The 238,892-nt window shown below is 51.6% G+C and overlaps 75 protein-coding genes across 75 annotated transcripts in view; 38 read left to right on the top strand and 37 right to left on the bottom strand.

The window, feature by feature from the left end:
- Positions 1–1,539, top strand: part of SEPMUDRAFT_161391 (uncharacterized protein) — a gene marked incomplete at its 5' end in the record, with an annotated part of 2,403 nt that extends 864 nt beyond the window's left edge. The window contains one exon of the mRNA XM_016907932.1: positions 197–1,539. Within this exon, the coding sequence (XP_016763272.1) occupies positions 197–1,060 (864 nt within the window). The 3' untranslated portion in view covers positions 1,061–1,539. The remainder of the gene's footprint in view (positions 1–196) is intronic.
- A 168-nt stretch (positions 1,540–1,707) lies between these two features.
- Positions 1,708–3,049, top strand: SEPMUDRAFT_147114 (uncharacterized protein). The gene is made up of 2 exons (XM_016904089.1): positions 1,708–2,294; positions 2,453–3,049. The coding sequence occupies exons 1-2, from the start codon at positions 2,023–2,025 to the stop codon at positions 2,874–2,876; spliced, it is 696 nt and encodes a 231-aa protein (XP_016763271.1). The 5' UTR covers positions 1,708–2,022; the 3' UTR covers positions 2,877–3,049.
- A 243-nt stretch (positions 3,050–3,292) lies between these two features.
- SEPMUDRAFT_79520 (uncharacterized protein) lies at positions 3,293–4,438 on the bottom strand. Its single transcript, XM_016910222.1, has one exon. It carries the CDS (start codon positions 4,258–4,260, stop codon positions 3,457–3,459), a length of 804 nt encoding a protein of 267 aa, XP_016763270.1. The 5' UTR covers positions 4,261–4,438; the 3' UTR covers positions 3,293–3,456.
- Positions 4,439–5,862: 1,424 nt separating this feature from the next.
- On the top strand, positions 5,863–7,638 carry SEPMUDRAFT_147113 (ARF/SAR superfamily). The gene is made up of 7 exons (XM_016904088.1): positions 5,863–5,949; positions 6,034–6,378; positions 6,430–6,540; positions 6,601–6,617; positions 6,670–6,815; positions 6,882–6,962; positions 7,063–7,638. Exons 2-7 carry the CDS (start codon positions 6,320–6,322, stop codon positions 7,192–7,194), a joined length of 546 nt encoding a protein of 181 aa, XP_016763269.1. The 5' UTR covers positions 5,863–5,949; positions 6,034–6,319; the 3' UTR covers positions 7,195–7,638.
- Positions 7,639–12,234: 4,596 nt separating this feature from the next.
- On the top strand, positions 12,235–13,635 carry SEPMUDRAFT_38659 (uncharacterized protein; the record flags this gene model as incomplete). The annotated part of the gene is made up of 1 exon (XM_016908713.1): positions 12,235–13,635. The coding sequence occupies one exon, from the start codon at positions 12,235–12,237 to the stop codon at positions 13,633–13,635; it is 1,401 nt and encodes a 466-aa protein (XP_016763268.1).
- Positions 13,636–15,110: 1,475 nt separating this feature from the next.
- On the top strand, positions 15,111–17,861 carry SEPMUDRAFT_38254 (uncharacterized protein; the record flags this gene model as incomplete). The annotated part of the gene is made up of 5 exons (XM_016908698.1): positions 15,111–15,670; positions 15,731–16,158; positions 16,327–17,044; positions 17,110–17,138; positions 17,374–17,861. 5 exons carry the CDS (start codon positions 15,111–15,113, stop codon positions 17,859–17,861), a joined length of 2,223 nt encoding a protein of 740 aa, XP_016763267.1.
- A 1,491-nt stretch (positions 17,862–19,352) lies between these two features.
- SEPMUDRAFT_147111 (PDEase_II-domain-containing protein) lies at positions 19,353–22,135 on the top strand. The gene has a single exon (XM_016904087.1). It carries the CDS (start codon positions 19,493–19,495, stop codon positions 21,350–21,352), a length of 1,860 nt encoding a protein of 619 aa, XP_016763266.1. The 5' UTR covers positions 19,353–19,492; the 3' UTR covers positions 21,353–22,135.
- A 562-nt stretch (positions 22,136–22,697) lies between these two features.
- On the bottom strand, positions 22,698–23,276 carry SEPMUDRAFT_147110 (uncharacterized protein). The gene is made up of 2 exons (XM_016904086.1): positions 22,944–23,276; positions 22,698–22,880 (listed from the first exon to the last, which is right to left on the bottom strand). The coding sequence occupies exons 1-2, from the start codon at positions 23,012–23,014 to the stop codon at positions 22,772–22,774; spliced, it is 180 nt and encodes a 59-aa protein (XP_016763265.1). The 5' UTR covers positions 23,015–23,276; the 3' UTR covers positions 22,698–22,771.
- A 1,479-nt stretch (positions 23,277–24,755) lies between these two features.
- Positions 24,756–28,976, top strand: SEPMUDRAFT_147108 (uncharacterized protein). Its single transcript, XM_016904085.1, has 4 exons — positions 24,756–25,105; positions 25,476–27,755; positions 27,810–28,353; positions 28,544–28,976. Exons 2-3 carry the CDS (start codon positions 25,596–25,598, stop codon positions 27,855–27,857), a joined length of 2,208 nt encoding a protein of 735 aa, XP_016763264.1. The 5' UTR covers positions 24,756–25,105; positions 25,476–25,595; the 3' UTR covers positions 27,858–28,353; positions 28,544–28,976.
- A 3,567-nt stretch (positions 28,977–32,543) lies between these two features.
- SEPMUDRAFT_147106 (uncharacterized protein) lies at positions 32,544–34,255 on the bottom strand. Its single transcript, XM_016904084.1, has 3 exons — positions 33,345–34,255; positions 33,020–33,286; positions 32,544–32,950 (listed from the first exon to the last, which is right to left on the bottom strand). The coding sequence occupies exons 1-3, from the start codon at positions 34,168–34,170 to the stop codon at positions 32,865–32,867; spliced, it is 1,179 nt and encodes a 392-aa protein (XP_016763263.1). The 5' UTR covers positions 34,171–34,255; the 3' UTR covers positions 32,544–32,864.
- A 3,276-nt stretch (positions 34,256–37,531) lies between these two features.
- On the bottom strand, positions 37,532–39,409 carry SEPMUDRAFT_147105 (Ribokinase-like protein). The gene is made up of 5 exons (XM_016904083.1): positions 39,323–39,409; positions 39,045–39,198; positions 38,392–38,727; positions 37,885–38,327; positions 37,532–37,824 (listed from the first exon to the last, which is right to left on the bottom strand). The coding sequence occupies exons 1-5, from the start codon at positions 39,388–39,390 to the stop codon at positions 37,791–37,793; spliced, it is 1,035 nt and encodes a 344-aa protein (XP_016763262.1). The 5' UTR covers positions 39,391–39,409; the 3' UTR covers positions 37,532–37,790.
- Positions 39,410–41,452: 2,043 nt separating this feature from the next.
- Positions 41,453–44,678, bottom strand: SEPMUDRAFT_79495 (Metallo-hydrolase/oxidoreductase). Its single transcript, XM_016910221.1, has 2 exons — positions 44,270–44,678; positions 41,453–43,976 (listed from the first exon to the last, which is right to left on the bottom strand). The coding sequence occupies exons 1-2, from the start codon at positions 44,521–44,523 to the stop codon at positions 41,693–41,695; spliced, it is 2,538 nt and encodes an 845-aa protein (XP_016763261.1). The 5' UTR covers positions 44,524–44,678; the 3' UTR covers positions 41,453–41,692.
- Positions 44,679–44,842: 164 nt separating this feature from the next.
- SEPMUDRAFT_147103 (uncharacterized protein) lies at positions 44,843–47,424 on the top strand. Its single transcript, XM_016904082.1, has one exon. It carries the CDS (start codon positions 45,132–45,134, stop codon positions 46,980–46,982), a length of 1,851 nt encoding a protein of 616 aa, XP_016763260.1. The 5' UTR covers positions 44,843–45,131; the 3' UTR covers positions 46,983–47,424.
- Positions 47,425–48,603: 1,179 nt separating this feature from the next.
- Positions 48,604–51,487, top strand: SEPMUDRAFT_59617 (uncharacterized protein; the record flags this gene model as incomplete). Its single annotated transcript, XM_016909499.1, has 6 exons — positions 48,604–48,715; positions 48,868–48,964; positions 49,048–49,804; positions 49,861–49,941; positions 49,995–50,996; positions 51,085–51,487. 6 exons carry the CDS (start codon positions 48,604–48,606, stop codon positions 51,391–51,393), a joined length of 2,358 nt encoding a protein of 785 aa, XP_016763259.1. The 3' UTR covers positions 51,394–51,487.
- Positions 51,488–51,503: 16 nt separating this feature from the next.
- SEPMUDRAFT_130885 (P-loop containing nucleoside triphosphate hydrolase protein) lies at positions 51,504–55,043 on the bottom strand. The gene is made up of 2 exons (XM_016902384.1): positions 54,816–55,043; positions 51,504–54,756 (listed from the first exon to the last, which is right to left on the bottom strand). The coding sequence occupies exons 1-2, from the start codon at positions 54,876–54,878 to the stop codon at positions 51,532–51,534; spliced, it is 3,288 nt and encodes a 1,095-aa protein (XP_016763258.1). The 5' UTR covers positions 54,879–55,043; the 3' UTR covers positions 51,504–51,531.
- Positions 55,044–55,392: 349 nt separating this feature from the next.
- Positions 55,393–57,012, top strand: SEPMUDRAFT_147101 (PH domain-containing protein). The gene has a single exon (XM_016904081.1). It carries the CDS (start codon positions 55,481–55,483, stop codon positions 56,717–56,719), a length of 1,239 nt encoding a protein of 412 aa, XP_016763257.1. The 5' UTR covers positions 55,393–55,480; the 3' UTR covers positions 56,720–57,012.
- Positions 57,013–57,142: 130 nt separating this feature from the next.
- SEPMUDRAFT_147100 (alkaline phosphatase precursor) lies at positions 57,143–59,884 on the bottom strand. Its single transcript, XM_016904080.1, has 4 exons — positions 59,605–59,884; positions 59,409–59,537; positions 58,906–59,334; positions 57,143–58,826 (listed from the first exon to the last, which is right to left on the bottom strand). The coding sequence occupies exons 2-4, from the start codon at positions 59,497–59,499 to the stop codon at positions 57,187–57,189; spliced, it is 2,160 nt and encodes a 719-aa protein (XP_016763256.1). The 5' UTR covers positions 59,500–59,537; positions 59,605–59,884; the 3' UTR covers positions 57,143–57,186.
- A 445-nt stretch (positions 59,885–60,329) lies between these two features.
- Positions 60,330–63,494, bottom strand: SEPMUDRAFT_147098 (uncharacterized protein). The gene is made up of 2 exons (XM_016904079.1): positions 61,212–63,494; positions 60,330–61,155 (listed from the first exon to the last, which is right to left on the bottom strand). Exons 1-2 carry the CDS (start codon positions 63,034–63,036, stop codon positions 60,560–60,562), a joined length of 2,421 nt encoding a protein of 806 aa, XP_016763255.1. The 5' UTR covers positions 63,037–63,494; the 3' UTR covers positions 60,330–60,559.
- Positions 63,495–63,541: 47 nt separating this feature from the next.
- SEPMUDRAFT_147097 (uncharacterized protein) lies at positions 63,542–65,101 on the top strand. Its single transcript, XM_016904078.1, has one exon. The coding sequence runs from the start codon at positions 63,666–63,668 to the stop codon at positions 64,818–64,820; it is 1,155 nt and encodes a 384-aa protein (XP_016763254.1). The 5' UTR covers positions 63,542–63,665; the 3' UTR covers positions 64,821–65,101.
- Positions 65,102–65,451: 350 nt separating this feature from the next.
- On the bottom strand, positions 65,452–70,523 carry SEPMUDRAFT_154027 (phosphoglycerate mutase-like protein). Its single transcript, XM_016907541.1, has one exon. It carries the CDS (start codon positions 70,488–70,490, stop codon positions 68,991–68,993), a length of 1,500 nt encoding a protein of 499 aa, XP_016763253.1. The 5' UTR covers positions 70,491–70,523; the 3' UTR covers positions 65,452–68,990.
- SEPMUDRAFT_147096 (uncharacterized protein) lies at positions 65,452–70,523 on the top strand. The gene has a single exon (XM_016904077.1). The coding sequence runs from the start codon at positions 65,816–65,818 to the stop codon at positions 68,483–68,485; it is 2,670 nt and encodes an 889-aa protein (XP_016763252.1). The 5' UTR covers positions 65,452–65,815; the 3' UTR covers positions 68,486–70,523.
- A 320-nt stretch (positions 70,524–70,843) lies between these two features.
- SEPMUDRAFT_154026 (long-chain fatty alcohol dehydrogenase) lies at positions 70,844–77,077 on the bottom strand. The gene is made up of 2 exons (XM_016907540.1): positions 76,184–77,077; positions 70,844–75,961 (listed from the first exon to the last, which is right to left on the bottom strand). The coding sequence occupies exons 1-2, from the start codon at positions 76,552–76,554 to the stop codon at positions 74,026–74,028; spliced, it is 2,307 nt and encodes a 768-aa protein (XP_016763251.1). The 5' UTR covers positions 76,555–77,077; the 3' UTR covers positions 70,844–74,025.
- On the top strand, positions 70,844–77,077 carry SEPMUDRAFT_123496 (uncharacterized protein). Its single transcript, XM_016901844.1, has 2 exons — positions 70,844–75,961; positions 76,184–77,077. Exon 1 carries the CDS (start codon positions 70,851–70,853, stop codon positions 73,803–73,805), a length of 2,955 nt encoding a protein of 984 aa, XP_016763250.1. The 5' UTR covers positions 70,844–70,850; the 3' UTR covers positions 73,806–75,961; positions 76,184–77,077.
- A 1,379-nt stretch (positions 77,078–78,456) lies between these two features.
- On the top strand, positions 78,457–80,553 carry SEPMUDRAFT_147094 (uncharacterized protein). Its single transcript, XM_016904076.1, has one exon. It carries the CDS (start codon positions 79,194–79,196, stop codon positions 80,028–80,030), a length of 837 nt encoding a protein of 278 aa, XP_016763249.1. The 5' UTR covers positions 78,457–79,193; the 3' UTR covers positions 80,031–80,553.
- Positions 80,554–81,781: 1,228 nt separating this feature from the next.
- Positions 81,782–84,492, bottom strand: SEPMUDRAFT_147092 (uncharacterized protein). The gene is made up of 5 exons (XM_016904075.1): positions 83,927–84,492; positions 83,561–83,851; positions 83,403–83,507; positions 83,326–83,352; positions 81,782–83,258 (listed from the first exon to the last, which is right to left on the bottom strand). Exons 2-5 carry the CDS (start codon positions 83,717–83,719, stop codon positions 82,128–82,130), a joined length of 1,422 nt encoding a protein of 473 aa, XP_016763248.1. The 5' UTR covers positions 83,720–83,851; positions 83,927–84,492; the 3' UTR covers positions 81,782–82,127.
- Positions 84,493–84,799: 307 nt separating this feature from the next.
- Positions 84,800–90,246, bottom strand: SEPMUDRAFT_147090 (glutamic acid decarboxylase). Its single transcript, XM_016904074.1, has 6 exons — positions 88,002–90,246; positions 87,860–87,947; positions 87,752–87,792; positions 87,021–87,599; positions 85,129–86,957; positions 84,800–85,067 (listed from the first exon to the last, which is right to left on the bottom strand). Exons 1-5 carry the CDS (start codon positions 88,205–88,207, stop codon positions 86,321–86,323), a joined length of 1,551 nt encoding a protein of 516 aa, XP_016763246.1. The 5' UTR covers positions 88,208–90,246; the 3' UTR covers positions 84,800–85,067; positions 85,129–86,320.
- Positions 84,902–85,940, top strand: SEPMUDRAFT_114250 (galactose-binding like protein; the record flags this gene model as incomplete). The annotated part of the gene is made up of 2 exons (XM_016901083.1): positions 84,902–85,067; positions 85,129–85,940. The coding sequence occupies 2 exons, from the start codon at positions 84,902–84,904 to the stop codon at positions 85,938–85,940; spliced, it is 978 nt and encodes a 325-aa protein (XP_016763247.1).
- Positions 89,525–91,987, bottom strand: SEPMUDRAFT_39628 (Fungal_trans-domain-containing protein; the record flags this gene model as incomplete). The annotated part of the gene is made up of 2 exons (XM_016908752.1): positions 89,525–90,824; positions 90,876–91,987. 2 exons carry the CDS (start codon positions 91,985–91,987, stop codon positions 89,525–89,527), a joined length of 2,412 nt encoding a protein of 803 aa, XP_016763245.1.
- Positions 91,988–95,965: 3,978 nt separating this feature from the next.
- SEPMUDRAFT_147089 (adenosine deaminase) lies at positions 95,966–97,709 on the top strand. Its single transcript, XM_016904073.1, has 2 exons — positions 95,966–96,399; positions 96,465–97,709. Exons 1-2 carry the CDS (start codon positions 96,088–96,090, stop codon positions 97,221–97,223), a joined length of 1,071 nt encoding a protein of 356 aa, XP_016763244.1. The 5' UTR covers positions 95,966–96,087; the 3' UTR covers positions 97,224–97,709.
- Positions 97,710–99,738: 2,029 nt separating this feature from the next.
- On the bottom strand, positions 99,739–102,341 carry SEPMUDRAFT_123488 (uncharacterized protein). Its single transcript, XM_016901843.1, has 3 exons — positions 101,856–102,341; positions 101,258–101,788; positions 99,739–101,198 (listed from the first exon to the last, which is right to left on the bottom strand). Exons 1-3 carry the CDS (start codon positions 101,963–101,965, stop codon positions 100,247–100,249), a joined length of 1,593 nt encoding a protein of 530 aa, XP_016763243.1. The 5' UTR covers positions 101,966–102,341; the 3' UTR covers positions 99,739–100,246.
- An 872-nt stretch (positions 102,342–103,213) lies between these two features.
- SEPMUDRAFT_114245 (uncharacterized protein) lies at positions 103,214–105,920 on the top strand (the record flags this gene model as incomplete). Its single annotated transcript, XM_016901082.1, has 2 exons — positions 103,214–103,401; positions 105,713–105,920. The coding sequence occupies 2 exons, from the start codon at positions 103,214–103,216 to the stop codon at positions 105,918–105,920; spliced, it is 396 nt and encodes a 131-aa protein (XP_016763242.1).
- Positions 105,921–106,730: 810 nt separating this feature from the next.
- SEPMUDRAFT_59574 (acetamidase) lies at positions 106,731–108,685 on the top strand (the record flags this gene model as incomplete). The annotated part of the gene is made up of 2 exons (XM_016909498.1): positions 106,731–107,549; positions 107,625–108,685. The coding sequence occupies exons 1-2, from the start codon at positions 106,856–106,858 to the stop codon at positions 108,683–108,685; spliced, it is 1,755 nt and encodes a 584-aa protein (XP_016763241.1). The 5' UTR covers positions 106,731–106,855.
- A 706-nt stretch (positions 108,686–109,391) lies between these two features.
- Positions 109,392–110,614, bottom strand: SEPMUDRAFT_154018 (uncharacterized protein; the record flags this gene model as incomplete). Its single annotated transcript, XM_016907539.1, has 3 exons — positions 109,392–110,233; positions 110,355–110,504; positions 110,573–110,614. The coding sequence occupies 3 exons, from the start codon at positions 110,612–110,614 to the stop codon at positions 109,772–109,774; spliced, it is 654 nt and encodes a 217-aa protein (XP_016763240.1). The 3' UTR covers positions 109,392–109,771.
- A 1,285-nt stretch (positions 110,615–111,899) lies between these two features.
- On the top strand, positions 111,900–113,948 carry SEPMUDRAFT_37333 (kinase-like protein; the record flags this gene model as incomplete). Its single annotated transcript, XM_016908669.1, has 4 exons — positions 111,900–112,595; positions 112,652–112,840; positions 112,893–113,507; positions 113,565–113,948. 4 exons carry the CDS (start codon positions 111,900–111,902, stop codon positions 113,946–113,948), a joined length of 1,884 nt encoding a protein of 627 aa, XP_016763239.1.
- A 638-nt stretch (positions 113,949–114,586) lies between these two features.
- Positions 114,587–118,446, bottom strand: SEPMUDRAFT_147081 (aminotransferase). The gene is made up of 4 exons (XM_016904072.1): positions 118,106–118,446; positions 116,992–118,052; positions 115,314–116,786; positions 114,587–115,198 (listed from the first exon to the last, which is right to left on the bottom strand). The coding sequence occupies exons 1-3, from the start codon at positions 118,342–118,344 to the stop codon at positions 116,518–116,520; spliced, it is 1,569 nt and encodes a 522-aa protein (XP_016763237.1). The 5' UTR covers positions 118,345–118,446; the 3' UTR covers positions 114,587–115,198; positions 115,314–116,517.
- Positions 114,904–115,639, top strand: SEPMUDRAFT_39220 (signal recognition particle, SRP19 subunit; the record flags this gene model as incomplete). Its single annotated transcript, XM_016908737.1, has 2 exons — positions 114,904–115,198; positions 115,314–115,639. 2 exons carry the CDS (start codon positions 114,904–114,906, stop codon positions 115,637–115,639), a joined length of 621 nt encoding a protein of 206 aa, XP_016763238.1.
- A 382-nt stretch (positions 118,447–118,828) lies between the features above and the next one.
- SEPMUDRAFT_105417 (uncharacterized protein) lies at positions 118,829–119,299 on the bottom strand (the record flags this gene model as incomplete). The annotated part of the gene is made up of 1 exon (XM_016900577.1): positions 118,829–119,299. The coding sequence occupies one exon, from the start codon at positions 119,297–119,299 to the stop codon at positions 118,829–118,831; it is 471 nt and encodes a 156-aa protein (XP_016763236.1).
- A 1,086-nt stretch (positions 119,300–120,385) lies between these two features.
- SEPMUDRAFT_147079 (uncharacterized protein) lies at positions 120,386–121,264 on the top strand. The gene has a single exon (XM_016904071.1). The coding sequence runs from the start codon at positions 120,795–120,797 to the stop codon at positions 121,107–121,109; it is 315 nt and encodes a 104-aa protein (XP_016763235.1). The 5' UTR covers positions 120,386–120,794; the 3' UTR covers positions 121,110–121,264.
- Positions 121,265–125,092: 3,828 nt separating this feature from the next.
- Positions 125,093–126,768, bottom strand: SEPMUDRAFT_147078 (Bystin-domain-containing protein). The gene has a single exon (XM_016904070.1). It carries the CDS (start codon positions 126,751–126,753, stop codon positions 125,230–125,232), a length of 1,524 nt encoding a protein of 507 aa, XP_016763234.1. The 5' UTR covers positions 126,754–126,768; the 3' UTR covers positions 125,093–125,229.
- A 212-nt stretch (positions 126,769–126,980) lies between these two features.
- SEPMUDRAFT_147076 (uncharacterized protein) lies at positions 126,981–129,590 on the top strand. Its single transcript, XM_016904069.1, has 2 exons — positions 126,981–128,916; positions 129,005–129,590. The coding sequence occupies exon 1, from the start codon at positions 127,041–127,043 to the stop codon at positions 128,796–128,798; it is 1,758 nt and encodes a 585-aa protein (XP_016763233.1). The 5' UTR covers positions 126,981–127,040; the 3' UTR covers positions 128,799–128,916; positions 129,005–129,590.
- An 82-nt stretch (positions 129,591–129,672) lies between these two features.
- Positions 129,673–130,766, bottom strand: SEPMUDRAFT_59556 (uncharacterized protein; the record flags this gene model as incomplete). Its single annotated transcript, XM_016909497.1, has 1 exon — positions 129,673–130,766. The coding sequence occupies exon 1, from the start codon at positions 130,753–130,755 to the stop codon at positions 129,673–129,675; it is 1,083 nt and encodes a 360-aa protein (XP_016763232.1). The 5' UTR covers positions 130,756–130,766.
- Positions 130,767–131,000: 234 nt separating this feature from the next.
- Positions 131,001–132,270, top strand: SEPMUDRAFT_147074 (eukaryotic translation initiation factor 2 subunit alpha). The gene is made up of 2 exons (XM_016904068.1): positions 131,001–131,674; positions 131,764–132,270. The coding sequence occupies exons 1-2, from the start codon at positions 131,108–131,110 to the stop codon at positions 132,133–132,135; spliced, it is 939 nt and encodes a 312-aa protein (XP_016763231.1). The 5' UTR covers positions 131,001–131,107; the 3' UTR covers positions 132,136–132,270.
- A 344-nt stretch (positions 132,271–132,614) lies between these two features.
- SEPMUDRAFT_37568 (uncharacterized protein) lies at positions 132,615–133,520 on the bottom strand (the record flags this gene model as incomplete). Its single annotated transcript, XM_016908673.1, has 1 exon — positions 132,615–133,520. The coding sequence occupies one exon, from the start codon at positions 133,518–133,520 to the stop codon at positions 132,615–132,617; it is 906 nt and encodes a 301-aa protein (XP_016763230.1).
- A 218-nt stretch (positions 133,521–133,738) lies between these two features.
- SEPMUDRAFT_147073 (adenylate kinase cytosolic) lies at positions 133,739–135,096 on the bottom strand. The gene is made up of 3 exons (XM_016904067.1): positions 134,800–135,096; positions 134,509–134,716; positions 133,739–134,398 (listed from the first exon to the last, which is right to left on the bottom strand). Exons 1-3 carry the CDS (start codon positions 134,942–134,944, stop codon positions 133,942–133,944), a joined length of 810 nt encoding a protein of 269 aa, XP_016763229.1. The 5' UTR covers positions 134,945–135,096; the 3' UTR covers positions 133,739–133,941.
- Positions 135,097–135,409: 313 nt separating this feature from the next.
- On the bottom strand, positions 135,410–139,577 carry SEPMUDRAFT_147072 (ARM repeat-containing protein). Its single transcript, XM_016904066.1, has 4 exons — positions 139,051–139,577; positions 138,622–138,881; positions 136,174–138,565; positions 135,410–136,110 (listed from the first exon to the last, which is right to left on the bottom strand). Exons 2-4 carry the CDS (start codon positions 138,682–138,684, stop codon positions 135,677–135,679), a joined length of 2,889 nt encoding a protein of 962 aa, XP_016763228.1. The 5' UTR covers positions 138,685–138,881; positions 139,051–139,577; the 3' UTR covers positions 135,410–135,676.
- Positions 139,578–145,434: 5,857 nt separating this feature from the next.
- On the top strand, positions 145,435–145,605 carry SEPMUDRAFT_14514 (uncharacterized protein; the record flags this gene model as incomplete). Its single annotated transcript, XM_016903093.1, has 1 exon — positions 145,435–145,605. A coding segment is annotated over one exon (171 nt), but the record flags the coding sequence as incomplete, so codon positions are not given.
- A 2,551-nt stretch (positions 145,606–148,156) lies between these two features.
- Positions 148,157–151,249, bottom strand: SEPMUDRAFT_147069 (uncharacterized protein). The gene is made up of 3 exons (XM_016904065.1): positions 150,086–151,249; positions 148,442–150,031; positions 148,157–148,363 (listed from the first exon to the last, which is right to left on the bottom strand). The coding sequence occupies exons 1-2, from the start codon at positions 150,675–150,677 to the stop codon at positions 149,706–149,708; spliced, it is 918 nt and encodes a 305-aa protein (XP_016763226.1). The 5' UTR covers positions 150,678–151,249; the 3' UTR covers positions 148,157–148,363; positions 148,442–149,705.
- On the top strand, positions 148,157–151,249 carry SEPMUDRAFT_130859 (translation initiation factor 6). The gene is made up of 3 exons (XM_016902383.1): positions 148,157–148,363; positions 148,442–150,031; positions 150,086–151,249. Exons 1-2 carry the CDS (start codon positions 148,329–148,331, stop codon positions 149,142–149,144), a joined length of 738 nt encoding a protein of 245 aa, XP_016763225.1. The 5' UTR covers positions 148,157–148,328; the 3' UTR covers positions 149,145–150,031; positions 150,086–151,249.
- Positions 151,250–152,361: 1,112 nt separating this feature from the next.
- On the bottom strand, positions 152,362–153,854 carry SEPMUDRAFT_147068 (oxidoreductase). The gene is made up of 4 exons (XM_016904064.1): positions 153,613–153,854; positions 153,254–153,484; positions 153,086–153,125; positions 152,362–153,001 (listed from the first exon to the last, which is right to left on the bottom strand). Exons 1-4 carry the CDS (start codon positions 153,726–153,728, stop codon positions 152,549–152,551), a joined length of 840 nt encoding a protein of 279 aa, XP_016763224.1. The 5' UTR covers positions 153,729–153,854; the 3' UTR covers positions 152,362–152,548.
- A 212-nt stretch (positions 153,855–154,066) lies between these two features.
- On the bottom strand, positions 154,067–155,619 carry SEPMUDRAFT_79408 (FA_hydroxylase-domain-containing protein). The gene is made up of 2 exons (XM_016910220.1): positions 154,439–155,619; positions 154,067–154,383 (listed from the first exon to the last, which is right to left on the bottom strand). Exons 1-2 carry the CDS (start codon positions 155,512–155,514, stop codon positions 154,227–154,229), a joined length of 1,233 nt encoding a protein of 410 aa, XP_016763223.1. The 5' UTR covers positions 155,515–155,619; the 3' UTR covers positions 154,067–154,226.
- Positions 155,620–156,494: 875 nt separating this feature from the next.
- On the top strand, positions 156,495–158,524 carry SEPMUDRAFT_105406 (uncharacterized protein; the record flags this gene model as incomplete). The annotated part of the gene is made up of 4 exons (XM_016900575.1): positions 156,495–157,004; positions 157,062–157,166; positions 157,220–157,444; positions 157,481–158,524. The coding sequence occupies 4 exons, from the start codon at positions 156,495–156,497 to the stop codon at positions 158,522–158,524; spliced, it is 1,884 nt and encodes a 627-aa protein (XP_016763222.1).
- Positions 158,525–158,852: 328 nt separating this feature from the next.
- SEPMUDRAFT_147066 (importin subunit beta-1) lies at positions 158,853–162,594 on the bottom strand. The gene is made up of 5 exons (XM_016904063.1): positions 162,328–162,594; positions 162,184–162,242; positions 159,723–162,055; positions 159,511–159,668; positions 158,853–159,425 (listed from the first exon to the last, which is right to left on the bottom strand). Exons 1-5 carry the CDS (start codon positions 162,365–162,367, stop codon positions 159,394–159,396), a joined length of 2,622 nt encoding a protein of 873 aa, XP_016763221.1. The 5' UTR covers positions 162,368–162,594; the 3' UTR covers positions 158,853–159,393.
- A 140-nt stretch (positions 162,595–162,734) lies between these two features.
- SEPMUDRAFT_147065 (uncharacterized protein) lies at positions 162,735–163,825 on the bottom strand. The gene has a single exon (XM_016904062.1). It carries the CDS (start codon positions 163,748–163,750, stop codon positions 163,055–163,057), a length of 696 nt encoding a protein of 231 aa, XP_016763220.1. The 5' UTR covers positions 163,751–163,825; the 3' UTR covers positions 162,735–163,054.
- A 202-nt stretch (positions 163,826–164,027) lies between these two features.
- On the bottom strand, positions 164,028–164,574 carry SEPMUDRAFT_147064 (uncharacterized protein). Its single transcript, XM_016904061.1, has one exon. It carries the CDS (start codon positions 164,391–164,393, stop codon positions 164,076–164,078), a length of 318 nt encoding a protein of 105 aa, XP_016763219.1. The 5' UTR covers positions 164,394–164,574; the 3' UTR covers positions 164,028–164,075.
- Positions 164,575–164,590: 16 nt separating this feature from the next.
- SEPMUDRAFT_154002 (uncharacterized protein) lies at positions 164,591–166,625 on the bottom strand (the record flags this gene model as incomplete). The annotated part of the gene is made up of 2 exons (XM_016907538.1): positions 165,833–166,625; positions 164,591–165,783 (listed from the first exon to the last, which is right to left on the bottom strand). The coding sequence occupies exons 1-2, from the start codon at positions 166,251–166,253 to the stop codon at positions 164,591–164,593; spliced, it is 1,614 nt and encodes a 537-aa protein (XP_016763218.1). The 5' UTR covers positions 166,254–166,625.
- Positions 166,626–166,966: 341 nt separating this feature from the next.
- SEPMUDRAFT_130852 (uncharacterized protein) lies at positions 166,967–168,088 on the top strand (the record flags this gene model as incomplete). The annotated part of the gene is made up of 1 exon (XM_016902382.1): positions 166,967–168,088. One exon carries the CDS (start codon positions 166,967–166,969, stop codon positions 167,918–167,920), a length of 954 nt encoding a protein of 317 aa, XP_016763217.1. The 3' UTR covers positions 167,921–168,088.
- Positions 168,089–168,457: 369 nt separating this feature from the next.
- Positions 168,458–168,922, top strand: SEPMUDRAFT_36781 (uncharacterized protein; the record flags this gene model as incomplete). The annotated part of the gene is made up of 1 exon (XM_016908648.1): positions 168,458–168,922. A coding segment is annotated over one exon (465 nt), but the record flags the coding sequence as incomplete, so codon positions are not given.
- A 727-nt stretch (positions 168,923–169,649) lies between these two features.
- SEPMUDRAFT_147062 (splicing factor, CC1-like protein) lies at positions 169,650–171,820 on the top strand. Its single transcript, XM_016904060.1, has 3 exons — positions 169,650–170,513; positions 170,573–171,346; positions 171,401–171,820. Exons 1-3 carry the CDS (start codon positions 169,681–169,683, stop codon positions 171,660–171,662), a joined length of 1,869 nt encoding a protein of 622 aa, XP_016763215.1. The 5' UTR covers positions 169,650–169,680; the 3' UTR covers positions 171,663–171,820.
- A 6,490-nt stretch (positions 171,821–178,310) lies between these two features.
- SEPMUDRAFT_17492 (uncharacterized protein) lies at positions 178,311–178,460 on the top strand (the record flags this gene model as incomplete). Its single annotated transcript, XM_016908296.1, has 1 exon — positions 178,311–178,460. A coding segment is annotated over one exon (150 nt), but the record flags the coding sequence as incomplete, so codon positions are not given.
- Positions 178,461–196,616: 18,156 nt separating this feature from the next.
- SEPMUDRAFT_11021 (P-loop containing nucleoside triphosphate hydrolase protein) lies at positions 196,617–200,318 on the bottom strand (the record flags this gene model as incomplete). Its single annotated transcript, XM_016900833.1, has 1 exon — positions 196,617–200,318. A coding segment is annotated over one exon (3,702 nt), but the record flags the coding sequence as incomplete, so codon positions are not given.
- A 250-nt stretch (positions 200,319–200,568) lies between these two features.
- SEPMUDRAFT_147061 (uncharacterized protein) lies at positions 200,569–202,584 on the bottom strand. Its single transcript, XM_016904059.1, has one exon. The coding sequence runs from the start codon at positions 202,516–202,518 to the stop codon at positions 201,670–201,672; it is 849 nt and encodes a 282-aa protein (XP_016763212.1). The 5' UTR covers positions 202,519–202,584; the 3' UTR covers positions 200,569–201,669.
- SEPMUDRAFT_161343 (uncharacterized protein) lies at positions 200,569–202,584 on the top strand. The gene has a single exon (XM_016907931.1). The coding sequence runs from the start codon at positions 200,581–200,583 to the stop codon at positions 201,052–201,054; it is 474 nt and encodes a 157-aa protein (XP_016763211.1). The 5' UTR covers positions 200,569–200,580; the 3' UTR covers positions 201,055–202,584.
- Positions 202,585–202,745: 161 nt separating this feature from the next.
- Positions 202,746–204,201, top strand: SEPMUDRAFT_59519 (mRNA splicing factor; the record flags this gene model as incomplete). The annotated part of the gene is made up of 1 exon (XM_016909496.1): positions 202,746–204,201. The coding sequence occupies one exon, from the start codon at positions 202,746–202,748 to the stop codon at positions 203,811–203,813; it is 1,068 nt and encodes a 355-aa protein (XP_016763210.1). The 3' UTR covers positions 203,814–204,201.
- A 41-nt stretch (positions 204,202–204,242) lies between these two features.
- On the top strand, positions 204,243–209,089 carry SEPMUDRAFT_59516 (uncharacterized protein). The gene is made up of 2 exons (XM_016909495.1): positions 204,243–204,558; positions 204,615–209,089. Exons 1-2 carry the CDS (start codon positions 204,484–204,486, stop codon positions 206,343–206,345), a joined length of 1,806 nt encoding a protein of 601 aa, XP_016763208.1. The 5' UTR covers positions 204,243–204,483; the 3' UTR covers positions 206,346–209,089.
- Positions 206,378–208,804, bottom strand: SEPMUDRAFT_38644 (uncharacterized protein; the record flags this gene model as incomplete). The annotated part of the gene is made up of 4 exons (XM_016908712.1): positions 206,378–206,749; positions 206,804–207,108; positions 207,241–208,514; positions 208,575–208,804. The coding sequence occupies 4 exons, from the start codon at positions 208,802–208,804 to the stop codon at positions 206,378–206,380; spliced, it is 2,181 nt and encodes a 726-aa protein (XP_016763209.1).
- A 2,251-nt stretch (positions 209,090–211,340) lies between the features above and the next one.
- On the bottom strand, positions 211,341–213,367 carry SEPMUDRAFT_130845 (uncharacterized protein). Its single transcript, XM_016902381.1, has 2 exons — positions 212,505–213,367; positions 211,341–212,386 (listed from the first exon to the last, which is right to left on the bottom strand). Exons 1-2 carry the CDS (start codon positions 213,286–213,288, stop codon positions 211,671–211,673), a joined length of 1,500 nt encoding a protein of 499 aa, XP_016763207.1. The 5' UTR covers positions 213,289–213,367; the 3' UTR covers positions 211,341–211,670.
- Positions 213,368–213,596: 229 nt separating this feature from the next.
- SEPMUDRAFT_147058 (uncharacterized protein) lies at positions 213,597–216,186 on the top strand. The gene has a single exon (XM_016904058.1). The coding sequence runs from the start codon at positions 213,678–213,680 to the stop codon at positions 215,118–215,120; it is 1,443 nt and encodes a 480-aa protein (XP_016763206.1). The 5' UTR covers positions 213,597–213,677; the 3' UTR covers positions 215,121–216,186.
- Positions 216,187–216,656: 470 nt separating this feature from the next.
- Positions 216,657–221,445, top strand: SEPMUDRAFT_147057 (uncharacterized protein). The gene is made up of 2 exons (XM_016904057.1): positions 216,657–217,243; positions 217,304–221,445. Exons 1-2 carry the CDS (start codon positions 216,900–216,902, stop codon positions 221,220–221,222), a joined length of 4,263 nt encoding a protein of 1,420 aa, XP_016763205.1. The 5' UTR covers positions 216,657–216,899; the 3' UTR covers positions 221,223–221,445.
- A 176-nt stretch (positions 221,446–221,621) lies between these two features.
- On the bottom strand, positions 221,622–222,802 carry SEPMUDRAFT_138844 (Emopamil-binding protein; the record flags this gene model as incomplete). The annotated part of the gene is made up of 3 exons (XM_016902890.1): positions 221,622–221,726; positions 221,908–222,169; positions 222,360–222,802. 3 exons carry the CDS (start codon positions 222,800–222,802, stop codon positions 221,622–221,624), a joined length of 810 nt encoding a protein of 269 aa, XP_016763204.1.
- A 1,763-nt stretch (positions 222,803–224,565) lies between these two features.
- Positions 224,566–228,582, bottom strand: SEPMUDRAFT_79372 (WD repeat protein). The gene is made up of 2 exons (XM_016910219.1): positions 226,833–228,582; positions 224,566–226,747 (listed from the first exon to the last, which is right to left on the bottom strand). The coding sequence occupies exon 1, from the start codon at positions 228,377–228,379 to the stop codon at positions 227,288–227,290; it is 1,092 nt and encodes a 363-aa protein (XP_016763203.1). The 5' UTR covers positions 228,380–228,582; the 3' UTR covers positions 224,566–226,747; positions 226,833–227,287.
- A 175-nt stretch (positions 228,583–228,757) lies between these two features.
- SEPMUDRAFT_59500 (mitochondrial dicarboxylate transporter) lies at positions 228,758–232,552 on the top strand. The gene is made up of 3 exons (XM_016909494.1): positions 228,758–229,219; positions 229,280–230,651; positions 230,793–232,552. The coding sequence occupies exons 1-2, from the start codon at positions 228,998–229,000 to the stop codon at positions 230,018–230,020; spliced, it is 963 nt and encodes a 320-aa protein (XP_016763201.1). The 5' UTR covers positions 228,758–228,997; the 3' UTR covers positions 230,021–230,651; positions 230,793–232,552.
- Positions 230,463–232,268, bottom strand: SEPMUDRAFT_36998 (NAD+ kinase; the record flags this gene model as incomplete). The annotated part of the gene is made up of 2 exons (XM_016908656.1): positions 230,463–230,649; positions 230,791–232,268. The coding sequence occupies 2 exons, from the start codon at positions 232,266–232,268 to the stop codon at positions 230,463–230,465; spliced, it is 1,665 nt and encodes a 554-aa protein (XP_016763202.1).
- Positions 232,553–233,632: 1,080 nt separating the features above from the next.
- SEPMUDRAFT_123456 (MFS general substrate transporter) lies at positions 233,633–235,877 on the top strand. Its single transcript, XM_016901842.1, has 5 exons — positions 233,633–234,131; positions 234,317–234,686; positions 234,771–234,880; positions 234,942–235,058; positions 235,187–235,877. The coding sequence occupies exons 1-5, from the start codon at positions 233,783–233,785 to the stop codon at positions 235,735–235,737; spliced, it is 1,497 nt and encodes a 498-aa protein (XP_016763200.1). The 5' UTR covers positions 233,633–233,782; the 3' UTR covers positions 235,738–235,877.
- Positions 235,878–235,979: 102 nt separating this feature from the next.
- Positions 235,980–236,808, bottom strand: SEPMUDRAFT_153987 (uncharacterized protein; the record flags this gene model as incomplete). Its single annotated transcript, XM_016907537.1, has 1 exon — positions 235,980–236,808. One exon carries the CDS (start codon positions 236,806–236,808, stop codon positions 236,182–236,184), a length of 627 nt encoding a protein of 208 aa, XP_016763199.1. The 3' UTR covers positions 235,980–236,181.
- Positions 236,809–237,249: 441 nt separating this feature from the next.
- Positions 237,250–238,599, top strand: SEPMUDRAFT_147054 (phosphoglycerate mutase-like protein). The gene is made up of 2 exons (XM_016904056.1): positions 237,250–237,418; positions 237,504–238,599. The coding sequence occupies exons 1-2, from the start codon at positions 237,257–237,259 to the stop codon at positions 238,494–238,496; spliced, it is 1,155 nt and encodes a 384-aa protein (XP_016763198.1). The 5' UTR covers positions 237,250–237,256; the 3' UTR covers positions 238,497–238,599.
- Positions 238,600–238,892: the final 293 nt, after the last annotated feature.

Raw genomic sequence — 238,892 nt, 5'->3', positions numbered from 1 at the left:
TGGGTGGGGGGGGGGGGGGGGGTGGTTGTGGTTGTATTTTGGGTTTGAGGTGTTTTGTCGTTGGTATTTTCTGTTTTGATTTAGCTGCATTGTTTTCTTGTTTTTGGACTTTTTTCCTGTTTCTTTCTTGGAGCGTGTATTTGCGAAACAAGGGAAATACCATGCCATCTTCGTACTGACGATGATTTGAAAACAGAACGTCTCTGGAAACTTCCTCGCCCCGGGAATTCCCACCATCAAGTACACCTATCACGTCGTACGCATCCGCGACGGCCGCACATCCTGCACACGCATCGTCAATGTCTCGCAACGGCAAGGCAAAGGGTACATGTTTACATGTATTTGCTCCTTCAAACTCGCAGAGGCCGAGAGTCTGGACGTGCAAGCTCCCATTGACATTTGGGAGAAATACAAACTGGGTCGGAGTACTCGAGTAAGAGGTTTTCCGGAAGCTCCGGGGTATGATGTGCCGTGGTACTGGCGGGAGACGAAGGAGCAGAAGAAAGAAAACGATGTCTTTCCGGGACTGTGGACGAGACAGGCGGATTTGACGAGGTATAATGAGGGGAGACATCCGCTGGATAAGAGGCAGTTGGTGTTTTATCGGACGATTGGCGATTTACCCGATGATGATGAGAATGGGAATCTCCATCTAGTGGCGCACTTGTACGCGAGTGATCGGAATAGTCTCTTTCATGTGGCGAATGCTGTGGGACTGGGTGAGGATTATTCTGTGATGGGCAGTCTGGTGCATCAGGTGATATTCCATACGGGTGTAGAGGATCTGAAATTCGCAAAGGATCGGGGAGATGATGATGATGATGAGAGTGCGGAGTGGTTTGTGAAGGAGGATGCGGTGACGAGATATGTGGCGGGAAGAGGGCTGTTTTACAGTCGAGTGTGGAATTCCAAGGGGAAACATGTCATGACTGTCACCCAGGACGGTATGGTGAGAATACAGCCTGAGAAGGAGAAGAGTGTGGAAGGTATTGAAAGCAGTTGGAAGGGAGCAGTGCTACAGGAAATGGCGGATATCAAGAGGCGGCAAGAGAAGCTGTGAGAGGGACACGATGTGTTTGCTGGACTAAGCAGATCGAGGCTACACGCCTCGTCACTGTGCCATCCAAGATCCAGGCCGTGGTGCTGTCAGGAGCATCATCAGCTGTGGCCACCAATCTCGACAGAAGAAGAATACAAGCAAGAGATGTGGAGTCCTCGAGCGATAGTACCTCAGGCACCACGAGACAAGATATACGAGTACTTCCCTTCGACAGCCATGGCACGAAGCGCCAGGAACGTTTGAGCACACCCACCCTTCGCCGAGATATTTCTCTCCCCATATCAGTCCTCTCCATGAGGACCGAATGAATAAGCCTCTCGATTGGCGCAAGCAAGATTGACTCGCAAGGCAGATATATCTCAGGAGAACGAACGCACGCATCGTCACCATTTCTACGTCCACCAGTGAGTTCACATCTCATCCCGATAGATACTGCTATAGTGCATCGTCTCACAGTCGAAAGCTTCACATGGACATGAACAATCATCCCACGATTGCTAGAGTGTCTTTCGGCTGCATCCATACCGAATGGGGAGGCCACACTGCAGTATACCTTAGGTACATATTGGTCTGAGTTTGCGGTACACAGTGTTCATCATTCTTTTTTCAGACATCGGAAAGACAGGCCGGTTACCCGCCGGAAGAGTGTAACGAGAATCGCGAGCAAACCACGGGAGCTCATGTGTCTAGTCTGACCTGCAACTGCGGGAAGTTGCAGGTCAAGTCAGTCCATTCCTTGTTCCCCCTTGCAACGTCTCCTACCGCGTCCTCGGTACCAAGGAATCTCGCATATGGGGGATTATGTAGGTAAACACCCGATCCTGAAACAACGACATCTCTCCCATCAGCATCGGATTTCGACCGCATTCGAAACCCAGAAGCATCAATACCTACCTACCTGACCTGTCTGTACCTCACTCAAGCATCGCCCACACAACCACTTCAACGAGGAGGCCACCACAATGATGCACCACTTCCTGCATCTCCTCCTCGCTCTCTCCTCCTCCTCAGCCATCACCTCCACTACAGCCCACCCATCCGCCAAATCCGACACCCTCGCGGCCCCGAAGCCAATATCACTCGACGATGAAAGCAGTATCTTCACCCGGGCCGCTCTCAACTCCTCCTCTCCCGCACCAAACGCCACCGTCGAGCTCTGCACCGAACCTCAATTCAAAGGAGAATGTGTCAATTCCACCTGGCCCATCAACACTTGCATTTCTCTGAATGGATAGTACGTTAGATACCTATTTTTTGTCCAATTATTGTGTTTCCCAAGCCCCAACAGACACAGAGTTCTCCAAGATACTCAATCTTTGAATTCACTCCAATCAATTCATTAATTAATCAATCAATGAATAAATCAATTACTGATAAAAAAAACCAAAACAGTGCCGGCTCCGTCCTCTCCTTCCAACCCATCCCAGGCTACGAATGTCTCCTCACCCAAAAACGCTGCAACGTCGCCATGCCCTACATTTCCATCGGCTCCGACGACGAAACCAACACGGCCGGAGACGATCTCTCGAATTTGTCATGGATTGCAAATTCAGACAGTTATATGTGCTTTACAGAATTGGAGGCTCTGCGCCGCTTTGTGCGAATGCGCTTGAGAGTTCCCCTCAGAGAGGCCACGGGCGTGAGTCGGATGGCGGATGTGCAGAAGCGGAGGAGGGATGATGATGCTTCCTCTTCTTTCCAGACAAAGACAAAGAGGGAGGAGAAGATGACGAAGGAAAAAAGATGGACGTGGGTGGATGAGGTGGCGGAGAATTTGGAGCGGGAGAATGCGAGAGCGGCACTTCGGGACGCTTAGACTTACCTAGAGTGATTGAGTGAGATGGACGCCATTGGTAGTGGTTGCGGATGATAAGTAGGGTGTAGGAGACCAGACAAGGCAGAAAAGATTATATGAGATGCAGCAATTGTATTCTGAGACCCTTTGCAGTACGTCGAGCTATTGAAGCAGGCAGGCTATGTAGGTGACAGGTACCCTCTTTTTTTTTTCTTTTTTTAATTTTGTTGAAAGTGCAACGCAAACGCCGTAGATATCGTGAGGCTCACTGCGGTAAAGCCAACCCTGAAGAACAAAAATTAACAAATCAGAAAACAATCCAAAAAAAAAGTAACAGTAGAAGAAAAAAGAAAAGAGAAAAGCGTAAAAAGTAAACAAGTAAAAACTCCTCAACGCTCAACGCCTCAGACGTTTCATCCTTGCTGTCTTGTTGCCTTGCTGTCTGTCTTGCTGTCTTGTTGCCTTGCCGTCCCGTCACCCTGCCTCGCTCTTCTAAACAGTAGGAAAATCTTGCGCGTCGTCTCTCTCAGGGTCGTCGTGATATCTATCGTGAACCAGGGTCAATCGCAGTCTGTCCGTCTCTCCCAGGCGCGATGATCTCTCACGGCCACGCGGAATATATAACTTCCGGAGGGTCGGTATGATCGAGTACCGCACCAGTCGTACGCATGAAGACCGCCTTGCTGACCGATCTGTCGAGTTTCCTGCCAATGTCGCGAAGCTTGCCCACTTCCTCGAATTGGTAGCCTTGGACCAGCCGCCTGCGCATAGACTCAAGTCTCTCGGGCCTGTCGGTCGAGTAGAGGTAGTCAACTACGATGTTCTTGATGTTGCGTACTGGCCTGGCACCCTCTAGGTTGTCGTCGCCAACCTCGTACCCGCCACGCTCGATATGATCGGGATCGAGCAGGCCCAGCATCTTGTCCATGATGCATGTCCCGATTCTCCTCAAGACGTGAGTTTGCCGAATGAAGATCTCGAGTACCGCAGTGGAGCGATACATTTCATCACCATTGCCGTAATCGACCGCACGGCCGAAGCCAACAATGGTGTCAGGGAGTTGGCGTGGGTCGAGAAGGAGATCCCCATTCCTGCTGTATTTCGCTCTGAGCAGAGCACCCTTTTCGCACGCCACTAGGAATGGCAGCTTGCTCTGCTGCGTGATTTTCTTGAACTGTTCGCGGAGTTCCATGACTGTGGGGCGCTCTGTCTCTGAAACAGACGTAGTGTGTTCCACGTAATAATTGAGGATATTGCATACGGCTTCCATGTCGTCGGAAACTGCATGTCGCAGGTAAATTCCAGCAAGCTTTCTATCCCTGATCGGCTTGAGAAATTCAGGCTCCCAGACACAGTCTGCATACTGCGCCACCTGCCTCTTTTCGCAGGCTTTGGCGCGACGCATCGCCCTTTCCAAGCTAATGCCCTGTTTGACGAGCTCGCGACGTTTGGTATTCTCAGCGTGCTGTTGGCTACCGTAATCGCATTCACGAGACAAAGTCTCTCTGATGCTCTCGTCTGGATCTATACCCTTAATCTCGGGTGCGGCGAGGGGATGGAGGAAGCTACCGCCGCTTACTAACCTCTCCCACCATGGTCGCAAGTCGAGATGGTCCTCCTCGTCAACGGGGAGTGGCGCATCGGCCTTGATGATCTGATCGAAAAAGGTCGTCAAGGGCACCCTGCCGTAGAAGTGATCTCGTACCCAGTAGTGTGGCACGATATCTCCCATGGTCTTGTATTCAACGCCTGCTTTGGCATCTTTGGGGGGACTGGCGAAGGTGTAGGTGAAACCGTCCACGACAGAGAGATCGTCGAGATTTGGTGCGCGGCTGACGTCGACAAGTGCCTTGTCCTCCATCATGTCGATCCATCTCTGGATCTGCTCCTCGTTCTGTCCTTGGCGGAACTCTTGCATGAAATTCCAGTCCTGATTCGGTTGAGCGAGATTAGTTGCAGGGTCGTATATAGTCCAGCCACCGGTATCGTGAGATCGCGGTGCTGTGATCCAAGTGAATACGGTGTCCTTCTGGGCGTGGTCATTGCCCGTCCAGTCCGTCTGCCACCTTTTTGGATCGCCCTTGGGGATGTCGCGGCTCTTGCAGAATGCTGCGCCTCCACGTAGTTTGAGAGGTTTGAGATGATTCGCCGGTTTGCGGTTATTGGCCTGGGAAGCGTCACCTCCACCACGTCCTCCACGTCCTCCACGTCCTTGTCCACGTCCTCTGTTGTAGTGCGTGTTGCGCCGTCCATGAAACACCTGCTTCTCTGAACGCGGTTTCAAGGATTCGGGATTCAGCAGAGTCGAGTCCGGGCTCTTGTCATCCATTGACCACTTGGTCCAGTCTACGACAGTCTCTGTGTCGGGATTGGCACCCACCGAGACATGCTTGGACGGCAAGCCATTGGTTGTTGGTGGACTGGGAGGTAAGGATGCGACAGCGGCCGGTGCAGCGGCTTTCTTCATGCGGACATGCGGCGGAATGGCTTTGCCAGGAGCCATCCTCGCGGTGAGAGGTAGATTGTGTTCTGATAGTGTGGCAGGCAAAGGTGTGCAAGGAGCGGCGTTGCGTGGTGGTAATAGCTGTGGCGGTGGTGGTGTGCGAAGAAAGGATGGAAGTTGAAGTTGAAGTTGAAGTCTGCGTTGAGCTGCGAATTTATGGTGTGGAGCTGTCGATTGTGGATGTCGGTGGCTGGCTGCGCTGCCGCTGGACAATAGCGGCTTTCCACTGTTGCCTATTGTGAGGTTTGCATTATTCACGGGTGACGGTCCGTGCTTGCTACATGTAGCTTCACTTGTCTCTCGTTGTTTGAATTCACTGTCGACCACACTATCTCTGCGCGCGAGAAATGTTTCCGGATTCCTCCCTTTTCGTGCTCGACGCTTTTTTGGCGGGAGAGGGACGGCATTCTGCAGAAGCCACACACCATCACCGGGCTGCGCCTCCTTCTGACTAGGCAACGATGCCATGCTGTTTGTTCGGTGCTCGCTGCTTGGTTGAGTGAATGAAGATGCTAATAGGAAGCAGAAGCTAATGGAAGTACACTAAGTCTTGTTTCTGCAGATCACTTCACTATAGTCCAGTCTCAAAGCCTCACTACAAGGTTAGCAACGAATCGCTTGAGTGAAAGACTTGAAAGAAGTTGCAAGTGGAGCGTGGTGATTGTGAGCCCTTACCCTTCGTCTTTTGTCTTCCGTCTTCTTGGGCACCTTGGCCGGATGACCGTCTGCCGTCACGTTCTTGACGAACTCCTCACCCCGTTCAGTATGGGGCTGGTGAGGTAATCCGCCGGAAAATCGCGAAGTTGACTTCCAGGTTCTTTTCCGACTGACCCAGAAGGGCATATCAAGGTGACTTTTTGATACCCCCTGGTGGCACGTGATCGATATCTTGGGCCGATTTCGCAGGTTCTTGTGTCTTCTCTTGTGCACCAATTAGACCAAGATTCAAGGATTGCCGAAAATGCTGTCGATACTGAGGAAGGCCCGTCTCAAGGACAAGGAGATGCGCATTTTGATGCTGTAAGGGAGCAGACGTAGTCTTCGGTGACTGAAAACAGCTGACTGGTGAAGGGGCCTTGACAATGCTGGGAAAACTACTATTGTGAAGAAGATTATGAATGAAGATGTCAACGAAGTCAGTCCCACGCTGGGCTTCATCATCAAGACGATCGAGTATGAAGGGTAAGCGCAGGTGTGAGCTTTGTGAGGCGAGAGTGGGATTGGCTGATGAAGTGAGAAAAGATACAAACTGAATATCTGTGCGCTGCATCCTACCTCCGCAGGTGAGCAGCCGTGCTGACTGGTTGTTAGGGGATGTCGGAGGCCAGAAAACACTTCGCACGTATTGGAAAAACTACTTTGAGAAGACTGACACGCTCATATGGGTGGTGGATGCCACGGACAAAGAGCGGATCGAGGACTGTCGCCAGGAGCTCACAGGCCTTCTTGTTCAAGAGGTACCTCATCCAATCCCATCTCTTAAATCTGATCTCGGATCTCCCATGTCTAACACCAGCTGATAGCGACTGATGGGAGCCTCTCTGCTGGTGTTCAAGAACAAAAGTGATGTTGCGGGCTGTATGACAGAGGACGATATTCGCAAGGTGAGCGGCAAAACAAATCCACATCCCACGCGCAGCGGTACATCGGGTCATCGGCTACAAGCCAATTGTCAGGAGGCATGGGCTTACACAAGCTTTCTAGGGTTTGCAGCTGGACAACATCCAGACCCACAAGTGGCATATCCTGCCCTGCTCTGCCATGACAGGATTGAACCTACAAGCAGGTCTGCAATGGGTCGTTCAGGACGCAAAGGACCGACTGTTTCTTTACTAAAATCATGCTTTCGCTGCTGCTGCTAGGAGGAACTGCACGATCCAAGATCTGCCATCAGGCCAGATTCCACATTCACTCCTGGATCGGCTATCGGTACCTGACTACCTCCTTACGGCATAGCCAGCGGCTGCAGGCTGCATCACGTAACCAAGCTTGCAGCGTGTGCATGGGCACCCCCAAGGAGCATTGGGAAACCTGAAGGCAGCTTTGATGTTTCACCTCCCAGATCTGCGAAGAAGAGCTCTCTTGACACTCACTTGAGGAGCGTACAATTAATTGATGCATCGATTTGACGAAAATGGCGCGGCAACGAGCACAACAATATGGAGGCTGAGAAATACCATTCCAGGGCTAAAGATATCGGGCCCACCCTATGCGCAAAGGCAGATCGAATAGTCGCAGTCTGTAGTAGAATTCCTCAGTGCCCGCAATGTGGACATTTCTCCCCATCGCGTCTTCACATGCCTCCCCTCACTCATGTCACGCTGTGAAGCATCACTGGCGTAAATAATCTTCTCGTCCTGCGCGCCTAGTTAGCTGTTTCGGTCTCTTGCATCTATCTCCTTGCTTCGTTTCCAGGTTCTGGTCTGTGGACGACGAGGCCAAAGCCGAGGAAGACATCCCTGCCAGTGTTTGTGAACAAGGACTGGCGGCACATGCTGCTATAATCGTCCACTATGGCCTTGGACGAAGCCTCGACCCCGACATCGTCGGCCGCGCAGGACAGCGACCTCGACCCAGCGGCATTTCTCAAGTCGGTGCGCGCGCTTTCGGACAAGCGCGACCGCGAAGACGCGGAACGCTTCAGGCAACTGGAGGAGAAGGTACAGAGAGAGCGCGAGGAGCGAGCGGCACGACGAGCAGGTGTGTTTGAGTTCTGTCCCATTTCAATATGCGCACGCACGAGTCAATGTTGTGGTCAATGGTCCCGACGCCTGCAAAGCTGCTCATCAACGCGTCCGCCTCTGTCTTCTCTTCTCCCCGAAAGCTTTGTTATTGGGCTTCCTCGTTGCTGGGAACACCAAAAGTCCCACTTCGAACAAAAGCAGCCTGACCTTCTGGAATTTTTACGCAAGGGCCGTAACACTGACCGCATTGTTGTTTACTCTAGAAAGCGCACGATCAATCTCGCCGGAAAAGCCCAAAGCCTTCTCTCCGCCATCGAGTCGCACCATCAGCCCGGCAGCTACCAATGCCAGTCTTGTCTCTTCGCAACCGGCGACCATGACGACTCCTTCGAGTTCGAAAACCGCAGAGCCTGGAAAGATCATAACAGCGAGCCCAAAGCTGGACGCGGACGTGCCTGATTTCAAGGGTTTCGGCAGTATCAAGAGGAGCAGCGCTTCGGCATCAAGCAGGTCGAGCATGCGCTCATCGGGCTCAGAGAATGCAGCGCAAACGGGCGGAGGACTATCGGGAATGGGCATCGCGCGTTCAGGGACAACGATGGCCGAGCCTTCGAAGCCAAGTGCATCAGGCCTGGCACGATCTGGTACTTTGACGTGGAATAGAAGACCGCAATCACAGATGGGAGGTAGCAGACCACTTTCCCAGATCGGTGGGAGCAGACCTCAGTCTCAGCATGGCAGTAGCGCTCCACAATCCATGGCAGCACCAGCGACAGAAAGCCAACCCACACACTCACGGTCTGAGTCTGTGGAAAAGCCCGTGCCGAGCAGAGACCAAATCACGGCCACGTTGGGCGCCAGAGACCCGTCGTGGTTCAAGCAGACGGCCGACCGAGGTGTGCACTCAGCTGCGTACAGAAAGAGCCAGGTAGAAGATCAGATCGGCGATGCGCCTGCTTCCCCGATGTCAGTCGGCCGAAGAGGCTTGCCTGGGCTGTCGAGAGAACTTCCGGCAGAGCCAGAGTCTCATATCAGCCCCCCAAGCTCCGCAAGTCTCAGGTCAGACTCGATGTCGCGAGATGGTTCGTTGCGTGGCAGCATTGTCTCAGCAGGTAGTAGGATATCCACTGTATCGGCCTCGAGCAGCGGTAAGCCCGACTTGAAGGCATTGATCGCAGAGGATGAAGGACAACGGAAAGTGTCTCCCAGCTACAACATCTTATCCAACGCAGCATCCACTGCCAGCACCGAGTCTGCAAGCATTGCACGCAGTGTCACGATGTCTACCTCACAGGCAAGACTCACAGGCGTGGACAGACCTGTATCGCCCACGAAAGGCATGGGAGGCTTTGTGCAAAGTGCTATGATGAAAAGATCTGACAGCCAAAACAAACGTTGGAGTGCACAGCCTGGCGCACTCGCAAGTAGGTCAAACTCGATTGTAAGCAATCGTAGTGGCCTCGGCGGGCTTCAGGGATCGCACAGCATGCCGAAGCTTGAACCGGCCATTGTTGCTGCAGAGCCCACGAAAGAGTCTTCCGCTCGACCCACGAGCTCAAATAACGACTTGGCCAAGCTGGTCACGGAACAGGACACTGATGGCTTTGTGAAGCCGGCGTTGCCAAATCACGGCCATGGTCACAGTCGCAGCAAGTCTATGGCCTCTAATTACAGCACGCATGACGATATCCCGGCCTCACCTGGCAGTCCTTCTAAGCGCTTCAGCCCTTTGAAATCGAGCTGGCTAGAGAGTTCACTGACGAAGCCCGAATCCCCAAAATTAACGCCGGCAAAGAACTCTCAGCCGAGCTGGATGACGGATCTGGCGAGCCGGAAGGCACAGCGCGGAAGTATAGATCTAGGCACGCCGCTGGGCGCAGGGGGTGAAGCTTCAAGGTCAAGCTCACCTACTAAGGAAACACCTTTTGGTCAGAGCATATTGAAACGAGCAGAGTCGAGGGAATCGCCGAGGACGCCAGTGTCAGGGACACCAACAAATACGTTCCGGTCCTTCAAGCTTGCCGACAGGGTGGAGGCATCGCCTGCTGTGACTTCGCGCTCGCCACAGCCTGAGCCTGAGCCCGAGAAAAAACTTGAAGCGCCGATCGCTTTTGCACCCATGCAGAAGGCATTACTAACGCAAGACGACGTTGATCCAGAGCTCGAAGTAGAATTTAAGCAGTCAGTACCGCTACCCGAAGACAACCCAGAAATGCCTCCGCCTCCAACGACGGATGCAAAGCCGCGATCGCCACTACTTTCAAATGAACCTTCCACACCGGAGCCTAGGCTTGTTAAGCAAAGATCGAAGACCTTTACCAAAGAATCTCCAGCCGTGCCGTTGTCAGACCACGCACGATCAGATGCTACTCCTCGAACGCCATCCGACCTTCGAAGTCAGCTGAAATCGCGGCCACTCCCTCAGCCTAAGTCAGATCAGCAGCCTGAGTTTCTTGCTAAGTTTGGCGCCCTGCGCAAGACGCAACCAGAGAAATTTGTTGCCCCTGATGTCCTTAAGAGTAACATTCTTCGTGGCAAAAACGGCCTTGCACAAACTGGCGGACCTGTCAAGACTGTCAGGCGTGACGAGCTCAAGGAGGACCTACTCGCAAAGAAGGACGAGTTCAAAAAGGCCAAGGAGGAGGGGCGTGACCTTCCTGGCGCTGTACATGCGCGAAATATCAGTGAAACTAAACCACCTGCAGCACCCTCTAAGCCAGAGGCACTGGCGAAACGCGAACTCCTCGGCCGATCCGATAGTAGTAAGTCGACTGCTCCTGCCTCCACAGTCGACAGGGCTCGTGAAAGTACTCCCGAAGCACTCGTAAGAGCTAAGAGCTTGAAGTCGCGCAATTTGGCTATTAAGGACAAGTCAACAGAAGTAGTCAGTCCGAAACCTGCGCCATTGCGCCAGGACCCATCGAAACAGACGTCCTTGCCAACGCCTGCGTCGACGGAAACAAAGTTTGAGCCTTTGAGCAAGCAGACCAGTGCGCCGATGGTCGCTGAACCCAGGCAGATCAAGGAGACATCGAAATTGGCGTCGCGCTTCAACCCTGCTCTGGCAAACATGCTCGCTCGTGGACCACCTTCACAATCTCCATCACGGAACGAATCGCCGGTGAATGCTGGTGCCTTCTCGCCACCAAACAACGCGTCTTCAGCACTCACCTCAACGGATGCCCCTCTGCAAGATGTGCGCAAAGACCGGGCCAAAGGACCAAAGCGACGAAAGGCGGGTGCAAAGCTGGATAGCTCTGCTAGTGAAGAGTCGTCTGCCATAAAAGTAGAAGAACCTGGCAATGTAGCAGAAGCGTCGCTAAACACAACGAGCGCGCCTCGGAAAGCAGTACTGACTCCCGCTTCGCCGGAGCTTGCCAGTCCTCCAAAACTCTCGAGACCGGAGGCTGGCCCGACAGCAGGTTCACTTGCTGCACTCATGGCAACTTCGAGGAACAAGTCATCCCCATCCAGCGCGGAACTCGAGGCCAAAGAAGATGACGTTGTACCAGCAACATCTTTGAAAGTGCGGTCGCGGGACGTGCCTGGGTCCGTCGGATCCCTGATGAAAGCCACGCTGCATAAGTATGAGAAGGAAGCTGCAGACTCAGACTTGGCCGTGGTCGAAAAGCCTCTAGTGCCATCGAAAACCCTGGCACTGCCTACGGCAAAAAGTTCGCATGCGAGCGGACTTGCGAGTGCGAATTCGTCGCCGTCTACTGCTGTTCCCGAGTTCAGAGGGTTCGGCGCCGCAGCTCGAGCATCCAAGCCAACACATTCAACTGTGGTCCCCGAAGACAACAAGGAGAATGGCAATGGTTCGCCCTCGGTCAAGACAGCAACGTCGTTGTGGGGCCGCAGAGCCAGTCCCACGAAAGACGAGACTTCTGCGCAAACTCACCTTTCGAACAGGAAGGACGACGCGGCTGCGATGCGATCAGCTGGTCTGCTCGCTGCGCGCCCTCAGCCTGCCCTCGGCATCAATGTGAACAAAAGCGGTGGCAACCAACCCTCAGTCTCTGCAACCGCGCCTCCTCGACCTTTGAAATCATCGCGAGTCGTTAGTGGACAGCTCGCAGAGGCTTCGCCGAATAAAGGTAGGATACCCAGTGCGCTTCCAAGTATGTAAATCCTGCTCTCTCGAATTCATTCTGACAACAGCACTGCAGTCACACCCTAGCGCACCTTGCAGATGGTCAATGAACTAACAGTCTGCCAAGGAGATCCGCCCGCGTCCGAATTCTCAAGCCCCACAACAGAGGTCGGAAGGTTGCTCGCGAAAACCTTCAGTGGTACCGTGCCAAGACATCGCGAAGCACTTTCGATAGACACCTTTGCTGTTCTGGCCGAAAAAGAGCAACGCGAGGACGCAGTGAAGACTCTTCGCAGATCTGTGCTCATTGTCTTTGCAGACGGCTCATCGAAGGCTCTTGCGCCTCAGCAAGAGTACACCTTGTATGACGAATCGGTATTTGTCTGCACACACAGCTTCGTAAACTCTAAAGGCATCAGAGCATGCCAGGTCTATGTTTGGTCTGGCGACAGCGCGTTTGAGACGACACTGGAGGCTGCTCACGCGACCGCTAAGCGCATCTCGCGTGAGAATGGGTCAGCGTCAGTGCAGGTGATACGACAGGGCTACGAGACTGCAGCGTTCTTGCATACGTTTTCGGGTATCCTGATCACCAGACAAGGCGCGCCAGAGAGCGCGCCCAAACAATTCATGCTGCGCGGAAGAAAACATTTGGGACACATTCTGTTTGACGAAGTGGATTTTGCTGTTGAGAGTCTATGTGCAGGCTTTGTGTACCTCATCTCTTATCCGGTGACACTACAGGAGACGAAGCTATACCTATGGAAAGGATCTGCATGTTCAACGGAAGAGCTCAGTGCCGCGAGACTCGCTGCCATGGACCTGAGCGAGACAGGTGATATCATTGAAGTCGATGGTGGTGTAGAGTTCACGAGTTTTTTGAAGATTTTTGGCACGAACACTACCAAAGCCAGCATTCCGAAATCAACGGAGCTTTGGCGATTAAAGGCTTTGGCTCCAACCAAGTTCGAAACCAGGCTGTTCCGTGTGCAACAAGCGCCACAAAGAACAGGCCTGATGACCGCGCTCTGGAATCGTAGGCCCAGCTGGAACACTCGATCACCTGCCCGATCGACACCGTCGCCGGGTGGGATGGAAGTCAAGGTTGAGACGAACGAGGTGTCCCCAATATTGCAATCGCAGCTCGAAGCCGAAGGCATCTATATTCTCGATGCCTACGGTGCAATTTTTGTCCTGCTTGGACCTCTATTTGCCTCGAATGCTGAGCACACTCGGAACGCTGTGCTCGGACAGACTCTCCTTTTTGCATCTGATTACGCGATCATGGCGGCTTCCACGGAGGACCGTCCACAGGTACCGAAGTGTTTTGTTTTGTTCAGCGGCATACCGCGGGATGTGAAGATGATGTTTAGACATTGGGATGATGGTTGGGGCCTTTGGGGGACCGCTGGCCTCATGGCAGGGCAGGCGAACTCCCTGGCAAGCGAACCAATCATCACGGCACTGGACGAGGTGCTGAACGAAGTGTGTCGAGATTAGCTATGTACTTATGTATGAGTGGCTCGGCCAATACGACTGTCGACACGTGGTCACGCGATCTTACGGCAATTCACTGTCGTCAAGGCCCATGGCCAATTCGAGTACTGATGTTCTGTACCCCAGATACCATGTAGCCAACTATGCTGCCAAGCATCATCAGACCACTGCAGTCCGGTGCGATCTTATTACCGTACCTTATTAGGTACCTCTTCTCATGTCACCACGGTGGCTCACTGCAGACCCAGTCTCTGTCACTCCCACATTGCGCCTCCCCAACACGATGCCTCAAGACTTTATTTGTATGCAATTCAAGGTATGGTGGCCACTGTGCTCGTGAGTACCTTACTGTCGGGTACCTATAATGGATCTCTCGACGACATCTTCACCAACAGTCCCTGCCCGGCCAAACACACATGCGAAAAGGGGGTCTTTCTCAAGTACAGGTCCTGACCTCCTCGGCGTCGGATCGCGAGGAAGAGACGATGTGTCTTGGCTGGTCTGTTTCGATCCCCGTCGGCATTTTCATTGATGCCATCATGCCACCTGTAACCTGAGATAACTTGAGATAACCTGAGGTAATCTGAGGTGCCTAAGGCTTGGAAATTTCCTTCTTCTTCGAACCTTCTCCCGCTGCACTGCGGCTGCAGGTAGAAGGCGCAATGCAGCTAGACCCGGCCCGGCCCGATTGCGAGGCCCGGTCGTGTCACTTCACGAACTTTTGGACTTCCATGTTGGAAAACAACAACTCGCGCGCGACCTTGCAAGAACCGCCGTTTCCGACTTTGCGTGAGACGACGACTCGATGCTCGAAAGTCACCGTCGTTACCATTCACGGCTCGACGCCCTCATTGATCACACGTAGTCAGCAATCACCCATTGTAAGTGCGAGAATTCATCGAGCACACTTCAACCATCCGCTCACTACAGATTGTGGATTATTGCCAATAGAGACGGGGTGTACGATGGCTGACAACCTGAATCCTTTCGAATCGCGCCTACCAACATTAGGAGAACTTGATGATGAAGAGAACCTCGATGAGGTAGGGACGCCCAAGAGAAGACGTCGCATGCTCAAGGCCCTCGCTCGTCCCACCTCCGACACTTGCGCAAAGAACACTGGAGGCTCTCCCTTTCTCAATCCAGAAACGAACGAATTCTTGCCGACCAGCAAAATGTCTTCTAAGAGGAAGGCGTCGTCCTCGGCAAGACCGTCCAAGACTTCTCCAGCCACGTCTAGCACTGCTGTTCCAGATCGAGGCACCTCAGAGTGTCCCGTCATACACGCCTCAGATATTTTTGGACCTGGACCTGGACCTGGACCACCGACACGACCGAACGATCTTGGTAATGTGCCACGGAGTCGGTCCTCAAGCTTCCTAGACGACCTGGACATATACTCCGACTCCTTCGAATTCGAAGACGATGACATGCTCCCGCTTCCGAACAGTGCGGCTTTTACACCGGAACGGCTGCGTATGACCTCAGGCTTGATTAAGTCACAAGCTCCATTGACGGAAAATTCCAAGCGTTCAACTACGGTGGATTCTATTCGAGGCCATTCTGCAATCTTGTTCAGCAGAGAAGGGCCAGCAGCCTCGAACGAAATCTTCGATGAACATGCCAAGCTGCGCTATTTGCCGTTGGTCCCGCACTCAGATGATGAGCAGGCCATAACCAAGAACACTGATTTGGTCATCTTGCCGAGCCATCTGGTTCGCATCAATGCCACTACTCGAGGCCCAAGACTCTGCCGCGCATCCTGGCCACGCGACAGGCTACCGGTCGAGATATTTGACATGATTACTGAACTTCTTTCACGCGACGACGTGAAATCGGCCCGCTTGGTCAATCGAGAGTGGGAGCGCAAGGTTTCTGGGAATTTGTTTGCCTCCTCAGTAGTTCCATTCAACACAGAATTGTACGACATGATCGAGGAAGACAGCAAAGCTGCTCACAGGATGCCATGCTCTGCTCATCGACCTAAAGGCAAGGGCAAGGCTGGGACGATTGAGGTGCCAGATCAGGGCATCAACGTGTCTCCTCGACGCCTGAACTGGCAGAACGCCAAGGATGATTCGGAAGGCAAAGTATACAGGGGACATGGCCTGCGCGTCTTCCAAGGCTTTGGTCCATACTTTCGCCGCTTCGGCATGAGCTTTGAGGTCGCTGAAGCTCAGCTTGCACGTCCGCCTGTCAAGAAAGATCTCGATCATGTTACCTCATACTATGGATCCTACGATTGGCCACAGCACGAGTACACTCGATTTGCAGGCTTGGCCGGACTCGAACGCACTGCAGATGAGACACTGCGGATGAAGGCCGCTTTCTCCAACCTGCATAAAGTACAGGACCTGGGACTGTCCCTCGACAATGGCCTCGGTTGGCTCAACGGACCTGACAAGTCCATACATGCTCGCATTTTCCAGCATGGCTCGCCTGTCTTTGGGTACTCTCGGCCAGTACCTGATCAGCAGATGCAAGACGCGCAGGTATTCTGGCAAGCTATACAGGAGTGCCACGCAGGTGTTGGCCACCAGTGCAATCTGCGGGAGGTTACGCTTGCTCGCCACATGCTTGCCAGTGCTCCCTCTGGAATTCCGGGTCTTCGCAACACCAAGTACGCCAATACCAAACTATGGTCTACAGTCACATCAGGCCGAGCAGCTCCTGCGATCTCGACAAATTCTTCAGCTGATGAGGACCGATACGGAGTACTGTATACCACGTTTAGTCAACTGGATATCGCTGGTATTTATGATAGATCAGCACTCGTACCTGCTGAACTTCGGAAGGAACAAAAAGAGTGGCTCCTGGAGACCGATTGGGCGCAACGAGCATTCCTCGAGTGCTACATGCTTGCTGTGATAGATAACCCGGTCATCTTTGGGCGTGTGAAGACTTTAACAATCACGAAGGTTTCCAGCGGCCTCCTTCCGATCCTGTCCAGAGAGTCATTCTGGAATGCACTGCCAGGAGTTTCTGATGTCACCATCCACGTTAAGCCCGATTGGAGGACTGTTGAGCGAGACAATGCTGGCTTCGCCGAAACAAGTCAGCGCCAGCCATCAGAAGCTGTGAACACTTTCTACAAATGCATTCTCCGAGACCGCCTCTGCTTGAGATCGTCGATCACTAAGCTTAATATAGGTTGGGCAGCAGGCGGCGAGCATGCCGAGGGCATCTTCGCTCGCAACAACCACGTTCTACCCGCACCAATCACCCAGCTAGAGCATAGCACAGCCGTGAATGGTCAAGTTGCGCTGGTGTTTCGATTTGTGGAGCACCTGACTCTTCATAACTGCTGGATGACTCCAGTAACCTTTGAGAGTCTGCTAAACAATCACGCCAGTAAGGCGTTGAAGAATTTGGTACTCGACTCCGTATCGCTGACAGCACACCCACGGTTCCTGTACGATGCCCAGGGCGCTCTGCCAAATCAGGTACCACTCGCAGGACAAAACCAGGGCCCCCAAGGGCAGTGGAACCCAACTACAGGAGCTTTTGTGATGACCGCCGCACAGGCCGTAAACAACCAGCAGCAGCAGCAGCAAAATCAGAATCCGATTCAAATGCCTATGCCGAACCTTGGTGTCGCCAACATAGGCAACAACGCTCAGCAAACGGCCGCAGGCCTGCCTCTGCCGATCGCCTTTCCTCCCCCAATAGGCCCAGTGGCTGGTCAAATTCTATGGGGCATCGTTCCTCATCCCCCTCCACCACCTCCACACGCGGGACCAGTTCCATCACCTCATTATTCGCACTGGTCAGACGGCCACCGCGAAGGCTCTTGGGCACAAGTCTTAGACAAGCTGAGCCCAGGCAAAGTGTTCAGGGATTTCTTACCTCACGTCCGAGGTCGCGAGGAGCAGCTCTCAAAGCGTGCTAAGACCAATCTACAGAGTATCGAATTTCAGTCCTGTGGATATGTGAAGCTCCTGCTCAATTCGACCTTTGATCAGCATGCTATCGATACAGGCACGGGACAAAGTCTGTCTGCCTGGTTCCATATCCGCCAAATCGCTCTTTTGCCGGCGATGATGTCGACCAACGATCGCTTCCTTGGTCGGATTGCCCAGCATATGCCGGAGCGCGAGCTGAATGCGTTGCGCTTCGCATGGGGTCTTCGTGAGGGCTGGAATGATCGAGCCAAGGCCGAGGCGGTGGAGTACGATGGGCTGTTGGCAGGCGGACATGGTAGGTTTTCGGGCAGGATCAACAGACTCTAGAGCCCGCAGACACTCCATTTGAGCAGTACTAGGCTACTAGCATGTGAGCAGGTCAGCCCTTGTTGGAGGCAGATTGTTGATGCGCGAATTGGACTGCTACGATACCTGGAATAGGACTGTGGAACAGCGGCACCACGATTGCATTGCACGACCAGTAGATGAGATCAGTCACATTCACATAGCTTGCAGTGAATAAAAAGTTGAGCATGCTTGTCTTATACATGTATCTCCAGATACAGCCAGCAGTAGCGTGAGTGCAATGAGTCCACTGGTATCATCTGTCGCAAGTATCCGTACCAGTGTACCTGTCCAGACCAGATCCCTTTCTACCTTGCTTATTACCTACATGTACCTCCTACGGGCAGTGCTGCTTATCAAAGCAGCATCAATCAAAGATGGCAAGGTACCAAAACTCCCGGTCCTCCGTCTCTCCCTCCCGTCGGCGCCATGCATACCTACCTTTAGTACCTCCCTGTACCTTAGGTCAGGTAGTGCACAAGGAAACGGCAATGTGAAATATTTGTGTTTCTTTTAGGGTATCGGCCGAAAGGGCTACCACCTACTGTACCTAGCTAGTTCTACAACATGAGACCAGGGGTCAATGGCATTAATGTGGTGGCACTCTGTTTAGTTCTTTTTTTTTTCTTTCTTTTCGCCACTGGTTCCGTCGCTGACTGCTGTATGTTCCACAGTGCCGGAAGGACGGAGGTTGCTTGCTACCTGTACCTAGGTATATACCTGAGGTATCTTCGGGACGGGGTGTTGCATATTGTATGTGCGTAGGTACCCTCGGACTTGGCTCTGTGCACACGCCGATAGTGACAGTGACGGTGGGGGTTACGCCGCGGGTGGTCCAGTCCAGTCCAGTCCAGTCCAGTCCAGTCCAGTTGGTTATGGAAGTGGAAGTAGAAGAAAATGATAATGAAGAAGATGAAAATGGCGTGAAAACTGAAAAATAGGTACTTCGAGATGACAAAACGGTATCAGTTCTAGATGTTCAGCGAGGTGCAGGATGAAACAACTGGGAAGGCCCGTCTAGAGTGCTCTGGCTCGCGAATTTGACGTAACGCGTGAAAAACTATGCCGGGTCCGTTGTAAGCGTCTTGTCTGGTGCTGCCTGGATGCTGCTTGCACAATCACCTACTAGTTCTATATATGTGTTACGATATGTCCGTATTGGACTGGCGATGGAGATGTTCTTCCTTCTTCCCCTCTGCACGACTGCACCGACCGAACGACCGACCGATTCACTTCGATTCCCATTGCTGGACTGGCGCTGTGCCTATCGTGCGACGCTGCCCGGCGACGTCGTTCTAGAACCACCTTTTGACCTGCGTACAGGCGACGCGGCTGGACGCAGCGCGGCACGCTGCAGCACCACCCCGTGCCAAAGTGCGCACGTGGCCAGCTCTTGACGGCAGTGTTGCTTGCTGCACTTCACACAAAGCCTCCCGCCGAGTCCGCAACCCCCCTCCTTCGAGAAGGGACTCCGACATTCGTTGCGCCCGTCGACGAATGTACCGTGATTGCGACCATCATCTGCACGCTCCCGCGCCGCGCCCCGATCCCATCCACCGAGACACGAGACGCGAGACACGAGCACGGGACGACTGGCGGCTACATGCGCCTCGATGAAAGACGCCGGTGATCAGGTTGAGGACACCATCAATATCGGGCTACATGGCCAGCGACCCGCTTTGCAGGTCATATGTCTCGGCAACAGCGGCGGTCCTAGCGAAGAGAATGTCACTGCTTTCTTGGTCCGCTCGGTAGGCAGTGCCTGGGCCAAAGGCTCACTGTTGGCCGTCGACGCCGGCTCGCATCTGGCGCCCATCACGCGCATCCTGGAGCGCCATTTCCCCAGCATCAGTCGCGAACGGGGCTCTAAAAGCAGCCATGTGTCTAATAACGCGCTTCGGAGACCTGGCTCTCCCATTGAGGTGGATCTGCTGCCGAAGCTGGAGCCCACTATACTCAAGACGGGACCTTTCGCTGGCCTGAAGTTCCCCAATGAGTCGGCTCGAGCAAATGCACTACATGTACTCCGAACGTACATCTCCACCTACCTGATCACACACCCGCATCTGGATCACTTGTCTGGCTTTGCGATCAATACTGCAGCCTTCAATGGGACCTCCCGGCCGAAGACTCTGGCTGCTCTGCCGAGCACTGTCAATGCGATCAAGCAGCACATCTTCAACGATGTCATTTGGCCCAACCTGACAGATGAGGATGGCGGAGTGGGCTTCGTGACCTTCCAGCGGCTGAAAGAGGGGGGCGATGTGATGATGGGGGAGGGCGAAGGCAGAGGCTATATTGACGTCTGCGATGGTCTGGCTGCCAGAGCCTTCACTGTCTCTCACGGAGTCTGCACCAAGAGCGCACCAAGTCATTTACATCGTGCCAGCATATCGGCATTGTCTGATACCGCGCCTCCATACAATGGGTCTGTCCAGGGTGTGTCGCAAGACGCGCTAGCAATGAATCGATCAACTCCGATCTCAACAATGCATTCGCAACCCGGAACTCCTGGTTCCACACAACGACAGAGCTTCCATGCACATCAGCCTTCGCCACAGCTGCGAGCGACCGATCATGCGCCAGCATGCGTGGTCGACAGCACTGCGTACTTCCTGCGAGACGAAGAAACCCAGCGGGAGATACTCATCTTTGGCGACGTGGAACCGGATTCTTTGTCCCTTGCTCCTCGAAATCATATCGTGTGGCAAGAGGCTGCACGAAAGATCGCGCAGGGTGTGCTTGGCGGTATATTCATCGAGTCGAGCTACGATGATAGTCAGGCTGATGCAATCCTTTTTGGCCATTTGAACCCGAGACATCTGATCGCGGAGCTGCAGACACTGGCGAGCATGGTCGTCGATGCGAAAGCAGCGCGTATGACAGATCGAGCCAGCTCCAAGCGAAAGCGATCTTCTCAAAACCACGGACCCAATGGGCTTGACCCTTTTGCACGGCTCACCATGCCAGACAATGCGAGGAAACGCAGCCGTAGTCTTGTGAATCGGGCACTACTAGAAGATCGTCGACGAAGTAGTGCTCCCGATCACTATTCAGCAGTCGAGACTGCGACAGGCTTCACTAACCACCATAGCCCATCGGCGAGCTCAGCAGATGCACTGAATTATTACCACTTTCAGGCTCAAGAGACAAGCACGATGGACCCCGGTAGTGATGCGATCACTTCGCCACGATCTGTCGCTTTCCCACGCTCCATCGATCACGGCGTGGCGACCACTCCGACTGCAGGCAGCAACAACGACATGCCCAACCTGCCTGCAATCAGCGATGCGCCTCTCAGTGGTATCAAGGTGGTCATCATACATATCAAGGATACATTCAAGGATGGTCCACACGTCAGCGAAAATATCCTTGCGCAGTTGCAGGATCACGAAGAAGGATTACGGGAAACTGGAGCTGGACTGGGCTGCGAGTTCATCATTAGCCAAAGTGGAGAGTCGTATTGGTTTTGATGACAGCTGGAGGCTTGCTGTATGATTGCGCGCTACAGCACACTGCCGAACGCGAAGAAGTGATTGCACAATTTGCATCAATCAATATATGACCTTGATGATTGCAATTACTGCTTCTGGTCGAGATCATTATGCACGGTTTGGACCCTGTTTGGTGCTGCTGCAAATTTACCCGGTTGACGATTTGCTGGGGTTTCAAACGGGGTCCTGCATGGGTTCATCGAGACAGCAATAGATCTGTGCTTTGATGAACATAAATGACTTGATCTGTGGTATTCGCTCGAGCCGGAGTCTTGAACGGAATCCCCTCGTTCTGTCCGGCGCCGGTATACACGACCTCCTTCTGGACTTTTCTTTTGGACGGCCTGTGATGAGGCTTGGACACAAAAAGTGTTGGTGGCGAGCACCGGTTGAGGCAACGGGAAGAGCCCGTGTGCGCGTGCACACAGAGGCACTCTCGAGTTAAATCCATTGTGAGATCACATCGTCCCACCAGTGCATAGGGCAGATTTAATGTTCCCTGATGACTGGAAATCGGCCACCATGCGTCCTGGTGATTCGTGGAGAGGATCAGATCAAATCACCGATTAACCTTTCTGGGGGTAGGGTGGGGAGGGGGGCGGCCAAAAGCCAGATGTGAAGTCTACCAGAGTCCAGAGAAAGTCTCCAGCACTGGAGGTAGTAGTGGTTGTAAGGAGAAGGTAGTAGTCTTAAGAGTAGTACTTCACAAGCTGCTGCACAGGTAATCTATCTCACTCGTAGAAGTTAATATATGTCTTACACCGATCCTCCTTTATCTCTCTCTCTTGATGACGATGACGAAGATACTAGGGTACGGAACAAGGTATGAAGAAATCGTGTTCTCCTCAAAAAAATCAAGAAGGAATTCCCTAGATCAGGAATGTTTCGTATAAGTTAACCCAGGTTTATAGTAGTAGATGATTACATTTATATCTTGAAGATACGATACGCTTTCCAATTTAGGTAGTTATTCTGTACGATCTTGCAGCTGCTTTCTTCTTCTTCTTCTTTTTCTTCACAGACACGTCAGGTAGATAAGATAGATTGTGCGTACGTGTTCATGAATCGGGATCATCGGCGTTTCCTTACCTTACTTTACCTTACCTACCTGTAGTATATGTAGCTTACGTGGTGTAGGAGGTAGGTGTTGAAGGTTTACATGTATGTATCTGTGCCTAGGGACGGTACGGTGGGTAGGTAGGTAGGTATGCAAGACTCTTTCGGTGGACCTGACATATCATTGACGAGCGCAAGTAAGATGTATATGTGTATATCAAGCAATAAGAATCGAATTCGAATTTGATGATGGGTAGAAAGTTCATGGTATAGTGTATCTATCTGTCTGTCTGTTGTGGACGAGCGACTACTTATCTTACCACAAAGCGCAAGCCAGAGAATTTACATGTAGTATGATGTAGGTAATGTACTACCCATGCCGTTGACGTACAGCAAAGCAATTAAATACGAGGTCCTGGTAGCCCCGGATGGAGCTGATAACCGCGAGTACCTATGCGAGAATTGGAAAACGTTAGGTATATCTCTTTTTCGCTGTAGAGAAAGAGGTTTGTACTCGACTGTTTTGTGCTTCTTCCGGCTTACTTGTACGGGATTCGGAGAGTACCTGTACCTATGTAGGTACATCGGGATGTCTTGTAGACTGCCAAGGGCGAGAGGAGAAAAGCAGCGAGGTCGAAAAGATAAAGTCGCTAATGAAAAGAGAGGGAGAGAGACATTTCATTGCTTTGACAGCCTTGTATTTTGCACCAATTGAAAAGTCGGAAAATGTGCATGGCTTTGTTCATAATGCGGATCTTGTCTTCCGTAGGTAGGTAGCCAAGTGGCCTGTTGATAGGTTCACTGCCAGTCAAGAGCAAGCCGTCCCCTGGGAGGTCGTCGTTCTTAGTGTTGATGGCACGCATGTACAGTAAGTACATAATGCATGTAGCTGCTGGGCACCGGGTAGCCCATGATTCGGCCTATCAAACACGTCTTGCCCCAAGTCCGGAATGTGTGGATGTGTGTGCGTATGGGTGCGTGTATGTGTGTATACCGTATGTGTGTATGGTAGTGAAATATAAGCCCGTGGTCTCTCCCCCACGCACTTGCAGCAGCAGCGCAACGACGGAAAATCGTGTCTGGTTCTCGCGCCTACGCAGGCGCGGATGCAGTCGTCAGGCGGTTATGGCGCACGAGATTGGTAGGCCAAAAGTTCCGGGATGGCGATAGACGTGACAGGGGACATGCGGGACCTATTACCTAGTGCTCTGAGTAGTGCGTATGACTATGCACCTCCCTGAAGGCTTGAGTGCTAGTCCCTGACCCAGCGAGAGGATGGCGCGATGGAGTGTGAGACCATCGGAAGCAAATGGCGTGGTGAGGGTCTCGTCGGTCGGTAAAGGGAGGTAGGGTGAAGAAGCTTCTTTTCCATCAGAAGGGAATCTCCCCTTCCCGGCAATGCACTCACAGCTATCGAGAAAAGACTCCGACGTCGACTCTATAATTACGGGCACGTGGAAAGCGTAACAGCGGTACGATATAGCTGAAGGTGTTTCAGAGATGTGTGGTATGCGGATAGGAGGTAGCAAGGCGGTTTACTCAAAGTCAATTGGTCCTTCTGACCCTGTTGAGCACATAAGATTGCCGGACTGAAGTACGCAATCAAGCTTGGAGGCGGCATACTACTGCACTGCTACTGCAGCACTCCGGCGAGCAACGTTCGGTGGTTCTATACAGTACCTCCTTAGTGTCTCGAAATGGTGCGTATGGAGCTAGCTGGAGGATACGATATGTGTGTCCTACACGCCTCGTCGTCGTCCTCGTCGTCCTCCTCCTCCTACTACGCGGACCGGTCGCCATGTCGTGCTCTTTCGCAAACGTCCAACAATCCGCGCTGTGGAGAGCCACCATGTCAATGTACAGTGTACTTTTGTAGCCTGGCCTGGTCTGGCCTGGCCTCGCAAGCAAGCATGGGGAGAGTATATTTCGAGGCTAGATCGTTTCCAAACAAGCGACACACGGACTCTCCTCACCCGAGGGGGTGCGATAGTTCGAGCTCTGTTGTTGGTGGAGGAACCTCCACAGCAGAGGTGCGCACAATCGTTCACGTCGTAGTAGTAATGGTAGTGGTGGTGGTAGTAGTGGTAGTAGTAGTAGTAGTAGTAGTGGTGGTGGTGGTGGTGGTAGTGGTAGTGTGAGTATGATATGCCTACAGTAGTACCTTAGTAGTAGTAACAGTAGTAGCGTGCAACACTGATCGAGGTGAGGCGACGGGACGACGAGGAAATGGGATGCATGCAGATCCACTTCGTGAGGGTGGAGTAAACTCGCTAGCTTCCTTTCTGTCTCTCTCTCTCCCTCTCACTCACTCACACACACACACGCACACACACACACCCTCGCTCTCTCACCCTCGACTGCAAGCCATCTGCAGTCCTGTGTTTCTATTATTTCCTTCTTGAATACGCATTCTGCCCACTGGCATTGTACCACAGGGTTTCTGGCGAGAGACCGGCTTTGACTTCGACATTTCGCGTGGCCTTGTTGCTTCCTCACTTCTGACATTCCGCATTCTCGACACGAACGGCGACGACGTTGCATCTCCCTCTCCATCCTGCCCGCCTGCTCCTCCTCCGCCGCCGCCGCCGCATCAGCATTCACTTCACGAGGCAGACTCGGTGATAGCTGCCTCTCATGAGTGCATAGAGCCATCTCGTTCCCACTGGGGAAAAGAAGGTACGTACCGGATAAGCACCGCCGCTCTCACCTGCCAGAACACACGTACACACCACACACACACATACACATTCACACACGCCCGCCCGCACGCCCACCCGTCTGCCCGCACAACAGGACAGAATCCTCTGTCTTACACCTTGCGCCACCGACGAGAGCGCTCTTGTTGTCGTGTCTTTCCCGTATCCCCGTGTCGCAAGATACGCCCCGGTGTCCAAATAGGGGCCCATCAGCATCAGATCTATCCACCCCTCTCCACACACTCACGACTTTCACGCTCCTTACTGTGCCTGCTGGCCGTCATCAACAACGCCTTCATACCATTGAGAATACCCTATTTCGACCCCGTACTGACTGCTGGACGGCTCAGACCCATATAATTATCACACACAGTTCTCCTCCGCCCCCAGGCACGCGTCGAGCCTTTGATCATTCGACTGCCGCCGAGCTCGGAATACATCACTCACCAGCTGCTGTCACGGCTGAACCGATGGCTGAGGTACTCTCGCCGCTATCTTCACCTACCAGCACCATTACGATGCTGCATTCCCGCCCTTCATCCTCCGACGCGTTCAACGGCTCGTCCCAGCAATATTCCACTTCTCCCCGACAAGGGCAACAGACCCGCAGCATGTACAATGGACAGAATAATTCGTACCGGAGCACCGCCACTGCTCCTGTGCAGCCGTATGCTTTCCAAAGCACACCCACCCTGCGGCCGGACAACCGCAGTGTGTCTCAATCCACGGCATCCCACGGCATCATCGGCCAGAAGCAAGCGCATACACATACTCAATCGGTGTCCAACTCCTCGACGACATCGTCCGACGCCTCTTCACAGCCATCGGCGAAGGATGATTCCGTGATTGGGTCGAAGAACTCGTCGTTGATCAACTTGTCTTCCGCTGTTCCCGACCTTTCGCTCACCAATTTCGACCAGCCTGCGAAGCCCTCCCCTGGCCGATATCGTCGGGCAGCCGCTCCGCGTACCGAGTCCGGTAACACTACACCAAAGGCTGCTCCACAAGCTGCGGCAGCCTCTATGCCTCTTGCCAATGTCGTGAGCCAGTCTACGCAGGAGCGACCGGCTTCACAACTCACACAGCGAAGAGAGAGCCAGGATGACATGGCGGTCAAGTCAGGCAGCGCAGAGCTAGCCAAGAGATACAGGAGGCGCAGCATGAACAACACCATTGACACCAATGTGCTGCAGACGGGCGCTGGCGCTCCACTCCCAGAGTCAGCACAGGCTGCCTCCTCTTCTAATTTGTTGACTATTCGCCCGGTGTCCTCGCATACCCGATCGGGAAGTGATGACAGCACAGCGTCACGCAGGAAGACTCCAGGCGGAACCCAAGAGTCCGCCAAAATGGTGACCGGATTACGGCCTGAAGGACAGAAGTCTCCCAGCATCCCTCCTAGGACTTCCTCTGAGACTGGGAAACTTGCAAAGGGGCCCTCACCTCTTGCAAAGGAAGCTGATTCCGAAGCCACCCCGATCGGCTCGGCGCAGAAACCCAAGACGTATGCTGCTGCTGCACAGGCTGGTGTTCAGGCTCACGCACAAGCCCAGTCCGCTGCTGCCCAGCAGCTTGCCGCGGTGTCAGACAGAGACCTCAACAAGGGAATGAAGTCACGTCTGCGACGGGCCTTCTCTTTTGGAAGTGCACAAGAACTGCGTCGAAGCGCGGCTGAGAACAACGAAGCTGCCAATGCAGCTGCACATCAGGCTCAGCAGAAGAGGATGCAGCATCAGCAGCATATTGATGATGAGCTTGATGCCGAACAACAGGAAATCGCACGCAAGCAGGAAGCGGGTGGACTGGGCGCAAGCATTTATGCAAATACGTCGGTGGCCTTGACTGGCTCAACTGACAACATTTCCATCTCATCGACCGCATCATCGGCCTCGATGATGCTGCGCAAGATGGGCAGAGGAGCTAAGAAGAGCGCTAGGAGCGTAAAGGGATTATTCCGGCCCAAGTCTGTCATTGGCGTGCCGGCGGCTGATGGACCAGTGTCGACCCAAGCGCAACCTAGCGTTGCACAGGTTTCCATGGTCAGCGTCGAAGCCGAGCGACATAAAGTGAATGTAGACGCCCATCCAGCGGAGAAACACGGCATAACAGGCTTTCCGAAGTTAGAGCGCAACTCCATCGACGCTGCCAACAATATTGGTCTGCCCACCAATCGGGGCTCTGGGGATCGATCCGACTCTTTCTCGCGCCGCAGCATCGTGGGCAGTGACCGAGACCGCGCGGAAGTTCTCGCAGCAGTGAAGAAAGGTATTCTGAAGCGCTCAGGTACAGCTTCGCCAAGCGGATCTCCAGTCATCAAGCCAGCCGACGCGCAGAACGGATCTGAGAGTCCCGCATCCAGCATGCCGAGCACGCCCAAGGACGGCGTGCGCAGCGACTCGATGAAGAACGCAGTCAACGGGGATTACTTTAGCCCACGACTGGCATCTGTGGCGAAGAGCATGCCGAATACGCCTAACGGGTCACGAAATATTAGCTTCAGCCCACGAATACAGTTCCACGACGTTTGGTCAAGCACGGAGTATGACCGTAGGGGCGAGATCGCAACCTGCAATCGTCTAACGCCCATGCTTGCACAGCAGATCAAAGAAGAGCTCAACACCTTCAAAATGGTAAGTGATCCTCGAGCGCACGTGCAGATGAATGCTTGCTTACACAGACGGCAGGAAATGGAGGTGCACGAGATGTCCAAGCCACATACACACTTCTTCTAATGAACAACAACCACGACTGAAAAGTTGGCGACACGACACGCATGAATGGCACGGAGCGATAAGAGCACATCACACCTGATAGCGATGCCGCATTTCTGAGTTGAGACACGGAGTAGTGAATCATCTAATTTTTCTATTGAGCGGTTGGGGGTCATTTTCAAGCGGGCGTCTGGAGAAAGACTTGTGCAGAAACATGGCGTTCTCTCCTTGGGTGTGGCCGGGAATCGGTGAGCGAGAACATTCACCACTTCACGCTTTTGTGCTTGGCGCCTTGCCATCCTTGAACTCCTTTCTGGATTAGCGATTGCATACTCTCTTGCAAAGTACGAAACTGGGTGCGCAAATGCCACAGACCTCAGCGTCTGCGTGGCCGAGCGAATTAGCACGAGCAGGCACAGCATCAAAAGAAAGTGCCTTCCCACCACTCTCTATTCCACCCATGATGGCTTGGCCGCAACACCAACGCGGCACTAGCCCCAAACTATGGCATATACCAGTATGTTCTTTCAAGCACGTGTACTGATTTCGAGCATTGACTCCTGCCCTGCTTTTACTGTATCATACTTCGATCACATGCTAGATGTTTGTATTTCGTACTGCGACTGGTCACTTCTCGTCGAAGCCGCGATCTGATACCGTTCCAGTCCGAAAATGCTATCAGCTATTTGCTCATTAACGGTGGGTAGTAGGAGAGTCTATTGGATCGAGCGCTGCTAGACACGCGTATTGCCCACCGGCGCCTGTTCTCTCCGCTATAATGGTACATCAATCACGCGATTTCAGTGCTCATATGATTGCGGGTCTTCGGACAATTGGCGGCGACGGCGACGGCTTTGTGAAGGGTAGCGTCTTTCGATGTGCGAGCTGAGTGGCGTTCAAGGTGTGCTCGCTCCTCTCCCATGGCGGCAAAGTGTGCGTCTAGACTACAGGTACAGGTAGCCCAACGCATAGCGTGGATGATGTTTGAATAAACAGGAGGGATATGGATGGACTACGATTCTTCCTCTGCTATGCTATGCTCACCAAATAAGGAGTACAACAGGACAAGGAAAGGAAGAAGAGACTAGAGAAGCAGGAGCAAGAGGAGACGAGGTATAGAGAGTTGGTTGAAGAGACTGGAGGGCGATACATAGAGAGCGGAAAGGTGCTGCGGTTGGAGAAGAAGGGGAGGATAGGATCCAAGGAGAAGGAGGAGGGAGAGGGAGATGCGCTGTTGGGTTACATGGCAGTCTTCCTACTGCTGCTGCTGCTGTATCATTCGTAGATCGAATGGATTGTATAGGGAGTGTTCAACCTTTGGGAGGCGGGGATGTGGATAGTGAGGGGAAGCAGAAGAAGAAGCAGAGAGGGTTTTCGAAGACTTGTTTCCGTAAGAAAGAAGTAGTAGGTACTGTACGCTGTACCCGAGCAGAGCAGATCACTACCTACATTGGATCTACATGATGCACTTTTCTTTTCAGACATGGAAAGCAGAGATACATAGGCAGCAAGAGATATGTCACTTCAAAATTCAACAGATACCTTATGTACGTACATACATACATGCAACGACGCATGTACGTTCAGCGGAGCCATCGTTTAGAGAGAAGAGTGGATTGATAGAAAGGTACGTCCGGTACCTACCTAGTACTTTGAATCATTCATTGTACACTACACAGGTTGGTAGGTACTCACCAACAAATTCGTACGAAAGCCGAGGACGGTAGAGGTACCTCCTAACAACCAACCAGACGTTCCTTCGTCAAAACAAACGAAACACCTAGGAGAGGTTCTACTACAAACTAGTCTACCAAAAGTAGTACTGCACTGTAGACGAAATACGACCTCGGTACCAATAAATTCCCAATCCAATATATATCACAAGCAAAGAAAGATACTATAGGGCTGGGGGCTCGCTGGCTTATCGATAAAATCTCTACACTGAATAATGAGGTTACCTTTCTTGTACTTTAGGTGGACTCGGGTATTTCGTATTCCAATTCTTGGTTTGTTGTAGTACCTTGATATGTATCAAACGAAAACGGAAGTGTTTCTATCCCTACCTATTTTTATTTTTCTTTCGTTGCATCCTGCGATGGCTAGCTGGCTAGCTGGCTGGCTGCCTACCAAGCGATATATACAGTACAATTGTACCTTTGTACAGTACATCACATCAATTCCAAGGGGATGCGGGAGTGTAACGGGGGGAAGAAAGGGAAAGGGAAAGACCAGACCCGCGGCTACCTTACAGTACGTAAGTGTAAGGTATACATTGTACCTGGTAATGTATTGATTTAATGCCTACATACCTTACTCTTATTTAGTAGACCAACCAACCAACAACGACGGCCAAACCAACAAAAAAAAAGTATGCGCTTAACTCCCTACCCCCCCTGGCGCCTGGCTAGGCGGTAGGCGATATCAGGAGGTAGACTCTATCGTTTGTACAGTACAGTACATACAGGCTGTCTCGGCCGTCTCCAGCAAGGATGAAATTTCACTCCTAGGTATATTATTATGTACATTTTATTTTGTCTTTTTCTCCCCGCCGCCGCCCAGCCGCCGGTTGACGCGCTTAGAGAGCTCGAGCGCACGGGGCGGATTTGCTATCTTAGGTATCGAAGCAAGCAACGCAAGCAAGCTTTTTCAATAATTTTATATCCAAGGAGACTGAAGTGGTGGTGTCTAAAAAAAACGTGAGACAGTCGGTGTGTAGGCTTGGCTAAGGGGGCGAGGAAGGTGTTACCTTACCTTGCTGAGGACCTGAGGTAAGGCATTATGAATACCTACCTATTCCGGAGAAGCAAGAAGAGGTTTCCAAGAAAGGTAATTGCAGAAGCACATACATACACACATATACACATACGGTACATACCTTACACATACGCGTCTCCATGCATCCGGGAAGGTGTCCCACTTTCTCCGCGTATCCCCAATGCTGGAAGCCTGGAAAGGGCCGAAATCCGCCAAAAAAAAACATGACGACAAGGGGCTTCGTGATAACAGTACGCACCTCATATACGACAACTTCACAGATTGCACTCTCACTCTCATCGCTCCATGATATCACCTCTCCTTTTCTAGCGCGTCGCTCACATGATCACATCACTTCATCGCTCAAAGCGCACTTCATTTCCAGTCCCTCGGCAAGGCTTGTCTAGGCAGATGGATATTTCAAATGTTCAATAGAGAGAAGCTAGCCAGCCAGCTAGGTAGCCATATAAAATATTGTCTTCATCAAACCCTCTGCCTGGGTATCACGAGCGCTGACCAGGTGTCCTATCGCGGACCGAAGGCCGCGACAGACGGGGGGGTGGCTGAACCAGGCAGGCGTCTCCCGTGGCGAAGCGTCGAGGACCAAACAATAAAAGGTTTGAATCCCTGGCTATACGACAACCAGCGCGTGACGTCGGACAACCCCCAAAGCTGAATATTTGGACATGCACCGAGCATGGCAAGGAGGTCCGTTTTTTCCTGGGCTTCTCCGAAGAAACCCGATTTGATTGTCCAGACTCCAGGCTTCTTGGGAAGGGGGAAAGTGTTTCCCTTTCGATGACAACAATGCTTGCTTGCCTGCTGGTTGGTATCATCATCATCATCATCATCGGCTCCCCTCATCATCACAAGCTGGTGGAGGATACGATATCAGATTGAGATGACTCGAACAGTCGAACTCTAGATGTTAATGTGTGTGATTCATTTTTTTTCCTCCTCATTTGCAGATTGGGGCCCAAGACCGGAGATGCGTGAGCACCAGTGCAAGCGAAGATGGAGCCTAATGACAGTAATATATTAAAATAAAAAATAAAAAAAGACTGTCAGCTAGAGATTAGAGAGTAAAGAAGGGATCGGCACAGATAAGCCGGGGGTGACAGCTCAGACAGCTCGGCAGCCTCAGCTCTCAGCCTCTCACCAGCATCATCAGCAGCATCATCATCATCAGCGTCATCGCCAGCATCAGCACCATCAGCATCATCATCACTAGCATCAGATGGTGAGCGGAAAACCAATAAATCGAAATGATAGCCTGGTCGCTATAGGCATGGATGTTTTTCTCTCTTTTGACGGGAAAAAAGCCAAATCCCAACTGTGTCCCCCCGGTGGTGGTGATACAGGTCGCAAGCCTTGCATGTTGGGTGGATAATCGTCAGTTTATCAGCAAGGAGCCACTGGGGGGCCAACCAGCCTCGGGAGAATGTTGTCGGTGGTATGTCGACAGAAGTACATGTACATGAGGTGTATGTAGCAGTCTGTGTATTGTAGGTAGTAATGTAAGGTAGTACAGTAGGAGGTAGTAGAAGTGCAAGGATGACGACGGGTGGAGCCTTGGAGGGGAACTTGATGTTTTGGAAAGTCCCGTCGCGTGGAGCAAGTGCGAGCGAGAGACGTGATTCAAAGTGACAAAGTACATGTAAGCCAATAGAACGTGACACAAAGCACATGCGGTGCACAGCACTGGGGTGTTCCGTACGCTCGGTATTATTATTTACATGCATCCATGCTCTGCTGCTGCTACTGCTTGGCCTTGCTTGCTGCTCTCGCTCTCTCGCTCTCTCTCTCTCTCTCTCTCGCTCTCATTGTTGACATTACTAAAACCAGGCGGCCCGTTCTGGACCAGCCGAGGATACCGCCCGGATGAACACACCTATTCCCGTGCCAACTTGTTGTTTCTTCCGTTTTTCCCGCTTCTCCCATCCCCCCCTCCCACCCCTGTTGTTGCATTACAGCTACAATTAATCGTGTCTTCGTGCAAGCCATCAAATGCACAGATAAAAAGCCGCCCAGGTAAAATAGTGGTATCTTATGACGAAACACGCGTACAAAAAACTATAGCTTACGCTGCGGAGCGTAGCCTTGTGCTGCTGACGGTCAACGTGCAAGCTCTTGCGGTAGCCGGAGACGTTGTGCCCCGGGATGCCATGCAGTCCCGGTCTATATCGTATGCAGTTCGAGAGAGTCCGTCGACGGGCCTGATGCTCCGTCATTCGTCGGGTCGTGTTCCAGAGTAAGACTGTCGATTCGTGGTCGCTATCGATCCCGGGACGCAGACACTGACGACTCCGCTCCGGTAGTCGCACTGTCCGGATCCAGTAGGCTCAAGCATCGTATCAGCACTGCAGCACACACACACACGTTAGCTATGGTCACGAGCAAGAGGATTGCCGTTTCACAAGGATACTTACGGTCCATGATCTCTTCTTCGGCCACGCCCATCTGATAGTCTACCAAGCCGTGCTTCTCGACACTGTCGCATAACCGGACCAGTTCTCGCGACAAATGCTCCAGTATTTGGACGCTCATGATGGAAAGAGGCTCACGAAGGCCCTGGTTTTGGAGATATTCCTGAGTGAGTTCGCGTTGTTTTTCCAACGTCACCAGCCAGGCTCGGTTGAACTCGTCCCAGAGTCGAATGCGCTCATCGTGCAAATTGTCGTCGTCGCGCGTCAGGCCTGCAACTGGGAATTAGCTCAGCTTGAGATTGCAACTATGGTAGCGTGATCAACTTACCTAGGGCCTCTGCATTGCCAAGCAGATAGTGCGAAACATCCATCAAGAGCCCGCCAACTTCGCGCAAAGCGCCTTCTCTCACACTGGTGAATAGGGTCCGAATCTGGCTCTGGTAGTTGGCGAATGCCTGATCTACGGACTGCGCGGAACTAGGCGTATACTGGTTTGCAGTAGCCGCGTATGAATATGCACCAGATTGCGTGGGATCCATCATCGTACTCGTGTAAGTGGACGAAGGTCCAGCGGCCGCGTATGCAGAAGGCTGATACTGAGAGGGAAGTTGCGATGCCGCCAGCTCGGGAACTGTCGCACTCGGAAGCGACTGTCCTGCAAGGTAATACTGTGCTGCTGCCGTTTGTGACGCCCCAAATTGAGAAGCCAATGTCTCGGACGCGGTACCAGGACGCTGGGAATAACGTGAGACTGGGTCATAAGGCGATTGTGTCGCCTGTTGCGTGGATTGCGCCATGCCGTACATGACATTAGACCCGTATTGTTGATAATGTGCGCTGTCGCTCTGTCGCGGTGCATCTGCACCATGCAAATCGGAAGAGTACTGCATCGATTGTGCTGTTGCCGAAGGACCGGCTCCATACTGTGAGCTTTGTGGAAAGGCATATACTTGCGCATCGCCGCTCGCTCGTGCAGTCGAGGCGACAGCTTGTGGAGACTGCTGGAGGTACCCTGAAGACTGCCTGAATCGCTCCACAGATCCACCAGGGGTGTTAAACTGGCTACCGGGTTGGGTGCTACCGCTTTGTGATTGTTGTGCAGCATATGAGGTCTGTTGCGCGTACTGCCGTCGTGATGGATCATTGTAGTCCATCACAGAGTTATCGTAACGGTCCCCGTATGCTATCCCTTTCCGCGTCGACGCCACCGGCGAGAAGGGCGGTGATGCATAGACAGTCGCCAGATTGACGGTTGGAAGGTTCGTGGAAGATGTGGTATGAACGAGTTTCGATCTCTTTTGTGCGACCTCGAGGACCCAAAAGTGCCCAGGCGTCAAGCAACGGTTGGGTACACAAGCTTGGCCAAGGTCTGGTCAATGGTCTGGCTCAGGCAGAGAGAAAGTTGAAAGTTGTAGTGGTGAACGTGCAGATGCCTGTTCCGGGTGCTGCCCAAGACGGACGGGCTGGCAGATTAAAAGATGCGGCTCCAATGTCGATTCCTCGTCACACGAGTGGGCGGTGCAGAGAGCCGGTCCGACTTTTGGAGGTTGGGTGGAAGCGTGCTTTAGCAAAGATGAGGGCGCAAATGAATGTTTTTGTTGAAGCAGGTCTTGAGCGAGCGACGAAACGTTATAGCCTGGGCGGAGATTTGCTAGGTCAAAGGAATGGCAGTGGGCGCAAAGCAGACCATGCACCGGTATGGTTGGGTAGCCAAAGTGTAGTTAGAATATCTCGTGAACAGGGCCCGGTCGAGGCGCGGGGTTGATGAGGTTCTGCTGGCAGGCTTCTGAGTCGCTGTATCGAGGACGGGAAGACCAGGAAGCGATGCCGGGGGAGACCACCCTTGCTCGCGATTAGATTTTGAAAACGCAAGGCGTGATGAGACGTGAAGCAAGAGTGTGCCAGATGCACAAGATTATGGGTGGGGTGGCGCGCGGTCCGTCGATCGAGCAAAAGTGAGGCTCACTGGGGGAGAAGTGCAGTGAGGCAGACAGGTGTGTATGTGAGTACGGATGTAGACAGCACAGTAGTGGTAGTAGTAATAGTAGTAGTAGTAGTTAACAAGACGAATGCCCTGGTTAGGAAGCGTCGGCCCTTCATAGTCCCTCGCGGTGCAGACGTTGTCGTCCTGCAGCTGTAGGGTTAAGGAGTGCGTGCACGCGTGCGTGCGTGCGGGCGGGCGGCCGTACTGCTGCTGCTGCTGCTGCTGCTGCTGCTGCTGCTACTGCTTCTGCTGCCGCTGCCGCCGCCGCCGCCGCCGTTGGTATGATGATGGTAGCGTTTGGGGTGCAACTAAGTGCCGTCAACGTCGCGAAGTCAAAAAAGAACGGCCACTTCAGACGCAGGATCGCCGTCGCCGTTTGCTGCCACCCAACCTTCAGACTCAGGGATCATAACGCAAGAGAGGCGTCAGCTAGAGCGGTGCTGTGGATGCCGTTGTTGGCCGGAGTGGCAGTGCTTAGTGCTTCACCTTCACGACTGACTGCTTGCACCAGGGCACTTGTCTGCTTTGAGTATACCGCTCAGGCCTGTGCAGCAGTTGGGTCGACAGGCATGGCGGGTGTGTCCTGGGACGCTTGCCAGACACATTGTTGCCGTGCGGCAAGCCTGGGCGACGCTGGACGGCGCAGAGACACAGGCTCGTTCGTGGTGTGCGCGGGCGGTGTCGTGGTCACGTTCGCTGGTCGCTTGGTGCAGATAGAGTTCGCGACTAGCAAGTGAGATATTGTATCTGTGCTCTTTCTCATCACTGACGGGAGCCTGGTGGTGCGCAGCTAGACCTCCAGTGCCGTACGGCGTACGGCGCACGGCGTACGTACGTACGTACATGCATCCTGGTCGCCTGGTCCTGATTCTCCGGGCGGCGCATCCGTCATCTCTCACCCTCTAGAGGCCCAGAGGGAGGGACCAGTCAGCAGTGAATGACGGTCAGGTAGCTCCTAGTCCGCGAGCGACTGACGCGCATCAGTGGCAACTGGCATCCCAGGTCCAGCGATGCGAACGTGCTGCAATGACGACAAGCCAGGGAGAGCCCGCACGCAGAGAGTTTGGGGATGTTGAGGTGGAGGTGATAGCCGCGAGCAGCTACGGCCTACCTGACCTTACCTGACCTCCTACCGGTGCACTCTTCGACAGCCCGGCCTGCATGTTCGACTGTCGAGGCCTGCCTGGTACCTGCATCGCAAGCGTCGTTTTGTGCCTGATGCCACATCCCGGACGCCGCCTCCGACTGGCTCTCCATAGCCGCCTCGCAGCACTGGGCGCGCATGGGACTCGGGAGCGCAAGTCGGTCGACAAGCGGGCCTTGACGACTGGGCCTAAACAGATCAGATCACACAGCCACAGGACACACCAACGATGATGGGGATGCCGACCGGACCGCCGTCGCTGGCCATGTCCACCAACACTCTCATACACCTACCTCCGTACCTCACCTCCACCACCGATCAACCTCCCTCGGATCATACACTCGGGCAGACGACGTGTGTGTCGCCCGGCGAGCTATCGCACGTGGCCGATGCTGTACTAAGGTATCATCTTGCGTCGGGATCTGCACCGCTTGTTGAAGGATGAAACTCGCCAAACCTACGTGCATGTAAGGCATGTATACGGCCGCCCAAAGTTCGTGGCGTGCGTGCGATGCAGCGGCTTCGCGGCGTGTATCACCACGCGGACAATTGTTATGAGAGCCACTGGATGTCAGAAACGTCGCGCCCTCTAGTCTGTATCACTCTCACTCTCTCTCACCCACTCACTTCCTGTGGCCTTACTTTTGCACACTCAGCAATGACTAGCCAAAACGTGCGAAACGGTGGTTCCGTACCGCTACCAGTGCAGTAGGAGGTAGGGTCAAGTACAGGTAGTTCGTGATGATCGACGTAGATTCTACTCTCTTTGCGACAATAAGGCGTCAACTGGGCATCACTGCAGATCTCTTTTAGGCATTCACATATCATCCCAAAGCCCCGCCCAATGCTGAGGTATCTTGCCTTTTTTGCTTTTGTGGTTGCCTTCTAGAAAACCAGTCGTCCGCGGCTGCCTTACGTATGCACACCTACCTGACCTGACCTTCCTTCTGCCCGACTGTTCGGATATCTGCGGTCATGTCATGAAACACACATCTGTGCATCCTGTTCCGATGGATACCGTTCCCAGAAGCCCGGTTGGCAGAAGCAAGAAAAAAAATTAAAAAGAAAAAAGAAAAAGCTTGCCAGCGCATCTCATTCAGGGATCTCAAACCGGCGCGAGTGCAACTTCTCCGGCACCCAATTGGTGGTGGGCCATGTCGACAGCTTTCGAAAAGCGCATTCGGATAACCGTGGTCGCGCGCCTGGACACGAATCACATCACGAGTCTCCGGAGCCCTCATCCGTCCGACGCCCGGAAATGGATGGTCTCGGCATGCCCTATAACGCGGCCCTTGATAAGGCGCAATTCATGCAAGTGATCGTGGCATCTGACCTATAACTCGACCTGTTATGCTGAGCCTGTCGTGTAAGTCGGAAAGTGATCGGCCCCATCTATTGCACGCGGGATCAACTGGACGCGATCGACACCTCTAGTGGCAGTGTCTATATGACTATGAACGACTCGCGCACTACGGTGTGCACTACTTTGCCAATTGCACGCCCATGGTGCAATCCTGCCAGACTTTTAAGCATCTCACATCGTGGAGGATGGGAGGTATGGGTATCACTAATGCGACAGAAATTGTTGAAAGTTGTTGAAACGCCAGGCCTACTTCCCCCCAAAGGCTCAATCTTAGTTGGCACATCTAAGCACCGTATGTCTGCTTAGGGTATGGGTATCTGTGTTTGTCGTCAGTGATGATGTCTTTGCCTGTCAATTCACTCTCAGGTCACACGTACGCAGGTCCCAGCTCGCGCAGGCTCAACGCGGCAAGCCACTGGCCCATGTCAACGCATGTGTCGAGCTTCTCGCCCTTGACGATGCCAGCAACGAAACCACCAGCAAAGGCATCGCCAGCGCCTGTGGTATCAACAATCTCACTCTTGTCAATCGGATGTACCGGGTAGCTCTTGGCATCACCCTCGTCCTGCACCGCAACAACGGTAGGTCCTGTTCCCTGAGTGATAATGGCCACTCGCTTTCGCTGAGTGTTCTTCTTTGGCAGGTTGGCGAGTGCCTTGGCAATGGTTGGAATATCGTGAGTGTTCAGATCGTGCGAGTCAGCATAGGCCATGGCTTCGGTCTCATTTCCAACAACGTAATCCCAGTATGGAGCCGTTTGGTCCAGAGGTTCTTTGAAGAACTGGCAGATGAACGGCGCCGAGAGCGACAGAATGAACGGCTGGGCAGTGTCGATCGTGTCAGCTGGGCAATAATCCTGGAGCTGATCCGAAACATCGTCCTACCTTGTTCGACTTCGCAGCTTCCTCGCCAAGCTTCAGGACAGCTGGGACGCAGACTGTCAGATGGTATCCACCCACGAAGTAGGCTTTTGCTTTTTCTGCGACACCCCAGTTCTCCTCCAAATGCTCAATCTTGTAGGCATTCGCTGCGGCAAGATCGGTGACCATGCTTCGGTTGTGGCCGGTGATGATGACACCACAACGTCCAGTTGGCTCCTTTTCGTCATATCGGTAGCGAACAGCGAGACCGGCCTGCTTGTTGGCGTCCTGGAGAATTTCGGCGTATTTGTCGTTGCCGACGCAGCCGAAGAAGACTACGGAATCGGGCTTGAGCAGGTACTGTGGTGAAGCAATGTCGTTAGCCCAAAAATCATCTCGTCTTCGTTTCCGCCATGGCTTCTCAATTTCGGATCAAGTCGTATTGGCTAATAGCAAGAATGCCCAGCTCAGATCACCTCGCCGCAGCAAGCTGGACATTTGCGAGAGTCATGGCAAGCTCATATCCAGGAAACCATCTAACCTTCCCACGAAGACCATAAAGCCCGGCCGCTTGTGCTCTGCGAGCAGAGGCACCCATCAAAGTGCCTTGACCCTGCCATTGGAGGGTCGCCGCCAACAAATGCCTAATGCGCACCTCAATCTTACAGCTCACGTACCTGTGCTCCTCTTGCAGTATTCTGAGCGGCTCCACCTGCCAACAGCTTCGCATTGCGGTTCTTGATCAGCTCCTCGTACAATGTCAGGTGTTGCTTGTCGGCGAGGATGGCGTCATTAGCCTTGAGGCCATATTGCTCAAGGAGTGCATCATCTCTGCATAGTGTAGGTACCGGTCAGTAGGGCTCTATTGTGTACGTGTCACATGCTGCTGGATCTGGGTTGTTGGCGAGTAATATCGCTGGCCATTGGGATGATATTATGAAGAGGACTGACGTACCCTTGGCCTTGGATGTCGAGAAGCGGGTTCTCGAGAGCGAGCAGCTCGTAAACGTGATCGGACGACATGTTTGATGGCGGCGGTCAGATGGTTACTGTGATGGTAGAGGAACTTTTGTCAATCGAGTTTTTAACAAGGTAGTCCATCACCCCTCGTTTGCGGAACGCTATCACTAGTGGGGTTCGCCGATTATCGCCAGGCATCTTTCTCCATACACGTCACGGGCTTTCTGCGGGGGCATGGAGCAGAACTGCACTTCTACACCTCACTCGATTACATGGACATGAAAGATGACACTATGGGGACAACACGACCTTCACAGGGCCAAAGACAAGCCGCCTTCTATTCATGCATCATAAACCCTATGCTAAACCTGCGAACTGCAAGAACTTAGTAGTACACAAACATAGTACCTATCATAGGCAATCCAAACCTCCTTTCTGACCTCCAACATCAGGTAAATTATCAGGTGAGGTACAACAACCCCAAGGGGCTTGCTTCATCCATGATAGCAGAAACCAACAGCCTCATCCACACTTGAATAACCACGGCGCGCTGCTCGGGAATCTGAGTAACCTCAAGGACCTTTACCTTACAAGCAGAGCTTTGTCTGGAGCGATCCTGCAGGTGGTAATGGGTCTCTTGGGAGACCTCGGACCTGCTCTTCCCATTCGCATAGGACCACCACTGGGTGGGTCTCGTGGCGTAGATTCTGGGAGACGCAGCTTTCGAGCAAAGGATAAAGCGGTCATACTGAGGCACCCCACTATTGGCTTGTTATGTGCTAAGAGGACGCTTTTTTCTTGGTCCTGACTTCATTACTAATTGACCTCCTCAAAGGGTTATTCGAGGCAGCACATCCAAACGTACTTCAAGCGTTGCAAGTTCGTCGACTGGATAGTGCTTGAGTTCTGAAGGAGGGGATAGTAGGCCTGTGATGGTAGCACTTGGTTGACCGAAGAAGTGTTGTTGCGGCCGGAGAAGTCGAGATAGGTAGAAGGGAAGCTGTTTGCAGGTTCCAACTTACCGCCGCTACAAGAGCATCGCTCAAGGCATGTATCTATATCCAACCGGACGGCAGCAGTGGCCACTTTGCGACAATCCAAGAATTGCTCAGTGATCACTGGGCAGTGCTGTGCAGTCCTCAATGAAAGATTCCCTAGCAATCACGAGTCGACATGCACCGCCCTGAGTTGGCGCTACCAGAAACTCATGGGCCATTCAACAGAGGCCATGGGGCTCCTGAAGACCTTCCAAACTTTTGTCACAGTAAAACTCTGCTGGGCTTATCAAAACGAATTGCTGGCGCCGCGCATCGAATGTCGCACAGTCGGGCACCAATTGTACAGAATCGAGCATTGCTGAGAGAAGAGCATGACCCAAGCGCGAGCCAGTCATGCTCTGCTGAGAGTGACCGAGGACGGACCAAATGATCAAGAACCTATCGTCGTCAAGCTCGTAGGCCTCTGTGATGTGTTCAGACCAGGACGGCCTCTGCAGCGAGTGCCTTGTGGCAATTGTAATGCACCGCCATGTAGGTCGCGGACTTGCGGTAAGGGCGCACGTTGGGAAGCCGTCCAATCGAGCGATTTCTCCCGACCGAGAGACCACCTTCACATCGCAGAAACCTAGGCTCTGAACAATACAGCTTATCATGACCTGGTACTTCCGAACCTCGTTACGTGTCAGGTATCTTCTTTTGCTTCTCATATCCCACAGAGAGCGGCGCACTCCGAAGGGCGCATGTTATTCGATGCCGTCGGTGACCCGTATCGAGTGTGCATGTCGCGACGCCTGGCACTGACCCGCTTATTTGCTCAGCAACACGCCTCGTCATAGCCCGCATGGGAGCTGCCTCCGACTTGCCAGATCAAGGACCGGTGAATGGGAAGATTGCCTTGCTTGGGCGCTGCGATGCGATGCCTGCAACCCTTTGCCTCGGCCGCAGTAGAGGCCGCTTGATCAAGAGAGTGAAACGACGCAGTACGAGAGTTTGGGCGGCGTCTGCGAGGCTGGCGGCGAGCGGTGAAGTGTAATGTTATGATCGTGGAAGAGGTAAGATACAGGTAGGCTAGGTACCTTAGGTAAGGCAAGGTAGAAGAAGCTCCCGTCAGCAGTGAGGTTTGCGCTAGAGTCTTGGCGTGTTGGCGGCCACAGCTCCGAGTTATGCGTGGTACCTTCCTCCCTCTCCTTCTAGGTACATGTACTCACGAACTATAGGTAGACCCTCGGCTCGGAAAACTCGCAGCGGTAGCACTTCGACAGAGACATTTTGAATTTCGGATAATCTTTGTGGCCGGTGGAATAAGTTAGGGTCTATTTGCCACGACCTCCTGTCTGAGCTGTTTCAATCCGTCTGTCCAGAGCACTTCAAGCCCATATTGGCGCGATGGTTTCCACAGCTCTCTCGACGACAGCTCTCACTCGATCGCCCAATGTCTTATTTGCACACTCGACTTCCAAGTGCTCCAACCAGACCTTGGCGATATTCTTATCAACTCTAATCTCCAGACCAGGTACAGGAACACCCACTGAGACCAGACGCGCAAGTTCCTGCTGCTGCAGCTTCTCGAGATCGACATCTTCAGATCCACCTTCCGCATCCATCCCTTGCCCAGAAATTCTCGGCTTATTGATGGGGTTCACAGCTTCTTCGCCGAATTGAGCTTCCAGGAACATGAATAACCTATTAAGGCGTTCCTCGGGTGTAAGATTAGCATGCGGATTCCTCTTGCCGGCAGCCATGCCTACACCATGTCCATGGCCATGACCGTGGTCGTGGAGCTGAGAACTCTGCCTGACAGCGGCAGGCGAGCTTTCGACTGTGAGTAGAACAGCCATGACAGCGTCAGCAATTCCGTCATTCGTGGCATTACCTTCCCACTCGAGCTCGACTAGCCCTTGGTCTTTGCAAATCACTCGTACACATCCTCCCATGACTTCAAAAATGATTGCGTGATGGGCAGGAAGTTCCTCGTCCGCGTGTTCTTGTTTGCCGTTTGTATCGGCTTTGCCATTTGTACTGGGCGCCTGGACATCGATAGTACCAAACGTGCCTTCGAGTGCCCATTTGATGAGGTCTTGTGATGCGGAAGCTAGCGTGAGATGTTGGCGACAGATGATCGTCGTTGTGGTGAGACCGGCATACTCTTGGAGGTCCTCGGGTGCCATGAGCGAGAGTTTGAAGTCATTTTGAACCAGGACACCAGAGATCACTTGCCCTAGTGACGACTCGTGATCAAGCTCAGACTTAGGCTTCTTGTTCTCTCCTTCAGTCGTCTCCTCTTCGTCATCGCTCGTTGCGGGCGGGCTAGGTAGCAGTGTCGGAGGCTGAACTTGAGACGCCAGTCGGCCTACCACACGAGCGACCTTCTCTTGTCGAAAAGGTATTCGCACTTCTTCACAGTTGGCTGGAGAGTATACCTTCATCTTCCCTGTGCCAAGCAGACGAGATTTCAGTCTGTTCATGTTGTGCTTCTCGCCATGAACGAGAATGACCACGGGAGCTCCGACCTCCTCGATGAATTCTCTGTTTTCTTGGCCGTCGACGTGCACGGCGAAGTTGAATTCCTGTACCGTGCACCGTCGTGGGACCATTTGTCTCTCTCCGTCAGGACCACCAGCTTTCTTGCCTAGCACGTTACCAGCTGAGCGATCGACAGTCACAGCCGGGATATTGTCTGGCTCCAGCAGAATATTCTTGGCCATTGTGCCTTCAACACTGTAGCCCGTGATGATCACACCATTCTTCGAGTCGGGGGCCCATCGCTCGAGCAATGCACGAGAAGGTCCATTCTGCAACATGCCGGGCGATGCAAGCACGACACTACCACCAACGTCGTCGAATCGATCGACACCTTTGAGTGCACGAACAAATTGAAAGTCCCATGGCCCAGCCGTGCCGCCATCGCCGACCGACGGGCCTGTAGCACTAGCTTGAAATTTGGCCTTGATGCGGTCGTTCATATCGTCGACGTAAGTTTGATACACCACCATGACTTTTCGCGCAAGGCCGGAAGCATAGTAGATAGGAAAACGGCGATACTCTTCATGCCGATGCCAGTGATCTTCCAGGATCAGTAGCAGTTCCTGAGTATTCCCAACAGCAGTCGTGGGCATCAATACTCTGCCACCGCGGTTCAAGATGGTGGTTATGGATTTGATCAGAGCGTTCTCACGCTCTTGTCGGGGAGTCCGGGTGCTGATGCCGAAAGTCGACTCCGTGATAAGACAATCAACCTTGACATTACGAGGGACAGCTGCAGGTATGAGATGGCGATCATTCTCTCGCGAGTAGTCGCCAGTGAACAGAACATTGAGGCCAGCAATCTCGATGAGGTACATACACGCGCCCAGAACGTGGCCGGCCGGATATGGCGTGAAACGAATGCCATTGTGCGAGTGCGTGGTGTGGAAGGAGATGGTCTGGATCATTGGTAGTGTGGAAAGGATGTCCTGCTCAGTGTACAGTTGGCTGACATAGCCATCAGTGCCCGATGTCGACGAAGCTGGAGCATGCGTGTTGTGGACTCGAACGGCGTCCTGCGTTGTCCATTTGTAGATTGCCTTCGTTGGGTGTGTCATGAACACTTTGCCAGCGAAGTTGGTCTTGGACAAGACATACGGCAGAGAAGCAGAGTGATCTTGATGAAAGCTGGAGTGGTAGCTTGTTAGCGCTTGGCGTTCCACTGGCTACAGAGGCTATCTACAAGAGTTGGTTCGATGGGTGACGGCAAAGCAGACTCTGTAGAGAGTGAGAGGAAGAGTGGAGATAACAGCTGGCATACGGTTGCTACAAAGGCTACTTTGCTGCTGTGAGTCTGAGTGGTGAGCTCGAAAAGACTAAACTAGGCATGCACAAGTGCTGCAAATGCGACACGTGTGCCAGTGTTATCCCGCAACCAGTCGTCTGCCCATTCGCCGCTTGGAGGAATCGAAGGTACTTACTGTGTTATAAGGAGCAGGTCAACAGTGCTCAAGTCAAACTCATCGTAGAAGGGCAGGGCGCCTAAGCCTTCATAGGACGGATGAATGCCCGCATCCAGCATGATTGTTTTGCCCTTATACTGGATGATATGACAAGATCGTCCAACCTCATTGCCACCGCCGAGCGCGAGGAACATCAGCTCATCCGACGGATCCACCGCTTCATCATCTTCCACTTTCGCGTTCATGGCCGAGTGCGGGCGTTTCGCGGCCATGTTGGTGCTGTCTGCGCGACACGCGCGACAGATTAGGAGAGGGTGCTACCAGACGCGCTCGAGTTGTGATGTAGAGTCAAATGGTGTCGAGCCAGCTAAGATGGTTTGGCACATATGAGGCACGCGATGGTGTTGACTACCTGTACGGTGGGTGCGATGGCGGTGGTGTTGCAAGTGGCGGAGAAGATGTAAAGGCATGAAGTGAGGCAGGTGGTCGTAAAGCAAGAACATCCAATGGAGAAGCTGTCGGGTAGAGCCGTTCCAGCACGAATGAGTGCATCAATCTCAGGCTTCTTCCGCTACATCCACACGCCAGCGGCACCGCACCGCACAGCACAGCGCGACACAACGCCATCATTGCCAGCGCCTCCTCTCGAGGCCGACCGACCGACGACACGCGATTCACGAAGATACGAGCGACCCTTTGGCCGGAGTGTCGGGTGCTCAGCGACAACATCCGTCTGATGAGGAGAGAAGGTGTGACTGGCCAGTGAGGAGGAACGGCCGTCCGCGGCTGTGGTTTGCGGGCAAGGCCCTCGCCCCGTCAGCATCAAGCGACCCCTCTGCTCCAGGCAAGGCGAGATACGTGAAGCAGCAGCATCGGCATCATGTCCTATCCATTGCAGGCACAAGCGCCGAAGCAGCCCTCGTACCCGCCATATGGAGCGTCCGCCAACTCTCCGCCCGGCCAGACGCCCTTCGCGCCGCCCGCGAAGCGACAGCGACTCTCACCGGACCCGCGCTCGCCCACGAACAGTAGTCCAGTATACGCGCAAACGCCCGTCTATGGCAATTATGGCCATTCACCTGTGCAATCGCCGTACAGCCAGCCGTACACTTCACCACAAGGTTCCTTCAACACACCACAGCAGTACTCGCCGCCTGCGCAACAATGGCCGCAGCAGCCGCAGCAAACACCGTATCCACCTATTCAGCAGCGGCCGAGCCAGATCAGCCCACCTCCACCGTCTCAGTCCCATCTCATGCCTCCTCCGCCACGACCGAAAGAAGACAAGGACGAGAAGATCGGAGTCGATGACATTGGCGATAGTCTGTTTGGCAGTGGTATCAATCTCAAGGATGAGGAGAACTATCTGCACAATACGTGGAACAACAGGCACTCACACAGTGAGAGCTTTCCAACAAATATGTCAACCTCGTTTGGGTCGAATGGCTCCAGTGGGAACAACAGTTATGGCTATCTGACTCAGGGCATGTCTTTCGGTAGCCAAGGGCAAAACGGTACACTCGCTGGCACCATGGGAGCGCCATTATCACAAGAAGCCATCGAGAATGAGGCGAAGAGGAGGCGAGAACAGGCGGCGCGAAGGCTTGCGGAGCAGCAGCAGTATCACTTGAATAATCAATATTTGCAAGGCAACTGCGTGAGGAATCGTATGCACCTAAGGGCTCAGGAGAGTGGCGTCCGGCTGGATATTAACGGTGTCTACGTAAGGGACCCAGGAGTCCAACCACAGCCACAGGTTATGGTCAACGGGGATGGCACATCAGGCATTGCGGTGGTCAAGAACAAGCCAGAAGCCATGATCGAGTCGGGTGTAGCCTATGAGCACATGATCACGCTGCTGAGTTTGGCTGCCCAGGAGCGTATGCGGGTTCTAGTAGATGATTCGTACGGCCTAGCACGCGCGAGGCGGTACGGTGATCATGGCAGAGTCGTTCCAGTCGACTTTGCAGATATCTCGTTTGGGCCAGGTCAGAAAAGCCAGGAGACTGTTGTGTCCGAGAGCGTGACGGGTTCACAGTGGGACAAGCCTACGGCGACTTCTAATGGAGATGCGAACGGCGAGGCGCTTACGAATGGTGTGAAGTCCACCCCGTCGCCTGGGCCAATGCAGACTGTTGCATACCAGGGCAGTCTCAACATTAAGCTTCGCGAGCTCGCCGAAAGCGACATGCGGGCAGAGAAGGAGCGATTGCGGAAGCGGGAGGCCCGACGACGCAAAGCGGAGATTGGTGACGGCACAGCGCCCATAGAAGCTGCTTCCGATGCGCCCGTCGACACATCTGCCACAGCTGCGCCCGTGAAGCCGCTAACCAAGAAGGAGATAAGCAAGAAGAACAAGGAAGCAGCAGCTCACACCGAAGCGCAAGCTTTGAACCAATCCAACCAAACGGCAGCCATGATGGCTCTCGGCGGCAAGAAGAACAGGTATTCTTGGATGAGTGGAGGTAGCGCAAACGTCCCAACGAATCGCTTCGCCAAACCTGGCAGCGGCACTGCTACGCCGAAAGGACAGCCAGAACCATCGAAAGGCCCTGCAGAGGCAAAGCAGGCTGAGGAGAAGAAGGCACCAACGTGGGGTGACTGGCGAGAGGATGATGTTCATGGCAAAGGCATCGAGTTGCGTGACCTCATCTTGGTCCTGGAGCGAGATGGCAAGGACAGGCGATCACTGGCGAAGGCGATGAGGAAATTGCCTTTGATTGCGAAGTAGTGTGGGCTCAAGCTGAAGCGTTGAACGCCGATCGATACGCTTGACTAGTGGCGATAGGATAGGACCGAACCATACGCAATCGATCGCCTTGATCGCATCCATCCTAACTCCTAAGTAAGACTTGGAGAGGCGCGGAGGTGCAAATCGAGAAGATGCGCATGTTGGCTTGGTTGGCCATCGAAGCTCAAGCATTTTGCATGAGCTTCCTAGCAGGCGCTTTAGTGTGTATAATCAGAATCAGATTCTTCGAAGGAGCCACTGGCAGGGAGGAATTCTCTGTGACTAGTTTTCGAGCGAGGCGTTATTTGGTAGTGAAGAGACTGTTACGAGGCCCAGCAGGCTTCACATGGGGGGACATCAAGTCTTCAAATATGGTTTTAACTGCCAGGCTTGAAAAGAGAGGTCAAGTAGCCTTCGAAAAATGAAAATATGGATATATTTGGCTCGCTTTGTCATCGCCGCCGTATTTGCATGAAGCGATCCATGAAGTGAAGCTAGAAGGTGACGTGCAGTGAAGGCAAGAAGCCGACATCATTACTTTGATACCTCAGGTATGAAAGACAAAACAAGGGTTCAATGTTGTAGTAATCTTTACATGTACCTCGACATCCACTATGATACGCATGGACCCGCAAGACGAGGCCATGGAGCTAGGAGGTAAGAACCTCAGGTGTTGTTCCGTCTCTCGCTTAATCCTTCGAAGCTCACTTCGCAAACCACCGCCGCTCGTCGTGCTATGCTATGGTCGAAATATCCCCTGACCCAAGTGTCTCAATGCACTTGGGGATCTCTCGATTCTCTTTGCGAACTCCAGCAGCGCTTGTCCACGTTCTCGTTATTATTGATCACGGGCCGAGTCAAGGAAAGGAGCCTTCCCACCTGAAACGCGGCCATCCGAAAGTGAAATTGCACGCGTACAAATGGTGCTTTTTGCTACCGCCTACAACTCATCAAATCCAACTTCCGTAAGATCTGGTACGTCCAATAGCTAAGGTAGCGTATATCTCTAAGTTAGCGAGCCAAGAGTGATGTACCGAAGTGCTGCTAGCATGCCAAGCATCATCATACCTTGCCCATAGGAGGTATAAAACATCTTTGGTAAGGGCAGCTTCTCGTCCAAGGCCGCGGGCTCCATGACTGTGGGGACTCTAGGGAGGTGCCCTAGAACTAATTCCTGGGCACAGATTAATACCACCGATGTCTCTCACCACAAATACAACGAGCTCTACCTGGACGAGCTCCGACCTTGTGAGAAATGAAGGTGAAGGATGCGAAATGAAAGAGGTTTCCAAACGCCACTTCCAGTCTGTCGTTTTTGGATCTGTGCAGTGTGTGCGCCATCCACTCTTAGTCTCTCGTATTCTGCCTGCTTGAGTCGGGGGGATACGGCCTTCTCTGGGAGCTTATTCGAAACAGACTTTTATTGATGCCGCCACGCGTGCGGGGAAGAAGAATCTGGGGTTTTCTGGGGTCCAACAAAGGCTTTTGTGGCATCGTCCACAAGGTGAAGCAAGAATAAAGGACCGTTACACTCGCGGTAAATGCGGCTGCCTTTCGCATCTTTGATCTTTTGCCGTGTCTCTGCCAGCGTCTTGGGTGTACCGCGAGGCCGAACGGCAACATGCACGCGGAAGAGACTATAGTCAGTCCACCAGCAGTCGCGCCTGCCCTGCGAGGAGGAGCAAAACTCAAGCAACGACGCTCCCGGAAGGCGTGTCAGCATTGCCATACTCGTAAGACTTCCAGTCCTCCACCACCGCCTCACTGCACTGCATCCAACCACTTCCAGTTCCCTCACGCATGGTATACGGTTATACCTACATACCTATATACATGACATTACCTCGATAGATAGGGACTGACCTGACTGCCCCGGTGCATGTAGGTAAGATCCGATGTAACGTCCTCGAAGGCGGCACGCCCTGCTCCAACTGCGTCGACGCAGGCACGACCTGTGTCATACGACGCCGGAAGAACCAACGGTGGGTGTCTTGAGTCGCCGGCTCTCGGCGTGAATAATCCATCAGGTACAGTAAGGTATGCGCAGATGCTGATCACTGGCCAGACGGGACAGCACTCCTCCTCAGGAGGCCCAGCAGGCGGCTGTATTGGAACAGCAGTCGCACAGTTGGAGAGTACCAACGCCATCTGTGACGCGTTCGTCAGCCAACATACCCTCGACGGCGTGGGCATCCGACAACACGGTGGATCGTCGACCCAGCGTGGCGACGACTAACTCGAACCAAAATGGCTACTCTTTACAGAATCAGTCGCAATCATCAGGCTCACCGACCACCGCTGATGGCCAGCTGTGGCAGGAGTTGCAGTCTAGTAACTTTCCTTGGGATCCCAGCATGGTGGAAGCATCGTCAGCAAGCTGCGACTTCAGCCACTTGACAGATCTGGACGACATCTTCACCTTTACTGGGAATTCATTCATGCCCGCTATACCCACGCCCGGACAAGACTTCCCGCTGCCGCAGACATATCCTCCACATCACCTGAGCGCTCCTTCCCTTCTACCCAGCCCAAATGGGCTGGCTCTCAGTGGAGATCCCCATGTGCCGCCTCGGAGATCTTCGACAGTGCAGATACCAGGACTAAATCCTCGCGATCAAGAGTATCTGCGTGTCGAGGGATGCTTCGAGCTACTTCCCCCTCATGTGCTGAAGCCCATGATGCGCATGTACTTCCGCATGGTGCATCCCAATCTCCCCATCGTTCCAGAAGACCAATTCTGGGCACTGTGGGATGGAGATGAGTTTCGAGTGGGAGATTACTCCTTTCTCTTGTTGAGAGCAATGATATTTGCAGCCACATGTGTAAGCCACGGCCTCCCTAGCTCTCTGCAATAGCGCTGATGCTGATGACTATGCAGTATGCCGAGCTTGACACGCTCTCCAGCGTTGGGTTTGTCAGCAAGCGCGAGGCCAGAAACACCCACTATCGCCAGGCAAAGGTGAGTACCATCAGCGGTCAAGAGGAGGATGTCTTCGTATTGATTCAATTCAGCTTCTGTACGATTTCGGTATCGAACGGGATCCAGTCGCGAACGCTCAAGCCTGCCTATTACTATCCTACAATGCACCCAATTACAATCTCCTCCGACTAAACACATACTGGGTAACAAATGCCATCCGCTTCGCCAGAATCGTCAGGGCCGATAGTTATTACCGAATCAAGGATCCCACGCGTTCTCGACTGCTGAAGAGGATCTGGTGGGGTGTAATCCTCAGAGATCATATCCTCTCACTGGGCTTACGTCGATCGATCCAGGAGCCGTTGACCAACGATTGGGATACCGAAAAGCACATACTGTCCGCAGAAGACTTCCAGTCAGAAATAGGAAATTCTCCGGTTCACGACGCCGATACTCAACTTCGCATCTTAAAAATGGTCGCCACTACCTGCCGACTTATGCAGTGTATTTCCCAAACGTGCCGAATCCTGTACGCGCACGAACGCCTAGATGACCGTCTCGAATTTGCATCCCGTGACCTTCCAGCCGTCGTAACAAACATACAACAATCGCTCGATTCACTCCGTCTCTGGCACGACCAAGCAATCCGAACCTTTCCCTTTCCTATCAGTCTTGACGACGCTCCCGAAGCCATATGCGTGTACGCAAATATGATGTTCTCATATCATGCCTCTGCAGTCTTTGGCCTCAATACCTACCTCATCCTACTTCGCGAAGTCTTCCCAACTCCCACTACGCAATCTCTTTTCTCCGTCTCCGACGCTGCTCAAGCCATGGAAGCAGCGAACAATGACGTGTCACGTCGCACACAAGAACTGGTTCAAGTTCGTTTGGTCAAATTTCTCCCTATTAGTGCGTCAGCTGTATTGGCGCTGCCGTTGATATTGCAGGCTATCAATGTCGCTGCGGCGAGAGGTTCGGGCATGGAAGCTGTGGAGATTCGTCGTTTGGATGTCTTCACCAGGACGTTGAAGTCTCAACAGCAGAACTTTGATGGATCGGATTTCTGCGCGGATGTCTTGGCGAATATTGTCGTAAGTCATGAAATATGTTTTTTGAGAGGTAGCATTGTGTGCATGAGTGAGTACGTAAGTGACTGGTGCTGACGAATTTCATCGACAGGCTTATGCTCAGGATGATAGCAAGTTTGTCAATTCGATGACTGCTCGCAGAGAAGACAGCAGTTCTTCTTCCATGATGAGGAAGGATATGATGAATGGAAATGAGAATGTTCATGGGATATCTGGTTTGGGGCGTTCTAGTGGTGGCGGTGGACCAGGCGGAAAGTTGAAGCTTGACTGGGGGAATTTGGTTTTTAAGAGACCGAGGTTATTCTTGAGGTTGGTTTTGTATATTGATTTGGCGTTGTGCACTGGTGGACCACCACAGGACGAGGATTTCCCTCCGGAATTGCAAAGGGGTGCTGCGTGATGGAATGCAAATGTGAATGAGTGACAGCTGGTGTGCATACGAATCATTTATCGCGTATTGGATAATGGATGATGTAGCAGTGGGAAAACAAGACGAGACGGGAGCAAGTCGGAATTTGCTCTGGACGTGACTATATCTCTACCTTTTCAGAGTCTTCTGCTTCTCTGCAGCCTCCACAACCTTCTTCTTCACAGCCAAACCCTTCCTTGTCCTCACCTTATCCACATATCTCAACGCCACATTCTCCTTATCAGCCTTATCACCCAAGTCCTCCAATTGCTCCTCGGTATAAGGAACCCAGTACGGATCCTCATCAATCATTTCAAAGCCCTCAAAAACCAACTGCGGAGCCGCAAATCCACTCGTCCTCTGCCGAATCTCATCCGAAAACCCAAAACTCTCTGCGACAGGTAACAGACTCAAGACGGTGAAATTATTCGTACTCTCGAGCATTTGCTCATCGATGATGCGACCATTGCGTCGTCCGAGGACGTTGTAGACTTTGCTGAGGACTTCGGTCGAGGCTTGGATCTCGCAACTGTACATGGCGAGCATGATGCGGGGCGACCAATCGAGGAAACCGGCGCGGATGGAATCGCGCACCGTGCGGAGGATTTCGCCTGTGAGACGGCCCATGTTGGCGGATATGTCGTCGGGAGAGAGTTCGGTGGAGACGGATTCGAGAAAGATGGCGACGCCTTGCATCGGCTCGTGGCAGAGAGGTCCTTGATAGGTTGCGAGTTGGAATGCGTAGGCGATCTTGTCCGCTAAGGCTGCCATGGACGAAGTGCTGTTGCTGCCGCTGGAGGAGTGATCGATGCTGTCGTGGAAGAATCGGCCGCAGATGCCATCTGGTGTGTTGTCAATCAGGATGTTGGGTCCGACACGACGAGGCCCAAATGCTGCGATTTTGTGGACTGCGTCCTTGTATAATTCGCGGTCGGCTTTCTCTTCCAGAAGCGCCTCTGCGAGTTGCTGCTTGAACTCGCTCATCGACAGACCTTGATCAGCAATGGCTGAGGTATCCTCAGCCTCGACTTCTTGCTCGCCGGATTCTTCGGCTTGTCCTGCTTTGGCGCCAGCCGACCGCTCCTCTTCCTGTGCCTTGCGTTCCGAATACAGGCGCTTCACGGCGCCGGTATGCTTGACCAGGAACTCAGTGACAGGCGTTGGGAGTGGTCGCACTGACAGCCGAATAGTGAGCTGTTTACTCGAAGTGACACCCTCAATCGTGCCACGGCCAAGAGCAGGGTTGGCGGGTTCCTTCATCTCTTCAGCCTTAACGATGCTCTCTCGATACGGCACCATTGCCTCGCCAGCCTGAATCTCACACTTGGCAAAACGCTCTTGCAAGTCCTTCATACACCGCTCGAGATGCAGCTCGCCAGCAGTCAAGATGACATGCTCACCACTTTCGAGTTGTTCGTAGGAGACTGCAGGATCGGCCTGCACGAGCAATTGTAAGCCTCGTATCATCTTGTCCAGGTCTCCTGGGAATGCGGGCTCGAGTGCTACTCGCACGATAGGTGCGTTGGTCGAGATCGCCGTGGTAGATGATAGATTTGGTGCGCCTTCCAATTGTGACGCGATTGTGCCGGATTTCAGGATCGCTCCTTCTAGTCCAGCAATGCCCACGATGTTACCAGCTGGAACCGAGTTTAGTGACTCCAGTCCACGGCCCATGAGCAGGTATAGCGCGGTCACGGTAACCTTTTGGGGCAGCGGCTCGGCATGTGGTTGCGCAGGAGTGAATTTTGGTGGCAGAACGTACACTTCATCGCCTACAGTCAGTGTACCAGAAAGCAGCCTCGCGAAGCCAATGAGATGCTCTGGGTCATCCTTTTCCTCCTCATCCTCAGCAGGAGCGTCGTCGTCGAGCTCATTTTCGTCCCCAATGGCGGCCGTACTGAGCGCATCGGTGACAGAGTCTACGCCAACCTCACTACTGGCAAGTGCTTGAGCACGCGCAATCTCTGCCCGTTTCTTACGCCCTAGCTCGCGAGCCTCTTCTGCCGTGAGAGCACCGCCCCGCCTCTTGTTGGAGGGCAGTTCACTCTCCGGGATAGAGATCATTTTGCTGACATATGCCACAACTGGCTTGCCGATTGTGGCATCTGATTGCGTCATCGCGTCCTTGATCTTTTGATCAATATGGCTTGAGCCAGGTGACTTTTCGAGCAGACCAGGTATCCGATTCTCCTGAGCCGCTTTGGGAGACGGCAAACTCATGATCACGGATACCAGAACTGCCGTCGACAAAGGCAACCAAGCTGAAAAGATGGCAGATAGCAGAGCCTTCGGATCCTTGGAACGAAGTATGTGTGCTGGAATCTTGAGACCAAGCCCCCTGGTGATCTTTTCGAGCAAAGCTTCATCGCCCTTGCCATTCGGTCCGCCAGTTGTGGCTTCGTACACTGCCCAAATCTGTTCCAGCACCAATTGTACAAACATTGGCTTCAAGTTCCGACCCTTCAGATGCTTTGGCAGCAGGACACGCTTCGTCTTCGGGTCCAGGTAGAAATCGCCCCATAGCACTTTTTCTAGCATATTGCGCTTAATGCCCAATTTCTTCTCGTACAGCGCTGCAAATTGCCTGGGCGTGAATGCCCAGCCATCAATAGCAGTGGCAAAGATGACATTGTTCTTCTCGGGCTCAAAGTAGATATCTTCATCATCCTTTTCTTCGTACTCGGCAGACGTTTCGCCAATCACAACGCCGTTGTCATCTTGGGCGATGCTACTGTGCCGGCTCCATGTACCATCATCTTCCTGTGCCTTTGCTGCAGCTGCAGCGCTCACCTTTTCGTCGATACGCTCTCTCCACTTCAGATCGTCTTCCATTCGTTCGCCAAGAGCGAAGCTACCCACCACTGCATTGACCTGCTCAAGAAGTTTGGATAAGTGTGTGTAGGCTTCGCCGGGGCTCAGCTTCAATTCGGTAATGAGACGATCCATTTTGTTGATAACAAGGAGAGGCTTGAGTTTTTCCGTCCATACTTGCCGCAGTACAGTGACAGTCTGAGAGCACACCCCCTCGACAGCATCTACTAGCACGATAGCACCATCACACAGTCTCGATGCTGTAGAAACTTCAGAGCTGAAGTCGATGTGGCCCGGAGAGTCAATCAGGTTGATCAGGTACTCTTTCTGCTCGGGTTCCGTGTCTGGTGCACTCCGTTGCAACAGCGGAAAGTATAACGAGATGGCAGATGACTCCATGGTGATGCCCCGTTCTTGTTCATCGGGCCTCGAGTCCAGGTAGCGGACCTTGCCAGCCTGTTTGGGTGAGATGATGCCATTTGTGGCAATCAGTCCATCAGTGAGAGACGTCTTGCCGTGATCAACGTGCGCCAAGATGCAAATCTACGAGACGCGCAGTCAGCGGATTTCTGCTCGCAGTGAGGTCGATGTGATGAGCTCACGTTACGGATGGTGTCGCCGGCCTGCTGAAGTTTCACCAGCTTTTCTGGCTGGACGACAGGCATCTTTTGCTCGGTGTCCAAGGAGGGCGTGTGTGTGCGTGCGTACGTGCAGTGTCGTGGTAACAAGAACGACAACGGTTCCACGTCCAGCAGCGAAAGCACAGCAAGCAGCTTTTTATATGTTTCTATTCGCCTCGATATGGATGATTCACCAGGGCGGGCATGAATGAGGGAATCGGTGCTACAGTACCTTAGTACAGAAGACTACAATATAATCGTGCCCAGAAATGCACATGGTTCGTTTCTCTGCCGGTGGTGGCGCGGCGCACGAACAACCTACTACCTCTTTCCCGCCTCTTATGAACACGATTATCACTGTTACAGCACATGATACCGGTTACTGTATGGATATGTAATACCACCACATAACTTCACCGTCGCGCATGCGCTGGTCGCAACCGCCGTCGATCCCGACCTCCTCCTCCATATTTCTCCCACCACCACCACCATTGACATTCCCCTCCTCTGCCACCTCCCCCCCTCCCCATCACCACAACCCCACTACCACTACCACTACCAAAATCAGTGACATTTCCCTCCTCCCTCCATGTAGTCCCCGTCAGGCTCGAGATCGAAGTCGTCGTATGCAGGTGGAATTGACATAGATGCCTGTCATGGCCGGCGTCACGATCCCCCCACCCACGCGACCCCTCGCCATCGACACGCCCTCGCCCGTCACGCAGTTCGGCAGCTACGAATACGACCGCATCGTCAAGCAGGGTCCGGTGCTCAAGAGGACGCGTAGGACCAAGTCGTGGAAGCCGGTACATATCGTGCTCCGCGCGAAACAACTCTCCATCTACAAAAACGAAAAGGAGAGCAAGCTGCGGCATGCCATCAACCTTGACCACCTCACCGCCGTCGCTCGCCAAAAGGACCCCAAGCGACAGAACAAGCATGTCTTTGGCCTCTTCTCGCCCTCGCGCAACTTCCACCTCGAGGCCGCCACCGAGCAGGAGGCTCAGGAATGGGTCGAGGCCATACGGCTGCAAGCGCGCATGGATCAGAAGGAGGAGGAAATGTACCTGGCCAGCCCGGGAGGTGCAAGTACAAACTACAGGGGCTTCGAGCGCAGCATCGACGCTCATATCAGCCCTATGACCAACGATGCCTTGTCGGGATACAGCTCATCTGATGTAGAAGGACTCAGTCAGAGCCAGCCCCTTCCTCGATCGCGAAATCGAGGGTCTGTGAACATCGGGAATCGCAAGTCTTCGGCTGTAGACTACTCGGGCGCAGAGCATGCATCTTATTCCGACTTCTCAGATTGGGGCGGAGGGCCTCCCGGACGACAGTCTGCGCTCTCATTATCCCATCCTGACCATAGACCCTCCACAAGCAGCACACAACCAGTGACCCCTGTTTACGGGCAAGGATCTGGCCGTCCCTCTATGGGCGTCAGAACAGCCAGCATGATGTCAGGAATCAATCAAGGTGGTGCTGAGGATGGTACAAAGAAGCCGTCGGTGTCCGCGCCGGACGATCCAGAGCGCGTTATCTGCCACGGCTGGATCTATCTTTTGAAGTCCACATCTGGCGTGAGGCAGTGGAAGAAGGTCTGGATGGTTCTACGGCCCAAGCAACTGACCGTGTACAAGAACGAAGAAGAGTACACCGCTCTAATCGTCCTGCCCTTCCCGACTATCATTGATGCGGTCGAGATCGACGATATTTCGAAGACTAAAACAGCTTGCATGCAGATTCTGAGTGAGGAACGAAACTACCGGTTCTGCGCCGTCGACGAGGACAGTCTAGCGCGATGGCTGGGTGCGCTGAAGAGCCTTCTTGCGAAGCGCAAAGCCGCAAAGACTGGCGTCCCCCCTCCTACTCCCGCCCCAACATAGCATTACCATGCCGGCAAAAGACGGACAAGAGGCAGACGTAGATGTCATCACGGTCGGATCATGGCTGCTCAGTAGGCGTGGGCAGAGCAAAAGATGTGCGGGCGGACACGATGATGCTTCATATGGCTTTATGATTGATGATATCCCGGAGAAACTTATTATCCTACCTACGATTGTGATCGCGAACGCTCTCCTGCATGCAGGAAAAACCGGATGTACAATGTATGCTAGCGGCAGTGAGCATTGCTTACGGAAAAGTCAGCGACTGGGTCATTAGAGCCCACAATTGAGACTACCTCCTATCTCATTATCGTGCCATCATTTCCGAAGTTTCAAAATCAGCTAGTTTTGCGGCTCTAGAGTCCTTCCAGCCCACTGTCTCCACCCGTCTGTCTGTTGTTGAATCGAATATCGGTATCAGGTAAATAAATAATCTTTATGAATCTTTTTTTACTTTCTCTTCCTTTCTAGCAATAATCATGTCCATGTGACGGACTCCTCGGCTTCACACCCGTATTATGTCCATGTGCATTCTCGCCCGCATAACGCGGATGTTTCTCATCGAATTTCTGATATCCTTTCTTGCCCTCACCACACTTGGCCCAATTATCCGGATGCTCTTTGGGGGACCCCCACTTCTCCTTCTTCTTCACCTCGGACAAACCCAAACATTCGGCCATTTTGAAAAACACATCAATGGAATTGTACACGCCTCCGAAAATTTCCGAACAGGGTCCTTGGGCCCAGACGGCGACGTCGGTGAGGGAGTGGACGCCTTGGTTGTAGGATGCGGGTAAAGTGCCATTGACGAGGAATCCGTTGACGTTGTCGCGGAGGTTGACGAAGTAATCGGTCGTGGCGAAGCCGGAGATGTTGGACGCGGGTAAGCGGGGTCCGAATTTGTGGACTTGGTAGTTTTCGCGGTGGTCGGGGTTGGCGGAGAAGCCTTGAGCGAGGGTGTAACGGGGTTCCCAGTTGGAGGGGAAGTTGGAGTCGCCGTAGCGAAGGTCTCCGCTGTTGATGTAGCCCGAAAGACCGGAACGTTCGTAGGGTCCGATGGCGTTCCGTTTGGCGCGGTCGTCGGTTTGCGCGTTGAAGTATTTGGTGTCGACGTTTCCGAAAACGTCGAAGCCGTGCCCGTGATCGGATGTGACGAGGACGAGTGTGTCTTTGAGGGCATCTAGCTCCTTGAGGTGTGCGATGGAGTGCTTGACCGTGTCGTCTAATTCGAGCAGCTCGGCAAGAGCGCGGTCATAGTCGAGGACGTGCATCATCTTGTCGACGGAGGCGGCTTCGGACATGATGAACCATCCCTTGTCGCCGGCACGGTTGTTGAGGATGTCAATGGCTTTGATGGTCATCTCTTTGAGACCTGGCTGGTCGGCAGCAGTTGCACCTTTGTCGCACGTTGGAGATAGGGTTTGGTTGAGGTTGGCAGTGTAGACGTTCCTGTCGAGCCACTTGGCCATGTTCGACTGGGAGAAAATACCAAGGGTCCTCTCGTCACTGGGGGTAGCGTCCAGCTGGGTCTTGTTGTAGACCACGTTGTAACCAGCATCAGCAAAGACCTTGTAGTAGTCAAGATCCTGGTAAGTCTTGCCGCCCGAGGCACCTTTAGCTGGGTCGCAGAAGTTCTCGGCCCCACCACCAAATAGTACATCTGGGCCAGACCATTCAGTCCAAGTATAGTTGACGATACCATGAAGGAAGGAATCGATGACGGCCTCGTAATCACCACGGTCTCGCGTGTGAGCAGTCAAAGCTGCGGGAGTGGCGTCTGCGATGAAAGCGGTCGACACAATGCCCACATGGCCGCCAACCAGACGATGGAAGATCTCGGCAATGCTTTCTACTTTGGGGTCATCAAAAGTATCCGGGGAGGTGTCTGCGTATACACCCAGAGCATTGACGGTCGACTTGTGACCTGAGTACAGCGCGGTTGCAGAGTTGGCAGAGTCGGTCATGAACGTATCGATCGAATGGGTCATTTGATGTCCAATTGTCGGAAACTTGTCCAGGGCCAGGGTGCTCTGGTAACGGCCATTCACAGTCTTGTGTGCAATAAGGCGAGCTGCGGTCACCATATTCGTCGTCATGCCATCGCCAACTGCGATGTATCAGTACCTGTCGTCACAGCGCCGGGCTATGTGTCTCGTGCTGGGGCGCGTCTGTCGGTGAAGACTCACTAAACAGGAGGATGTTTTTGGTCTTGCGGACCTGCTCGATGTCACGCACCAGCCAGTTGGCCGTGGTCGTGGTACCGTTGTTGTACGTCAGGACCGCAGTGTATTCGCCCGGCTCGTAGAGAGCCACTCTTCGCCATGCCTTGGAAGCCACATTGACGGCGGACGGAGTGTGAGCATCATAGGCGAAGAGATCCTCGTACCAGCTGAAGTCCCAAGTCTCGATCTCGGGCTCGTCTAGGTCAAAGTAGGTGGTGACGGGCTGGGGAGCGCTCCCATCTTTGCTGATGGTGAATGTGAAGTGCTCATCGGGCACGCCGTTGGTGGCTTCGGAGCCATTGACAGGTGCGTGAACCTCGACACGTATATCGAAGTATTGGCCGGCGAGGAAGTCCTGCTGGTCAGGTGGAGTTACGCATCCGAGTGTAGGGCCTTTGTGACGCGTCAAATTCTCAGCACAAGCACCACCGCACGCGACCCACTCAATTACCTCACGCCGAACTCACAAGTGCCATGTCTCTGGAATGTCTGGGCTCCAACTAGTGAAACGAGCCCAGCAGCTGCGAACAGTCTTGTCAAAGGCTTCATAGTAGCCATTGGATGTCGAACGATCGAAGAAAGGGAGCGTTGCAAACCTGAAGGAGATTCGACCCGTCACCCCACGATCCTGGTGCATTTATACTAAAAGTCTACCTGCGGTACCTTAGGTAGTCCTAGATTTGACCACCAGGGAAGAAAAATCTACCCCGACCTCCTCCTCCTTCTCCCGAGTCCCAACCATCGTCTGCCGGCACATGCGCTATCATGCCGCCCACTCGTCACAAGCAGACTGACTGCCAGCTTCAGCCGTCAAGAGCGAGAGGAAGGGGATAAGCTTCGGTATAGGTTGCATCTGCTCGGCCCAGACTGCACCCTTCGACAACCCGTGCTCGAGCGCGACATTCGAATGGTCGGAGGTGCTTCGAGGCGCAGAATGAGGTTTCATTCACCTGCCTGTTTGATGATTGCCAAGGGAGAAAGGAGCCTTGGCCTGCAGGGAGACCAAGCAGCGAAACCGAGACGTGCGATGCTGGAGAGAGTCTCAGGGAATGAGGGAGATACCTATACCAGAGTCGGCGGGCCGCGAATGGTTAGTCGGAAAACGTGTATCCAGGATGGCATCTGAGTGGTGCGGAGAAACGAGGCTCACAGCAACGCAAGAGTGCTGAAATGTTCATCTCCATGTCCTACCATGCCAAGTGCACGTGGGCAGCATGTCCCTCGCACTCTCGCGTATCGGTAGCGCGTGCAAGGGCAGAGGGACCGGCTCAGTTGCTACATCTGTTCCCTAATGACCGACGCCCGGGACATGGCCAGGACTAGGCGGTATGCACATGGGGGCTAGTAAATCACGATATTCACACACGCATGTCGCACGCACGGTACATGTAACTCCTAGGCTTATAGGCTGAGTGTAGCACACAGCTCATCGTAGTAGAGATAAGGTACATGTAGCTATCCATCATATCTTCGTCTCGTCGTTATTACTTTGTTGTGCACCTGCGCCAGCTTTCCAAACCCATCCCAAAATGCTGCAGGCTATAAGACGACGATATTATCTGCATTTCTAAGAGCAACAACATGTACACTGGCGAGCGCCGTCTTGTCATCGTCATCATCAGAAGCCGTCGGCGGGCACGATGTCTCTGATGCTGTGTCGCCACATCCCATTGTCGGGCCGTGGCTGATCGCCCACGAACCAATTTGAACAGATTCGGCGCCACGCTTCTTCCTCTGTCCTTTGCAGGTCAATGAATCGGAGGCCAATATCGAACTCCTCGTGGAAGTTTTCTGCAGGGGGTGCTGCAAGGTTCATGCCATCAATACCCTGCCCGCCTGCAGGAACATTTTCGTCCTTGAGGTCGTCGATACCGGCAAATGCGTCCTCCTCGTCTTCAACATCGGTTGCAGAAGAAGACAATTGGTTAGACACGTCTCGGCCGCCCTTGACTTTCAACCACTTCATCTGCTGCGGATCGTACACCATTCCATTCTGCACTTGAATGTTGAAACCACTGCCAGTGGGTACGTGGGAGATGAGTGCGGGTCGTGAAGGTGACGTGTTGGATCTCTGGTGCGTTAGTCCGATATAGGACGATCGGGGTCGAAGTTGTGGAGTGGGTGTCTCTAACGGCGCCATGTCGAATGCTTGCAACGTGTTCTCGTTGCCTTCCCAGCGTAGTGTTTGCGGGTTATATATCATACCCTTTTCGCCTATCATTCTGATCAGCAGTGTTTTTCTCGCGCGAAGCAATATACTTGACACATACTCTTGGCTACGTGGGAACCGATGCCCGCAATCAAGCCCGGCCTCCGAATACTCTTCTGTCTCTGTGCACCTGGGCTTGAGAATGGACTTCTTGCTGCCACTTGAGCTTTCCAGTTGGTAGTCAGTGGCTGAAGGGGCCCTTCACTTCGTGGTCGCGGCTGATTTGCGAGGCGTGTTTCTCTGGCAATTCTACTTGCAGCAGTATCACGAAGGTAACTAGGTGTGGCCGTCGGCGCATCGTAGAAGCCTTTGGTGGGACTCGCCGGCGTTCGAGGAGCAGGTGTCATCATTCTGTCAGGTACGATGGTGATTGCAGAGTTTCTCTTACTAGCATCCGTCAGGTCGCTACGACTTTGGGTGGCCCGTAAAGTGCTCTGCTTAGGTGGGCCGCGACCGACAGGTTGCTTCATGAATTTGCTCTCTGTGGTCACGGATGTTGGTAGATCATCAAAGATCTCAAGCTCATTGCCATCGCCAAAATGCCTCTTCTTGATCGGCTTCGTCAGAGTGTGCTTAGCAGCTGCTTGCCGAACCAGCGAGGCGGGCGCTACGTTTTCTCTGTGCCTTGCCACTCGCGAAGGAGTATCCGGCGTGATTTGGTTGGATAGCCTCGAACTGGGTCGCTGTGGTGGTGGTGATTGCGCACCTGGTCTGTTCGGATCAGAGTCGCGCCGCAAGTGGTACGGCATTGCTCGATGTGTAGTGATATGTGGCGATTGCATATTGGATACTCCTGCGGGCAGGAATGGTACAGAAGGCTTCGACAAGGAACCATGGCTCGATTGGTTGCGCAGAGCGGGCATAGACCGCTTGGAACGAAGTAGCTGCGCACTCGTCGTGGTGGGCCCTCTCCTATTCTTAAGCCCTTGCATATCGCCACTTTCGAAGACCGGATCCAGTCGAGACGTGTGTCTGGTGCCAGAGACGGGCCGCGGGATATGCGATCGTGTGTATATGGGCTTGTCGGTGGCTCGATCATGGAAGTTCAAAGTAGTAGCGGCTCTTTGAGCAGCTGGAGGCACTCTGGCCGACTTGACCTGCACATTTCGATTCGTGGTACGTTTCCGTACATTGAGCACCTCGCCATCACCCAGATCCAGATCCCCAAAGAAGTCGTCGTTGTCGTCGGACTCCAGCTTGGACTTCTTGTGCGTCTTGGTCATCGTAGGCTCCTGCTCTACTACCGCAGAGCTTGGCTGCGACAAGTCTGATAGTTCTGCATCTGCAGCGCGTCGTTTCTTCAATAGTGCGTCGAAGTCCATGGGTCCTTCGGGGAAATCGAGCCCACCCAGATCATCCACCTCACTGTCTGCGGTCGCAGAACCTAGACTCGGACTCATCACTGATGCCGAACCACTGCGATTTCTCGTGTCACGCTTTCCAGCAAAGCGAATCCCTAGGCTTCCCTCAAGCTCGTCATCAAAATCGTCGAAGCCTTCGTCCGACATGACACCTGGATCATCTGCCCTCGGCTTCAGCTGCAACGGCTGGTCCGACATCTCGAGGTCATTGTCCCAGTCGTGATCAATCTTCTGTTTCGACTTCTTCTTGCCCAATCGCTTTATCGTGCCGCCTAACAGTGCGCTTGCGGGCACGTTGTTCGGGAGTGGTATGCCTGCCTGTTTCGCGGACTGAATCGCCTGTGTCGTGCTGTGCTCGTCGTTGGGTGTGATGACCACGTTCCAGTCCTCATCGCCAGCCACCGACTCCGATCGCGTGCTCATTCGCGACGACATACTGAGAGGTCCCGTTCCCACGCTGGCGTTGCCAAAGGTCTGGAAGTCGCCTTGGAAGTCATCATCCAGGTCCCAGCTCTCGACCGCCATTGTGGCCGCCGTCGTGATGCCGCCGTCGTGGTGCTCCGAATGTCTCGTGCGCGAGGTGCAGCGTCATGCGGTCACTGCACAGCCTGGGAAGAGGAAGGCCGTGAACAGGATGACGCGCGGTGTAGGTGCTGGAGATGGTGTGCGTTCATACGGCGCGCTCGACGATTGTTCTTGCCCGATGTTCAGAGGATGGCTGGCATGATTCAAATAACCTTAGGCAACGCGAACTGTAAGACCCGTAACATGAGTTACGTGACCCCTGCGCCAGCTACTTTACCAATTTTCCACGCACGGCACGTCGATTCTCTCTATTTCCCGACCGGCTCCCCGGTGCAGAGCGAGCGCACTGGCCGACACGCGGTCTCGAATATCGCGTCGCCAGCAAGATTTTGAAGTCACATAGCAACAGCTGATTGCCGCAATATCGCGGCCGTAGATCACGCCACGCTGCAAGGCACGCGCTGTCGCAGATGAATCCTGTGTGAAGGCCGCATCACAGCTTCAGAAGAGCTACATATCCTGATTTCCCTCGCCTTCGCCTTGCGCAAGCACACATCTCTATTCTCGGTTTCAGACATACGCATGCAGGGCAACCTACCAGTTAAGGCCGAACAATAGCCTTGAAAGCTATGTCACCTCCGACACAGCACGTCCTTCGCCTGCGTCGGACGGACGACAAGTCTGCGAAGCACATGCTCGTTAATATCGCTAAGGAAGGACGAAAAGACCTAGACTTGAAGCTCATTGGCACAGATCAGTCCGAACTTTTCGTCGTCTCGTTCAAGGAAGCCGACACCAAGGCCTATCAGGACCGCAATTTCAAGGGTAATCTCGAAGAATGGAAGACCCTCCTTATGTTCGCGTTGCTGCACCATAAACCGGAGGGTCTGTTACCAGACTCCTTACAAGGTGTGGAGACGGTCGCCGCTATCAGCAAGACCAATGCAACAATCACTATTCGGAAGAAGGTTGGTGAAATTACCCAGAGACTCGGAACCATACCTCTGCAGAAGACGGACACGGAAGTTGACACTCTAGAATGGGTTGATGCTGCTGCTGCCGAGGCCGACGGTCTACGATTGCAGCTAGATGTTTTACGTGCTTCTGTAGAGTCACAGAGAGACTCTATTGCCAAGTTGACCACGGAGCTGGACATGCTAGTCAGAGCGAAGAAAGCACACGAGGACGAACTGCTAAGTAAATTTGCCGCACTACTCAATGCTAAGAAGTTGAAAATTCGTGATCAACAACGGCTATTGAAGAGTGCCAAGATCGATTCAGATGCCGCGATAGACGTGAGTCGATCGAAATCAGCAAGTACTCCGAGAGAGGCAAGTTCCTCTCGAGGCGGAAAGCGAAAAGCCAATGGAGCATCACTGTCGCCCTTGACAGATTCAGACGCAGCAGATGAGGACGGTGCCACTGTCAACGGCTTCGACAAAGGCGAAGGCGAAGGCGAAGGCGAAGGCGCATCAAGGCACGATCGAGTCACACCCGAGCCGGACGAGCCCGATGCTGCTGTCGAACCGGTCGAGGATGAAGAGGAGCATGCTGCCTCGCCTGAAGTACTTGCTGGTTCTGGAGCCTCACATCGAGTTACCCAGGAGCAAACTCAGCGGCGTCAACCAAGCCAAGAATCTGATCCAATGGATGTGGATGAGGCAGCACCGACCCGGCAGGCACCCACCAGGGATATGCCTCCAAAGACGAAAGAGAAAGAGCCTACGCCGCCCAAGGCCTCGAACATTGGCGATGACGAGGATGAAACGGATGACGAACTATGACAGATGACACTATGGAGGTTCAGCATAAGAGGTTTCGGCATGGAGGAAGCTATGTATTGGGTTGATAGGAATCGGATACAGCGGTCTGCAGACGTGATGGTGTCGTCTCCAGCGCTGCCGTCCAGACTAGGTCGGACTTACTGCAGGGGCCGGGCGCAAGTCTCGATCTGCGAATGCGATGGACCGTCTTGTGCAACCAAGTAAGACGGCACGGGCGGGGTGGGCCACGGATATTGACATGATGCGCTGTGTATGCACGTGTAGAATCTAAATGAAGATGACTTACCTCCTAAGACCCTGTGCTAGACCTCGGGCTGGCTTGGTGGGATGAGGTATATAGCACAAACCGAAGACCTGGGAGAGTCTATCACGATGTGACCAAAGAACTGTTTGCGCCCGCAGTCTCGTAGGAATCATGATCCACAGCAGGTTAAGACACTGGAAGTACATGTAACGCAGAGTGAGCGGATACCTAGCATCAACAATAGCACACACAGCGAGAAAGTGGCATTGTTGTCGCTCTGCTCGGATCGCCTGCCGAGCGAGCGAGCGAGCGAAGATCCAGCGCGTAACTACCTGGATCCGCTCCAGCCCTCTTCCGTATCCTGACATCCACCTCCACTAGGGACTACTGCCTTACCAGGCTCACCACAGCTGCCTACCTGACCTCATATCTCCAGCAGGCGATCTTGCACATCGCGCAACCACGTGCACATCAATAACCACATTGGACCTGTCTCACTGTCGTCGCGACAAGCAAGACAGCAACCTCCTTCTCTGCGACGCATTCCGCCTGCTTCTCTACTCTACTCTGCTCTGCTCTGTCCTGTCCTGCCCTGCCCTGCCCGCCCTGCCTGCCCTCCTCTGCTCACCCCCACTCACGTCGAATACCAGAGTCCTCGCGGTGGATCCGCCCAATGCTGCGCGCTTCCACCTCAGCAGCACTGCGACCCCCATGATCTATTCATAGCGCCCTGCGTCACCTCTGCGCGATCATGCCTGGTATCGCACATGGGGCACAAGACAGACCGCCCGGAACCGTAACATGGACACCCAACAAAGACGAGCAAGCCGATCTCGACGCCATCGACACGAAACTGCAGCGCATGCGCGATCATATCACCGTCGATCCCTATGTCATTACGATACCACAAGACGTGGAGCCGCGATATCACCATCATTACGAGTCACAGGCGAAGCAATGGCTATACAGCACGCCGTTCGAGGACGGCGAGCACGAGGCTACCCAGTACCTGACCTTCCACTACCACGAGCCAGGCAAAGAGATGTATATGCTGCATAATAGCAGACCGATCAGCGAATCTAGTGGCAGCCAGGACAAGCCGCGGCCGAGCATGCGCACAAATATTTCTAACACTGGACCCAAGAAGAAGATCAGCTTCAGCGCGTACAAGAAGGGCAAGCAGAACGGCGATGCGGTGACTCCAGAGCTCGATGCGCAGAAGAGCGTGGATGCAGCAGGAAAGCAACCTGCCGTCAAGGGCCCCGTGGAGCGCGTCAAAGCGGAGACACAGGAGACGCTAGCAGCGGTAGCAGATGAGAACGAAGAAGAGCAAAAAATGCAAAGGGAAAGGTCGCCAGAGCATGGTGACTTGAAGCGCAAGAGGATGGAGCAAAGTGAAGCGGGCAGACCTGAAAGCAGGGCACAACATGGCGAAGCTGAGCCCAGCCTAAAGAAGCTGAAGGCAGAGGCTCAATCAGTCGAGACCGATACGCCACGGCATCAGAAGAGTACGACGGCGCGATCACAAAACAAGCTCCTCAACGGGACCAGAATGGGCGAATCCGAATTACCTCCTCGTCTTTCACCTCCTCGGTTGTCGCCTGGGCTGCCTGACAAACTATCGCCATTGCACACTGCACATACGACTACAGTGCTGGGAGCTTCAGCAGGCCCCGCAGATGCTCGCGAGCAGCTGCCTGCGCGACTGTCACTCTCCTTTCCCGACAACATCACGAAAGCTTTAGAAGCGTACAACAATATACGGCCTTCGTCTAAGACATCAAGTTCAAATCTGCCAACGCCAAGCACGATCGTCAAGGATAAGAATGGCAAGCTCACGCCGTTGAAGAAGACCGAAGGCATTACTAAGCACAAGTCTCCCATACCACGCAATGGCTTTCGCGCTAGCCCGAGTAGCCCAGCGGTTCGTTCTGAGCTTGAGGCAAAGGCCGCCGCAGTCGCCTCTACCCAACGAGCCGAAACTTTTGAGCATTCGCAGGACGATGAGATTGCTGTCGCCAAGGTGCCGAAGGCGAAGGGTGCCAACAAAGCAGACGTTGAAGCATCAGCATTGGTCAAGATAGCCCAAATGCCTGAGGATCTGGAGAAGTCGGCATCATTGGTCATCCGATTGAAGTACGGACGGCACCGCAAAGAGAATGTTCTGCGGATTCTGAAGATGCGGTCAAAGCCCGACAAGAGCATGCTACTGTCACCGAGCACAAGCGAAGAGCCGAAAGTGTCGACGAAGTCTATTGAAAAGCCCGATGAGGAGCGCAAGGACGAGTCGGCGAAGCTAAAAGGAGTTGCTCAAAAGGTTGGACCGGTTAAGAAGGACAAGAAAGAAGTGGCGGGGGAGACGCCTGCCAGAAAACCGGAGAAAACCGTGCCCAAGCAGTCCGGGAAGCGACCAATCAAGCTTGCGGAGAATCCGACTTCTCCGCCGAAACGAAAGTCCGATGATGACAGGCAAGGTCCGTCTGCTAAGCGCAGGAAATTCGAGGCCGCTGATGCACACAAAGAACCATCCACACCAGGGCCACGAGAAATGGACTCACCAATAGTTCCCAAGTCAGGTCAGCTCAATACACCGGGAACACGCAGAGACTTCTTGTCGCACTCGATGAAGCGAGAGCTATCACAGGACAGCAACTCAACGCATACTCCGCCAGCGGCGGCCAACACGCCCATTGTGAATGGGAGCACTTCGACGAGTGGTATCACTCGCCCACCATCCAGTCAGCCGAGCAGCAAGTCCCACAGACTGAATGCCTTTGAATTGGAGCAGAAGCGGCTTGAGGACCTAGGTCGACAGTTGAAGCACTCGGCTACTGCCCATCTCAACCACTCGCAGACTGGCCTTGATCAGAAACTGGCTGCTGTCAAAGCTGTCGAGTCACTACTATGCTACCTCCTAGCGTTCGCATGCGTGGATGAGGGCAATGCGTGTGCAGACCCGAAACGGCCTCCCATGTACAGGGTTTGGTGTAGTCTCAATGCCTTCTACGCGTTTGTCAAGCACACTACCTCTGCGTTTACGCCCCTGAGCGGCCTCGTGTGCGCTCTGGGTATTGTGATCAACGCCCGCATTTTAGAAATCAGCACTCTCGTTTCCGACCCGCCCAAGCAGGAAGTCCTCGTCGACACTGCTCTCCTCCTGACTAGAGCTGTTGCGGGCCTGGAAGAGAAGCTCGATCTCGACACTTTACAGGAAACTTTTCCGAGAAGTTGGAAGGGACGAACGAAGAAAATCCCCCCGAACGACGATAAGCTGGATCCTGCAAAGTTGCTTTCTGGTCCTTATAAGTTGCCTATTGGTGTTGCTACCACGCCTGTGCGTGCAGCCAGAGCTGGACATGCCATGTTGCGAGAATGGATGGCCAAAGAGAAGATTGACTATACATTGAAGTTGAAGCTCTGAGACTTGAGCTATGTTTGTGTATGTGTATTGTTTGAGCAAGAGGCGTTTCTTGTTGTTATTTTTGTTGTTGTTGTCTTGTGTGTCTGTCGCGCGGTGGGGGGTTCGGTCGGTCGAACAGTCGGTGATGAACGGGGGACCTGGAATTTGGCACAGGAACACCCACGCCAGGAAACGAACAAGCACATTGAGGAATACAGGCGGCAGGCAAGCAGGCAAGAGGCAATACGCCGAACATGTTTCCTTGTTGTTATTATGTTGGAAGCTCGACCTTTGCGTCTTGAGCCGATCACGATACCCCCAGTTGAACTTTGTTACAGCACCTTTCTGCGAACCATCTACACATAGGAAGGGACAAGAGTATCTGATGCGTTGGCTGTATGTTGGCATTTTCCATTTTCCATTCCCGTCTAGGAAGATACTCTGCAAAGCCATGCACTCTATATACAAGGTACCTGAGGTACCTTGTAGTATCGATCACTCTGCCTCTGCCTCTGACAACCTTAACTCACACTCCGACACCAGGAGGCGGCTCTATTTTCGCCGGGAAAGCACTAGCTCCAAGGTTGCTTTTACATTCAAGCTTCCAATCTTTGGGAGTGACCATATCTGCGGCCTCTTTGAAAGCCTTGAGTGTGCAAAACGTCTCGTCCCCTTCCAAATGTCTGCCCGGAGCTTTGCAGAAGGGAAGCGTGACAGGTTGGTCGTTATAGCGTAAACGGACATAGTGCCCTTCGAGTTTGTGCTGCGTGGACTGTGGCATGCTGTTCAAAGGTGCTCGAGAGGCAGTGTCAACATTCGCTTTTGATGATGATGACGAGAAGAGGGATGATAGCCAGGATTTGCCGTTACTGCTGGGTGGGCTCATGGAGGTATCTTTCGATTTGAATAGTTCGAATGCAACTGAGGAGGTGAAATTCGGCCACTTATTCTTTTCATAGTCAAATCCTCCTAGAGCTGCAAGTGTGGAAGCAATGGTTGTATCGTGACAGCCGGACATGCTGAATTTCAATGGCTCCCCCTGGCCTTCTTTTGGAACACCAATAGTCTGCTCGACCATTCTCTGCGTGACGTCGCCAATGAGACCACCAATGCCCAATTTTCTGTACTCTGCGCTCTCTTGGTAGCCTGCGAACCATTCTTCCACGCATATTCTGTCAATGTTGGCGCGAACAGTCTCATCGTAAAACGCAGCGGGCAGCTTAGTGTCCAGACCGTGTGCAAGTGTAGCATTGATGGAGTCCATGACTCCACTTAACCGAGGATGGGAGTCGACCTTGATGATCGGACTCTCCTTGGGCATCCACTTCCCGATCTTTTGATTGACATATTTCATCTCGTTCGAATCGTTCCAGATATTTGCAGCTCGGTCGGCGAATTGATGTGCGAGCTCAGCGAAGCGTTTGCAAGCGCCTTCGTTTGGGAACAGAGTTTCATCTTGGAAAGCTCGCTGCACGATTGCAGGAGGCAGCAGGCCTGGCGATCGAGATGCTGCTGGGTATAGGCCGACAAAGGCCTGCTGTACGCTCTCCAGTGCTCGCGGGATCGGTGTGGCCCTCAGACTGACGTTCGACTTGTTTTGCTCGTCCAGGAACGCAGGCAAGAACGCGAGCTGATTGACATAGAGCGTTCGTATTCGCTGACCGAGAGCGAGCGTGGTTTCACGGCCTCGGTCAGTCAACTCTCCCGGCTGACATACGGCATCAATGTCGCCTCTGGAGCCTGCTGCCAGCTTGGGAGTATCCTCGACGCCGAATGTCTCCATCCTCCTCTTCCAGGCAAGCGTGTCCCACGAGCCGTCGGCGGCAAGGATGGTGGCCTTGAGCTCGTTTGCTGCTCTACAATAGTTCCATGTCCCGTTCAATCCGGCATTTTTGAATCGCGATGACACCGGAGTACGCTCGCCATGCCTGAGCAGCACCTGGACCTGACACAGTTGGAGGGTGGGTGGGTAGAGCTGAGCAAGCTCCGATTCGCTGTAGGGCGATCTGGGAAGAAGAGTCGACATTGTAGGGACGATTGTCAAGTGCGTATCATCCCGAGATGGTGGTGGTGGTGGTGGTGATGTGTATGTGTATGTGTATGTGTCTGTGGTGGTAGCGTAACATTAACAAACATTTGACTCTTCCTTGCCTAGACCAACTACATGTACCTGAATAGACTTTGGCACGTGAAAAGGCGGTAGCCGAGTCCAGAGAGGAAAGAAAGATGGAGAAGGACTTTCCCGCATTTGGCTGAATGTGGAGAAGGCCACGGCGAAGACTCGGGGGTGCCCTCAGGCGGGAGAGAGACGGGAGTACCAGAATTGACTTGGTGCGCTTCTCTCACTCACGTCCTGAACAATCCCCAACTACAAGATGACGAAGACATGTCGGTGCCATATATCTGCAGCGCTTGCCGCCTCGCACCGCTGACCAGAACTGTACGCGGGACCGCGCGCCACTTACGAACGCTTTCGCAAGCAATCGCGTCCAATGGCACACGGGAGGATGGCGATGGTGATCACAATGGGATTGGCGACGGCGATGGCAGTGGCAGTGGCATCGGCTATACTGTCAGAGGACGATACTCGGGGCGGGAGCTGAGGCCGGAGCAGCCGTACACTCCGTTCCATCACGCTCCACCAGAACCACCTCGATCACGACTTGTGGGAACCGGATCAACGCAACGCGCGAATCGTCCAGCGCCGCAACGGCCACATCAGACCGACGACCATGCCAACGATAATGCGTTCGCTATACCAACGCATGTCATGAACGTTGTGAATGAGCTGTCCGGGTACTCCACAGCTGAAGATTGGCCATCGACATGGCGAGTCCTGCAGAAATTGGCACGGATATATTCTGAGGGTAACCCTCGCCATGCAGCGCGCTTCCTGAACATTTCGGGTGTGTCGAGGATCGTTTCGATCTTGCTGCATCGATCCATCATCAATCTGATGGATAGCATTCGAACAGGAGACGTTGATTCTGCTATGCCAACACCATACCGTATCATGCTGCTTCTCCACCAGGCATACGTTTCCAAGACACTGTACGTCCGCCCGGTGCTGTCGAGGCTGTCTGATTATCTCTGGACTTACCAGGCTGGTCGTCGTGCGGACATTCATGATCAGCGTCTCTCCAACGGTGTAAATGAGCTTATGGGCATATGGAGGTTATGTATAGGCGGTAGCCTTTCCAATAAATCACTAGGCGATGTTCGCGAGGCGAAAGCCCGCGCGTTCGCCTCTGTGGCAACATCAGAGGAAGACTGGAGCTTCCTCCCAGCTGTCGCAGCGTTTACGTCTCTGCATGAGCGCGATTCGAGCACTGCCTTTGAGCAAATGCTCGGCCTATTGGTTCCTCCGACCGATGTAAAGCAAGGCTTTCCAGCTCGTGGTGACTATGCCAGCGCTGCACTTCTCACTGTGGATCTGTTGAACAAGACTGTACAGCCGTCCGAAGATGGACAGAATGTGCCCATGGCCACTCTTGCACGATATGCTCCATTTGCTGAAATCATCGCAGAAATGCTCGGCATCGCTGCGTCGCCGCGTGTTCCCCCAGAACTGGAGCTCAAGCTCACTCTAAAGGCCGATGAACTCGGACTGGAACAGCTAAAAGCTATGCTTGCACGCGTCGGGTGCGAAGGCTATTCAGCCAACGTTACCAGCGTTGCACGCAGTTCCCAAACTCCAGCCAGGAGCCCACCATCTGTCCGCGTGGGGATACCTGCCCGTGTTGAGAATCCCACGAGCTTTGATGACACTGAACAGCTATCGCCGGAAGTGAAAGCGGCCGAGAGGCCTGCAGTCGAATCATACGCCGGAGAAAAGATCTACAGACTCCTGAAGGCCATGGAAGGCCAGGGAGTGGCACAAGTAGCCAAAATTGTGCGAGAGGTGCAGGAATACGCATCCACACTAAGCCATGGCGAAGTTTTGCCAATCGACCTATACGAACATATGCTGCTTGCCACTCTGTCTGTACGCGATACCAAAACTGCTGTCGAGGTCTGGCAGAACATGGCTCAGCTAGGTCTCGAGCCCACTGTCAAAACGTACACGGTCATGATGCGTGGCTCGCAGAATGCACGAGACGTGAAAGGCATGGAAGCCTTCTTTCAAAGGATGCGTCAGGCTGGACTTCGGCCGGACGCTTACTCCTGGTCCATTCGCATATTCGGCCTTCTTAAGCTTAGAAATGTCAGTACTGGCATGCGAGCATTGAGTGAAATGGGCCAGGAGTGGTTCGCTGCAGCCAAAGCAAAAGCGGTGTCAGAAGGGCTCCCAGCAGATACGAATTGGATGGCGTCGAACAAGAATATGGTTTCTGAGCTGATGAAGAGGTATCCTGGACCTGTTGACGGCGTACCTCGGCCAAACTTGGAGGTCATGAATGCTGCAATGGCAGCTCTGGCCACCACAAGACCGGATGAAGTGCCCAAAGTCTTCAGCTGGGGCCGCTCTTTCGGCATCGAGCCAAATCTTGCCACTTTCAACACTCTCCTCAGCATATCCATGAAACAGCATCGGCCCACAGATGCCCTCGAAGTGCTCCAACAAATGCAAGGGCGTGGCTTAGAAGCCGACTCCACAACCTGGACTGTCATCGTCACTTCTCTCTTCGAAGGAGGATTCCTGGAAGGTCTTTCCCCATCCGCTCAACAAACCAAAATCCTCAACTTCATCGACGCCCTCTCCGACAAATCCGAAAAGCTTCCCGGAATCAACTCAATGGGCTACGCCCTCATTATCGACCGTCTAATCAAACACTACCAAAATCACACTGCAGCAGCTGCAGTCTACTCACACATGCTCTCACGTGGCCTCAAACCCACCACGCACATCTACACAATCCTCATGGGATCCTATTTCGACCGAGAACATCTACAACCCGACTTCGCCGCCATCGAAGCTCTGTGGCAACAAATCACCCACAGTGAATTGCTCACTGGAATCGACGGCATCTTCTACGACAGAATGATCGAATGGTACGCGCGATATCACCATCTCGTCGGCGTCCAACCCATGGAGAAATTTCTCACCCTGTCTCGCGCGTCGTCCAAGAAACCGGGCTGGAAGGCTTTGGAGAGTGTGGCGCGAGTGTATGCAGCACGACATATGTGGGACAAGATGAGGAATCTGGTGGATGCTGCGACGATTGACATGAGGGATCAGCAGGGAAGGATTTCCAAAACTGGCGAGAGGCAGTTTTGGGATTTTGTGCATTCGACCGGCTTGTTGCGGCAAGAGGGCTATCTCAGTCGAGACGATTTTAACCGCGATCGTCCTGTCGGCAGTCCGTTGGAGAGAGCTGAGAGAGCTGTACAGAGTGGATGATGAGGTGGTGGTGGGGGTAATCGATCGGTATCTGAGATGGATGCTGAACATAAGCTGTGCTGAGCTTTGGCAGCAACTTTTTGATAGACATATACACATCTGTACACTATACAACGCTCTCATCCTGACAAGTGCGAGAAGTTCGCATCGGATTTTTTCTTTTTTTTTTCTTTTTTTTCCCCACGACTCTCACTCTCCTTCCTTCCTTCCTTCCCATCCACTACAGCCTCGCCTTGACACCCGTATTATGATTGTCAGCCTTGGAACTCGCCAAAGTAAGCTGATCGGCCTCCTCTGCAATCCCCCTGGCAATTCCCCTCGCAATGCCCATATTGGTAATCATCGGGTTCACGCCACTCGCAGAAGGGAAGACCGACGCATCGGCGACGTACAACCCTTGCGTGTCCCACACGCGACCTCGATGATCCACCACACTATTGTGCGGAGCCGTACCCATTCTGCACGAGCCCATCTGGTGCGCCGAGAAGAAGCCCGTGCCGGGCGAAGGAAAGGCGTTCGCTCGGACTTGGGCGATCCAGGCCGCGAAATCGACATCCGTGACCGAAGGGCTCGCGTTGGTGTGGATGAAAATTTTCGAGTCGGTGTCCGAGGCCGGTCGGACAAAGGGTGGAATTCCAGGTGCTGCAATGTGGATCTCTCGAGCACCTTCCACATACATGATTTCGGCGAGTCGGACAACTCCCTCGAGAATGTGCTTTTGGTCGTATTTGCTGGGCGTGTATTGGATTCGGCAACTCCCGTCTTTGGCGTCGGTATAGACACGCCCGCCATATCGGTCGCGAGCCAGCGCGATGTAGCCTGTCATGCGACGCATTTTGGCTGTGAACTCCTTGAAGCTGAGGCCACCTTGCCAGTCGAAGAGCGGAAGAAAGGAGCTGGGAAGCATGGTCGTACATTCGAGCTTGGTGCCGTACCCGTCGCCATCCATGTTCTCGAATTCGTTTACGACGGACGTGAGAATTGCTCCCTCCCACGGCCGGACATCTTCATCCCAGACTGCTGCAACCATGTTGACAGGATGCAGACGGAGGTGACGACCTATGTGCTTGTTCTTCAAGCCTGACCGCTGCAGCAAGAGTGGTGAGTATACAGAACCAGCCGAGATGATGGTACGCTTGGCTTTGATGATCACTTCGCGAGTGGTCCGGTCTGTCCCAGAGACACCGCTCATGCTATCACGCGAAGTCCAAATACCCTTGACGCCCGTCGCTACAGTGGTGTTCTTCTCATCGAAGAGAATTTTAGTGACCTCGAAACCTTCCATGAAAGTTGCACCGGCATCTGCTGCGTCGGGCAGGAATGTGACTGTAGGTCCTTTCTTGGAGCAGGTGCGACATCCTCTGGTGCAGAATCCATCATGATGGACTTCGCCGCCGGTATTTTGCGCGACAGCTTTCGCAGCCCAGCCGAGCTTCCTGGCTCCTTCCAGAAGTACTATATTGCCTTTGTTATGAGTGATGTTAGTGGTACTTACGCCCATCCGATCACAAACAAAGTCCAGATCTGCCTGAAAAGCTGATGTAGTAAAGTGAGTCAGGCCAAATTTTTGGGCCCATTCCCTCCGCACAAAGCCTTGTGGCTGCAATGAGGCACTCCAGTTGACTGTGCCTCCACCTCCCCAGGTCGTGCCTGCCACGACAGTCATGCTCGCATCATCCGAGATGATTGCACCCCCGTTGTCGAAGAGATGGGTGGTCGCTTCACGTTCCCCCATGGGGAAATGCTCTGGTGACCAATAGTACTGCTTCTCTACGACAAGCACTTTCAGACCGGCTTCTGCCAATGTCTTTGCAGCGACTGCGCCACCACAGCCACTTCCTACAATGAGTACATCTGTCTCGATGACTTTGGGCTCAGCAGAGACAGGTGGCGGGATCTGCAGAAAGTGGAAGCTGTATCCAGAGGGTGCAGCTTTGGCGTAAATCGGTGCCCTTGGATAGCCCAGTATAGCTTCGAGATTCGGTGAGTTTCGCAGCCATATCACACGGCATAGCTGCGTCAAAGACTTGTGCAAGCCTCGAAGCAGTGGTATGCGAGATTGGGCCCATCCCAAAAAGACCTTTTCGCGTTCGCGTACTGTCAGTCCTGTCAAAGGTGTCGTGTGGCCCGTGAGTAGGAGCGAGCCGGCTCGTGTGCTAAGAAAGGGGGAGTTTGCGTCAGCTGATGCTCGCGGAATATCATGATAGTACGTAAGGTATATGAAAGTCACTGGTGCGTTCACTGTGATGTTGGACTAATTTCGGCCATCAATCGGGGACGCCGCGCTTGTGCACTTGGACGGATAGAGAGCCATATCCGCTTCATGGACCATGATGCAAACGGCAGTTGCCACGACATAGAGTAGTGGAGGGTCTTACTTCAATGCAGTCAGAATGAATAATAGCCCATTCCTGGCTTCCTCCCTCATATAGAATACTACCAGCCTGGCAATGCTCTCCTTGAACATGGGGTGGTTGGAGGCGCTTTCGCTGAGGTAAGCAAGCGCCGTTTCATCGGACTCGTGTCTCGCCAGGTCCCGGATACGCTTGACGGCAGCATCGTAGACATGGACTCGCAGAGGATGTTGGAGCAAGTGATGGTCGCCATCGTCAGTGCGGGTCAAAGCCGGTACTACAGCATCGGCAATGGCAAACAGGATGCTCCATTGCTGTGGGTTCAAGGGATCGTGCTGGGGAGATGGTGGCAGTGGTGTGTCCGACACATTGAACGTCGTGCTTTCAGCGGACATGTTCTTATCTCTCTCGGCGTGGTGGTGTATCGGGGGGGGGAGGGGAAGGGGAATGGATGCCAGTCGTGGTCGGCCCGTGGAACTCGAATCCGGGTTGCCCAGATGGCGCGATTCAAGAGGAGCTCAGGAGCTGCGGTGTACAGCTGAGGCGAGGCGATGCGAAGCGATTCTGCGATCACAGTAGATGGTGCAGAGACTTTGTTCCAATGTCGATATCTGGTGTGCTGTAGTAGTCCAGTGCGGAAGCGCAGGATGGATGCACCCTGGAGCTCGCTGTTCCACAACCGCAGTAGTCGTAGTCGTGGTGTGAGCGCATGTACGATGTACGAGTAGTTCAGGAGATGTCTAGCTCCGATTTATTCAATAATAATGATGGATGATTGATGCTCTTTTGACAGGGGTGCTGGGTCAACAGTGCGTTTTTATTGATTCCAGCTCAGCGCAGCGCTGGGAGGAGAAAGGGAGGCCTCGGTAGGTTGCCAACTCCTCCTCCATGTTCACATCGACGGGCGCAACCCTGAATCACCCATGTGCGCGCACACACACATTTTCTGATTCTGCGACCGAGGACGAGACGTGAGGTGACGTGACGAGAGGAGACGAGACGAGACGTGTCGCGTCTGCCAGGCCGTCCAACCTACCTACACTCGCTGTCTTCTTTCACTTTGGCAAATGGAAATGTGGTATGGGTGTGTCCATGTTATTATCCCTTACCGTACCTACAGTAGCCTCATCGACGCCTGTCGTTCCTCTTGTGGGGAAGTTGCCGCCGCCGGCCGTCTCGTCTCGGTCCACACCCAGATCACAATGTCACATGCAGCAGCAAAATAGCATCAGCATCAGCATCGGCATCGGCATCGGCACCAGATCTGAGACCTGACAAAGCACAGCTTCTCATCATCAATTCATCATGACTGTCATTTATCGGACCCGGCGCGGCGGCGGCGGCGTTTCCATTGGCGGGAAAAGGATCCCTGCGACGACCACACACGCTAGGCTGTTCTGGGAAATCCTTATCAGCAGCACGCGCAGTGGCCAATCATAGGCGTCGCTTTGTCGTTGAGAACTTTGGATGTCCCCACACATAGCTACAGTAGAGGCATGTGCCAATCTCTCGGAGTAAGCTGCCGGAGTATCACTGTATCACAGCATGGCAAGCACACTCAGCACAGGAGCACAAGAGCACACGGTGAGCAGACAGGAGCACATGGAGCGTGCTGCGTGCGGCGTGCTGCCTTAAGTGCCTTTTCCCACGCGCTGCAGCGGATAGCCCGTCGCCGACTCGCCGTACCGGACCGGATTGGGGCATTGTAACAGAAGTACCTAGGAGCTACCTGGAGGAGGCTGCCGGCCACCGTACCGTCTGGGTACAGTAGTACTGTAGTGTCGTAGACAGTAACAGTGGCGCAGGGTTTGGCCACACGCGAGAGCTTGCCTGGTGACTGTCACGCTCACCGCGCGGCATGAACCTAGCTCGTGGTAGTTTCGAGTGTGTAGTGTGTCTGTAGCGACTGTACCTACTCGATACTAGTTTGGCTGTACTAGTTGCCTCAACTTGGCTGGCGGCGGGCGTGTAGTGGGCTGGGCTGGGCGGTCGGTCGGTTATCGCATGGTGCGCGGGCCCACCTCTCTCTCTCAACCCACGAGAACAGAACCAACAATGGATGAATCGGAGAATGGCAGCGCAGTATACTTCAACCTCTACGGCACTAAGGTACTACCTACTAGTACTATACTACAGTAGGTAGGCGGTACTCGCCAAAGCCTGTTGCTGCTGTCCGGCACGCTCACTTCTCTTTACCTCCAACACAGAGTATGTAGCTAGTAGGAGGTAGGTACTCATATATCGCTTCCCGCTCCCACCCTACACTACACTACCCTACCCTACCTTACCCTACCTATCTGCCTATGCGACTCGTCGCCCACTCCACAGCCTGTTCCCTGCCTCCCTGTCATCATTCCGTTTGCTGATAACCCAAAAGGCTCCGGCAGCTATCCTATCTGCCGGACCCTCCCTATCGGTATCCCTCCCTCCCTCCCTCCTTCCTTCCCTCCTGCCCTCCGCCTCGGGCTCCTTCCTAGCCTTTCTTTACTGCTTTCCTCCCACCGCAGGGCCAGTGGGCCAGTGGGCTCGATCGGGCACTAGATCTGCGGCACCTGCCACCGTCGCGACCTGACAGCCTCTCATCTCCAGACCGCTACGATTGCTAGACTGCCTTGCCTCGTCTGGGGCTCTCTCGGGTCTCTGGTCTCTGGGCGTTTCTCGACACCACGACGATCTATTAACGCCGCGCCGCTGTGCCTCTTTCTCTCCCTCTCTCTCCCTCTCTCTCTCTGCGCGTTCGCTCGCTCTCTCTATCTGACACCCTCCCACCCTCCATCCTCCATTGTGCCGCTGGGCTGAACTCTGGCCTTCTTTGTCTGATCTCGGCCCACTACCACTACCACCACCACCACCTCCTCCTCCTCCTCCACCTCATCCTCCTCTGCTGCTCGCTCCAAGCCACCCGTTCATCGTCCGTCCTTCAGATGCGCCACACTGCACCACTCCGGCTCCTACTACTACCACTACCACTACCACTTCTACCACTACTACCACTACTACCACGACTACTACTGTGTCGATCGAGCGCCTGGCCATGATGGCTACGACCTCCTTCTCTACCCAACAACCCAACCACTCCAAGTACTATATGAACCCTTCCGCAGGCCCGTCGCCGCCAGAGGCAACCTACAACTACCCCCCACCCTCGAACAATATCTCCCCCACAAATTGTCACGCCAACGTGCGCCAGCTGCGACAGCCTCGCCAACCGCTGTATGTACCCGCTGCACTGCGACCGAACGAGAAGATCACGCGACCCACCGACATCCCTGGCCGTCCACGTGCCATCGACACACCCCCGACGAGCACGGAAAGCAGCTTCGACAGTGGGAGGGCTGCCTCGCCATCGTCGTCGTCGAAGAACGACTTTTTAGCCTTCCAATTCGGACAAGTCGATGGTGGTGATCATGCTTCACTCCCACACGGTCTCAGCCGCGCCGCAAGCGAAACGCTTTCGCTTGAAGAGATGGGACCTGTCACTGGAGCGCCAACGACGGCACACTGGAAGCCGGACGAGTCCGCAAAGGGCTGCTATGTCTGCAAAGTGACGTTTGGCTGGTTGCTCCGAAGACATCACTGTCGTCGCTGCGGCAATGTCGTCTGCTACGCCCATGTCAGAAATGTGATCCCTCTCGATCAGAACGCCCGCATACACCCCGAAGGCCATCGGAGCAAATCATGTGACCCATGTCACGAAGAGTACAAGACGTTCAAGAAGCTATGGCACTCTCGTGCGAACTCTGTCACTGATTCCACACATAGTTCGCAAGGTACCGCTATGCCTATTCCCAATCAGTCACGACAGACTGAGGATGCTCGGGTCGGCAGCATGGCTCGCTCGGAGGGAGGCATGGTCTGGAGCACCTTTTAACTACTCAACGCCGCACCCAGAACCCCCACCATGGTCGCTGACGGCCATGCTTTAACGATTTCCAACTTGGAGTTTTCACGATTTGATTTGAAGGATATTTCGGTACTATGGGAAAGGCCACGTGACGCGTTCAAGCGCTTCGCTTCTTGCTGCAACAACAGTTGGCTTGCATATGATTTCTGCATATTAGCGTTTGAGCGATTTGTTGTGATACCCCTTTGCGAGTACACATGATATCGCTTGCTTTTCCGGATTCCCCCCCAACGGCGTTTCTACGGTTGATGGTATAGAATTTTATTATTATGAAGGCGATAGAACTGGGTCCTTTTGTAAGGCTGTAACATTATTAGATCTACAACTACCTTAGTTTTACTTGGGGCCAGCAGACGGGAGCTGCTACACGCACTCGATAACACATAATACACACGATATATGGTACCTATCTTTGCATCCAGCCATCCATCACTTTTCGAGCTCTATGTTGTGCAGCTGAGTAGCTCACAACGTTGAGGTCTAGATCCCGTACCAATGAATTCTCATTATCAAATCGTCCGTATATGCACTACCTTTATAGAAAAGTACCTATAGCCGAAGTATGTATATATCATCGGTCCTTTTTTTTCTTTCTTTGTACGTAACAACCTTCCAGAAATGTACTAATCGAGTAAGTACATACTTCACTATTCCTTCCTCTTTTGTTCCCTCTTCCTTTTTTTTCTTGAAGACTTTTTTTCTTAGTTGGAATTCATCTGAACCGCGCGCGTTGTTCTAGGAAGTAGGGTAAGGTAGGTCAGGTACAGTATGTAGTACTAATCCGTAGCTTTTCGCCTCGTCTTGCCTCGCTTTGCCTCGGCTCTATACTTATGCTTGTATTTTGCCTTGTTTTCTCTGGGTCTCTCTTACGTTTGTACGTTTGTACTCTGCTCTACTCTACTCTACCTCCTAGTTTCGGGAAGATTAGGTAATGTATATATAAGGTAGGTAAGGTTAGGTCAGTAGGTACCGTAGTCAGCAGTATCGCCGCTATCGCGCTTGTGTATTGCTGTCTTGCTGTCTTGCTGTACTTACTCGCTTACTACCTTATTTGTTGCAAGCCTACCTGATTATATATATCTCGTCTCGTCTTGACTGTCGTATAACGATTATCTTCTCTAAAACACCAAAGTATCTCCCTACTTACTAGGTAGGTAGTATAGCACAAGCGCGTAGCGGGGGAGGGGGAAGAGGGGGGCAGCGGCTATTAGCGGTTTAAGAAAAGGAAGCAAAGGGAAGGAAGCAAGCAAGCAAAAGTAAGCAAAGTACAGGTACCTATCCATGATACAAGCAAGCAAGCAAGCAAAGTATACAAGCATGAAGCTAGGTAGGTACCTAGGTAAGTGTTTTCTTGGTATTGCGAGTGAATGCCCGGGCGAACAAATATAGAGAGAGGTACCTACCTACCTTAGGTAAGAGTTACAGGGGAAGAAGAAGAAGAAGAAGAAAAAGACTACTAGGTACTTTAGATATAGACTATTCGTCCGGCCGAACGAACGAAAAGTTGTCTAATAAATTGTTTATCAGGTACGCTTACTATATACATGTAGGTATAGCAAGAAAGAATTGGAAAAAAAGGGCAAGTTGAGGATATGCTACGTATACGGTACGGTATACCTAGGTACCTAAGTTTGTATTTAACATTGAAAAAGAAAAGAAAAGGAAAAGGAAAGAAAAAGAAAAGAAAAAACTGAACATAAGTTATGTAGTTTTTGGTATGTTACATAAGGTAGTAGGCAGGAAGGTCATTTTTCTGGTATCACAAAACTCGCTCGCACTCTCGCCTATAAAGGAAAACATCCATTGTACTGTTGTACCTGTTGTCACCCCGTTGTATCGCTGTATCGCTGTGTCCCGGTACTGTTGTATCGCTATGTCGCTATATCGCTGTAGCGCTGTAGCGCTGTACTGTTGTATCGCTGTATCGATGTACTGTTGTACCGCGGTATCGCTGTATCGTGGTATCTTTGGTACCGGTGTATCGCTGTATCGCTCATCCTTGAACGCCAGTTCGCTCATACCTTCATCTATCTCTGCCGTCTGTGTTGTACATTTTCATATCGTTCATACCGGCCCTGGTGACCATGGGTCGTAGCCATCCGGATATTCCCAGTCGGGCGACCCTCGTCTTCTGCGATCCACATTGAAGGCTGACGGCATGTGCGACGCAGTCGTAGGTGAGATCTGGCTCACGATGTGGGGTATGGGCGCGGAGATGCCTCTGTCTCGGACGCTGAGCGTGCGCTTGATCTGGGATTTCGTTCTCTTGCTTTTTGTCCGCGTGACGACTTGTTCTCCCGATTTGGGTGGTGGCTGTGGTGGCTCTGGTGGTGGGGGAAGTGGACGGAGAGGAGATATTGATGTATCGCGCTCCAGGACTTCGTAGGCGACGGAATCTTTCGCAGTCTGCTGATTGCTCTCTGGTACGTCCATACCAGTGGTCCCGAGTCTAGCTTTTGCGCGTGACCCTTTCTGCCCAGGTCCAAGACTCCAATCGCTCCATCGACTGAATCGGCTGACATAGTCTCGATCCTCGAATTCAAACAGCTCGTGATTTCCAGGAGGCGGAGACATGGCCTGGGAGCTCCGTGCCTCGACAGAATAGCCCGGCGACGATTTTCCTTTTACGGCGTTGGACCCTTGCGAAGTGATGACGGGACGCACCTGCTGCATCAGACTGCAGAAGAGTGGTCGTAACGTGGCCGCAGATGCTGCTGATATTCCCACTCCGCACTCGACGATCGATAGTATGCACAAGTTGATCATCGTGGAGAAGAAGTCCGGCCCGGGTACCAGCCCGTCAATGTAGCGTATGCGAATCACGCTGACAATACTGCCGCCGCAAGCAAGTAGCAATATGAAGCCAGAGATGAACTTTGCAGAGAGCGGTATTGCAGCTTTGTATAGGATGGAGACGGGAAGGAGTGCGAATATACCGTCCGTGGCTGCGTTGAGTATACACCCTGCAAGCTGTATGCCATTGGTCACGGTATTAGACAGACACGCGCCTTTGATCTCGTTTATAAGATATTTGCTGGGGTTGCCGCAGTTGAATAGCGCCGTAAAAAGGAGGAATACGCCGTAGATCGTATTGATAACGCATGCCCCGATCACAACGTATCGCTGCCAAGTCCGGATCACAATCCGGAGGTAAAAGATTGCCAGTGAAATCTTGAAGACCACCATGGTTGCAAGCTGTCACCTGTTAGTCTGGTTTCCAAAACTGCTCATATGCCATCCATGTGCAGGGGAGGAGACCGACATAGAGTTCAAGAGCAGCGATCACCATCTGTCCAGCAGTCAGCTTATGTTCTGCCCAACAGCGAGGTTTACACACACTCCAATCAGGCGATTTAGCTGTGGAAAATTCAGTTCATTGACCCTGTTTGCGCCGCCGACTGTTTCGATCAGAATCAACGTGGTACAGAAGCCAGTGAATATCAACTAGGTGACAAGGCGTCAGTATCAGCTCGGAACATTGTTGTCGCCTCACATACTGCAGTAAACAGCAAGGCGGCATCATCCCAGCCTGGATTCTTGATGACGACGAAGCGGACCCAGAAGCGAAGGCCTAATGTGATCCAGCTAATCGCTAGAAATACACCCGCCGTGGCCAGGATCTGAACTTGGCCCGTTGTAGGGGTGTTGAATAACATCTGGCCACACTCCGGTGGGCGACGGGCGCCAGAGCATCGATAGGTATCAAAGAAGGCAAAAGAAACTTGGAGCTGGGAAGGAGCATTGTTGTGTACCTGCCAGAGTGGATTAGCTGGATGCGTAAAGACGTGCTATAGAGTTAGAGAGTCAGGAAGCGTTAATAGACGTTTTCCACTAATAATCCTATACGGAGTAGATCAACATACATGTGTCGTTGCTCGAGCTCAAAGTCTATCTTGTCTTGTCGCAACCCCTAAAAGCCAAGGAGAAGAACAGAAATACGACAATGTAGCTGTCCATCCACAGCACCTGTCTCATGACCAGCAGAGGGGGCTGGAGGTATAGAAACGGTCGGCCGATGCTCCGTTGCCCAAAACGGAATACGATGAGCGGCTGGCGAGTCAGGCTTGGTTGTTTCGAACTATTCCTTTTCTCCAGGCGACCAGGATGTCTGCTCGAGCACGTGAGGCTAGAACTGCATCTCAAATGTGAATGCAGCCACGCGACATGCATGGATCGGCCAGATGAACAATGAGTTGCCCAGCTCATCAGGACATTTTGGCCTCAGAACGGTACGCTGCGATCATCGCAGGATGGAAGCTGGGTGACATGAATGCGGCATACTCAATGTTGATGCTGATATGGTCCTGGTAGATGCCTCGACAGTCGCACGAAGGAAAACTGGCGTGATTCCTGCATATTCGGGTGTATAGCACAGCATCGGTATAGACATGGACCTGACATGGTCGTAAATAGCTTGCGTCACGTGATATGGCTAAATGCTTATGTACAGTACCTGTAGTCAGCGCGGCCGAGTCGAGGGTGGCATAGAATGTCCTCATTTCTCTGCTGTCGCCATCGTCGCAAAGCAAAAAGTGCCGATCTGCCGATTGAGTCGTGTGAATCTTCAGGTAACTCCCAGTAGGAGTCAAGTTGTAGAAGGAGAGGTTCGGACATCGGAGCGAAAATGATGCGTGGTTTCTGGCTTGGCAACAACAACACCAACAACCTTACCACACCACAACAACAACAAATAACAACGCCAATAACAACGCCAACAACAATGACAACAACCACAACAGCCAGATCATGCGAGAGGCAAGAGCCAAAGTCCCGCACTGCAGTAGACACCCGATCATGATTATCGGGCGACACGTCATGAGTACTTTGACAAGCACATAATGCCGCCCACGACATTGCGATCGAGGAGAGGCGTGAGCAACGTGGGGCGACGACCAACTTCCACCACATCAGACGAGGAAGAGCTCCCTGAAGGCAACCTGGACGACGAAAACACCGCCGAGTCTGGAGCCGCCGATCATGAAGGCGACGAGGATGAACTTCCAGGTAGGAAACAAGGCGACTGTTTCGGACCGTGTCACAGCCCCTAACCTCCTGCATCCAATAGAACACGACGATCTCGACGAAGAAGAAATAGACGACGAAGACGAAGACGACGACGACGACGACGACGAACAAGAAGAACAAGACCAACAACAACAAGAAGAAGAGGACGAACCCTTCCCTCCCCCCGGCCTCAAAGAAATCTCCTCCCTCGCATCATGGACCGTCAGCACCGCCAAGCCAGGCAACGGCGTCCTCGCCCTCCGCTCCGCAGACGTGGCACAATTCTGGCAATCCGACGGCCCACAACCCCATCTCCTCAGCATCCACTTTTTCAAACTCGTCTCCATTGTCCGCATGAGAATCTACCTCGACTACCTCAGCGACGAATCCTACACGCCGACCAAAATCCAATTCCTGGCGGGAATGGGCGTGCACGATCTCCTTGAATTTGCCGAAATGAGTTTTGAGCAACCGACGGGTTGGATCGATGTGGATTTCACGAAAGTGGGACCACCCCGGGGGCATCATCATCAAGCATTTACTACTGTTCATGGTGATGGCGGTTCTGAAGATGATGATGATGAAGACGATGAATTATCTCCCCCCGTCCTACGAGCCTTCCTCGTGCAAGTCCGCATTCTGGAAAATCACCAAAATGGAAAAGATACCCATCTCCGTGCGGTGCAACTTTTTGCGAGAGACGATGCTTCTCAGCCAGCAGCAGCAGCAGCAAAGCCCGCCGTGCATCATGTCAAATCTCCTGCTGCTGCAACTGCAACTGTAACTGATGCAATGATGCAGCAGCCGCGTAAGAAAAAGTCTCGCGCTCCACCGAAGAACTGGATCGGGATGATGGATCCTGATATTCGATGAGGAGAGAAATGAGAAACGCGAGACGAGAATGCAGAAAAGAGAAAAGACAGAGGGCGATATCGGAAAATTGACCATTGCCCGCTGCACACAATGACTTCAGCTGCTGTTCAATCAGCAAGTGCAGGGTTGCTCTCGGAGAAAGTGTTGAAGATGCTGCCTCACAGAAAAGGCTGGGCCGCCCCTCTGTATCGAGCAAAGCACGACCCCGCTGGGGCACAAGTCCTGTCCATGTCTACCTATATACACATACATGGCACGTACTTCACCGAGACATCACACTGAGGGCAGAGTAGATAGGGAGTACAGGTTGTCTGTATATTTTTCATGCCTGCATCTCTACTGTCATTGCTTTTCATCTTGGGGCCTCTAGAGTTTGGCGCTCAGCAAATGCCATGGCTCTTGCCAGTCTTGCCCTTCAGACTGTGCTTCTCATCGCTGAAATGATTGTTGGTCTTCTTCTTCTCCGCCCGCACTGCTCGTCGAGCTCGATGCTGCTGTGTACGATCCTCCAACTGCTTCACATCCAGTTTCGAAAGCTCCTTCACTGCCATCTGGAGATCTGTAATCAGGGCATCACATCTGCTCCTGGAGAAGTCCTCACGGACGACAACGCGCATCATCTTGATCTTGTTCGCATTGGGTGCCATCGTGTACGCCGGAACCACCCAACCTCTCTCTCGCAGGTGGTGTGCGATGGCAAACTCATCAAACTTGTGTCCGTGTTCTGGATTGAGGCGGAAAGCCACCAGTGGAAGACCCTCGCCTTGAGTTTTAGACATTAGAAGGAAGCCCATCTGCTCCACAGCAGCTGCCAAGTAGTCTGCCGTCCTGGTCAAATTGAACATGATGCTCCGATAACCCTTTTTGCCGAGACGAATCATTTGATAGTACTGAGCAATCACATTCGAAGCACCGCGAGAGAAGTTGAGGGTGAAGGAAGCTTGGTCGGCACCCAAGTAGTTGATGTTGAAGATGAGTTCCTTTGGCAAGAACTCGGGATCACGCCAGACGACCCATCTAGTCTATAGTCAGCAGACACTCTCGATACCCTTCAGCACTTGGATGTCAGGAATAACCTACCCTACGCCTGGGTACACAAGGCCATACTTGTGGCCAGAAACGTTAATGGATACGACCTTTTCGAGGCGGAAATCCCAGACCAAATTTGGGTTGACAAAAGGTGCAACAAAACCTCCCGATGCTGCGTCCACGTGGATCGGGCAGTCAATGCCCTTCTTGACAAGCAGGTCGTTGATGGCTTTGACATCCTCGTATTCGCCAGTGTAAGTAGTCCCAATGATGGCACAAATTCCAATTGTGTTCTCGTCGACCAGGTTCACAGCTTCTTCCGGATCAATGACATATCGTTCCTCGGTGCAGTTCACATACTTTTCCTCGACATCAAAATACCTTGCCGCCTTCTCCCAACAAACCTGCACCGCCGAATTCATAACAATGTTCGGTTTGCTGTAGTCTTTACCTTCTGCCTTGCGCTTATTCTGCCACCTCTTCTTCATTGCCAGGGTACCCAGCATAATAGCTTCGGAGGAACCAACAGTCGATGTACCCATAGCATTGGTCGAGTCCTCATGGGCGGGAATGTTGAAAAGTCTGGCAATCATTGAAACACATCTGTTTTGGATGTCGGCGCTGACAGGGCTAGAAGTAGCAGATTGAATAATTAGCGAACATCTCTGGAAATGCAAACCTGTTCGAGTAGTGTCTGTCCTCAAGCTCAGCGCCTCAGGGCAGTTGAAGCTGAACAAGACATCGAGAAATAGGTAAGAATGTGATTGCTGTTTGTGACCTACTATTCTTCGTAGTCAATGAAGTTTTTAGAGAAGGCGTCCACCTTCGAGGGAAAGAGGGTCAGCAAGATATTCGGGCACCGCTATCTTCCTAGTGAGAGAGTTCCACACCATAAGCTTCTCAGCCTCATCTTCCATGTAAGTCGTCACGAACGACGCGAGATTGAGCGTCGGATTGCCGTCCAAAGACAGGTCGTCCCTACCAACGTATCAGAATCGCAGCGCGGCTCCAGGTCACTTAACAAAGGCGTACTTGATCATGCGGTATGCAATCTCGCGAGGCATCTCGTCATCCGGCATCTCGTTTTTGGGAAGGTCTGTAGCGGCGAACCTCGAACCGTAGACAGTCGACGAGTAATCATCCTCACCGGGTATGCTTTTGAAGGAGAGATCTGCAAGGCCAGGAATGACCTTCTCGGACAGGTCCTTGTCATTCTCCACTCGGTCGAGATGAACCATGTTAAAGCGGGGCGAGGCGAGGAGATGCAGGTGATGTGGTAGGTAGACTGAGCAGTGCGTTGCAGTGCGTTGGTGGATCAGGTAGATGGTAGGTCAATGGAGAAACGGTGAAGTGTAGAGGGATGGAGGTGGAAGAGAGAATAAAGAATGGCCCGCCCACGTCACTTTCACCTGGAAGCTGTGGAAGGAAGGAACCTGGAAAGCACGAAGCTTGCGTAACTGCTTCGAATCAGGCACACGCACGTTGCTGCCGGCTCTTCCAGCAACAAGGTTTGGCCCGGTCACCCGCGGAGGATCCATCCCGCTCCGTGACGCAATGTGATTCGCTTCACGACTTCTGCCTAGTCGTATTTGAGACAAGCCTCGTGGAGAGAAGCTTGTTTTGCTTTCGTACCGCCCGGTCCGCCCCCATTGCGCCTGCCTGCCCTGCGTGACTGCCTCACTTCTCACTGCCTCACTGCCACCTACCTCAATTGAGGTGTGATTCAATTCATGTACCTTCCAATGACCGGACGATTGGACAGCGTCCTGTGGTATGAAGTCAAATCCGTGGTCAGGACGTGGTTGTCGAAGAAGAAGATCGAGTGTGGTTTGGTGGACATGACAGAACGAACCCTTCTCCATTCCATCATTTCCGGAGGTCGAATCCAAGCTATCTCGCGCGTCTGTAGGTACATGTAGGTGGGAGGTGGTAGAAACAGCTGGAGGCTCAGAGCTGTCTGAAAGCTTCCCGAAAAGATTCGACGTTTGCGTGCATGCCGCGAGCGAGTCTCTCTAGGCTACCTCCTACCGTACCTTATGTACCATCATTTTGCACATGCTTAAGTTCGGAGCAGCCTCCAGCCCTCATCTACCACCCGTGACCTGTTGAGGTTGGGGAGCGCACCTCAGGGTCGGAAAACATGAGCCTCTGCAGGATCTGCCATTGCCCATGCCACTCCCAGCTCACTGAGCTCAACGTAGGTAGGTATGAATCATCAGACGGAGTGTCGACCTAGATACCGGGCATTACGCTCCATGTATCTCACGTTCCTGCTGCACTTTACGCAACTCGGGTAGAGGCACCATATAGTGGCAATGCTCGACTTCTTCGAGTCTCGCGAGCTGGTATAGAGCAACCTTGCACTTCATTGACCGCGAACTCGAAATCACGTGCAGTCGATTCCGTGAATAGCGTGTTCCATCGCTGAAGTTGCCAGCGCATCGACGCAGGTACCCCTTCCAACCCTTCCGCTCTGCGTGCTCGCTCCAACAAGTTGGATATCCGTGTGAAACCACCTGGAGGCCTGCCATGACCCCTCCTCGGGTCTTTCTTTTTTACATGATATCCTGAATGCTAATGCGACTGCTTCCTGCAGCAGCGCCGTTCACATTGTGGTTGCTATTGGCTGCGACTTGGCTCTGGCTTTGTCCGCTATGAGGGTTCGGCGAAATGCTCGGTTGTGGTGGATGTGGCGGGTAAGGAGAAGGTGTGAGAGTGGGCTGCATATGAGAAGCTGGATAAGTCGTCGGTGCCATTTTCGCGGGCGTTGTGGGCGAAGGTTGCTGCTGACCTTGAGACTGCGGCTGAGGCGGAGGTGCCTGCTGCTGGTTAGAAGCCGGCCGCTGCTGATGCTCTTGCAGCTGGCTTAACGTTCGCTGAACATGATCCCATCCGCCCCAGGCCTGGCTCTCTTGCTCAGTCAAAGTACTGGTAGACAGCTGCTCAGCTGCTAGAACCGGTTTGTCCCCTGGGTGACCATTCAGTACCACTTGATGCTGATGGAGGTTTGTACCGGATTCGCTGCCGCTCCACACCCATGCATCATCGGCACTGCCTTGCATGTCTCCGCTGGCATATGCGAGCAGTTGTTCGTCCGTTTCAAGGTCTCGCTGGCACGCCCCAGCACGCAGCTTTGTAATCAGCTGATCCAGAAAGAACGCAAGATGTCTACCGCAAGCGACATTCAGCTTGCGAAGATCTCCAATGGCAGCAGAGACATGAGTCAGCAGCAATGCGGCGCCAAACTCACCCCGAAGACAAAGCACCAACTGACACCGCCACAGGTGTGCACAGAAAAAGGCGGGGGTCATGGTTCGTATAATTGCGGCCCAGGCAGATAGGTGTGCTGGCGACATGAAGGCATCGTTGGGCGAGGTAGAAGGATGCTGCATGGTGCGATGAACGTAATTTGCAGACTCTTTGCCGATGTGGACACATCGGTCCAGCGCCTCTCTGCGATCCGCCATGCAACATGCTGGAGACAGATTATGTCTATGCAGATGGAACATCTGGATCTGCAGACTGCAGCCGGCAGTCAGGAGTCTCGGATCGAGGGGAGCCTGGGAGGTGCTCGGGAATGGCTCTGGCCACGATGCCATGATCGAACGGAAATGCTCATCGCAAGTTGCAAGTGTGGATGCAGCTATCGTCTGAGATTTGAGCGTTTTCTTGATCTGAGCCGTGGTGCGCGTCACCAGAATGATTGCCATCAAGCCACTGGCTGGTGCTTGATTGGGCGGCGGCATGATGATACCGTTCGGCCGTATGCATTCGTCGTCGACCGGAACTGGTTCGCTGACATCGCAGTCGTTGTCGTCGATCATCAATGGTCGACCAAGTTCGAGCGAGACCACGCTATCATCGTCAGCAGGACGAACACGCCAGTTCTATAGAGACAATGCTCACCGATCCCAATTGTACACACTCCACCACACGCGCCTCCTCATCTCGCCATCAAGTGGGGAGTACCGCCCATGGTCGGTGTGGAGGCCGATGTCCTGTGCTATCCTCACCGCCGACCCGAGCCATACCCATCCTGGCGAACGCAGGTTGATTTCCACGAAATAGATGCTAATGAGCAAGCTCGCTCGTACATGATCAACAGTCAGTTCATCACACCACGTGTTCATGCTCGTGATGCAGTGGTTCAAGTACTGTGCGCCAATGGATTCCTCGTTGGGGCTGGTCGATTGCGGGTCGCCTAGAGTGCCACAAGCCAACACTGCGTAGAACAGAGCGACCCATACGTGTCGTGATTGCTGGAAGCTCCCGGCTCTATAGAGCTCCTCGTACTCTTGCACGAATGTGGGCATGTGAAGATGCGGCGCGTACAGATGGACGGAGCCACGGTAATGTTCAACCAAACGGTCCGCCACATGCTTCGGCGGAAGAGCATGGTTTGGATGAGGGTAGGTGGGTTGTGGTCCGAACTGCCGATAAGGCGGCGGGGCTTTGAAGACCCCTTTGCCATATGCTCGGAGATTCCGCCTAACTTCGTCGAATCCCTCGACAGCGGGTGGGGAAGGTCGTCGTTCCTTGGTGGTGTTCTCGGGCAGGAGCAAAGCGGGCACATCTGACGCAGAAGGTATTGAGTGACCTGGCCCCGCTCCATCTTGCACAATGCCCCGGAGCTGGCTGATTTGCTTCTTGGCCGCCTGAAGCTGCTTTTCGAGGTCCTGTACCTGTTTGATGGATGACATTCGGCGGTTGGTTTCCTTAGTGAATTGACATTTGACGCCACGACTAGAGCACTCGGAACAACTGGTGGTGTCTGTTGCGTCGCATTTCACTTTCCGCTCGCGACAGGCGTCGCAACTCGGGTCCTTGCGACGCTGACGATACGCTCGCTTCTGTTGCGCAGAGAGTGCCACAGCACTCGAATGTGTCGAGGATAATCCAGGGGTCGAGAGGCCAGACTCATTGTTCAAGTATGAGTCCGGCACCAATCCTTGGCCAGATGGAGGTCCCAAGAGGTAGCCGTACTGCTGCGCGACACCATTGGGAGGTGCTTGCAACATGGCGGGAGAAGCAGGTCCGTTGGAGAATTGTTGTTGTTGTTGTTGTTGTTGTTGTTGTTGTTGTTGTTGTTGTTGTTGTTGTTGTTGTTGTTGCTGTTGTTGCTGCACATCTGAAGAAGTGTATATCGAGCCGGTATGAGGCATTGAAGTCGGGCCATGGGCGTTGATAGAGGGGACATATGATGTAGGTCCCCGATGAGGTGGCGCTTGCTCTGGTTGGGATGTCTGTTGACCAGTGGTGTCCATCATGTTGTCAACGTTGTTGTGAGTGGTGACTCGCGCCTCGCGAATTGGTTGAACGAAATCCAGGTTCCGAATGAGACATGCAGAACGGGAAACAAAGCCTCGGGGCGTCGTAGCGAGAGACTTCAAAGCAATACTCGGGCGGAGATCTAGCACGCCTATCGGCCACGTGGAAGCGCACGTTCTCTGCAGGAAATTCGGTTAAGTGCTGGCTGGCTACGGAGCTCGCGGACAGGTTCCTTGAAAGGTGAAGCAGTACCGTCAAAGTCCAGGCCGAGGCACGGCGCTGGAATCCAGGGTGCGGCGGTAGAGACGCGGCTGAGGATAGCGATGGGCCCACTCGAGCCGGCGGGAGCCAAGTCGGGGGGGTGGGGGGCGAAGAGGTACGGTAGTCAGGTAGGTCGTAGGTGGTAGGAGGTACTGTCGTAGGTACTGTAGTAGTAGGAGCAGGCAATGCAGAGCGGTGCGGTGGCAAGACTAATAATCCCGAAGAGACTGTCGTCGGCTGAGCAGCAGGCGGGCGTTCGACTCTGGCTGGCGACGGGAAGGTCGGGAAAGCAGACAGCAGACCAGCGGAAAGCAGAACAGCACTGGAGGACGAGGAGGAGGAAAGCAGCAGCAGCAGCAGCAGCAGCCTCCAGTAGTATCGAGAGTTTGCGTCAAAGGCACCCAGTAGGATCTTCGGCAAGTACCTGTAGTGTGGTCTTCTCAGATGCAGCCTGGACGGCAGGCATTATGATTGTTAGAGTTAACCACGCGCGGGAGAGGCCTTGTCATTCACTGGATTCCCGAGATGGGCAAGCGCATGGAGTTATTGGGTGAAATACCATCACCCTTTGGACACTGGCGCCGCAGGTATTCAGAATGTACACGGGCGGGCGGGCAGCAGCAGCAGTAGAGTGGTTGGTAGGTAAGGTACGGTAGGTAACAGCCCAGTAGTAGTACAGTACGCTCCTAGCGAGCACAAAACGACGTTGCGGATGTACGAGGTGGCATGTATGTATGGATGTATGTACGTACGTACCTATGTACGGAGTATGTATGGTTTTGCACGCGTGCGCGCGCATACGTCGTGTCGCCGGGCCAGCCGTTTGGCGCAAGGAGGTTTTCTGAGTTTTCTCTGCAGGACAGACGTGGTGTCAATAATCCCCGTGCTGCCGCATCATAAATGCACGATGAACGATTAAAAAAATCAATACATAATGCCAGCCTGGCCCATGAAGAGGTGCCTCCTAGTGTGCTGCATCTACCGGACTGGGGGAGCACACGCCATCGACCCCTTCCAAAGCCAAAGCCTTTTTTTCAATCACCAGCGCCCGGGCCGGCGAGCAGCTTGCCAGGACTAGAAAGTCGCTACTGGGCGTGCGTGCGTACGTGCGTGCATGCATCTGCGTCTCTCGCAAAGGCTCGGCCACCGAATCCGCACCATCCCAGCCACTGCACCAGCGAGCGACGCCCTCCTGGATCGAGCCGGTGGGCGGTCTTCCAACATGTGCTTGGAATGAGTCAAGGGACGGGACGATCGACCAGACAAGCTCCCATGAGCGGCCGGCCAATGCTGCCTTGCTCTCTGGGCTCCGTGCCTCGCAGGCAGAGTCTACATGGAGACTGTGAGATGACTGGTGTTGGTGTGCGGACTGTAGTGATTGTGATGAAAATGAAAGCAGTGGTCAACAAGGTGTCTACATGTAATAACTACCTAGGAACGTGAAAATCCGGTATCATCTAATAATAAAATCATGATGGCAGACCCCGGAACGAGCGCCCGGAGGAAGGATGGGCATGCCAGCCATGCCATAAGCCACTCCCGCCTTCTAAAGCTTCTAGAAGCCCTTGACCTTGATCCGTTCATGCTGGCTCTCTCGCCGGCGCAAAGAAGCCAATCACGGAAATGCTGGAATGCAGCTAGGAGAAGGCGATAGGAAAAATTTTAACCACTGCATGCAGATCGGCGCCCCGAGTGGGCGGCGTTGTTGGGCTTCGGTGGAGGGGGGGATGCACAGAAGAGGCTGTACACTGTGTACAGTAGCAGCATACCTGTAGCATGCCTTCCATGATCATGTTTCATGCCGTGGGCCCAGAAAAAGCATCGCCAGCGAACCGATTTTTATTTCCATTTGATTTGCTGGTGACATCGCGTCCCAAAGTAGTAAGTGCAGGAACAGGCGATGGGCCGATGGTGCGGTGCGACAGTCCTCCTTGCAATCGGCTCCTCTCCTGACCAACGGAACGATGATGTGGCAGCCATGGATTCTCCACGTGAGCAGTTGCCGAGCAATACAGTTTCAGCACGCAAGTCAAATGTGGAAGGTTGTTCCCTGCCTCCCGCCGAAAGGAAAGTGGTCGGTTCCTTTGACAAATTTGCCATAATGTTGTTGCTTGTTTGATTGTTTGATTAATGTTGTTGTTGTTGTTGTTCCTGCTGCTGTTGGCTGCTGTTGTTGTTGCGGCTGTTGTTGTTGTTTGCGTCGATTGCTGTAGCTAGCAACAAGCGCAATGAGGCCGCACCACTACATGTACCTCAGGTACCTCCAGTACCCCGTGCGGCCGAACGATGTGGCTGATCGAGACACTCCGCTTCCCAATGGAGACTGCCCGAGTGGGAGGGTGGGAGGGTGAGAGGGCGACTCTGGGTGTCAGTGGGTGAGCGTGCCCCTCCGGCCGCAATTGCCGCCGTCGTCTGCACTCTGCAGTACCGGAACACCGTCCCGGTAGGGCTGCGATCGCTTGGAGCCGGATGAGGAGTGTCCGGGAAAATCAGATAGCGGCTTCGTGCTCCGAAGGAAGCAACTTAATCCCACCCTATTGGACCTCCCATGCCCCGCCCCTCGCCCCTCGCCCCCTTCCGGGCCCTTCCCACCCCACCCAACAGGGTGACTTTAGGCGGGAGCTGGCTCTAGGAGGTAGCGAAGAAAGCGTCACGTGTCACGATCGACCTGCCTGTGACAGTGTGACTGATGTGTGAGACTGTGAGTGACATGCCCTTTTTATCCAGAATCCCTGAGATCCCCGAGACAAAACCGAAGTTGCGGAATCCCTCCCCTCCCTCCCAGGCCTCCATGTCCCTAGGTACATCATTACACCAGGACGGAGGGCACAGACGTCGCTTAGACTTCGCGAGCAGCCGCAGTCCGAGATCATCACCACATGAGCAATCTTCGAGCTCCATCCCCATCTCCATCTTCAGGTCAGGAGAGACGGACGGAGTGCGAGTTTGCCCGCTCCCCAAGGTGGTATTCCATGGCCGCCGAGAGTACAGGTATGTAGTAAATAAGTTAGTAGTGTGAGGTGAAAACTCCCCGTCTTTCACACATGCCTGGACCTGCAAGGCTGCATGTTCCTCGCTAGTAGGTACGTACAGTGGTGCTAGCCGAAGTCGGGAACAACAGACTTGATAATTTCAGAAGTTGTCCGTTTGCGAGCCAAGGCAGTATAGGTCTGAGGTGGTACGTACATGCAGTGTATATAGAAATCCTCGCAAATTGCGGGCCACTGGCTCAGTACCTGATTAAGGTAGTGAGTGTCCACCTGCAAAAAGACATCGCCGGTCACTACCTAATCACCTTGTTCGGAGCGCGCCGAAAATACCTGGTTGCACGTAGCAGTTTTTCTCTATTGATTATATATGATCCGAAGAATCTGCGAAAAGCGCATTCGTCTGCATAGACACACCTGCCTGTACCTTACCTAGGTACCTCATCTATATTCATCCGGTGAATTGCTTCTTGTACAATTGTTGATACCCTCCTGCGTTGTTGTTACCTTCTTCTCCTGAAATTCTTTCATTATCCTGCTACATTTTCACCATCCACAGAGGGCGAGAGGAAGAGAAAGAGCAAGAGAGCAAAAGAGCAAAAATGTGCAAACCAGAATTTCGATCCTTCCTCAAGTCCTTGCCCAAATGCGAGCATCACATGCACCTGGAAGGTGCTCTGACGCCTCACATGCTGTTCAAGTTAGCAGCCAACAAAATCTCGCTTCCGGCCGAAGATCCAGCATTCGCCTCCCCCGAGACTCTGCTGAAACGATACAACGAATTCACTTCTCTCGACGACTTTCTCCATTACTACTACATTGGCATGAGCGTCCTTGTCACCGCGTCCGACTTCGAAAGCCTTGCGTGGGATTACTTTGAGCATGCTTCTGCGGACGGTGTAGCTCACGCCGAAGTAAGTGCCATCTCTTCTTATCGAGCTGGGTGGAAAGGAACAACTTGACTAATTCTCGCACCCAGGTCTTCTTTGACCCGCAAGCTCATCTCTCCCGAGGAGTATCCTACGACACCGTTCTTACTGGCTTCAATGCAGCCCGCAAGCGTGCAAGTATCGAGCTTGGCATCACAAGCGAGTTGATCTGCTGTTTCTTGCGACATGTGCCCGTGCCCGAATGCCTTGCCACTTTTGATCTCCCCGAGGTGCAGGCCAGCTACCAGCGCGGTGATATTATTGGGATCGGCCTCGACTCGAGCGAGATGAACTTCCCCCCGGAGATGTTCCAGAACATGTACCAGGGAGCGAAGGAGCTTGGTCTGCGGCGGACCGCGCATGCAGGTGAAGAAGGCCCACCGGAATATATCAGAAATTCCTTGGATCGCTTGGATGTGCAACGGATCGATCACGGCATTCGTCTCGCGGAGGATCCTGAGCTTCTGGCGAGGGTGGCATCAGCAGGGACGTTGTTGACAGTGTGCCCCATGAGCAATGTCCTCCTACGATGTGTGACCGAGGTTGCAGAAGTTCCTATCAGAAAGTTCTTGGACGCTGGCGTCAAGTTCTCGATCAATTCTGACGATCCTGCTTACTTTGGCAATAATTACATCTTGGACAATTACGTCGCCGTGCAGGACGCATTCGAGCTGACGGTGGCAGAGTGGAAGCAAATCTGTCAGAACAGCATCGAGGGAAGTTGGTGCCAACAAGCCAGGAAAGATGAAATGCTGTCACAGCTAGAGCAAGTGATCAGCAACTGGGAAGCAGCAACAGCACATCCGTGAAAAGCCGGGTGACAAATAATCAATCTTGCCGTGAAATGCGCCGACCTTTCTCGTTTGTACCTGTTCACATCTCAGGTCATACCTCATCGGCCCCTTAGCCCTCTCGCTCTCTCTCTCTTCCTGTACTACAACAAACAAACATTCGACTGCGCATGTCGTTGTAAAGAAGAACAAGGGGAAAGGCCGACGGAACGAAACAAAACATCCCCTCGCAATCCCACGGCAAGCCGCAACACATCATACTCGCCTTTTCCACGGGAAAACGTCCCCCTAGTAAGGTCCAGTCCAGTCCAGTCCAGTCCAGTCCATGGTCAATCCAGTCTATGGTCAGTCCGGTCCATGGTCAGTCCAGTCCCAGTCCAGTCCAGTCCATGGTCAGTCCAGTCCATGGTCAGTCCAGTCCATGGTCAGTCCAGTCCATGGTCAGTCCAGTCCATGGTCAGTCCAGTCCATGTTCATCCATCTATCCATCCAACTCATTCAATCATCCTCAACCTGTCATCACAAATACGAGCTTCAAAATCATCCCCTCCTTGTAATTAGGGAGTTTCAAAAAAGTCCCCCCCCCCCGTCTTGGTAGCTAGCTAGCTAGCTGTCTTACCTTACCTGACTCCTAAGGGGTAACCTACCTACCTCATATGATTGGATGTACCACAGAAGTGAAGGTTGTTTGTGCACCTGCCTACCTAGGTGGTGCCTTCCTTTCATAACAAGCTACAAGGGAGGTACTACCTCCTACAAGCTAAGGTATGGTAAACGACGAACGAAATGAGCTCATCATCCTCATCATGATCCTCATCATCCTCGTGGATACAGGTAGGATGGGTTGGGCATCATAGAATCAATCAGAACTTGGTACACTTTAGATTTTTTGACTAGATGATTACCGGGTGGTGGTATGTAGTACAGTTAAAGGTATCTAAGCGAAGCTACCAGGTAAGGTAGGTAGGTATCCAGCTAGCATCTTCCCTCCCCTTCCTCATCGTTTGGATAGAACATTCAGCCAGCGTGCGTGCTTTTTTGACTTTGTTCTTCACGGATCGTACCCATTCCGAAAGAAAAGAAAGAAAAACGGTCCAATCCAAGGAGGCCCCAGGGGAGGCAATTTTTGAAACAATCTTGTGAAGAAACGATTCGTGCTACCTACATACAAGGTACCTGTTACCTGTTACCTGACATACCTTACCTGCTACCCAAGAAACTCTTTTGCTCCTTCTCCACAGATGCCCCAAACGTTGAAACCGTTTTCTTTTTCATCTTCCCCTCCCATCCCTTCGCATTTTCTCGGAAACGCTACTACCCGTGAAGAAAAGCGAAAGCGAAAAGAAAAACGCACGTTTTTAGTGGATCCGACGATTCACGAGGAGGAAGGAGGGAAGATGCTAGATGATGATGACTTGACATGACATTTCCAAACCGGTCTCCCCCGGATTCACACGTTTTACAATACATGTCGGTGCACCGCACCCGCACCCGCACACGCATGCGCCCCCTCCCCTCCCCCCCTCCCCTCAACAAACATCATCATCATCATCATCATTCATCAAGATGAAGAAAATGAGATAAGCCAAAGTACCTAGGTAAAAGGTTAAAAAAGGTGAAAAGAAAAGGTTCACCTTATGATAATCTAGGTACAGTAGGTAGCTACCTACCGTATCTCCATACCTGACATACCTAGTTCCATCCATAGGTTTTCTCACTTCCCTCGGCTTACTACTTTAAGTAACTGAGTAAGGTAGCAATCTGACCCCCCCCCCCCCCCCCAAAACGTCGAAACTTATAATTTCTTGGTTGTCGAGTCATGACATAGTAAATACCTACCTTCCTACCTACCTACCCGGTAGCTAGGTACATACCTAAGGTAACAGTCATGTTACATGTACGGCCACTCACCGATACAAACCTTGTATAATAAAGCTAAGGTATACACATATGCATTTGATTCGAGAGAGAGAGAGAGAGAGAGATACCCAAAAAGGGAAAAAGAAACGGTCTGGTCCTTGCTTTCTTTCCCCCCTGAAGAAAAAACAAAACGGTTGCAACAGAAACAGATACACTACTGTAGTCGTGAAGAATCTGTTACTACCTACGCAGCGGTAGAACCAAAAACTAGAAAAACTAAAAAGAAAAAGAGGAAAAAAAAAACAAAAAAACAAAAAACCCCCCCCAGTCTACCGTGCATACAGGGTATCGACATGTAATGTCAAACCAGGATATGAGAGGCGTCATACATCTGACGCTAGTCCCCAAATGGCAGTATTTCAGACGACGGTTCAAGGATGCTCATTGCGGCTCAACATGGGCAAGGGCAAGTGAAGCGATGCGACGTTGGAAACAATAAAATCAATGCTCTTGTTTACCGGTCTTCTCACCGAGCGCAATCACTCACAGTGTGTATGTGGCTTGTCGTGTGCTGCAGCAGCACCGCAAACAAGTCCTTCCCAAATGTCTATGGTACAGAACAATCTCCCAAAATGCCCGCCCGTCCGTTCCCCCCCCCCACTACCCACCCCCCGTTCAATTCGCTACAGCACGCTGAGCGTATGCCAAAAAAGAACCTTTTCGTCTCCAAGCGCCAAAACTCTTCTCCTTGCGGGTATCTCGATGCAGAAACATGTCCGTTGCGCACCTGTACACCTTTCTGCATCCTTGCAGAAAGTGTTGAAACCTGCCACGTCCCGGGGTGACGTGACTGTTTCCATGAAAAGAAAATCGTTCACATTTCGTCCGTCCGTCCGTCCGTTCGTTCGTTCGCTCTCCTCTTCCCGCCCGCCCGTTGCATCGCACAAGTATCTACAGAGAAAAGTTGTCGGTTGCGGTTTTTCGCGCAGAGAAAAGAATCGCCCATCCACTTGACAACATCGACCACTAGTAATGTTGTTGTCGTTGTTGTTGTTGTTGTTGTTGCTGCTGTTGCTGCTGTTGTTGTTGTTGTTGTTGTTGATCGTTGGAGGGACCAGCCCCTGTGCCTGGGTCGTGGAAGGGTGTCCTGGAGCACGTGCGTAAGCCTGTGTTCATGCCGCTCAAGTCCATATCGGATCTGGCGTATTTACGAACCCTCCTCGGAACCCTCCCAGTGAGTAGCCATATATTTGCTGTTCTTCTCGCGGGGTATACGATTGAGGCGGGAAGTTCGGCGATGGCATCGCACTCCAGCCAGTCTGGACCGACGTGAAGCTAGGTGGCACACTGGGTACTTCGAGATAGGACGCGTGCATGGCAGCCGACTGGCTCGGTACTGGATGTAAGAGGGATGGCGCGAAGGCTGGGCTAGGGTTGCCGATGCTCGTATAGTTCAGCGTGTCGGGCGTGACCACCATCGGTGAGCCATGCTGCATGGCCATTTGTTGCGACTGGATGACTCTATTTCGGAAATCGAGTGCCATCTGCTGAGGGAAATGCATCAAAGAGGCAATCTCCATCGAATTTTGGTCCATCACTCGTTGCGATTGCATCGCATCCGTCACGCTGATGATCTGCTCAAGCGGCGATAGTGCTACTCTCGCGCAGAATGCGGATCCAAGATCGGGATAAAGTGGCTCCAGGGCAAGCGCGGTCGCATAGAAATGGGAGAGCGTGAGCAGTGCGGGACCTCGCCCTCCTTGAGTCTGTAATAATAACGTCGGTACCCAGAATAGCCATTTTCGCAGCAGATACAGATGACTGTATTGCTCGTCGGGGGTCTGTGCTGGACTCGAGACGTGCAATCGCTGTAGATATTGTAGAAGTTGCCCAATCCAATACGATTCTGCCTCATGCCCGACAACGAAGCCTTGCAGCCGCTGTGATGCATGGATAGTATTGCTAAGAATGGTGTTGCGATTCTCCTCGTCGAGGGAAGGACGCCGTGAGGGATAAGCTCCGACGAAGAGGTCTTCCTCGGTGATGTATTCGGCGAAGATTGACTCGTATTTCCAGGAGTGCATCGCTGATAAGACAGACTGAATGCCGGCGCGCAGCGACGACCAACTTCGCCTGTTCACCATCGTCAAATCCCGATCTGATCGTGGTTTCCTGCACGTTGAACGACTTACCAATCAGTAGCCTGCCACAGCAGGAGTAGCGAGCATGCGAGAACGGCATCGGCAACTTGGTGGGAGAAGTTGCCAATGGCCTCGTGCAAGCCTCGCAGCGCGATCGTGCCATGCTGAATGTGCAAATTTCTAGTTTCGTTCGATGACCGGCTCCAGGCGAGGTGATTGGCGGAGAAGGACAGGAGAGCATGCATGACGAATGGATACGTTGCAGCAATGCTCAGGAACTTTGGCACTTTCTGCGTCCATATCGTCAGGTTGGTTGTGCCTTTGAGCATCAGATCGTTCGAGATTGCAGACAGGTGATGTATGAGTCGTAGATCATTCTTGGAATACTCATGCGTTTGAGGCGGCGGGAAAACCTGGAGGGCAGGATAGGGAAAGCTCCCCGTCTGTTGCCAGAGATCGATTCGACTTTCAGTGTCGGGAGAGAATGACAGTGGGGTCTGCTCTGGACTTGAGCGGCCTTCAGCGTCAGAGCCAACGTTTTCCATATAGTCGCATCGCACTTGATGCTTGGTACAATTCCGACTACACTGCTGGTCAGTACAATTTCTCCCTCTCTCGCTCCACAAGCCTTTCTCGACAGCACTCTCACCATTGTGGGAAGGTCTCGTCACAACGAATGTGCCGCCGCTTGCATGTCTTGCATCCCTTTCGACTCTTCGTGTGACTTCTCCGCGACGGACCAGTGCCCTGTCCTGTCATGATCAAGCAATGACAGCCAGCCCGAAGTGCAGGCTAGTGTGGTGATGGTTGTACACTGGAGCAATATCGAGAGTGGCTGAAGGCGGGCTGCTGTGCCGAGGGAACGGCGTTGTGCTCCAGCGTCAGAAGTGGGTGCAGCTCTCCGTCGTGGTGGGAAGCAGGAGATGTGGTCAGTCGATCCCGGGCTGTGCCCAAAACAAGCAGGCAGATGGGCCTCCGAGCAGCGAAAGCAAGGATGGGAGTCCGTAGCTCAGGCTGGAGAGCGATAGGCGGTGACGGGGGCGGCGTTGGAAGTAGTTTAATCCGAAAGCGACTGTGGGCGGGCAGAAAGGGAATGTACGAAAGAAGAAGAAGAGGAAGGAAGGAAGGAAGGAAGGAAGGAGGCACTGGAGGAAGGGAAGGATGGATGAGGTGGTGATGAATGTCCAGAATGGAAGTGAAATGGAAGTGAATAATCAATTGAGCCGGGAGGTGGGGCACGGGCAGGCTGGCTGCTGATGGGGCTGACGGTATGATAGAAGTAGGCAGGCAACGTTGCGGTGTCGAGACGGGAGCGATCAGGATCACCGATGGATAGGTCAGGTAGTCGGAGAACTAGGTGAGCAGTGAGCACTGAGCAGCCAGACGTAGACAGCTCGACGGGTGGTATTGTACTGTACCTGGCACGCTGCAGTTGGGGGCGCTGGAAATAGACAGTGGTCGGTCTAAGCTCGAATGGTGCTGGTCAGGTAGGAGAGCACCCTGGACGGGCGGGCAAGAGCCCGGGCTGGGAGCATGTGAGCCTGTGAGAGCGTGTGACGGCGAGAGGAGGCCCTCGTGTGTATGACATCGGTCGGCATGCATGGCATGGGAAGGGATAGGAAGGGAAGGGGAGGGAAGGGACGGGCACTGAGCTGAGCGAGCGTCTGAGCGTGGTTGCCAGCCCAGCACCAGCACCAGCACCAGCGTGCCAGAGCAAGCAAGTGCGAAGTGGAAAAGAGGCTTTTGCCGTGCCCCCGTGCCTCCGTGTGCACATCCACCGGGCAGACAATAGAACTACCTGACCTGACCTGACCTGCTAACCTCCTAGCGCTGGAGGCTGTCGGTCATCGCTACCTCACACTAAACGCTGCTAGGCTGACAGCAGCCAGAACTTAGAAGCGCGGAGCACTTCTTCACACTACTGCGCCTCAAGCGTGCAACGGGCCCTGGCGGTCCAATAGGAAGCGAACCTCGCCGGCGCTGCCCATTGCGGTCGTTCCTGGGCCCATGTTCCTCTCACCGAACTTCGAACGTCCCAAAGCCAGCCTTCTGGGAGCGGGAGGCTTCTCGCTTGCTGCTGCTGCTGCTGCTGCTACTGCTGCTACTACTGCTGCTGCTGTTACTGCTACTACTGCTGCTGCTGTTACTGCTACTGCTGCTCCTGCTCCTGCTCCTGCTGCTACTACGCACGCTACGTACGCCACAAGCAGGAGCAATCGACCATAGAGCACAGCATCATACCGCGCCTCCTACCACCAGTCGCCGCCGGGTCCTGTCATGCTCGGGAGATCTGCAGGGACCGAGGGGCTCTTCCGGAGCACATAGTGTGCACTACTGTGCAGTGCAGGACCGCTGGAATGGAAGGTGCCAATACTAATCTTCCCGCCCGAGCTTCGAGCTTCCAGCTGGGAGCTTCCGGGCCTTCGTGTGTGTGTTATTAGGTAGGTACCTTACATGTAATCATTACTCTGCTCAGCCTCTGTCACATCACATTGGCAGCCGGAGCGTCAGCACCGCACGGCGACGCGCCTGATCTTGCCCCCACCCGCACCAGCAGCTGCTGTGACTGCTTGTGCGGTGCGGTCGCGAGTCTTGTTGTGGCGACTTTCCCAGGCAGTATTGATACCTGGTACATACTACATTTCTCACGCTGGACCGATGTCAAAAAAATCTGGAGCCAAGGCCTCACTAGTTCAATAGCGCGCGCGCGGGAGGCGCCAGCGGCAGGTCCAAAAATAGCGCATTAGAGCTAGCAACACTAATCAGGTCGGTGTTCACTAGTATTCGAGCATATCTCGCCCTCGACTGTGATTAGTAGAACAGAATCGGAGGTACTGAGCTCGCGGATCGCCGTCGACTCTCGCAGGTTGCGGTGTCTGCTAGCGTTTGATGCCTTCGGGGCGCCCTGTGGCTTGGAGCATTATTCTTTGCCTAGGTAAGGTAATACTGCACCAGACGCTATGCCAGGTCCCCCCAACTTCCATCTAGCTGTCCGCGATTCGGTTGCTATGTGCGGCACTTCCTACACACCCACACCATGCCACGTTTGGGACCGACGTGGCACTTGCAGCGGTGTTTGCTAGGTATACTGGACAACGCTCTGGAGAGTCATCACCTACACGTATTGGCCTGCCGGCCTTGCCTCCAGCTGTATCGCTTAGCTTAGCTCAGCCGCTCAATCACTCGCCTGTCCCTGAGATGCACATGGGATGCCTGGTCTCGCATGATCGCGGTAAAAAGCACAATAGCCGTTATTGATCCGCTTTGCATACCACCAGTATACACTCCTGCACGCACGAGTCACTTACACCTGTCACCTATCTTACCACCAACAACAGCAACATCAGCTTATACTCGAGCAGCAGGATCTGCAGCACCGCAGGGACCTTCATCTGTATATGTAACGGTAAGGTAACTGCTCTCCGCCTCTACTACTACTAGTCTGGTGATGCTTACATAGTGCATGACGTCGACAATCTCTGCATGACCGAAGAGCTGCCTGAGCTATACAGGTATTTGGCTCTCTTCATATTACATCGCTCCGGATCTATTCTCGAAATCCAATCTGAATTTCGTACCTCTACAAGATCGTTGGCTTCACCCTCATGTTGGTACTGCAAGTTGGCTGCTCCCTAAAAAAACCCCCAACCCATGCTAGTGAGGTACTTGTCTTGATAGCCGTCGGTAAAGCTCGATCCGAGGCTTCTAGGATGCAGATCTGGAAGACGCCTAAGCCGCTTGGTCTCTAGTTCTATAAAAAGAACATTGCTCCACGATCTGCGACGACAACTACACTTAGTACACTACTCCGACATGTACTTGCGTACTAGTCTGCTATGCAGAACATTTGCTAGTGTCTGACCGTCTCGGAGAGTACATACTAGACAGGCTTTTGCGATTGCTGGCGAGTGCCGGCTATTGAACCATTCATTCACTCATGTTTTGCCAGATACTCAAATTCCGCTGAATAATGGGCCCCGGAACTTTGTGCTGCACATCAAGGGAAAGGCAGTCCTCGAGCAATGCCCGTCGTTGGCGGCGTGCACTTTGTTTGTTCAAAGGCTGTTTCCGCGCAGAGCCTCGTACAGAAGCGAGTGTTGGATGGTTTGGTGGTCTGCGCGCAATTCTTGAACCTTCCACTGCAGCCGATTACAGCAATCACTACCTGACCTTACAGAATATGCAGGAATAGACATGGGGATGATGCGATGCACCTACCGCCATGGTCCTTCGCACCCCCTTCCCTCCACTCCAAGTCAAGTAAAAGGGAGAGAGGAAGAGAATAGGTCAGCTATATTTGAACCTAGGTACCTAAGATATAGATACACTGAGGGCTGGCGATTGGACATCTGATCATCTTGCCCACATCATCATTACTTGGGGCTTTTCGTGTTGATGTTAGGACAAAGAATAGCTTCGCACAGAGACCTATCGAACCTGGCCAATTGCGCATCGCACCGTAGGGATTTGCAGCAAGCTCCCGCCGACCCGATTTGCTTCTCGCAGGGTCGGATCTCGGAGGTCTGGTCGTAGTGTCGGACATAAACATGAAAGCGTGTTCGCAAGCGGCAAAGCTGTGTGCCCTACGTCGAATGACCCTGCTGGTCTGCTGCACTACATGGCCGCAACCAATATTATGGTGGGCCAACCGGTTCTCATGGGTACGCACGCATTTTCGAGCACGCGTCCACACTATTGTCCCAATCTGACGTGATCGAAACATTTTCCGGGATCTCAGCTGAAGGACTCGATTAATTTTTCCGTTTCTGTAAGGAGGTGTAGGGTTGCACAGCCTCACGGTAGGGGCGAGATTGCGAGCATTATATCAAACTTCGAGCGCTCAAGGATCGTTTCGCGACCTCGACTGCAACACTAGGGGACTTTTTAGAGGCACTTGATCTGCGAGCAGGCCTGCGTAGTGGACAACCCAGCGCTCAAGGTTTGCAGATCTGCAAGTACTCCGTTGCTATTTTATGTTGCGTTGGAAGTATAATTTTGGAGGCTGTGTCAAAAAAGCATCTCACATTCTTTTCGCTTAGCTTCTTAGGGCAGCATTTTCTCTACAAACGGTGCCATAGAGGGCTCTGACCCCCTGGGACTGTTCTGAAGTACAACAGTACAGCAGCAAAAGCGCACACTGCCGACCGAGAAAGTAATTATAGCTAATAACAGCCACGGATGTCCCGTGCAGGGAGGGCGAGTGGTAGTAGAGAGAGGGAGCTGGCGCCGACGCGACATCTTCGGCTCGATTCGAGCCGAAAGACAATTTAATTGTCAGAGTCTGTCCTATGGACCAAAAGTCTCGGGGGGGAGGGGGGAGGGGGGAGGGGGTAAGAGTGAGAAGGAGGCACTGGAGTTCTTCTGGAAGCCGATGAAGCTTTTTCTGCTTCTAGTCCTCAGAAAGCTTGAGAGGGATAGGGACCCTGTCTGTGGACCAGTCATGGAGGTAGAGGCCTGTCGTGCAAGGAAGCCCTAAACGAGCTCTCATGACCTCGGCTGTTGATCGACGACATCGACGAAGACTATTATTCCAGACGACGAGCAAGTGAAGGCTCGGCGGGGATTGGGCATCACAACTGGAAGTGGAAGTACCGGGTCTCTGCAGCAATCATCATCATCATCATCATCATCAGATCACAGCACGGAGCAATGCCGCACCCGCACGAGCACCGGACATGGGAGGATATTGCCGCACGCAAACAGCAGGAGCGACTGACTCGGATACCTGCTCAGTGGCGTCTGCAGCCTTCTCAGATTGCCAGCTGCAACGATGCAAGTGTGCTCGATGCTCCTCGTCGACTCGACCTTCTCACCGACGCTGAGCGGAGCATCACCGAGAAATACTCGGCCACCGGCCTCCTGCAAGAACTGCGTTCCCGGAACCTCCAGTGCATCGATGTCGTGCGCGCGTTCTGCAAACGAGCGGCGATAGCCCAGCAGCTCGTTAATTGCTGCACGGAAATCCTGTTCGACGATGCACTCGCACGTGCTGCAGAACTGGATCGCTACTTGGAGCGGACAGGAAAGACAGTCGGCCCTCTCCATGGCCTCCCCATTTCAGTCAAAGACTGCTTCAAAATCAAGGGCTACGACGCCAGCGTAGGTATTGCAAATCTCTGCTTCCAGCCAGCACAGGCCCATTCCGCACTCATTGAGCAGCTCTTGTCGTTGGGAGCGGTGATCTTCGTCAAGACCAATGTCCCCGCCACCATGATGGCGCTCGACTCTCACAATAACGTCTTCGGCCGGACCTTGAATCCCGCCAACAGACTGCTCACTGCTGGGGGAAGTTCCGGCGGGGAAGGTGCTCTTATCGCTATGCGTGGTTCCATCTTAGGCATCGGTACGTAGGCTAAATCACAACAACCATGCTGCACTAGTTTCGTAAACGACAACTCTAAACAATGTTTTTTGGCAGGCACTGATGTGGGCGGGTCAATTCGTATACCTGCAGCATGCAATGACTTGTGGGGCATCAAACCTTCTCACGGTCGAGTCCCATACTCTGGCCAAGAGAGCGGTCAAAAGCCTGGGAGCAGCAAGCTCGCAGTGGAGGCTACTGCTGGCCCCATTGCTACCAACCTCGGCGACTGTGAACTGCTTCTCCGCGCAATTGCCGATGGCACTCCGCAGGAGTACGACGTGGAGGTGATTCCTCAAGACTGGTCAAGACAAATCTGCTTGAATACCGCGGGGCGCAAGCTTCGTGTCGGACTGATCGGCACTGATGGCATCTGCCCTCCGCTTCCAGTCATTGATCGCCTGCTGGAAGATGTCAAGAAGACGATCCAGTCTTCCAAGTGTGGCGTGGAAGTCATCGAGGTGAATGCAGCACCCATTCTCTCCAAGGTGCTCAAAGTGTTCAACGGCCTTGTTTCTATTGATGGAGCTAATGCGTGGTTTGACCACCTCGAACGAACCGGCGAACCTTTATCACCATGGCTGCAAGGCAGACTGAAGAGACGACCACAAAAGTCGACAGACGAAATTCGTGCCCTGCAGGCTCAGAAGTCTGAGCTGCAGACTGCGTTTGACAAAGTCTGGCGGGAAGATGGGGGCTGCTGGCTCACAGCAGACGGCAACGAGAGCGAACGTGGCCGAACCCTCGACGTTCTCATCATGCCCGTCGCTCCACACCCCATCCTACCTATCGATCGCTGGAACACGGTCAACTATACAGGAGCATTGAACTTGCTCGATCTGCCGGCGGGCGTGTTACCAGTCCGCAATGTCGTTCGCGAAGATCTTGCTGGCGATGTCCCATCATCACCCCCATTGAATGCGTGGGACAAGATCAACAGAGAGCATTGGACAAAGGTAGATCGCAACATCTATCTCAACAGTCCCCTCAGTGTGCAAGTCATCACCCCGAGACTTACAGAGAGGAAGCTGATAGAGGCCATGGCTATTCTGGACGAGGCTCTCCGTCCGTTGAGAAGTACAACTACTGACCAACGAGGTAGTAGTAGCAAGCTATAGTATTGTATATGTACCTAGTTAGCTTCGCTCTAAGCGTCACTACGATGTATATATCAGAGAATGTACAACACATAAGGTATGGAAAAGTTTGTGCATTTCCATCGTTAAAAAGAGACCCTCACTCACGCAAAACCCGCCCTGCACCCGCCTCACTCCGATCAGTCACCTAGCAACATGAGATACAGTTTAGGGTTAGAGAAATGGCTTCTAACGTAGTCCCTAAGAGACTATAGAAGAAATCGATTACTATGGTACATGTATCTAGTATGTGCAACGCTACATCGCTGGACGAGTACATGTATCTTGAAGGCATTCCATTGTTCTTGCTGCTGCAGCAGAGACTAGATGGATCCATGACGTTGTCGTCTCCTCCTCCTCCAGAAATACGAATTCGAGGAGCAGCATCTGGACGAAGTTCTTCGCGCCTGCTAAATGCCTCCAGACATCAGTAGTAATCGGCCAAGAATGTCTGTGGTTGATGGCGTACAGGTCTCGACAGCCATTCCTTGGTCTGTGAATGAGCGGTCTGGAATTTCATAAAACGCGACAGCGTTACCACCTGGTGGCCAGACTAGGGAGGTTCGTAGCAAAGACAGTGCAGAGCGGCGACCAACTGACCTCCTCGAGACCCCTCCCATCGACGCGCGTACAGCGAGTGGATTTCTTCTGGGCTTTCATTGCTTTTTAGAAGAAAAAAAGTATTAATGTCGCTTCGGAGAACAGGTGTGGTCAGAATCCAAGAGCTGGGCAAAAGATAGTCTCGTTGCCGGAATGAGAAAAGCAGGGGCCTTGATTATAAGGTGAAAAATGCTTGTCTGCAGCTGGAAGAAAGGGGGCACAAGTCTCAGCCAAGACAAGCCCAGCACATCGCGAGCTGCAGCGCTCGGATGGTGTCCTTGTCAGAACGCGAATGGGCTTCCTCAGCATGATGGGTTGAGTTTATCATTCATGGCCCCCTTCTGGTTGGACTGTATAGCGCGAATGAGTTGAAGCTGACCCAACTTTGCGTTCGACCAAGATCACCAAGACCCTAAGCCTCTAGGGGCACCCAAAATACTTGGAGGATGATCTGTGTGCGACAAGACACTAGCTTGAACTCCTGTCGGCGATCTTTGCTGCCTGGTAGCTGAGATGGATTTGCACGGGGAATCCGACATTCGGATTGACGATGATGCTGTGCGCAGGGATGTCGGTCGAATGTCGAGCATCGATGAGTCGAATCTGGAGAGGAGTAAGAGTGAGCGCTATGCAGTCCTGCACCATGCGCCGAACAGGACCAGCGCACGCAGAGCAAGCAACTCCAGGCATTGGATTTGCTTTCGATGCGGGTTTCTTTGAGTCTCTGCCCGAGTCTGTATTAATCGGTATGTCGAGATTGAAGGTCTTGCAGGTGATAGCTTGCGGCCTATATGTCAGCGGTAGAAATATGTCGGAAGCACCACAAGCTTCGAAGCTGTGGCAAGCTGGAGCAAGGCTCGTTTTATTCTTGGTGGTTGCAGAATACAATGGCGCTTTGGGGTTCGGAGGGCGGCCGGCGGAGAAAGGCGTCTGATGAAGGCTGTATCAAGGCAGCAAGGTAGGGAGCCGAGACGCGGTGTGATAGCTTGTTTGGTGGGAGGAGTGGAACAGGCGGCTTTGTTATTGTTCCAGGTGCCTATTCAGTGCCCACCGTGTTGTCCTCGAGGATCACGGAACGATGGGGCACGGGATCGCTTGCAGCTTTGCAAGACTTGCAAGTTTCACCGTCGGCCGCTCGGTCCTCTGCGCGGCCAGCAGTGTCGCGGGCAGGGATTGCAACGCGAAAAGCAGCAGCGACCTCCTACCACATGGACAGGAGTACTACCTTACCTAGGAGGTAGGAGTCTGACGCGCAGTGGATGCAGTCACCTCATGACGGACTCGCTCGATGATGGAGCGCGCGGGACACATTTTGCATCGTCTAGAACTGGCTCTGGCTCGTGGACACGGTCGGGTAGAATGATCGCCAGAGTCCGTTAGTCAGCAGACGGTTGTCGTGGCGTGGCCCGTCCCTGAGGTGGGTGGCTAAGGCTTGTGAGGAATTGCCAGCGGAGAAGCGTCAAAAGAAGAAGAGGAAGACGCAAAAGCAGACCGTATCCATGTCGTCCGGCAAGGTACCTGAGGTAATCAGATAGTAGACGTAGTCGAGGGCAACGACACTGCTCCTGTGTGCCTGGTGGTCGGTGCTGGCTGGTGTCTTATTAACGAAAAAAGTATGCCCGGCTTGTGTGAGGTACAGTAAGAAGGTAGTCCGAGAGTGTAGAGTAAGGTCGTAGACCACCACAGACCACCGTTCCGCCGTGCTGCCCTCACCGCACCGCACCGCCTGGGCTGCCCTTCGTCCTCGCTCAGCACCACTCACCGCTCACCACTGACGCCATCACTCTTCTCTACACATACTGCGAGCATTGAGCTTGCCATGCAGACATAACACTCACCACTCGCCCGAAGCCTGTGGCGCGGTGCTCTGTGCTCGGCAATTCCCTCGACACAGCTGGTCTGCTGGCTCCTCGTGCTAGTTCTGTTCTATTTCGACCGTTCCGCACACGCACCCTCCACGCTCGACCACCGCCGAGTCACCAGCAAAGTTCCTTCGAGCAGGTGGCAGCGCTTCTGCGCCCTTCTGCTGAGTGCAGTGATCCCAGCGTCTGAGACGCAGGCGAAGAGCGAGAGATTGAGAGAGAGACAGACAGACAGACAGACAGAGAGAGAGAGAGATACAGAGATTGAGAGACGAGAAGAAGCACCTGAGACGCCAATCGTGAGGACGGGCAGGCAGGCCCACAATCTGCTCTCTTCCACTTTCTTCACAGCCTGCGAAGAGGTTCCTCGACTATCACAATCCATGCGTTGAAGCCGCAGCGGAAGAATCATGTCAACGCCACAGACATTGACGCAACTGCTGCCGCCTCACCAGCACATGGACCGACAGCACGCCGGCTATCTTCCTTCACCCCAAGATCGTTACCTGCCTCCGCCGAGGCCTTCTAGCAACGTAAGTGGTGGGTACCACCAGCCAATGCCCACAAGGCCATCGAGCAACCTCTCCAACCGCCAGTTGCCTCCTCCTCCAAGACCAGAGAGTGGTATGAGCAATAGTTACCCACATACACACGGCCAATCACAACAACAAGCACGAGGCGGCGCCGAGTACACCTACAGCAATCCGGCGCAACAGGGTGGGTACGACGATTTGATGAGACGGCAGACTGATGCCGCAGTGGCATATCAACACCGCGCCCTTCCACCACCACCTCCACCTCAACACATCGCTTCGACGTCACGTGGCCCTGCCGTGGGTAGCTCTGAGATGCCCGTAGCTCGTGGAGCACACTACGAAGATTCAGGCTCGGCAGAGCGAGGAGTGAAGCGTCGGCAGAGGGAGCGGGCACCGGTCGACTGGCATGAATTCTATGGAGGCAAGCCTCCAGCTGAGATCATCACCATCCACGACGATGATAGTCCAGTGCCGGAGAGTACAACCCAACATCGGCCCGCAATGTCTCACGCCTCATCAGCTTCCCATCATGCTGATAAGAAGCGGCGCACGAATGGCGGCGGCGGTGACGTGCCACAGTACAGCACTACGAATACGCCGTATTCCTACACCAACGGCGGGTCCACGGAGAGCCTGCAGAACACCACAGCGCCCACCTCACTCGGCTCCCAGGCGAGTGCTGGAGCTCAGCAATGTCAGCATCATTTGAGCAGTGCACAAACCGGACAGAAGAGGAAGCGCAACAATGCCAAAGCACCTGAGGTTGACCGCAAGAAGCAAGAGACCGAACGACCGGGCGCTGGCAAGGGCTACTTGGCCGAGTATGGCGAGTACAAGACACCCCCGCGCCAGACGAAGAAGCAGAAGGACGTGGTGGTGCCATCTATACCTGATGTGAGAATATGTGATTCGAAGTGATGTGTTGAACCAGGACTGACTGATGCCAATAGCGCTCGAAGACCCACGAGAAGATTGACGACGAAGACGGACACTACATCGTGCAAGAGAATAGCAAGCTCGGCGAACGGTATAGCTTGATATCGCTTCTGGGACAAGGCACCTTTGGGAAAGTCGTGAGGGCAGTCGACACTCGGAGTCGGAAAGAGGTGGCAGTAAAGATCATCCGCGCCGTGCCCAAGGTACGCTTGCCCCGTGTAGACGCTCGGGTTCAACACTGACCGCTTTGTGTAGTATCGTGATGCAAGCCGCATCGAGCTACGTGTGCTGCAGACGCTGAGAGCGGCCGATGAAAAGAATACGAACCGGTGCATACAACTACGAGATTGCTTTGACTGGCGCGGCCACATCTGCATAGTCACGCCGCTCCTAGGCCTCTCGGTTTTCGACTTCCTCAAGAGCGGGGGCTTCGTGCCCTTCCCAGGTTCGCACATACAGGCCTTCGCGCGACAGCTTCTTGGATCCATCGCCTTCTTACACGACCTCAACCTTATCCACACGGATTTGAAGCCGGAAAACATTCTGCTACTGAGTCACACATACCAGACCTTTACCTACAACCGCAACATCCCCTCTTCGAGCACACTGACGTCAAGGTCAGCGAAGTTCCGTAGGGTGCTACTCAGCCCACAAATCAACCTCATCGACTTTGGCAGTGCGACATTCGACGATGAGTATCACAGCTCAGTGGTTAGTACGCGGCACTACCGTGCTCCAGAAATCATTCTCGGCATTGGCTGGTCGCATCCTATCGATCTCTGGTCACTTGGGTGCATACTGGTAGAGTGTTGGACAGGAGATGCTCTATTCCAAACACACGACTGTTGTGAGCATCTCGGAATGATGGAGGTCAGTCATCCTTTTACTATGTCCAATTGACCAAATGATGCTGACTTGTGCTATCAGGCTGTCACTGGACTCAGCATTGATCGCAGCTTGATTCGCGATGTCAATCGTCTATCCAAGCGCGGAGACCGCAATTCTGCGGCACGATTCTTCAAGAATGGGCACTTGCAATACCCTATGCCGGACACACCACGCCAATCTAGGAAATTTGTACGTGGCATGAAGCGGCTCGAGGAGATCATCCCTGCTACAAGTCAGTTCAACAAGCTGTTTCTGGATCTACTGCGCAAGATCTTTGTGTACGATCCGAGAAAGCGTATCACGGCGCGAGAAGCATTGAAGCACCCTTGGTTTGACGAGCTCGTAGAAGACGATGGCACGGAAGCGACCCGCATCAGGATCGAAAGGGAACGACTTGCAGATAATGGCGTACGGGCTCGATAGTGTGGGGAGCATCGAGAAGTCTCAGTATGGTGCCGGGGAATGTGATGACGGCGCCCCGTTGACATCTGTCTCTGACGTCTGATGCCATGACGATACGAAGGAGTATAGCTGGCGTTCAATGGACTTTTTTCGATGCCTCTGACTTTCGAGCGATGAATCATCCATCCAATTTGTCAGAGGCGTGTGACGAGGCACGAATCGATGCATTGCTTGCATTCGGGCATCTGGCATAGGGGAGGCTTTTTGTGCTTATGGGGCGATTTTTGTTACAGCCACCTGAAAAAGGAAGCTTGGCTTTCTGATGAGCAACTCTGACGATGGCACTTGCATAGATCGGAAGAGCTCCGCCTGTGATTGTTATCTCAGTCTTGCCACCCTGCTGCCTCCTTCTGCAGTCCTTATGCAACGTGATGCAGAGTCGCACCGTTGCAAGACAACGTTTATTTCCCATAGTGTAGATGGAGAAATGGCAAAACTTCATTGTACCTACCGTAACTAATATACCAGTGCATTGATGCAAAGAACGTGAAACTGTGCTGGATTTTGATATGCTTGGCAGTACTCTGATTATCTAATCACATGGAATGATTGAAACCGCCTGTGCCTTATTCGCACACTCGCAGTCGCTTCACGACAACAGTAAGTTACTCGCTCACAACTGCCAACGCACGATTTACTCGCCACCATAATGTCGAACCCGCGAATCGAGGAGGTGGACGATGACGAGATTGCCGATGATCCAGAAGAGATGGACCTTGATGCCTTCGACTTTGCGAGACCCCAGGGCAAGTCACTAGGCAGCAGACTGGACGACGATGAGCAGCAGGAAGATTCGATCCTGACGCCACAGGCGATGCAATCAATGTTGGCTGGTCAGACTGCAAGCATGGGAAATGGCGCAGGAATTCCCCAGATGCCTCGCATGTCACAAATGAGCGCTCAAGAGCAGCAGAGGATGGTGCGTGAGCGGCAGGAGCTTGTCAAGAGCCATCAGTGCATCTATCCCGTTTATTTTGACGAGACGCGGAGTCGCGAGGGCGGCCGACGAGTGAGCAAGGCAGATGCAGTGCCCAACCCTCTGGCAAGAGAGATCGTGGACGCTCTGGCGCACATTGGCAACACCCTTGGCGTAGCGCTGCAGATTGCGCTGGATCCTATGAAGACACATCCCAAAGACTGGGCAAATCCTGGCCGTGTCAAGGTAGAGATCAAGAAGGACGGGAAGCCGATAAGCCCAAAAATTGCAAACAGTGAGTAAGATGCAGATAATGACTATGCTGCTTGCCTTGCTTGTAGACAGGCCAGCTTGCAGTGTCGCAGACAAAACGCCACGGACCCAGATCAGCGACTGACTGTCTTTGCCAGAACATCATCTCTACAAACTCATAGCAAGCTATCTCAAATCGCATCCTGCAGACGAGAAGACCCCGCTGAAAATGCAAATTCCTGGACTGCCGATGCCGAAGGACGGTAAGCCCATACCTCCTGCTATACCTCGCGGCTCCAAGATCGGCATGATCCTCCCGCTACACTCTCCTGCATTATCGGGTGGCGAAGACATTATGCAGCAAATGATGCAGCAAATGGGGGGTCAACTACCTGCCGGCATGGAAGGCATCATGGGTGGGGGTGGCAGTGACGCCGCCGTCTCACAAAAGCCTAAGAAAGTCAAAGTCATTCAGAAGAGGTAGCGGAAGAGAGTAAATCACAAGTGGGTATGTTCCCAGTGAAGCCCAGTGCAGCCCTTATGTGCAACGCGCGAGAGGTTTCTGGCAAGAGATGCATCACGGACGTTGTTCCGAACACAGAATCGTCATATGCCGCGTCAAGTCCGGGTCAAAGTATGGCCCTGGCACTGAGATCGACTCGGTATATCTGCTCGCGAACCTGGACGAGACAAAGTCACCTAACAACATCTCCAGGTCCTCGTGACGAAGCGCTGATGTCTTCCTCGTCACTTTCTCGATCTACTCGCGTGGCATCTGTGACCCGACATTGTTGGTACTCAGACCACCGGAAAGGCGAATCCGATGACCAAAAACCGCTCAGACCGCTTCACAGTCTTCTTGTATTGCCAGCAGTGGCCGCATACTCTCGGTGGCCGTGATACATCTGCAATGCTTGCTTGCAGCGTGTCCCGAGGCTGCATGCCAATCGGAGTTCCAGGTGCCGGAGCTACCAAAAGCTCTAGCCCCTGCAGAATGTGGGCGGACTGCTCCTCGGGAATGCCCGTCATGCTTTGCTTATGCATAAACTGTATGCATGAGAGAATTTTACAGGAGCCGACCGCTCGGTAATTGAAGAGACAACACGTAAGGCATCAGACCCGTTTGCAGCCATGTCTATGACCGTACAGGCGTGCGTGCAAGGCAACTTGCCCTGGCAGAGTTGTCCACGGACTGTTGGCTTTCATATAGTCTATGCGAATTGCTCACAAGGCTGTTGTGCCCCAATCATAAACGAGTCTAATACGAAGCAGGTGATCACATTCATATCAACAATTGCATGTCCGCGCCTTCCCAGGTCAGCTTCCACTCTCCCGCGCGTTAGCCGCGCATCCATCCGATTCCTACCGCCGGGGCTTGTGCGTTGCATGTACCTCCGCCAACGGAGGAGCTGGATCTTCCATCTTTGACGAGACACTGACCGCACCGTCCAACCAAATGTGGGGGTTCAGTCTAAAGTACTTGCCGACGACAGCTGTCACCGTCTCGGCAATATGCCGAACCTCATCACTTGTGACGTTGTAGGCGGGAGCAAGGATGATATGATCGCCACGGTGGCCGTCGGCGCCGCCTGTCCCTGGGTAAAGGCTCATGTCGTACGGTTTCTGCATGCCTAGTTACGCCTCGAACTGTCAGTCCATCGGGGTCTTTACGTTTTCATGGAATAGATAGGGTACTTTCGCCGATCAGGATGCCGTATGTCAATACATCGAGGGTAAGAGGCATCCCGATTGCCGGGCCGAGATTGCGTGCAGAAGGAGCCAACGCGTAGGGTAGGTAGTCATAATAACGAATGAGGAAAATGCAGCAAAACTCACCAAGCTCATGTATCCCCATCGCTACACCCATCGATGGCTCCACACACTCCTTTGTGGCTCGACACTTGACAAACTCGATGCCCCAAAATAATCCTCTGCCTCGAATATTCCCCACTGCAGCATGGTTGCCCAATTTTTCTTTTAGCAGTCGTCCCAACAGAGCGCCTTGCTTCCTGACATTGGCCACCAGATCATCCTTCATGATGATGCGCTGCACTTCGAGCGCAGCTCTGCACGCCAGGGGATGTCCCTGGTACGTCTGACCATGGCTAAAGGCTCCGCTTCCATGCTCGAGCACCTCCACCACATGCGCGCTGGCCAGCATGGCTGCGACGGGCATGTACCCACCCCCGAGGCCTTTACCAAGAGTTTGGAGATCTGGTACCACGCCGATCAGAGGATCCTGCCACGCGTGGAGAGGCTTGGGAAAACGATCAGAGGGCTCGGGTCCGACACGTCCGGTGCCACACATTACCTCATCAAAGATGAGAAGTGCGCCGTATTTGTCGCAGACTCGTCGGATGGCTGGGAAATACCCTGCTACGGGAGGGACGCAGCCTAGTGCTGCACCGACGATGGGTTCGGCGATGAAAGCTGCGACATTCTTGGGTCCAACCCGGAGGAACTCGGCCTCGAGTTCTGCTTCTAGTCGGTTGACATAGGCCGTTTCGGTGTCTGTAGGCGACTCCAAGCCACGGTAGGCGTAGCAGGGAGACACTCGGCTTGAATTGGTGGCCAGCATAGGTTCGAAGATGCCTCGGCGCGCAACGTGACCCCCAGCGGCGAGCGCTCCGAGGGTGGTACCATGGTAGCTTTGGTGTCGTGAGATGAAGTGTGATCGCTGTGGCTCGGGTTGTGGCTTTTCCAAATGGTATTGACGTGCCATCTTGAGGGCTGCTTCCATGGCTTCACTTCCGCTGCTGACGAAGAATGCGCGGCTCATCTCGCCGTCTGTGCTGTCCACGAGCAGTTTGGCGAGGTCTTCGGCAGCTTGCGTCGCGTAGAAGAGGGAGTGGCAGTACGAAACCTCTTGCATTTGCTCCATCAGGGCATCTTGGACCCTATTGCTGTCAGTCAGTGATTAGTGTGCCTTGGACATGGTTGGGGGACATACCGAATATCGCCGTGTCCGATACATGCTACAGCTGCGCCACCTGTGGCATCGAAAATATGTTGTCCATTGCTGAGTCGAAGGACGTGGCCTTGAGCGCCGACAACACGGTGCGGGTCATAGTGCAGTGTGCGATGCAGGACGGCGGATCTGCGGGTCTTGACGGGGACTATATCATCGGGTGACGGCATCTCTTTGTCGAGAACGTTACCGTCGTTGAGCAGAAGTACAGAAGGCGACATGATGAAAGCGTATGCTAGCAGCAGCAGTCCACAGGAAAAGACCTGCGAAAAGTTGAGGTGTTTCGGAGTTGTCGGAGTCTTGCCAATCTTGTCAAGAAAAGCTTGCGCGTCAGGATGAGAGAGGTACCGTATAAGAGCACAGTTAAGTACAAGCCGACAAGTGCACACTCATCCCAAGTTGTAACTATGTATGCATCTGAACATCGCTACCACCCGGTGCTTTACTGGCATAAAGAACGGCAGCAGGGGATGGTGTGCGGTGTGCAAGTTCACCCGCGGCCGGGCGTTTCGTCTTGCCTTTGGGTACAGTGGACTGGATACTTTCATGGGTTCATCGGCCACGGAAAAGCTTGGGATCCTGGAAGGCTAAGATATTTATTAGACTTTACACTACGAAAGTGTCATGATTCGGCTCCGGCATTGCAGGGATGCTGCCCGGCGCTGTACCTGCGCGGCATGCCGACCTGGGTTTTCCGTAGATGACTTATACTGGAGATGTGGCGATCATTGCAGTGATATGTATGGGCCAGTCCTGAGCTGCGACGGTTCGGCGCATGAGTTCCATGTGTGACTTGCCGGACTTGATCGCTTCATACCTTAGGGTCAGGTACTGTGTATCGTTATCATCGAACCTCTGCCAATGTGGTACAGTCTCACGAGCGGCTATGCTCTGCATGCTTCGGGCAGCATTTGGTGGGGTGGTGAATGAGCCATACTGCCAGCTTTGGTGCCTTGTCCGGGGATCAGCGGCGGGTGTGAGCTTCTGACACTGTTCGGTAAGGCCTGAAACGAATATTGTGGCCATGACCGTCGCAACGCGGTCAATCTGTTCTTTCTTCAAGTGATGGCCACCAACATCTTTGCAACAGGCATAGGGGTGGGTGTTCTCGTGGTCGCACAGCCGCCCCGATCCAATATGGTGACCCAGGCCAGATCTCTGTACGAACAGCCACATTGCTGCCACAATCGGGCCTGAGGCGGACCTGGCTCCACAGTGTTGGCTTCTTCTACAGATGTCGCTTGGGAACGGGCATTTCTCCGTGTCAGTGTTCTTACCCGCCGTCTCTACCATCTGGTGCAACCTCATGTCCTCGATCTCAGCAATTCTGGGACGGTGATGAATCCGCCGTTTGACGAGCGCGCTGGCTTCTCACACTACACAGTATAGCCGCTATGATGCTAATCGACGACAATGATGCTGTGCTGCTGGGCAGAGTCGATGCACGTTGAGACACAGAATGCTAGCACCATGGCTGCCGCAGACGTGCAGCCTGCTGACCCACGCTTACACCCATGGACGGTTACTGTTAGTAGCATTGCTCTTCCTCTGAAGACCATGGGATGCGTAGGTATGTGGAGCTTCACGTTGGCGCACCGCACACCGCACACCGCACACCGCACACCGCTCTCCGCGTAACAGAAACTTGCGTCAGACGCACTGTGGCCAAGCAGGACATGCATGTAACCTGAAATGGTTCACGACCCAATGTGGGTGGTATTAGTGCGCAGCCGCGCTGCAGTGCTCGAGCAGTGGTTGTGGCGTCCTTCCTGGTACTTGATCAACGATCAGCTCGATTGGCTGGGGAGGGTTCCATCGAGTCTTCCGCCATGGCATTGGGAGGGCACATGATAAGACTCCAGACTGTAGCTCATGCCAAAGGGAGTGAAGCCTCAACTTGTTTCCGAGTCGACAGACGCGAAGGGCGCTGATGACGAGACGGAATGTGTCTGTTGGGGTCGTGCTGAACAATTAAGTAGCACCTCTTCACTTGTATCGCCGGCAGAAGCTGGGCGGGGGAGTGGAATGTGCCTCCTTGGGTGAAGTGTGAAGATGGTCGTATTGAGTTTGGTTTGGCTGATGGGATCGTTGGTAGAGAAATGCGCCAAGGCCGATCGAATTCGCGCGGAACCGCGGAACCTTTTCCAGGCCTGCTTCTTTGAATCTTCTCGCAGCCGGGACACCATCCACCGACGCCTGACCTCCTCCACCGACGCCTCCACCTCCTCCCTCACCCTTCCAGACTTCGCTCGATGCGCCGATGCCACCGCGCCGTCTCCATCGTCCCAGCGGTAGCATCGGCATGCCGTGTGCCTCAGCCGAATGAAAACCGACGCGGGCCGTCCGAGCGTCATCCGGCCGCCCGGGACATCTTGGTGCTTCGAGAACCTTTGACGGAAGAAAGACAGTGCCATCCACCTCTCCGTCAGAGCCATCTCACGACGGAGCCATCGTCAAGGAGGCCACCATCAACGTGTAACGCAGTTCCACCTTCACCTTGAATAAGCAAGTACACCCATTATTCGCGCTTCATCGGTTCGAGAAGGATGAATCATGTCGGCAACAGTATCGCCACCGCCTCTGAAACGCCGCAAATTGACGTCGGCTTCCTTGCCGTCCGTCGAACAGGACCCATGTGTATCTCGTTTTCGCATTTTATCTTGGAACGTCAATGGTTTGGCTGCACCCTCGGTCATCGCTTTCTTTGGCTCGACAGAAAGCCGATCTTCGCAGTCGAGCAAGAAAAGGACGCCCTCATTACGAGACAGCTTGCGGCGCTATGACTGCCACGATGATTTTCTCACAGGAAGTCCAGATCAGTCCGGAGGATAGAGCCTCGCGGCGAGCTGTCGAGATAGCTGTGACTCGAGGCGTCAACGAGCCCAGTAGTCAACCTTCTTACCGCGTCCTTTTCTGTTTGCCGAAGGATAAGCACAACACAAGGGGCTTTGGTCGCAAGGTGTATGGGGTTGCAGCATCATCCTAGAAAATTTTGCAAAAGACTACGCCATGACAGTCAGAGAGGTCGCTTGGGATCTTGAAGGTAGATTCTTGGTATGCGAAACAGAAGCACGAGAGTATGTTCCAAGACTGGCCATCTTCAACTGTGAGTACTTTATCAGCTCTCTTGTATCGGTTGGTGTGATCTGTGGGCTCCCACACTTCTGATCAAGCACAGGCTACATGGCGAATGGAACTTCGGCGCCCTACAAGAATTCGAGCACTGGCGAAACCCAAGGCACCAGGCATGGTAGGAAGCTCAGAGTGTACGACCTTCTGCAGAATGAGTGTCGTGCATTGGAGAAAGAGGGCGTTGCCGTTATTCCTGCCGGCAACATGAACATTGCACGAACGCAGACGGATGGTCATCCCAGTCTTGGAACGATCCCCGCACAGCATTGCACGAAACGCGCGGACTTCGAGACAAGATTCTTTGGTAGTGTCCCAAGCGGTGTTCTCCAGATCGTAGACACTTTAGAGAATTACACCCTCGAGGACCTGACTATGCGTGATATCCTCGCCGACCGCCCTTGGGTGCTAGCTGCGATCGAGCCGTCCCAATTATGCTGTCGAACGGATTAAGACCATTTTTGAAGCAAGCAGGAATCACAGAGACTTCCGTCGATCGCGGGACTAGCGACCATTTCCCGCTATATGATGAACTCCATCTTGCACCACTCAAAGGAAAGGAGGAATAAGACGCAGGGTCTCCGTTTCCCGATGCTGCTGCTCAATTCCGACGTCTTTCATGAGCATGTCGTGTGCCGCCGAACGTCCTCGCCCACGAACTGTGGCAAGGTCGCTCTCAACGAAGACGTCCACAGTCATGTTTTCATTGATGATTCGGCCAGTCCAGCGAGTGCGAGGAAGAGATTGATGTTCCGTCACGATGATTGCTGCACCACTCGGAATCAAATAAACTTGACCGCAATTGTCTTTGTTACCAAGTCTACATGTCTATCTTAGGGTGGCGAACGAGTACGCTCCAACGTTTGACCCTCTTGAACTTCGTGCGTTGCGACATTCCGTCTCTTGCTAGCCAGCACCGCTGCGACAGGCAGGATTGGTGGGGATTTGGGTGCTCTTGCTGACAGCTGGATCGAGATCTGTCATTCACACACTGTCGCTGATACACATATTAGCAACCGCGTATCGAAAACGTAAGATGCGCATATCCATAATACTCTGTGAAGGCGTGGCCATGGAAGTCCGATACGCACATTTGTCTTTATTTGGAGGGAGGACCTTCAACGGGTATTGCCGACCAGAATGCTAGATCTTCCAGGAAGCCCGTGCGCTCCTCCATCAGATAACACTTGCTCGCCTACATGCACGCGGTCAATACAGAAATCTAAAGCTTTTCCTCGGAGGCATCTTGTCCCGCAAAGATAACATACCTTCGTATCGTAGCTCGCTCCCCCGCACAGTGGATCTCTATTACATTCTTCCGTACACGCTAACAGAGCATTTGTGCCCAGCGTGTATTTTCGTTCGGCTTTTCCTGTGATTTGCTTGCCGCAAACGACTTTCCAGAACGACCCTTCTATGGAGTAGGTCACGCCGTTGTCGTTTGGACAAGACCACTCAGCCGAGGCAAAGGCTGTAATCAGCGATGCGAGAATGGCGAAGGATTTCATGGTGGTCGTATGTATGATGATTGAGGACTTCGAGATGGCTTTTGGACTCTTTCTGGCCTAGGGAAAACGATGTTGTGATGTGTCTTGTAATACTTGTTCGAATTGTAGAGAACTAGATATATATATGTGTGGAGGTAGGAGGTACCACCATCTATGTCTTACAGCAAGAACCGGCCCGGAGTCGCGGCGTCAGCTGCTGATTGTAGCAAGGTAGTAATTCGACTATCAATCGTTCGTTCGTATTCATGGATATCGCCTGTGGAGGCCCTCGACCTAGAAAGCAGCAAGGTGAATGGCCATCGGCCACCCAGTGTTGCGTGTGGACAGGTACCTACCTAGGTAGGTTACACCGTTCTAGCATGCATAGACTTACTTTACTACGCCTGTGGCCCTGTGCTGCGCGTTTGTTTACTGGTCCTGGGTCTGGGTCTTGTACGAGAATAGAACCACGGACGACGTCCTGTTGTCGATTCATAACCTACCTTAGGCTATGCTATGCTCAGATCAGGCTATTACAGCGTTTGTTTCGCCCCCCTATCGGAGTCGGTCTGGTTTCGTACACGCTAGAATACCTGATACAGATTAGAAACTAGTCGGCTCAGGGCTGCAGAGAACAGGTGCGTGAGCTAGGCCAATCGCAAAGTCTCCTTTTTGTTCTTCACATCACAGACGGGTTATATATCCGCATAGGCTAAACTTTTACCTTGATAAAATATTGTCCGCGACTGCGCGCTGAGTGACTTACCTAGCAGAACTAGGATTCAGCTCCGGTGAGGCGCGCAAGACGTTGCAGTTTCATGCTGTTGGTGTTGGTCTGGGGCTTGATGCACATTACATGATACCAACAAAACTTTAGACAGAAATCCAGACCCGCTGCCAGCTCAAATGTTGTGAGAAAGATGATGTGTTGGTGATGGTTGATGGTGAAGCGGGTTCTCAGGCGGGCCAAATGGCCCCGTCGGCGTATATCCCCTCCTTGTCGTCGCTCCTCTTCGCCGCTCGCTTCTTTGTAGTGAGTCTCCACCTGTCTCAATATATTTTTTTTGCTCCGGGACGTGTAGTCTCTACAGCTGACTAAGCTGGCAGAGTCTGCAATCTGCACTGGAGAGCTGACATCTAGATCGATCCGGACCAGGTACATTACCATGTACCTTACATACCTACCTACCTAGGTAGTAGGATGTCCCTAGGAAGTACATGTAGTACTCGTGTTGTGAAGGCGCCTTACTACCGCCAAGGCGCCCTCACAATACGAGTACCTCGGTACCTCATTGTATCAAGCTGTTGCCTTGGGCTGACAGTGCCTGAATAATCCCCTAACCGACGACCATCTGAGACGTTCTTTTACAGGATCTGAAGAGCAAATCGTCCATGGCCCCGGACCATGGGCACTGTTAGCGTCATGGCAACGAATAAGTGTCGAGTCAAGGCTGGCAGAATGGAACGACGACGACGGATATCGCCATCGCAAGGGAAGAAACTCTACATTGTTCGAGATCGATCCGCTGCTGGAACAGCTCCCTACTGGTTGCCTTGCTATTTGGTCGCATACATAGGTGGATGGGGGCGTAAGAAGTAGATCGTATGCAGGGACAGCAAGCTGTTACCTGGGCGGCCTCGAGCAGTCTATACAGGTACTCGTGATGATGATGATGGTTGTGGAAAAAAACCTAATCTGCAGTCTGAAGAGAATTCGCCTCCTCCGTCGCTGTCTTCACCCAATATCAAAGGGGGCGGCGGCGGCGGCGAACGAGCACCCAGCAATCGCAACACTGACCAACTCCATCCGCGCGAGTTTCGAGCTTCTTCTGCTTTTCACCTCGAAAAATCGCAATACTAACGCTAGCAACACTCCTCTTTCTCAACGACTTGGTAGGTTGTGATAATGGCAGATTTCCCACGAACCCTTTCGAAGATTATTTCTACTACCAACAACCGCCACTACAGCAGTCTTGCAGCAGCAACAAGAACACCGACACCATTCCCAATAAGAACAACAACGACAAGGACAACAATGACAATAGCGATATGATGACTCGTGCGATACCAGCTCCTCCGTGAGCACGAAATCTCCCTAGTCGACAGAGAGCTCAAGTGCATTATTATGGTGACGATGATTAGAACTCCATGAGCAGGAGGGCATTGTCGTCTTTGATGCAGGTTCGAAAGTCGGGGCTATTCATCCAGCCTCGAGCAGAGTATACTTTCCCGAAGAGGGGCAGTCTGATGGGACGAGGTGGGTGGGAGGAGGACTGCATTGGCAGGATGAGAGAGGGAGGGTGTTTTATGAGTGTTATAATAGTAAGGAAGCGTTCGTGGAGGAATGGTATTTACGTTAATAGCGTTCAGAAGACTTTTAATTTCGAAAGCTTCTTCTCAGCTCTATGTCTATCTACTCGCATCGACCAAGGATGGATCGGCCCATCTTTGATCCCGAGCAAGCAGTCGAGTAGATACGTCGTCAGCACCTTAAACATCCATCATGGTATCATCACCCCCATCAGCCAAAGCCTCTTCAGCAATCACTCCTCTTCCTCTCCCCTCTAGCAATTCTCTCCTCACTTCCGGACCAATCTGCTTGTGCCCTCTTACCAACAACAAGTCAAGCAAAGCCTCTCTCTGATCTTCCGTAATCTCATTCTTATAACGCTGGGCAAAAGCTAGCAAACACTGATGCCATATGACGGGCAATCTCGGGTCACCAGCTCCCTTCTTTCCCGGAAAGCCGTGAGTTGTGGTGCCTTCCATATTCACATCCTCGCCATTCGAGTCTTGCATTTGGCGAAAGCGGAGAAAGTGGAAAACAAGCGCATCGACTACACGGAAGGGAAGAGCGTATTTCTTCTCGAGTAGTGTTCGAATGAACATGTTGCACGCGCCGGCCGCTTCGACATCGTGCATCATTTGGTCGGCTGCGATTTCGCAAAGTCTATAAAGTGCCGTGGCGGAATGCAGAACAGGGATCGAGACACGCTGGAGGACCGAAGAAATGATTTGAGCTTCTCGTAGTGTGCATGTCCCGGAGCCGACAAGAGGAAAGAGCAGACCGCGGAAGAAGGCTGCGGGCTTGTAAAGTGATTTCTTCATCGCCTTGTATAGATGTACGTTGAGCTTTTTCGTTTCTCGTATATCTTCTCGTACACGTGGGAGAAGCACATCTTGGCAGAATGCCTGGGCGACAGCTGGTCGTGAGGAAGTGAAAATTTTGGTGGCTTCGTAAATGGCGTTGGGAGTCCAGTCCTCCGGGCGTGTAATCTCGACAAGGATATCCCATTGTGGTAAAGTAGGTAAGACTTTGAATGGCTTAGGCAATTTTCCGCTCTTATATCGTGACAGAATCAGACCGACTTGTGTATAGACTTCGACGACTTTGGGGTCCATTTGCACAGCATCTTCAAGCGTGCCTCCTCCAATTATTCGTGGCGCTGCGTCTGGGTCGCCTCCTGCTTGTGCTGCTTCATGCGCCGCGATTTTCTCCAGAATCAAATTCGAAAGATAGTCCGGTCCTCTTGGCTCTTCCTCCTCATCTCCTCCATCATGATGTGGTTGTCCCGCCAGGTCGAACAGTTTTGAAGGATCCTCTCCGCCACCCATGAGCCTGTTCCATGTTTCGTTGTCTTCGGGGTCGACTTCCACCTCTTCCACCTCCTCGTCTGACGCCCAGGCTTCCTCCTCGTCGTACTCGCCCACCTCGGCGCCGCCGTCCTCATCCTCATCCTCGTCAGCTCGGAGTGAGAATGCGGGATTTGCTACTGCGGGCCTCTTCGCTTGTCGCTCGGCTTCATCTTCGTCGACCAGGTCCTGCCCCAAGTCAAGGATTCTTCGCGACGATTTGCTGTCCACATATCCATCCTGGCCGTTCGCTTCACTCGTCGACTTCCTCTTCTTGCCTGCTTTTTGCTTGAGAGGCGTGGTGGGGGAGTACTCTTCGCTGAGTGGATTGTGTCGTCGCTCCTGACGAGCCGTAGAGTTGGAACGCGCTGCTTTGGGCATCTTTGTACACTTTCCTTACTGCCTTTCTGCAGACTTGAGTTCATTATACTGTATTGGTCGCAGCTTCATTCAAAAAGTTCTGAGACCCTGTTCGAGTCTTGGCATTCTGGACAGGGATCACTGTGAGGGGATCGGCCCGACGTTGACGGCCGCGCGATAGCAGCCGCGATGTCATGGCAGGCACGCGTCGAGACATAATTCCATACCTGGTAGTGAAGAACGAGCTTCGTCTTTATCAAAACACCACCACTCACACCCCTACAGAGGGAAAGTGAGGAATCGCAATCATGGCAGAAGGAAATGGAGTCACGACTCTGCCGGCGACGCTGGAGCAGGCATCGCGAGCGCCAGCACCACCACCGCCGCCGCCGATCCAACGAGAACAGCGCGAGAAGAAGGAATCCCTCAAAAAACGCGAGAGCATGGGCCTGGGCGCTTTTGAGGACAAGAAGTCGACTTCGAGTTTGGGAAAGAGGAAAGCGAGCACCAAGCAGCACACATATCCATCTCCCATGCGATTCAGCGTACCACCACCCAAAGCAGAAGCATTCGAAGAGCCGAAAGAAGACTCGATGGTCTCGCACGAGCCTGTTCCTCTCACCATGCCCGACTCTGATCGACAACTGTACAAGCCCATCGATCTTGCCGAAAACAAGAGAGGCTATCGATACTCAAGAGCCATTGCAGACCCGACATTCCCGCACAAGCAATTCTACCGATCAACTTCTCCTCCTCCTCATTACGCGCGATTGAGCTTTGAAGATGCCGACAAGTGGATGCACTTTACCACCAATGCCCTTGTCACCACCAATGAGAAGGGCTGGCGTATGGTCAGATCAAACGTGTGTGCCAGAGAAGGCACTCTATATTATGAGATCAAGGTGCATCGAGGCGTGCCGCCTGAAGGTCCTGATCCAGCCGCGAACGGGCCCGAGCCTCATGTGCGCTTCGGCTGGGCTAGACGAGAAGCTCCGCTGGACGCACCGGTAGGCTTCGATGGATACAGCTACGGTATCACGGACATTAGATTTGAGACCATGCATCGCAGCAGACCGGGCAAGTTCTACAACCCCAAGAAGGCCAAATCTAAGGCCGCTGCAAAGAATGGCCCCACGCCACTCGTACTTGCGCCTGAAGATCAGCACGTCAAAGAAGGCGACGTGATTGGAGTTGAAATCCAGCTTCCCTCACTTTCTTTGCACCGCAAAGTGGTCGACGGCATATATAACCACGCCGTTGACTCTGGCGATGGCTTCGATCAGGGCTCACATCAAGACGCCGACACGCAACCCATGGACATCATTCGCGATCGCATACCAGTCGCGTACAAAGGTAACAGCTATTTTGAAGTACTTGACCACGTCGCGTCAAAACCGATGGAGATATACGCCGATAGAACGACGAATCTCAACCACCTACCTACAAACGGACCAAGCTCGAATAAAGAAAGCATCAAGACAGCACCAAATCCTCACAACGAATATCCTGCTTTACGAACTCTGCCACATAGTGCCATTAGGGTCTACAAAAACGGCAAATTGATCGGCGTCGCTTTTGAAAACCTCTTGGCGTTCTTACCCCCTGCAAGTGCTCCAAGCAAGACGATGGGTGCCCGAGAGGGTTTCGACGATGGACTCACGGGATATTTTCCAGCAGTTTCTTGCTTCTTCGGCGGAATAGTAGAAGTCAATTTTGGAGACTCTGCCAACGGTTTCTGGTGTCCGCCTGCTCATCTTCGAAATACACGCGACACGACTTCAGCGGCAGCAGCAGGTCAGGGACCAGACATAGATATGCCCGATGCGGGCGCTGATGCGAGCGGGAGAAAGAATGGATGGAATCCTGGGAGGCAATTGAGAGGGGTGGGAGAGAGGTATAAAGAGCAGATTGCCGAAGATATCATCTGGGATCTGATCGACGAGGCGGATTTCTTCGTACAAGATGGTGGATATGACGGTGTGGTGGGGAGTGGAGCGGTAAATGGAGATGAGAGAGGTGCCCCATCTTCTGTTGTCAAAGGTAGCAGATTAAAAGAGGAGGATTGAAGCAGACTGTAATTCCAAGTGCAAAGCTTGGTCCTCCCATCCCTTCCAATACTATTGTTCCTGGACACGGCATGAGTCTACCCGACATTATTCGCAGAGGAATCAATCGAATAGTTAGGTATGTAGTCCCATCCTACACGTTTGAGCTTGAATTGGCTAGAGGAATTGCCAGTGAAGTTGTTGAGACTAGACTGACGAGAAAACAGCCTTGTATCGGATCTGATACTGATGAGAGACCGTGAAAGAAGATTGACAATTTTGATGCTCGTAGGAGGGTGAGAAGGTCTTGATACTCTACAAAATTTGGACTTACAGGAGGCATGCTTGTGCTACTCCATATACCTTGGGACTGACTGACCTTTGTTGCAGACCGCAGCCAACTCTTTGCGCTGGTCAATTGTGGTGCCGATGAATCGGTTTCTACATTTCCATATTCACAGATGATGCAGGCTATGGAAGCTCCATGGCTGACCTAGTCATCTCAACCATACCCACATGGACCGGAACCTCGCCGACACTGTCATTTGATAACACTGTCGATGCCTTCGCAGCTGCTGGATCTCGACACTAGCAATGAGAGGCCTTTGGCACAGACGGCTGCGATTCTTGGGGCTACCTTCGTCTCGGTCGGCAAACCAGGAGAGGTAACTGGTACATTCCAAGGGGTATATTGCAGCTGTGCGGCTGACTTGTAGGCAAAGCCCCAGGAAGTGGTGCGCAAGTCCTTTGGGCACGCTGAAGAAGATGGGATTTCTTCTGAAGGGAATGTATTTCAGGGCTCATTGGGTCAAAGTAAGTGATTTGGACAGCCGTCGAGGTTCATCTTGCGAGAAGTTCTCGTCCTTTTCGAGTTGCATGCGATACCAAGCGACTTTCATTCACTGGTCTGAGGCAAGACTCGGATGCACCCGTAACAAAGTCTGCTTCTCGCGGGGGCCTGGCCCTCTAATGGCATAGCACAAAGCTCGCATTGTTGCTCGACTTGTGCTACTGCTGTCGCAGAACTCAGTTTGCCTGTCGTCCGGACCACATTCGCGACGATGGAAGGATACTCTTGCTCTACACTTTCGAAGTACTGTGCCATGAGTTCGTCAATGGTGGTGTTCTTAGTACTGACTGCCGGTCTAGTGGCTCGTTGTATCGATATGCCAAGCGGCGGATCCAAGCAAGAAAGGTACGCATCCACCTCCTTGTTCAACACCTCTCGAAGTGGAAAGTAGAAGGGTATGCCATGAGGCGAAGCTCCGTCATTGACTACCCATGGTAATGAGAAGCCACGACCCTTGGCGGTCTCTGCGAGGACTTGCTCAGCTAGCCTGGTAGTGCTATGCTCCCAAATAATTGCACGGCAATGGTGTTGTTTAGCCTGCTGGACAATGAGTTGCCGCATTAGCAGCTGCTTCAGATCTTGCTGCGAAGTCGCTGATTTTGCGGCTGTAAAGAGCTGCGACAGACGTTCATGTGCAGCATCATCACTTCCGCTCGATGGTGCTGCTGTTTGCGACAGTAGGGTTGATACATTCTCCAAGGCCAGCATATCCGCAATTGAGATAGCGTGATATTCATGCTCCGGGTATTTGACTCTCACTGCCGCAAGGCAATCATCATTACTGCCTGTAGCGTCTGGTGGTCCTTGGTACACATGCAGGACCATGATCTTGTAGCCAGGCCGCCCGGTCTTCGCGACCTGTGTCTTCAAATGCCGGCTTAGGATGTGAAGCAAGGCGAGGGAGCAAGCGTCGAAGGAGAGATGCAAAAGCAGTTTCTGCTCGTTTCCGGGTTCGGCGTTGCGTACGCGAAAGCTCTCCATTCGCTTCACCACCTTGGTCTGCACATAATTGCTGAAGCAAGCGCTGCACAGTGGCTCATTGCGCACCACGATAGCGGGCTCCGTTTCTTGGCATCTCCGGCAGAGCGTCTCGTCGACGGTGGGTCTCTGGGCGTGTCGTCCTGGCATAGCAAAGTGATGTATACAGGTGTGTCTGTCAGCTGGTTTCGGTGAAGAATTTTTATGTTGATGAGCAGTGGCGATGCTATGTATACTTCCTAGGTACAGGTGGGTGGTAGATGGATGTGCGCGCCATGTGAAAATGCACGATAGAGCTTCGGAACGGCAAAACCATTTCGCCGTGTGCGTGCACGGCGGGGCGGTTCGCGACAAGAAATGTGACTCGCATTCATTGCCTCCAACATCCCAGCGAGCAACAAAGCACACGACATCAATTCAACTTCACCCGCTGTCAACACCTGCGAGAGCACCCTTTCATCGCAAGCCGCCGACGACTGCTCACAACGAGAAGCCCGCCACCATGTCTCTCACCAATTGTCGCTTCTATGAGGAGAAGTTCCCCGAAATCGACTCGTTCGTCATGGTCAACGTCAAACAGATCGCCGAAATGGGTGCCTATGTCAAACTGCTGGAATACGATAACATCGACGGCATGATTCTGCTCTCTGAGCTGTCGCGCAGGCGTATTCGATCTATCCAGAAGCTGATTCGAGTGGGACGCAACGAAGTCGTGGTGGTGCTGCGTGTCGACAAGGACAAGGGCTACATCGATCTGTCGAAGCGAAGAGTGTCACCAGAGGATATCGTCAAATGCGAGGAGCGCTACAATAAGGGCAAGATGGTGCACAGCATTATGCGTCACGTGGCCGAAAAGATCAACGTGCCCATCGAGGAGCTTTACCAGGACATTGGCTGGCCTCTTAACAAAAAGTATGGACATGCTGTGGATGCCTTCAAGCTGAGCATCACGAATCCCGACGTATGGAATGAGGTGACTTTCAAGAGCAGCGCTATCAAGGATGAGTTGGTGAGCTACATTGGCAAGCGATTGACGCCGCAGCCTACGAAAGTGCGCGCGGATATCGAGGTAAGACACACTTTACGCCCCATAACCTCCACCTCGATGGCGGCAGCAGCAGCAGCCAAGGACCCTTAAGTTGGCTGACTACTGACTAGGTTACCTGCTTTGGCTACGAGGGTATCGATGCCGTCAAGACCGCGCTTCGCGCCGCAGAGGCGAAGAACACGCCCGAGACTCAAGTCAAAGTTCGTCTGGTATCGCCACCCATGTACGTACTCACCTCGCAGACGATCGACAAGAACAACGGAATCGATGTCCTCACCGAAGCCATCCAAGATGTGGCTGCCAAGATCACAGCCGCGGGTGGAAGCTGCACTATCAAAATGGCGCCCAAGGCAGTTACCGAGAACGACGACGCGGAACTACAGGCCCTCATGGACAAGAAAGAGCGTGAACAACAGGAAGTCAGTGGCGACGAAGACTCTTCTGAAAGTGACGACGGGATTGTGGCTGCCAATGCTGATTGAGTGGGCTAAGCGAGGCGTCTGGCGTTAGTTATTCATCGGAAAAAGTGCCGGCATCAGCATTAGACGCACGATAGCATGAGGGCGCGTGAGCGCCCAACACGGGCTTTAGAGCCAGTCAAAATGAGAAGATGTTACATCATCATCACCATTGCCACTTTGCTGTATGGTCCTGATACATGTACACTGATTGTGCTGCAGTTTGTTTCCGAATATGCACTCAGAAATACCGAACCGGCATGTACCATCTCTCGAGCGACTTTTGCAGTGGTGCGCGACAAACCCTCACTAGTGAGCATCTAACCTGAATAGGCGTGGAAATGATACAGATGTAAATGTGAACAATTCGCACATTCTTTGCATAAGATGATTATCGTACATAAAGGTCCTTTTTTTTCATACCGCCATCGAAGTCATCGCAAATGCTTCAAACCCTTGAGCATGCAGCTACATCTAAAAGTCGCTGATCCAGCAAGAAAGGGCTAGAGGAACTCTGAGCGAAAGCCAGTAAGAAAGTTTCTGGTGACGAGGTTGCGCTCTTGTGTGGCTGGAGGCGTTGTTGGGCGCTCGTCTGCGCCAGGCTCAATGTGAGATATGTGCTCAGTCCGAGTCCTGGCTGCCCGAGAACTCTCAGCTTGACCTCTGCCAGCCTCAGGCGATGCAGTATTGCTGTGAAGCCTCTTACTCTCCACTTCTGATGCCTTTGCCTTCTCTCTCCGTTGCTGCTTCTCATTTTTGGCTAATCCTATAGCCCAGTAATCCAACTCCGGGATTTGATCCAGCTGACGCAGCCGCTTGTCGATCATGGCTGGAGTGAGAGTGCCGTTAAGCTCTGGGAAGACGCGACGAACTTTGGCCACAATTGCCGGAAGAGTGTAGTCGCTGGCATCAAGTATACAGATCGCCCTATCCAACTGCTGGCTCCATCCTCGAGGCAGATTTGGCGTTTCGCCTATACGATCAGCAAGGGGTGTGGTCGCATATGCACCTTTCGGTCGCATGAGTGACGCTGAGCCCGAGATTCTGTCGATGCCGAGCTCGTCGTTATGCATTACAGAACGCCTTCCGGCCTGAGTCCGTGACGGAGTGGTCTCATCGTCGCCCCTGCCTCTGCGCAAAGGAGTGGGCGTCTCCATGTTTGGCTTCTGGAAGGTAGGCATGGGTGGTGTGCTCTGCATCTCAGGAAGGAAGGTGGTCATGCCACCAGCGTAGGGTGTGCTGTCGGCGGTACTGGCACTGAATGAAGACCTGGCTCTTGTAGTGTTGGTGCGATCTACCAGAGGTGTAGAAACGTTGGATGAGGGCGTATGTGTTTTGCTGCCCCAACGGCGAATGCCTTTGGTGGACTCATTCCCGAAGTCGAGAATACTGCTGGCCGAAGAACTCATGGCCGACTGTCACGGCGGGTCAGCAAACGATGCCGTCGTGAATGCAATTCCCGAGCTTACCAACGACTCACGCGGGTCAAGAGTCCGACTTGCGTTCCAGTAGACGCCGGGTGGTGGTGGTGGTGGTGTATCTGCCAAAGTGCAAGGCGCACTGCTTGAAGTCATCAAAAATCGAGAAGCGGCGTTTTCACTCGCGAGGAAGGAAGGCTCGCTGACATCTCGATCTTGTTGGATTTGATTTGGGTGACACTAGTACACCACGCCCATATGATACACAATGCAGCGACACGGCTTTTATGCACACTTACCATAGCCTTCATGAAAACATGCCAGGCTCGCGATAGCCCGCACAATTGCTCGCCAAACCTGTTCCTGTTCCTGCGCATTACACGTGCGACCTGATGACGGCCTATGCATGCTCCTAGTTCTTCAGCCCCAACTTGCCCAACAGTCCGCCCGAAGTGCTTTTGTCGCTCTCCTTGAAAATTTGCAACATGTTCTTCCATACCGCGCCTGGGTCTTGGCTAGCATCAATCCTCTTCCAGATGCCAGTCGTGCGGTAATAGTCCACCACAGGTGCTGTCTGTGCGTGGTAGGTGCTTAAACGCTTCTTAAGCGCCACCTCGTTGTCGTCAGATCGTTGAATCAATGGCTCGCCAGTGACATCGTCAGTCATCTCCTTCTTCGGTGGGTTGAAGATCTTGTGGTACGAACGTCCTGAAGCGGGGTGAACCAAGCGGCCAGTAATTCTGGCCACGAGCAGATTGTCGTCAATTTCGAGTTCGACCGCATGCTTCAGTGGTTGCGTCTTGGCCTCAAGCATCTGGTCGAGCTTTTTCGCTTGTGGCACTGTGCGTGGGAACCCATCAAGAATGAACCTATTCCACCCAAGTCAGCATTAATCAGGTTCTGCCGCTGGGCTACCACGCCGCCATAAAGATGGTGAGCAGAAAGTGTGCCATTGGCTCCCGCGGTATATACCACTTACCCTCCACTGCACTCCTTGTTGTTCTCGAGCTCCTTCTCAATCATACCAATCATGATCTCATCAGACACAAGCCCGCCTTGATCCATGATCTTCTTTGCCTGCTTGCCCAGCTCGGTCTTCGCGGCGACTTGAGCGCGGAGCATGTCACCTGTTGCCAGATGGCAGCAGCCAAATTTCTCCTTGATCTTCGGGGCTTGAGTTCCCTTGCCTGCCAGGAAACATACCGGTCAGTGATCTGTGTTGCCCTGTCTGTCCACGAAGTCTTGGGCTACGCCCGACGCATCCACGTACCAGCTCCTGGAGGACCAATCAAGATCATGCGCATGCCATCGTTGCTGGAGCTACCGTGACCTGTTATCCGTGATTCGAGCTCGTGGACTTTTCTTTCCAACTTGTCAATGGTGGCTTTGAGCGTTTCCACCGTTTCGGCCGACATGATGTATGAGTTTCGCGCAGGTGTGTGACGGACTACAGCGAACCGAGGCGATGATCGCAGGCGGATTAGTAGTGATCAGTATTCGCTGTGGGCTGTGGTGAGGGAGGTGGGAGAGGCAAGAGAAAGTGCTTGGGAACGCGATTGAAGAGCTCGACAGCTTGCGGCAAGAATGGCTTCCAGGTTCCCTCGGCTGCGGAAGGGAAGCGCTAAAAATGTCCGAGTGTCCGACCGGCGACATAATGTATTCCAGCATACACAAGTGGTGAGGGACAATTGGCTGTCATACCTCCGCTGCGGGTCTTTTTCAATTCATTTGCGCCGGCACCTTTCTCGAGCAGGAAATCCGATATCAATGTCTTGTTGACCACGACAGCGATAAACCACAGGATTCCGTTGGCCTTCTGACAAGGGCAAAATCGTGGCAAAGAGGTATATGAAGTGGCACGATGGCAATGTTTCTCAAGAGAGCATTTCTATTACTCTCAGTTTTCCTGTTCCAGTACATATTTCATACATGTGGGTATCCATCACCATAATCCAATACTGCGCCACCCTATATCATATTCCAATCATAAATCATACGAAAGCATTCCACAGATGACCCTTCCTTCTACCTATATGGTCCCCTGTTGTGGCCCAGCGTTGCTGTACGCCTCAAAGACACGCCGCTATGCATCCATGCATATCACGCGTTGTCTTACGCCACCCCTGAAATGTGAATCTGTTGTGAATTTATCGTCTTTGTACATCATCGATGCTGTATAGGCTCGATGGATCGCTGCCTTTGCGGCTTGAGGCAGCGCCTTCGACAGCATCACCGTTGACGCTAGGAAGGCAGGAACTCTGTAAACTCTGCGTATCGGACGTGAGTGGCGGTGGCGTGGTGGCCGTAGAGTGGTAATTCGTCCCGAATGGCTGCATGGCCATTGGCATCTGCATTGGCACTTGCATAGGAAGTGGGAAATCGAGTCCATTGCGTCCGTGGAACGGTAGACCGTGACCATGGTTGATGCTACTGGTCCGATGAGGATCGAATCTGTGCATCTTCTTCTCGATCGAGATTATGTGCTTCACGGGGCATCCACGCTTAGCTTGTGCCATGGCAGGGTGTAGCGGTCCGAGAAAGCGGTTAAAGTCGTTTGGCACCAGTGTATCCAAGAATTTCTCTGTGAATGTGTCAGCAATGCTATAAGTGATACGAAGCAGAACACACGATCCAGAACACTTACGAATCACGTAGTTGCCATATTGGTCTCTGATCATGCCCACAAGGACTCCCTCTCCTTCCGTTCGTCGTGCGTTGGCCTCCAGCAGTTGGTACATGACTCTCTGCCGCCATAAATCATCAGCATGTACTAGACATGCTTCTACAACATTGCTGGCATATTTGTGCTTGCTGTAGCCTTCGAGACCCGAGGCGACAATGTTCAGCACCTGTTGTCTTCCCTCACCACCCCCGTCGTGCTCCACGACGTGCTGAACGACGTAGTTCCCGAAATGGTCGGCGATCATGCTAGGGATACCCTGCATCAACTCCGCCATGATCATGCTCTTTGAGGGCAGATCGCTCTTCTCCAGACAGCGCTGGATAACGCGGCAGCCATATGGGTGAATGCTGAGCTGCTGGACCTGTCCTTGGAGTGCCGTGACAATAAATCCGATCGTGGTGGCCTGGCATCGTTCGATTACTTTTTGAATAACGTGGTTCCCATTCTGATCTTTGACACACTTGAGCACGTGATTTTCGAGCTCAGTGATCAATTCACGTTGCTGGTCTACCAACACATGATCCAGAGCTTTCTGCACTACTCGGCACCCATACGTCTGCAGAGAGAGTGCTAGTACTTGTCCGCGCATTTTGTTGGCGAGAATCTTCTTGTGCGTTTGGTCGCCGTGCTCAAAGAACTTCTGAATCACATAGTTCCCAAACACGTCTGTCATGAGTGGAATCGCGTTGGGCTCAATCTCTCGAAAAACGTGCTCCTTCTCATCTGAATTGGCAGTCTCCAGCTTCGTCTGGATAAATCGTGATCCGTGTTGGTCACCGCTGAATTCCGCGATGTGTTCGTATATGTCCCGTAGCTCATATCGCTTGGTCTTGGTATTAGATTTGAACTCGTACATCAGCGCGCTTTGCACGCAGTCTGTGATGGGACTGTCACGTGGAGTGGCAGGCATATCGAAGGCGGTCGTGGCGAGCGGCATCAGCTGAACGTATTGCTGGCCGAGTTGCTGCAATGCGTAGGGGCTATACATGCCATACGGGTGGCGAGCGTGGAACTGTGCGGCCATGAACTGCTGGAATCTGGGATCCAGGTATGAAGGCTGTTCGGCGACGGCAGGCGATCTTCGATTCGTGAGTTGAGCTCCACCAGAGAAGCTCTGCCATTCAGAAGGCGTCCGAGACCCATTAGTGCGATCCTGAGATCGACATGACATGCCGCTACCAACGTAAGGCTGACCGGGGCGGAACTCGTGCATGCCACCGCCATTGAGACATCGTTCTGCCAGCGAAGAGGAGGAGATATTGTTGGTAGGCAGATCTCGAGCATAATCCTCGAGCTCGAGATACTGCATGTTTGCACGGTCCAAGGGGTCCATGTCATCCTCGCGATATTGACCTGGTCGGGCCATTGCCGGTTGACTGGCTCCTTGAAATCCCGAGTAGCTCTGGAGACCGAACGACTGCTTGTACGAGGTACTTGGACGACTATTGTCATTGATATTGAGCTGTCGCAGGTTTGAACTCATCGCATCCACGTTGACGTTGAAATAAGGGTTGTAAGCACCGTTGCCCTTGGCCGAGACCGAAGGCGCACGGGACGTGTCTGGGGTCACACGCTGCGAGGATCTGGAGGAGTAATCTATAGGTGTCCAGGTATTGGCCTCCTCGGCACCCCGAGACGGCGGAAGACTACCGTCCTGAGACGTGGGCATGCTCGCAGTTCGGCCATACTGCAAGGAAAATGGTGGCCGCCGTTCCTCACAGGGTGACGGAGTCGTAGAAGAGTATCCGTTGGCTGAGTCTGGCTTGCCGTGGGCGGGATCAACAGGCCGATCATGCTTAGTGTAAACCTTGAATGGCGGTTGCTCGCTGGGCTGTGCTGCGAAGTCGTTCTTGTATTCGAATGTAGAGTTGTAGCGCTGTCGTGACTGCGCCGTGGCAGTTTGATTTGAGTTGGAAAATTGATGTCGACTGCCTACAGACATGAGACTTGTGTGGGCGGCTGGCATCGTTTGTAGTCCTGCATTGCTCGCACTTCGTTGCTGTAAAAGTGTGTTGTCGGTGTGTCGTCCTGTTGGCATAGGTCGTCCGCTGGCAGGTATGCGTGTTGCCCAGCCTCGGTCGACAAAGTCCTCTGAGACGGACGAGTCCACAAGCGAGCCAGAGCCAGTCTTGCCCTCGATCTCCTCATGCTGAGGCGTCTTCACTTGCAGGGTGTGGTCGCGCGATCGAGAAGTTTCACGAAGGTTGGTGGATATGTTCGATCCATTCGCTCCTCCACTCCATATGCTGGAAAAGCCCCAGGTATTGCCCGTGGCTGCTGGCTTCAGCATGCCGTTGGTACCGATCTTCTTGTCCGCTGTGTGAGTGTTCCTGACATCGTTGAATGATCGTGCCTATGGTGGACGTCAGCGCCGTGTTCAGGCTATACTGCCATCGCGAGAGGACCTACAGCGTTTGCAAACGCCATATTGCTGTTGCTGGTGTTGGTGGTGCTCGATGCACCATGAGACATTACAGAAACGAAGATACGTATGTGCGAGAATGGAGATTACTGTATGGATGTTCGTCGAGAGCGTTCGGACGATGGTGTGTAAGTCAGTCCTGCCTGCAGTGGCTACACGGGGAGCGACAGGGCCGTAATCGAAGGTCGAAGGTCGAAAGTTGAAGTGGTAAGGGCGATGAAAGAGGCTCGGAATAGGCTGGGCTGCGCTGGACCAGTCAGTTAGCATGACACACGCACCAGGCGTTAGTACCAGACAACGGAGGCACAGTAGGAGGTCAGGTAAGGTAGGCAACGACAGAGCTCGCGGAGCGAAGGGCGGAAGGTGCATGCAGGTGGGAGAGGCCGGGGTGTGATGGCTGGTGTGGGGACACGTACTCGCGGCGGAAGTGTACAATGCTGAGGTGGCGGCGGCGGGCGATTGCATGTACATACAAGTGAAGCTGTGAAGCTGTGAAGCTGGAGCTGAAGCTGAAGCTGGAGCTGGAGCTGGAGTTGAAGCGGAAGTTGAAGTGGAAGTTGAGTCGTCCTGGAGCGAAGCGCGGCGATATCAATCAAAGGCGATATGTGCTCGGGAGGAGGCAGCCGGAACACTCTATGTGCAGATGGGCTGATCCCTTCCGTGGGCGAAGCGTAATTCCAAGGCACCTGGCATCGATGCTACGTCTTCGCGCGCGCACAGAAAGGGCAGCAGGTGCGCGATTGATATGTCGCCGCCAGAGAGCTCGGCCTGCAAGGGACGGCGCGGGTGGAATGCGCCACTGTTGTTGCTGCACAGGAGCGGGCGGCGGGCGGGAGATGAAGGTCCGGACAGTGAAGGAAGGGTAGTTCAGTGGGAGCGAAGCGAAGCGAAAGAGGTGCGGTAGAAGGGAAAGCAGGGCGAAGAAGGCCAGGTCGCAGCACAGCTTGCGGCTCTGGATATCGCATTCAAGGAGCGCTGGTGCAAGGTGGACCAGGTCAAGGGCAAAAGATGGTGGACAACTTTTTTGCCCGGGCCCTAGTCCCTCCCGCAGCCCGCTGGCGTGGCGCAGAAGATCAGGTTGATGATCAGCTACCACCAGAGGTAATAAAGGACTAATAAGCACGCCAGTGGCCGTGCGCCGTGCGGCAGCAACCTTTCCCAACTCTCTCCCTCTCTCTCCCCATACCCCCCATGCAAACCATGCCATTCACATGCTTTGACAACGGCCCCGCCGGGAAAACTCACGACCGTCGTCGTTATTGATGACTCTTCTCCTTCGTCGTTGTTCTGTGCTCGGTGCTGGATGCTTCGTGCCGTGAAGCTTGATGTCACTCGATGGATATTACCTCCTAGGAACCTCCTAGCTACATAACATAGGTAACCTACATGTATGGACCGGCGGTAGTACACCCACTCCACCAGTCCCCCTCTTGCGGACCATCTCGTGCGGCCTCTCCACTCCCCCTGCCCTGCCCTGCCATGCCCTGTTCGAGAGACAGGACTGACGCATGGGTATAACCGATATCGGTACCATTTGATGGCTATATATAGATTAGACAAGCCCTTATGTAGATTGACTAATACAATCGGCTTATAATCTTTAATAGGTTATAAGCCCGGGTAAGTTCTTCCGCTAGCTTTACGCTAAAAACACTACTTTACAAAGATTATAAGCTACCTACGTTAACTGTAAACAGTTCTAAATTAAATATATCTTTTCTTTCTATATAATACTTTTGTCCTCTCCGTGTTCTCTATATTCTCTATATTACTTGTTATATTAAAGATTTCAACAAAGAGATAGAGACTTGCTACCTAAACTATAATTCTTACTATACCCGATAACGGCCAATTTGACCTTGTCCTAGTCTCCGATCTCCGCGTCTACGAATCAATTTTGTGTTAAACTCTAGAGAACTACTAAATTTTTATTAATCCCTTAAGATATCTAGACCTATATTGAATTACTTATACTACTCTCTGTTTTTAGTAGGAGTACTGTTTCTCCGCGCTGTTCCTAACTAATTGATTTAGAATTACCTCTACACTTTTTCTAAGTTCTCTATAACTCCGTACTCAAATAAAGGAGTATAACTATTCCTATATCTAACCGTCAAAATTTAATAGTACGAAAACCTGTAAACGAGACTCTAGTATAGTAAGAAGTACGTAAGGCTAAGCAGCGCGAATACTTAGCTTAGTATCGCTAGAAGAAAAACATTTAGAAATAACGACTCGAAGCTATAAATCGACCTACAAACCTACTAACGGGTATTCTACGTATCTATACCTTACTTAAAAGCTTAGCGCAGAATACTAGTCTACGACGTATATTAGACGATATTGATTCTAAGGGTAACGCAATTCTAGTTAATATAACTGAACGGATATAAGGTAGTAATAGTTCTATATACCTATTAAAAAATCTTAAACCTGTCCGCTCGAAACTACGACGCCGTACCGAGGCTATAACGACTTCAACTACCGATTAAACTACACTCGCTACGCAAAACGCGCCTTAGGCTAAGGCAAACTCGGCCCTAGAGACATCTAGTAATAATAACGACCCCGACTCTAGTAACTCCGACGACTTAACGAACGACGACTCTTAGAGCGACTCTAAAGACATAGCGAAAAGACAACTTTCGCGTAAACTATTACTAATTATTAGTAAGGATACTCGACGATTCGGAGCGGTACTAATACTAGGCATTACCGTTAATATACCTCTCCGAAGAAGCATAGCTACTCCGGTAACTATCTATAGATTAATAAGACAATCTGCGCTATATAAGGACGTAGCGAAAAGAGCTAGTATTGATCTAAGGAGCTTTAGGGATGTCCCTAAGCTTATAGGAGGCAGCAATTACAATAACTAGTACGATAAATTCAAAATCGTCTACCGACAGACCGGCGTTATTAATTTCGTCCTAGGCCTAGAAGATTTTCTAGTTAAACTAGAGGACGATAATCGAGAAATCTTAGTAGAGGAATACAATGATTTTCTGCTACAAATAGTAGACTAGAATAGAAAGAACGCCTTAATATTAGGCGCTATTTAAGCAACGTACGAGAAGTATATAAAGAAAAAGATAGTAGGCATTATAATAGTATCTAGAGCATTGTTTACTCTAGATAGCGTATATACAACAACGGGTATCGATACGGCCCTAAAACTCTACCGAAAGCTAAAAGAATATTTATTTAGAAACGCGACCGACTTTACGACCTTCCTTTAAGACTTTAACAAACTGGTTAATAACTTGAATCGCTTAAGGGGTCCGGTCGAGTTTACTAAGCTTTAGAAATACCTATACTTCCTTAGAGCCCTAGACACCGAGTACTTTAGTTCTTAGATTAATACGACTAGTCAAATTTGCTTACTCGCAGGATATAGTATAGGAGAACCTATCTCCTTTACTAAACTTACAACAAAAGCGGAGAATTATTAGTATAGTCTCTAACGAAATCAAGACTTAATAGCAAACTTAACAGAATTACGATCCTTCGCCGTAAAGCGAATATTCAACAATAGAGGGAACTCGAACTCGAATATACTACCGCTTAGTATATTACTTAGAGCAAGAGAACAGCTATATTAATAGCTAAATTATACTAGGAGCGGATATACTAACGGAGAGTGTATTAAGCAAAACAATAATCTCTACCGGAAGTTCCGTAAAAATCGAGATAACAAACGAGCGAGGACTAATAACTCGGGTAACTACTCGAGTACGTCTAGGTCGAACTCGACCGTAGTCTATCCCTCTCGCTACGCCTACCTGTCTACTAACACCGCCCCGGATACAAGTCCTTAAGTTAACTACGCTTAACCGACAGGACCGAATATTCGAATAGGTACATCGTTTATAGGTATAAGAGTTGACTTAAATTTGGTTAACGAATATAATACCTTTAAAGACAGAGCCTAACTAGCAGACCTCCGACCTAAATAATTAAGAACTTTTCTATTAAATAGCAGCTTAGCATTTATTGCCTACTATAAGACGGTTAAGCCTACTTTACCGAGTACAAACCTTTATAAAGTAGTATAATATTAATTCAAGAAATTTGATTAGGTAATTGATTTAGGTACGGAGGAATATATCTATAATAAACGATCCTAGTTCGAGGAATACGAGCCCCTCTCGAAACCCGTATACATTATAGGAGTAGGAACTGGTTTCTATATTATCGGGATTAGAAAGCTACGCCTAATAGTAAATTATACTAATAGATTACGAGAAATAATATTAACTAAGGTCGTATACGTACTATAGATGCCGATAAATCTACTATCGGTAGCAAAGATCAATGAAAACAATACAGAATACCGATTAATTAGAGGCTCCTATACCTTCTTAGACCGTACAACAAACGAGACGATTGCAATAGGAACTTAATTTAGTTTACTCTAGAAACTCGACGTCTCTTTGCGATTATTCCTTACGTACTAGTTAGACTACCCCGAATCCTCTCCGAATTCGAATTAGTTCCTAAATAAAACTGTATTATTCTTTAATAACCGAACCGTACAAAAGTTGCTAATCTACGTATAGTATTAACGACTCGGACATATCGGAGGACGGGCTTTAAGGGAATACCTAAAGCGACTAGAAATTGAATTTATTAATAGTAACTTCTTATACTAATCGTACTATTAAAACAAAGCCTAACAGCGTTTCCCTATATCTGAACCAATTCGCGCGGTTCTACCTAGACAAAGAGTATATATTAATTTAGGAGGACCTTTACCTCTATCTAAGTCTAGTAAAAGATTTTACCTACTAATTGTAGACGACTATACTCGATACTCTTAGGTATATATACTTAAGACGAAACAATCCTCTAAGGTATACGTATACTTCGCAGACTTTTAACGGCGAATGCTAGTTTAATACAATGCCCTAATACGGGAGATCCGAGCTAATAGAGGATCCGAATTCACTAATATCGTAATCAATTGCTCGGTCTATTATAGAATATACTATACGACTTCTACACTATATCAGCCTAACTAGAATAGCGTTACCGAAAGAAAATATTAGACACTTTAGAATGCGGTACGCTGTATAAAATAGGACGGAGCGCTCGTACCCGAGCTATAGCCTAAATTACTTAAGGCGGCAGTATTCCTTAACAACCGATTACCGATATCCTCGTTAAAGAACTTTAAGTTACTATATAAAGCTCTAACGGGTAACCTCCTAGAACTTGACTATATCCGTCGAGTCGGATGTCGTATATATAAATTAGTTCCGAAGCGAAAATTCCTAAAGAAGTACGACGAACGCGTATACCTACGCGTCCTCGTTAGCTTTAAAGGTTATTTCGTATACCGATTATAGGATCCTATCTCTAGAAAAGTTGAGCGAGCAAAGGAGGTTCTCTTCGATAAGGATATACGGCTAGATACGGCTATCCTCGAGTTACCTATCTAGCTACTATCAATCGGGGTAAACGATATAGCTCCGCTAGCTCTAGAAGAAGTAATACCGAATACGACTAAGAACTATTCAAATGTTCCGTATTATCTTAAGGTATCGGCTATACGATTCGAGTAGGAGAAACACAAACGCCCCGGTAATCTAGTATTAGCGAATCCTTTTTAGCTAATGCCTAACTATACGCAAACGGGACCTGTACCTATATAGATACCTTAGAACAAACTATTGAAGGATATTTATTACTTTAGTATATAACGATAAGTCGAAAGAGTACCGATAGTTAACTTTATATATAATAGTATTATAGGCAAGGACTCCGTATCTATCTTTTAAGCTTTAAGGCGAAGTGATAGCGAACTAATACTAGAAATTGAACTCGAAGATAATACAAAGGAAAGAATAATAAGTAAACCTACCGAAGAAACCGACGCTATAGTACTAATAGCCTAATTTATCGAACAAGATCCTATAATACTAAAGATATTAATAGAAGTACTCGATACACCGTATACAAAGCACTAGCAGGATGCCGTAAATAATAAATACAAATTACTAATTAACAACGAGACTTAGGACGTTGTAGATAAAGGTACGATTATATCTCCGTCACTCTCTAGCAAATAGGTTTTTACGATTAAACGAGGAATTAACGGTTAGATTAAACGATTCAAAGTACGCTAGGTTATACGAGGTTTTGAACAAAGAGAAGGTATTAATTACTCCGAGACCTTCGCCGCCGTAGTCAAAGCATTAAGTTACCGAATTCTGTTTACGCTCTTAGCAAAGTTTAGTTAGTACGTTTATTAAATAGATATTAAGACAGCTTTCCTATACAGAGATATTGATACAGAGATTTATATAGACCTTCCTCTAGGCTTCGAAGTTAAAGGGAAGGTATACAAGCTGAAAAAGGCCCTATATAGCTTAAAGCAAGTACTACGAATCTGGTATTAGACTCTAATAGAGACATTGAAACAATCTAGTTTCTCTCCGTATCCTTTTGACTCTACGGTATTTAAGAAAGACAACTACTTTATCCTTGTCTACGTAGACGACCTTTTAATTACTAGACCTAACTTGAATTTTATTTAAGGGGTTAAGCAAGAATTGTCGACTCGATTCAAGATAAAGGATATAGGAGAATACAAGTTCTTCCTAGGTATTAGTATTGAAAGGGATTAGAAAAAAGGTAAGATTTGACTAACTTAGACAGTATACCTTAAAGCGATAATAGAACGATTCGGCCTAATACGAGGAAATCTAACAACAATACCTTACGTCTCGAAGGAACGCTAGGAACCTACTCTAGAAGGATATACCGTATTAAACGAAACCCGACTTAAGTACTAATCGATAGTTAGATCTTTGATATATACTATACTAGGAACTCGACTAGACCTAGTATTCAGTATGTTAATAGCAAGCCGATATTATTTAAACCTATTAAAGAAATACTACGAGCAAATCAAACGAATTCTACGATACGTACTAGAAATACTAGAAACTAGACTCGAGTACTCTAGAGACTACGCGGATATAGTTAGTTAGAGCGACGCCGAATTTGTAGGGGACCGATTAGATTCTAAGTTAATTAGAGGATATATATTTACTATTAGAGGAACGGTAGTTAGCTAGCGATATAAGAAACAAACGATAGTCGCTACTTTAACTACGGAAGCCGAGTATACCGCACTTTACTACGCCGCAAAGGAGGCTATATAGCTTAAATATATACTAGAATACTTTGGATATCCCTAGAAGACGATTCGAATTAAAGTAGACAACGAGAGCTGTATTCGAATAGCGAACAATCCGGAAATATATAAGAAGACTAAGTATATACGAGTGTAGTTTTACTTTACTCGGGATTTGGTTAAAGATAGAACTATTACGCTTATATATATACTAGGACATATTAATACATCGGATATCTTTATAAAGGCCCTAGATCGGACGACGTTTAAAAGATACGTAAGAGGAATAGGGATTTTTGGAATTAACGAAGGGAGGATATTAAAGGTCTCGAAAGAAAAGGAATAGAATAATTAGGAATTGATTTAGGAGTTAACGGTATGCTTGTAAGGATTGAATAGCTACTCTTTTCCTACTATAAAGGTAGAGGTTTTTTAAGAGGGGACTAAGGGATATTGTTTAAGTAGGAGTTATAAGGTATTATAGTAACCGACAATCGGTTAAGTAGGAGTGTTCGAGAGACAGGACTGACGTATAGGTATAACCGATATCGGTACCATTTGATGGCTATATATGGATTAGACAAGCCCCTATATAGATTGACTAATGCAATCGGCTCATAATCTTCAACATGCCCTGCCTTGCCATCTCTCCTTCCAGCGCCCTCACTTGCGGATGGCGTTGCCAGGACAAAGCGTTGCGCAAGGTGGGAGTCGGTGCATCGCAAGTGGCATTTCTGGTGCTGCCTATGCGCGCCCGTTGAGACAGCCGTTTCAAGCACAACCTGCCACCGCACGTCGGCGATTCGCGTGTGAATGCGATACCCTTTGCCTTTGGGTTGCACGACTGTCAAACTAGCGATCAAGAGCTAGGAAGAGGCGGTTCGGCCCACGCTGGCTCCTCCGACTGATGCAAAGACCCCATAGCGTTGGATCAGCCGGAGCGGGCTTGAACGCTCTCGCAACTCCATCGTCTGTTTCGCAACGGTCAGGAAGCCCTCCACTCAGTCCGCTGTACACGGCTTGAACATGTCTGATCGACGACTTTCGAGAGAAGCCTACATACCTACCACCTAACCTAACCTACGCCGTTGTTTGCTACCTACCTTACTTGCTCCACCTTCTGCCGTATGCACGTCAAGCCTGTTTCGTGCCCCGCCGAGAACCCGTAGGCAAGAAACCGAGCATACGGAATGGAGTGATACACGCCACGGCAGAGGAGCTTCTTGCGCGTTTCGGAATTTAGCCTGCTCACCTATACTGAAATTGATGACATACATCACGCTCAAGTACCTTACCGTACATGAGGTACACAGTTTTCCTTGGGCATCAGCTCGACGTGGCTCGATTCCGTCGTCTCTCGGCAGCCGATAGCTCCAGTTGATTATCATGAGCGAGCTTCGGCAATATTGCGACTCAACCCGCGAGTAGATCATCTCTCGTAGTATTACTTAGGTAGTCACCTTGCAGAGCGATCATGCCTCGCTTGGTCATACGTATATTGTACTGTTGTCTGTGCTCGATAGCCGGTTCTTCTGCAGGATCAATTTGTAGCTTGCTAGAAGCCAAACGCTGCAATTGAGTCAGGCTCCAGGTATACAGTGTACAGGACACCGGAAGAAGGCCTGTCACGTTCAACAACGATTGACTCAAATGCCGAAAAAACCAAATTGGCTGAGATGGGAGATGGGAGCGTGAGTCAGTTTCCGTAAGCGGTTGGCGGGCCTTTTTGACGTGGAAGGGAAGGGTGCGGATACAGTATAACATGACCTTATATTAAGGCCGTGCTTGACCGTAGTATCCATTATTCTCGCGGGTCACTGCAATGGCGCCGCTGTACCTTTTCCCATCCAGTTTCGAAATGAGGTCAATCAATCGGCATGCATAGGACTGATAGCTCGTCTACGCAGGGGGCCGCCCAGGCAGCGATGGATTATATACTCAGTAGTATGTGACGGTAAGGTACGGTACCTACACTTCTGCACGTCGTGATACCTACCTGTACCTACCTGTAGATTGCGACTTCCACCTTGTTACAATTTCATGTCGCTGTACGAGCAGACCAGCAGCAGTTGTCGACCGATGCGACGAAGGCTTCAATGGCCTGCATCTCGGCACGTCAATTGTCGCGTGGCCCATCCCTTCGGTCCAGTCAGGCTGCTCTGTCGTATAGACGGATAAGACGACAGCAATCGATTCTGAGATGCTGACTGAAAATGCCAAGTCATCGCACAAGTGAGTCACCGCGGCGTTAGCTAGGTATCTGATCCAATTGAGATGCATCATGGCGATGAGTGCGGATGAGAGACGATGAATCATCCTCCAGGTTCTGCGAACGGGTGGCGGGCGGTCGTGGTGAGTACATGGATGGATGACTCCAGCCACGCTAGCAAGCCATTATTACCTCAGCGGGCATCAGCTTCAAAACTTCCGTCAGAGCACCTTCAGCATCAACGCAAGCACATTGAGAGCCCCAATATACCTCCCTAGTTGAAAGCCTCCGTCGCCGCATTGGAAAACACAACCATCACAAGCAACGACACCACAACCGCAATCATGGCAGTCCGTGCCTCATTCGAAAATTCCAACGAGTATGCCTGCCCCGCCATATGAAGTCAGCCTCTGCAGCAAATTCTCGAGCAAGAACTAACACATAACCACCCCAACAGAGTCGGCGTCTTCTCCACGCTCACCAACTCATACGCCCTCGTCGCCGTCGGTGCCTCCGAGAACTTCTACTCCGTCTTCGAAGCCGAGCTGCAAGATGTCATTCCCATCTGCCACTGCACCATTGCCGGCACACGCATCGTCGGACGACTCACCGCGGGCAACAAAAAAGGCCTTCTCGTACCCACATCCACCACCGACCAAGAACTCCAACATCTCCGCAATTCGATTCCCGATGAAGTCAAAATTCAGAGAATAGAAGAGCGACTATCAGCATTGGGCAACGTCATTTGCGCAAACGACCATGTGGCGCTTGTACATCCCGATCTCGAGCGCGAGACGGAGGAAATCATAGCCGATGTGCTCGGCGTGGAAGTGTTCAGACAGACGATTGCGGACAATGTGCTGACGGGCTCATACATGTCTCTGTCGAATCAAGGCGGGATCGTGCATCCCAAGACGTCGATTCAGGATCAGGATGAGCTGTCGAGTCTGCTGCAAGTGCCGCTGGTAGCGGGCAGTGTCAATCGCGGCAGTCCCGTCGTGGGCGCTGGCATGGTGGTCAATGACTGGATGGCCGTGACCGGTCTGGACACGACTGCGACGGAGCTGAGCGTGATTGAGTCCGTGTTCAAATTGGGCGAGGGAATGGGACCCAGCACGATCCAGCAGAACAAGAACTCCATGGTCGAGTCTTTTTACTAGACGTAGTGCAAGGAAGGCACTTTGGATGAGGTTATGGCAACAAGACAGCTTCATGACTTGGATGGTCTTCCATTAATGGTCCCTGTGAGGTTGAGAGGGACCAAAACATGGCATTGAGCGCGGCGTTGGGAGGGTGACGGGATCGCATTCTTTTTGTTTGCAGATCCACCTGTAACATGAGAATACAGATTACGCGAAAACGACCGGAAACGGACACTCTCAGTTCGGTTTTCAGTTTCCAGAAAAAGAAAGTCGTGATGTGAACTATCCATCACAACTCTAGATACGGGAAAATGAAAATGAAATATTCTCAGATTCTCCAATCGAAGCAATACAGGGCAAGCACAAGCTCCTGGTGTATCATGAACCCGTCCCAGTAAAAACGCCATTCGTGTCTCTGTGTGTGTTCGTGCTGGCGATAGTGTGCCATGATGGAGCACTCACACAGATATAAAAGGTATCATCATCACTCGGGTCGTGGGTCAGCAAAAAAGTCTGGGGTCTGAAAAAGCATACAAAGTAGCGCCGCGGATTCCCATCTCCATCCCCATGGCCTACCGGCTAGGCCTCGTCTGGTTCCTTAGCATCCGTGTCGATGTGTACACCAACATTCTCCGCAGCTTTCTTCCATTGCTCACACTCGGCCCAGGCACGCTGACATTCGGCCTTGAGTTTGTCGCAGCTGGAGCTGAGCTCGGCGATGGCTTGCTCGGTCAGTAATTTCTCGAGCGTCCACTTCTCAATGTTCTGCGTCTCGTTTTCTTTTAGTTGTGTTATGAACTGAACTGCGCGAGCGAGAATTGAGCCTTTGTTCTTTTCGCAGCCCGGCACGATCTTGGCAAGCTCGTTGATGCCTTCGTTGATGGTCTCTCGCCTTCTACGCTCGACTGGTGGACGTTAGCTGGTGATCACTGACAGCGGGGCCATATGAAAATACGCACCCTCTTTGTGATTGTCTCGTCGAACTTTGTGCCACTCTTCAGTGCCTACTTGAGGCTTGGGCGTGCCCTGCCCATTGTTTGCGCCCTTTCCAGTCGGGGATCCTGCGCCGTTCGGAGGAGCCATGCCATCGTTGGCACCGCTCTGGTCAAAGTCGCCGAAACTCGGTGTCCTCTGCTGGCCAACCATGTTGCCTTGATCCATGGGATTACTCGTGGGTCTCTCGCCGGACTGCTCATGGTTCATTTGATTCTGGAAGGCCTGCTCCGTCGATTGGGGCACAGTCATGGTGTGGTATTGCGCCATGGCTGCCGCTGCCGTATCGCTCGCGCTCTGTCCGGGCTGTGGTCCCATGTGGTGGTGTGCATGCATATCGCCGTGGTTCTGCTGGTGTTGCATGTCTCCGGAATCTCCAATGTCTGCGTTGTGCGAAGCCAGTGCCTGGAAGGCCATCTCGTTCTGGTGATGGCCCATTCCATCGTCGTCGGGTAAATTGTAATGCGACTCGAACTGATTGGCTTCCATACCGGGACCAATTCGAGCTTGTGGTAGGTCGTTACTGTCGCGCTTTCGCTTGCTCGTGATTGATGCCATTACGATTGTTTCTTGAAACAAGTGAAGCGGGGCGGGGGGTAGGTACTCTAAACGCTGGGGAACGCGAACAAGGTCGGCGTGGTTCGCCGGGAGGTGTCTCGGTCACGACTGCGCGTTTCGCGGGTCGTATCGTGTGTGAAGAAGCTACTACTGCACTTGTGGTGCAAGACATGTCAGCTCGTGATCGAGTCGCGCGTCCATGTGACTCGACGGCAGCAATATGTGCAGTCATGCGCCGCCTCACACGGCGATAAGGACAGTCAAGGCAACCAGCTGCGAGGCTGCTGCAGACGCTGGACGAGCTTCATGCTTCTGTGCCAGCATGCTTCATGCCCACGGCGCTGCAGTCGCCGTCATACGCTTGTATGCGCGACGGTCTCGAGGCATGCCGCGACGGGTGAGTTGAAGTTGGCGTCGCCGTCGACGCGCGCCATCCTCATCACCATCGGCCTTCATCGCAATGCAACAGCATCAGCGGGGAGGCCGTGGTGAGCGCGCGGGTCGCAGTGAGCGGATGGTATCGTCCTGCGATCGGTATTGGAGGCGCCGGTGTGGAGGTTGCGCGTCTTGCTACAGGCGTATGAAAGGGATGTTACTCACAAGTGCTTCTCGTCGGGGCGTGCTATATCTTCTCACGTGTTGCACGTGAGCCTGGAGATGAAGCACAGGCAAGTCGGTCGAAAGAGTCTCGACGGCTAGAAGTTGTGGACAGCTGGGGCAGTGCCTGGGGCAGGGCTGGGATCCTCAAAGCATTAAGTTAGGTAGGGAATTGATTAGAATATTGATTCTGTCCTCGCGAGCGGCGTGAGATGTGCTTGGTGGGAGTGGGGATCTAGTTCAGTTGCGAGCATAAGGTAGGTCAGGTATAAGGAAGATCAGGTACCTATAGTAGGTAGGTAGTTGATACAGATAGTTCTAGTTATCTGTCGCAACGACAACAATATCGATAATGGTGAGCGAGGCGCATGTGATCACGACGAGCTGTTCAAAGCGTGTCTGTGATCCGGCTGCCTCCTCTTGGGATGCCTCCACCTGCATTTGGAGACCACCAATCAGCGGTCGCATCGGCTGTCACATGGTCTCGCCTTGTCCGTCATGGACAGAAGAGGTGGTGTACCTGACAGCTTCCCGTCCCTCCCAGACCATTCTTCTCGACTGCACAATAACACTGTGGTGTGCACTCTCATCTATCTTGCAAGCCGATACGAGTCGCAATCCCATCACGTCGAACTAAACACGTCGCACCGATTACGATCTTCTATATGTGATCTTCAACCCGCTCCACCCTACTCTACCACATTGTTCACTACCCATTCGCCTGAACCTTTCTTTGTATGACCCCAGATACCAGATCTTTGCACCATGCTCGGAAATATCAGGTACGCAGTATGATAGGTCCAAGCATGCGTGCGTGCGTGCGTGAAGGGTGGCGGCGGCAAAGAGACCGCCATGTTGACATGTGGTATGGGGCAATGTTCGCTCTTCATCAACAGAATCCCACGGGAGGGTTATGTATTGTTCGTCTCTCGCTGTCCCTTGTCAGACTTGAGGCAATACAGGTAAGTATAGATGCATAAACGCGAGAAATATGCGATTGATTGCAAGCCTTGGCGGCCGCCGAGTGAGCCAGCATTGGTACGACGTAGACTCTTGAACTAGGTAGGTACCAACCTGTAGTCGTGTAATTAGTTTTGCCGTTGATGGGCAATTTCTTCTCCAATGTCATACTATATTGAACATTTCATGATAATCTCCCATGTCTTGTCAGTCTGCGGTCAGCATCGTGAAGCCTTTAGATGGAAGAAGTACCACAAAAAGAAAAAGAAAAGAGAACTGTTGTGATGACATGAACCAAGCAATCCCTATATCTCTCACAACTTCGCTTGCAATACACTCCCACCATCGAGCACAATCGTCGCACCATTCAAGTGGCTTCCAGCCCGACTGCAAAGGAATACCACAGCGGCAGCAATATCCTCCGGATGGCCCAACCTCTTATTCGGGCTTGACTCCTTCAACTTCTCCACGCCGCCACTCATCTCCATCAGTCCATTGGCCATCTTACTGGGGAAGAAACCCGGTGCGATATTATTCACCAGAATCCCCTGCGGTCCCAGTTCGAGTGCGAGGTTCCTGCCGAGATGGAGTGCTGCGGCTTTCGAAGCACTGTATCCGAATGTTCCCTGCTTTCCCAGTGTTCCAACGCCAATTCCAGCAATGGATGCTGTGACAATGATTCGCGAAGGGTCGGAGATCGATCCGGCTTTGCGGAGAAGGGGTGCGAACTTCTGTGAGCAGACGAATACGCTCTTGACGTTCAGGTCCTGTGGGTTTTGTTAATGGACAATCCTTACCCGTGACCACACGGTCTCATCTTGTTGTGCAGGTATGTATTGTGATGAACTTACCATAACTTTCTGGAAAGCACTCTCCGGGTGTTTATCAAATCTGTCACATAAAGTCAGCTCCACATCCAGCATTGTCGTCGCAACAATCCCCCCAACTCCACAACTCTAGCGTATTCTCCAAACGCATCGTGAAGAGCCAAAGAGCGCGACAATGTCCAAAATACTCACTCTGCCCCCCAAGTAGCACCCGCATTCGCGAACAGGATATCCACTTTATCGGTATGCTTCTCCACCTCCTTCACCAACCTCTCCACCTCTCCTGGCTTCGCAATATCGGCGGGCACGGAAATCGCTTTGCATTGCGTGTTGGGCAGGGCATTCAAAGCGGCACAAGCCTCCTCACAGGCCTGCGCTTTTCGGGACGTGATGAAGATCTTGGAGCAGCCAGCTTGGGCGAGACTGTGTGGAAGGAGAAGAAGAAGAAGAAAGGGTTGATGGTTAGCTTTTTGGTGGTCTCGCTTCTTCTCGTGCTTCTCGTGCTTTTTCATCCTTCTCCTCCTAGTCATGCATGCATTGGTACTACTCACCCAGATGCAGCGTGGAGACCTAGTCCTCGTGATCCACCAGTGATGACTGCGACTTTGCCTTGCAGCGAGAAAATGTTCTTGAAGTCATGGAGCTTGACGTCTGCTTCGGCCGACATGCTGGGTGGGCGGTTGTGTTTTAGATGCTATGGGGTAGATAGAGAAATAGTAGCAGATAGAGGCAGAGAGATAGAGAGAGAAATCGTGAAGCCCGAGAATTGAATCAGACGTTGACCTACATGTACTGTGTGGCTCGTTTCTATGAGCTTTCGTGGAGGGTAGGAGGTATATCGATAGACGAGGTCGTGTCAAGGAAGCCGAGGTTGATTGCGGATAAGTTATGCCTGAGGTTGCTTTACAAAATTGCCGGCCATCGCAATACAACCTGGAAGAAACATGGGTGTACGGGGAAGCACTGTACATGTAGGTATGTATTGAGGAAACGGTGGTGTCATGAACTGTTAGGTATCATTATTACCAAGTGATGTCTTAATATCTACAATTAACACTTGCTGTGGTGGTATCATGTGCCCCGAACGCCCAACGCTACTAGGTATCTAATGCCATGCTGCTTCATCATCTCATGCTGTGATTTTTTGTGATGCTGTGCAGTGCCCTCAAGTCGTCTTGAGCACCTTTGGCTGCGGAGGTGGTGGCAGCTCTGTACCGAAGATTCGGTCCCAGAAGCGACTCGTGACACCGAAACCGTTCTCATAATCCATGAAATGGTGTTGGAGATGGTATTTCTTCAATTCTTGGTAGAAGGACGGCAGTCTAAGACTTGATTAGCAAGAATAACAAAAGGATGGGAGATGTTTTATGCACTCACTTCTTGTGGTGTAGGAAGTAATGGGTGAGATCATAGCAGATGTATCCGAAGATGCCGCCACAATACACCGCCACTGCGGCATACCAGTTGTAGAAGAAGACCGTGTGCGCCAGCTTCCAGAAAGGCGTGGCCAGGACCAAGAAAAGCGTGGGCGGCATGACAAGTCGCAGCCTGTCCATGGGGAGATAGTGGTGAATGCCGTGAAGCAGGAAATGGAGAGTCAAGGCCACCCTGTTATCCGGTAGGTAGTTGTCGATGTGGAACAAGCATCGATGCAGTCCGTACTCCACAATTGTCCAGATGCAAAGGCCAGTGACCCAGTACAGTCCAAGTGCAATAGGGCTCAAGTGCTGGGCGGCCAGCACTGTACCGTACGCTACTGGAGGCACCCAGACCGTAGGTACCACCCACCACGGCGTCTTCGAAAGCGGCTCAAGGAAATTGCCAAACAAGGGCGCGCTATCGCCGCCCTTGTAGTGACGCGGGCGATGGACTTGCTCGAGATAGAAGGCCTTGGTGAATCCGCCATTCCATACTTGCATCAATAGTGGGCGGTTGAGGTCGAGGAACTTGTGCTTCTTGTAGTCTTGCGTGAGGTCGGTTTCTTTGCTCAAGTCCTCCTCTGAGCTCAAGCCTGTTGATTCATATACTGCTTTACCCTCTCCTGCGCCATGAGCTTCCACTTCTTGTCTCGCTGTCACGTCTTCCACGGCTCCGGTGTCCGCCTTGTCAAGCTCGTCCATGCCCGTGACTGTGGGCTCCATCGGCAAGATACTGAAAGGATCCTTGCTCTTCATAGCCGCATCCAATACTTTCTCCGTCGCCACAAAGCCGATCAGGTGATCGTCCATGATTTCCCAGGCAGATTCGCTGTGCGCATGCGATAATTCATCCCCCATAATCTCTTTGACGTCCTTGCCGCCATATTCCAGGATCAAATCACCACCACCAGGGTGATCCTCCAAGAATGGAGTGATATCGTACACTTTGGTGCCGACCGTCACGTAGCATGACTTTTCGGTGTTGTGGGAGGAGACTTCTGATGATGGTAGAGTCGGGAGAGTTCGTCCCGGCATCTTGGAGGCTGCGCGTGCGGGCGTGCGGGCGTGCGTGCGTGCGTGCGTGCGTGTGCGGATCAATGGATAGCAGGGCAAGCAAGAGTTTCAGGAAGCAAAGTTAAGTCGCAAAGTCCAGGTTATAAGGAGTCGAGCGAGGGAAGACGATGAATTCTATATCCCTGTATGCATGTGCCCTGAGATCCGCGTCGGGCCTCGCAACGATTTGCCACCCGCGTCTCCTGTGTGATGCACAGATGCACAGATGCACAGATGCACAGATGGGCTGACGGGTCGCGTTTGATTGGCGCACGCGCGAGTGTCGGTTTCGTAGTGAAATGATGGGAAAGTCTCTGCGCGATTAATTTGATATCGTCCTGAACTCGGAGGTACTACCTTAGGTAAGGTATGCAATAGATCATGCTGTTGTACTGTCGAACTGTCTTATATGTTCCATACCATACCTGGTATGATGGATGAGGCGGAAGTGCGTTGCCCGGCGAGCATCTAGAAATAGTTCTCACTTCTACTGTAAACAACTCGGCGAGCCGGACACTGTCAGCACCCGACGCCAGCGAGCGATGCTTCCGGACAATGGACAATGGAAGGATGCCACTGGATTTCCTCCTTTCTCATCTCCTAGAACTTGCATCCAGGGCAAATGCACTAGTTCTACCTAGTATACAGGCCGATATCACAGAAGAGGTAGGATCATGTGAAGAGGAAGTAAGGTACCAGGTAGGCCCATGAAGTTCAGTCAGCCATTGGAGTGGGTGAAGACACCAACTTGTGATGAATGCTCGTCGACAATTCACCAGGTACGGTAATGTGCACTTGGAAGCAGCTAGAAAAGTAATCCATGTTGTCAAGTCGACAACACGCCGCGTGAAGTCTCCCTTCATCGCCAGCGTCTTTTTCATTCGTTAGGTTAGGGACTTTACCATACAGACCACGCAGAAAGCTGAACACGCGCGACACCGCTCCGTCGCCACTTGCATCTGATGGCAGACCACGACCACTGTCGCTCAGAACGGCCAAAATGCACTGCGACAGAAGCACTACTGGATCTGGGCGAGGCAAAAGACACGCCACTCGTTCGAAGGCATTCTCTGCAGAATGAGACTTCCTCTCCCTCGACGTTGGACAAGACCGCACCGCCGCATTGCAACAACTCTCGCTGTCATGATGGCTCCAATGCGCCACAACTCGGCGTTGCGTGTATACCAGAATGCTCCGCGGGCCAGGCTGAGGCCCTCCATGAGCCAGGCTCACCTGCCTACACAGTTGCCTCCTTCCTCCCTATCAACAAGTCCCCAAGTGGTACACAAACAGCCGCATCAGGTACTTCCCCCGAACCTGGGACTCGTATTTCACCACTCACTTCAGAGACCTTCCGACAACACCATGGACGTCACATATCCGATATCAGCATTGATATGTACGAAGTTGGCGAGCATGAGCTAGAATGTTTGGATGAGGACGAAAGACGTGTTTATCATATTGGCCTCAATGTAAGATGACCACCATGATCGAGAATCGAACCGGCGATGTGAACTAACATATGACAGACTGGTGGCTCTTATTCTGGCAGATTTACAGAGCGACCGCTCAAGGCAGAGCTGGCGGACATGGTTTCGCAAACCTTGGCCGACCTTGCTGAGAAGACGTCTGTGGTATGTGCTTCCGATCATGCTTCTCGCATCCAGCTACTCATCAACATATCTAGGCTTTGCGTTGGCAAGCAGGAGCCGAGACAGAAGATGGCATCAGGCTTTTGCTCTCTGCGGGATCGAAATTGGTTCTATGGCAAATGTCTCCATCCGCAGCATCGGATTCCCGCATCGAATGTCTTTTGCTCGGCTGCCTTGCCCGGACTAAATACATAGCCCCTGGAGCCTTCTATCTGACTTCACAGCCCTCGGCCACCCAGCCATCCCAGGAAGAGGCAGAGGTTTGCATCTGCTTGAACTGTCTGGAGTGGCTTTAGGAAGGCCACTACAGTCTCGAGCAACCTCGACATCCTGGAGAACGACGGCACGCCTCTCAATTCACCGAAACGATCTCCCCTAGCGACATAAAGAGGCACGACGACGATGACCATTCGTCAGCGAATTCAGCGTCAGAAAAAGCAGATGATACAATCATCGAAGGGTCGTTTCACGACCCATTCGGCGTATCTCAGGTCGATGATGCGTCTGATGCTGTGCAGGCAACCCGCGACCTAGAGAGGCACAACGACGATGACCATTCTTCAGCAAATTCACCGTCAGAGAAAGCACATGATACAGTCATTGAAGAGTCGTTTCACGACCCATTCGGCGTATCTCAGGTCGATGGTGCGTCCGATGCCATCCAGGCAACAGCCTATGCTAGCAAGCCTTCAGCAGGCAACCTTGACCGGGAGATTCTTGAAGCAAGCCGCAACAGCAACACCAATCTATACGCCTCTAAATGGGCAGTCTTCGAAGGAGAAAATGATACTGAAGAAGAATCACCAACGCCAGCAGCAGCTTCATCGCAACCTGCTGCACAACCGAGCACACCAGAGCCCACCACAGATCCAGACAAAGGCAGCACGCAGCCAGTTTCAGATCCACCCTCTCCCGCTGCATCCACCGACTCTCACGGCCAATGGCAGCACCCCCCTCGACGAATTCAATACATAGCAGCATTCATCTGCCCCAGCGCAACCCTAACTCCAGAAGTCCGAGCCGCAGTATGGTTGTGGAAAGCCGCCAGCAAAACTCAACTCGATTGGAACCGGCACTTGGAAAAGGCGCGTGGTAACTACGACTTTGACTATGTCTATGAAAAGCAGTCGTCGTTGTCATCGTCGCCATCGTTGGCGTCGCAGAGCCATCCAAAGCAACCGCAACAAACAGTCCATGAATTTGATATTGAAAGCGACGAATATGGCATGGAAGAAATCCAACAGTATGAAGAGCTTGCTGGGTTCCGGAAAACTGATTGCTATGGAAATGTCCTGTCGGAAATGGTACGTCGGGCACATAAAAAATTGCAACAAGAATAACGACGACGACGACGACGACGACAGACAGTCAGTCAGTCTTTGCTGGAAAGAAAGCCTTTGTGAATGTCACAATTGTTGAAGCTTGTATATTGGTTGTCGAAACGGCATGGTGGGTTGGGTGTATACTCTTTTTGGCACCTTGGAGTCACAAAGTCTACTTGAAGGCTCACTTGGCAACAGCCCCGTCGCATTCAGACTGGCATTCTGTCTATACCGTACCTTGTACTGGCAGAAGCCGCGCCAACTATTCATTGTTCGTGAATTGAAAACCACACCCCCCTTGACCAGTGTGAGTAGTAGAGTTGTGAAAAGGTACAGATTCGAATGAGTCGGGTATGAAGGCTTTCGTTTAGTAGCATGGCTAGATCTAGAACCAAAGGCGCTCAATGCTATGCTAGAATCTATAGCCTGCCGCGTGCTCTCCTCCTGTTCAGCGCACTAGGCTTCTCCTGTGCTAAACGTTCTCATTCATGCGGTGGCAGACAAAAGGGTAATGGTGGCGTGCTGGGTATCGATGCGTGCTGGGGCGCGTCTTGCGTGTGTCGTCTCGTGATGTCGTACTTCGGGTATATGCGTAGCAGCACCGCTGCATGGCGTATCAAGCAGCTTCACCGCCTGGCTGCTTGGCACGTCGCAGGCTTGCGGATTTCGCAACTCGACCATCAGTAAGTTCCGTGGCAATCATGGGCATGATTGTACACAGCTCTCGTAGTTTCATGTTAATGTGGCTCAGAGCAGGATGCAACGGAACAGACGCGATGTGGCATACGGGACCCAGCGATCGTAGTTTCGCGACAAGGGTAGCTGACCGCTTCCGTAAGTGCGGACGAGAGGCATTATTCTTCAGAGAGTATAACTGTTGCGCGTGTTCAGGACATTGTCGCATTACGAGCGGCCGCGGCTAGGGCGGTGTTAGTAAGAATATCTGATAGCGATGTAAAGGGCAAGCACGAGCTTTGCCATTACAGGGAGATGTAATCACTCACTCGTTTGTTGCTTAATTTGCTCTCGCGCCCACCGGGCTGTGTCTTGCGTTCGCTGAGAAAAGTCCTTGTTGGCACGAGTCTCGCGGGCCATGGCCGTGAGCCACTCGTGTCGGAAGTATTGGCTGATCTCCCCAGTGGGAAATGCCTCGGAGATATCGCTGCGACGACGGTCAGTCTAGACACTCGTGTGAAAGTTTGCAAGAATAGCTTACCCGATGACACCCATACTAGACCTCAGCAGAGCTTCCGTCCGGTTCGGGTCTTGGTAGACGCTGTGCAGAAGCGAGAATATGGACTCAACATAAGGCAGCAGCAATTGCTGCTTGTTGGATCCGCGCAGTGCCATGACGATACCGCTCCAAGCATCCATAATTCCCTCTCGAAGCGAGACGATGTAGTCGAGCATTTCAAAGCTAGATGCGTTCTCCTGAGTGCTGATACCGGCAGCCTGTTGAAGCACCTGCGCGACCACTGACAGATAGGGCTCAAAGGCGCCACCAATGGACTGCGCAATATCACCAAATGATTGCAGTATCGCAGGCTTGAACTGATTTCCCAGAGTTGTGCTGCGCAGATTGGTGAGAAGACTGTTCATGAACTCATCACAGTAGGGCTGGACCTTCTGCTCCAGAGCGCGGGCAATGTCGGTTACAAGACCAATGGCAATCGAGCAGACCTGCGGCTCCTCTTGATTATCCAACGCCTTGAGCAAGAAAGGCTGAAAGTCCTTCATGTATTTGTCGAAGTCGCCTTCCAGGGCATTCGCCAGTGCACCGATGGTCGCAAACACGGTATCTGGCACGCTGGACTTGGCCGGCAGGGCGTGCAGAAGTTGTAGCGACAGAAGCATGATGCGGTCAGCTTGTGGGGCAATCTCCTTCTCAAGTCGCTGAACGATAGCCATGATGACTGAGGTGAGAGAAGTGCGTAGCTCGTCCAGGGTCAGCCTCTCCTCCACGGATACGACTTGTACCGAGAGGGTGCTTTCCAATCGCTGAAGGATCACATCACTCAAGCTGGCAACCATGTGCACACAGTCGTTGGCGGCATTGGTGACAAAAGCGTTGAGCACCTCGTATGCTGCAGTGCGAAGCATGTTGTCTGGCGTATTCTCGGTGAGCTGAAGCAGATGCTGAACACTCGCCTGGAAATGCTGTGAAAGTGCATTGGATTGGCAGCCAGGCTCGCCCGCAAATCTGTCAGCCAGATTCATCAAGGCCCAGCAGCAGGAGCTGGCCATCTTCGGGTGCGAAGCTAAGCCTTGGAAGAGCGCAGTGATCAGAGGCTGCAGATGCTCCTGGGGGTCAATGCTGTCAGAGACAGCCTCACAGATGCGTCCCAAAGCGAATGCTGCAGAGTCTCGGACCTGGACATGGCTATCGCCCATCATGGAGATGAGGACGGGCAGAGCTTGCTTGACAAGCGGATCCAGGACGGACTCGTCTGGGCCCTCCATCATGGCACCAAAAGCAGACACAGCGGCATCCCGGTAGTGCCAGTCTTCGTTCCGAAGGTTCTTCTCCACGAAAGCAAGGACTTGAGGCACGACTTGACTACCAACGGCCTGAGCCCAAAGCTGCACGCACTGGTAGGCGGCACGCGAGATGTTATACTCATCGTCACCAGCATCCTCGTCCTGCTTAGCCAGCAGCTCGAGAAGGACAGGCACGACTTCTTGAGTAGCGACGCGCGCGAAGTTGAAATATTGTCGCAGCTCGGTGCTGCCCTCTGCCTGTGCCTGAGCATTGTCATCCTCAATACTGATTTCCTCCTCGCAGACTGTACACCAGAACTCCACGGCCAGTTTCGAGACGTCCTCCTCATCGTTCTTCATGCCTTGGATGGTCAGGCCAAACAGTGCTTTCTCCATGTAGAAGCGCATCTTCTCGTAGTACAGGCCCATGATGCGGTTGAGACACCCGTAAGCACCCTGCTGAATGCGTGTATCGTCGGCTTGTGTGGCTTCGCAGATGACCTGCATGATGTAATTGCGCTCGCCTTCGTTTTCAAAGTTGGTTCGCACGAATTCCAGGGAGTCGCCCAGCGCGGTGATGGCTGCATTTCGAATCTCAGCATTGGGCTCTTCTTTGCGTGCGCCTTGAACAACCGCGGTGAGGATAGCGTTGCTATGCTGGGCCAGGCTATCCCTAAGGTCCTGGTCATCGGTCTCGCAGATGAAGCCGATTGTTGTCAGCGAGGACTGCTTGGTGCGATCACTGCCATTGCCCACGTTCTCCACCAGTGTAGCCATTAGTTCCGGCCATTGCTCACGCGGCAGGTCGATGGCAGCAATGGCAGCAATGAATTGCGCAGCCGACTGTCCCGCTCTCGAGTCGTTTGTACCCAATGTTTGCAAAGCGAACTGCTTGACCTGCGTCTTGATCTGAGGGTCTATCTGCTCCAGCCATCGTTGCTGGACCTGACGTAGGCGGGCGTAGTCGCGAGCGGAGAAGGAGTTTTTCAGAGCGAGACCAGCGGCCATGCGCACTGTGGCGTCGGCTTGCTCATTGGCGAGCTCGCGTGCGAGAGTGATGAGGTATCCGGACTATGGTACCACGGCCAGGGGTCAGTGCATGCCGTTTGTATCAACGCGGAAGGGAGGAGGAGGAGGTGGAGGAGGAGAGGGGGTGAGTGGAGCGGGGAGGAGGCAGCGGAGCAACGATGTGTACGTACAAAGTCCTGTTCGGCGGCCTGCGACAGCTGCGTCTCGGCCTGGGTTCGTGTGTTGGAGTCTGCGGACGGGTCAGCATCTTCTGGACCATCATTCTCAGGCGTGGAGGAGGTGTTTGTTTTCTGGCTGCACAGGCACACACATACCTGGCGAGAGGGTGCCGGTGAGCACCTGGTTGACATCCATGATGGGCACTCGAGTGGTGGATGGGGATGCCGTGGTGCGGAGGAGGGTGGTGTGTGTGCGAGCTTCGTCGCTCTGGATTACATGAAAAAGAGAGTGTGGTGAGTGGTGTGTGGTTGATGTAGTTTCGGTTTTGACAGGAAGTTGGTGGGCGCGAAAGTCCTGACGCAGGGACCAGCGTGGATGTCGCTGCACTCTCAGCTGGGAACTACTTGGAAGAGAGCGATGTGGGGTGATTCCGCGTCGAGCAAGTGATTTGAATGTGCAGCAGCAGCAGCAGGAGAAGCGTGATGGAAGTGAAGTGAAGTAGAACTGCCACCTTTCGCACTGATTACTGAACTTCGACGTGCTTGTTATATTATGACTACGTGCTTCTGTTTGTTGCCGTCCACAACAGAGCCCCACCTATTATAGAACTAGTCTACGGGCACCCCCTGACCGGGAGCCGCGAGGAAAGAATAAACCAACCAACCTACGGTACCTACATGATCTACCTCCTTAAGGCACCTACCTAACATGTACATACCTACACAGGCTACCTTACACTCCACCATGTCGCCGGGTATCATAAAATCAAAAGTCGCCATAGTATACCATGTCGTAGCATACAGGGCAGTGTACAGAATGCCGAGCACATGAGTAGTACGCATCGAATGCGCATACTTCATCTCTTCTTGCTACCTGCAAGTCCTAGTACTCCTCTTCCACGTCCATCGGTACGAGGAAAGGCGCTTCCTCGAAATCGTCATCGCCGACAATGTGCAAATGGTCGCTGCCAGGCTTGCGCGTGGAAGAGGACTTGATCCGGGCTGTTGGTCGCATCGCATCCAGCTCCTCGCTGATCGCATCCCCCTCGTGGAAGAAGGAGTCCATGTCGTCCTCAGCCTCATCCTCGTAGCCTCGTTTCTTGTTGCTCGCAGACTGTGAAGACGAGCCATAGAAGGCATGTTGTGTGGACGTCGTGCTCTGCGACATATATAGCTCTGGCATATCTTCGTCGTAGTCGTGCTGCATTGCCGCCGGTGCTGATGAGGCGGGTACTTCTATGCCACCTGTCTTGTGCAGTCCACAGAACGGCACGAGTTCTCTCGAGCTCATCGTAGAGCTCATCGTCCTCGCGCTGGGTTGTATCGTCGTGGCTGAGACTGCTTGTGCCCGAGAGGGAGCAGAGCTGGGGAATGGAAAGGCGGGCGACCCGAGTGTCTTGTGTGTTTTGTAGCCCTCCGGAACTGACTTTCTAACACGCATACCCACGTTGAGCAGAGAAGACTGCGTCTCGTGGTCAAGTGAAGGTGACGGCGTATTCGTCGTTCGGGAGAAGAAAGAGGTGAGTGTGGTCTGGTTGGAGGGCTGGTATTGCCGTTTTGCTCTGTGCTCGGATGGCATGATGGGCAAAGTGGTAGTGACTGCGACTGTAGGCGACGAGTATTGGAGAGCCTACAGAAGTGCGGTATGTCTGCTGTGTACTCCCGTCCGTCGTACCATGCATGTATGCCCGGTAGAGGAATAGCGGGAAGAAGTAAGTTGGGCGCTGACACGACGCGAACGTGCCAAAGACGATTGGTCGCCGACCAGGTAGGCTTCCACTTCCACATCTGCCACAGACCTCACTCTTTCCTCACATCTTCCGAGTACTGACTCCATTGTCTCGCTCCCTCAGACATCTGCGTTTCCGTTCGCTGCAATGAGTGTCCTGATATTATAGACACTCTCAGTACACTGTTCTCTCTCCCACCAAGCCCTTTCGGCGGTAGCAATACGGAAATCGGATCAGAAAAAGGACAGGAGAGAGGAGAGGAGAGGAGAGGAGAGGGGAGAAGGGAGACGGTGAAGGGCACCACCCAAGTCCAACAAGAAAAGTGACAAGAAGACGGAGGATACATGGAGGAGCAATGGTTCGCGTGTTCTGGTACTCTGAGTTACACCATGTTGGCTTGGTGGCAGTAACCTCAACACAAGACCATATAGAGATGAGAGGGCGCTTGCTGTGATACAGCGCGCACTGTGATACCATGTGAGTAACACTCATTGAGCCCTCATTGAATGCCTACAGCAGCCTATTACAAACGCAGCTGTCTTGCATCGAGTTGATACTCGCACAAATGGAATCCTTTCGTCCACACATTGCACGTCCACATCCATCGCACTACAACCAACGACCCCCATCCAAGCTCTGTCAAGCTCTCTTTACTTGCCCTCCACGAGTCGCCAGCAATACGAACTGCCTCACATACGAACAATCGGCGCCTGCTTTGGGGGGATTATAGGCAGAGTCACCTCTTCCCCCTCCATGTAAGCCTGTCGTTTGCGCGGCGGTTCGGCGTTGTCCCTGGATGGAACCGCAAGAGCAGAACCCGCTTCTTCAGGCTCGACTTCTGCGGCACCGCGCTTTCTTATTCTTGGAGGTGCGAGAGGCACTTCCAAGGCCTTTGTGAGCAACGCTCTCCAATCCCGCAACTGAAGACTGCCACATTCGTTCATTTCTTGCTCGATGCTGGCGAAAAAAGCTGTGACGGTGTCTTCCTGCTCCTGACCCTGTGCTCGATCAAGGGCCGTTTGTTTCCGCGCCATGAGCTTCGAGTGGAATTGCAGCAAAAGTTCACTGCGCTTGAAGTGCTCTGCCATTTTCCTCCTCTGGTCACGGATCCCAGCTTCAACCTTTCCATGAGCTTCGCAGAAAAGGCACAAGAACTCGGACGTTGAGTTTTTGGCGTCGAACTCGAATAACAAATCTCGACTTGGCAGTTCGTACTGGGCTGCGTCATGTGCGCCCTTGCCGATGCAGCCAGGGTGGAACGGCTCGTCGCACCTGTTGCATTCGACCATCCACTGGCAATCGGAAGATCTGCACACGCAGTGCAACTCATCCTCCTCTTCAGCGTGGTCTTCCTCTGCCGCTTCAACTTCAGCGTTGTCTTGATCACCGACAGGAACGGCGTCCCAATCCTTCGAAGGTCCCTCTGGTTCTGTGAAGGCCGGGCCTGGTACTGGCCTCGATTGTTTCACCCTCCTTTCGTAGCATGCCACGCTTAACTTCTTCTTCATCTGTGTTGGGCCCATCCGGGCTATCTCCAATTCGCTAAAAACCACAGCTGGCCTCACTCTCCCAAGATCTTGCTCAGTGGCATTAGGTCTCATCAGGTTCGAACGAGTCTCTGGTCGGTCGCCTCGCGGCCCGGAAATTTGTCCGCGTTTCGGAGACGGCGAGCGGCTAGTCTTGCGGCCAAAAGAACGAGCAGCCCTAGTTCTGGCAGAGTGATGATTTTGGCGCCCCTTTTCCTCGTCCCAGGCCTTGTCTGCCTCGGAGTCGCGTCCTCGCACATGGGCAAGCACACATACTCTGCCGTATTTTCGCCGCCTGGTCTTCTGGTCAAATGATGGCAGGACGTTTGCTCTTCGTTTACATTGTGGATCGGGACCTGGTACTGTCAGTGCATACTCGAAGATGTCATGGTTGGAAAACTTTACACTCAAATCTCATGTTGTCTGGCTTCTGGTCTGATCCAGTGGGTCGACTCGGAGGATGGCAATTTGCCCCGCATCTCTCGACGGCAACCGTCGCAATGTCGTGCCCGCATATGAGACGATGAAATTGAGGTCGGCTCAGGTATGGTTCCTCGAAGCACATGGAATTGTGGGGTCCTCCATCTGGTGCCTTGGCGCGGTTCGATGATGGAGGTGGAGGTGGATGTGCCTGTCGGCCTTTCGAAGCACTTGGCTCACCGTTGTCTGACACAGTGAGGTGTCGTCCGGTTTGCAGCCCCTGGTGGACGCGCAGCGTTGGCGCGGTGGGAAGCGCAGCGGCATCTGGCATCAGGAAGTCATCATCCTGCGGTTCGTCTTTGATGATCACCATTGTGTCGTAGTGAGGCACCTGCGAAGAGGCCATTGATGATAGGATGGATGTGCTAGTGAAGGAATACTCGAGTTGCACTGAAGGAATGAAAAGACGGCGAGTGTCGAGTGGTGACGCACAAACTCGAAATTCGAAGTTGTTGTTTTCAAGTTCGAAACTTGTTTATGTTTATATCCCGCTGATTTGGTACACAGGCGGCCTGACCTGCACGAGGCTCGGCCCACTGCCGGGTGACCAGGCAGCGAAGTGAGAATGACATGCAACTTCACTTCAGTTTGCCTCACTTCGTAGCTGCCAACGCAGCTGCCATGCAAGATGTAAAATGCATGGCACTTGCTGATTCGCGCAGGTGCATTGCAGCTGCCGATATGAGCTCCGTCGTCGCTGTTATAAGTAAGGTACCTTAGTCTTCATTCGATATATGAGGCGATAGGTACGCCACGATCATGCCTGGCGGCATATGTCAGTCTATACACGAATTGTTCTCGCCATTCATGGATTGAGAGATTCTGTGCGGCACATGGAGGCTTATGATGTGATTTGGTCCTTGTTTCAACCAATGTCTTAGCAACTGAATTGCTTCATCGTGGCAAACCAGACCGTGCCCTCTGCCGCCCTGTTTGTCTAAGACACGCTTTGTACGGGGTTGTGTGTGTTTCCAGCCCTCATCCCGTCACCACGCAATCCCAACACTGACGTGGAGTTGACACGCATATCAGGGCTCGATACAAAGAAGCAGAAAAACCATGGCGACCATCAAGTCGAGCATACCAAGGCCGGACCCGAAAGCACGATCGCCAGTGCCGTACGCACGTCGCCGACGTAACAGCGCGCCCTCGACACCGGCGACTCCGCATTCCTATCTCCCAGTACCTTCGGCCACAGCATCTTGTACAGCTTCGAGATCACCACGAGACAGCGGGATTGCGTTCGTGTTGAACCGCCCTCAGACGCCGCCGTCGGCTCTGCCAATCAGGCTAGAAGCACGAACATCACGGCTGGCATGTGTAAGCAGAGTCCTCCTTACGCCATCATCTGTCGCATCTCAGACGAGCCACGCGGAGAAGGAATTGTCGCCATCCGCCAGAAAGCTACAAACCCTCACTCCTCGCAGCTCTCCGTACATGAGCCCGCACATATCAGACCCATGTACAACCGGCTCTCTCGTTCATCATCTACATCCTTGTGGACACAAAGTGATCACCAGATCGCCCGTCCCATGCGCCAGCAATTGCCTACGAGAATACAATGAGAAGACGTTGCGTTGGGCCAATGCTGTCATTACGAAGGAAGGATTCGTATGCGCCGCGTGCGTGCAAACTCATATCCAAGAGCATCGAAGTGCACAGCTACGAGACCTGAAAGACCGCTTTGCACGGACCGAAGCAAGAATGGGGCCTTTGGACCGCGAATGGCTGAAGCAGCAGATTGCATATGGCCGACGAGTGCTGGAAAACGACATCGAAAAGGAAGTAAAAGAGTTTGGGAAGCTAGGTAGACCGTGTTCCATGATACCAGGCGAGCCGCTTATTGTGACAGAGAAGGACCCGATCAGAAAGCTCAATACCGTGACGAGGCCTCGGTCTTCTCGTCCGTCACCAAAAGGTGATCGCGTACCTGGCACCGCGGTCCCCAAGTCGCTGCTGTATATGCCTAGGACTAGGAGTGGTGCTGCTCTACATGGAGGACGTCCGGGCTGAAAGATGCGTTCAAGGCAGTCAGAATATAGAGCAGCGAGGGATGAGGAAAGTGAGCAGGAGGGTATGGAGACACCTTTTGGAGACGACTGCTTGAACACTGGTGTACAGTGGGGTGTACTGTGCTGTATGGCATGAATATGATCGATAATCCATGTGCGACTTGAATAGGGGAGCCTGAATGCCAAGAAAGGTCTTCGCCCGGTTCAATGCTCAGGAGCCGTATAGGCGCCGCAATGACGGCATATTTACCTGTATATTGCGAAAGAACTACGTCTTCCATAGGTATGCCAAGTGTTGCTTTACTTGACTTCAAGAACTCATCAACCATATCTTGAATCATACCTTAGTAGCACTGTAACACATCTTCTCCGCGTGATACCAACAGCTTCACCATGGCCGAAAACAGCATCGAAGGAAACAAGGGCCAATTCAGCTCTGCTGTGCCCCAGCCCGAGCCTACAATCAATGATAAGGTACGTTTCTTGCTGCAAGACAAGGCCACGGACAAGAACGACTCGAAGCTGACGCCGAGTCTAGCACCAACCGGGCAAAATCGTTCCTGGTAGCAACAATGCAATTCCCGAGTTTACCGCAGAGGTTCTGCCAGCCGGCAGTGCACCAGCTAAGGACACCTACGAGCCACATCCCGAAAACGAAGCCCCTCCAGTCCAGAACTACTACAAGAAGGGCGTCGGCGAAGGGGAGACTGCAAAGGCTTCAGACACCATACAAGGAGCGACATCTGGTGATGTGCACCAGGGTCTTGGTAAGCCCATAGAGCAGAGCTCGGCAGAGCTTCGCAGCGGTGCCAATGCTCGAAGTGGAGGTCCCGAGGGTGTTGGTGGCAGTGCGACTCAGTCTACGGTCAACCCGCATGATCCTCAACACAAGAGTCAGCGTGCGTTGGACAAGGACGATGCTGTGATCGGACGGGGTGAGAAGGCTTCTGCGCAGGATCGCGAGCCACAGGGTGCCGAGTCTGTTGCGTCTGAGATGAAGTAGTAGGGCTGCTTGTACTGAGTGCTCCCGTCATTCGTGTGGTGAGTAGGACGATCAGTACCAGGTAGCATACCTAGCATTCATTGTTTCCATCGTGCTTGTGCTGTCGTCAGGGGGAGTCCGTCAGTACATGAGCAGAGAGTGTTTAGCGAGGGGGCCCAGGGGGAGAAGATGTAGACGTCCCTATAGAAGGTCATGTGATATCACTAATAATAATATATGGCATTCGTCGGCTATTCTCCGCCGGCAGTTGTTTCCGTCTGGTTCTACGTGGTAGCAAAGTAGTTCTAGCGGCGGCAGCGGCCGTGCACGCTAGTGCTGCCGCTATATTCTCATTCTCGAGCTCGCGCAAAAGTCCGACCGACCACGCACAGTCATCATCATCATCGTCCGCGCACATCCATAGCAACGACATTTTGATCTCTTGACTGATTGACCCATTGCGCGCAAGTCACTGTTCAGCTCCCATCACCCTTGCCCCTTACCCATTTGCAGACGCTCCCTCACCTCATCTCGCCCTCGCAACCCCGTTCTCACCTCACCTCACCCGCACCCGCCTGCACCCTCTACTCCCCCACCTCACCCCCTCGCAGCGCAGCGCTCGCTGTGCCGACATTGTTCGCCGTCCGACTTCTTTCTGCACGCGCGCACGCACGGCACGCACCTCTTGACTCGGCAGCGAGCATCCAACATCCACGCAAAGCCAAATTTGTCAACGTGTGAGCCATCAAAAGCAGATTACATTGCACCGCACACACAACATGGCGAACCCACCAACAGACAACGGTTATCTAGATATCGCCGATCTACTGGAGTCTGAAGAGCTGAAGGCCAAGGAGAAGATTGCCCAGCAGAAGGCCGAAGCAAATGGCAATGCGAACGCCGACCACCATATGGGTGGCACCTCGCCAGACGTCGCGCCTTCGCCAGCAAACTCACTCGACCTGCCCTTCCGTCCGAGTAGCAGACACACCGATAGCGGCCTCCAGCGCCGAAGCGACGCAGACCGCGACTTTATGAGTAGCGGCAGGTATTTGACGCATCGAGAGCTCGAGGACGAACGTCGTACACGACGCTACGGAAGATGTATAGTTACGGATGACGAGTCGGACAAGCATAGCGCCAATGGCAGTGTCCGTAGTCGGCGTCGGAGTCGATCCCCAAGGAACGAGGGACGTCGAGGACACCGCTCGCGCGACCGGGCCGACGACCACTACTATATACAACGTGATAGTAGAGGCCGCGGCCCTCGTTTCGAAAACGACTCCTACCGCCCAGGTGGAGACCGCGACCGCCGCGCCGGCCGCTCTCGCTCCCCGCTCCGACCTCGCGGAGGTCGCGACGACAGAGATCGCCGAGGCCGCGACTACCATGGGTCGCAATCAGATCGTCGCCACAGCTACCGCGGCGGGGATGGAGGTAACAAGCGCAAGACACCAGAGCCGACTGATGACGAACGTGACAGACGCACGGTGTTCGTGCAGCAATTGGCTGCACGACTCCGATCCAGAGAACTTAGGGATTTCTTTGAGCAGGTTGGTCCGGTTGTTGATGCTCAGATTGTGAAGGACCGAGTCAGTGGACGCTCCAAAGGGTGAGTACCTCCCTTCGCCTTCGCCCCCGTTGAGATTGCACCGCTGACCTTGTCGACAGTGTTGGATATGTTGAGTTCAAAGACGAAGAATCCGTGCAGAAGGCCATTGGACTTACAGGACAGAAACTCCTCGGCATTCCCATCATCGCCCAACTCACTGAAGCAGAGAAGAATCGCCAGGCCCGCACTACCGAGGGCACTGCAACTCAGTCGAACGGTGTTCCATTCCATCGACTGTATGTGGGCAATATCCACTTCTCCATCACTGAAGCAGACCTTAAGAACGTCTTCGAGCCGTTTGGCGAGCTGGAGTTTGCTCAGCTGCAGAAGGAGGAAAATGGTCGCTCCAAGGGTTACGGCTTTGTCCAGTTTATTGATCCGGCACAGGCTAAAGAGGCCCTTGAAAAGATGAACGGCTTCGAGCTTGCTGGTCGCCCGATTCGCGTTGGACTTGGCAACGACAAATTCACCACTGAGTCCACACAGACACTGCTGGTGAAATTTGGTTCGCACACTCCCTCTGCGCAAAAAGGTTCCCAGTTTAGTGGTCTGGGCGGACGTGGTGCGCACGCTGGCGGTACGGGCAATTTCGATCGACCAGCCGCAGCTCGCGATGTCGACAAGACCGGTGGTGCATCGGCTCTCGATGATACCGATGTTGGCGGCGTCGATTTCCACAACTACAGTCGCGAAAAACTCATGAAGCAGCTTGCGCGCACTGACGAGCCTGAGCAAAAGATTGCGCCCAAGACACAGGTTAAGAAGCCAGCAACCTTCGAGCAGCCTTCTGCCTCTCGATGTGTCTTGATCAAGAACATGTATAATCAGAACGAGTAAGTGTCACATTTCGCCAGAGAAATACGGGTCATATGCTTACACAATGATAGGGAGTCTGAGCCAGGTTGGCAGAAGGAACTCAAAGACGACGTCAAGTCTGAATGTGAGGAGAAGTATGGCAAAGTGGTTCACATTGACCTTGCTCTCGACAACAACGATGGTGAAGTCTACGTCAAGTTCGATCGCGTCCAGGGCGGCGAGAACGCCTTCAAGGGCCTCAATGGTCGTTGGTTCGCCGGCCGCATGATCACTGCACAGTATGTAGTCGACGCGGTCTACACCATGAACTTCCCAAAGGCGGCCAACGTCTGAGGTAGGTACTAGTCACGGTATTTTGGGGTCAATGCTCGAAGGTGGGCATGGCGCAACAGCACAGCAGGACATGACAAAATGTTCGAGGTTTTTTTCGTTGCAGGCTTTGGCAACTGGGGCGTTCAACGTCTGGGCAGCTAGACGGGTGTGGCTGCGGCAAAATGTTGGAGGTTTTTTCGTTGCATGCTTTGGCAACTGGGGCGTTCAACGTCTGGGCAACTAGACGGGTGTGGCTGCGGCTGCAACGTTGGTCCACGACGAGTAACTCAGCGGAGAAACATACCGCTAGAGTTCTGTACAAAACGAATTCTGTACGAATTCTGTACAAAACTACATGTACTTTATGAGAGTATGTATCACGGCTCACGGCTGTTTTCACTCTGTACATATATGCATCTTCTCCTCATACCGCTGTTGCTGACCCTTGAACTGGAGCTTGCATCTAAACATGCGAGATGTAGACACGTCTCGCATTCGCACAAGACCCATCATCGGCTCCTCTCCCTCTCGTCCGGATGACAGAGCGCGCGAGCGCTATCACTTTGCCGGTTCCCTACCAACTCAAGGACGGGGTTTTTTTTTCTCTTTGCTCATACAATCCCTTGTACCTCCTACTCCTACTCCTCCCTGCTCTGGCCTCTTCCTCCGCGCCGCTACCATTCCCTCACGCATGAATATGCGATCAAGTGAAGAAAAGGAAAAAGCAAAAGAATCGCCTCTGCCACCGCTGCTCTGAGCCCATCTTGCCTGTTGTCATGCTGTGAACGATTCTCCGCAGCTCAATACTGGATGTTCCTTTGGGGAATATACTCGAGCTTTTGGGAGGAGAATAGAAGGCTAAATTGGGGAAGAAGGCGTTCGAGGTATGATATGGTATGGTATGGTATGGTAGGTAATCTTGCCCTTTAGCGGATTTTCTTTTTTTTCCCCCTTCTTTTTTTGCTGTGGCACGCGCTGCTCTCTCTCTCTCTCTCTCTCTCCCTATCCAACGGACAAAAGGGTCGAAGACCATGCCACGAGTCTGGTGTAGATTCTTCATCGGCGGCGTGCCGTGCTGGTACGTTCCGGTCTCTAGTAAGTCAGTCAGTCAGTCAATCAGTCAGTCAGCGGTAAGTGGGAAAAAAAGGATTTGCCAGGTAGGTGGATAGCCTGCTGCCTTACATCAATCAGCAAGAGATGCAATTTTCTTCATCATGGCGGATCTTGTTTGTGAGTCATTCAAGGATGGTTGATGACTGTTGGTATGAGTCTCAAGTGTCGCCGGTGGACTGTTGTTGTTAATGTTGTTGACGAAGAGGAGTTGCGCAGAAAAGTAGTTCTGGCGCGTAATGTTCTCATGGAGCTCTGACCCACTTTTAGTTGGAGTGAAGCTACTGAGCGAACAAACGCGCGAGTCTCGCTGTGGCTACCTCCTAGGAGATAGTACAGTCCATGGGCGCGAGTATCCAGCAGCGATAATTTTGAGGTCGAATAGCAGGAGGGCACCATAATCCGACTGCCAGCTCCAAAGCTTACGGAGGGAAACACAGTCTTGCGAGCCTTCTGGTTCGAGAGAGAGAGGTGATTCTTACTCTTTTCCATACAGGTTGCCGTAGAGTGACTGCTATAGGTGAAGCACGTGCTCAAATCACTACAACCACGATGTCGAGTCTCTCGCTTTACAGAAGAAATCTTTCTAGGGTAAGGTACCTTTATTTACATCGCCTGATCTCCTAGTATACTTATACAGTAGTACTACCAACATCCTACATCCATCCTCCGCTAGTCTTCCAACAACAACAACGCCCCCCCCAAGAAGCCGTCGTTAAGGTAGTACTGATACCTCTACTAGTGCATACTTTCGAGCGATCACCCTATCATATACCTTACCTAGTCTTTCTAACAACAAACCATTTTGACAAGGGACCACCCCTTCATTCCTATAGAACTCTCTCTCCCTCTTGTTGAAGATTATGAGCTATTAAATTGATTCAGTATCTGATGCACCTACCCGTGCCTTATATCTTTGTGCTTAAGCGACATCGGTTATACCCCTGACCTTGACCCAGTTACTAACACTCCTACTTAGCCGATAGTCGGTTATAATATAACTCTATAATATCCCTAATTACTACAAATCAATTCCTAGGACCCTCTTGAAAAACCTCTGCCTTTATAGTAGGAAAAGAGTAGCCTTTCTTAATAAACCCTATAAACGCCTTAATTAAATTACTATTAATACCCGTCTCTTTCAACTTCTTAGTCCTCCCTTTATATAGTCCAAAGATCCCTATTCCTACTATATACTACTCGAAAACTGTTTGGCTTAGTACCTTAGTAAAGATATCGGCTATATTAAATAGTCTAGGCACGTATAGTATCGTAATCGTTTTGTTCTTAACGAGTTCTCTTATAAAATAATACTGAATACAGATATGTTTCGTCTTTTCGTATATCTCCGGATTGTTCGAGATTCGAATCGCTACTTAGTTGTCGACTCGGATAAGGATAGTATCTTATAGTAATCTAAGGAATTCTAGTATTTCTGTTAGGATCTAGACTAGACAGCGATACAGACATCTTAGGACAGACCCGGAATAGCCCGGGAGCACCTAAGATAGGCTAGAACGGGCTACTACGATTTAAGAGGGTTTAGGCTAGACCTTTACCGCCGATACCGAGTTAAGATAGTTTATAGAGAGTTAGAGTAGGAGATCTCAGATCGAGATATTCTAAATCAGACCCGAGAGGCTAGAGCCTCCGGGTACTCCGAGGATATACTTATAAACAGAGGGAGAAGACGTATTCCTACTCTTCTTCTAAGCGATTCGAGTAGTATATTTCTATTAGATACTTCAGCCTATACATCTTATCCTTTTATATACGAATCGCTTCTTTGTTGTACAACGAAGTATCTCTAACTATAGGTCTAAAGAATACGATACGCTTAGGATCGAGTACCTAGGACTCGGTAGCGACTAGTACCCTAACGGAAGTAGACGTCGCACTTTAGCTAGAAGCCGAAGAGACGGAGGCCGCTAAGGCCTAGCAACTCCTTCGAGTAAGCTAGGCTAGAGAGGAACGCGCCAAGTTGCTTTAGTAACTTAAACAATCCGACGCGATAATCTAATCTCTAACCGGAGTCCTCCTAACTGATAGACACGACCCTAACCTAGGCTATCCTAGCCTATCTCTAGCCTAATTTATTCCTAAACTACAGAACCCCTATATATTTAAAGGAAAGAACAGACGCGACTAGATCGAATAGCGGGACGACTACGAACGAATCTTCCGAAGAGCCCTAGGTTACTATACAGACGCCTAAACCAAGATTAAACTTAGGGAAGAATAGATAGCAACCGAACAAAGATCCTAGTAGAACCGGTTTATAGACTTACTCCGATCCTAACCGGCCTATAACGCCCTATCTTAGTCCGACTTTAAGGAATATATGCTTAATACGATAGGCATACCCTAGGAGAGGCGACAAATTGCCTACGACGCGATCAAATCTATCGAATAGAACCTCCAAACCCTAACGGAGCTCTTAATAGACCTAAAGGAATACTAGAACGAGCTTGGAACGGAGGACGAACAGACTAAAATTATAGAGTTCAAAAGCGCCCTAGACGGAAGGATTAAGTATCGGATCAATATTAACCTTACTACCTTTACTACCGTTACTGCCCTCGAAGAAGCAGCAAATATCTACTAGAGGGCTATCTAGGCCGAAAGGGATTATCGCTAAAAGGACAAACGCGATAACAAACGCGGGCGGTCCGATACTACTAGCGAAACCGCTATCTACGCGAAGAGGTCCTAAAGTTACTCTAAAGCGAGCTAACCTCCGTCGACAGGACGACTAAGCCGACTAGGAGACACTAGACCTCTACCTAGGTGCTACGGATACGGCGAGACGGGCTATAAACGCCCGGAATGCCCTAATAAGGCGGCTTAGGAGAACAAGGGGTCCCTAAAAGCTAGCCCCGCCCCCTAGTACTCCGGGTAGCGGGACAAGTAACCTATATAGAGGAGCAACGACGATCGGTAGAGCTATACGGCCGTTAGGCTACGAAGCTAGGGCTATATAACTTAATTAGGGTTAAAGTAACCCTAGAAGGACCGATAGAGCGGCGAAACATCTATACTCTAGTAGACTATAGTGCCTAGATAAACTTCCTAGACGGGGTAGTAGCTAAAGAAATAGGTTACACCCTAGAGCGAGGTGCTTCGGCAAGGTACGAGACCTTGAATAGCTAAGCCCTCGCAGTTTCGGGATATACAAAGGTCCCTTTTAAGGTTTCGGCTAGTAATAGGTCGAAACGGGGCGGAACTGCCTATATCGCCGTTAGAAGGATCTACGGGTTCGAAATAATCCTCGGTATACCGTAGTTAGAATAGTAGAACCTCTCGGTAAACTTCTTAACTAAGATACTAGCTTAGAAAAAGAAGACTAGACGCAAATAGTCCAAAGTAGCGATAATCGGCCTAGAACGGATGCGCGCTAAGCTTGTAGACCCTAGTACGGTCCTTTATACAATATCCTTATTACTTATCGATAGGACTAACAAAGACCTAGAAGGGCTCCCCGAGGTATACCGACAGTACGTATCTGTATTCTCTAGTTAGGATACCTCTATTCTAGCCGATTATAGGCTATTTGAGCTCGGAATTAAGCTAGACGAAGGTAAGATACCCCTATAGGGCCCTCTTTATAACCTTTCCGAGACAGAATTAGAGGTTCTCCGAAACTACCTTAAAGAATACCTAGACCGAGGCTAGATTAGGCCCTCTTACTCCTCTACCGGCGTAGGCATCCTCTTTGCGAAGAAGAAGGACGGAGGTCTTAGACTCTACGTCGATTACCGTAGACTGAACGCCGTAACGGTCAAAAACAGATACCCCTTGCTATTAATCTAAGAATCCCTAGACCAGTTGTCTAGAGCAAAGATCTTTACTAAACTCGATATAAGAGACGCGTACTACCGACTTAGAATTAAGGAGGGTAACGAGTAGAAGACTATATTCCGGACTAGATATAGCTACTTTGAGTACACTATAATACCCTTTAGGCTTACTAACGCCCCGGGTACGTTCTAAGGGTATATGAATAATATACTTAAGGACTTAATCGATATTATCTGCGTAGTATACCTCGACGATATCCTTATTTACTCCTAGAATAAAGAGGATTACATCCGAGACGTAGCAACGGTCCTTGAACGGCTACAAAAGGCTAAGCTCTACGCTAAAATAACTAAGTGTAACTTCTATAGGGACTAAGTTAGTTTCTTAGGGTACCTAGTTAGTCTAAGAGGGGTCGAGATAGAGCTAGAACGGGTCGCTACAGTCCGGGATTAGCTAGAACTAGAGTCCGTAAGAGACATTCGGATCTTTATTAGGTTTGCTAATTACTATCGACGATTTATATAGTACTTCTCCCGAATCGCAGCTCCCCTAAATCGGTTGACGGAGAGAAAGGGCGATACGGCAAAGGGAGGATAGAAACAACGGAATAAAGAGTCCGTAAAGATCAACCTGCCCCCGGAAGCCAAGCAATCGTTCCTTAAGCTAAAGCAGGCTTTCTGCTTAGCGCTAATTCTAAAGTATTTCGATCTATTACGGGCTATCTAGGTAGAAACGGACGTATTAGGCTACGTAATCTCGGGCGTTATAATATAGCAACACGAGTTCTAGGGCAAGATACAATAGTTCCCGGTAGCCTTCTTCTCTCGTAAGATGGTCGTAGTAGAAAAGAACTATAATACCTATAATAGGGAACTCCTTGCTATCGTAGAATGTTTTAAAGCCTAGAGACATTACTTGGAGGGCGCTTAGCACTAAGTTAAGTTAATAACCGACTACTACAACCTGCAATAGTTTATAACGACTAAAACCCTCTCCCGGAGGTAGATAAGATAGGCAGAATAGCTCGCTACTATAGATTTTAGGGTAGTCTATAGGGCCGGAAGCCTTAACGGGGCAGCGGACGGCGCGAGCAGACGTCTAGACTATATAGACCCCGACTATTCCGGCCGCTAGCTAAACTAGGAAGACTCCTCCGTTGTATTGAAAATGCTATAGCGACAGATCAACCTAGAAGGGCCTACTACCGACCAAAATAGCCTAGTACGGGCTATAATAGCAGTAAGAGAGGTAGCTAGCAACGCCTCGGGTCACCGCTACGATATGTAAGCAGAGATAGACTAGAGCCTAGTTAAGAGGATTCGAGAAGACACTGCTACGGACGAGACGGCAGGGAAGGTCTCGAAAGCTAAAGCTCTAGATCCTCTACTAATATAGACTCAAAGATAGACGTATAAAGACGGCCTATAGAGCTAGAACGACCGTATCTTTGTCCTAGAAGGACTATTAAGGCTCGAGATACTCCGAGAATACTACGATAACTCTATAGCGGGTCACTTCGGGTTCTAACGGACGATCGAACTCGTACTAAGGAGATTCTAGTAGCCTAAGGTACGAAGCTACGTAAAAGACTACACTTCGAGCTATATAACGTATACTAGGGTAAAACCGAGGAGGTACAAACTATACGGCCTATTAGCAGCCGAAGACGCCTTAAGTGCCCTATAGGAAGACTTGACTATAGACTTCGTTACGGACCTCCCTCTATCTACCTTTATAGGCTATACCTACGACTACATCTACGTAGTAATAGACAGATACTCTAAAATAGCCTATTATGCCCTATATCGAAAGGATATAACTGCCGAAGACCTAGCCGACCTCTTCCTACAAGACGTATTCCGCTTATATAGTATCCTAGTATCGATAGTAACGGATCGAGGGACGCTGTTTATAGGCCTTATCATAGGTACAACCTACCCTAGTAGGTATGTAGGGTAGGTTGGGTATTGGCAATACCCAATAGGTATAGGTATTTAGCTAGGTAAACCCAACCTATCGGGTTGGGTACAAACCTAGTAGGTATTACGATACCTAGTGGGTATTGCGTACCTATTAGGTATTGATTTTTCGTAAACAGAAAGAAAAAGCCTAGAAACCGAGTGCCCTAAGAGCAAGTTATTTGAACTAGGTATTAGAAAAGAAACTGTATATAAGCCCGATATAGATAAGAGGAGAAAGAGAGTAGTCAGATCGAATGAATAAATATAGAAGAATATATACGCTAGATTACAGCTTGTGATATTTTGAAACTTAAGTACTATAGTCGGCAAATATAGTCGGCAGGTAAACTTTATACAAGCTTAAACCAAGCTCGCTATAATCGTCTCGTAGCATCCCGGAGGCACTCTTACGCAAGCTTAAAGCTTAGGCGTACCGATCGCCTTGGCTCCTCTACCCTATCTCCCTTATTATCGCTGATTGTATCTAAGTCACTGATCCGTTCTATAAGATCTTTTGTCTACTCTCGGTCTTCACTTAGGATCTCCTATGAAGTTAGAGTACTAAGAAGCGCTTGAGCAGCCTCTGTAGCCTCGTAGGCGATAAGAACTCTAGTATCGTACTTATCGTCGCAGTAGCGGAAACGGGATACTATTAGTTCAGAGAATGTTAATACGGAGTATTAGCGATTGAAACGACTTTAGTGTCGAGCGATACTGAAATCGCGCTTATACCTAACTCCGGCCGTAGGAATACAGAGAATATCCCGCGCTATTAGTGCGAGAGTAGGGTACTTAGGCTTAAGCGAAGACTATATCTTCAGTACCTCGAATGGATCCCCTTTATCTATATTAGCGTCCAGATAGTCGGCAAGCTCGTCACCCTTACGAGTGCTACGTCGTTGAGTTTGAGAAGACTCTATACTCCTACTAAGAGTAAAGTCGATCTGGCCCTTATGCCGACCACTTCTACTACGTAACTCGTAGGTAGAAGTGCTCGATAATAGACGATAGCTCTTCTCCTACTCTGTTCTTAGCTTACCCTCGTAATACTCGCGGTAGCTTTTATCCCCGAAGTCATCGCGTACCTAGAACTTCCGCTTAAGGCAGAGGGTAAGGAGGACACTAATGCCGTAGTAATCGCCAAATCGATCCTAGGTATCTCGATAATATTTCTTAAGCTTAGCCTAAGCAGCCTCGTATGCCTGATATATATCCTTCTTCTAAGGTATCCTCTTATTCTTGAGTCGCTTCATCGCCTCCTCTAGAATATCGAAAAGCTGGTTGTAGTATACAAGGACAAGGTAGATAGTCGGACCTTTCGTTGTTCCGATCGTTGCTGTCGCCGCTGCGAATGGTTTCGTAAGGTCGATAAGGTACTCAACCCTTTACTACTCTTCGGAATCGATACCTATATCTTCACTTAGGTCGAGTCGATCGATATAAGATTCGATAACTCTTTATAGTCTGCTAAAGCGATCGAGCATTAACGTTGTTAAGGACTACCTTGTCTTTACGTCTTGAACGACCCTTAGGATCCGATCTTGAACGCTATTCTACCGACGGTGCTTTGCAAATGGCTCCTTCTTTTAAAGCATCTCTTTCTGCAGGTCGATAAACTGCTCGAACCTTTAAGAGCTCGAGTTAATAAAGACGCAAAGTTTCCGGATCTAGGGATCGAAATCAGCGAAGGGAATCTCGAGTGCCGACTATAATTGCCGACTACGAGAGCCGACTACACTTTGAAAATAGGAAGGTTAACAGGCGATAGGCCGCAGAGACTGATCTTACCTTTAGAAGGAGGTAAGGTATACTATTAGCTTAAGGGCGGCTGATCTGCTTACTCTGTTTTCTCCTCCTCTATAATATCTACCGATCTTTCTCGTAATTCTAGTATTCGGAAAGGTCGTTAGTCGGACAGAGCCCTAGGCGGTCGAAAAAGGCCTTTAAGGGAAGCTAGGTAGTATGTACAAAGTAGGGAAATCGCTCGGGACGGCTAGCTCGATTATGCTCCGCGATTGCCTCCTCCTTATCCTCTCCTATCTCCGAGTCGGGACTGCTCTCCGTACCTTCCTCTAAGCTCGTTGCTAGCCTCCTAGCCGTTATACCGTACCTCTCTTAACAAGTATCAATCGCTGAAACACTATAGAATATTAGAAGGAAGTAGGAAGAGTAAAGCAAGTAGTCTTACATCGTATTATATAGGGTCTTATTGTTCGAGGTATTGTCGTACGTAATTGCAGTTAATCGGTACTCAATCTCGAACTCTTGTAAGATTTCGAATAGTATCTCCGCAAGGTAATTACTAGTATAACGGCCAGTAATATATAGAAAGCTAAGCATCCCTTCGTACTAGACCTAGTAGTCGTTAATCTAGTAGACCCGGATAGTAAGGAATAAGGTTTTTATACCTCTGGATTGCTAGCTATTATACGTAATAGCTATTTTGAATCTACTAGTAAGACGGGTCTTAAGGGATTCAGCAGACTCTTGAACCTTAGTACCGAGTATCCTACGGTATATCGAGGCGGATTTGAACTGAATTGTCTCGACCTGTCCCGGGAGTAGGGCTATATAAGTCTGTTTTACTGACGGTCGTTCAAAGAACTGGAATAGCAGACTATTGTCGATAATCATCTCGAAGGATAAGCGCGGGAAATCGTCCGGTATATAGCCTAGGTCCCTCGTCCATCGCGGATTGCTTATAGTCTAGAGATGAAGTTTCAGTATAGTTACTTAGACGTAGTCGGCAGACATGGTCGGTAGGCATAGTCGGCAGGTATAGTCGGTAGGTCTGGTCGTCGGTAGTTAGTACTTACTTGTCGATGCTTTGCGGTTGCAAATATCTCCTTCGTAAACCCTCGCTTATCTTGTTTCTCCTAGTAGTTCGAGGAGTCCAGATACTTCTCGACAGACGTTGTACCGGTATTCAGTACAGGATGTTTTAGTATAGCGTTATAGCACCTATATACGACTTTGGGTATCGCATCTTCTTAAAGCATTCCCTCCTCTAGGAAATCCTATACCTAAGATATCCGAGACTTACTCCCCTAGGTAACTAGGGACCGATCAAATATAGTACGACCGTTCCGCTTTTTAAGCCGCTTCCTAGTATAGTTCTACTAGCGTACCTCGTACTACTTCTCAAAGTTCTCCTTATACTTGAACCTCTATAGCCAGTAGTTGGCCTTAATATCCTACTCCCCGATATAGTCCGGCTTAACAGGGAGTACTAGAGAGGAATCTAGATCTTCTTCCACTATAGTCGGCTGTCTTGTACGACGCTTACGAACCTCTGTTCTACGTCGGCGGTCCCCTAGTGTTAGGCTCGGTAGGAGGTTCGTCGCGGAACTATATCGTTGGCGTAAGCGAGCGCTCGATCGTATAGAGGTAGTAGAAGAGCTTCCTAGCTACGAGGAGGATTCGAATCGGGAGCTTCCGACTCCTAGAGAGGAAGCAAAGGAAGACGAAAACATAGTATTTCAGACTCCGACGTCGTGAATCCGTTACGAGAGGATAGAGGAGAGGGAACGTAGGAATTGAAAGGAGGGAAAGTAGGAATTTCAGAATCCTAGTACGCTACCCTACAGGGGTTGAGCGAATAGAATTCGTAGGCCTACTTCCGGCTGCGAGCTAACCTATTAGATAGTCTGATTCTTACTACCAACCCTCCTACCCTTTCTTCTATCCCTCTTCGTCTTCTTGAAACAGGCGAGGCTCCTAGTCCTCCGAGTCTAAAATCTCGAACCCTCTAACAAAGTTGCGAATATAGAGTCCTTCGTAAGTACCTTCTCGATTCCCGAAGATGCTAGGCATAGTTCATCTTCTCGCAGTAGTAGGAGTAGAAAGGCCTCTAGAGTAATCCTATTATACTCTTTGACATTGCACTCGATAAGGGCAGCTATTATCTTAGGCTAGAGAGTCTGTTCGCGGCTTAGAGTATTCTCCCTCTTATAGAGCTTGTATGCTATCTTCGCGAGGTGCTTCTCCCCTTTCAAGCTTACTAATAGAAGGAAACTATTAGCGGAGTAGTTATAATTTTCTAGTATTAGCTAGGAGGGTCTAGGAAGACCACTTGAATAAGCCCTTTAGGCTGCGATATCCTAGGCAAGGATACTACGGCAGACTGCGCGCTCGATTAGGCTGAAAATCTCGTATAGCAGTAGGAGTCGTACTTCTCTAACGCAGATCTAGGATTATTAGAAAATGGTCGGTAGGTATAGTCAGTAGATAAGCTTACCTTTTTAGTCTCGCTGTCGACAATTTGTGAAATCTGCTTTATAGCTGCCTCGTTAGGGAGAACCAGACTCTCCAGAGCAACAAGTTTGTTCTAGAACTTCCGGATCGAGCGATACTATTGGTTATAAGTAGTCGCAAAAGTAGAAGAGGCTGCCTGAAAGGCAAAAGTTCTAATAGAGTTCGCTATCTCCTTGTCAATCTCTTTTAATAATAAAGGATTGAGAATCGTTTCTTAAGGAAGGCATTCGTTACTAAGGCCCCTAAGTGCTTTATCGTATCGTTTACTAAGGGTAAGGGTATCCTATTCCTACTTAACCTGATCCTCCTTTTGAAATATTATCTTTGATTTGCTTTTACTATCTCCAAGCTCAAGGAACTAGTTAGCTTTATCGATTTCGGCCTGTTCGTCGGGTAAGAGAGCTAGATCAGTCTCTACTTGCTTCTTAGTACTAGAGAAGTTAGCCTTTAATAGGAAGTAGGAATACCGACCGCAGATACCGACTATAGACGCCGACTACGAAACTTACGCTTTCCGGTTATATTCTGCTGTATATATCGATCTCTATTCCTTAACTAGGGCAGCTTAACGGTCCCTACTCAGCTCGCTAAACTCGCTAGACTGCTTGATCTAAGCCTTCTTAAACCGTACGAACGATTTATTACGAGCCTTTCTGTATCAATCCTGAGCTCTCTTCTCTTCGTCTATAGCGGCAGTACGCTCGCGCTCCCGTAGGGTATTCGGCTTCAGAGAGTATTCTTTAAGTGACTTCGCAGCTGCCCCGAGCCTAGTACGCTTATTTTCTAGCGCCTCTAGCGTAACATTCTTCCGTTTCGGCATAGTAGTATCGGTACGGAGGTAGGTGCGGACGTAGGTAGGGATGTAGGTACGGAGGTAGATGCGGTAGTGCGTACGGTAGTACGTACGGAGGTAGATGCGTAGGGTAGAAGCGCTTTAAGAAATAAAATTTCTCTTATCTAAGAGATTTAAGGTTTAGGCAGCAGCCGGAACCCTGTCCCGTGACCCCGAGCACCGACACTACCCTCTATAACAACATCACACTTCCGCGCCTATACTAAGCTCCTCTGCTACTACTATTATCGTCGATTTCCTAAGTGCCCCCCCCCCTACCTAAATTTTATTTCGAATATAAGTTGTTGTCGCTTCATTCGCTATTACTAGGACAACTGCTATAGGGTATTATATATAAATACTACATTATCTAGAGAAATAGTTAGACTACTAACTTCTCAAGGTATCGTAGTACTTTCTAGTAAAAAAGTGAAATCTCGTAGCTAGAGTAGAACGTATTCGGCAGACGTAGTCGGCGTATAAACTATATAACATAATATGAAATATACTAGTGTAGATATATATAGAACCCCTGTCCTGATTACTAATTACCTTCCCGCGCGATCCGACATACTCGAGAGATAAGCGGCTTAGCGATTTCCGGGTCTTCCTTATACCTACCAACTTATCCTCTCTTGCTTTTTTCTTATCCTACATATTCCTACCAAGTCGAAACTCTTAAAATACCTAATATAGACATACAATCTCTCTCTTCCTACGTCTCTTCCTCTCTTCCTGACAACGACGACGACTAGGAAAGAAGAGATAGTCCGCGTCAAAAAGAAACGAAGGCTAAAGCACTTCCGAAGGCTGCCTACGATAGCGGAAGTAATAAGAGGACTCGACAGTGGTTAGATCAGACGGTTAAGCCGACGGAGGAGAGGCAGACGGAGGAGAGGTAGACGGAGGAGAGGCAGACGGAGGAGAGGCAGGCAGATGGAGGTACAGGTTAAGTTAATAATAATAAGACGAACGAAGATTCAGACCTGCCGACTAAGCGGCGTGGTCGAGACGGGGTAGTATCGGTTCAACCAAAGGGGCTACATATTATCTATAATAGATCAGACCGACAGCTCTCTAATATAGCTTCCCCTCGACTAAGTCTCGCCGTAAGGAGACTAGGACGTACGAAAAAAGTGGCACAGAAGACCTATCCTAGTAATAAGAGACTACTAGGAAGTCAACGACCACAGAAAAAGCCTGTTGTTCGAAAGGCGCCTAAAGCGAGAAGACGAACGAAGGCTAGTATAGCCGCTCTCCGAGAAATCAGGAAATACCAGAAGTCTACGGAGCTTTTAATACGCCGACTTCTATTCTTAAGGATTTGTCGAGAGATTACGATGGATTTGGCAACCAATGCTAGTAATAGTGTATACTGTTTTCAAGCTAAGGCTCTACTTTGCTTGTAGGAAGCAACGGAAGCTTTTCTTATATAGGAGTTCGAAGTCTCTAATATGCTAGCGATTTACGCAAAACGGGTAACCTTACAACAGAAGGACATGAAACTTTGTCGCTGGATTCGGAAGCGCTTCGCAGGAGAAGCGAATTCAAGTGCCGAGCTTTGATCTTACAGCAATTCGCCGACTACGTCTGCCGACTATACACTCCTGACATCGTTTTCGAGGCTAGTACTTGAAGAATTAGTACCAGATATATAAGATAACCCGAAAACGAGCTTCCGTAAGATGTTGTCTCCCGTACTAATCATATCTATATAAATCTCTAGGTCTTTTGTTCACGGGCTAGGCACTGCTTATACGGTCGTTATATTAACATTTCCTATTTCCGGCGATCTCACTTTACTATTTCTTACTTCTATTGTCCAAAAACGGCAGGTGCCTACCCTACGTAGACAAAGAATCCCTCGCTTCTGATTGGTCGCGCCCCTGGACCCTGAATTCCGCCGCCTTCAAAGGTATTCCCTACTTCCAAAAAAACCTAACTTGCGACATTAATATTAGTTATTGACCCCCCCCTCCCGCCCCGCCCCCTACCCGCTACAACCCCTCCTAGCCTCCGCCTGCTGCTCTGCCTGCTGCTCTGCCTGCTGCTCCGCCTACTACTCTGCCTGCTATACCGCCTGCTGCTGCTATCGTTATAGCGCCGTCACTCGTAGCGCGCCGTAAGCTTTCAATCGCTAGAAAGGTACTACGAACATCTAGAAAGAGACTCCCTAGCGCAACAGGTAGGAAAGGGCTTCTATCCGCAGGTATAAAGAAAAATCAAAAAAAGAGAGGCAGTAAGTATACCTGGTCGGCAGACGTAGTCGGCATATGTAGTCGGCATGTACTAACATTTCTTTTAGAGGGAGCTTTGTAGGAGATCAAAAAATGCTAGACGGAGGTTATAAACTATATCCTAAAGCTCGCGTTCGTACGCATCGTTAGGGATGCTATTATCCTTTTTACCGAAGACTACCTCTCTATACGGATCTAAGCGAGCGCACTCGGCATCCTCTAGGAACAGTACGAGAGTATAGTAACGAAAGTCTTTTCGTTAGCCAATCTTCTCGCTATCTACTACAAGCGAGTTATAGTAATAGCGAAAGATCTCGAATGTCTTCGTAGGCTGCTAAAGGAGTAGAATGTCTGGCCAGACAATTACGTAGTTGCTTCCTATAGCTCTAGCCTAGTTAACCCGAGTACGATGTATAAGCCTCGATTAAAGACGAAGAAGACGAAATCGAAGCTAACTCTAAAGAAGCCGACTGCGAAGAAGAGAAAGAAGACTCCCGCGTCCTTAAGCGAAGACGAGAGCTCAGATGATCCCGATAACCCTAGCGCTTAAACGGGTACTCAAACCGGTACTAGTAGCTAGACAGACGCCAACAATTAAGATCCTCCTAGCACCGATTAGGATAATAGCGACACCGGTGGCCAGACAGACGGGAACAATCAAGATCCTCCTAGCACCGATTAGGATAATAGCGACACCGGTAGCTAGACAGACGGGAACAATCAAGATCCTCCTAGCACCGATTAGGATAATAGCGATACCGGTAGCTAGACAGACGGGAACAATCAAGATCCTCCTAGCACCGATTAGGATAATGCAGATACTAGTAGCTAGACAGACGGGAACGATTAAGATCCTCCTAGCGCCGATTAGGATAATAGGGGTTTGAACGATTCAGACGGTAAGAAGCAGGCGACTATCGTAATTTCGAGCGGTAATAAGAGCTCGGAATACGATCCAGATACTGATCCTAGCGTTCAAACTGGTTATCCTCTAGCTAATAAGGAGAATACTTAGGACGATGATACGGTACCCCTAACGACAGAGGATGAATATCTCTAGGCTCTCCTCGATTATGTTAATGCCTAAGAAGAAGAAGACGAGGAGATAGCTTCCGAGAATTCAGATTTTCCTTTTGGGCAACTAGGTATACCGCTCAGTTAAGCAGATTTTCAGTATAGCGACGAGGATATAGGTACCTAGGATTAAGATATCTCGCTTAGCCAAGACTATAATCCTTTCGATCATCCAGATTTGGAGGAGACGGGTCCTAATTCTCTCTAGGAGAGTCGACCAGATATAGAGAGAGAGGATGAAGAAGAGGAGTCGCAGTAGGAGTTTGACGAGGAGATGACAGAATTAGAGGATATAGCAAGGGCAGCGTATACGGTGGCTATAGATCAAGCGAATAATCGGGGTACGTAAGAATTCGTAGCTAGGGGAAGTATCGACAAGATACTAAGTATACTTGTAGAAGAGCCTATTACCGAACGAGACAGACTAGAGACAGAAATTTCAGCTCGCTTTATCCTTAGAGCTACTTGTTTAAGGACCCTATTATTAATAAGGACGGAGCCGGCTTTCCAAGCGGCCTAGCGAAGAATAGAGATACGTAAGGCCTAGAGAGTAAGGCAGCAGCATATAGTAACCGAAAGTCGGTTTAAACACTAGATACGCGTTCTAGCTAGGCTAGAGAAGGAGATGTTGAAGTATTTACTATAAGCCTAAGATCTGAAGTGATTTGGTTTTTCTAATTTTCGTAGTCGGTAGGTATAGTCGGCAGGTATTATTAGCTATAGAAGGAGATGTCGAAGTACTTACCGTAAACTCCTGAATTAATTTGCTTTTTCCTAATTCTCGTAGTCGGCAGGCATGGTCGGCAGCTATTGTTAGCGAGTTCAGGCAGTACGGTATATACGAGGCTTATTACTGTTCCAGAAGCGCTTACTATGTTTATTCTATATCTAGAAGAGGTTTTACGTAATACCTATCGCAATACCTATTGGGTATACCTATTGGGTTTTTTCCGTTAGGTTGTACCCAGCTTATAAGCTAGGTACCTACCTTATTTGCGGGGTTAGGTATTAACGTTGGGTTGTACCCAACCTATACCCAACCCAACCCATAACGAGGCCTAGCTGTTTACCTTAAAATTCTAGAGTATATTCTGCTACTACTTAGGCGTTCGGAGGGGCTTGAGTACTGCGTTTTATCCGCAGACGGATAGATAGACAGAACGGCAGAATTAGACTATAGAACAATACCTCTACGCCTACTACAACTACGAGCAAGACAATTAGGCAAGGCTGCTTAACATTACGGAGTTTGCCTACAACGATAGCTAATACGCTTCTACCGGCGTAACCCCGTTCCAGATCTGCAACGTTAGGGACCTAGTACGGGCAAGATAGCCCGATATAGTCCAGAACGGGGGGAATGCCCTAAGGGCGGAGGACTTAGCCGATAAGATAATTAGCCTCTAGAAAACGCTATAGGAGAGGCTCGTCAAAGCTAAACAGAGTTAAGCCAAGTACTATAACGAGGGGCGTAAGGCAAAGAAGTACGTAATCGGGGACAAGGTATACCTGTCTACGAAGAACTTGTCTATAGCAAGGGACTCTAAGAAGCTCGATTACAAGTATATCGGACTATTCGAAGTTACCTACGTAGTCAACGACGTAGTATATACCTTAGAACTGCCCGAAGATATGAAAATTTACCCGACCTTCTACGTAAGTATACTAGAGGACTACATCGAAGTAGAACATACTAGGAGGGACTAGAATAGCCCGAAATCGTTCAAGATAGACGACCCCGAAGTCTACGAGGTAGACAAGATTAAGGGACAGAAGGTAGACAGGCAGGGACGATAGGCGTACCTAGTGTTATAGAAAGGGTATAGGGAAGAAGACGACTCCTAGGAGCTAGCAAGCAATATTAGCCCCGTAGTAATAAAGGCATACTAAAACCGTATAAATCGGGAAGTAAAGGGCTAGGGGACGCCCGAGACGATATACATCAAGGCGTTAAAGCGGAAATCCCGTAGGAAGGGGGCGCCTTAGGGCAGAAATATATAGAAACAGTTATATAGTACATATAAAGAAACATATTGATAATTTACTAGAGAGATAGAAGCATTGTTGCGAAAAACTACACAAATAGAGGGGGTATTATCTATAAATACCCGGAACACCCCAAAAACGGCCTAGAATAGCCTAGAATAGCCTAGTGACCCTAATTCACCTAAGAGGACTTATTAGCATCTCTACTATTATCCTCTCCCGTAGGAGAATTATCGCCTTCGGAATTATCGGCCTTTAGGCCGGTCCGTTTTATCGCCTAAGAGACTTTTGGCAGCCGCAACTTGCGAAGGTCGTAGCGAAGGGGGGTTTTTGCGGAGTGTTTGCCCTAAGACGAGCCAAAACGGCCCGGAATAGGGCGACGGGGAGACATATACCCCTTGAGGGTCTTGTAGAACGCGTCGGCGAACGTCCTAGCCTTTACCGCGTTAGCCTAGCGCTTAGTAGGCGTAGTATCGTCGAGATCATTTGCACGACGGAGGTTATCGATGAATTCGATACTAGTTCGGAACACCGCGGGCACCTATAGAAAGGTTAGGACCGGTCTAGGCTAGGACGCCCTAGAATAGGCCGGAACGATACCTAGAAGCAGTAGCCGGACCGGGTAGCACACTTCTAGCAAGATATAGGACTAGTGTCTTAAAGACTACGGAGGGCATCGTTAAGGTCTATCTAACCGGTCCCTACGAAGAGGCGGGGTAGGAGAGGTACCGAAGGGTATCGACGACCTTAGCGTCCGATGCCGAGCCGAGGACGCTAATGCAATTGACGTATAGATTGCTATTAGGCAGCGAGGCGGTAGCTATAGTAAGACAAGTCAGATAGGTATACTACTGTCCAAATTAGCTAAGAATGCCCTAGAATAGGCCGGAAAGCCCCGGTTACCCTAGGAGGAGTTATTAAGACAGGGGGTAGGAAAAATGGTTTACTTACAAAAATTTGGGAAAGCGGCAATATTAGTATAAGGAGAGAGAAAATTGTTAGGAAAAGACGCCCTTTTCTATACTAAAAGAAGGCATTCGCCGGAAAAGGCTCTATTAGATTCTAGGGCGGACGAATGCGATCTATTACTTTCTATAGTTCATTTACTCAATGCCTTATTGTCCTAGGAACAAAGAGAAAAAAACAGGGGCCTATACGGTCGAGGACAACCGCAAAAACGGGGGGGGCAATATTAGGATCTAGACTAGATAGCGATACAGACATCTTAGGACAGACCCGGAATAGCCCGGGAGCACCTAAGATAGGCCAGAACGGGCTACTACGATTTAAGAGGGTTCAGGCTAGACCTTTACCGCCGATACCGAGTCAAGATAGTTTATAGAGAGTTAGAGTAGGAGATCTCAGATCGAGATATTCCAAATTAGACCCGAGAGGCTAGAGCCTCTAGGTACTCCGAGGATACACTTATAAACAGAGGGAGAAGACGTATTCCTACTCTTCTCCTAAGCGATTCGAGTAGTACATTTCTATTAGATACTTTAGCCTACATATCTTATCCTTTTACAGAATTCTAGTATTTCCTTTAACTAGACGGCCTCCTTTCCTATATAGTATAGGGCTGTATATTCGGCTTCGGCGGTTGAGAGTACAACTGTTGTCTACTTCTTATACCTCTAACTAACCGCCGTTCCCCTAATTGTAAAGACGTAACTACCGATTGATTTGCTGTCTTTTCGATCGTCTGCGTACTCTATATCGGTAAAGCCTATCAATTCTACCTTAGAGGTTCTATCAAATTCTAGTCTAGCGTCTAGTATACTAAGTATATAGCGAATAATCCGTTTGACTTGCTCTTAATAGTCCGGTAATAGATTTGAGCAGTATCGACTTGCTATTAATACTAAAAAGGCTAGATCTAGTCGAGTTCTAAGTATCGCGTATATTAATAACCCTACTATTAATTAGTATTCTAGTCGTTGTTCGGCGGAGGCGGTATATTCGGGTAGCGTTGGTTCCTATCGTTTGTTCGTTACATAGGGTATAGCTACTAGGTTAGCGTTTAACAGACCAAATTTTTCGATTATTAACTTGAGATATACTGTTTGTATTAGTCGAATCTTACCTTTTTCCCTTTCTACCGCAATGCCTAGGAAATACTAGCATTCTCCTATATCCTTTATCTTAAATCGTTGTTCGAGTAATTGTTTAATATCCTTAATTAGGTTAAGGTCAGGTCTAGAGATTAGGAGGTTATTAACGTAGACTAGAATATAGGTAGACCCTTTACGGAATACTACGTTATCGTAAGGGCAGTAATTAAATCCAAGTTCCTTAAGGGCGCTAGTAAGTATCTTGTACTATATTCGTAGTACTTATTTCAATCTATAAAGTGCCTTGTTTAGCTTGCAGACCTTTCCTAACTTCTTGAATCTAGGAGGTAATTCTACGTAGATCTCTAAATCAATATTACCGTAAAGAAAAGTAGTCTTAACGTCTATTTAATAGATATACTAGTCGTTCTTTGCTACAAGTCCGAATATTAGTCGATAGCTTATCGGCTTTACTACTACTACAAAGGTTTTCCTAAAGTTAATACCTTCTTATTGTTCAAAACCGCGTACAACCTATCTAGCCTTAAAGCGAGTAATTTTATCCTATAAGCCTCGTTTGACTGTAAATACCTAGCGTCTAGTAAGAGTCGGAGATTGTACTATAGATTCCTCTACTTCGTCCTAAGTTATATTGTCTTAAAGTGACTTATACTCTTCTTCGATAGCCTCGATCCAATATTTGCTATATAGATATATAATAGCCTCTTTATAGGTCTTTAGTACGACAGGATTTAGCTCCGCAAGTTGTATTATCGTTAATTCCTTATTCTCTAGTAGTTCTTACGTTATAGGAATCCGTTAGTTGTCTTCAATTTCAAACTTAAGAGTTGGTTTAGATATATACTTCTTAAGAGATACGTTAAATACTAAGAATTGGTCGGATTGATTTACGTATACGAACGAAGGAGCGGGTACGTAGCTAAGTACTAGAATAGTAGGCCGTAGAGGGTTGAATAGAACCGGGATTAGTATTGGTTTCGTTGTCGGAATTAGTAGTACTAGATTCGGAGGTAGTTAGTCTCCTTGTAATCTATGTTTCTCCTACTTAGATCGTATAGCTAATTGCTCTTAACGTAGTAGTAAGTTCCCCGGAAAGCGCTCGCTATATAACTACGTAGTATTGCTAGTAGGTAATACGCACTTAGGTACCTATAGCGGAGTCTTATTTGCCCCTATCGGTAGAAGCTGTACCTTAATTAATTGATAATTAAGGCGAACATTCTTATTAAAGAGGACTTCTTTTGCCCGTTCGATAGTCCCCGTAATAGGGTCCTAGAGTCTGTAGACGTAATAACCTTTAAAACTAACTAGAATTCGTAGGTAAGCCCTCTTATCGTACTTCTTTAGGAACTTCGCCTTTAGAACGAGTTTATATGCTCTGTATCTAACTCGGCGTATCCAATCGACCTTAGGTATATTACCGTAGAAGGCCTCGTATAGACTCTTAAAGTTTTGAAGCGCAGTTAATAGTACTCGGTTACTAATAAAGACCGCGGCTCTAACAAGTTCGGGCTAGAGTTCGTTCCGGAGGTATCTATCCTATTTTATATAGCGAATAATATTCTATAAGGTCTAGTGCTTCCGCTTAACTATACCGTTTTGATTAGGCTAATAGGGTACTAATATCGTAAAGTCAAGACCTGCCTTATAAGAGGTACGGCAGATAATATTAGTAAATTCCGTTCCTCCGTCCGCTCTTGTACGTTTGGGTTTTGCGTTGAATTAGCGTTCTATTCTCCTCTTAAAGTCCTTGTAGCAACGATAAACCTCCGATAATTCCTTAGATTTTAGGGTATATACCTAGGTGTATCGAGTATAATTATCGACAATAAGAAGGTAGTATCTTTTACCTACGCGGGAGAGTAGTAGTAGACCGCAAAGATCTATATAAACTTTGTTAATACGCGCTATCTCTCGAATTGGTTCTAATCGTAGATGTGTTTGTCGTATCTTATTATAATTATACGACTCGTATATATATTCGGTATCGACGAAAGGAACAGATTGCCTTTTAAGAAGCTCCCGGAGTAGCTTGTTGCCGATATAGCCTAATCTTTAATACTAAATATAAAGCGGAAGTCTTTGAACCGTACGTTAATTGAAAAAGGACGCCGAAAAATCGATTTCCCCTTTCTCGCTATTATCGTTAAAAAACTGGAACTAGTATAAATAGTAGGAGCGTCCTAAAGAGACATCGAGCTTCTAGAGCGAGCCGTACTATATACCTATACAGACTATCTGTTTTATAGTTCGGTCGATAAAGTAGTACGATCCTATAACTAATCGGTATTTAGTATTGTTTCGATTAAGGTTCGCGACCGATAACAGATTTACGCTTATTTGCGGTACGTAAATGACTTTGGTTAAGACTATATTAATAGCTCTACTTAGGCGTATTACTATAAGTATAACCTTTCTAACTCCTACTACGAAGAAGCCCTTTCTACAACTAATTATTTTAATTAGCTTTGCTAGTAGAATATATTTAGTAAATATATTACGCTTATTACAGAGATGTTCCTAAGTTCCTAAGTCAATTACCTAATCAAACTTTTGAAACGTTAAGTTCTTAACATCCGTCCGTTTGACCGCGGGTTATATATTATCCTTAATAGCCTTATAAGAGGCAATTAAGGTAGACTGTATATCTAGAGCAAAGGTCGTAAAGGCCTTAGGGGCGAAGTCGTTAAGCTACGAATAGTCCGTAAACGTCTCGGTTAGTTACTAATAGTCGAGGACTACTAATCCTCCGCAAAAGTTGCTATTAGTATTGATTTGAACCGTAGAACTTTGACTAGTTTAATTTAGGTTAGTATCGTCCGTAGAACCAAAAGTACTAGTTCCGCTAATATAGGCCTGTCTCTAGGGGTAAACAGCGACCTAGTTTAATCCTATTGTACCTCCCTTTGCGCGCTTCTGCGCTATTATTTTATTATACTTCTTAGTATTTTGTTTAAAGCAATCGTTGTTAGTATAATTTGATTCGCCGTATCTAGGCTATTAACACTTTATATTGGCCGGACCAACGAGTTTACTAAACGGTAGGTAATTTGATCTTTGATTAAAAGAGCGCTTTTGTCCTCTAAAACTAGTAGCAAAAGAGCGATTTTCACCTAGAACCAGTACCGTATCGTTATCTCGATTAACTAATTCCTAATAATTTTAAGCAGTACTTAAGAGGGTATCGAAATTATACGACTCCTGTCCTTCTCTCCTACAACCTACGATTCTTGAACTTTGAGTTATCGTTATAACCTATAACTTGAATCGTAGTCTAAGGGCAATAAGGAAGAAGAGACACTTAGTATCCTTATCAAAAACTATAGTACTTCGAAGACGATTGAATTCGTTAAATCGTTTATCGAACTTATTCTAGAATTCTAAGAAGGATAAGGCTTTATCGAAGGTATACGATTGCAGCTTTCTTAGATAAGATATTATAAGGTTAGCCCCCTTGCTAGTATACTCGTAATTAATAATTTGAAGGGCCTCCGAAACAACTTTGTAGTCGATAATCTTAGTATAAAGGTAAGGTACAACTTTGGATTAAATATAGCCTATAAGAGAATTATTTCTTGCTAGCTACGATATCCTTTCGAGCATATACTTATTCTATTTATCGGTAGGTACGTCCTTATTAATTTCTGTCGGTTCTGTATCTTTTCCGTTAAATAGTAAGAGGAAACCAACTTTTTGTACAGCAATCGAGAACTCTCGAATCTAGTTATTATAGTTAGTTATGCCTAATAGTATAGAGCAATAATCAAACGCCTTAGTATCTTTATATACATTTTGGTACTTAGTAATATATTTTCGCGAATTTTCATTTAGGTAAGCTACTAGTTTAGCAGCGCTGCTGCGGCTACCTCTGCGAGACATATTATCGTTAATAGTAATTCCGCCGATTAGAGCTAAAGCAAATCGCCGGATTAACTCGTCGATTATTAGTAAACTCTCTCGAGTAGGTAAGGAGTCTCTTTCTTCGTTATCGGTTATAGAGTCGCTAGAATTAGTTAAGTCTAATAAGTTACTCGATAAACTAGAAGATAAACCAGACGAATCTAGGGCCGAGTTCTCCTAGGCTAGAGGAAGTTAGGGGGCTTACGTAGGGGAGCTTTAATCGGTAGCTAAATTGATTATAGCCTCGGTACGGCGGACAGGTTACAGATTTTTTAATAGGTATATAGAACTATTACCGCCTTGTACCCGTAATTTTATAGTATTGCCTTATTCGTCGATATCGAAGAAAGTAATTAATCGGTCCTTCCGAGTAACAAGCGGTAATTCAAGAGTTGAATAATAGCGAGGTACGCGAGGGGGGTAATAGTTAAGCTGTCTTATACGAAGATCGTATACGTCTTTCTTTTGCTTTTGTTTCTACCGGTAGGTTTGTACGTATTCTATAGCCTTTAAACGGCGAATTGCTACTTACTCTAGAGTTTTATTCTCTGGTTTCTTAGGCATTTTGCCGTAGATATATAGTACTCTAGATCTTAATAACTCGAAGCTTAATAAGTAAAATCTCTGAGTATATTAGGTATAGTAGGTTACGGAGACTAGAAAAATGTAAGCGGAACTTAAAAGAGTAAGCATTAAACTCGATTAGGGTATAAAATACGAGGGTAAACCTCGACTTCCGTTTAGCGTCGTAAGATAAAAAATTCTTTAAGAGCTATAAGCTTCGTAGCGTTAAAAAATGCGGACTCCGGTTAGTTACTCGTTGTCGTATCTCTACGGTATCGGGGTATCTATTAGAATTTTCTTATATATAGCGTTGTACTATCGAATTGTAGATTTTCTTAATATTAAATAGGTAGAAGAACACTGAAAAATTGACACTAAGAAGATTGATACTAGAGACTCAAAGGTAGAGAGAATAATAATAATATATAGCTTATAAACGAGATTGACTGTAAATTAGTAGTTAAATACTATAATAATCTGTCCGGGCTTATAACCTATTGAAGATTATAAGCTATTAAATTGATTCAGTATCTAATGCACCTACCCGTACCTTATATCTTTGTGCTTAAGCGACATCGGTTATACCCCTGACCTTGACCCAGTTACTAACACCTCTTACTCTCTTTTCTCTTTTTTGAATTTCTACCGTCTTACTCTCTCCCGCAGCCATTCCACTAGTGTGCTGATTCTGGGAACCAATTGACCGTGAGATTCTGATGTTTTTCTTTTTGGGACGAACCAGGTTCAACCATAATGCTGTGTTTTGTAAAAGGTACCTACCTACTTTATTACTAAACTTACCGTCTACGAAAAAAGAAGGTTTGGGCGGATTTTGCCTTCTAACTTCTCTCTGTTCCGTCTCTCTCTCTATGCTGCTTTTTAGTAAACAAGTTGCTGGTACGTGAGTTTTACTTTTACTTTCCCTCCCTCCCGCCTCCGACTACCTTACTGAGCTTTCTCCTTGATTGCAGGGCTGTTTTGTGTGGTCACGTTTTTTTGCATGAGAAAGACCCAAAAGAGATAGGAAAAGTAAAAAGCTTCAATACTTACGTGAGAGGGTTGGTTGATTAGTCATCGGATATTTTTCTTTCATCGGAGGAAGGGTGAAAGTGGAGGAGAGGGTTTCACAAAAGGCATTTGCAAGGAGCCGCCTATATGTAGGGAACCGACCTGACCTACAGGTACTTTCCTCTGTCTAATACCTTTTCAATCACCCACTCTTTGCCCTTCTTGACTTGCACCACCTTCCACGCTTTCAAGGGCCAGCCGGTCGATCCCATTGCGGATGGATCGCGCAGAGCAACAGATACCCAACACTGTCTTCTCCCTCCAGCCAGTTCCTCGATTTTACCAATCGGCTTTCCGATATCTAGCAAAGGCGTGCCCTCCGCTAAACTGGCCAGTTGCGGCTGCGTTACGGGCGTGAGGGGATGCAGACGTGTGCGCTGAGTTGCACCGACTGTGCGAGCTGCTGCACGACTGAGTGAGGAATAGACAATGTATGGTGGCATCTCGGTGGGCGAAAGACGAGCAAGAGGACTGCTGGAGTGCACAAATACGCACTTTTGTCGCTCTTGTTCTTGCATGCTCGCTTGCCGGTCCACGTCAGTCGTGCTGGCTTGGAGTGTGCGGTAGGCGACTTCGATTGCGCGCTGCGGCTTTCTGCCTATGGACACTGCTCCTGGGAGGAGATCATAGCGTACGGCTACTTGATCTATGTAGCCCGCAGCGGCGATCTGCTTGATGCGGCCGACTTCTTTGTCGGAGGGTGGGCGGAGCGCTGCCCTGAATGAGCGGTCAGCGGCTTCCTTGAGAAGGCCTTCGGTAAGATTGTGAAGTTGCCGGCGTAGGGCTTGTACTTCAGTCATGCCCTTCTCCCGCAGGAAGTGCTTCTCACAGAAGGCGGCCGATTCCCCTTCTGCTTCTGCATGAGCATGGGCCACGACGGCGGTGAGGACTTTCATGGCGTCAGAAGGGTCGCCCTTGTAGGTAAGTGCTTCTCGAGCACGACCATAAGCTTGACGACGCTTCTCTGACATGGTCTGAGCTGCGGCGTCCATGAGCTTCCGTGCTGATCTGGTTTCGTAATCGCTGTCTTCTTCCTCGCCATCTTTCTTCGCGATTTGAGGTTCGGGAATAAAGATGTCACCTACTGCCAGACCTGCGACGAGAGCGACAACATATGCAAGAACTTCATAATGTCGACCCAGCATCAGCATTTTACCAAAGCGAGGATTGACAGGGTAGTTGATCAGTTCTTTGCCTGTTGCCGTCACCTGGCCAGTTCTCGCGTCAATAGCGCCCAAATTCTTGAGCAAGCGCTCAGCTTGAGCAAGCTGTTCGAGCTGGGGAGGGGTGGGGAACGGAAAGTTGACCACATTGTCCACCTTCATGTTCTTGAGTTGCAAGACTGTGCCTTCTATGGGTGTCCGCAGGATCTCTGGCAAAGTGTGCTTCTCGAAATAGCGCTCGTAGATTGCAGAGCTGTACAATCTGTAGCAGTGGCCTGGACCAGTACGTCCAGCACGACCTAATCTTTGAGATGCGCTGGCTTGAGAGATCCAGTCGACCACGAATTGTTGGACACCGGTCTCAATGTCGTACTGCTTCTCTTTGCTACGACCACAGTCAAAGACGTACTTGATACCATCTATAGTGAGCGACGTCTCAGCCACGTTGGTTGCGAGGATGATCTTCCGAACGCCCTCTGGTGTTTTAACAAAGATCTGATCTTGCTGGGCTTTAGATAATGCCGCGTACAGAGGCAGGATTTGAGCTTTGAGAGGCACTCGCGCCGTTGTGGCAGTAGTTGATTCCACATCGACCGCAAATTCTGCATCATCGTCTTCCACTTCGTCCAGGCCGGTGATCTCTGCCTCCGAATCTGTATCGTCGGCTTCGCCTTTTCCGTCGTCCTCCATGAAGTCGTTGATCACCTTGTCTCTGGACGCGCGATTTGCAGAAAGTTGGAAACTGGCGCTCTCGAGCGTCAGCTGCTCTTTTAACCTCTTCTGCACTGTCTGGATATCATCTTGTCCTGTCAAGAATACAAGTATATCTCCAGGTGGCAGCTTCTTGTGCCCTCTTGCGACCTTGCGAACCATTTCGGCAACATAGTCGCGCTGTGTCTTTCTGGCAAAATGCTCTGTGACTTGGTACTGACGTCCTTCTGCTTCGACAATAGGCGGCTTCAGCTTACGAAACAGTCTGTCATTCATCAAAAAGTCGGTGACCCGTAAGGTTGCGCTCATTATAATGAGCTTAAGAGGCACGAATTCCTCCGGTTTCTCACGACTCAGGTCTTGACGGAGGGGCACTATGCGCGACAGCATACCGATGAGAATATCAGTATTCACGCTGCGCTCGTGTGCCTCATCTATGACAATGGCACTGTACTTTTGCAAGGCAAAGTCTTGCGAAATCTCGCGTAGCAGAATACCATCAGTCATGAACTTGATCCGTGTGTCTCGGCCTACACTGCTGTCGAATCTGACCTGGTGTGCAACTTGCGCGCCGTACACCTTCCCAAGTTCGTATTTGACACGGTCTGCGACAGATGTTGCGGCGACCCTTCGAGGCTGCGTGATGCCAACCATGCCTTTGGTAGCATAACCATTTTCCAGTAGCATCTGTGGCAATTGTGTCGTCTTTCCAGACCCCGTTGCGCCGCACACTATCGTGACTGGATTGTGATGCACGGCTTCCATGATCTTTTGTTCGTCCTGCACGACAGGCAACTTCAGCCGCGCCTCCTGGACCTGAGGATCTCGCTCTACAACCACGGAACTTGCGGGTCGGTAAGTGCTTTCTGTGAGCTGTGATGCTGCAGCAAGATCCATGGCAACTGGGTCTGGTGTTGTTTCCCTCGGCTTGAATACCGCCTTTGCTGCATCCTGATTATCTATTATAGATGAGGGAGCGAATCCGACTACCTCATTTCGTTGCGAGTCTGCCCATGCTTTGAAAGCAGACACTCGGGCTGGCTTGTCGTCAGCCATGACTTCGTCTTCGTCTTCGTCTTCTTCTTCATCATCATCATCTCCCGAATCATCTGTCATGCTTTCATCCTCATCCGAGTCACTCGAGTCGCGATCAACCTCAGACTTATCAGAATCTTGCGATTCCGATTGGTCTACATCTGACTCAAAGCCATTCCATACATCGGAGCCCTCTTGCGAGGCCTGGTCATCCTCCTCATCCTCCTCATCGCTCTCCTGAGCTGGTTCCGGGTTGAAGACAAGACGCGGCTTCTTTGCGGCCGACTTCTTCTGGCGTTTTCTCCGCGCGATAATAGGCTGACCACTGTCGTCCAGCTCCAAGGGTCTCTTCAAGCCTCCGCCCGAGACCACCACAGCAGGAGTGACAGCCGGCTTCTCGACACAAATGGCAGTCTGCGGCGCGCCCGTGACACTTCCATCGTCACCCTCCGAATCGTCCTCGATGGCTTCTGGTATATTTGGTCGCCGCTCGAACAGAATATCATCGTAGTTGCCTTTGATCCCTGCCTCTCTCTCCTTCAATGCTCGCTGCAGTTGTTCCCGCCTAGTATCGCTGACCCGACTCAATTGCTTCGAGCTCCTGAGCAGACTCGTGTCCACCTTGTGCGCAGCGAGTTTCTTGAGCAGTTCCTGGTTCTCCTCCTTTTTGAGCTTCGTCTCAACGTATTTGTCCAGCCGCTTCCGCTTCTTGGATGAAGCCTTCGACTCGGGCTGAAGTGCCACCAATTCCTCTTTCAGCTTCCGTCGCCTTTCATCTTTCTCACTCGTAGTCGCAGGCACGATCTCGGTGGCATTGGCCTGATCTGCCTCTTCGTGCAGGGACAGGCCATTTTTTCGGTTTGCTTCCTTTTGTCTTGCTATCTTTCTGTGCTTCCTCTCCCGCGGCACGAATTTGGGCGGCATGTTTCGCGTGATGATCCAAATTCCAAAATCACTGCACAGTCGCATCGCATTTCACTTTTTGAGCGGGTACCTCCACGTTTTACAGGGATCGGAACTCGGTCCGTTCCCGTTCCCCCATCCCCGTGCCGAGAACCTTTAGCTGGCTGCAGGGCATTGGGGAGCGAAATAAGGTGCTCAGCTTCACTTCACGTCACGGTTGTAAGGGCAGACTCAGTAAAGACGAAATTAACAGGGGGGAAAAGGTATAATCATGGCCGCCGTGACAGCTCAAGCGAATGTCTATCCAGCGCCCTTTCCAGCGCCCTCAAGGTCAACATCGGGACTTGTCAACGACACTCTGACCACCGTAACATCGATTGCATTTGCAGACAAGATCATCATCACGCTTTCACAAGCCGGCAAGCTATCGCACTGGGCTCATGTCGCACTAGCATCAACCTCAGCAGACCCCATGAACCCCAATCCTGTTTCAAGCGGAGATCCCGAGAATGATTTGCTTCCCATGAGCCACTTGACTGCTACGACTGTTCTCGGTGGCACGAAGCGCGAGGATGAGGTTGTGGGGCAGACATTGGCAACGACGATTGCTAGTGCGATTTTGATGAAGCGGCCGAGTGAACAGAGGTTGTTGGTCGTGGGGCTGGGCTTGGAGGACGCTGCAGGGAGTTTGACGGGAAGGGCACAGTTTGATGAGGCTGTGGGGCTGGTGTTGGCGGTGTTGTGAAGCATGTCGTGTGCCCAATTTTTGACGCTGGCGCGCACTGGAACTGTCATGTCTGCCGTGGACCCATCTCCGATGATCTACTTGATCAGCTGTGGCACCACGTGGGCGGCTCTCGACAGCTCGAGTGCTCGAATTGATCAGGGAGAACTGCTGCAGTGGACAATCAGCATGACTTTACGAGGAAAGCACATCGCTAAGGTCGACATTCCATCTTGATCTGAGCATGGTTCGGAGTGTTTCGATCCTTCGAAATAAGGAGCGAGCCAAACGAGAAGTGACCAGCAGATTGCTGCAGGATGACATGAAGTGGGATAGACCAAGCTAGCTGCAGACTGCAGTCGTGCGAAACCATGTCATGATGTGCAGCGCACTTCAATACCGTATTTGCTCGATGAGTCGATGCACTCCTCAGCATGCTACCCCATCTAATGGAGCAAGAGAAATGACCAAAGTTTTCCCTTTCCTTTGTTTACATGCAGCCTAGAACTTCTTTTACCAGGACGCCTTCGCTAATCTCAACACACTGGTTGATCCATACAACCAGTAGATACCCCGGGAGAATTGGACGTAAGGTGATTTTCTCGTGCACTCCATAGTCGTTGGCCTATTCCATCACTAATAGGGCCGACCTGATCCGTAACCGCCTCTGTAACCTCCGCCACCACTTCCTCTAGGGCCGTCATATCCGCCCCCAGGTGGTCGTTCTCCTCTACGCCAGTCTCCGGGAGGCCCTCCGCCGCCTCCTCGTGACCCCCCATATCCTGGCCCTCCTCTCCCATAGCCTCTGCTATAGCCACCACCACCTCTCCCGTAGTCATTCCCTCCCCCATAACCATTCTCTCTTGGTGGAGGTGGCCCACGATTTCCGTATCCACCATCCCTTGGTGGTCCTCTGCCACCGTGTGGTGGTAGTGGCTGCACCCTACCATCTGCTCCCGGGGGATAGATCGAACAAGCAACGTAGTCTCCAATCACAAACCTCGCACCAGCCAAAGTCTTATGCGCATCCCCTTCCAGATTATCCTTAATATCTAGCATCTCGTCTTCATCGTCTTGGAGATCTGCAGCAGAGCCTCCAATCACCACCGAGCCCAGTGGTTTGTCAATCCATTTCCCCCGATTCCCCTCCACCACTGTCGCGCGCGTGTCGGGAAATATCAATTTGAAGACCAGACGCGTGCCCACAGCCGGGGAAGGTATCACGCCGGATGGCAGGACAGAGGTGAAAAGGGCTGTGAGCTCGCCAAGGGTACAGTTGGGCCAGGTGTAGATTTGGACGCTCTGTGAGCGGATCGTCGAAGGAAGGAGAGAGGAGTAGTCGGGTATGTTGGTAGTATCTGGTGGAGGCGCGACACTGAATTCCCACGGGTCGAGAGCACGCGACTGTCGCCAGAAGAGGCGGAGGAGGAAAGGCGCCGTCGTTGCGCGATCGATGCTGCTGCCGGCTTCGGGTTGAAGCGCCATCGTGATGGTGAGAGAACGCGTTCGTGTTATACGCGCATGGACAATGCAAATTAGTGTCTAGTTGTTGCAATCAACAATGGTGGTGTATTGGAGAAAGCTTGATGGAGCTGTCGAAGTTTAGTTCGCCAAACAGCTCAGGATTCTGGCTTCCAAGTTTCTTTGGTTGCATGCCACTCCATCATCTTCCCACTCTCTTATACCAACGCAGCTGACGAATTACCGCCACGATGGACTTTGCCAGCCTGATGAAGTCGCAGATTGCGTCGTCGACTGCAGCCAAACCGGAAGACAAGGGCAAGAAATATCTCAAGCGATCGGAAATCGAGGCGCAACGACAAGCAGACTATGCGCGCGAACAGGAACAACTGGAGAAGGAACGATTGGAAAGACTCGATAAGAAGCGCAAGCGAGAGGAAGACGAAGCAGAGCGGCTGCGCGCGCGCGAGGAGAAAAAGCAGCGATTGGCGATAGAAAGCAGGAAGTTGCGACAAGAGGAAGAAGAGGCGGCGGAGAGAGCGCGAAGAAAGCGCCTGGGTCTGCCAGAGTTGCAGAAGAAAGATGACGAAGCGGCGCCACTGAAGGAGGGCGAAGAGGACTTGCCAGAGGAGAGCCTACTAGCGAAACTGCACGATATGGGCGAGCCTCGCATCCTGTTTGGCGAGACACATGTCCAGCGACTTCGACGATTCCGCAAGCTGACAGCCAAAGCGCTGGCACCCAAGTTGACCACAGGACCGATTCCTACAACCCTGGAACTGGTTGCGGAGGCCGACATGAAAGTGCCGGAAAGCGTGCCCAAAGACCCAGAAGCTCAGAAATTCCTCCTCCGCCAGCTTGCATCTTACTTCGATATGCTGCTTTCTGAGTGGCAAAATGCTCTTGCCCGGCGAAGCAAAGAAGTCAAAGACTCTGCGACAGGAAAGCAGGCGTACAACTCCTTTATCGCGGCTAAAGACAATCTCGTCCCTCTGTTCAAGAAACTCGAGACCAACACCATTGACGAGGCTATCCTGCCGCCTATTCTAGAGATTGTAGATCTTGCGCAGAAGAAGCGTTACGTGCACGCGAACGATGCGTACCTCAGGCTCAGTATTGGAAAAGCTGCGTGGCCCATCGGAGTCACCATGGTAGGCATTCACGAGCGAAGCGCGAGAGAGAAGCTTCATGGCGACAACAATCAAGCGCATATATTGAGTGATGAGACTACGCGGAAGATGCTGCAGGGTATCAAGCGTTGCTTGAGTTTCGCGCAGACGAGATGGCCGCCCACTGATATTGGACAGCTGATGGGTTGATATCAGCCCATCTCAGTTCTAAAAACCAGCAGTCCAATATGAATTCCATGCCACAGCATCACGAGAGTGCATCGTTGACCGAGCCCAGCAGCCACGATATGTCCTCTTGTGGTCGCGCTCGATGACCTGCAGCATCACGTTCGGTGCAGTGAATGAAGAAGTTGACGCGCTCCCCAGGAAGCATATCACAAACATCTTGAAGCAGTCGAAAGATCATGGTTCAGTTCGTGTCGGTGAAGTTAGCGGTACCTATATGAGTTCTTCACGATACTTGGCATGCACAACCGTATTCGATTGCCCGTTGCGGCAATCCGAAGCGACGCGCAGTTTTGCTCTGAGCGGCCGCCTCATGCTCACCTCACCTCACCTCGCTTCACCTCACTTCACCCCACTTCATCCCACTTCACTTCACTTCACTTCGCCTCTTTCATCCCGGCTCTCGTTCTTCTGATCTCACAATGCGCTCCAAAGTGCAATGATCGCGCTGCAGGGATAGCATAATGTATAAATCACTAGACCGCCCAATAGCGGAACGACAGGAACAAATCTGGCTCACCCCACTGCGCACCTCAGCTTGATAGTGCGATAGTGCCGATCACTCCACAGCGACAATCCGAGGCACCAATGCCATCGGTATACCTCATCTGTAGCTGAAAGGAGAATCAACACGATGCCTGAGGCCGGCATGAAGCGTCGCTCTACCAAGAAGAGCCGCGGAGGATGTTCACGCTGCAAGGCCCACCATGTGAGCCCTCACGATGCAGAAGCTTGGTGTGCGTCTCCAGACTGACCACAGTCTAGTTGAAATGTGATGAAACCAAGCCCGAGTGTGGTCGATGCAGTCGACTTGGTATCGCGTGCCCTGGGTACGTGCAGAAGTACAAGTGGCTGAACGACATCAACAACCTCAGCGCTGCCACACATGCCACCACCCACAACGATACTGACGTTGACCTCGACTGGCTGGGAATGACATCTCCGCCTGGCAGGCCGATGGCTACTCCAACAGTGGCAGAGGAAACTCCCGCATCCATTCCTGCCAGTCCCTTGTGGGATAGCTTCGCCTTACAGGACCAACCATTTCATGTTCTGGACTTTTCTCAGCTCATCGAGCCCAAAAATACCGATATCGCTACCATTGATGTAGCAGGGCCGTCGCAGCGTTCGGACATGCTACAATCTTTACGAACGCATAAGCGAGAGGTTCAGCCACGAGCACAAGCATCATTGGCGCACCAGCCTTCAGAATTACTATCGTACTACTTCAAGAATGTCTCGAAGCTATATGCCGTCTATGACGATTACCGGAACCCTTTCAGATCTGTTGTGTCCAACATGCATAGTCACTCGCAGGTCATCAGTCTCGCAGCGCAGTCAATGGCTGCCGCTTGTCTAAACGAAATTCATCCTCGATTCAATATTATTGGCAGGAAGCTTCGTCAAGAAGCCATGAACTTGATATTCAGTCAACCTCAGCTCGATAGCAAAGCGTTGCTTGCTCTGATGATGTTCGGTCCTACTGGAAATTGGCACGATGCGACTGACCTAGGCCTGGACTTTTATGCCATGATGCGAGACCGCATCGATGATCTGGCTGCCACGGGCGAGCTCGTACAACACGAAGTGAATCTGAACAGCTTCAATTTCTTCAGAGAGGCCATGGTGTTTTGGGAGATGCTGTTGACATTCGTCGCAGATGACACAGCTGTTCGGAAATGCTCAACGCCGCTGGGACCTGTGCTCACTTGTCAACCGGCCAAACACATCGCCCACCCCTGGACAGGAGTCGCTCGCGATGCCATAGAGATCGTCGCAGATGTTGGTAGACTGGTCCGCTCGCATCGGAAGCGCCATCGACAGCAGGGCTTTGTCACACAGGCCTATGTGCATCAACTGAACCACGATCTGGAACGAGCGCGAGAGTTGGAGAACCAACTTCTCGCATGCCGGCACCCCGATGCAAACAATATAGTTCACCCTGAAGACGCAGAGACACCGGTCTGGCATCTCACCACTTTAGCCGAGCTGTATCGCTATGCAGGCCTGCTACAGCTTTATCGGGTCTTTCCCGACACCTTGTCAAGCAGGCTCTCGGTCGAGGACAATCATGCGCCTGCACCACTGGTCCCAGATGAGCATGCCATGGACATAGCGCATAGAAGGAGCAAGTGGCTTACGTCATTCGCGCTGGAAGCTCTGAGACTGCTAGAGACTATGCCCCTCGAATCTGGCACTCGGGACTTTCAACCTTTCCTGCTCGTGATTCTCTCATCTGAACTTGTCTGCGAATTGCCAGGTGTTGATCATCCAGATGGAGACGAGGAGGTCGACAGCCATTTCGTAGAAGTTGCTTTGATGCGAAAATTGGTACTTGATCGACTCACAACCTGTCTGACGCTTTTGCCCCCGAAACCCATCAGAGTGTGCATCGATATTGTCAAGGAGACGTGGAGGAGGATTGATGCGGGACAAAAAAACGTCTACTGGCTCGATGTTGTGATACAAAACGGCTGGGAGACTATCATGGCTTGATCTGACTTTCTTCGCTCATCTGGCCGTCCTTGCTACGATGGCCAATCTTGTGGGGTCCACCATTCGTACTGGGGGTTGAAACAATTCGGCAGTTCTCTCATCATATCGTCCCAAAAGTCGGTCATGACGGCGTCGCTGTTGATGTTGGGACTGATAGTCTCGGCGATGTGCACGGAATCGTGCTGCACCATGGTTTGTGGCTCGCAGACGGTCGACAATGGCGCACTAGCATCTGCCTGGGGTCGAGGTGCCACTGACTCCTGTGCAACGAGCTTCATGGCATTATAGAGCTGTTGCACAGTGTCTCGACACTTGCCCGCTGCGAGCGACCAGGGCTGCATCCTGTCGAAGAAAGTGATCGCTTTCTCCACGTCTTGTTCCCAGCTCTCGATTTCGTCGTCGCTCTCGCGAGTTGATTGATTGTCCATGATCCCTGGTGTTTGCGGCGAGCTTGCTACAGCGGATGGCCGCGCCAGATTGGAGTATAGCGAGACGAGTGGCACCATCACCGCTTGGTACATCATCCACACGGCGTGCCCACCTGCAACTAAGTTCTCCTGGCATGAAGTCTCAATATCTGCTATTGTCTGGGTCGCGAACATGCGACATCTACCAACGATCAGGCGTTGGTCAGCTGACATAGTCGACCAAGAAGATCCGCGCAATGCAGTGGCAAGCAGTGTGGGCCTGCACATCAATAGCTTGAGATTCTGATAGCGCCAGTGCATGATGGCTCGCGGCGTCAGCAGCACTCCTGGACAGTCTATTGGGCCTCTTTTTTGTGGTTGAGAGCAGTTTGACAAAGTCCTGCTCCTGGATGGAGGCCGATCCGGCCTGAGCGAGATCCTGGCCTGCTGCTCTTCCGCGCTCTCACGGACTTGCTTATGTTGAGCACGTCGTTCAATGGCATCCCGCAGTATTGGAGGGAGCTCCTCGTGCCACCTTTCGAGCTCTATATCTAGAGCCTGAAGCTCTTCGAATGGTATCGTGATATTAGCAGCAACTGCATCTTGCACCTTGGTGGCCAGTTTGCAGTATGCGACATTATGCCTCAACGGAAGAAGTCCTGTATGCTGTGTATCGTCCAATTGCTCTGGCAATCGAGGAAAACGAGTCGTCATCCCTGCAACAGCTCTGCCGAGTAAAGGTTGCCCTGTGGTACTGCTAGCCCAGGTATCGAGGACATAAAGTGTCCACCACGTCCGCCTGCGTGCTTCCGTGGTTGTTTCTGCGTCGCCCTGGCATGCTACACTCACAGTTGGTGGGGCTTCACTGTCCCGATGCAGCCCTTGGGCGATTGCCATTCTGAGCGTTGCACCCATTATGGCGTATGCTTCGTTTGATCGGTTCAGAAAACGGAGATAACAACCCGAAAGTAATGCAAACGCCTGCAAGGTTAGAAGATTACCGCTGCCGAAAGTCTCCGTATCCATGTGCTTTCGAGCACGTTGGTAGTAAACGAGATGCTCCTCGCTGTCACATGTCGAGCGCGACAGTGAGCCAAGTGCAAAGACCATGTTCAATAGACATAACCAGGGTGGATCTCGTCGCGATTGATGCTGATAGCGGTATCGGAAGCTTTCTTCGTCCAGCATTGGCATAAGGATGTGTACATGTGCGAAATAAGAGTCGATGAGTTTGATGCCGATACTTTCCGGTGGCAATTCGTCTGGGTCTGGATCCAGGTCATGGGGCCGCGAGCATGTGCCTTCGACGCTCGAACCAACAGTTTGCGCTGGCATTATGAATGAACGAGCCCTAGGGACAGTTTCGAACATCACTTTGATCGCGGTGGTAATGCTCGAGACTCCGACGTACGACGACGAGGCTTCATCGACCAAGGACAGTCCTTGGACAATATCATCGGGTGTACCTTGGATAATGTCGTGCAGGCGCTTCAAGTCTTCCAATTCCAGACATTGATCTGGAGTCTCCTCGGACGCATCGTGACCATTATTCATCCCCTCGGACTTGCTGACGCTTTGCAGCCGTGCAAGTGGGCGACCATGGTGGTGATCACGGCATGTGCCCGCTGCTGACAAGTTCATCGCCAGATCGATCATTCCGTCTCGGGACAAGGCAACGACCTCTTGGAGATCTTTACCGGGGAACAATTGTGCGACAATTGCTTGATATTGATCGACTTGCGACTGCAGTCTCTCGACTATTCTACTGCATGTCGTCAACATCCATCTGGCACATATGAAACTGGTTGGGCGGCCCGCATACCTCTTCGGAGGCACCACCCTCTGTGTGGGTTTCGAGTACATGCATCGATCCGGGATCCTGAACCATTCGCATTGTGCACAGGGCTGCAGGCCATCGCAGCGGATTTTTCGCCTTCTGCATTCAACGCATGCATTGGCTGTGGAAATACGTCGAGGGCTCCTCTGCGGCCGTCCACCTCTGCCGGTCGTGGCGATTTCCGAAGAGGTAATCACCTGGAATGTGTTAAACATGGCGACGACGAAAAGATATCCCAAAGCGGCATGGCACCTCTGGGGTCGAATGAATGAATTGCCACACTTCTACTCTTCTATATAGGTAAGGTAGTTATATCATCCTTCGTCGTGCTGTCGACTAAGCGTCCTGACGGCGGACTCAGCGGGGTTTGCGTATGTCTTCTGGCCTTGGCGTGGTTTATTTGCTGTTAGCCTGTTGATGCCAAACATTCCATATACCAAGAATGGCATACTGTGAGAACGAGAGCAGCAGCAGCAGCAGCATCGGGAGGTATATTTAGCACACCAACTCTGGCTCCCATCTGCCATTATTATGATGCTGGTGCTGATGATGATGATGACGATGATCCCATTCACTTCCCATACGACATCACAGCCGCATAGTGGCATCTTCGGCATCCGACCCAGGATCAACAATTAGCCTTTTTGGGAATGCGCGGCTCTCTCGGTCGAAGTTCAAGCAGGTGGCTTGGCGTTACAGTAATGTTGTCGTTGCGCGCAGCCCTCGCTTACATCACATTCTACCCTCCCCCCACCCCCCTTTCCATGCTCCGGGTAGGACCACAGCCCAGAGATCTATACTCCCTTGCGAGTGGTCCGCTCGTCGAGAAGAAAGTTCTTGTTCCTGGTCCTGTGTACAAAAACACTGCCCATTGTACGGATTCGGAGGGCCTGTCCCCCACCCCCATTTCCCTGACTGAGGGCCCCTACTATGCCTGTCTGCCTGCACAGGCTGTACACACCCTCCAAAGGAAATGATATGTTTTTTTTCTGGCGGAGTCTCACGGCAAGCCAGCCCACCAGGCGCCAAACGGGGAAGATGGATATTTTGCGACGATTATTGCTACGAGGGAGGGAGGCAGTAGGAGGTACTGTAGCACCGCCCTCGAAGATCACGAGAGCGGAATGATGAAGCAAAGTGTCTTCTGTCCTATTGATCGCGTACATCATCCATCATCCATCTAGGAGCGCGGAAGATGATTGCTTTTCACGCAGGGCTCCTTCTCTTCTACCAGAGAGAGAAAATGTCAATTCATACCTGGGTAGGTAAGATGCCACTACCTACGGACGTAACCACCCTCCGACTATGTCTTCTGAGATTAGGCTCGTCTCGGAGGGACGGATCATCATCATCCTCATCAGCAGCAGCAGCAGCAGCATCGCTGGGACATCCAAACGTGTTCTTTCTCCCTTGGCATACGTCCACATTTGGTAAGGGAGACCAGCAGCCTTTTTTTCCTCTTCTTGCCTTCTGCACCCTTTGTTTTTTCCGTTCCCGTTCGTCTTCAAACACTCCCCTACATGTACCTTACCTCACTTCCGATTGCTTGGCAGCCCCTTCTTGGCTGCGGTGCAAGGAAAAGTCCACGGGTGAGAGAGAGAGAGAGAGAAGAAATTCCAAGTCAGTTTCAGAATACCTTTAGCCAACAACAATATACGAGATGGGATACCGGACTTGGACTGTTGTTAGACGACTTTTTTACCTAAGCCACGCAATGGGGAGGAAAACTGTATGACAAAGCCCCAGTGCCCCTAGGAAAGTGTCTGTGTGTGACTAAGCCACAGGTGAGCGGCTATGGCCAGTGCAGTGAACTTGTATACCAAAATAAATCTGCCAAGCATTCTTTCGTTATTCAGCAAGACGTACCTGACCCTAGGAGGTAGAGAGGTAAGGTATGCAAGCGGCTATGCCTCGCTTGGCTGGCTAGCTGGCTTGGCTTGGCTTCTTTCCGGTTTGAAGCATAGTTTTGTTGTAAAAAGAAATTAAAATCAAAATCAAAAATTGAAAATCAAAAGGGCTATAGAAAAAAAGAAAAAGTAAAACGGAACCTTCCCTACCTTAATCAAACTGCGCAGTGAGGCACCTACCTAGTAACTGCTACTCAATCTCCCTCAAGAAATGTTGTTTTATTGTTACTACTTCGAGTTCTAAATTCAAAAAATATTTATCAAGAACCTCGTCGTTAGAGTCTTGCTATAGAAGCATATTGTATCTAAGTAATCAGATCATCTATGTAGATACCTACCTTAGGTATCTTAGATAAGACAAACAAAAGAGTACAAATAGCAAAGAAGCTATAGACATTTTCCCTCTTCGCTCTTAGAAAAACAAAATCTTGCTGTATAATGAACCTAGAATCTATAAGTACATGGTATCTAAGTACAGCAAAAGAGTAAATCAGTCAAGTCCTCTATACTCGATACCTACCTACCTACCTGCCTTGAAGGACCCAATACCTTGGAGAGATGAGCAATTTTCTATTTACCTATGCATATATTAATATAGCATTTAAATCGATTGGGAGGGGAAGAGAGGAGGTGGTATGGAAATGAGAAAGGACACAAAAGCGCCCTTCTCTTTTTTCTTTTATAGGAGCTGCGAGATGGGGAACATCATGTAGGTAAGGTACCTTAGGTGTACATCAGGTACCTACCTCCTTATACAGCATGCTAGGGTCAGCTTCAAGAAAAGATCACCCTGCTGGATGCGTTAGGGGACGGACACCATTGAGTATATGGCCGCGTACAGAGCCGGGACCATCATCATCATCTATACTTGAACGCTATCATATCAAGCTACAGGGGTGAATCCAGCTTCGATTACTTACTTATACAGAGCACTAATTCATCGCCAATGCGACGATAATTCTAGCCTGAAGAAGGGTCTAGCTGCGGCAATTGCCTCCCAGAAGTCCTCTTATTGTACATTTCGTCTTTCTCGTGCTCCAGTTCCCCGTGCCCATGCAGATGCTAGAACGCAATCAAGTGTTCGGTAGTTCATAACCGTGGATCCAGGTATTGTTGCAATGTCCCGACCAGTCAGCCTTTGACAAGGACCAACGGCCTATGCGCACAGGTGAACCTACGAGCTCGCGGCAAGGGCTGGAGCGCCACCACGAGGGCCGCGTGCACGTCCACCGCCTTCACCACCACGTCCACGATATCCTCCTCGGCCTCGGCCTCGGTTCTCTCCATCGCCGCGACCGCGATAATGGCCACCGCGTCCACCGCGGCGGAACTCGCCATCGCCACGCGCACGGGTATTGCCACGGCCACCACGGCGGCCCGCGACTGGGCTGAAGCCGTCGTCGGCAGGAGCTGGCTCAGCACCATAGCTGCCGTTGGTCTCGCCTGGTGCCTTGGTATCCCAGCTTTCGCCCGCCTTGTTGCCCGTTGCAGCCTCGTGCGATTCTTCGGCCCAGCTGGTGCTCTGCTGCTGTGATTGTACTGGTGCTGCAGCAGGAACGTCGACCTCCTCATTTGGACGAGGCACCATCTCGTAGCTGTCGTCCAGTCCGCTCTTCTCCGCACCAGCTGACGTGCCGGCAGCATTGGTGTCCCATCGCTCGCCAGCAATGTTACCGCCGTCTCCTGATGTTCCCTGCACTGCTGTAGGTTCCGGGAGAGTGTGGGTACCAGTGCCGGTGGGTGCATCGATCTCAGTGAGGCCAGCGTGAGTGATGGTTGGATCTGATCCAGAAGTCTCTTCGTTTGCGTTTGCCTCCTCCACGCCTTCAAGCCATGCCTCCTCGTTGTGGAATGGGGCATGCGCAAGCGCTGCTTGCTTGACATGTGCATCTATACCGTGAAATCAGTGCTTGTGCGACTCGAATAGGTCATGGAGCACGTGAAGCGCAAGAGAAGTCGGGATGCACTATACCAATGCTTGGACGGTGCAGAAGAAGAGTAAACTTACAAGTGATGCGAGTTGGAAGACCGTCGATGGCTGGGACCGGCTCCTGGCTACCCTCAATAAGGTTCACAGCGGCGTCAACAGCCTTTTCATCGCCTCCGTAGACAAGTAGTAGGGCACCCTCGAACGCCCTGCTTTCCTCGGTATCCGTCTCTTCCTCTGCTGCACGCTTGGCAGCCGCAGCACGGAGGAATTGGGAGAATGTGAGTAGCTTCTTACGCAGCTCTGCTCGAGCACTCGACGCACCCTCGAGTGTCAAGTCCTCTCGCAACTTTGATGTGTTTCGCTCGTGTTCGGCAGTGAGCTCCTCGCGCTGCTTTGCAAACAGCTCTTGGTATTTGGCATCGAATGCCCGGTAGTGCTCAGCGCGCTCCTCAAGCTCGGCGAGCTGTGCCTGGAGCTTGGGCTTCTTCTGTGCCTGTTCTTTTTGGTCCTGGTTGATTTTGCGCTGAGCGACGAGTTCATCAAGAGACACACCGGGATTCGCTTCCAAGATGGCGTCGACCTTCTGCGTGCCCTGCAATTTCTTATTGGTATTGCGGATCTGCTTGTTCAGCTCCTTGAGGTATTCGTGCTGCTCCGTCGTGTTCTCCACGGCGACTGAGTTCTCTTGGGACGCGGGTTTGGGGAGCGCTGTCGACGACGAGCTAGTGCCATTGGTCGCAGCGGCCTCCGCCTTCGCCTTCTTCTTGCGTGCAGACTTGGACTCGGCGGATGCGGCACTTCCCAAGCCGACTGCTTCTTTGGCGCTCTGTGCGGCGTGCTGTATTGTGTCGGCGACAGTCATTGCGTGAGATCTGTTGTGTGAAGTGCAGTGTTGAGTTCGGTTGTGGTGTTGGTTGCTCGCGTGGTTTGAGGTGATGGGCAAGGTCGGGTGGATTGTGTTGTGAGTTATGATTTTGTATCTTCAAATCGAGAAGCTGCACCAGTGCACCTCTGCTGCGGAGCTATCGCCGCTAGTCCAGAGGGAGGTCCATGACGAAATCAGATTTGGATAAGCCGCGTAAAGCACAGCACTCTACCTCCTAGTCGAACCTACCTACCTTGCGCTTCCACCCAGACTCCAGTCCAGTAGGAGGTACCACTAAATCGCATCTCGTTCTACATCAAGTTCCGTTCGGCTGCCTCACAAAACATGCGAAGCACCACATATACTCTGCTCGGCCAGCCTTGAATATGGAGGAAGCACCGTCACGAGCGCTCGCAAAGCGCAAAACAGAGACATCTCTGATGCCCCCACCGCCGCGACCCAAACGACAAAAGAGACCGGCGAAGGTCCTCGACGAGGACGTCTACTCGGATGCGCTCTCTCACATCATTGCTCGAGACTTCTTCCCCGGGCTACGCGAGACCGAAGCCCAGCAAGACTACCTGCAGGCTCTTGACAGCAAGGACAAGAGCCGGATTCGAGATGCGGGAAGGAAGTTGACACAGGCCATGACTCCACTGCCAGCAGGACGTCGACGCATGGGAACTGGGACGAGCTTCACGCCCAGCAGAAATGCTGCGCTTGCAGACACGCCACGTGGCTTCGTGGGCGATACACCTGGTCGGACTCCTGTGGACAGTGGCCATTTCGCGCCCGAAGAAGAGAAGCCCGAAGTGGACGTGAACATGTCGCTGGGTGCCTTTCAGTCAAAGTACACCTCCGAAGACAACGAGAGTTTTAACGCATTGCTCGACAACCAGAACGAGAAGCGGGCATCAAAGTACACTTTCTTCCATCATGGTAATAAAATACCTACCGCGAGACAGATTGCCTATCGCGAGCAGGCGCAAAAGCTCCTGCCAAGCGGGCAGGGGTCTACGGTCTTGACAACAACAAGTTCTGCTGCAGAGCAGAGTCTCGCCGTCGCTACTGCCAGACCATCTCAGGATCTGGATGAGCGGCCCGCTTCTGTGGACAATTTCACGAACCGACAAGGTCCCCGGAACACATTCATGTTTGGCCCCGATAGTGTTGAGGACCAATTTGTAACAAGAGCGCAAAACGCGGAGTCGATATCGAATGCTCCGCCCAAGGCTGTCAACTATAACGCAACGCGCTTCATAGGGTCCAATACAGACGCAGAGAGAGCGGTGCCTGCAAGTCCGTCTATGAGTGCTGTTGATGCTGCGATCGTTGGACGACCAAGAGCCACTGGGACCGAGAGTGGCTACAGTGGAGCAGAGACGCCTCGTGTGAATGGTTATGCTTTCGTGGATGCAGAGCCAAGCCCCAGCGAAATGGGATTCCCCGTGACAGACGAGGAAGCTGATCGAGCAGAACAAGAGGCAGCGCTCCAGCTTCTACCCAAAGTCGAGTCTGGTGGCCCCAACCCCTTTTACATCAAGGAACGTAGCAAGCGCGAAGACGTTCTCCACAGACTAGTTGAGAAATCTGATGCTGGGCGGAGAAGAGGCGGTAGAATGGAACAACTCCGAAGTCTTGGTATCACGCCTGGAAGAACGCCGACACCTCGTTTTGCGAGTGGTGCGAACATCCGCAAGACTGGTATGACGCCAGCAGCTCAGGCACTGGCTAAGACAATTGGTACGCCCCGACGTGAAGGCAGTTTCTTACCATCCCGTGCCGAGAAGAGCAGCTGGACGCCACGAGTGATCAAACGACAGACATGAAAATTAATTGTGAACGACTTGTACACAGAAGTGAACATCTAAGAGCAGCCTACCTCCTATGACGAGAAGCAGGGGTTTGATAAGATACCCCGCGATTCATCGTCACAGCTGCTCGAGTCCAGCGACACAAAAGGCACCACTCACAACAACACAGTACCTTATGCAAGGCAAGTTCATATTTCTTATCCCGTGCAGCAAGCAGCCCTGGTCGGCGAAGACATGACTGCAGCATCGTCTTCCTCCTCAAGACCCTGGCTGGCCGCTGTGCTCATTTGTGCAGCAGTTATGCGAAGGTACTGGTCATCACGACTTGCATTCAAGCTCGAGCAGTAAGGTACATGTAGTTGTAAGAACATCCCTACGTGACCTGGTCGGACGCAGAGGTGTCTTGGCCACATTGGTAAATCACAAGACACATGTATACCGTGCTCTGCACTCACCATTGTTGCTGAGCTACACAGGTCGAGAATTGCGACTGCGTGAAAGAGCGGCATCTTGGAGAGCATCGTGACAATCAGAGTGACTGCTCTTCCTCAGCCCATACAAGACAATGCAAAGGATCCCAAAAAAAGCCATGGAGCACCGGATTTGCCTCAAGGTGTCAGAGATCCGCGGCGGTGACCCGGCAGACGGTACTTGAGGCTTGAGCTTGTCGCGCGGTGGATCCGGGGGAGTGGCTTGTCTGGAGAACTATATGTCGTGCAGCTCTGCTAGCTTCGATGCCAGGCACGGCTTTGTCGATGCCGTCGCAACACTTGTCTAATGAGCATGGTAGCGTCGGAAGCCATGCGCAGCTTTCATATGGACATCTGAGATGAAGCTCTCCGAAGTCTGTTGACTTGGATGGATGCAAGAGAGGAGGGATTGGGAGTTGGACATCGGGAAAAATACGGCACTCTGCGTGAGGGTTGTGTGCACGACCCCGGCCCCGCAGACTAGTTGTATGGTTTTAGATCTGTTCATATCTGATCATTCTGATGGCCGCAAGCTGTCTATCCTCCACCGGCTCTGTGCGTAGACGCGCCGTAGTACCAGGTACTCTTATGTACTATGTAGTTACTCTTACCTCCTAGTCACGCACTCCTCGACATGCCCTCGTCATGCTCCGCTCAGAGAAAAGCCGGCAGGCTGCAACTGGAAGAGCGCAAAAGAAACATGATGTCACGTCACGTGTGGTCCGACGCAGACACCCCATCAGGGAGATGTATCGCTGGCCAGGTAGGAGGTAGTACCATGAGGTAGTTGTCGTCTATGTAGGAGGTGCCTATGATCCGGTGATGCAGGCCGAAAGCGCGTGCTCATAGGAGGTAGCAGTCCACAAGGGATTTTTTGGTGGTGCCCGGTCCCTAGTTACTAGTAACCTTAATATCGTGATAGATGGGCTGATGATTCCGATAAGGGAATTTGACGGCAGGGGCGGCTGGCGCACCTCGCTTCGTCGCTACCTTGTTCCAGCGCATATTCGAGCCTTGGAGCTCGTCGGTACATGCACCATCGAGCCCACACTACCGCACACTCGAGACAACAACATCTCCTGATCTGCTTTCCTCCTCACCTTCCCGTTGCCGCGCCCGTGGCGGAGCGCGCCCCTCTAGCCTTGCTCACTGTCGTCCCACTCATTTCTCGGCCGATTCCGCTCCAAGCGAGCTCGAGGGCCCATCTCCAACATTCAGCACGACAGGGACAGGGACGACGACGACGACGACGACGTTACAACGCCCACACAATCGCTCCCACCGTGGACTCGTGCTGGCCGCGCCAGCTCACGAACCACTCGCCATGGCCACCGCTGCCGTCACCCCCGACCCACACGACGATGCGAAGCCTGCCCTCTCCATCGAACGCGACAAGCCGGCCGCCGCCTTGACACCGCCGACCAGTGAAGAGATGAATGAGCAGCAACAGGGAGAGCACGAGGACTCCGAATTGAGCGAGTTGGACTTGGACGATGACGAAGACGAAGAGATATTTCCAGATCACTACTGGGACGAGGCGAACGGTGGCAAAATACCAGTGTTTAAGCCCACCATGGACCAATTTCGCGACTTCCAGAAATTCATCGACAAGATTGACAAGTATGGCATGAAGTCTGGAATTGTCAAGGTGATACCGCCGAAAGAATGGTATGTTAGACATAGTGCGCGCGTATGTGGGGAGGACGCGGGTCACTGACAACCCTGCAGGCGCGATTCCCTGCCCGCATTGGACGAGAAGATCAAGGGCATCCGCATCAAGAACCCTATCACACAAGAGTTCAACGGCACATTCGGCACCTATACACAACAGAACGTGGAGAAGCAGCGATCATATAACCTTCCGGAATGGAAGTCACTGACCGAGGAGACTCAGCATCAACCGCCCGCGAAACGCGGAGAACGACGCAAGAATCAGAAGGAAGTCGTCCGTGGAGGAGGCGGTGTTCGCGCCCGTGCTGCGAAAGTTGAGCAGGAAGAGACCAGCACGCCACGATCCCGGAGGAAGCCTGGACGACCTCGACGTGGCGCACTTGCTGGCGATGAATCTGATGAAGACTCGAATCCTGCAACACCCGTTGCGGAGCCTCCAGCCAAGAAAGCGACTCGAGGAGGTCCGAAAACCAAAGGAAAGGGAGGCAATCAGAACAAGTCTGTTACGTCTCGGCGTCTGAACAACACTGCTCAGACGGAGACTCATGTCGATGAAAAAGCCTTCAAGAACTTCGACTACCATCTCGAAGAGGTCGACGAATACACTGCCGAGCGATGCGCGGAACTAGAGACTCTATACTGGAAGACGATGAGTTTCAATCAACCCATGTACGCTGCTGACATGCCTGGATCACTCTTCGACGACACGCTGAAGAGCTGGAACGTAGCGCAACTACCCAACATCCTGGACGTGCTTGGTACCAAAGTTCCTGGTGTCAATACCGCATATCTGTACATGGGCATGTGGAAGGCTACGTTCGCGTGGCATCTGGAGGACGTGGACTTGTACAGCATCAACTACATTCACTTTGGTGCCCCGAAGCAATGGTACAGCATTTCCCAAGAAGATGCACGAAAGTTTGAGCGCGCTATGAGGCAAGCGTGGCCAGTCGACTCGAAAAACTGTGATCAGTTCTTGCGACACAAGACATACCTCATCTCTCCAGACGTGCTACAGAAGCAATACGGCGTCAAAGTGAACAAGCTTGTGCACTATGAGGGCGAATTCGTCATCACCTATCCATATGGCTACCATTCCGGATATAACCTCGGCTACAATTGCGCAGAGTCTGTCAACTTTGCCACGGAGAATTGGCTGGAGTTTGGCCGTATCGCCAAAAAGTGCAACTGTGAGCCTGACAACGTATGGGTCGACATCGGCGAGATTGAGCGCAAGCTGCGCGGCGAGCCCACACCTGAATACTATGAGGAAACTGACAGTGAAGGCGAGCTTAACGAAGAGGACAGCAAGTTACCTACACCACCTGCCAGTGTCAAGGGCGCTTCAAGATCGAAGAAGCGCAAGCGCGACATCAAGAAGGAAGAGCCTAAGAAGAAGAAGATCAAGATTCGGATCAGGATCCCAGGCAAAGAACCCTGTTGCATGTGTCCCAATGAAAATGCTTGGGACACCCTTCTTCCGACCGACCACGGCAAGAAAGCGCACACCTCATGTGCGTTGTATACTCCGGAGACCTTCATCGATAGCGATAGCGGCACTACAGTGGTACGTGGCGTGGCCAACATCGATAGAGCTCGCCTGGAGCTCAAATGCAACTTCTGTCGCTCGAAGAAGGGAGCATGCTTTCAGTGCTCGGCGAAGAAGTGCACGCGTGCGTTCCATGCTAGCTGCGCTGTTGCTGCTGGTGTACTTGTTGATTCTGGGCTTGTGCCAACGTTCGATGCCGAAGGCAACGAATATTACGAGCAAGGATTTGACTTTCGCTGTCGATACCATCGTCCCAAGATGCCGAAAATTCTCGATATGGATGCATTGGAAAGCACGAAGCGGGTCTACGCCGCCGCCAAGGACCTCAAGCCCAAAGATCCTATGCAAGCACAGTATCATGGCGGTGAAGTGTTTGGTGGGTTGGTCGTCGAGAACAGACCCGCCGAGCAAACTCTCCTCGTAGATGTGTTGCCCGATGGCGATCGCATTGAGGTTGAATACAAGTGGCTGTGCGTCCTCAATCCCGACGACTCAGTGCGACCAAAGCCGTCTGCTGCTGCCAAGCCAGTACCGAAGGACATGAACAAGAATTCGCTCGCACTTTCGAATCGACAAGATGGCGTCCCTGCTCAAGATGACTTGTTCAACACTGATGATCAATACAAATGGCACGATTTTTACAATTACCACACGCCACCGCCGGGATTCCAGACGGTACTCTGGAGAGCTCCAAGCAAGCTGAAGATAGATGTCAATGCACCAGACACGCTGTATTACTATCTACCGGAAATCTCTACGGATGCCAAGGTGTTCTTCACAGACAAGCCTGGTAGCAAGCAAGTGGCTCCCAGAGGTAACTTCATGGACCGCGTGCAGCCGAAGCAGACCTATCAACATCCTGCTGCGAAACAGGCAATTGCTCCAGCGCAGTCCTCGGCTCCAATTTGGCGCACACATCAGCCAGCACTGAGCTCGGCTGCCATGCCTGCACACAGTAACAGCATCACCGAGAAGCCATATGTATACAAACCGAAGGAGCCCGCCAAACCAAATGTGCTGTGCGCTGTCGACTATCAAGCTTTGGCGAACCAGCACAGCTTCACCGCTGATCCTATTCGTCGCCAATCGTCAGTGCTCAGCCAACAGTCGCTGTCCCGACAATCGCCCACCATGCAACAGAATGGCCTTCAACAGTCTGCCCCGCAATACATTCCGCAGTACAACTATCAAGGTGGCGAAGTCTCTAGAGATTCTTCTGGCAGTGTTCGCCCCTTTCCACCAGACCAGTATTACTCATCGAAGACGCTGCCGGCCGCATACCAAGGCGAGTATTCGAGATTTCGGCGCGAGTCGCAAGGCGCGCAGACCTTGCAACGTCCTAACTTCGAGCCAGCCGGGTTTACGCCCAACTATCAATCGGTCAAGCAGCAGAAGTCTATGCTCAAGCAAGGTCAGTCTGGCGGACCCGGGACTGGCTCGCCTTTCCCCACAAACTCGTATTCACCAGCTGCAGAGCAACACCAGCAGCCCACTTCGCAGAGCTCGCACTCGCCAGCGAACGCTCCGCCAACTCCAGCGAGCACAATATCCTCGCTTTCCAAACCAGATGCCTTACAGTCCGATCCTGCATATCTGCAAGATCTCCAAAAGTATCCTTATTTGTTGAACAGCTTCTGTCGCAAGCCCAAAGTCTACGAGTCTCCGTACGCAATTGGGGGCGGATACACATCAAAATACCAACCCCTCGAGTTGCAGAAGCAGGCCGATGGGTATGACAGCAGAACGTTAGCTCGGCACACGCCAAGCAATTCTGTTTCGTCACAGTCGCGTCGAGCCAGTCAGCAATGGACGCCACCATCCCAAGTATGGGATCGCGCTGGACTAGCAGAGCGACACAAGACACCCCCTCCGTCCGAACAGCAACAACAACAGCAATATCAACACTCAGTGCCACCTTCACAGCGATACGTTCCGGTGTCGCATAGCACGCCGCAGGAGTTTCAGCGGCAGATCCAAGGCAGCATGCCGAGCACAGCAAGTCGTGACGGCGCACATGCCCGTATGCTTCGAGATCAGGGGTATATTCCCGCGAACACGAACGCTTCAAGCATGTATGCTTCCGCACCCATCTACCAGCAGCGAAATAGCTTCGGCAACGTGTACGATACGTCGAAGATGTACAACAGTCCGAAAGCGCCGACTCCGAGCCCTTTATCGGATAACAACACCCCAGGCTACGGACGAGGACACACTCCTACAAATTCCGGCATCAGTGGTAATAGCAATCTTTGGGGCACTTTGTCACAATCCAACAACACGATAATGGCAAATCCCATGAGCCAAAACGCACAACAGAACGCGATGCGAGAGCGCCCGCCGGGAGCGGGCTTTGGCTACAACCCCACTCTTCCCCAAATGGGCGGAGGCAATGGTCTAGGCGGTCATGAGACTTGGCGTTACAACTGAAGATGAAGTTGAAATGAGGCATGTAACGACTGACGTGATGAGGAGGAAGTTTTGCCGGTGGCGTGCAGCTTCTGCGAGCTCGCCAAACGACATGAGAGTTTTCTACTTCGCTTTGGGCTCAGAATAGCACTAATACAAACGTGAACGATGATCGTACTACGCTCCTCCTGGCTCGCTATAGATAGCTCGACCAGAAAACAAAATGAAAATTTGAAAGAACACGAACCGGTCATCTTCTCTTCTCTCATCTACATGTATCATTTATCATCTACTCACAGTGACCAGGTACTTCCAGGCACAAAATCTTCTTCGTACTGGTGGCCAAATGTTCGCCCTAGACACTGACCTGTTTGTTGTAGCTTGCGAATATCGCACTCATCATCAGCATCATCATCATCATCAACGGACCTTCTTCGAGGAATCCAACTCGCTGCAGGCTGCTATGGCCGACACCGCCTTGACAGAACTCTGATAGATGAGAATTGCAGGAACCACGATCCACACCTGCGTGAGAACATCAGCAGCCGTCTCACATGGCAAGAAAGGGCTGGTTTGTGGTGGAATAAAGTAAGGGTCGTTCATTCACATTCCATTCTTCTTTTTTTTCTTTTTTTTCTTTCCTCTTCGCCTATTTTTTTTTCTAGGTGAAAAATGAAAAAGATGAAAAAAGAAGAAGAAAACTCACCGCATTACACCCCACGAAATAAAACCAAAAATAGAGCGCTTCAGGTCGAGAATAAGAAATGCCATTTACGGCATGATCGAAAAAACTCGTCGCGTAGTATAATGCATCGCCGTAGAGTTGACCCATGCTAACGATGATTTGTAAAGGATATCGCCAGGGGCTTCGCTGGAGAATTAAAGCTGCGACGAGAAAGCAGCCGGGGCCCCAGAGGAGGACGGTCAGGGTTTCGACGCAGAGGACGAAGGTGTTTTTGGTGAGATATCTGTTTGATTTGTTAATAATTTGGGGGGGGGGGGGTTTTTTTTTGTCTTTTTGAGGACGTTGATGAAATGAATTATGCTTCGCCTCCTTCTTCTTCTTCTCCTCCTTCTCCCCCCAAAGACAGAAACCAAAATCAAACCCCCCAACAAGTAAAAAAAAAACAAAAAAGTAAAGTAAAGAAAAAAACTCACCTCGAATCCGAAAACGCGTACTCCTTCCACATCTCCCCCAAAACCCCTTCTTTCCCGGCCAACTCCTCATAAAATCTCACATAATACCCCTCAAACACCACATGTATCGTGCCCGACAAAACAAACCACATGAGAGTCGACAATTCCCCACCACTCAACCCCGTATCCGTCTCTCTCGACTTCGACTCATTCTTCTCCTTCGATTTCTCTTCCTCTTCTTGTGGGAGAGGTAGAGATGAAGCAGCAGCAGCGTAGATGCGAGTAGTAGCGAAGAAATAACAAAAAAAGAGAAGAAGAGTACAAGAAGCGAAAAAAATCAGGAGAAGAGTTGGGACGGAGGTGGTGTTGGGGCGATAGTGGGGGATGAGGGCGTTGAGGGGGTAATAAGGGTGTTGTTGTGAGGTTGCGTTGGTTGTGGTTGTGGTTGTGGTGAGTTGGGACATGGTTTTTTCTTTTTTTTTTGTTCTTGTTATTTGTTGCTGCTTGCTGTTTGCTGCTCTTCTTGTCCTTTTGTACTTTTTTTCTTTTCGAGATGGAAGTTGTAAGAGGAGCCTGGTTATGGGTAGGGTAGGTAAGGTGAGGTAAGGTAAGGTAAGGTGAGGTAAGGTAAAGCAAGGCAAGACAAGCAAAAAGTTGCAAGAAAGGGAAGGCGTGCATGGGAATAACGGTCATCATCATAATAGATAATAATAATAATAATAATAATATTCATTAAGTGGGTGTAGCCGCCGCTAGTTCTAAATACAAATAGGGTGGTAGGAGATAGTAGGTCCATACGGCATCACCGATCATCGCCGTTACAGACTTTCATTGGAAGCTTCCGCTTTGCCGGGAGTCCATTTTCTTCGACATTAGAGATATGTGAGATAAAGTACCGTTCTAATCCTGCAAAACCGCTTTTGGAACAAAGACCTCTAGGTTGTCCTCAATCAAGAGGAAAGCCCGCTCGTTCCCATGACCTCCATTCTTCCAAGGCATACCGAACCGTGGCGACGAGTCGTGGCAATCGACGACCAGGACCACCATTCTCCACCGGTACACCAAGGGCGGCGCAGTCCACATTTGTAGGCAGGAGAGCTTCCAGAGCTGCTGCGTCCATTGCATTGGACGCCCCGTCTATCGGCACAAAAGGGTTGCGCGTGTTCGGTGCATGTTCACCAAAGTTTGGTCCTCCGTCACAAGGGAAACCAGGTTGGTGCTCCATTGCTGGCATGGGCATGCCGTTTCCAGCAGCAGTACTCATGTGTCGCTGGGCATCAGTCGCAGTTGCGAGCAGATTCTGCAACACAGCGCCTCCTGAAGTGGCGAGGACGCAGGCATCAGACACCTGCGTGCGCACCGTGTTGTCGAAGGTGTGTTGCTTCTGCATCTCGGGCGAGAGCCCCAACAGACGCTGAGCGGGTTCGCTGCCACATCGAGCTTGAGACTCTTCACATGCTTGCGTGCTCTGCAGTGACTGCACCGTGCTATATGTGGACGTCGTGGTCAAGGACTCCGGAGTCCCCGCGCACGTGGAAGAAGAAAGATCGGATATCGAACGCGGAATGTTCTGGGTACTGAGAGCCAAAGTCTCCGAGCTCATGCCAGCTGAGTCTGTTGAACACTTCTTAGTATGCGGCAATGAGGAGATATGATGATAGGGATGATCTGACGAACCGAAGAAACTAGGTCCGAGGGAGGCTCCGGGCGACCACGAGTGTTGTCTCGATGAATCCATGCAACCCATCCAGCCTAATGGCGCGATGCCGTTCGAGCTGGGCTGCTGAGTATGAGGAACGGCATTCGAAGGCGTATTGTTGCAATCCAGGTCCAAGAATGACGGCGAACGGCTGCCGAGCATGGGGCTACTACCGCATGGTGGATTTCCTCGATCGACGAACATGGTCGAGAAGGGATCCTGCTGGACAATGGCAGGTGCCGTGAGAAAGCCGTTGTAGCCCAGGTCTTTGCTGCTTTGCTGTCGAACGTGATACATGTTGTCGAGCGGAACAGTCATATCATTGTAGACCTCGCCTTGACGAGTCTCGAGCTTCGCTCGGAGGTCTTCAATCCTCTGCCGTTGCCGTTGACCTGCATCCGATTCAGTATGAGCCCATCATCGAGCAGATACGAAACGGGCCAAGGGAGGAGTGTCACTGACGGTACAAACGCTGAGCCATGCGATTTTGGAACCGTTTGCGTGCCTTTCGCCCATCCAGCTCTGATGGGTCACTCGAGGGAGGAGTGGGCGGGGACGTGGCGGGCGTGGATGAGCTGCGTGAACGCTTGGGCATCTTGACTCTGGGCCGTACGGATCTTCTGATTGAAGCGTAGAATCTAATTGTTGAACTTCTGGCTGATATCAAGAACAGGGTGGTCGGACCATATAGTACAGAGAGCGAAGCTTTGAAGCCAAGACATGGCTGAGCATGAAGCTGCACATTGTGGATGAGCTCAGAATAGGTTCGCACAGTGTGAATTCACTGCCACCGACAATGGTTTCAATCAGACGGAGGCTGGGTGCGCGGCACCCCCATGCTTGTGTCTGGGAAGTTGTGGAAGAATACGAGTAGGAACGTGGCATGACAGCTGTCGCACCGAGTCGGTGACTGCGGCGAGGAGCAGCAAGTCTGATTCATCGCCGCTCCAGGGAGCAGCAAAATCTAGTCAGTCACCGGTGCAGGGTACTAGTAGCAGAGCACTCGATCGTCGCGGAGCACCATACTGGAGGCGGAGTCTCATGTTGACAATACCAGATCGGTCTTGTGACCGGGAAAATCGGTGTGTGAGTAGTCCGGACGACCCTAGTACTAGGGTCGCTTAGGATCGATCCGGACGAGTGCAACACCAGGGTCCACTAACATAAAATGCGTATAGATACGCTCCCCCGGGACATTGTGCAATCATATCCCAGAACCACTTTCAATGCAGCTGGTAAGCTGGAGAGTGTTCTCACAGTGCTTCAGATGGCTGAGCCTGGCTTTCCTGCAGCATCGTACCACGTACGAGTGTATCATGAGATGCAGGACTTAGTATTCTTTGCATGGAAGAGAGTTGAAAGCATGCGCCGTGTGAAGATGCTGTTCACGACAATACCTTCCTCCAGCGATTGCCAAGTATCCAGAAATGGAGTGTTCCGTGGAGAAGCGTGCCGTCTTCAAGCACAACACGCCCAGGAACCTTAGCCCTCATCGCCACGCAGGTCTGACAGTCGTGGACAACCGGTGGTCACTGCTCCACCGCTTCGGGTGGTGGAGTGGAGGGTAAGGTAGAGAGGGGCAGGCGAGTGGTTGCTGATCTCTGCTGATGACGGTATTAAAGCATCTTCCGCGCTGCTCTGCACAGGCACATTCTGCTATTCTGATGGATTAGCAGCCAGGAGAAGGGGCAGAGGGCGAGTTGTCGAGAAGTGCACAGCAACGACACGCCGACAGCTCCCAGCACGTGCACCGATGGCGCATCTCGAGCACGCCGAGAAGAGTCCGTTTGGTCGAGGCTTGGTGGTGATGGTGCGCATGCGGGCCCCCAGGGCAAGCTTCACGCAAGCATTGATGCCAATTGCTCCGCCACGGTCCCGTTTGAACGATTGGTGTGAAGAAGAGGAGCAAGATGTATTGTTCGTTTTGGGGTGCGAGGTCAAGACACATGTGACGAGCGGTGCGGACCACGATACCCTATTATGGCAGACCTGGTGCAATTCGCGTGCAGGGGCGGTGTTGTGAGCAGACTCAGCAGAGAGTGTTGGGGGCAGCGTCAAGTAGGCGAGAGTAACAAGCAACACCCTTCCCAAGTGGGCTGTGCTGTATGTGCTGTGCAGGTCGCCCGACGCCAGCTCCCAGGGAGGGAGAAGTGGAAGCGAGCGGACTCAGAGCCGCGTTCCGGATTCGTTCTAACCGGAAGTAGAAGGAAGCGCGCTGCCGCAGTCGAAGGTTTTCCCATTTTCTATATCCATGAATATGATAAATTGATCATCCATGCTGTATTGGCCCATTCATTCCCGGTTGGTCCCTTCGGAAGTTCGGAACGCGGCGCTGGCTGGTCGGCTCGACACGATGTTCTCTGTCTGAAGCGGCGGAGTATATCGACGATCGAGTCTGCAGTATCTGCTGTATCAAGCCTGTATATAGATGCGTGTGTTCGGATCTTCACGCTCTCGAACAGCCGAAGACTGGCAAGAATCCCTCTCCTGGTCAGTGTTCCAAACACACGGAAATGCCAAGAAATGGCCCAATACTATCATTGCTATCATTAGGGTTCCTAGGGTTCCTATGCATCCTGGGACCCGCGGGCCACAGACATACGCACATCACAGATGTTGTACGAGAATTCAATGATTTCCTGGCCTGCCTGATCCAATGACCATCCTGGCATCCAGGGTAGTGATGGAAATAATTACCCAGTCGTATTGACTATAGGTACAGTAACAATTCATCGCATAAAGTTAGCCTTAAGTGCGCGAGAAAGTTTGACTACTGGATCGGGAAATATTCGTACCGAGTGTGAAGAAGCCCCCCAGAGCTGTTCTACCTCGTAGGATAATCAAGTCGGTCACTATTGACCCCGTCCATTCCACAGCGAGTGCAAGTCTGGCTCACATTGCCAGCAAGACTGACACTAGGAGGTACTGCACATACAAACATCGGTTGCGCGGAGTGTCGCTCTCAACCACGACGGCATAGTAGGAGGATGTAGTACACGATAGATAGCATGGCCTGATCATGCTCGCGCACCGGCTGATCTCACACCTTTCATTTCGTATCGTGATTGACTCTACTCCGCCTGGTATCATTGGACTCCCTGATTGATTCGGTCTTGATGATCCTCGAAAACGGATGTCGCGCCAGCAATGTTCATCTGTCACCCGCCCTGTTCCACTGTATCCAGTACTCCTCCAGCGCCACGCTAAGATCAAATAAAAAGGCGTAGTACCCAGCTATCCTCATTCGATTTCACGCAGCATCGGGATCCGGTAACCACATCATCATCTCTTTATCCGCAGTAGCAACAAGATTGTGTCTCGGATTATAAGCAACGACCTTGGCAGGCTTCTGGCTGGGTAGTTCAGCGCACGGGTCAAGCACTCGATCTGCCTTCGGTTCCTCTGCGCAATCCCAGACTTGCAAGTTCGCAGACCTGCCATTCCCACCAATCACATATCTTCCATCGGGCGAGAAGCAGGCGCTCGACTGGATGAAGGAAGGGGTGCTGCCTTCTCCCGTGGGCACGGTCAAGAGGTCGGCGCCAGGAGCATAGTGACTGTAGTCGGCACCAGTGGGCTTCTGGAGATAGTGAATCAAGTCGCCCGAGAAGGCATCCAGAATGTAGTGGCCGGGGCCGTTCGTGGCGATCAGCATGTACTTGCCGTTGTTGGAGAACTCTAGCCCAATCCATCCCTCGCCGCCCCTCTGCCCGTGACTTCGGAACTGATTCTCGAGGTCGAGGAGGTCGAAGGTGGTAAAGGGTGGCTTGTCGTAGTTGCGCAGATCGTACAGAGCGATAGTCTGAGCGGGCGGAGAGGCAATGGCGATGACGGAGGCACTCGCATCGTATGCAGTGAACCACGGAGATTGAAAGTTGAGTTGGCCCTGCGCATTGGGCGACCTGGCGTCCCACAGCTTGACCGTGTTGTCCAAGCTTGCCGACATGAACTGATCGTTGTTGGGGCTCAGATTCAAGCTCGTGACGCGACCCTGGTGGCCCTTGAAGTAGCGAATGAAGGAGTTGTCGTGCATGGAGAGATAGCGGATGTCATCGTTGTGCTTGGTGGAGGCGTAGATGATGGAGGTACTGTGGTGGGTGAAGCGGGCCAGAGCGCTGCCATATTTCTGCGACTTGAGCTCTTTCGCGTGCTGGCCGGCCTTGATGTTGAACAGCTGCACCGTGTCGTCGGAGCGCGATAACAGCAGGAACTCGCCGCTGTCGTCGAAGTCGATGGAGGTGTAGGATGAAGGCGGCGGCGCTTTGAACAGGCGACAAGGGCGGAAGGTGGTGATGATGTCCTGGACTTTGGCCACGTTGGGCGGCTGCTGTTCCGGCACCATCTTGTGCTTCTTTTTCTCACGATGTGTATATCCTCTTGTCCTCTTGTTCTCTTGTCCTCTGGTCCTCTTGTCCTCTTGTTCTCCCCTCTTGCCTGTATCTCCTCTCTGGCCTCGTGCCTTTTGCCGTTTGCCTGTTGTTGATTTCCTCTCCCAAGGGTGAATGAGCGTGTCAGGTATCAGGATGGAGTTGAAGGAAAGTGATGATGATGGGCGCAAAGGACAAACCAAGGACTGACACAACACCAATTCACGAACGCACGCGACTGACTTCCTCTGCATGTGAAATGCGACTACTGTCGATCCCTACTAGCGCAAGCCCTATACTTCTAGTTCGACCGTAGCTCTCCACCTTATTCTGCTACCGGCTTCCGGCATCGCAGCGAGTATGCCCTGACAGAAGCCGAAGTGATATGACTACTTTGCTGGGAGGAGAGGAGCCACTGATTTGTACTGGAGTCCACTACCACCACCATCACCACGGATACGTCCACTTCCTGCGAAAATCGCCTCGCAACGGCCGAACCCTCTCCGTCCGCATGAACGTGCAATAATATACAGACCCGACACCCGCACGCAGGAAGCAGCAGCAACAGTAGCGGAGGCTGCAGTGAAGGGGACATGTCGACCACGATTGGGTCCTTCATCGCAGGCGGGATAGCAGCATGTGGTGCGGTCACGGTCACACACTCCTTTGAGACCATCAAGATCAGACTCCAGCTGCAGGGAGAGCTGCAGGCAAAGAAAGATGCGCCGCGGCTATACAAAGGAGTGCTGCACGGCGTCAAGGTCGTCTACACGAATGAAGGGTTGAAGGGTCTGCTGCGAGGCTTGAACTGTGCTGTATGTCTCCGTCCCTGTCGTGACGATCTCGCGAACCCTGTGTACTGATATGGGGAACAGTATGTCTACCAAATGACGCTCAATGGCTGTCGTCTCGGCTTCTACGACCCCATACGGACCACCCTGAATTCGCTCGTCCTGACGCGCTCACCCTTGAACACGCACGATCCCAACGTCAAGGCGATGCAATCCTTACCCGTCAACATCGCCTCCGGTGCCTCGTCAGGTATTCTCGGCGCCTTCCTGGGATCTCCCTTCTTTCTCGTCAAGACCCGCCTCCAATCCTTCTCGCCATTCCTACCCGTCGGCACTCAGCATCAATACCGCAGCGCAGCAGACGGCATGAGACAAATATACGGCGCCGAAGGCATTCGAGGTCTCTGGAGAGGTGTTGGTCCCGCCATGGTACGAACAGGCTTTGGATCATCAGTGCAATTACCCACATACTTCTTCGCGAAGAGGTTACTGCAAAGAAATTTCGATATCAAGGATGGTACACCGTTACATCTCATGTCCTCTTCCGCTTCCGGGTTCGTGGTCTGCTGTGTCATGCATCCTCCCGACACCGTCATGAGCAGAATGTACAACCAAACGGGAAATCTGTACTCGGGAGCCTTTGACTGTCTGTACCGCACCGTGAAGACCGAAGGAATTCTGGCGGTATACAAAGGCTTCTTTGCGCATTTGGCCCGCATTCTACCGCACACCATTCTGACTCTGACCTTGGCCGAGCAGACAAATAAGCTTATGAGGAAATTCGAAGATCGAGTGCTACCGAAGGATGTCAAGGAGAAGATATGAGAAAGACAAAGAGGAGCGCTGAGGAGCAAATCTTCAGAAGACCACGTCTGGGAATCTATTCTCAATTGGGGCCCCTTGACAGCGGAGGGAGTCTCACATTATATTATGTGTAACACATACCCCATCCAGCTCAGCGCTGGTCATGGCCCCGAACGAAGATTCGTCGGGAACAGTCATTTGCATGGGGACTCCTCAGAGACTTGTCTCGAGCGATGGTAGAGCGAGCTAGCTAGCTAGATACCCAGCGGTCAAAGGCACACCACCCACCACCACCACCATCATCATCATCAATCATCATCAATCATCATATGACCCATACCATCATCCGATTTCTTCATTTACCTCATTCTATCGGTCACCATCAAATTACCTTACCTCATCTCTCCACCTACCCCTCCCCCTCCCTCTCCTCCTCCTTCGACTGCTGCTGCTGCTGCTACTACTACTGCCCTCCTCCACCCGTTTTGCCACCATCATCAAACGCTTTCTGTCGTTGGCGATTATTCCAATTCAAAGTCCGAGAAATACTATCCACCCAATCTTCACTGCGACGATCCAGAGGGAGAACCGAGGGAAAAGGGAATCGACTAGCGGAGATGGTGACGTAGTCTCCTGGTGTGAGTTCGCATCTGTTTTTTTTTATTTGTTGAGGAGAAGAATGTCAGTCAATCAGTCAATATAAAATAATTTAGACTTTTTTTTTCTCTTTTTCATTTTCATTTTCAAATTCTTTACACAAAAAGAAAGGGGAGAGTAAAAGGGTTGCATACCTCTCTTTTCCATCAAAACTGGCCCAACAGCTGGCTCGGGCGTCATAGGGGACACCGATGCGGAGGACAATCGTGTCGGGTAAGATGATGGGTCGGAAGCTGAGAGTGTGCGGTGCAATGGCCGTGACGAGGATGACGGGATTATCGGGATGACAGAGACTACCTCCTGCTGCGAGATTGTATGCAGTCGAGCCAGTGGGTGTGGCGACACAGACGCCGTCCGCCTGGACGGTGGTGAAGTGCTCTTCATCACCAAACATTTCAATGCTGCTCATGGTCGCGCTCGGTCCGCGGTCCATGACGATATCGTTGAGGATGTTGTGCGTGCCACCGGGGAGGTGGGTGGAAGCATCATCTGCTCCGTTCCCGATGAGCTCGTCTACCAAGTCGCGAGAGTGCTGGTCGTCTTCGTTATCTTTCTTGGTGGAGCGCATGATGGTGGCCTCAAACCGGAGGCGCAGAGATACGGTCAGACCATCCCTGAACGCTCGTGTCAGAGTCTCCTCGTAATGACCGTAGTCGAATTTGGTCAGGAAGCCCAGAGAACCCAGCGCGAAGGACATGACAGGAGGCACAATTCGCTGGAAGAGCCACGACGCATACAGAACAGTGCCGTCGCCGCCCAAAGCCAGGCATATCTCAAAGAGGTGGGGCTTTTTCTTGCATAGCTCAGTGGTCCAGAATTTTAACCTCTCTCTGTAGGACTCGTCCTGCGAATAGAGTGCATCTACCCCGAAAGATTTGTTGTCCTTCATCGTCTCCTCGACCCACACGGTATATTGATTTCCATCGGCATCCTTTTGTTGCAGGAGCCACTGAGCCACGTTCCGCGTGTATTGAATGAGCTTTTGATCGTGTGCCTTGGTCAGCAGGAACACGTTGCGCACTTTCAGCATCAAGCGTATGCGGCCCAGCTTCTTGGACAATTCCCGGATACCAAAGGCCATGTCCGAGAGCTGCTTCTTGGTCAGCAGTCTCGACTGCGTGTGCTGCGGCCCTTGCGACGCCTCGGCTTGATTATTCTTGTCTGCCGGCTTGTGGAGGTCATCGTCGGGGTTAGCAGTCGAGGGATTGTATTTCGATCTTGCTTCCAGTAAAGAGTGCACGAAACACGAAGTGGTCTGGCGATTATTTTTGGGCCTGCTCTGTTTTGAGCCCGGCGTCAGGCTGGCTCTTCTCCGTTGCGCGCCGTGCTTGTCGAAGATGACCTCCAGCTGCTCCGACAGGCCTTCCGAGTCGCTGGTGCTGTGCTGTCCACCATCGTCACCCTCTGGCTCTTGTTGTTCTTCTTGTTCCTCTTCCTCTCCTTCTCCTTCTTCTCCTTGCTCTTCGTCCTCTTCGTCGTCGTCGTCGTCGTCGTCGTCCTCCTCCTCCTCCTTACTCACCACCTCTTCTTCCCCCTTCACCGCCTCTTGTTGCTTGCTATCAGCTGCACCACCGGCCGTAAGGTCGCCGACCGATGCATTCACAGTCGCCATGTGTCGTCCTCTAGCTCTCGTGAGTCTGTCAATTGATCCTCGTGTTGCCGTCTTCGAGGAGCCTGTAAGTTAGTGGGAAGATCCTATGGAGCACGATCCTACCTTTGACTTCTACACGCGGGCGTACATAACCCCGCGGCTGACCGATGTGCTAAGCGGCTTCGTCTCTTGCTCGTACGAATGACGAAGGCGAGAAGACTTTGGTGGTGGTAGTGGTGGTGGTGGCTGTGGTGATACCTCACATATGTGCTTACTCAGGCGGGTACAGCAAAGTGGTTAGGAGTGTAGTTGGACTGTTGGACATGAGATGAGAGCGGAGTGGATGGGGGATCTCGCTGTTTCTTCCCAAGCCAAGCTGTCCCTGTGGACTGGACTGTAGGAGAGTCTAGGGAGACTAAGAGTGAATCCTGATGGCTCTCGTACGCCAATCAATCCCTCGACCACGCTAGCGGCTGTCTGATGTGCGGTACTCCCGTTGGTGGCCGCAGCGTCCCGTCGCTTCTCTGACCAAACGCTGCTTTCTCCTGACTTTCCTCTCCCACCACCTCCTTTTGTACCCCCTTTCCCCCCTCCCCCCTCCCCCTCAAACGGAGTCAAGCCCCGATGGCGGATATTAATGCGCTTCCCCTACCTCACCCTCCTCCACTACACTCTACAATGCTAAGGTATACAAGTCTCCGAAGCAAGGCCAAGGTTGGGCAATTTCACTGCCGAACACATGCTTGCGCTATCTCCCCTGCTTTGCCCTGGGCCATCGCACCCACCACTCCGTCTACTATGAGTCGGGGACGACGATGAGGACGACGACTACAGTCTACAGCCCATATTGCCATATTGTACATCTGGTGTCCAGCACGTTGATGAGAGCACAGTACGGTTCTCCTTCATGGACCACGCCAGACAAAAAAGGCCTCTCTCTCTCTTGGTCCTGTCTCAGGTCCAGTACATATGTACCAGAGTGCTTCGTAGACCGCCTTATCTGCCCCCAGCGCCCGGCTCGCATTGATCAATAGCAGATCTTGCCATCTTGGTGACCTCGCGACCTTTACCGAGCCCGATAAATGATATGCTTGCATCGCAGGGAGGCATGAGAAGTTTAGTTGCACGCATAGGAACGGCTGTGCGCTAGATAAGCTACCTATCCTCTAGCTATCTGCTTGGCATGCTCGCCTTTTGTTGGCCGCTATCTAGTTTGTGCTACCTACCTACCATACAATTCACATGAACCTTTTTGAGAAGGTCGAGCGAGCTATTAAGAAGCTGCAGTCTAAATCATCAAGTCTGCCTGCCATTCATGAAATTCAAACAAGTCTACGTCTCTCCATTATTCACTCCATCAAAGAAGACATTAGCAGCACAGCACAGCAGCAGCAGCAGCAGCAATGACTGCAACATCCCAAGACGATCCCCTAGCCATGGCCGAACGAATCGCCCGCGCCCCTGAGCAACAGCAACAGCAACAAAAACAACAACAACAACCGCCCTCCTCCCTCGACGAAAAGAAAAAAGTCCCCATGACAACCGACCTCGAACTCATCCCATCCGAAAAAGACGGCGAAATCATCATCATCAGCGAAGCCGAAGACTATTCCCCCGCCGAATACAAGAAAATCCTCCGCAAAATCGACCGCTTCTTACTCCCACTCATGTGGTTCTGCTACGGCATTCAACAAACCGACAAAACATCCTTGGGAACACAAGCGATTTTTGGGTTGCGGACGGATACGAAATTGGTGGGACAGCAGTATTCGTGGTTGACGACGATTTTTTATATTACCTATATGATTGGAGAGTTTCCGAGTAATTTTTTGTTGCAGAGATGGTCGTTGGGACGGTCGTTGTCGATTTATATGTTTTGTTGGGGTGAGTCTTCGTTTTTTTCTTTTTCTTTTTCTTTTTTTTTCTGCTCTTCTCTTTTCTTTTTCTTTGATTGGAAGAAAGAAAAATCTACACGCACATTTGATCGCTGGGAACAGCAGCAGCAGCAGCATCAGCCAAGAAAAAAGACTAAAGACTGACACATACTAATTCTTCTCCCTCACACCCAGGTGTCTGCGTAACCTGCATCGGCGCCGCGCAAAACTGGACCCATCTCATGATCCTCCGCGCCCTCCAAGGTTTTTTCGAATGCACCATCAGCCCCGGCTTCGTCCTCGTCATCGGCAGCTGGTACACTCGTGACGAGCACTCTTCACGTTCCCTCTTCTTCCAATCCGCCAATGCAGGCTTCGGCATCATCGGAAATCTCTCCATGTACGGCATTGGATCCCACGCGCAGAAATACGGAGGACTTGCGCCTTGGAGATGTATTTCGTTGTTTTTGGGAGCGTGCACGTTGTTGTTGTCGGTGATTTGTTTTTTTATGTTGGGGTCGCCCAAGGAGGTGAGATGGTTGAGGAATGAGGAGAGGAAGATTGCGTAAGTTGAAGATTTATTTTTTTTAAAAAAAGAAATAGCGCTTTTTGTGAAATAATGATGTACTGATCTGGATTGGTGTTGTAGGCAAGCGCGTGTCGTTTCGAACAAGGCGGGTAGAGATGTTACTGGTATTAAGTGGAGTTGGCCTCAGGTCGCTGAAGCATTCAAGGACCCTCAGTTGTATTTCAGCATGGGTAACATCTTTCTCTCTCTTTTGGTCATCCGTTCGACGAATGCTAATCATCCTTTCATCAGTCAATGCATTCCTGTCCTCCGTCCCCAACGGTGGCCTCACCACATTCGGTGGAATTGTACTCAACTCCTTTGGCTTCACCGAGCTTCAAGTCTTGCTCGTAGAAATTCCTCGATCAGGTAATTATCTTTCACCTCATCCTCCTCCCTCTCTCTCTCTCTCTCCCTCGCAAACCGAAATATGGAAAAGAAAAAAAAAGAAAGAAAGAAAGAGAAAAAAAAAAGAAAACTAACCCTCCCAACTCCAGTAATCTCCGTCATAATCTTCATCATAGTCGGCTTCTACACCCGCGCCGTCCCCGAACGACGCATGTACATCATGGCCTCCGCCTGCATCCCCCCCTTCATCGGCCTCCTGGGAATGAGCATGTTACCCAACACACCCGAGCACCAATGGACGAAATGGGGCCTCTACGTCCTCACAGTCCCCTTCGTACTCGCCCTCTTTCTCGCCTGGACACTCATCCCCTCCAACGTCGCCGGACGAACCAAAAAAACCATCATCTCCTCCGCGACCTTCGTGGGGTACTGCGTGGGAAATATGTGCGGAAGTCAAATTTTCAAATCGGCGGATGCGCCGCGTTATGTCCCGGGCACGATTGGAGCTTGTGTTTGTTTGGGAATGGAATTTGTGTTGATTTGTGCGTGGAGGGGTTATTATGTTTGGCAGAATAAGAGGAGAGACAGGCGCGCCGAGGCGAGTGGGGTGGCCAGGGAGGAGCAGGAGAGGTTGGGGAGGGAGTTGGGAGAGAGGAATTGTACGGATTTGGAAAATCCGCATTTTAGGTATACGACTTGATGTTTTTTTTTGTTTGTTTATTCTACCTTTTTTTATTGGAAGTGGGATAGGTGTGATGAAGAAATGAATTGGGATTTGATGGATATGAGATGAGAACACGTGTAGACAGCTAGAATCAGTCAAGACGGTATGAAAACTAGTACAACATGAAAATGACCCCAAGTCCAGACCAACCAACCAGATTTTCCATTTTGAAAATTGTGTAAACAGTGTAACAGGTTGGCATTGACAAAACAAAACAAAACTCTACAGATATATGTGCACACCTCTCTTTTCACTTTCTGGTGCTACTTGCAAATCCCCCCTTTGAGCTCTGGTATATCACGAACTGAGGTTGACCGGCCATAGACTTGAATTTTCCGAGGCCAAGGTCTATAGAATAAAGCCAGCCTCATCATCACGACAAGATCATCATCATCAACAACAACAACAACAACAAAAGCCTCAAGACCAATAAATCAACACCGAATTATCCTCCGAAAGCTCCCTCAACCTCTCCAAACTCGATTTCCTCCCCTTACGAATCTCAAACGCCGAAATCAACGAAGTCTGCAAATCCAAAAACGTCATACCATCGGGAAAGCTCCGTCGAAAGAAAATCGTCGCCCACGCGCCCACAGGTATGACACACGTTTTGGTCTTAGACTGCGAAATGTGCATTCGATGCCACAGCGGTTTCACATGATTATCATCACATGCAAGTTGCGATTGCGCCCACAAATCTACGAGATCGATTCCTGCGGCGATGGTGCTGCTTCGGTAGCCGATTTTTTTTTGGCGAAACCAGGTGGGAGCGAGGGGATTGACGTTTTGATAGCGAATGTTGTTGGAGGAGGAGGAGTCGTCGACTTCGAGGAAGAGTGCGCGTCGTAAGGGTTTGGAGGAGGTGACGGTTTGGAGGAATTTGGAACTGACGCGACGGCAGCGGAGGAGATCTGCTTGGTTGACGAATAATAAAATGTTTTCGAGCAGTTCTCCGATTCCGAGGACGCGCTGGGCTGCTGATAGGGCGGGTTGTTGCTCTTCTTCGGATGCGGTGATGAGAGTCGGGTGCAGGAGTGGGAGAAACATGTGTGCAGTTTTGAGTAGATGGTATAGTATTATATCAGGTAGGTGAGGTTACTGAGGTAGAATGAAATGAGGTAAAAGTAGAGTTATTTCACTTCACTTCACTTGGACAAGACTATTATGAAGTTAGTTCCGCCTTATCGTCTTACTAGGAAGTTATGAGTGAGACACGGAGATGACACGATCTGCCAAGAATGCTTTGTCATCTGCGGTGGTACCTATTCACGTGATTATGCTTGTGCTACACGTGGGCGACATTATTGGAGAGAAGAGAGGTACAGACATATCCATCTGTGGGCCCCTTTTGGAGGAAAACCCCCCGAATAACCACCCCATCGCCAATCTGCAGCCAGCCGAATATGTGGATAGACGGCCATTGCTACAAGAAGCAGCAGCTTCTCCCCCTCTGTCCGCGAGCATTCACTCCTTTATCCCCCCTTAACCCCTTGACATGATCTGGTCTTCACTCACTTGGACGGCGCTAGCGGCCTTTTGCGTGGGCGTGTCCTCACGGAAGATAACACCCTATACCGACGGCTACATCAATTACACCACTGTTCCTGGATACTTTCTCCAAGACGATCCGACCACAAACGCTTCCACCTTCAATTATGTATGTCCGCGCATCGTGCACGACTGCCGACCAGAAGAAGAAGAAGAAGAAGAAGAAGAAGAATAACATCTGACCGACCTGCAAGACCTTGACCAATTTTGGCCTAATCAATCGAACTTATGAAACGACAAACAATCTGGCAGAATCTCTCACACAATGGCAACAATTCAAACAACACGTCGAAGCCATGAATGCTGCTGCGCCACCCAACACCGTCTACAAAGTGCTCTTCATGGGCAGACACGGCGAAGGCTACCACAACGTGGCAGAAAGTGCATTCGGTACACCAGCCTGGAATTGCTATTACGCGCAACTTCCCGGCAACGGCACCCTTTTCTGGGAAGACGCCCAACTCACCCATACGGGAATTTTCCAAGCCGAAATCGCTCACAATTTTTGGAAAAATAGAATCCGAATTGAGAAAATTCCTTTTCCTCGGAGTTTTTATACTTCGCCTTTGCAAAGATGTTTGGCGACTGCAAATATCACATTCGGAGACTTGTCGGACTTGTTGTCGTTGGATTCCCCTTCTTCTTCTTCTTCTTCTTCTTCTGTTTTCCAACCCACAATCAAAGACCTCCTCCGCGAAAAAATCTCCATCCACACCTGCGATCACCGCAACAGCACCGCCACCTCCCTCCTCCAAATCTACCCCCATTTCCTTCTCGAACCCGGTTTTTCCGAATTCGACCACCTCTGGAATGGCCTCACCGCAGAATCTGACACCGCACATTCCATCCGCATGCAAAATTTTCTCGATGACATTTTTTCCCATGATGAACATACGTGGATTTCGTTGACTTCGCACTCGGGGACGATTGCTGCGATTTTGAGGGTTATTGGACATCAGGGTTTTCGGCTTGCTACGGGAGGGGTTTTGCCGGTTTTGGTGAGGGGGGAGTTTTTACCTTCTTCTTCTTCTTCTTGTATCGAGGACGGAGCGACGAGCGTTACGACGATGATGACGACGATGACGAGTATGGTGGAAAGTTCTTATTATACTACTTCTACTTGGTGTCATAATGGACCTCCGGTGTGTTACGAAGCAATACGTGAGCAGCACGTGACCAGCACGTGACTAGCACGTGACTGGCACGTGACTCGCCCCTCGGCACGGGCGGAAGGGACATGTATAATAGCTTCCATCCTAAGTTAGTCACAGAATCATCATCTTGTCAACACCATAACAGATTGGTAGACTGAAGATCGCCTCAGCCTGGACGACTGAACAAGACTCGATTCGCGAAGGATACGCAGCGGCAGGATTGGCGATCGGCGTGCTGAAGCGAGCGAGCACCGACGACGGAAATCCATCCCCGAAGCAGAAGCTCAAGCACGAAGCAGTCCCAGACGGCGAGGCGCGAAACGGCGAGGCACCCAGCGAGAACGCCAGGGCAACGGTCGCGAGCGCGTCTGATACGGCCATCAAGACGGAGGAGGACGCTGAGGGCAGCTATCTTTTTTGAAAATACCG

The sequence above is a fragment of the Sphaerulina musiva genome, assembly GCF_000320565.1.
Source record: "Sphaerulina musiva SO2202 unplaced genomic scaffold SEPMUscaffold_2, whole genome shotgun sequence".
NCBI classification, from domain to species: domain Eukaryota; kingdom Fungi; phylum Ascomycota; class Dothideomycetes; order Mycosphaerellales; family Mycosphaerellaceae; genus Sphaerulina; species Sphaerulina musiva.
Note: the sequence above shows the minus strand (reverse complement) of the source record. Positions and strands in the feature narration are given on the sequence as shown.

Coding starts and splice junctions, on each gene's coding strand:
- SEPMUDRAFT_147062 (XM_016904060.1), top strand. CDS start 169,681: ATGGCGAACCCACCAACAGACAACGGTTATCTAGATATCGCCGATCTA. Junction 170,514..170,572: donor GTCAGTGGACGCTCCAAAGG/GTGAGTACCTCC, acceptor CCTTGTCGACAG/TGTTGGATATGTTGAGTTCA. Junction 171,347..171,400: donor AACATGTATAATCAGAACGA/GTAAGTGTCACA, acceptor ACACAATGATAG/GGAGTCTGAGCCAGGTTGGC.
- SEPMUDRAFT_147066 (XM_016904063.1), bottom strand. CDS start 162,367: ATGGATGTCAACCAGGTGCTCACCGGCACCCTCTCGCCAG. Junction 162,056..162,183: donor AGGCCGCCGAACAGGACTTT/GTACGTACACAT, acceptor GTGGTACCATAG/TCCGGATACCTCATCACTCT. Junction 159,426..159,510: donor GCAAATTAAGCAACAAACGA/GTGAGTGATTAC, acceptor ACACCGCCCTAG/CCGCGGCCGCTCGTAATGCG.
- SEPMUDRAFT_147100 (XM_016904080.1), bottom strand. CDS start 59,499: ATGGCTACTATGAAGCCTTTGACAAGACTGTTCGCAGCTGCTGGGCTC. Junction 59,335..59,408: donor ATTCCAGAGACATGGCACTT/GTGAGTTCGGCG, acceptor CGCGTCACAAAG/GCCCTACACTCGGATGCGTA. Junction 58,827..58,905: donor CAAAAACATCCTCCTGTTTA/GTGAGTCTTCAC, acceptor GATACATCGCAG/TTGGCGATGGCATGACGACG.
- SEPMUDRAFT_79520 (XM_016910222.1), bottom strand. CDS start 4,260: ATGCGTCGCGCCAAAGCCTGCGAAAAGAGGCAGGTGGCGCAGTATGCA.
- SEPMUDRAFT_147064 (XM_016904061.1), bottom strand. CDS start 164,393: ATGAGTGTTACTCACATGGTATCACAGTGCGCGCTGTATCACAGCAAG.
- SEPMUDRAFT_130885 (XM_016902384.1), bottom strand. CDS start 54,878: ATGCCTGTCGTCCAGCCAGAAAAGCTGGTGAAACTTCAGCAGGCCGGC. Junction 54,757..54,815: donor CCGGCGACACCATCCGTAAC/GTGAGCTCATCA, acceptor CGCGTCTCGTAG/ATTTGCATCTTGGCGCACGT.
- SEPMUDRAFT_147103 (XM_016904082.1), top strand. CDS start 45,132: ATGTCCTATCCATTGCAGGCACAAGCGCCGAAGCAGCCCTCGTACCCG.
- SEPMUDRAFT_147108 (XM_016904085.1), top strand. CDS start 25,596: ATGGCTGAGGTACTCTCGCCGCTATCTTCACCTACCAGCACCATTACG. Junction 27,756..27,809: donor AGCTCAACACCTTCAAAATG/GTAAGTGATCCT, acceptor CACAGACGGCAG/GAAATGGAGGTGCACGAGAT.
- SEPMUDRAFT_147081 (XM_016904072.1), bottom strand. CDS start 118,344: ATGTCGCCTTCTGTACTTCTGCTCAACGACGGTAACGTTCTCGACAAA. Junction 118,053..118,105: donor ATCGGACACGGCGATATTCG/GTATGTCCCCCA, acceptor TGACAGCAATAG/GGTCCAAGATGCCCTGATGG. Junction 116,787..116,991: donor GATGGGGATACATGAGCTTG/GTGAGTTTTGCT, acceptor AGGCGTAACTAG/GCATGCAGAAACCGTACGAC.
- SEPMUDRAFT_59516 (XM_016909495.1), top strand. CDS start 204,484: ATGCCTGAGGCCGGCATGAAGCGTCGCTCTACCAAGAAGAGCCGCGGA. Junction 204,559..204,614: donor CACGCTGCAAGGCCCACCAT/GTGAGCCCTCAC, acceptor ACCACAGTCTAG/TTGAAATGTGATGAAACCAA.
- SEPMUDRAFT_147054 (XM_016904056.1), top strand. CDS start 237,257: ATGATCTGGTCTTCACTCACTTGGACGGCGCTAGCGGCCTTTTGCGTG. Junction 237,419..237,503: donor ACGCTTCCACCTTCAATTAT/GTATGTCCGCGC, acceptor CCGACCTGCAAG/ACCTTGACCAATTTTGGCCT.
- SEPMUDRAFT_147073 (XM_016904067.1), bottom strand. CDS start 134,944: ATGTCGGCCGAAACGGTGGAAACGCTCAAAGCCACCATTGACAAGTTG. Junction 134,717..134,799: donor GATTGGTCCTCCAGGAGCTG/GTACGTGGATGC, acceptor GTTTCCTGGCAG/GCAAGGGAACTCAAGCCCCG. Junction 134,399..134,508: donor AACAAGGAGTGCAGTGGAGG/GTAAGTGGTATA, acceptor TGGGTGGAATAG/GTTCATTCTTGATGGGTTCC.
- SEPMUDRAFT_123488 (XM_016901843.1), bottom strand. CDS start 101,965: ATGACAGGACAGGGCACTGGTCCGTCGCGGAGAAGTCACACGAAGAGT. Junction 101,789..101,855: donor GACGAGACCTTCCCACAATG/GTGAGAGTGCTG, acceptor CCAGCAGTGTAG/TCGGAATTGTACCAAGCATC. Junction 101,199..101,257: donor CTGTGGCAGGCTACTGATTG/GTAAGTCGTTCA, acceptor GATGGTGAACAG/GCGAAGTTGGTCGTCGCTGC.
- SEPMUDRAFT_147106 (XM_016904084.1), bottom strand. CDS start 34,170: ATGGACTACAATGATCCATCACGACGGCAGTACGCGCAACAGACCTCA. Junction 33,287..33,344: donor TGGCAATGCAGAGGCCCTAG/GTAAGTTGATCA, acceptor TCCCAGTTGCAG/GCCTGACGCGCGACGACGAC. Junction 32,951..33,019: donor CGAAGAAGAGATCATGGACC/GTAAGTATCCTT, acceptor TGTGTGCTGCAG/TGCTGATACGATGCTTGAGC.
- SEPMUDRAFT_130845 (XM_016902381.1), bottom strand. CDS start 213,288: ATGACTGTCGCCGACACAATACAGCACGCCGCACAGAGCGCCAAAGAA. Junction 212,387..212,504: donor TCTTCCAACTCGCATCACTT/GTAAGTTTACTC, acceptor TTCACGGTATAG/ATGCACATGTCAAGCAAGCA.
- SEPMUDRAFT_123456 (XM_016901842.1), top strand. CDS start 233,783: ATGACAACCGACCTCGAACTCATCCCATCCGAAAAAGACGGCGAAATC. Junction 234,687..234,770: donor AATGAGGAGAGGAAGATTGC/GTAAGTTGAAGA, acceptor TTGGTGTTGTAG/GCAAGCGCGTGTCGTTTCGA. Junction 235,059..235,186: donor CGTAGAAATTCCTCGATCAG/GTAATTATCTTT, acceptor TCCCAACTCCAG/TAATCTCCGTCATAATCTTC.
- SEPMUDRAFT_147090 (XM_016904074.1), bottom strand. CDS start 88,207: ATGGTTCATCTCGACCGAGTGGAGAATGACAAGGACCTGTCCGAGAAG. Junction 87,948..88,001: donor ATTGCATACCGCATGATCAA/GTACGCCTTTGT, acceptor ATACGTTGGTAG/GGACGACCTGTCTTTGGACG. Junction 86,958..87,020: donor CTTGTGTACCCAGGCGTAGG/GTAGGTTATTCC, acceptor ACTATAGACTAG/ATGGGTCGTCTGGCGTGATC.
- SEPMUDRAFT_79495 (XM_016910221.1), bottom strand. CDS start 44,523: ATGGCCGCGAAACGCCCGCACTCGGCCATGAACGCGAAAGTGGAAGAT. Junction 43,977..44,269: donor GACCTGCTCCTTATAACACA/GTAAGTACCTTC, acceptor CTACCACTCCAG/CTTTCATCAAGATCACTCTG.
- SEPMUDRAFT_147096 (XM_016904077.1), top strand. CDS start 65,816: ATGCCTGGTATCGCACATGGGGCACAAGACAGACCGCCCGGAACCGTA.
- SEPMUDRAFT_154027 (XM_016907541.1), bottom strand. CDS start 70,490: ATGTCGACTCTTCTTCCCAGATCGCCCTACAGCGAATCGGAGCTTGCT.
- SEPMUDRAFT_147058 (XM_016904058.1), top strand. CDS start 213,678: ATGGAGGAAGCACCGTCACGAGCGCTCGCAAAGCGCAAAACAGAGACA.
- SEPMUDRAFT_147113 (XM_016904088.1), top strand. CDS start 6,320: ATGCTGTCGATACTGAGGAAGGCCCGTCTCAAGGACAAGGAGATGCGC. Junction 6,816..6,881: donor CAGGCCTTCTTGTTCAAGAG/GTACCTCATCCA, acceptor ACCAGCTGATAG/CGACTGATGGGAGCCTCTCT. Junction 6,963..7,062: donor CAGAGGACGATATTCGCAAG/GTGAGCGGCAAA, acceptor CAAGCTTTCTAG/GGTTTGCAGCTGGACAACAT.
- SEPMUDRAFT_147101 (XM_016904081.1), top strand. CDS start 55,481: ATGCCTGTCATGGCCGGCGTCACGATCCCCCCACCCACGCGACCCCTC.
- SEPMUDRAFT_147074 (XM_016904068.1), top strand. CDS start 131,108: ATGTCTCTCACCAATTGTCGCTTCTATGAGGAGAAGTTCCCCGAAATC. Junction 131,675..131,763: donor AAGTGCGCGCGGATATCGAG/GTAAGACACACT, acceptor ACTACTGACTAG/GTTACCTGCTTTGGCTACGA.
- SEPMUDRAFT_147076 (XM_016904069.1), top strand. CDS start 127,041: ATGGCAGAAGGAAATGGAGTCACGACTCTGCCGGCGACGCTGGAGCAG.
- SEPMUDRAFT_147094 (XM_016904076.1), top strand. CDS start 79,194: ATGATGGCTACGACCTCCTTCTCTACCCAACAACCCAACCACTCCAAG.
- SEPMUDRAFT_147114 (XM_016904089.1), top strand. CDS start 2,023: ATGATGCACCACTTCCTGCATCTCCTCCTCGCTCTCTCCTCCTCCTCA. Junction 2,295..2,452: donor TGCATTTCTCTGAATGGATA/GTACGTTAGATA, acceptor AAACCAAAACAG/TGCCGGCTCCGTCCTCTCCT.
- SEPMUDRAFT_154026 (XM_016907540.1), bottom strand. CDS start 76,554: ATGTCCGCTGAAAGCACGACGTTCAATGTGTCGGACACACCACTGCCA. Junction 75,962..76,183: donor TTCATTCTGACTGCATTGAA/GTAAGACCCTCC, acceptor CCCCTTTCTTAG/CACACGAGCCGGCTCGCTCC.
- SEPMUDRAFT_79408 (XM_016910220.1), bottom strand. CDS start 155,514: ATGCCGGGACGAACTCTCCCGACTCTACCATCATCAGAAGTCTCCTCC. Junction 154,384..154,438: donor TACTTCCTACACCACAAGAA/GTGAGTGCATAA, acceptor ATCAAGTCTTAG/ACTGCCGTCCTTCTACCAAG.
- SEPMUDRAFT_59500 (XM_016909494.1), top strand. CDS start 228,998: ATGTCGACCACGATTGGGTCCTTCATCGCAGGCGGGATAGCAGCATGT. Junction 229,220..229,279: donor TGCGAGGCTTGAACTGTGCT/GTATGTCTCCGT, acceptor TATGGGGAACAG/TATGTCTACCAAATGACGCT.
- SEPMUDRAFT_147079 (XM_016904071.1), top strand. CDS start 120,795: ATGGTTTGGCTGCACCCTCGGTCATCGCTTTCTTTGGCTCGACAGAAA.
- SEPMUDRAFT_147098 (XM_016904079.1), bottom strand. CDS start 63,036: ATGGCGGTCGAGAGCTGGGACCTGGATGATGACTTCCAAGGCGACTTC. Junction 61,156..61,211: donor CGGTTCCCACGTAGCCAAGA/GTATGTGTCAAG, acceptor TCAGAATGATAG/GCGAAAAGGGTATGATATAT.
- SEPMUDRAFT_79372 (XM_016910219.1), bottom strand. CDS start 228,379: ATGGTGCCGGAACAGCAGCCGCCCAACGTGGCCAAAGTCCAGGACATC.
- SEPMUDRAFT_147089 (XM_016904073.1), top strand. CDS start 96,088: ATGTGCAAACCAGAATTTCGATCCTTCCTCAAGTCCTTGCCCAAATGC. Junction 96,400..96,464: donor ACGGTGTAGCTCACGCCGAA/GTAAGTGCCATC, acceptor TCTCGCACCCAG/GTCTTCTTTGACCCGCAAGC.
- SEPMUDRAFT_123496 (XM_016901844.1), top strand. CDS start 70,851: ATGTCGGTGCCATATATCTGCAGCGCTTGCCGCCTCGCACCGCTGACC.
- SEPMUDRAFT_147092 (XM_016904075.1), bottom strand. CDS start 83,719: ATGTTATTCAACACCCCTACAACGGGCCAAGTTCAGATCCTGGCCACG. Junction 83,353..83,402: donor AGCTAAATCGCCTGATTGGA/GTGTGTGTAAAC, acceptor ACTGCTGGACAG/ATGGTGATCGCTGCTCTTGA. Junction 83,259..83,325: donor TCGCTGCTCTTGAACTCTAT/GTCGGTCTCCTC, acceptor AACAGGTGACAG/CTTGCAACCATGGTGGTCTT.
- SEPMUDRAFT_147057 (XM_016904057.1), top strand. CDS start 216,900: ATGGCCACCGCTGCCGTCACCCCCGACCCACACGACGATGCGAAGCCT. Junction 217,244..217,303: donor GTGATACCGCCGAAAGAATG/GTATGTTAGACA, acceptor ACAACCCTGCAG/GCGCGATTCCCTGCCCGCAT.
- SEPMUDRAFT_130859 (XM_016902383.1), top strand. CDS start 148,329: ATGGCAGTCCGTGCCTCATTCGAAAATTCCAACGA. Junction 148,364..148,441: donor TCATTCGAAAATTCCAACGA/GTATGCCTGCCC, acceptor CCACCCCAACAG/AGTCGGCGTCTTCTCCACGC.
- SEPMUDRAFT_147097 (XM_016904078.1), top strand. CDS start 63,666: ATGTCACCTCCGACACAGCACGTCCTTCGCCTGCGTCGGACGGACGAC.
- SEPMUDRAFT_147110 (XM_016904086.1), bottom strand. CDS start 23,014: ATGTACCTACATAGGTACAGGTACTCTCCGAATCCCGTACAAGTAAGC. Junction 22,881..22,943: donor AAGAAGCACAAAACAGTCGA/GTACAAACCTCT, acceptor ATTCTCGCATAG/GTACTCGCGGTTATCAGCTC.
- SEPMUDRAFT_147065 (XM_016904062.1), bottom strand. CDS start 163,750: ATGCCATCCGAGCACAGAGCAAAACGGCAATACCAGCCCTCCAACCAG.
- SEPMUDRAFT_147069 (XM_016904065.1), bottom strand. CDS start 150,677: ATGGCATCAATCACGAGCAAGCGAAAGCGCGACAGTAACGACCTACCA. Junction 150,032..150,085: donor ACGAGACAATCACAAAGAGG/GTGCGTATTTTC, acceptor AACGTCCACCAG/TCGAGCGTAGAAGGCGAGAG.
- SEPMUDRAFT_147072 (XM_016904066.1), bottom strand. CDS start 138,684: ATGTCTCATGGTGCATCGAGCACCACCAACACCAGCAACAGCAATATG. Junction 138,566..138,621: donor ATATGGCGTTTGCAAACGCT/GTAGGTCCTCTC, acceptor CGTCCACCATAG/GCACGATCATTCAACGATGT. Junction 136,111..136,173: donor ATATGGCAACTACGTGATTC/GTAAGTGTTCTG, acceptor ACACATTCACAG/AGAAATTCTTGGATACACTG.
- SEPMUDRAFT_147105 (XM_016904083.1), bottom strand. CDS start 39,390: ATGTCGTCCGATCACGTTTACGAGCTGCTCGCTCTCGAGAACCCGCTT. Junction 39,199..39,322: donor CTCGACATCCAAGGCCAAGG/GTACGTCAGTCC, acceptor TACACTATGCAG/AGATGATGCACTCCTTGAGC. Junction 38,728..39,044: donor ATACTGCAAGAGGAGCACAG/GTACGTGAGCTG, acceptor GCTTCACCACAG/TACCTGCTCAAGCCCGATTC.
- SEPMUDRAFT_161343 (XM_016907931.1), top strand. CDS start 200,581: ATGGCCGCCGTGACAGCTCAAGCGAATGTCTATCCAGCGCCCTTTCCA.
- SEPMUDRAFT_147078 (XM_016904070.1), bottom strand. CDS start 126,753: ATGCCCAAAGCAGCGCGTTCCAACTCTACGGCTCGTCAGGAGCGACGA.
- SEPMUDRAFT_147068 (XM_016904064.1), bottom strand. CDS start 153,728: ATGTCGGCCGAAGCAGACGTCAAGCTCCATGACTTCAAGAACATTTTC. Junction 153,126..153,253: donor GGTGCTACTTGGGGGGCAGA/GTGAGTATTTTG, acceptor TTTATGTGACAG/ATTTGATAAACACCCGGAGA. Junction 153,002..153,085: donor GTGCTTTCCAGAAAGTTATG/GTAAGTTCATCA, acceptor CAAAACCCACAG/GACCTGAACGTCAAGAGCGT.
- SEPMUDRAFT_147061 (XM_016904059.1), bottom strand. CDS start 202,518: ATGGCGCTTCAACCCGAAGCCGGCAGCAGCATCGATCGCGCAACGACG.
- SEPMUDRAFT_147111 (XM_016904087.1), top strand. CDS start 19,493: ATGAAAGACGCCGGTGATCAGGTTGAGGACACCATCAATATCGGGCTA.